Below are 252,063 nucleotides of genomic sequence, written 5' to 3'. Positions count from 1 at the left end.
TCGCCACGAAATAGTAGGATCATGGGTCATCAACCAGGGAAGCCCCAGTACCACCGGATACGCAGGAGAGTCGATAAGATAGAGTTGAATCGTCTCCTCATGACCCCCCTGCGTCATCATCCTAAGTGGCGCTGTGACCTCCCCAATCAACCCAGATCCTAACGGACGACTATCTAGGGCATGTACAGGAAAGGGTTTTTCGACTGGAAGGAGGGGAATCCCTAACTTAACACAGAATCTCCGGTCTACAAAATTCCCAGCTGCGCCTGAATCGACTAGCGCCTTATGCTGGGACCGAGGTGCAACCTGTGGGAAACAAACAGGTAAGGTAATGTGAACGACAGAAAGCTCTGGGTAAGTAGGGCGCCTACTCACCTGGGTGGACTCCCCACTGTATGACCTGCTCTCTCCCTCACCAGGGGACCCTCCCCAGCACCTAGCCGCGGTGTGCCCTCCGCGCCCACACTTGGTGCAGGAGACTGCCCCCCTCGGGCTCCTACCTCTTCTCCCTCTAGCGCCAGCACCTCCAAGCTCCATCGGACACTGCTCGGAGGCGCTGGAGGGTGGAATGGGGGGCCCCAACCTGGGACGTCCGCGGGTCGCCAGCAGGTTGTCCAGTCGAATGGCCATGTCCACCAGCTGGTCAAATGTTAGTGTAGTGTCCCTGCAGGCTAACTCCCTGCGGACGTCCTCCCGAAGGCTACATCTGAAGTGGTCTATGAGGGCCCTCTCATTCCACCCCGCATCAGCCGCTAGAGTCCGGAACTCCAGCGCAAACGCCTGAGCGCTCCTCATCCCCTGTCGGAGGTGGAATAGACGTTCCCCCGCCGCTCTCCCCTCTGGTGGATGGTCGAAGACCGCACGGAAGCGACGGGAGAACTCCGCATAGGTGACTGTGGCGGCGTCTATTCCCCTCCACTCGGCGTTGGCCCACTCCAACGCCTTGCCGGTGAGACAGGAGATGAGGGCGGAAACGCTCTCGTATCCCGAGGGCGCCGGGTGTATGGTGGCAATGTAGAGCTCCACTTGTAGGAGGAACCCCTGACACCCGGCAGCGGTGCCGTCGTACGCCCTCGGGAGCGAGAGCCGAATCCCACTGGGTTCCGGTCGATGGACGGGCTGGTTGTCCGGTGGTGAAGGTGATGGTGCGATAGGTGGGGCTATGGGAACCCCGCTGGTCTCCCATCGACGAAGGGTGTCCATGACGCCCTCCAAGGCGTGCCCGATACGGTTGATCCGGTGCTCGTGTCCAAGGAGACGCTCCTCCATGGGGTCGACGGGTGCTCCTGCTGATTCCATTCTATGGTGTGTAATTCTGTCACGGTGCTGTGTATGGGTGTGGTGTAGAATCAGGCGCAGGCAGCAGAGGGTAAGTCCAACAAGACTTTACTGAGCCCGGAGGCAAAAAGACGCACACAGGCGTAACTACAAGCGCACACACAGGTGCGTAAATCTCTCCTCACACAACAAGGAGGAAGCTCAGGAAAAATAGCGTACCGACACGGGTAGCGCAACCACGACACGAACAATTACACACAACACAAACCTAACAACAAGGAAACTAAATAGGGTGCTAAATGAGACCTAACACAAAACAGGTGTGACTAACAGACAAAACCAAACAAACAAGAAACATCGAGCGGTGGCAGCTAGAACTCCGGAGACGACGACCGGCGAAACCTGCCCAAACAAGGAGGAGGAGCCGCCTCGGCCGAAACCGTGACATTGATACACACGGGAAACTGTTGAGCGTGAAAAACCCAGCAGCGTTTCAGTTCTTGGCACAAACCGCTGAGCCTGGCACCTACTACCATACCCCATTCAAAGGCACTTAAATATTTGTGTCTTGCCCATTCACCCTCTGAATGACACACATACACAATCCATATCTCAATTGTCTCTAGGCTCAAAAATCCTTCTTTAACCGGTCTCCTCTTCATCTACACTGATTGAAGTGGATTTAACAAGTGACACCTATAAGGGATCATAGCTTTCACCTGGTCAGTCTGTCATGGAAAGAGCAGGTGTTCATAATGTTTTGTACACTCTGTGTATGTTATCATATACAAATGTAAGCAAGGTTTGAAATGATCATGTTTTAGTCAAATATTATATCTGTTTGGGCATCTTGCGGTCAATTTGCAGTCTACAAATTATTGGTAATTATGTTCCGGCCCCCTGACCATCCGCTCAAGAAAAAAAATAATGGCACCCTTTTGCTACACAACATCCTCTGTTCCATCCATACTGCACAACATCATAGCCAGCCAGGGTTATGATAATCATACAACTGCATTTATCAGCCTACTAATTACTAGCCTAAATTCACCATCTGCAAATGTATTGAAAGGGGCTTTGAATAAGAATTTTGATACATGTTTATGTATCCTACAGATTGCTAAGTCTCTTGAAATTACAATCGACATTTCTATTTTATTTATTTTATATAGAATTTTGGCATGAAAGATATTACATACATACATACATACATACATACATATCACAGTCAACATTTGTTTTATATAATTCCCCAAGAGAAACGTTTGGAAACCAAAGTTTAAAAAAACATAGAAACACACGGCTCTATTTGAACAAACACAATGGTAAATCTAAGCGCTGGCAGTAGTACTTTAGATCCGGGAGTGTGTCCGATTTTTGGGGGGCTATTTTCACAGCCGGAATTATGCGTAAGGGATGTGTTTTGATGAATAAACAAGTTGTATATGTGACAAGTACTTGGCCACTCACTGGCCAATCAACCGTTTAATACAAGTCTTGTAGGTTATTGACGGTCTTTGCGTTGTTATCAACTCCAATTTGGCTGGGGGCACAGAATATTCTCGTCCTGGTCCATTGTGGATTGATACTACAGTTTATTAAATAGCATAGGATACAGTAACGAGTAATAGCAACAGTAAAAAAAAACTCCAGTGTTGCTCAATATGTTTGGATTGTTGGCAATCAACATTGTTGTAATTGGCTTCAATGAGCCTACATGTCTTTACACATCGCACTTCTCCTAAAATAAAAAATACTAGGCTCCCATAAATTCTATTGCATCAGTGAGCAATGTTCTCAATAAGCAAAATATAGCCTAGGCCAGGGGTATCAAACTCATTCCATGGAGGACCGGTCGAGTGTATGCTGGTTTTCATTATTTCCTTTCAATTTGTGTCCAATTAAAACCTAGACATCCAGGTGAGGGGAGTTCCTAACTAATCAGTGACCTTAATTGATCAATGAAGTACAAGGGAGGAGACCTGAAAATAGCTGTGCAGCGACGCTCCCCATCCAACCTGACAGAGCTTGAGAAGATCTGCAGAGAACAATGGGAGAAAGTCGCCAAATACAGAAGTGCCAACCTTGTAGCGTCATACCCAAGAAGACTCAAGGCTGTAATCGCTGCCAAAGGTGTTTCAACAAAGTACTGAGTAAAGGGTCTGAATACTTATGTAAATGTGATATTTTAGTTTCTTTTTTTTCCTTCTTTTTTTAAATGTTTTTGCTTTGTCATTATGGGGTGTTGTGTGTAGATTGATGAGGGAAAACAAAACAATTTAATCCATTTTAGAATAAGGCTGTAACGTAACAAAATTTGGAAAAAGTCAAGGGGTCTGAATACTTTCCGAATGCACTGTAAGTGAATTTGCCCCAATACTTTTGGTCCCCTAAAATGGGGGGACTATGTACAACAAGTGCTGCAATTTCTAAACGGTTACCCGAAATAGATGAAAATACCCTCAAATTAAAGCTGACAGTCTGCACTTTAGCCTCATAGTGTATCATTTCAAATCCAAAGTGCTGGCATATAGAGTCCTAATACTTTTGGAGCTCACTGTATGTTGATGTTGCTGGAGATTATGAATATTAAGTAGAACATTTTTGAAATTTCCTTTTAAGTTCGACTGCATCATGAACTTTACGCAGTACCAGCCCAGCTAACAATTCTAGGGAGCGAACTTTTTTGTATTGTTACCCGTAATGTTGAGTGTCCAGTTTTCCGTTAGTTAAGGGAACATTTGATCTATGCTAGCAAAAACCTTCTGAGAACTATTTTAGCATGTCTTGGCATTAGAGTTAGGAGAACATTCTCTTAATGTCAAACAGAACATACCCAGAACGTGGTTACCATGTTCTCAGAATATACAATATTAATGTTCTATGTTTCATGGGACGTTGCAAGAACATTTGTGTCCAGTTTTCTGAGGGTTAGGAGAATATTCCAAACATACAAAAAATAAAGAAATAAACGTGTTCTGTGTAAAGTTTTTATAGTGGGTAGATCAGCTTTAATATTGCAGATATATTGTAACTTCCATCAATGTAATTGTCTGCATCACTTCCAATCCCCCATATGTTTTTTCCCCCGCATACAGTGGGGAGAACAAGTATTTGATACACTGCCGATTTTGCAGGTTTTCCTACTTACAAAGCATGTGGAGGTCTGTAATTTTTATCGTAGGTACACTTCAACTGTGAGAGACGGAATCTAAAACAGAAATCCAGAAAATCACATTGTATGATTTTTAAGTAATTCATTTGTATTTTATTGCATGACATAAGTATTTGATCACCTACCAACCAGTAAGAATTCCGTCTCTCACAGACCTGTTAGTTTTCTTTAAGAAGCCCTCCTGTTCTCCACTCATTACCTGTATTAACTGCACCTGTTCGAACTCGTTACCTGTATAAAAGACACCTGTCCACACACTCAATCAAACAGACTCCAACCTCTCCACAATGGCCAAGACCAGAGAGCTGTGTAAGGACATCAGGGATAAAATTGTAGACCTGCACAAGGCTGGGATGGGCTACAGGACAATAGGCAAGCAGCTTGGTGAGAAGGCAACAACTGTTGGCGCAATTATTAGAAAATGGAAGAAGTTCAAGATGACGGTCAATCACCCTCGGTCTGGGGCTCCATGCAAGATCTCACCTCGTGGGGCATCAATGATCATGAGGAAGGTGAGGGATTAGCCCAGAACTACACGGCAGGACCTGGTCAATGACCTGAAGAGAGCTGGGACCACAGTCTCAAAGAAAACCATTAGTAACACACTATGCCGTCATGGATTAAAATCCTGCAGCGCACGCAATGTCCCCCTGCTCAAGCCAGCGCATGTCCAGGCCCGTCTGAAGTTTGCCAATGACCATCTGGATGATCCAGAGGAGGAATGGGAGAAGGTCATGTGGTCTGATGAGACAAAAATAGAGCTTTTTGGTCTAAACTCCACTCGCCGTGTTTAGAGGAAGAAGAAGGATGAGTACAACCCCAAGAACACCATCCCAACCGTAAAGAATGGAGGTGGAAACATCATTCTTTGGGGATGCTTTTCTGCAAAGGGGACAGGACGACTGCACCGTATTGAGGGGAGGATGGATGGGGCCATGTATCGCAAGATCTTGGCCAACAACCTCCTTCCCTCAGTAAGAGCATTGAAGATGGGTCGTGGCTGGGTCTTCCAGCATGACAACGACCCGAAACACACAGCCAGGGCAACTAAGGAGTGGCTCCGTAAGAAGCATCTCAAGGTCCTGGAGTGGCCAAGCCAGTCTCCAGACCTGAACCCAATAGAAAATCATTGGAGGGAGCTGATAGTCCGTATTGCCCAGCGACAGCCCCGAAACCTGAAGGATCTGGAGAAGGTCTGTATGGAGGAGTGGGCCAAAATCCCTGCTGCAGTGTGTGCAAACCTGGTCAAGAACTACAGGAAACGTATGATCTCTGTAATTGCAAACGAAGGTACCAAATATTATGTTCTGCTTTTCTGATGTATCAAATACTTATGTCATGCAATAAAATGCAAATTAATTACTTAAAAATCATACAATGTGATTTTCTGGATTTCTGTTTTAGATTCCGTCTCTCACAGTTGAAGTGTACCTACGATATAAATTACAGACCTCCACATGCTTTGTAAGTAGGAAAACCTGCAAAATACTTGTTCTCCCCACTGTATATACACACACACACACACACACACACAGTGCCTTGCAAAAGTATTCATCCGCCTTGGCGTATTTCCTATTTTGTTGCATTACAACCTGTAATTTAAATGGATTTTTATTTGGATTTCACAAAATAGTCCCCTTTTTCCTCCAAACATAACGATGGTCATTATGGCCAAACAGTTATATTTTTGTTTCATCAGACCAGAGGACATTTCTCCAAAAAGTACTATCTTTGTCCCCATGTGCAGTTGCAAACCGTAGTCTGGCTTTTTTATGGCGGTTTTGGAGCAGTGCCTTCTTCCTTGCTGAGCGGCCTTTCAGGTTATGTCAATATAGGACTCGTTTTACTGTGGATATAGATACTTTTGTACCTGTTTCCTCCAGCATCTTCACAAGGTCCTTTGCTGTTGTTCTGGGATTGATTTGCACTTTTCTCACCAAAGTACATTCATCTCTAGGAGACAGAACGCGTCTCCTTCCTGAGCGGTATGACGGCTGCGTGGTCCCATGGTGTTTATACTTGCGTACTATTGTTTGTTCAGATGAACGTGGTACCTTCAGACGTTTGGAAATAGCTCCCAAGGATGAACCAGACTTGTGGAGGTCTACAATTTTTTTTCTGAGGTCTTGGCTGATTTCTTTTGATTTTCCCATGATGTCAAGCAAAGAGGCACTGAGTTTGAAGGTAGGCCGCCTTGAAATACATCCACAGGTACACCTCCAATGGACTCAAATTATGTCCATTAGCCTACCAGAAGCTTCTAAAGTCATGACAACATTTTCTGGAATATTCCAAGCTGTTTAAAGGCACAGTCAGCTTAGTGTATGTAAACTTCTGACCCACCAGAATTGTGATACAGTGAATTATAAGTGAACTAATCTGTCTGTAAACAATTGTTGGAAAAATTACTTGTGTCTTGGACAAAGTAGATGTCCTAACCGACTTGCCAAAACTATAGTTTGTTAACAAGAAATTTGTGGAGTGGTTGAAAAACGAGTTTTAATGACTCCAACCTAAGTGTATGTAAACTTCCGACTTCAACTGTACATGTCTAAACAAAATACTCCACTTTGCCAGATGATTACACAACCCATCAAGTTAGCCAGGTGTGTCTGGGGGTGATTACGGCCATCTATTGTATTTAATGAACATGTGAACAGGCCTAGATAATAGTGACCCATCCACTTAGCTATATGTGGCTGGGGGGTGGTTATAGCCTCTCTCTCTCACATGACCCATCAATTTAGAGAAGTGTGTCTGGGTAAGCCTCATCTATTAATGCAAAAATATTTGTATCTGGAATTTGTCTTTCAGCATCAGTAGAACACGCCTTACTCTCCCCCACCAATCATACAAGGAGAATGGTCTAATGCCTCCCATCAAAAAAAGAGCCGGCCCAAGCAGGCACAGGTTACACCTGAAGCATGAGGACATTTAGCGAGTTGTGAACTTCATCAACAACTATGCAGAGGATAATGCAATAGTATTACCAGGACGCCACCCAGGACACAAATAAAATAAAATAAAATTTTATTGGCCACATGCGCCGAATACAACAGGTGCAGACATTACAGTGAAATGCTTACTTACAGCCCTTAACCAACAGTGCATTTATTTTTAATAAAAAAGTAGAATAAAACAACAAAAAAGTGTTGAGAAAAAAAGAGCAGAAGTAAAATAAAATAACAGTAGGGAGGCTATATATACAGGAGGGTACCGGTGCAGAGTCAATGTGCGGGGGCACCGGCTAGTTGAGGTAGTTGAAGTAATATGTACATGTGGGTAGAGTAAAAGTGACTATGCATAAATAATTAACAGTGTAGCAGCAGCGTAAAAAGATGGGGTGAGGGGGCAGTGCAAATAGTCCGTCGGTAGCCATGATTAGCTATTCAGGAGTCTTATGGCTTGGGGGTAGAAGCTGTTGAGAAGTCTTTTGGACCTAGACTTGGCACTTTGGTACCGCTTGCCGTGCGGTAGCAGAGAGAACAGTCTGTGACTAGGGTGGCTGGAGTCTTTGACAATTTTGAGGGCCTTCCTCTGACACCGCCTGATATAGAGGTCCTGGATGGCAGGAAGCTTGGCCCCAGTGATGTACTGGGCCGTACAAACACTTTGGTGGAAAGCTGCTGCCATCTCATGTGACAAAAGCAGTGGTGTGGTGTCTCTACAAGCAATCGATGACAACACTTGGTATGTAAAGCATAAACAACACGTTTTGATCATTTATAGTGCATTCGGAAAGTATTCAGATCCCTTGACTTTATCCACATTTTGTTACGTTACAGCCTTATTCTAAAATGGATAAAATATATATTGTTTGTCATCAATCTACACAAAATACCCCATAACGACAAAGCAAAAATTGTTTTTTGTGTGCAAATTTATAAAAAATAAAAAAGAGATTTATTTACATAAGTATTCAGACCCTTTGCTATGAGACTCGAAATTGAGCTCAGGTGCATCCTGTTTCCGTTGATCATCCTTGACATTTTTCTACAACTTGACTGGAGTCCACCTGTGGTAAATTTAATTGACTGGACATGATTTGGAAAGGCACACACCTGTCTATATAAGGTCCCACAGTTGACAGTGCATATCAGAGCAAAAACCAAGCCATGAGGTCGAAGGAATTGTCCGTAGAGCTCCGAGACAGGATTGTGTAGAGGCACAGATCTGGGGAAGGGTACCAAAAAAATTCTTTAGCATTGAAGGTCCCCAAGAACACAGTGGCATCCATCATTCTTAAATGGAAGAAGTTTGGATCCACCTAGACTCTTCCTAGAGCTGGCTGCCCAGCCAACCTGAGCAACTAGGGGAGAAGGGCCTTGGTCAGAGAGGTGACCAAGAACCCAATGGTCACTCTGACAGAGGTCCAGAGTTCCTCTGTGGAGATGGGAGAACCTTCCAGAAGGACAACCATCTCTGCAGCACTCCACCTATCAGGCCTTTACGGTAGTGGCCAGACGGAAGCCACTCCTCTGTAAAAGGCACATGACCGCCTACTTGGAGTTTGCCAAAAGGCACCTAAAGGATTCAGACCATGAGAAACAAAATTCTCTGGTCTGATGAAACCAAGATTGAACTCTTTGGCCTGAATGCCAAGCGTCACGTCTGGAGGAAACCTGTCACCATCCCTACGGTGAAGCATGGATGTGGCAGCATCATGCTGTGGGGATGTTTTTGAGCGGCAGGGACTGGGAGAGTAGTCAGGATCGAGGGAAAGATGAACGGAGCAAAGTACAGAGAGATCCTTGATGAAAGTCTGCTCCAGAGCGCTCAGGACCTCAGCCTGGGGCGAAGGTTCACCTTCCAACAGGACAATGAGTCTCAGCACACAGCCAAGACAAAGCAGGAGTGGTTTTGGGACAAGTCTCTGAATGTCCTTGAGTGGCCCAGCCAGAGCCAGGACTTGAACCCGATCGAAGATCTCTGGAAGACCTGAAAATATCTGTGCAGCGACGCTCCCCATCCAACCTGACAGCGCTTGAGAGGTTCTGGAGAGAAGAATGGGAGAAACTCCCCTAATACAGGTGTTTCAAGCTTGTAGCGTCATACCCAATACTCAAGGCTGTAATCGCTGCCAAAGGTGCTTCAACAAAGTGCTGAGTAAAGGGTCTGAATACTTATGTAAATGTTATATTTCTGTTTTTTATTTTGAATACATTTGCAAAAAAAAACAAAAACGTTTTTTTCTTTGTCATTGTGTGGTATTGTGTGTAGATTGATGAGAAAAAAAACGATTTAATCCATTTTAGAATAAGGCTGTCACATAACAAAATGGTGGAAAAAGTAAAGGGCTCTGAGTACTTTCCGAATACACTGTACCTCCAACATGATTGGCATTACTTTTATTGATCTTACATTATTTGTGTATTCTCCAGAGATATGTTCAGTCGGGCTGTCTTCCTTCAGGAATCTGTGGAAAAAATTGGTGCCCCACATCAAGCACTAAGCCTAAGACAGACCTGTGCTGGCAGTGCCAGAAGAACAACTATCAGGTCTTCAGATCTGCCAGAAGCTGTTAAATCAGCCAAGCTGAAGAAGCAAGAGCGGCATCTCCTGCTTGTTCAGAGTGAGCGGTCTGTCTATCAGAAGATGGTAGACAGACCTGCAGTTGTCTCTGGGGGGCCATACTGAACCAGCAAGCTAAGACATCAGGATGCATTACAGCTTTAATTTTGCTCAACAGGTATTTGGTATTTGGTATTTTATTAGGATCCCCATTAGCTGTTGCAAAAGCAGCAGCTACTTTTCCTGGGGTCCACACAAAACATGAAACATGACATAATACAGAACATTAATAGACAAGAACAGGACAGAACTACATACTTTTTTTTTTTAAGGCACACGTAGCCTACATATCAATACATACACACAAACTATCTAGGTCAAATAGGGGAGAGGCATTGAGCCGTGAGGTGTTGCTTTATCAGTTTTTTGAAACCAGGTTTGCTGTTTATTTGAGCAATATGAGATGGAACGGAGTTCCATGCAATAATGGCTCAATATAATCCTGTATGCTTTCTTGAATTTGTTCTGGATTTGGGGACTGTGAAAAGACCCCTGGTGGAATGCAGTGTTTGGTTTTCGCCAGGCATAATGGGACCCATCTCGTCCAAAAAGTTGACTCAAGTTTGCCAAAAAGCACCTGGATGATCATCAAGACTCTTGGAAGAACGTTCTATGGACAGATGATTCAAAAGTATAACTTTTTGGACGACATGGTTCCAGTAATGCCTGGCGAAAACCAAACTCTGCATTCCACAGTAAGAACATTATACCAAAGGTCAAGCATGGTGGTGGTGGTGTGATGGTTTGGGGATGCTTTGCTGCTTCAGGACCTGGAAGACTTGCCTTAATAGAAGGAACCATGAATTCTGCTCTGTATCAGAGAATTTTACAGGAGAATGTCAGACCATCTGTCTGTGAGCTGAAGCTGAAGCGCAGCTGGGTCATGCAGCAAGACAATGATCCAAAACACACAATCAAGTCTACATGAAAATTGCTAAAAAGCAACAAATTGGAAGTTTTGGAATGGCCTAGTCAAAGTCCAGACCTAATCCCAATTGAGATGTTGTGGCAGGACTTGAAACGAGCAGTTCATGCTTGAAAACCCACACGTCACTGAGTTAAAGCAGTTCTGCATGGAAGAGTGGGCCAAAATTCCCCCACAACGACGTGAGACTGATCAACAACTACAGGAAGCATTTGGTTGGAGTCATTGCAGCTAAAGGTGGCACAACCAGTTATTGAGTGTAAGGGGGCAATTACTTTTTCACACAGGGGAATTGGGTGTTGCATAACTTTGTTTATGAAATAAATTAAATAAATATGTAATTGTTGTGTTATTTGTTCACTTATGTTCCCTTTATCTAATATTAGGTTTTGGTTGAAGATCTGATAACATTCAGTATCACAAATATGCAAAAGAAAAGAAAATTAGAAAGGGGGCAAATACTTTTTCATAGCACTGTAGGTCTGCTGTTGGAACCAGTAAAGGCCACTTTACCATTCTTGGGTAGCAGAATTACTTTGGCTTCCCTCCAGGCCTGAGGACAAAGACTTTCCTCTAGGCTCAGATTAAAGATATGACAGATAGGAGTGGCTATAGAGTCAGCTACCATCCTCAGAAGCTTTCCATCTATGTTTTCAATACCAGGAGGTTTGTCATTATTGATCGATAACAATCATTTTTCCACCTCTCCCACACTAACTTTGCAAAATTCAAACTTGCAATGCTTTTCTTTCATTATTTGTTTTTTTTATGTATGAATACGATGGCTCGCTGTTCATTGTTGGCATTTCCTGCCTAAGTTTGCCCACTTTGCCAATTAAGTAATCTTTAAAATAATTGGCAACATCAAGTGGTTTCATCTGATTCGATGAAAAATTGAGTTGAATTTGTCTTTCTGCCCATCATTTCATTTAAAGTACTCCAAAGTTTTTTTCCCATTATTCTTTATATCATTGATCTTGGCTTCATAATATAGTTTCTTCTTCTTTTTGTTGAGTTTAGTCACATCATTTCTCAATTTACATTAAGTCAACCAGTCATATGTGCAGCCAGACTTTTTAGCCAATCCTTTTGCCCCATCTCTTTCAACCATACAGTTTTTCAATTCCTCATCAATCCATGGAGCCTTAACAGTTCTAAGAGTCAGTTTCCTAACAGGTGCATGTTTATCAATAATTGGAAGAAGCAATTTCATAAATTCATCAAGTGCAGGGTCTGGATGCTCCTTATTAATCACATCAGACCAACAAATATTTTTTACATCATCCACATATGAGTCACATCAAAATCTTTTGTATGATCTCTTATTTTAGGACCAGCTGTTGGAACTTTGTCTTTCCTGAATATAGCCACTATATTTTGATCACTGCATCCAATGGGTAAGGATACAGCTTTAGAACAAAGATTACAGGCACTGGTTACAGTAAGAAGCTTCCACTTGAGCGGACAGCTTGATGAAAACCAGTCAATATTCAGGTCCCCAAGAAAGTAGACCTCTCTGTTTACATCACATACACTATCAAGCATTTCACACATATTATTTAGATACTGACTAAATAAGTAAGCAACATTTCCTCCTTTATACTGATTGAGGATGTTATTAGTGAATAATGTTATTTGTTTTTTTTTATGACTGTTTTTCTTTCTGCTTGCATTTTGTATTTATATTGACTTGTGTATTTTCTGTAATTCAGGGCTCATCTGTAAAAGAGACCTTAGTCTCAGTATGACTCCTGATAAAATGAAGGTAAAAAAAATAAAAACAATATATGGCAAGCAGGCACGCGTCTTTCATTGACCTGTGTAGAGACAAACTGACAGGGATGTTGTTATGATGAGTTTCTGGGATTGAGAAATTCAGATTGCAAGAGAGTATGTTACACAGATGGAGATTGGATTCAGTCATTATTAAATGGTCACAATATTGGATTGAATGACAGGGGGAACGTGCTTTGCCTCTTGCCATCTGAATGACTTCCATAGACAATCTCTCAGCTTATATACTGCCCTTCCAACCTACTTTTATCTTACTCAGTTGCTAACCATTATTGATTGTCACTCATCTACCACCATATCATGTGCCTCCTTGGTGTCGTGTGGCACCCTAGCCAGGCCATTCCATCACGCACCCATCCTAAGATTAGCACCATTGGCCCCCAATCTATCTTGGCACACTGACCTTCTGTTCCTCACTCGTGACACCATTAACACATGGTGTGTCCTTGTCCTGTGTCCCTCATCTAGCCTAGGAGTTTACACACATTAATGAATCCTTTATCACAAATCATCATAACAGATGTGAGAATTCATTTTAATTTCTCTAATGTTCTTTTGTTGTTGTTTGCAGGTGCACTATCCGTGTGGCTTGTTTGGTGTCTGCTGTGAAGGAATACCACAACAAGTCAACTACTTGATTGATGAAGGTATGTCATCCAGGAAAAGCAGCAGCGCAGTCAAATCAAATACAATTTTATTTGTCACATACACTTGTTTAGCAGATGTTATTGCGGGTGTAGCGAAATGCTTGTGCTTCTAGCGCCGACAGTGCAGTAATATCTAACAAGTAATATCTAACAATTTCACAACATATACCCAATACACACACATTTAAGTAAGGAATGGCATTTAAGAATATATAAACTGAGCAAAAAAAGAGAGGGGGCTTACTATTGTGGCCCAAGTGGCACAAAATAATCAAAGGAATGACTGCACAGAGATGCTTGGGAAAATGGTTACAACGGGGGACCAGAGTGTTTGTGTCTCAGGTGAAGAGGGTGGATCTGATCTCCATCACCTAGGACTTAACATAGATTAAATAGATGAATCAAATTTCACATTGTTGTTCACTTTTGCTCAATCTTGCATGCTTTCTCAAACGGCTGTAACTGTATATGCATTCGTCAATCAGGTCCTTTCTTGAGTTGGGCTCTGGGATGTATCAACCATTGAGCATCTGATCATGTGGCTGGTTGTGGGGGGAGGGTTGAGTGTGTGAGTGTGTGTGCGTGTGTGTGTGTGTGTGTGAGTTTGTGTCCCGCATCTGTTGCGGGGGGGGGGGGGGGGGGGGGGGGGGGGTTGGGTTGAATTGCTATGGTTGTTTGCTGAAGTGGTAGTTGCTTGTTAAAAATGTAATGTAATACAATGGCAATTCGGGTTATAGGTTCGGGTTATAGGTTAAAATCCTACACATGCCAACATTTTTATGCACATTAATTGAAAATGATGGAAAATAAGATATGCAAGATATTTGAATAGATCTTTTTTAAATAGCTATATAAATATATTGAGGTGAGAGCTTTTGGCGGTTGACCTGCTTCTGTTTTGTGGGTGGCACTATGTGATTTTTTCGATGGATGGGTCCTGGCCCCTCGGGGGCATAGGAATCCGGGGGGACAGGGGTGGTATGCTGATCACTGGGATGACGGCCCAACTTGGGCTGGGGAGGGGTTTTAGCGGGGGAATTAGTGGAGAACAATTGGAGGGTTATTTAGTAACATTGCAAATATCATGGTATAGCTATATGGACACTCAATCACTATGGTATTTTCTATTGGTAAATTTACAAACATATATAATGACAAATAGATTTGAAACTTGTATCTCATTATGGTATGTGGTGAAATAAGTATAGCCAGTTATAATTGTAATGGCTTAGCAGATAATAACAAAAGAAGAACAATATTTACATGGCTCAAAGAGAAGGAATATAATATCTATTGTTTACAGGAAACCCATTCAACAATTCTAGATGAAGTTGCATGGAAAAAGGAATGGGGGGGTGAAATATACTTCTCCCATGGGCTAAGAAACTCAAAAGGGGTGATGATATTAATTAACAGTAATTTCGATCTGAATGTGCAAATTGTCCAAACAGATACGCAAGGTAGATTGATTATTTTAAATATGTTATTGGACCATAAACAAATATGGCTCATTAACCTTTACGGACCAAGTAATGATGATCCACACTTCTTTGAAAATATATATAATAAATTATCGACCTTGCAAGCAATTCAAGACTCTATTATTATGGTGGGAGATTATAATACCATTTTAAATAGCTCAATGGACCGTAAAGGAAATCACACTACAAACAATCACCCTCATGCTCTTAAGGAAATCGTGAATGTCAGGGATACATTAGAACTAGTAGATATATGGAGGCTTAAATATCCTGATCTAGTGAGATATACATGGTGGAGACTCAATCAAGCTAGTCATCTTGACTTCTTTCTTATGTCATTCTCGTTGGCACCAAAAGTTTAAAAAGTGTTGATAGGGGACAGAATGCGGTCGGACCATCATATAATTGGCATATACATTACTCTTACTGAATTTCCACGTGGGCGAGGATATTGGAAATGTAATCAAAGCCTATTGGATGATAACTTGTTTTTAACTAGGACAGAGGAATCTATAACTGTTTTTTTCTGACATAACATAGGTACAGCAAATCCCTTTATTGTATGGGACACCTTTAAATATGCCTTTAGAGGCCATGCAATTCAGTACTCATCTCGAAAACAATTTAGGTCAAAAGAGTCCACACTAACAAAGGAAATAGAAGGTCTAACAGAACAGATAGATAGCAATAACAACTGTAACATAGAGGCTCAGAATAAATTAGAGGAAAAACAAAATGAAATGGAGAAACTTATTCAAGAAAGATCAAGTGTAATATATTATAAAAATAAAGCAAACTGGATGGAATATGGGGGAAAATGCACCAAATTATTTTTTAATCTTCAACATAGGAATGCTACCAAAAAGAATTTATTGAAACTGGTTACAAATGACGGAGTCACCCATGATTCACCAAATGATATTTTGAAGGAAGAAACAAAGTATTTTAAGCATATGTTTTCATTTCAGTCGCCTTCATCTCCTCTAACTGAAGCAAATTGTAGAGATTCTTTTTCTATTGATAATGTAAAATTAACAGCCATACAGAAAGACTCATGTGAAGGTGAAATTGCAGAGGATGAACCTCTGGATGCAATTAAAGACTTTAAGTCTGGGAAAACTCCAGGGTTGGATGGCATACCAGTCGAGGTATACCAAACCTTTTTTGATATACTCAGAGGACCGTTATTAGCATGTTTTAACCACTCCTATGTAAATGGTAGATTATCAGACACTCAAGAAGAAGGTCTGATTTCATTATTACTGAAACAGGATACAAGTGGAAAATATAAAGATCCAGTCCATTTAAAAAATTGGCGGCCCCTTACACTTCAGTGTTGTGATGCAAAAATTCTAGCAAAATGTATAGCGCATAGAATTAAAAAGGTATTGTCGGACATTATTCATTCTAATCAGACAGGTTTTTTACATGGGCGATACATTGGAGATAATATAAGGCAAGTACTGGAAACAATAGAACACTATGAAAAATCTGGGAAACCAGGCCTACTATTCATAGCAGACTTCGAAAAGGCATTTGATAAAGTACGACTGGGGTTTATATATAAATGCCTGGAGCATTTCAATTTTGGACAATCTCTTATAAATTGGGTTAAAATCATGTATAGTAACCCTAGGTGTATAATAGTAAATAATGGCTATTTCTCAGAAAGTTTTAAACTGTCAAGAGGAGTGAAACCAGGTTGTCCACTATCGGCATATCTATTTATTATTGCCATCGAGATGTTAGCTATTAAAATCAGATCCAACAATAATATCAAGGGATTAGAAATCCATGTCTTAAAAACAAAGGTGTCATTGTACGCTGATGATTCATGTTTTCTTTTAAATCCACAACTTTAATCCCTCCACAGCCTCATAGAGGATCTAGATACATTTTCTAACCTCTCTGGATTACAACCAAATTATGATAAATGTACTATATTACGTATTGGATCACTAAAAAATACAATTTTTACATTACCATATAGTTTACCAATAAAATGGTTTGATGGTTATGTGGATATACTCGGAAGACATATCCCAAATGAAATAAATGATCTCACTCCAAAAAATGTTAATAGAAAGTTAGCAAAAATAGATAAGATCTTGCTACCATGGAACGGTAAATACCTGTCAATTTGTGGAAAAATCACCCTGATTAACTCTTTAGTATTATCCCAGTTTACCTATTTGCTTATGGTCTTGCCTACGCCTAGCGAACAGTTTTTTAAATTATATGAGGGAAAAAAATTCCATTTTATTTGGAACGGCAAGCCAGATACAATTAAATGGGCCTATTTATATAATGAATATGAATTAGGAGGACAGAAATTATTAAATATTAAATCATTAGACCTATCACTAAAAGCTTCAGTCATACAAAAATTATACTTAAATCCGAACTGGTTCTCTAGCAAACTAGTAAGATTGTCTCACCCAATGTTCAAGAAGGGACTTTTTCCCTTTATTCAGATTACAACCCCTGACTTTCAGGTATTTGAAAAGGAAATAATCTCCCAAATATCACTATTTCTTAAACAAGCCATAGAAAGTTGGTTGCAATTTCAATTTAATCCTCCAGAAATGACAGAACAAATATTGCAACAAATATTGTGGTTAAACTCAACTATACTAATTGATAAAAAAACTTTCTTTTTTGAGAAAATGTTTAAAAAAGGTATAATCTTCGTAAATGATATTATCGGTAGGAATGGTGGAGTTATGTCGCACATGCAGCTAACAAAAACATATGTCTGCTCTACCCAAAATTACAACCAAATAATTGCAGCATTACCGCAAAAATGGAAGAGGAATGTGGAAGGAGGAAAAAGTAAGGAACTTGTCTGTCGGCCTTGCATTAAATAACATAATTGGTTAAAGAAAATTGTGATAAATAAAAAAGTTTACCAGTTTCATTTAAGGACCAAAAGATTGACAGCCGTCTAGATTGCAAAATAGTTGGGAAGAGATTTTTGACGTACCGATTCCATGGCATAGTGTTTATGAACTGATACACAAAATGACGCCGGATTCAAAAATTAGAATTGTTCAATTTAAATTATTATATAAAATTATTGCTACCAATAGAATGTTATTTATATGGGGGATACAATCTTCCCAGCTCTGCAGATTTGGCTGTGAAGAGACAGAATCATTAGATCATTTGTTTTGGTACTGTCCATTTGTAGCTTGTTTCTGGACACAGGTCCAGGAATGGCTGAAGGATTGCAATATTTGCATGGAGCTGACCCTGCAGATAGCACTACTGGCTGATCTGAAAAGTCATAGTCAATCAATCAATAATATAATAATACTTTTAGCAAAAATGTTTATTTTCAATTCACAAACTGTAGAAACAATGAGAATAGAAAGGTTCAGAACTTTTGTAAAACATCACAGTACAGTTGAAAAATATATGGCAAATAGAAATCCAATATGAATGGTGTTAAGAGATAGATGGGAGGTGTTTTGAATGGAGCTGAAGGATGGGACTAATAACAACAACTAATAACAACAAGATAACTAGTGTAAGACATGCTGTGTCCATAATAAGTATACAGGTTATATATTGTGAGCTTTTGTGAAAGACAGTTAGAAAGATATGAAAGATATGGCATATACAGTGGGGGAAAAAAGTATTTAGTCAGCCACCAATTGTGCAAGTTCTCCCACTTAAAAAGATGAGAGAGGCCTGTAATTTTCATCATAGGTACACGTCAACTATGACAGACGAAATGAGAATTATTTTTCCAGAAAATCACATTGTAGGATTTTTTATGAATTTATTTGCAAATTATGGTGGAAAATAAGTATTTGGTCAATAACAAAAGTTTCTCAATACTTTGTTATATACCCTTTGTTGACAATGACACAGGTCAAACGTTTTCTGTAAGTCTTCACAAGGTTTTCACACACTGTTGCTGGTATTTTGGCCCATTCCTCCATGCAGATCTCCTCTAGAGCAGTGATGTTTTGGGGCTGTCGCTGGGCAACACAGACTTTCAACTCCCTCCAAAGATTTTCTATGGGGTTGAGATCTGGAGACTGGCTAGGCCACTCCAGGACCTTGAAATGCTTCTTACGAAGCCACTCCTTCGTTGCCCGGGCGGTGTGTTTGGGATCATTGTCATGCTGAAAGACCCAGCCACGTTTCATCTTAAATGCCCTTGCTGATGGAAGGAAGTTTTAACTCAAAATCTCACGATACATGGCCCCATTCATTCTTTCCTTTACACGGATCAGTCAACCTGGTCCCTTTGCAGAAAAACAGCCCCACTCCTGAGTGGCGCAGTGGTCTAAGGCACTGCATCGCAGTGCTAACTGTGTCACTAGAGATCCTGGTTCGAATCCAGGCTCTGTCGCAGCCGGCCGCGACCGGGAGACTCATGGGTGGCGCACAATTGGCCCAGCGTCGTCCAGGGTAGGGGAGGGAATGGCCGGCCGGGATGTAGCTCAGTTGATAGAGCATGGCGTTTGCAACGCCAGGGTTGTGGGTTCGATTCCCACGGGGGGCCAGTATAAAAAAAATATGTATTCACTAACTGTAAGTCGCTCTGGATAAGAGCGTCTGCTATATGACTAAAATGTAAATGTAAATGTAAATGTTTCCACCCCCATGCTTCACAGTAGGTATGGTGTTCTTTGGATGCAACTCAGCATTCTTTGTCCTCCAAACACGACGAGTTGAGTTTTTACCAAAAAATTATATTTTGGTTTCATCTGACCATATGACATTCTCCCAATCCTCTTCTGGATCATCCAAATGCACTCTAGCAAACTTCAGTCGGGCCTGGACATGTACTGGCTTAAGCAGGGGGACAGGTCTTGCACTGCAGGATTTGAGTCCCTGGCGACGTAGTGTGTTACTGATGGTAGGCTTTGTTACTTTGGTCCCAGCTCTCTGCAGGTCATTCACTAGGTCCCCCCGTGTGGTTCTGGGTATTTTGCTCACCGTTCTTGTGATCATTTTGACCCCACGGGGTGAGATCTTGCGTGGTGCCCCAGATCGAGGGAGATTATCAGTGGTCTTGTATGTCTTCCATTTCCTAATAATTCCTCCCACAGTTGATTTCTTCAAACCAAGCTGCTTACCTATTGCAGATTCAGTCTTCCCAGCCTGGTGCAGGTCTACAATTTTGTTTCTGGTGTCCTTTGACAGCTCTTTGGTCTTGGCCATAGTGGAGTTTTGAGTGTGGCTGTTTGAGGTTGTGGACAGGTGTTTTTTATACTGATAACAAGTTCAAACAGGTGCCATTAATACAGGTAACGAATGGAGGACAGAGGAGCCTCTTAAAGAAGAAGTTACAGGTCTGTGAGAGCCAGAAATCTTGCTTGTTTGTAGGTGACCAAATACTTATTTTCCACCATAATTTGCAAATAAATTCATAAAAAATCCTACAATGTGATTTTCTGGATTTTTTTTCCTCAATTTGTCTGTCATAGTTGACGTGTACCTATGATGAAAATTACAGGCCTCTCTCATCTTTTTAAGTGGGAGAACTTGCACAATTGGTGGCTGACTAAATACTTTTTTTCCCCACTGTAGAAGCCTACCAGATGGACATCATGAAAATGATTGGAGGAAGTTCAGGAGTAAAAACAAACAAAATATAATTATTGACTGTGTCCATAAAATGTATATAGTATGTATAAGCATGAAGTACAGGCCTAAGCATTGTTGTTCACTGGTTTACTCCAATTAGGGAAAAGTAATAAAGGGAAATACATATATTTTTAAAGGATATGTATGTATATGCGTATATGTATGTATGTGTATATATATATATATATGCGAGAAAAAAAGAAAAAGAAACATATGGGGGATCGGAAGTGATGCAGACAATTACATTGATGGAAGTTACAATCTATCTGCAATATTAAAGCTGATCTACCCCCCCCCCCCAAAAAAAAATAATAGAAGAATTAAAAGATTTTAAAAGAGAAAGAAAAGCCCTTTTTCAGGACCCTGTCTTTCAAACATAATTCATAAAAATCCAAATAACTTCACAGATCTTCATTGTAAAGGGTTTAAACACTGTTTCCCATGCTTGTTCAATGAACCATAAACAATTAATGAACATGCACCTGTGGAACGGTCGTTAAGACACTAACAGCTTACAGATGGTAGGCAATTAAGGTCACAGTTATGAAAACTTAGGACACTAAAGAGGTCTTTCTACTGACTCTGAAATACACCAAAAGAAAGATGAACCAGGGTCCCTGCTAATCTGCGTGAACATGCCTTAGGCATGCTGCAAGGAGGCATGAGGACTGCAGATGTGGCCAGGGCAATAAATTGCAATGTCCGTACTGTGAGACACCTAAGACAGCCCTACAGGGAGACAGGATGGACAGCTGATCGTCCTCGCAGTGGCAGACCACGTGTAACAACACCTGCACAGGATCGGTACATCCGAACATCACACCTGCGGGACAGGTACAGGATAGCAACAACAACTGCCAGAGTTACACCAGGAACGCACAATCCCTCCATCAGTGCTCAGACTGTCCAAAATAGGCTGAGAGAGGCTGGACTGAGGGCTTGTAGGCCTGTTGTAAGGCAGGTCCTCACCAGACATCACCGGCAACAATGTTGCCTATGGGCACAAACCCACCGTCGCTGGACCACACAGGACTGGCAAAAAGTGCTCTTCACTGATGATTCGCGGTTTTGTCTCACCAGGGGTGATGGTCAGATTCGCGTTTATCGTCGAAGGAATGAGCGTTACACCGAGGCCTGTACTCTGGAGGGTCCGTCATGGTCTGGGGCGGTGTGTCACAGCATCATCGGACTGAGCTTGTTGTCATTGCAGGCAATCACAACGCTGTGCATTACAGGGAAGACATCCTCCTCCCTCATGTGGTACCCTTCCTGCAGGCTCATCCTAACATGACCCTCCAGCATGATAATGCCACCAGCCATACTGCTCGTTCTGTGCGTGATTTCCTGCAAGACAGGAATATCAGTGTTCTGCCATGGCCAGCGAAGAGCCCGGATCTCAATCCCATTGAGCACGTCTGGGACCTGTTGGATCGGAGGGTGAGGGCTAGGGCCATTCCCCCCAGAAATGTCCAGGAATTTGTAGGTGCCTTGATGGAAGAGTGGGATAACATCTCACAGCAAGAACTGGCAAATCTGGTGCAGTCCATGAGGAGGAGATGCACTGCAGTCCTTAATGCAGCTGGTGGCCACACCAGATACTGACTGTTACTTTTGATTTTGACCCCCCCTTTGTTCAGGGACACATTATCCCATTTCTGTTAGTCACATGTCTGTGGAACTTGTTCAGTTTATGTCTCAGTTGTTAAATCTTGTTATGTTCATACAAATATTTACACATGTTAAGTTTGCTGAAAATAAACGCAGTTGACAGTGAGAGGACGTTTCTTTTTTTGCTGAGTTTACATATATGGACAAGCAATGACAGAGCGGCATGGACTAAGATACAGTAGAATATTTACAGTATATGCATATGAGATGAGTAGTGCAAGATATGTAAACATTAATCAAGTGACTAGTGTTCCATTTCTTAAAGTGGCCAGTGATTGCAATAGGCAGCAGCAACAATCTACACAAAATACTATCAAAGTGGTAGAAAAATTCTAACATTTGTAAAAACAAATCATGCAAAATAAAACACAAATATTCTTGATTACATAAGTATTCAACCACCTGAGTCAATACATGTTAGAATCCCCTTTGGCAGGGATTACAGCTGTGAGTCTTTCTGGGTAAATCTCTAAGAGCTTTCCACACCTGGAATGTGCAACATTTGTCCATTATTATTATTTCTTAATTCTTCAAGCTTTGTCAAATTGGTTGTTGATCATTGCTAGACAACCATTTTCAGGTCTTGCCATAGATTTTCAAGCAGATTTAAGTCAAAACTGTAACTCAGCCACTCAGGAACATTCACTGTATTCTTGGTAAGCAACTCCAGTGTAGATTTAACTTTGTGTTTTAGGTTATTGTCCTGCTGAAAGGTGAATTCATCTCCCAGTGTCTGGTGGTAAGTAGACTGGACCAGGGTTTCCTCTAGGATTACTTGTGTTTAGTGCCATTCCATTTATTTTTTATCCTGAAAAATTCCCCAGTCCTTAATGATTACAAGCATACCCATAACATGATGCATCAACCACTATGCTTGAAAATATGGAGAGTGGTACTCAGTAATGTGTTGTGTTGGATTTAGCCCAAACATAGCACTTTATATTCAGGACTAAAAGTGAATTGCTTTGCCACATCTTTTGCAGTATTACTTTAGTGCCTTGTTGCAAACAGGATGCATTGTTTGGAATATTTTTATTCTTTACAGGTTTCTTCTTTTAACTCTGTCAATTATGTCAGTATTGTGGAGTAACTACAATGTTGTTGACCCATCCTCAGTTTTCTCCTATCACAGCCATTAAAATCTAACTGTTCTAATGTCACCATTGGCCTCATGGTGAAATCCCTGAGCGGTTTCCTTCCTCTCCGGCAACTGTTATGAAGGAAGCCTGTATCTTTGTAGTGACTGGGTGTATTGATACACCATCCAAAGTGTTGTATCCAACTACCAATAGGTGCAATTATTTGCGAGGCATTGGAAAACCTCCCTGGTCTTTGTGGTTGAATCTTTGTTTAAAATATACTGCTCGACTGAGGGACTTTACAGATAATTGTATGTGTGAGGTACAGAGATGAGGCGGTCATTAAAAAACATGTTAAACATAATTTTCGCACTCAGAGTGAGTCCATATAACTTATTATATGACTTGTTAAGCAAATATTAAATCCTGAATGTATTTAGGCTTGCCACAACAAAGGGGTTGAATACTTATTGACTCAAGACATTTCATGTTTTCATTTTTAATTAATTTGTACAAATTTCGAAAAACATAATTCCACCATGACATTATGGGGTAGGCCAGTGACAAAAAAATCTATATTTCATCCATTTTAAATTCAGGCTGTAACAAAACAAAATGTGGAAAAAGTCAAGGGGTGTGACTACTTTCTGAAGGCACTGTAACGTTAGCAAGATGGCTACAGTAGCTGTCAGTGCCCTATTTGTTGATGCTTATCAACTGCACGTGGAAATTCCCACACCCAATTCGTGAATATGTATAAGTAGCCTTCATCATTCTTCGGAGGTGGAACCCAAAAATGCATTTCCTCTCTAGAACAGGAAATGACTTCCAAATAGTGGTGGCCTTTTAATAAACTGTAGTATCAATCCACAATGGACGAATTGGAGTTGACAATGCAAAGACTGTCAATAACTTACAGAACTTGAAACAAACGCATGCAGTATTAAGCTATGGAACGCATTGAATGGCCAGTGAGGGGCCAAGCCCTCCTCACACCTACAACTTGTTTATTCACCCAGCCCTTTTTTCGGCACTGCCAGCTATTGCACTCATAATTTCATCTGTGCAAATAGATTTCTGATACACCTCCAGACCTATAGCATTACCATTGCGTTAGGTTTGTTAAAATAGAGCCCCTAATGTCTTTCAAAATTCAATTCTAAAAATATATCATTTGACCTCCCTTTTTGATTGGTAGCAAAAACATTAATGTGGACAAGGCAAGCAAAAATGAAATTGGTGTGGTAATCAAATAGTAGCCTACAGCTACATTTCTACAGTTTAAGATGAAACACATAGAAACAGGTGTCTCCACACAATCAGACTTAATTTAATAAAATATAGCCTACCCTTTGATTTGAAAGAAAATTACTTTAAATACCATAATGGTGACGAAAGTACATAGGTCTTATCATTTTTTTAAAAATCTATAAGGACCTTTTGCCAAAGCAATTGCTATGATTTTGTTGTAAACTAACAAAGTAATGTTGCCCTCATTGACATATAGCTGAGCATTACATATGTATCATGGGAGGCAGGTAGCTTAGTGGTTAGATCTTTGGGCCAGTAACAGAAAGGTTGCTAGTTTGAATCCCTGAGCTGACAAGGTGAAAAATATGTCGATTTGCCTTTGACCAAAGCACTTAACCCTAATTACTCCAGGGTTGCTGTCAGTAATGGCAAATACCTGGCCTTGACCCCAGGCTCTCATGGGTTGGGTTGTTGTGACATGCAAAAATCACATTCACATCTCAGGCTTGTAGGGTCAGTGAAACAGGACCTCCTATTTGATAGAAATCAAGTGTTATTTGCATGTGAATATATCGTGAGATTATTTTGCTCCATTGTTTACCTTTTTGTTAATGGTGTTGGCCCTGTGGCCCACATTGTAATGTGGCCAGATGCAGTGTTGAGGATAATCTGTTATTATTTTGCAAGAAATTATAGAATGTATGAAAGGATACATTGCGCAACAGTTTCCATTTCGACATTTATTTGTGACGATCGGTCGATATTTCAAGCACGCGAATAGAATAGTGCGATGTAATTTTCAGACTACAGCTACAGCAAATCCCCCGGTTACTGAAAGTGGATTGGACCAGCTTCGCGAGGGGGGGAGCAACGAAAACATTGCTGCTATCAGTCACAGCAGCAGCCTCAGCTTGTCCCCGGTGCCAGGCATAGCTGCTGTACACAAATATTGTTAGATGAAACTACTGCGTCGAGAACTTTCGATTTTATTTTAGCTTTTTGGAAAGAACATGTAATGAAAAAGGGATACACTTGTATGCTTTAATACACTGTGGGAGGAAACTGATCATCTGGAAGACGACAATTTTCAGGTGAGAGAGCGCTTTTTATGTTTTGTGTCCATATCAAATGTGTCTATCATGCATAGCCAATATAGTCTGTCATATTATGTTGGTCGAAACTGACATTACATTTAGCTCAGAATACTCATTCTGACATTGGAGGCGGATTGTGGTACCCGGTTTCGGATTAATGCGATGCTGCTGCTTGTCATACAGGTCGCCGAGACGCGCATCATGCAGACATGTTACTGGAACCTACTATAGGATATGTAATACCGAATATGACCAATCTATAGGTATCATTTATTAATTTACACCATTCATGTTACTATATTTTACCTAATAAATAGACTATGGTAAGAGTCGTGAATCGTGATGTATTGTGTGCATGGGGATGGATGGATTATGCGAGACGATGCTTTTACATAACAACATCAGCGAGAGATCGGGACAGGTCCCATTCAATGGTTAGCCAGGCTCTTGAAATAATGCTATGAAGCAACTAGAAAGCTTAAGCTTTTAACCGAGTTTTTATCCCGGGCCATGCCTTCTTGCTCTGAATGATTCAATTGCTTTTTTATAAAAGCATATAGCTGATTTGAGATGTATGCATTATCTTATGCACTACATGACCAAAAGTATGTGGACACCTGCTCAACGAACATCTCATTCCAAAGTCATGGGCATTAATATGGAGTTGCTGCTATAACAGCCTCCACTCTTCTGGGAAGGCTTTCCACCAGATGTTGGAACATTGCTGCGGGGACTTGCTTCCATTCAGCCACAAGAGCATTAGTGAGGTCGTGCACAGATGTTGGGCGATTTGTCCTGGCTCGCAGTCGGCGTTCCAATTCATCCCAAAGGGGTTCGATGGGGTTGAGGTCAGGGCTCTGTCCAGGCCAGTCAAGGTCTTCCACACCGGTCTCGACAAACCATTTCTGTATGGACCTCGCTTTGTGCACGGGGGCATTGTCATGCTGAAACAGGAAAGGGTTTTTCTCAAACTGTTGCCACAGAGTTGGAAGCACAGAATCGTCTAGAATGTCATTGTATGCTGTAGTATTAAGATACAGTTGGCACTATGCTTTCGGGCAGGTAGCGTTCTCCTTGCATCCACCAAACCCCCAGATTCGTCTATCGGACTGCCAGATGGTGAAGTGTGATTGATCAATCTTCATCAATCCAAAGATCGCATTTCCACTGCTCCAGAGTCCAATGGCGGCGAGCTTTACACCACTCCAGCCGACACTTGGCATTGTGCATAGTGATTTTAGACTGATGTGTGGCTACTTGGCCATGGAAACTAATTTCCAGTACCGCTTACTGTGCGGTAGCAGAGAGAACAGTCTCTGACTAGGGTGGCTGGAGTCTTTGACAATTTTTAGGGCCTTCCTCTGATACCGCCTGGTATAGAGGTCCTGGATGGCAGGAAGCTTGGCCCCAGTGATGTACTGTGCTGTACGCACTACCCTCTGTAGTGCCTTGCGGTCGGAGGCCGAGCAGTTGCCATACCAGGCAGTGATGCAACCAGTCAGGATGCTCTCGATGGTGCAGCTGTAGAACCTTTTGAGGATCTAAGGACCCATGCCAAATCTTTTCAGTCTCCTTAGGGGGAATAGATTTTGTTGTGCCCTCTTCACGACTGTCTTGGTGTGCTTGGACCATGTTAGTTTGTTGGTGATGTGGACACCAAGGAACTTGAAGCTCTCAACCTGCTCCACTACAGCCTCATCGATGAGAATGGGGGCGTGCTCGGTCCTCTTCTTTTTCCTGTAGTCCACAGTCATCTCCTTTGTCTTGATCACGTTGAGGGAGAGGTTGTTGTCCTGGCACCAAACGGCCAGGTCTCTGACCTCCTCCCTATAGGCTGTCTCGTCGTTGTCGGTGATCAGGCCTACCACTGTTGTGTCATCGGCAAACTTAATGATGGTGTTGGAGTTGTGCCTAGCCATGCAGTCAAGAGTGAACAGGGAGTACAGGAGGGGACTGAGCATGCACCCCTGAGGGGCCCCCGTATTGAGGATCAGCGTGGCGGATGTGTTGTTACCTACCCTTATCACCTGGGGCGGCCCGTCAGGAAGTCCAGGATCCAGTTGCAGAGGGAGGTGTTTAGTCCCAGGGTCCTTAGCTTAGTGATGAGCTTTGAGGGCACTATGATGTTGAACTCTGAACTGTAGTCAATGAATAGCATTCTCACATAGGTGTTCCTTTTGTCCAGGTGTGAAAGGGCAGTGTGGAGCGCAATAGAGATTGCATAATCTGTGGATCTGTTGGGGCGGTATGCAAATTGGCGAGGGTCTAGGGCTTCTGGAATAATGGTCTTGATGTGAGCCATGACCAGCCTTTCAAAGCACTTCGTGGCTACAGACGTGAGTGCTACAGGTTGGTAGTCATTTAAGCAGGTTACCTTCGTGTTTTTGTGACACAGGGACTATGGTGGTCTGCTTGAAACATGTTGGTGCAGGGAGACAGGGAGACAGACAGGGAGAGGTTGAAAATGTCCGTGAAGACACGACTAGAGAGAGGGATAGAGACAGTTTGTGAAAGTATGCCTTATCTTCTTTGAAGAACTAGTATAAAGATGTCTTCAGACGGCTCTGTGGCTAGCCTAGCTGAAAAGGATGACAAAACAGAACGGTATGGGGAGTGCAGATTCGCAGAGATGAGATGATGACTTTAAGGGATGAAAAATAGTAAAGTAATCCAATAAAAACGAAGTAAACTGAACCAAAATATAAACGCAACATGTAAAGTGTTGGTTCCATGTTTCATGAATTGAAATGTGCCGTTTTGTCACACAACACAATGCCGCAGATGACTCAAGTTTTGAGGGAGCGTGCAAATGTTATATTGACTGCAGGAATGTTCACCATAGCGGTTGCCAGATAATTGAATGTTCATTTCACTACCATAAGCTGCCTCCAACATCATTTTAGAGAATGTTGAGGAGTATTTCTGTCTGTAAGAAAGCCCTTTTGTGGGGAAAAACTCATTCTGATTGGCTGGGCCTGGCTCCCCAGTGGGTGGGCCTGGCTGCCAAGTGGGTGGGCCTTGGAGGGCATAGGCCCACCCACTTGGCAGCCAGTCCCACCCACTGGGGAGCCAGGCCCAGTCATGTGAAATCCATAGATTAGGTCCTAATTTATTTATTTCAATTTACTGATTTCCTTATATGAACTGTAACTCAGTAAAATCTTTGAAATTGTTGCATGTTGCATTTTTGTTCAGTATAATATACACAACTGAAATATTTTATTATTAATTAATTAATTAATTAAATTTCATAGTTATTTCCTATTTTTCTATTGATGCCTACCCAATGTGGACCTGACAGAGACAATGGAATATTTTCAATGTTTTGGCAATTGAATATTAACTATTTTTGGCTTTTGAATTAAGTCCTTCACTGCAAACCATATTGAATACCATTTTATGCATAGTGTACACAATCTTCCTGCAAAAGTGACTTTATTATTGTGGGCATTACCATGCAGTTAACTTACTAACCTTACACTTGTTTGCTGTTAGCTAGCTTTTTGGATAACATTGGCTAACACAGTACGATCCGATACCCATGTCAAAACTACTGTAATGTTTAACACAGCTAGAACTTGCTCATGAATGAACACAAAAACATGTGCAAGTGGGTTTTTGACTGGACTATACGTATTTGATGTTAGCTAACTGCTTTGTTTTGTGAACATAATGTATTTAAGAGTAGATCCGATGCCCCTGCCCATGTGAAAATCACTGTAATGTAGCCTACAGCTGAATGAGTTATTTTTGACCGGACTATACATGCTTGTTAACATAAAAAACATGATTGTTAGTATTTTATTGTTGTTGATCAAAAAGCCATGAGTATAGTAGGCGCGCGGACGCATTACCATGATGTTGTTTCAATATGGCTGCGGCCACATCTATCTAAGCATGTGCTAGGCACTCGAAAAACATATAATATTATGTTCTAAAAGCATTTCATAACGTCACGTTCAACAAGGTTACAGTGCCTCGCAAAAGTATTGCTGATAATGGGCCTCTGTACGCCTATGTAGATATTCCATAAAAAATCTGCCATTTCCAGCTACAATAGCCATTTACAACATTAACAATGTCTACACTATATTTCTGATCAATTTGATGTTATTTTAATGGACAAATAAATTGTTTTTCTTTCGAAAACAAGGACATTTCTAAGTTACCACAACCTTTTGAACGGTAGTATATATATATATATATACAGTGGGGGAAAAAGTATTTAGTCAGCCACCAATTGTGCAAGTTCTCCCACTTAAAAAGATGAGAGAGGCCTGTAATTTTCATCATAGGTACACGTCAACTATGACAGACAAATTGAGAAAAAAAATTCCAGAAAATCACATTGTAGGATTCTTAATGAATTTATTTGCAAATTATGGTGGAAAATAAGTATTTGGTCAATAACAAAAGTTTCTCAATACTTTGTTATATACCCTTTGTTGGCAATGACACAGGTCAAACGTTTTCTGTAAGTCTTCACAAGGTTTTCACACACTGTTGCTGGTATTTTGGCCCATTCCTCCATGCAGATCTCCTCTAGAGCAGTGATGTTTTGGGGCTGTCGCTGGGCAACACGGACTTTCAACTCCCTCCAAAGATTTTGTATAGGGTTGAGATCTGGAGACTGGCTAGGCCACTCCAGGACCTTGAAATACTTCTTACGAAGCCACTCCTTCGTTGCCCGGGCGGTGTGTTTGGGATCATTGTCATGCTGAAAGACCCAGCCACGTTTCATCTTCAATGCCCTTGCTGATGGAAGGAGGTTTTCACTCAAAATCTCACGATACATGGCCTCATTTATTCTTTCCTTTACACGGATCAGTCGTCCTGGTCCCTTTGCAGAAAAACAGACCCAAAGCATAATGTTTCCACCCCCATGCTTCACAGTAGGTATGGTGATCGTTGGATGCAACTCGGCATTCTTTGTCCTTCAAACACGACGAGTTGAGTTTTTACCAAAAAGTTATATTTTGGTTTCATCTGACCATATGACATTCTCCCAATCCTCTTCTGGATCATCCAAATGCACTCTAGCAAACTTCAGACGGGCCTGGACATGTACTGGCTTAAGCAGGGGGACACGTCTCGCACTGCAGGATTTGAGTCCCTGGCGGCGTAGTGTGTTACTGATGGTAGGCTTTGTTACTTTGGTCCCAGCTCTCTGCAGGTCATTCACTAGGTCCCCCCGTGTGGTTCTGGGATTTTTGCTCACCGTTCTTGTGATCATTTTGACCCCACGGGGTGAGATCTTGCGTGGAGCCCCAGATCGAGGGAGATTATCAGTGGTCTTGTATGTCTTCCATTTCCTAATAATTGCTCCCACAGTTGATTTCTTCAAACCAAGCTGCTTACCTATTGCAGATTCAGTCTTCCCAGCCTGGTGCAGGTCTACAATTTTGTTTCTGGTGTCCTTTGACAGCTCTTTGGTCTTGGCCATAGTGGAGTTTGGAGTGTGACTGTTTGAGGTTGTGGACAGGTGTCTTTAAACTGATAACAAGTTCAAACAGGTGCCATTAATACAGGTAACGAGTGGAGGACAGAGGAGCCTCTTAAAGAAGAAGTTACAGGTCTGTGTGAGCCAGAAATCTTGCTTGTTTGTAGGTGACCAAATACTTATTTTCCACCATAATTTGCAAATAAATTCATAAAAAATCCTACAATGTGATTTTCTGGAGAAAAACAATCTCAATTTGTCTGTCATAGTTGACGTGTACCTATGATGAAAATTACAGGCCTCTCTCATCTTTTTAAGTGGGAGAACTTGCACAATTGGTGGCTGACTAAATACTTTTTCCCCCCACTGTATATATACACATACACACACACACACACACACACACACACACACACACACACACACAGTGCCTTGCAAAAGTATTCATCCCCCTTGGCGTTTTTCATATTTTGTTGCATTACAACCTGTAATTTAAATGGATTTTTATTTGGATTTCATGTAATGGACATACACAAAATAGTTAGTGATTGGTAAGTGAAATGAAATTTTTATTTTATTTTATTATTATTATTCACCCCCTTTGCTATGAAGGCCCCAAATAAGATCTGGTGCAACCAATTACCTTCAGAAGTCCCATAATTAGTTAAATAAAGTCCACCTGTGTGCAATCTAATTGTCACAAGATCTCAGTATATATACACCTGTTCTGAAAGGCCCCAGAGTCTGCAACACCACTAAGCAAGGGGCACCACCAAGCAAGCGGCACCATGAAGACCAAGGAGCTCTCCAAACAGGTCAGGGACAAAGTTGTGGAGAAGTACATGTCAAGGTTGGGTTATAAAAAAAATATCTGAAACTTTGAACATCCCACGGACCACCATTAAATCCATTCTTAAAAAATGGAAAGAATATGGCACCACAACAAACCTGCCAAGAGAGGGCCGCCCACCAAAACTCACAGTCCAGGCAAGGAGGGCATTAATTAGAGAGGCAACAAAGAGACCTAAGATAACCCTGAAGGAGCTGCAAAGCTCCACAGTGGAGATTGGAGTATCTGTCCATAGGACCACTTTAAGCCGTACACTCCACAGAGCTGGGCTTTATGGAAGAGTGGCCAGAGAAAGCCATTGCTTAATGAAAAAAATAAGAAAACACGTTTAGTGTTCGCCAAAAGGCATGTGGGAGACTCCCCAAACATATGGAAGAAGGTACTCTGGTCAGATGAGACTAAAATTAAGCTTTTTGGCCATCAAGGAAAATGCTATGTCTAGCGCAAACCCAACACCTCTCATTACCCCGAGAACACCATCCCCACAGTGAAGCGTGGTGGCAGCATCATGCTGTGGGGACTGGGAAACTGGTCAGAATTGAAGGAATGATGAATGGTGCTAAATACAGGGAAATTCTTGAGGGAAACCTGTTTCAGTCTCCAGAGATTTGAGACAGGGACGGAGGTTCACCTTCCAGCAGGACAATGACCCTAAGCATGCTGCTAAAGCAACACTCGAGTGGTTTAAGGGGAAGCATTTAAATGTCTTGGAATGGCCTAGTCAAAGCCCAGACCTCAATCCAATTGAGAATCTGTGGTATGACTGAAAGATTGCTGTACACCAGCGGAACCCATCCAACTTGAAGGAGCTGGAGCAGTTTTGCCTTGAAGAATGGGCAAAAATCCAAGTGGCTAGATGTGCCAAGCTTATAGATACATACCCCAAGAGACTTGCAGCTGTAATTGCTGCAAAAGGTGGCTCTACAAAGTATTGACTTTGGGGGGGTGAATAGTTATGCACGCTCAAGTTTTCAGTTTTTTTGTCTTATTTCTTGTTTGTTTCACACCAAAAAATATTTTGCATCTTCAAAGTGGTAGGCATGTTGTGTAAATCAAATGATACAAACACCCAAAAATCAATTTTAATTCTAGGTTGTAAGGCAACAAAACAGGAAAAATGCCAAAAGGGGTGAATACTTTCGCAAGCCACTGTACAATATCTGGTGGTTTTGACCCATGGAGTTGCTGGACTAATGGCAAGTCAGTTTGTTTGGCTTGGCTAAATAGTTAGCTAGCTGGGTATGCGATCATATCAATGATGTATCACACAGAACAGGCTTTTCTTTCACCTTTTTTTCCACCTGCCCTGGTTGCAGGTGGAACCTGAGAGATGCCCGCCTTGTAGGGGACTGTCTCCTGACTACTGTCAAGGTGTGGTGGTCTTTCTGGCGCCTATAGCTGCCCAAGCCTCACCTAGGTGGATGCTACACTTGAGTAGTGGACTATCCAGCCTACCTATAGAGGAGGAGGAGACAGCGAACAATGAAGAGCTCCGGGCCTATCTAAGTAATTGACTGACGCTGCTCCCTCTCTGTGCCATTGAAGCTCCCGCCGCTTAAGCTACTGCTCAGCCTTTCTGAACTGTCTGGCTGAACAACACCTACTGAAACTGTGGAAGACTATCGCCCAAGACCTGCCAGATCTTTACATTTGTTTTGTTTGTTTTTACAGCGTCGTTGAGATTCTGTTTGTAATGAAAAGCGCTATATAAAATATATGTATTATTATCATCATTATTGTTGCTAGAGCACTAGGACTCTGGGCTGCAACATGTTAGCTCCCTACTCACAGAAGTTAACACACTTGAATAATGTAACATTGCATGTATAAATGTGACCGACCGGCTCGATTCGGTCTTATGTAGCAAAATTTGAAATTGTGTTTTTTACATTGGATAAAAGTAGAGACTCAGAGCTAGAAAATGGTTTATCATACAGTACAGTTGAGGAACAATGGGAAAGTAATTCAGCTTTGAAAGTTGATAAACTTGTAACCTCACTTTTGAGAAAATGGCCTTTGAATGTTTTGGTACACCCACTGGAGAGCTCTTTTTTGTCTACACCCATTCAGCATTGTTCACACCCTCTTAAGCTATAGCCCCGACCGTAAACCCAGAGCGGTGTCGAGCGTTTGAAAATGTGTCAGTTATTCTGCGCTCTGGCACACTCAGACAAGAGTGCTCTGAAATCGGAGTAGATAGCCAGAGCGAATTTACCATCATGAACATTCTATTGAAATGGTTACTTGCATAGTGGAGTCTTTTGTTAAGACATGTAGCTAGCTAGCTAAACAATGAACCATAATCTCAACTCATGACATTACTACCCTGCATGAATCTGCAGGTAGCTAACCAGCTAGGTTCAATGTTAGCTAGCTAACACTAGGCTATAACTAGCCAAGCAAATGGCTCTGAGATATGAATAATAAGATCATACACGTAATGTTAGCTAGCGAGCCAAACAGCTAACGTTAGCTAGCTATCTAACAGTACACTTTAACTTGAAATGAAAACAACTTTCTGTCAAAATTAGAAACGTGTAATATCTGAAAATGTAGCTAGCTAGACTATCTTACCCATATACGTCATGGTTGGACGCCTCTCCCTGTCACGGATGCCATGGTTGCCCTTAGTTTGAAGATGTAATTCTGAGACAGGTGTTTTCTCCATCTCCTTAACTATCATACTGTAATTCCACTGATTTCAAAACTCGGTCCTCCAGAAAGTGGAGAGCAACACTTATGCAGTTCTACTAAGCGATATATAAAAAAAAAAAAGCCTTGTTAGACAGGATTACCTACACATACTGACTAGCTCATAGACAGAAGCGTGCTATATGGCAGACCAATCCAAACTAATCTCTCGGCATTTCCAGCCCGCTCATTATCTCAGCCAATCATGGCTAGCGGGAAGGTTGCTGTCTTTTTCTGTGGCTAACTAGGCTCGTAATTTAACAATTTTATTTGTATTTACAGATGGCATACAAGTTTATTATTAAGGTACATGAAAGTTCACATGTTCCAGAAGGCATTTCTGCCAAAGAACGCATTTTGATTTTTAAAAAAAGTTTACGTTCAAATGGCTCTCCTGTGAAGCAGTGACCCGCGACATGACATACGCCTAGTTTCCTGAAATGAGTCACAAATGTTGAAACTGTTAATTACTGTTTACAAAACAATGTCCATACGTGCTAGAACACTTTACAAAGAAAGAAGATACCGGTACCAGCTTCCAGCTTTGTAGGCTAATTTACATTGCTAGTTTACATGACGTCATTACTAGGATAAAGAGACATCGCACACTTTAAAAAATAAAAGATTGCTACTTCTATGCAAATGTGGTTGATCAGTACAATAAGTCCCAAATGGATATATTTAGCCCCATGAAATCAGCAAAAATAAGCTCAATGAGCTGCTATAGGCCACCAAGTGCTAACAGTCAGTCTCTGGATAATATGTGTGAAATGCTTGATAATGTGTGTGATGTTATCAAAGGAGCCTATTTTCTGGGTGACCTGAATATTCTGTAGACTGGTTTTCATCAAGCTGTCCACTCAAGAGGAAACTTCTCACGGTAACCAGTGCCTGTAATCTGGCTCAGGTTATCAATCAACCTACCAGAGTGCTTACAAACAGTACATGGGATCATCAAGTTGATGGATAATATCTTTAATAATGCTGCAGAACTTTGTTCTAAAGCTGTATCCACACCCATTGGATGTAGTGACCATAATATAGTGGCTGTATCCCGTAGGGCTGTCATGACTTCCTCCGAAGCTGCCTCCTCTCCTGGTTGGGGCAGGCGTTCCTGCGTAACTCTGTAGTTGCGGAATAAAGCCTGTTGTTCTGAGATTTACCCTGACTCCTTCAACATCACCTCATCACAACGGCTGACCCCATTTAGTCAACTTGTCGATTGTTTGGTCGATAGGCTGTTGGTTGACCAAGATTTCTTTAGTTGAGCAGTCGCAATTTTTATAAATGTTTTCATGGTGCACAAGACACCTGTCTGATTCGCGCCTGTCTGTGGACTAATCCATTGCAGAGGCCACGGGGATGGCACAGTCCATCACTCTAAGACGTGATACTGAAATTGTATATGGTTATATTATGTAAAAATAATGGTGCATAAATCGAATATTATTTTATAACAAATGCGTTTTCTCCCGTGTTGGATACGGTCGCTGTCCACGGTTCTGAAACATAATCTTCAGTGCTCCGTAGAATAGCCTAACTGTTAAATGTGCCAGGCTTTATAAATTTTCCATATACAGTGCCTTCGGAAAGTATTTAGAACCCTTGACTTTTTGCACATTTTGTTACGTTACAGCCTTATTCTAAAGTTGATTAAATTGTTTTTTCCCCCTCATCAATCTACACACAATACCCCATAATGACAAAGCAAAAACAGGTTTTAGAAATTGTTGCTAATTTATTAAAAATAAAATATCACATTTACATAAGTATTCAGACCCTTTACTCAGTACTTTGTTGAAGCATCTTTGGCAGGGATTACAGCATTGAGTCTTCTTGGGTATGAGGAGTTTCTCCCATTCTTCTCTGCAGATCCTCTCAAGCTCTGTCAGGTTGGATGGGGAGCGTTGCTGCACAGCTATTTTCAGGTCTCTCCAGAGATGTTCGATCGGGTTCAAGTCCGGGCTCTGGCTGGGCCACTCAAGGACATTCAGAGACTTGTCCCGAAGCCACTCCTGCATTTTCTTGGCTGTGTGCTTAGGGTTGTTTGCCTTTTGGCAAACTCCAAGCGGGCTGTCATGTGCCTTTTACTGAAGAGTGGCTTCCGTCTGGCCACTCTACCATAAAGGCCTGATTGGGGGAGTGCTGCAGAAATGGTTGTCCTTCTAGAAGGTTCTCCCATCTCCACAGAGGAACTCTAGAGCTCTGTCAGAGTGACCATCGGGTTCTTGGTCACCCCCCTGACCAAGGCCCTTCTCCCCCGATCGCTCAGTTTGGCCGGACGGCCAGCTCTAGGAAGAGTCTTGGTGGTTCCAAACTTCTTCCATTTAAGAATGATGGAGGCCACTGTGTTCTTGGGGCCCTTCAAAGCTGCAGACATTTTTTGGTACCCTTCCCCAGATCTGTGCCTCGACACAATCCTGTCTCGGCGCTCTAAGGACAATTCCTTCGACCTCATGGCTTGGTTTTTGCTCTGACATGCACTGTCAACTGTGGGACCTTTATATAGACAGGTGTGTGCCTTTCCAAATCATGTCCAATCAATTGCATTTACCACAGGTGGACTCCAATCAAGTTGTAGAAACATGTCAAGGATGATCAATGGAAACAGGATGCACCTGAGCTCAATTTCGAGTCTCATAGCAAAGGGTCTGAATACTTCTGTAAATAAGGTATTTCTGTTTTTTATTTTTAATACATTTGCAAACATTTCTAAAAACCAGTTTTTGCTTTGTCATTATGGGGTATTGTGTGTAGATTGCTGAGGATATATTTTTCTTTAATCCATTTTAGAATAAGGCTGTAACGTAACAACATGTGGAAAAAGTCAAGGGGTCTGAATACTTTCCGAAGGCACTGTATATCTACAGAAATAAGACAGATCTAGCTTCTGTTGCCTGTTTGAGTGTTTGTTTAATAGTCTACGGATAAAGCAATTTCTCAGAATCTGTTGTTTTTAATCTGTGCTATGCTGTAATAAAGGCTTAAAATGTGTTTCGTTAGAACAGACTGGTATTACTTATGATTTATTTAGTGTTGTTTACACTGTTGCAAACAGGCAGAAAAATTATATTGTAATCTAACAGCACCTGTTTTGTCACACATAATATGGACACAGCTCTCGCTCCTATACCCTCCTTTTTCTTGATCTCCTTCTTATTGTTATTATTACAAGTATTATTATGATCATCATTATAATAATAAGTAATGTCGTTATCATTAGTAGGCTTTGTATAGTAGCCTTGTATAACCACCATCGAGCTGTAGGCCTAAGACCGCATCCTGTCTTAATACCGTAACTCTTTTAGGCCTATATTTCCATATATAGGCTACTGTATCAATCAATCATTAATTTGTTTATGCCATCACAACGCATACGAGACATTCATACTTTGAAATGCAATCAAGCATTTTAGTTTTTAATTAAATAGTAAAGGGAGCTTTGGAATAATTAGCCTAAACAATAAATAAACCGCAATTCACGAATTCATGCAACTGTTTTTTATATATTTATAGGCTTTATATATTTTATTTATTTTTCGTTAGAACAGACTCTCTGGTACACTTATTTATTTAGTGTTGTAAACTAAATGGCTGAAATGATGTTGCAGCTTCAGCACGGACAGCACAATAAACACTTGCTGTGCTGTGGTGCCTTTTGGCTGCAGTAGGGAGGAGAGCGAGACAAGGTGCGCCAGTCACACAGGCACCCGCTGTCATTTTTTTTTTAACACAGTGTGATCAACGGGCTCTTTCTTGAGTCATTTTTGTGTCTTAATTATTTAATCAAACAGTGTGCTTAAAGCATCAGACAGGCTCATTGCATATGTAGTTGATTTTATTCAAACACATACAGTGTGTCCGTCTACATATGGAAAAATAAGTTGAAACATTTCGACCAATCGATTGGTCGAAAGAACAGGACGACTCTCGGTCGACCAAGATTTTTTTTTGTCGGGGACAGCCCTAATATCCAGAAAAGCCAAGGTTCCAAAGGCTGGGCCTAAAATAGTGTATAAGATATCATACAAAAGGTTTTTTAGTGATTCCTATGTTGATGAAAAAATATATTTGTTGGTCTGATGTGTGTAATGAGGAGCATCCAGACACTGCACTTGTTTTTTCCAGTTATCAATAAGCATGCTTATTATCAATAGGGAATCAAGAAGAAACTGACTATTAAAACTGGATTGATGAGGAATTTAAAAACTGTATGGTTGAGAGAAATGAAGCAAAAGGAGTGGAAAATCTGTCTGGCTGCACATCTGATTGGCAGACATATTGTAAATTGAAAAATTATGTGACTAAACCGTAGACATTAAAACCAGTAGACAGTGATAGCGCTGACGTCATCCATGTATTCCTATGGAAAACTCCCAATTTGAAGCGCGCCGTATTGCTGAATGGGGCTGAATGTTACCAAAAAATCATAATGGATCATGGTAAAAGTTGCCGTTACTAGCAAAGGATCATGGTCGATGTAGTCGTTTTCATCCTGCCCGAGAGAGTCAACCTTAATGTCTATGGCATGAGGGCGCAAGCCTCCTCGTAGCCTGCCGGCCCGTGATCGGTCAGTGTTAGCATGTTGTCCTGTGTGTCGACAAATGTAGTAGTCAGAATGGATCACAATTTAATTAAATATCTTGATTCTTTGCAAACCTTAAAATAATTCACTGTGGGGATAGAACTTGATCATAATAATCAAATTTTAGAGGCCAAAACGTCAGTCAATTATTTATTTGGCCATTCTGGCTATTATTATTTAAATAAAAAATAAATACATTTATTTACATAGGCTTTCTAGGGCAAACCAGGGCTTTTGGCACCGCTAGGTTGCTACGCAGTAGCCGACAAGAAGAGCTTGTGACTTCACACTCCAGACCGGACACTGGGGGACTGGACTAAACTGAACAAACATAAGAAATTGTATTATGAAACTAAGATAAATTATATAAAAGATTATGGAAAAAAGCTTTGGAGTACTTTAAATGGAATTATGGGCATAAATACTAATTCAACTCCATCTTTTATTGATTTAGATGACTCATTCATTGCAAAACCTTTTGACATTGGCAATTAAATAGTTGTTAAAATAATTGGCAAAGTGGGCAAACTTAGGCATGAAATGCCAACAACAAACAGTGAGCCATCATATTCATGCAAAAATACCTAATAATGAAGTTAGTGTGGGAGAGGTGGAAAATGATTGCTGTCCATCAATAATGAGAAACCACCTGGTATTGACAACCTAGATGGAAAGCTACTGAGGATGGTAGCGGGCTATATTAACACTCCTATTTGCCACATCTTTAATCTGAGCCTGGAGAAAAGTGTTTGTCCACAGACCTGGAGGGAAGCTAATGTCATTGCACTTCCCAAAAATAGTAAAGCTACCTTTGCCGTCTCTAACTGCCGACCAATCAGCTTACTGCCAGTTCTTATGGAAAAGATTGTGTTTGACCAGATACAATGCTATTTCTCTGTGAACAATTCAACAACTGACTTTCAGCACCCTTATAGGGAAGAACACTCAGCATGTACTGTGCCAACATAAATGACTAATGATTGGCTAAAATAAATTGATAATAATAAGATTGCGGGAGCTGTATTGTTATAGTTCAGTGCAGCCTTCGATATTATTGACAATAATTTGTTATAGAAAAAACGTATGTATTATACATTTACCTCATCTCATATCATGCATAGAGAGCTATCTATCTAATAGAACACTGGGGGTTTTCTTTAATGGAAGCTTCTCTAACTGTGTAAAGTGTGGTGTTCCACAATGCAGCTGTCTTGGCCGTTTACTGTTCTCTATATTTACTAATGATCTACCATTAGCGTTAAACAAAGCCTGTGTGTCTATGTATGCAGATGATTCAACACTGTACATGTCAGCACCCACAGCTAGTGACATGGCACCACGCTGCTCGTTCACGCTGCTCGTTCTGTGGGTAAGCGAATATTCCCACCAATGTCTCTCCCAAGCATCTTTGACCGGTGTTTTGGCTTACTGCACCGCATACTGCTTGTATCCACAGCACTAACTCGCGAGTTGGTAATCTCCTGTTCGTTTAGTTTGCCATTTCACTGTCAGAGCTTGTTTTCGGGAGGCGGGGTGTGGGTTGTGTTTGCGAACTCATTTGAGCTCACAACAAGCTTGTAGCATGGCTAATACTAGACACCATTTTCTGTAGTGAAGTAATACTGAAATACACTCACCGGCCAGTTTATTAGGTACAACCGCGTTCATGAAAATGGATCGCTCCTACAGGCAGTGAGTCATGTGGCCGTGGCTTGCTATATAAAGCAGTCAGATAGGCATCGAGACATTCAGTTACAGTTCGATTGAATGTTAGAATGGGCAAAACCAGTGACCTAAGCGACTTTGAACGTGATTTGATCGTCGGTGCCAGGCACGCCAGATTCAGTATCTCAGAAACGGCCGCCCTCCTGGGCTTTTCACGCATGACAGTGTCTAGGGTTTCCCGAGAATGGTGCCACAAACCAACATCCAGTTCGTTGATGAGAGAGGTCGAAGGAGAATGGCAAGAATCATGCAAGCTAACAGGGGGGCCACAAACAGACAAATAACGGCGCAGTGCAACAGTGGTGTGCAGAACAACATCTCGGAACGCACAACTCATCGATGATTGTCACGGATGGGCTATTGCAGCAGACGACCACAACGGGTTCCACTCCTATCAGCTAAAAACAAGAAGAAGCAGCTCCAGTGGACACGCAATCACCAACACTGGACAATTGAGTAGTGGAAAAACATTGCCTTGTCTGACGAATCCCGTTTCCTGTTGCGTCATGCTGATGGCAGAGTCAGGATTTGGCGTAAGCAGCATGAGTCCATGGACCCATCCTACCTGGTGTCAACGGTACAGGCTGATGGCGGTGGTGTGCCACCGTCCAATCTGCAGCAACTGCATGATGCCATTGCGTCAGCATGGACCAACATCCCTGTGGAACGTTTCCGACTTGTAGAATCCATGCCCGAAGAATTCAGACTCTTCTGGAGGCAAAGGGGGCTCCGATCAGTACTAGATGGGTGTACCTAATAAACTGGCCGGTGAGTGTATATATCTATTATATATACACGTCACATACGACCTGTGATAAGATAAAATATTGCAAGGCAATAGTTTTTAAATGTGAGAGCAAATGAATTGTAAATGGATGCCCAAAAAACTTTTTCAGTGAAAAAAAATTATGATAACGCAATTAAATAAAAATGCTAAGGTTATGTTACCCAGGCCTTTGCTTTCACTGCCTTTTTTCCAGTTGCAAGTTTTGGCACATTCATTCCAGCAACATAGCACCCTGTATCCCACTGCTGGTTTGCCTCTGAAGCTAAGGAGGGTTGGTCCTGGTTGGTCCCTGGATGAGAGACCAGATGTAGCTGGAAGAGGTGAAAGATAATACAGTGAACAAAATGTCACGTGGGGATTTTTTTTCACAAGGGAAACTTAACACGTGTCTGAAAACCACATCTGTAATTTCACGTGATTATTTATATATTTTTTCTTTTTTTCATATGTGAAATTATTTGTTAACACGTGTCCAAAAACAACAAGTATTTTTAAAATGTGATTTTTTCATGTTTGTTTTGTAAGGGGAGCAAAGAGAGGGCTGAATTCCTGAGAAGACAATAAAAGCTTTTGCATAGGGTGTTGATAAAAGTAAGGTCGGGGTTTGGGCCGGCCTACACCATTGTCTTTTTGAGTATTTGCAACCTTTATGACATGGTAGAAGTGACTTAATGCTGTACGTATCATGTTTGATGATGGTCTTTTTTAGTTATCCTACTTGTCACGATCGTCTTCAAAATGAGCGGACCAAGGCGCAGCGTGATAAGCGTACATACTTTATATTAATAAAGCGCACACACGAAAATGAAACAAAACACGATCGTAACGTCCTCAGTGACAAAAACACGGAACACTGGAACACAGGAACAACAGGAACAACAGGAACAAAAACCCACAAACACAAGGTGAAAAACACACAGATTATATATGGCTCCCAATCAGAGATAACGAGCCGACAGCTGACACTCGTTACCTCCGATTGGGAGTCACCAGACCAATTACCAAAACACAAACAAATGAAACACACCCCTACCCAACATCACCAAAAGAAATACAACCCTGGCTCTAATTACACAGTCCCGGAGCCAGAGTGTGACAGTACCCCCCCCCAAAGGCGCGGACTCCGACCGCGCCTAACCCAAAAAATGGGGAGGGCTGGGTGGGTGTTGCTCCACGGAGGCGGCTCTGGCACTGGTCGTGGTCCCCACCCCACCATAGTCACTACCCCCTTAATTTGCCTCCTACACATTACCACCCCCCAACTACACCCCACTGGGTTAAGGGGCGGCACCGGACTAAGGGGCAGCACCGGACTACGGGGCAGTACCGGACTAAGGGGCAGTACCGGACTAAGGGGCAGTACCAGGCTAAGGGACAGCACCAGGATAAGGGACAGCACCAGGATAAGGAGCAACACCGAGCTAAGGGGCAGCACCTGACTAAATGGCGGATCCTGGCTGGCTGGCTCTGGCGGATCCTGGCTGGCTGGCGGATCCTGGCTGGACAGCTCTGGCGGATCCCTGCTGGACGGCTCTGGCGGATCCCGGCTGGACGGCTCTGGCGGATCCCGGCTGGACGACTCTGGCGGATCCCGGCTGGACGGCTCTGGCGGATCCTGGCTGGACGGCTCATGGCTGGCTGACGGATCTGGCTGCTCATGGCTGGCTGACGGATCTGGCTGCTCATGGCTGGCTGACGGATCTGGCTGCTCATGGCTGGCTGACGGATCTGGCTGCTCATGGCTGGCTGACGGATCTGGCTGCTCATGGCTGGCTGACGGATCTGGCTGCTCATGGCTGGCTGACGGATCTGGCTGCTCATGGCCGACTGACGGATCTGGCTGATCCTGTCTGGCGGAAGGCTCTGGCTGATCCTGTCTGGCAGAAGGCTCTGGCTGATCCTGTCTGGCAGAAGGCTCTGGCTGATCCTGTCTGGCGGAAGGCTCTGGCTGATCCTGTCTGGCGGAAGGCTCTGGCTGATCCTGTCTGGCGGAAGGCTCTAGCGGCTCCGGTCTGGCGGACGGCTCTGATGGCTCATGGCAGACGGGCGGCTTTGCAGGCTTTGGGCAGACGGGCAGTTCAGGCCCCGTTGGGCAGACGGCAGACTCTGGCCGTCTGAGGCGCATCGTAGGCCTGGTGCGTGGTGCCGGAACAGGAGGTACCGGGCTGAGGACACGCATCTCAGGGCTAGTGCGGGGAGAAGCAACAGGGCATGCTGGACCCTGGGGACGCACCGTAGGCCTGATGCGTGGTGCCGGAACTGGAGGTACCGGGCTGAGGACACGCATCTCAGGGCTAGTGCGGGAAGCAGCAACAGGGCATGCTGGACCCTGGGGACGCACCGTAGGCCTGATGCGTGGTGCCGGAACTGGAGGTACCGGGCTGAGGACACGCATCTCAGGTCTAGTGCGGGGAGTCGGAACAGGGCATGCTGAACCCTGGGGACTCCCATAACGCCTAGTGCGGGGAGCCGGAACAGGGCATGCTGGACCCTGGGGACTCACCTCACGCCTAGTGCGGAGAGCAGGAACAGGCCGGGCTGGGCTGGCGACGCGCACCGTATCCCTGGTGCGAGTGGCCGGAACAGGCCGGGCCGGGCTGGCGAAGCGCACCGTATCCCTGGTGCGTGGAGTAGGAACAGGCCGGGCTGGGCTGGCGACGCGCACCGTACACTTGGTGCGGATGGCAGGAACAGGCCGAACCGGGCTGGCGACGCGCACCGTACACTTAGTGAGAGGGGCCGGAACAGGCCGTACCGTACGGGGAACACACACTACTGGCTTCAACCGAGGATCAGGAACGGGCCGGACTGGACTGGCAACACACATCAGTCCTTCACGCCGTGCCACACACACTTCCCTCCTTCTACTCGCCAATAGCCCCCTTGACCTGGTAGCCTCCTGAATCCGTCCCTTCTCTGCCTCCGTCAGCCCCCTTAACCTGGCAGCCTTCTGACTCTGCCTTGTGGCAGCCTCCTGCTGCTCAGTCGCCCAAGCCATGTGCCCCCCCCCAAAAATTTCTTGGGGTTGCCTCTCGTCCTTCCGACGTTGGCTCTGCCGACGCCGTTGCTCCTCTCTCCGTCGCCTCTCCTCTGTCTCGCTCCATGGACGGCGATCCATGCCATCCAGGATTTCTTCCCACGTCCAGGACCCTTTACCGTCCAAAAGCTCTTCCCATGTCCAGACCCTCGGCTCCTGGACACGCTGCTTGGTCCTTTGATGGTGGGTTTTTCTGTCACGATCGTCTTCAAAATGAGCGGACCAAGGCGCAGCGTGATAAGCGTACATACTTTATATTAATAAAGCGCACACACGAAAATGAAACAAAACACGATCGTAACGTCCTCAGTGACAAAAACACGGAACACTGGAACACAGGAACAACAGGAACAACAGGAACAAAAACCCACAAACACAAGGTGAAAAACACACAGATTATATATGGCTCCCAATCAGAGATAACGAGCCGACAGCTGACACTCGTTACCTCCGATTGGGAGTCACCAGACCAATTACCAAAACACAAACAAATGAAACACACCCCTACCCAACATCACCAAAAGAAATACAACCCTGGCTCTAATTACACAGTCCCGGAGCCAGAGTGTGACACTACTGTTACGCTAGCAGACATTCAAATGAAAAATACCTGAAATAATATTTTGCTGCTGTGGGTCTGGGCAAGTTAATGGACAAATATTTTACAAGCATATTTTCTACTTAATATGATTTCAATGGTAGTAGATTTAAATAGCAGTGTTGAGCGTTCTAATCGGATAATTCAGCTTGTGTTTAAGTCCATGATACCAGTGGCACCCTAGAGGCTTGCTCAGTGAGAGGAGAGGAGGAGGCAGCAGAGGGAGGTGGCATGTGGAGGAATGGTGGGACAAAGCTGGGGCTCAGTGACAGATGGGACCAGGAAGGGAGGCTCGGCTATAGAAGGATTGAAGAGGAGAGGAGAGCAGGCCCTGGGTCTGTCTGTCTGCTTACTGCTAATGGACAAACCTGCCCCCCTCTGCCTGTCACAGCTGAGACTCCCAAGTGTCCTGTAGAGAGGAATCAAAGCACAATAGGAATGAGAGTAAAAGAGACAGAGACAGAGAGGATGTTGCAGTAAAGTCAACACTGAGGTGGGAAAACATTTCTAAGCATTACTGGTAAATAATACTAATCCACTGAGCAGCTATGGAAGGACCACACATACCATATCATCGCGTAACTCCAGGTTTACTATGCTATGCTGGTTATTATATCAATATTTGCGCATAAAGGCGTTTCCACCGCCATTTCTCGCATAATTAATTTTGCAGACACAAGAAGATCCCACCATGTCGAATGAACAAATGATCTGTCGGCATTTATAACATTTTTCAGAGACTTCCTGTTTCCATCACAGCTGTTGTGATTTTTTAAATACGGTATGACTTTACTCGCATAAAAACTGTATGGAAACGTGGTTTGTGTGCCCTTACAAAAAAATCACATAAAACATTTTCACGTGGGAAATACACGTGGTTTTCGGACACGTGTGAAGTTTCACATGGATCTTTCACATGAAAAATCAGGTGAACATTTTCACGTGACGTTTCACATGGATTTTTCACGACTCCGACATGTGGTTTCCCAACATTTCACATGTGATATTCTATTAGATATTCTATTTTTGAATGATTACCTCCTCTGTACCTCACACATACAATTATCTGTAGGGTCCCTCAGTCGAGCAGTGACTTTCAAACACAGATTCAGCCACAAAGATCAGTGAGGTTTTCCAATGACTCGAGAAGAAGGGCACCTATTGGTAGATGGGTAAAAAAGAAAAAAATCTGACATTGAATATCCCTTTAAACATGGTGAAGTGATTAATTACACTTTGCTGGAGAGAAAGGAACCCGCTCAGGGATTTCACCATGAGGCCAATGGTAACTTTGAAACAGTTCGAGTTTAATGGCTGTGATAGGAGAAAACTGCACAATACTAACTTAAAATGACAGAGTGAAAAGAAGGAAGCCTGTACAGAATAAAACATATTCCAAAACATACATCCTGTTTGCAATAAGGCACTAAAGTAAAACTGCCAAAAATGTAGCAAAGAACTGAACTTGGGAGTTTTTTAAGATAAAAAGAAATAGAATGGAGCTAAGCACAGGCTAAATCCTAGAGGAAAACCTGGTTCAGTCTGCTTTCCAACAGACACTGGGAGACAAATTCACCTTTCAGCAGGACAATAACCTAAAGCACAATGCCAAATATACACTGGAGTTACTAACCAAGATAACATTGAATGTTCCTGAGTGGCCTAGTTTACAGTTTTGACTTCAATCGGCTTGAAAATCTATGGCAAGACTTGAAAATGATCAACAATGATCAACAACCATCTTGACAGAGCTTGAAGAATTTAAAAATAGTAATGTGCAAATCAGGTGTGCAAAGCTTTTAGAGACTTACCCAGAAAGACTCACAGCTTTAATCGCTGCCAAAGGTGATTCTAACATGCATTGACTCAGGGGTGTGAATACTTATGTAAATGTGATATTTCTGTATTCCATTTTCAATACATTTGGCAAAAATTATAAAAACACATTTTCACTTTGTCATTATGGGGTATTGTTTGTAGATGGTTGACCCCAAAAATACATTTAATCCATTTTGAATTCAGGCTGTAACACAATACAATGTGGAATAAGTCAAGGGGGTATGAATACTTTCTGAAGACTGTAGGTGTGTGTACATGCGTGCACGCAATTGTCTCATTTAAGTATGTTGTCCGTTCTCTGTTCTTATTGAGTTTGTCTATCATTCTGCTGTTACTCAAGGAGCCCCACGTTGTTGTGGCTTCATGGAAGCCAGACTAATGCCTTATCTATGAGTGCAGCTGGTTTGCATATGGAGCACGTGCGCAATCAGAAAGGAAGGAGGCCAGGCCAAGGTGATGTGAACACTTTTGCTGGCTGATGGAGCCAATCCGGCAAGCGTTGCCACGGCGACGAGAACAGGCCAACTGGGTGTAGGCTGATCTTGCTCTGCTGAGATAAGTGTGTTTCTCTCACGGAGGACTCTGAGGTTGTTCACAACGACACCAACACACACAGATACAGAGCTCTCTGCCCCTTGTCAATACTAGTGGGTGTCGCAACTTGTGATTTTCTTGGTACAGATACTTTCCGAGACAAGCCAGAATCATGGATACCAATTTTCTCATTTGTACCCCTGCCTGGATAGAGCATAAAATGTGTTTCCCCCCATTTTCTTCTGTGAGTTTTATCTACCAGTGCAATAACTTAACTTAATGGTTTGGCTGAATGATAATATTACCTCAAATACACTTGCAACAAAAAGCTCTGGATACTGTATCATATTGGGTTGTTTATGACATGATTTTGATGACCCCGTTACCCTTGCAGTACTGCGTCAGACCAGATCATTTGCCAGTGAAAATGTAGATAGGCTCTGGGAGCTCTGTTTTTCCACTGTCAGGCTTTGCACCCGTTTCATCAGTGGTTTATGTTTCCATCTCCGAGGACTGGCCCCAAAAAAGCCCAAAAGTCTAGGACCGTGGACCTACCCTGACATGGGGTCAGACTGAGGGGAGTGGGACTTTTCAGCCCAGTGGTCCTGGCTAGAAGGACTCTTAAAACACATTTTAAACAAACACTAAACGTAATCTTAACATACAACTGATTCACTTGCGAATTTCAATTATAACACAATTATAACAATCAAGTGGGACATAAATGTAGGTATTTCACTTGGATTATAAATGCTGACGCATTGTATGAGATTAAGTAAAAATCAGTAGGAAATGTGTTACCGATGCAATTGACCTAGATATGAAAGAATACAGAACAAGCCTACACCACAAACAGAGACTAGCTTCTGATGTGTTGTGAATGTTGAGACTTTTCTCATATTCATAGACTATTAGCCTCTACACCAGCATGCTGTTCTTTTCTTAGCTAGCGCTAGGCCTATATCAAGTGGGTGGATTACACTGGCGAGGTCATAATCTTTCCTTTTCAGTTTTTGATTATGATTAGATGATTTCCCTCTTCCAGTGCAGATATTGCAGCAGTGTTCTTTTCTCTGCTGCTGCTGCTCAGTCAAGTGCACCAAGCTTTTATGACTAGACTGGAGAAAGCCACCATCATTGTCCTTACGACCCAAATTCACTGCCTCACATCTAGTCAACATGCTTCATGTGACAAAGAAACGAGGTCGGTTATGCTACTGGCAAGCATGCTCGTCATTCAGCCTCAAGTTTGAGATGTATCTGAAATCAGGATTTAGAAAACCATGTCAGGTTTGGATGATGTTGCTTGATTTGTTGGTTTCCCATTCCCTCTTTATCGTTTCTATGTAATGGAATCTCTCATTCTTAACTGGGCAAAAATGTGTGTGGTCTTCACTTGAAGTATCCCCTACTTTTCTCAGTTCTCACCCCTTTGTCGGAGAGTTGTGTGCATTGAGTGATAGCAATTACCCTCACTGACAGGCACCACCCTCTAAAACAATCACAGAAAAGAGATGCCCCCATAAAAGTCAACCATTGGCCCTTTGCACTTGAAACTGGCCCTGTTTAGCATTTGTGCTGAAAAGAGCAGTCAGCAGAAAAAAACAGAACACAAGCTATTGACAATTGACTTGGAGGGAAAACACCAGGCTCATACCCCCCACCTGGCCGCCAATAAATCTATGTAATGTGCAGCTCTGGAGAAAACACAATGGGCAGCTCAGTGCAGGCCCGATTTAATCCCTGAGCACTGTGTTTAGAGGCTGGTGTTGAAAAGAGAGACCCGGGTTGGAGGGCATCACAAACCACCAGGCCCTGGCCTTGTCAGGCCCTGACATTTGCCTCAAAAAGGGGGAAAGACATACGACTCAAGTGGGCCAGCTCCGCTGCATTCATCCAGCCTCAGAGTCCCACAGAGAGAGATGGTTCTCTCTGGTGGGGGTCCCGCCCAGTCTTGCCTGTCCCTCTCTCACAGCTCTCTGCCATCACCATGTTGCCATCATCAAAGAGCTTTAGCAGAGGGGACGTGAAATGGATCAAATGCTGCTTTGAGGAAGTAGTTTATATTTCCGTGACATTTGAAATACCTCTTGGATTAGCTTTTGTTAGATGAAGGGAACTGAATATTAATTGTGAAAAAGCGCCATCATTTTCCTTGTATAGAGCTATTGGAGCTGTTGCTGAAGGTTACAGTAGAGTATATGAAAGGATAAAAGTTCCCCTGTTCACTGAGCATTTGCCTTCCGCAGAACACAACATCCCATCTCACTACATGTGTCGTTGTTAAGACCATAAAATGCACTCTGAAAAACGACACCATGCAGAAAAATGCTTGTGTGCTTAGTGTTGTTTTTTTGTATTCAGGGGGAGAAGGGAGGGTTGGTTAAGTTAAGTGGATGCACTATTTAGCATGGCTGCTTTTTCATGCTCCCTTATGAAATGTGTACAGATGTAGGATCTTAATTTGATCACTATTTTGTTGCTGAGAATTTTCCTGCACAGCAAGAAATGCAAACTTCTAGTGTATTCAAGGTTTTTAGAAGGCTTCTAAAGTTTGTAATTTCCACTTTAAAATATCAAAATTGATTTGCCCTAACAAGAAATGTATCATAATAATTCACATTTCCTGTTGCTGCAGGATTATTTTCCTGCATTAGCAAACTGGCTCAAATTAAGATCCTACATCTTTATGAGACCCTTGTTTGTTGAAAAGACTACAGCATGACTCACCCTCTCGGTGAGCTGGGTACTGTAGGTGTTTGCTGTGTAAAGGCCTCCCCAGTTTGAGCTGGTAAAGCCTCTGCAGAACACATTGCGATCCAAATCAATGCCAAGGAAATGCAAGCAGGGCAGATGATGCACGTGTCTCAGTCTCTGTCCCAAATGGCACCCTATTCCCTATATAGTGCACTTCTTTTGACCAGGACCCATAGGGCTCTGGTCAAAAGTAGTGCACTATGTAGGGAATAGGGTGCCATTTATCACCATTTGGGACGAACATCAGTCACCTACACATGCATTGAGCAGCACATACAGGGAAACGTAGCCACGTACAAGCCTGCCTGTGCCCACACACTTCAGAGCCCACACCTCCACAGTCCACACTCCCTCTCCTATGGATACAGTAGCTATGCCCCAGGCAACAGAGCCTCCATTCCAAGCAGTTTGGCAACCGTATTGCCCTTTTCTCTTATCACGTTTTGGATAAAGGATGCATTGTGTCTTGGTCTGCCATCATGAGACATCATTGTGTGTGAGTATTGTCCACAGGAGCTATTCAGAAGTGTTCGCTAGCATTTATCAACAATATATCACTTTTCAGAATTTGGTCTTACTCATGGAAATATGATTCAATGTCGCATTTTCGTCTGTTTTAAAGTGGCGAGATTGGCGTGAATAAAGCACTGGTTTTTAAGGAATAATATGACATTTGAGGAGTACTCCACTACATAAATCTATTTTACCTCATTTCTGCCAGCATGTCACGTGCAACCAGAGGGAAAAAAACTCGAGACCACCTTTACTCCACACTCAGAGACACATACAAAGCTCTCCCTCGCCCTCCATTTGGCAAATCTGACCATAATTCTATCCTCCAGATTCCTGCTTACAAGCAAAAACTAAAGCAGGAAGTACCACTGACTCGCTCAATACGGAAGTGGTCAGATGACGCGGTGCTACGCTACAGGACTGTTTTGCTAGCACAGACTGGAATATGTTCCGTGATTCATTGAGGAGTATACCACCTTAGTCACCGGATTCATCAATAAGTGCATCGACGACATCGTCCCCACAGTGACCGTACATACATATCCCAAACAGAAGCCATGGATTACAGGCAACATCTGCACCATGCTAAAGGCTAGAGCTGCCACTTTCCGGACGCTTATAGGGCTTGCAAACTATTATGGACTACAAAGGGAAACCCAGCCAGTGAAGCAAGCCCACCAGACGAGCTAAATGCCTTTGATGCTCGCTTCCAGGCAAGCAACACTGAAGCATGCATGAGAGCACCAGCTGTTTCAGACGACTATGTGATCACTCTCTCCGTAGCTGATGTGAGCAAGACCTTTAAACAGGTCAACATTCACAAGGCCGCGGGGCCAGACGGATTACCAGGACGTGTACTTAGAGCATGCGTGGTGTCTTCACTGACATTTTCAACCTCTCCCTGACCGAGTCTGTAATATCTACATGTTTCAAGCAGACCACCATAGTCCCTGTGCCCAAGAAAGTGAAGATAACCTGCCTAAATGACTACTGCCCCATAGCACTAACATCGGTAGCCATGAAGTGCTTTGAAAGGCTGGTCATGGCTCACATCAACACCATCATCCCGGAAACCCTAGACCCACTCCAATTCGCATACCGCCCCAACAGATCCACAGATGACGCAATCTCAATCGCACTCCACACTGCCCTTTCCCACCTGGACAAAAGGAACATCTATGTGAGAATGCTGTTCATTGACTACAGCTCAGTGTTCAACACCATAGTTCCCACAAAGCTCATCACTAAGCTAAGGACCCTGGAACTAAACACCTCTCTCTGCAACTGGATCCTGGACTTCCTGAAGGGCCGCCCCCAGGTGGTAAGGTTAGGCAACAACACATCTGCCACGCTGATCCTCAACACGGGGGCCCCTCAGGGGTGCGTGCTTAGTCCCCTCCTGTTCACCCACGACTGTGTGGCCAAGCACAATCATTAAGTTTGTTGATGACATAACAGTGGTAGGCCTGGTCACCGACAATGATGAGACAGCCTATAGTGAGGAGGTCAGAGACCTGGCAGTGTGGTGCCAGGACAACAACCACTCCCTCAACGTGAGCAAGACAAAGGAGCTGGTCGTGGACTACAGGAAAAGGAGGGCCGAACACGTAGTGGAGCGGGTCGAGAGTTTCAAGTTCCTACATGTCCACATCACCAACAAACTATCATGGTCCAAACACACCAAGACAGTCGTGAAGAGGACACAACACCTTTTCCCCCTCAGGAGACTGAAAAGATTTGCCATGGGTCCCCAGATCCTCAAAAGGTTATACAGCTGCACCATCGAGAGCATCCTGACCAGTTGCATCACCGCCTGGTATGGCAACTGCTCGGCATCTGACCATAAAGTCATACAGAGGGTAGTGCGTACGGCCCAGTACATCACTGGGGCCAAGCTTCCTGCCATCCAGGGCCTATATACTAGGCGGTATCAGAGGAAAGCCCAAATAATTGTCGAAGACTCCAGTCACCCAAGTCATACAGTGAGGGAAAAAAGTATTTGATCCCCTGCTGATTTTGTACGTTTGCCCACTGACAAAGAAATGATCAGTCTATAATTTTAATGGTATGTGTCACGGTTTCGGCCGAGGCTGCTCCTCTTCCTTGTTCGGGCAGGCTTCGGCGGTCGTCGTCTCCGGAGTACTAGCTGCCACCGTTCTATGTTTCATGTTCTTTTGGTTTTGTCTGTTCATAACACCTGTCCCTTATTTGTGTCTTAATTGTTCCCTTATTTAGTTTGTGTGTTTGGGTCAGGTGTTATGCGTGATTGTTTGTTGTCAGACTGCCTCTGTATGGTCTATTTTCTCTCGTTGTTGGCGTGTCCCGAGAGTTCGCACTGCGTGCGCTTTTCATGTGTATTTTCGCACTGTGTTGTGCGTAATTGTTTTGCGCCACCCGGTTGGGTAGGCGACTATTTTGTTCACGTGTTGAACAGTAACATAAAAGACGGTTGAAGTCATCCTGGTTCCTGCGCTTGATTCCTTTCCACTCATCTACACACACCACTCTGACAGAATCACGCATCTTCACCATGGAATCAGCAGGAGCGACCGCGCCGACAGCCGAGATGGCTGAACGTCTTCGTGGTCAGGAGGACCGCATCAACCAGGTCTGTCATGCCCTGGAGGGGGTGATGAATACTCTGCACCGATGGGAGACCAGCGGGGTTCCCACACCTCCACGAACCGAACCAGCCCCATCGGTCAGCCCCCCTGTCTCATCTCCGGAACCTAGTGGGATTCGGCTCTCGCTCCCGAGGGCGTACGACGGCTCCACTGCCGGGTGTCAAGGATTCCTGCTGCAGGTGGAGCTCTACCTCGCCACCGTACACCCGGCGCCCTCGGGACACGAGAGCGTCTCAGCCCTCATCTCCTGTCTCACCGGCAAGGCGTTGGAGTGGGCCAACGCCGAGTGGAGGAGAATGGACGCCGCTACCACGAACTATGCGGAGTTCTCCCGCCGCTTCCGTGCTGTGTTCGACCATCCACCGGAGGGGAAGGCGGCGGGGGAACGTCTATTCTACCTCCGACAGGGGATGAGGAGCGCCCAGGACTTTGCCTTAGAGTTTCGGACCCTAGCGGCTGATGCAGGGTGGAATGAGCGGGCCCATATCGACCATTTCCGCTGCAGCCTCCGGGAGGACGTCCAGCGAGAGTTGGCGTGCAGGGACACGTCGTTGACGTTCGACCAGCTGGTCGACATGGCCATCCGGCTGGATACCCTGCTCGCCACCCGTGGGCGTCCCGGAGGGGGGGGTTCGCCCATTCCACTCTCCAGCACCTCCGAGCCGAGCCCTATGGAGCTCGGAGGTGCTGGCGCTAGGGAACGCAGGAGGAGGAGCCCGAGGGGACCCGGCCCTTGCACCAACTGTGGTCGTGGAGGGCACACCGCGGCTAGGTGTTGGGGCGGGTCCTCCAGTGAGGGAGATGGCAGGTCACGCATTGGGGGGTCCCCCCAGGTGAGTAGGCGCCCTGCTTACCCAGAGCTTTCTGTCGTGCACCTAACCTTGCCTGTTTGTTTCCCACAGGTTGCACCTCGTTCCCAGCATAAGGCGCTGGTAGATTCAGGCGCAGCTGGGAATTTTGTAGATCGCCAGTTCTGTATAGAGTTCGGGATTCCCCTCCTTCCAGTGGATAAGCCTTTCCCCGTCCATGCCCTAGATAGCCGTCCGTTAGGGTCTGGGTTGATTAGGGAGGTCACAGCACCCATTCAGATGACGGCGCAGGAGGGTCATGAGGAGAGAATTCAGCTCTATCTGATTGACTCTCCTGCGTATCCGGTAGTGCTGGGTCTTCCCTGGTTGATGACTCATGACCCTATTATTAGGTGGCGAGAGAAAGCTCTTAAAGGGTGGTCTGCTCAATGTGAGGGGCGGTGTCTGGGTGTTTCCATAGGGGCGACCTCGGTGGAGAGTCCGAATCTAATGCCAGCACTGCAGATTCCCCCCGAGTATGAGGATTTGGCACTGGCGTTCAGTAAGACTAGGGCGGCGCAGCTGCCGCCTCATAGACGGGGGGATTGTGCGATAGATCTCCAGTCAGGAGCAGCTCTCCCGCGGAGCCATGTGTATCCCTTGTCTCAAGAGGAGAGAAAGGCTATGGAGACATACATCTCTGAGTCTCTTAGACAGGGATACATACGGGCCTCCGTTTCACCCGCTTCCTCAAGTTTCTTTTTTGTGAAGAAAAAGGATGGAGGTCTGCGCCCGTGTATTGATTACCGCGGTCTCAATCAGATCACAGTGAAGTACAGCTATCCACTTCCTCTGATTGCGACTATGACCGTTTCACTGCACGGTGCGCAGTTCTTTACAAAATTGGATCTTAGGAGCGCATATAACTTGGTACGCATTCGAGAGGGCGATGAATGGAAGACAGCGTTTAGCACGACTTCCGGACACTACGAGTATCTAGTCATGCCATATGGGTTGATGAATGCTCCCTCAGTCTTCCAATCATTCGTCGATGAGATTTTCCGGGACATGCAGGGACAGGGAGTAGTTGTGTACATCGACGACATTCTGGTGTATAGTCCTACCCGTGCTGAGCATGTAGCCCTGGTGCGCCGAGTATTGAGGAGGCTGTTGGAGCATGACCTATATGTCAAGGCAGAGAAATGTCTGTTTTTCCAGAAGTCGGTCTCCTTTCTGGGTTACCAGTTATCTGCGTCAGGGGTGAAGATGGAGGTAGACCGGGTGTCAGCTGTGCGTAATTGGCAGACCCCAACCACTGTGAAGGAGGTGCAACGGTTCTTGGGTTTTGCGAATTATTACCGGAGGTTTATCCGGGGTTTTGGACAGGTGGCAGCTCCCATAACGTCTCTGTTAAAGGGGGGTCCGGTGCGCTTGCGGTGGTCAGCTGAGGCGGACAGGGCATTTGGGAGACTAAAGGACCTGTTTACCTCGGCGCCGGTGTTGGCGCATCCAGATCCCTCTTTACCGTTCCAAGTAGAGGTGGACGCGTCAGAGGCCGGGATAGGGGCCGTTCTTTCCCAGCGTTCTGGCACTCCACCTAAACTCCGTCCCTGTGCGTTCTACTCTAAGAAGCTCAGTCCGGCGGAGCGGAATTATGACGTAGGAGACAGGGAGCTGTTAGCCGTGGTACAGGCCCTAAAGGTGTGGCGGCATTGGCTCGAGGGGGCTCAACACCCTTTCCTCATTCTAACTGACCATCGTAACCTGGAGTACATCCGGGCAGCTAGGAGACTGAATCCTCGCCAGGCTCGCTGGACTATGTTCCTAGCCCGGTTTGTGTTTAAGATCACATACATCCCTGGGTCCCAGAACGGGAAGGCAGATGCTCTGTCTCAGCGGTATGACGCAGAGGAGAGGTCAGTTGAGTCCACGCCCATACTACCGGAGTCTTGTCTGGTTGCTCCGGTGGTGTGGGAGGTTGATGGTGAGATCGAGCGGGCGTTACGCACCGACCCGAGTCCTCCACAGTGTCCTGTGGGTCGGACGTACGTTCCGCTCGAGGTACGCGATCGCCTCATTTGTTGGGCTCATACGTCCCCCTCCTCTGGCCATCCGGGTATCGGCCGGACAGTGCACTGCCTTAGCACGAAGTACTGGTGGCCAACGTTAGCTAGGGATGTGAGGATTTATGTCTCCTCCTGTTCGGTGTGTGCCCAGTGTAAGGCGCCCAGACATTTGCCCAGGGGTAAGTTACAACCCCTGCCTATTCCACAACGACCCTGGTCCCACCTCTCGGTGGATTTTGTTACCGACCTTCCCCCCTCACAGGGGAATACTACCATCCTGGTCGTTGTGGATCGGTTCTCTAAGGCCTGTCGTCTCCTTCCCATGCCGGGTCTACCCACTGCCCTACAGACCGCTGAGGCTCTGTTCACCCATGTCTTCCGGCATTACGGGGTACCCGAGGATATAGTGTCTGACCGAGGCCCCCAGTTCACCTCTAGAGTGTGGAGAGCATTTATGGAACGGTTGGGGGTTTCGGTAAGCCTTACCTCGGGGTACCACCCGGAGAGTAATGGGCAGGTTGAACGTGTCAACCAGGATGTGGGTAGGTTTCTGAGGTCATACTGTCAGGGCCGGCCGGAGGAGTGGGCGAGATATGTGCCCTGGGCCGAGATGGCACAGAACTCTCTTCGCCACTCCTCCACCCAACTAACCCCTTTTCAGTGTGTGTTAGGGTACCAGCCGGTTCTGGCACCATGGCATGAGAGCCAGATCGAGGCCCCCGCTGTGGATGAGTGGGTGCGGCGCTCGGAGGAGACGTGGGACGCTGCACACGTCCATCTGCAGCGTGCCATACGTCGACAGAAGACGAGCGCCGACCTACACCGCAGTGAGGGGCCAGTGTACGCACCTGGAGATCGAGTCTGGCTCTCAACCAGAAACCTGCCCCTCCGCCTGCCCTGCCGGAAGCTGGGTCGGCGGTTTGTGGGGCCATTTAAAGTCCTGAGGAGATTGAACGAGGTGAGTTATAGGTTAGAACTACCTGTTGATTACAAAAATATTAACCCCTCGTTCCATGTGTCTCTCCTCAGGCCGGTGGTAGCTGGTCCACTCCAGGACTTTGAGATTGAGGAGACTCCTCCGCCCCCGTTGGACATCGAGGGGGCTCCGGCGTACACTGTGAGGTCCATCCTGGACTCTAGACGCCGGATGGGGGGTCTTCAATATCTCGTGGAGTGGGAGGGGTACGGCCCGGAGGAGCGGTGCTGGGTGCCAAGGAGGGACGTATTAGACCAGTCCCTACTGACCGATTTCCATCGGGGTCATCCTGCGCGCCCTGCTCCGCGTCGTCCGGGTCGTCCCCGAGCTCCGGGTCGGCGCACGGCTGGAGCCGCGCGTCAAGGGGGGGGTACTGTCACGGTTTCGGCCGAGGCTGCTCCTCTTCCTTGTTCGGGCAGGCTTCGGCGGTCGTCGTCTCCGGAGTACTAGCTGCCACCGTTCTATGTTTCATGTTCTTTTGGTTTTGTCTGTTCATAACACCTGTCCCTTATTTGTGTCTTAATTGTTCCCTTATTTAGTTCGTGTGTTTGGGTCAGGTGTTATGCGTGATTGTTTGTTGTCAGACTGCCTCTGTATGGTCTATTTTCTCTCGTTGTTGGCGTGTCCCGAGAGTTCGCACTGCGTGCGCTTTTCATGTGTATTTTCGCACTGTGTTGTGCGTAATTGTTTTGCGCCACCCGGTTGGGTAGGCGACTATTTTGTTCACGTGTTGAACAGTAACATAAAAGACGGTTGAAGTCATCCTGGTTCCTGCGCTTGATTCCTTTCCACTCATCTACACACACCACTCTGACAGTATGTTTATTTGAACAGTGAGAGACATAATAACAACAAAAAAATCCAGAAAGATGCATGTCAAAAATGTTATAAATTGATTTGCATTTTAATGAGGGAAATAAGTCTTTGACCCCCTCTCAATCAGAAAGATTTCTGGCTCCCAGGTGTCTTTTATACAGGTAACGAGCTGAGATTAGGAGCACACTCTTAAAGGTAGTGCTCCTAATCTCAGCTTGTTACCTGTATAAAAGACACCTGTCCACAGAAGCAATCAATCAATCAGATTCCAAACTCTCCACCATGGCCAAGACCAAAGAGCTCTCCAAGGATGTCAGGGACAAGATTGTAGACCTACACAAGGCTGGAATGGGCTACAAGACCATCGCCAAGCAGCTTGGTGAAAGGTGACAACAGTTGGTGCGATTATTTGCAAATGGAAGAAACACAAAAGTACTGTCAATCTCCCTCGGCCTGGGGCTCCATGCAAGATCTCACCTCGTGGAGTTGCAATGATCATGAGAACGGTGAGGAATCAGCTAAGAACTACACAGGAGGATCCTGCAGCGCCCGCAAGGTCCCCCTGCTCAAGAAAGCCCATATACAGGGCTGTCTGAAGTTTGCCAATGAACATCTGAATGATTCAGAGGAGAACTGGGTGAAAGTGTTGTGGTCAGATGAGACCGAAATCGAGCTCTTTGGCATCAACTCAACTCGCCGTGTTTGGAGGAGGAGGAATGCTGCCTATGACCCCAAGAACACCATCCCCACCGTCAAACATGGAGGTGGAAACATTATGCTTTGGGGGTGTTTTTCTGCTAAGGGGACAAGACAACTTCACCGCATCAAAGGGAGGATGGACGGGGCCATGTACCATCAAATCTTGGGTGAGAACCTCCTTCCTCAGCCAGGGCATTGAAAATGGGTCGTGGATGGGTATTCCAGCATGACAATGACCCAAAACACACGGCCAAGGCAACAAAGGAGTGGCTCAAGAAGAAGCACATTAAGGTCCTGGAGTGGCCTAGCCAGTCTCCAGACCTTAATCCCATAGAAAATCTGTGGAGGGAGCTGAAGGTTCGAGTTGCCAAACGTCAGCCTCAAAACCTTAATGACTTGGAGAAGATCTGCAAAGAGGAGTGGGACAAAATCCCTCCTGAGATGTGTGCAAACCTGGTGGCCAACTACAAGAAACGTCTGACCTCTGATTGCCAAAAAGGGTTTTGCCACCAAGTTCTAAGTCATGTTTTGCAGAGGGGTCAAATACTTACTTCCCTCATTAAAATGCAAATCAATTTATAACATTTTTGACATGCGTTTTTCTGGATTTTGTTGTTGTTATTCTGTCTCTCACTGTTCAAATAAACCAACCATTAAAATTATAGACTGATCATGTCTTTGTCAGTGGGCAAACGTACAAAATCAGCAGGGGATCAAATACTTTTTTCCCTCACTGTAGACTTTTATCTCTCCTACCGCACGGCAAGCGGTACCAGAGCGCCAAGTCTAGGTCCAAACAGGTTTTACCCCCAAGCCATAAGACAACTGAACAATTAATCAAATGGCCACCCAGACTATTTACATTGACACCTCCCCCCTTTTGTTTTACACTGCTGCTACTAGCTGTTTATTATCTTTACCCCTACCTACATGTACAAATTACCTCGACTAACCGCACATTGACTCGGTACCCCCTGTATATAGCCTCGTTATTGTTATTTTATTGGGTTACTTTTTATTTTATTTGTTACTTTAGTTTATTTAGTCAATATTTTCTTAACTCTATTTCTTGAACTGTATTGTTGGTTAAGGGCTCGTGAGGAAGCATTTCACAGTAAAGTCTACACCGGTTGTATTCGGCGCATGTGACAAATACATTTGATTTGATTACATTTTATTGTTGATTATGGCCATAATTCCTCCTGTCTCTCTGGAATGTTCTAATATTTTAAAACCAACAATATAATTTAGCAGATGCGATGGCTGTCCTCCATTTGGAGAGGGTGAATGGCCACAAAGGAAAACTAGAGCACCAGACACTTGATCCCCATATTGATCGATTCTAAGCATTAGTTTGAAAGAGAATCCCAAGGACAAATGTTACAGAACACCACCTCAATGTCTCCTGTGGAATCCCATTGGTTATCTGGAACCACCATCTTCAATGCCATCTCGCCTGCTTTTCAGTTGCTACTAGACGCTGATCTTCGGTCTGTTTTGTATTTTCCCCACTAATGGTTAAGGTTAGCATTGGGGGAGGGTCCATTATAACAACTGATATTCTCATCAACACATATTTTCTTGCCAATGAGAAGTAACATCGGTTACAATTCTAACATGTTCCATGGCATGTGAAATTACTTGAAAGGATTTGTAATTTGCAATCATATCATAACTGTGCATAATGTATGCTATATATAGTGATTAGTAGAGGTTTCTACAGTACTGTATTTCAGAATAATAGGATATTTTGCTCAGTGCATATATACAGTTGAAGTCGGAAGTTTACATACACTTAGGTTGGAGTCATTAAAACTTGTTTTTCAACCACTCCACAAATGTCTTGTTAACAAACTATAGTTTTGGCAAGTCGGTTAGGACATCTACTTTGTGTATGACACAAGTAATTTTTCCAACAATTGTTTACAGACAGATTATTTCACTTATAATTCACTGTATCACAATTCCAGTGGGTCAGAAGTTTACATACACTAAGTTGACTGTGCCTTTAAACAGCTTGGAAAATTCCAGAAAATGATGTCATGGCTTTAGAAGCTTCTGATAGGCTAATTGACATCATTTGAGTCAATTGGAGGTGTACCTGTGGAGGCCTACCTTCAAACTCAGTGTCTCTTTGCTTGACATCATGGGAAAATCAAAATAAATCAGCCAAGACCTCAGAAAAAAAAATTGTAGACCTCCACAAGTCTGGTTCATCCTTGGGAGCAATTTCCAAACGCCTGAAGGTACCACGTTCATCTGTACAAATAATAGTACGCAAGTATAAACAACATGGGACCACGCAGCCGTCATACCACTCAGGAAGGAGATGCGTTCTGTCTCCTAGAGATGAACGTACTTTGGTGCGAAAAGTGCAAATCAATCCCAGAACAACAGCAAAGGACCTTGTGAAGATGCTGGAGGAAACAGGTACAAAAGTATCTATATCCACAGTAAAACAAGTCCTATATCAACATAACCTGAAAGGCCGCTCAGCAAGGAAGAAGCCACTGCTCCAAAACCGCCATCAAAAAGCCAGACTACGGTTTGCAACTGCACATGGGGACAAATATCGTACTTTTTGGAGAAATGTCCTCTGGTCTGATGAAACAAAAATAGAACTGTTTGGCCATAATGACCATCGTTATGTTTGGAGGAAAAAGGGGTAGGCTTGCAAGCCGAAGATCACCATCCCAACTGTGAAGTACAGGGGTGGCAGCATCATGCTGTGGGGGTGCTTTGCTGCAGGAAGGACTGGTGCACTTCACAAAATAGATGGCATCATGAGGAAGGAAAATTAGGTGGATATATTGAAGCAGCATCTCAAGACATCAGTCAGGAAGTTAAAGCTTGGTCGCAAATGGACAATGACCCCAAGCATACTTCCAAAGTTGTGGCAAAATGGCTTAAGGACAACATGGTCAAGGTATTGGAGTGGCCATCACAAAGCCCTGACCTCAATCCTATAGAAAATGTGTGGGCAGAACTGAAAAAGTGTGTGCAAGCAAGGAGGCCTACAAACATGACTCAGTTACACCAGCTCTGTCAGGAGGAATGGGCCAAAATGTACCCAACTTATTGTGGGAAGTTTGTGGAAGACTACCCGAAACGTTTGACCCAAGTTAAACAATTTAAAGGCAATGCTACCAAATACTAATTGAGTGTAGGTAAACTTCTGGCCCACTGGGAATGTGATGAAAGAAATAAAAGCTGAAATAAATCATTCTCTCTACTATTATTCTGACATTTCACATTCTTCAAATAATGTGGTGATCCTAACTGACCTAAGACAGGGAATTTTTACTAGGATTAAATGTCAGGAATTGTGAAAAACTGAGTTTAAATGTATTTGGCGAAGGTGTATCTAAACTTCCGACTTCAACTGTACGACCTGATGTATTTTGCTTAGTCTCTGTTATCTCTAATTCTGAGTTCTTTCAACGGGATCAGTATTTGATCAGATGATCAATGGTGAATTCCCATTGAGAGAACAGGCTATGTTGTGTATTTACGGTCTTCTGGTGTTATTGAACCATCATGGATCAATGGGGAAAGAACTAATCGAGTAGGGTGAAGTTCCCCATAGACACTGATATTGGGTCAGTTTTGAATTTTCACCACTAATGTTTAAAGTTAGAATTTGTGGGAGTGGAAGCTGATCCTAGATGTGTACCTAGTTCCATCGTGTCTATGACGAGGGTGTCTGTCTTTCTGAATTGCTTTTCTAAACCATCCTACAAAATTGGACAATAAAATGCTGTAGATATTTAAATCTCTTAATATACTTTGCTGGTTTAATCTCAAAAGCTATCATGTCACAAAATAATAGGAATACCCCAAATGTGAGTATATTTAGCAATTTGTTAAATAATCACATTTCTATTTTGTCTTCCAGGTCAGAGCTTGGGTTGAATATCCCCAAAGTGACAGAAATGATTCCTTTTCTTATCTGAGGTAAGACTGCTGTTATTTAGAAAAGTGTATGCCATTTATAGATATGGTCCCACGAAACATAACTTTTAAGTTATTAACTCTTTATAACTAGCATTAGCGCAATTACTGGAAGTCTATGGGTATCTACTAGCGTGCTAGCAGATACGCAGAGACTTCTAGTCATTGCGCTAACGCTAGTTAGCATTGGCTCACGAAACTACCTCTAACTTCCTTCATACTGGACACAGAGACATAAAAATGGTGTCCACGAGATAATCTGATAGATAAAGGGCCTCCTTGCCAAAATCCAGAAGTATCCATTTAAAGGGGCAATCTGCAGTTGTTACATTTTAACACTCCCCAGGAAGCAAAACAAATAATGTTGCTCAAACAGAAGGGGGAACTAACAAAGAGTCACTAACCACAACCAAAACGAAACAGGTGGGGTTTTAGGATGGGTTATGAAAGACTCATGGGGGTGTCCACTAAAAGTTGACTAGCAACAACAACTGGAACCTAAAAGACACCCACAATGAGAGCCCATTACATTTCCCCAAGAAGAGGCAAACAAATTAAAAACCCACACCAAACTTAAAGACAGGACGCAAACCAAAATGATAGAGCAAAGCGATAGTTTTTCTAGAAATCAAATAGGGAGAGCCAACTAAAGGTGTTAACCCTCTACATCTCTCAAGATAACTGGAGTACTGGGCCAGCCACTCTTAAATATCACATGGGCCAGCCCAGGTGAAACATCTTCCCACTAACGAGATGACAAACCAGCACAGGTGTAACACATACTGACTAACAAGGTGACCAATCGGTGCGCCCCACATGCTAACATCCAACCTCTAAATATACATTGAAAAACCAAAGCCTGTAACGCCTTCCCCCTTAAGACAAGAAATATATCCTATATTTTTGCTGGGCAAGTTTGCTCACAACCAACAGAAAATAACTTCCATCTCACAACATGATCCACTTAAATGCGTCGTTACTTAAATACGTTGCCTTCTCCAATATAAACATGGTGTCTACTGACTGTCAACAATTAAATGCAAGACAGAACAGCCACTTTTTTTTTGTAGTAAATGTATACAGTATATCCTTTTTAAAATTATTATTATTATTATTTTTATTTTTATATATTTGCCTTAAAACTCGCAGGTTTGAGAAACGGGTAAAATCACTTACGTTTCTATAACTCTCATCCTCTTGGAATGAGCGCAACCAAAACAAAACTCTTCTCCAAAACGGCAAAATGTGCAGTCAAAATAAATTCTGAGCCAGGGCTACACACTGGCTAAACACAAAACGTATTGACTGCCCAGCCTTGAAAGACAATCAGCAACCAAGTTGTCCTTACCACGGACATGTCTGATTTCAAGGGGAAACTCCTGCAATATCTGTAGTAACTTTCCTCTCGTGATTTTCCTCAGTGGAATGGCCTCAGGGAAACGAGTGTCAGCGCACATGATGTTCAAAATAAACTGGTTACCACTCAATCCACCAGAACCTTGCAGAAAGGTTTGTCAAAAGCAGGAATAGGCTGCAAAGGTGCAACCGGTACAGCTTGGTTCGGTTTACTCGTCCGCTGGCAAACATAACAGGTATTACAGTAAGCAACAACATCCTGTTTCAGTCCAGTCCGGTCAGAAGAAGTTATGCAAGATATGGTCATACATCTTGTTGACCCCAAGATGACCTGCTATGCCACCATCGTGAACCAACCTCAGTATCTCTTGTTGACAATTTGAGATACACTGGGCCAATCTTCTTGCCCAGAAGTGGCGCGAGAATACAATTTCCTCATTATAACACAATCTCTGTCAAAGTAACCCACACGAATTTCATTAAACTTTTCCTCTGGAAGTATCTCAGCAAAAAAGAGGGGAGAGGGAAACATCTTTACAGCAATCAGCTGCTTCCTAGACATCGAAGACATCTGTCACGGTCGTTGACACATGATGAAGCGGACCAAGGCGCAGCGTTGAAGGTGAACATTATTATTTATTTAGAATGATCACACGATCAAAACAACAACGATAACGTGACGTCTACGGTATAACACAAACCAAATCAGAACAAGAAACCACCAAGAATAGCTGAAAACAGCCTACCTAAGTATGGCTCCCAATCAGAGACAACGAGCAACAGCTGCCTCTGATTGGGAACCACCCTGACCAACATAGATCTATATGATCTAGAACAAAACCCAAAACATAGAAAACACAACATAGAAGCTACCCCGTGAAACTAAACATAGAAAATCCACACCCTGGCTCAACATTTCAGAGTCCCCAGAGCCAGGGCGTGACAACATCGAAGTGTCACCAGTAGGCTAGGCCTCACTCTAACGACAAAGGAACCAGAAATAAGATCAGACTTAAGTTCCACATTATACAAAGGATCTTCCATGCAACCCATCTCCACGACTTGTACTAACACACTGTAACCAGTTGCTGAAGTCAGACAAAGGCAAAACACCCTCCAAAATGAAGGACTGGGACGCCCCAGTGTCTCACAGTATCTTCACCAGCTGCTTAACAGCATCGCCACTCTGCAGAGACACGAACCCATCTGAAACAAAGGGTTCATCCACATCTGATCCAAAATCTTGTTTAGGAGATACACCAGTCCCAACCAGAGACTTAATGGACTGGAGCGCTCCCACAAGAAGAAATTGCTTTTTCTCTCTCTGATTTTATCTGTTTCAACTTAGGACACTGAGAGACAATGTGTATTTTCTCACGGCAGTAGTGACAAACTGGCAGATATGAAAAACCAGTTTTCTGCCAATCTTTATCTTTCGGCACTATAGAAATGGACTGAAATCTCGCTGTAGGAGGTGATTTCTCTGTATTACTTTTTGCGTAGGGATAACTACAGGGTGCTTTGTTTGTGAAGGTAGTTTTATGTGTCAACACAAACTCATATGCATGAACTGAAGCTTTCACAAGAGTGAGAGCCTTGTGCTCATAAATGTATGTAGCAACCCTTTCATGAAGGCAATTCTTGAACTGCTCGAGAAGTATGAGTGTCTTTAAATCCTCATGGTCCTTGATCTCTTGAGAACCACACCACCGATCAAAAATACATGCTTGTTCCCTTCGGAATTCAAAATGGCTTTGTGATTATGTCTTTCGTAATTTCCTGTTCTTGTTGTCTGGCTGCATGTTTGAGTTCTTGTTGTTTGGCTGTACGACCATCTTGTCTTTTCCTGTGCTCCAACTCTAATTTCTGTTGTTCCCATTTTGCCTTTAGTTCTACCTCTCGCAGTTGTACGCCTATGGGGTGTACTCTACCAGCCGTAGGAACCTTTTCATCATCCTCCCTCTCTGGAAGTATTTCCTCCTCCACCAAAGCAGTGTAGACTAACTCTTTGACTACCGCTTTCGAATCGGCATGTGCAACTTTGATGTCATAATACTTTGCAATGAAGAGCAGATTCACCTTCGTACATTTATCTAGCATCTCCCATGTAGGGTTTTCCACAAATGCTTCCAACTTAAAGTCCATGGTTTTTATTTTATAAGCCTGTGTGTTTATGCAACTTTCCAAATGATTCCACCAATCTTATAACTCCTTGGGGTGGATGTCAGTAACAGAAACTCTACAATAATAGTGTCTTTCGACCACTCAAATATCTGGGCCCAGCAGAGCTTCAGAGTAGGTGATTAGAGCGACTGGGAAACAAGATCCCGGACGAGCCTCCATTTTGTTACGTTCCCCAGCAAGAAAACCAAATAATGTTGCTGAAACAGAAGGGGGAACTAACAAAGAGTCACTTCCTCCTCCACTATTTTTGGACGTTTAAATGAATTATATATATACCTGTCACGATCGTCGGGAACAGAGGACCAAGGCGCAGCGTGGAAGGTGAACATATTTTTATTATATGAGTAATCACACGAACAAAACAACAAACGATAACGTGACGTCCTCGGTTTAAACACAAACCTAATTGGAACAAGATCCCACACCCCACTCTGGCAAACAGACTGAATAAATATGGTTCCCAATCAGAGACAACCAGCAACAGCTGACACTAGTTGCCTCTGATTGAGAACCACTTTGGCCAACCTAGAAACACAACAACTAAAATCGACAAAGGAAACTCACACCCTGGCTCAACATACACGTGTTCCCAGAGCCAGGGCGTGACAGTACCCCCCCTAAAGGCGCGGACTCCGACCGCGCCAACCAAATACCACAGGGGAGGGACCGGGTGGGCACTCCGCCTTGGCGGCGGATCCGGCTCCGGGCATGATCCCCACTCCCTCTCTAACCCCCCAAAGTACCCCTGGTCCGGTCTGGCCCTACTGGCCGGAGCTGGACCGAACACTGGTGGAGCGGATTGCTCCAGCTACGGCGTGGAGCAGCTGACCGGTGCCGGTGGAACAGGCACGGGCCGTGCCGGACTGACGACGCACACCACTGGCTTGGTGTGGGGAGCAGGAACAGGCCGGGCCGGGCTGGCGACGCGCACCACTGGCTTGGTGCGGGGAGCAGGAACAGGCCGGGCTGGCGACGCGCACCCCTGGCTTGGTGCGCGGAGCAGGAACTGGCCGGGCCGGGCTGGCGACGCGCACCACTGGCTTGGTGCGGGGAGCAGGAACTGGCCAGACCGGGCTGGCGACGCGCACCATTGGCTTGGTGCGGGGAGCAGGAACAGGCCGGGCCGGGCTGGCGACGCGCACCATTGGCCTGGTGCGGGGAGCAGGAACAGGCCTGACCGGGCTGGCGACGCGCACCATTGGCTTGGTGCGGGGAGCAGGAACAGGCCGGACCGGGCTGGCGACGCGCACCACAGGCTCGATGCGAGGGACAGGAACAAGCCGGACCATACTGGGGACACACACCACTGGCCCTACGCGGGGATCAGGAACGGGCCGGACCGGACTGGTAACACACCCCAGTACCTCTCGCCGTGCCTCTACACTTTCCATCCCCTTTAATACCAGTGGCCCCCGTAACCTGGCGGCCTCCTCTGCCAACCCGCTGGACCGCTCTATCGCGGCCTCCTGCTGCCCCGTCGTCCACAGCGTGAGCCCCCCCCCTAAAAATCTTCTGGGCGGCTCTCCTCTTGGACCAGGCCTCCATGTCTCTAGCCAGACACTCACTCCACTGCTTCAAAGTCCAACCTCTCTGCTCTTCACTTGGCTTGGCCCAGTCGAGACTCTTACTCCACTGCTCCAACGTCCAACCTCTCTCCTCTTCACGCTGCTTGGTCCAGTTATGGTGGGATCTTCTGTCACGCTCGTCGGGAACAGAGGACTAAGGCGCAGCGTGGAAGGTGAACATATTTTTATTATATGAGTAATCACACGAACAAAACAACAAACGATAACGTGACGTCCTCGGTTTAAACACAAACCTAATTGGAACAAGATCCCACACCCCACTGTGGCAAACAGACGGAATAAATATGGTTCCCAATCAGAGACAGCCAGCAACAGCTGACACTAGTTGCCTCTGATTGAGAACCACTTTGGCCAACCTAGAAACACAACAACTAGAATCGACAAAGGAAACTCAACATACACGTGTCCCCAGAGCCAGGGCGTGACAATACCCATTGGTTCCTGAAGAGTGTAACTTATACCTCATGAGCTTAGTTCAATTGTCTTACCCCATCAAAACCCAAAATATAAGCTTGTTTTACGTCAATGTTTGTAAACACTGTAATTGTAAACAAACACTGTATATCCTGAAAACATGGTTAAAACTATAATTTTGATCTCATGGATGGTCAGTCCTTGCTTCCAAAGCTATGTCTATGCATTTGATAGTGGTTACATTTCTCCAGCCCTATTCCTCAGCTATTTACAGTGGAGGGGTAACCGCTTTAACTTATGACCTTTTATAAGTTGTTATCCCATATTGGTAAAACAGGAAGTCACCCTCTGTTATGAAGAAGTAAAGGACAGAGTGGCACAGTTATACAGGCCTGAAATGTGGACAATGTTTTCAATAGCAGACACAGCTCTTTTAGCCCTTTGTGTTTCAGTTCACCAGAACAGACAATGCAGTGGTGCTAGCACTATACAGTACCCTCTCTGATTCCACCCTATTATCACATCCTGTCTTCACATACTTCTTGATTCCATGTCTAGAAACGATCCACTCACAACTTTTCAGTCCACTAATGCATGGAAATGCGAAAATGTGCATCTTCATATTTCCCTGATGTGTTATTGTGAAATATGGGTATAATAATTATAATTATGATGGTTTGTATCTAGAAGATTCCAGACAACAGTTGAATGTGTCCATGGTGTTTGTACCATACACTCTTAGTAAAAAAGGTGCAATCTAGAACCTAAAAGGGTCCTTCGGCTGTCCCCATAGGAAAACCATTTCAAGAAACCTTTTTGTATACTCAGTGTATATATATATATATATATATATATTAATGGATTTTCATATTTTATTGAACAGATAATGAGAGAGAATGACAGTGGGGAAATTTTGAGAGAGATTGTGTCAAAGGGCAGTAGGCCAGACTTTGGCTGTCCCCATAGGATAACAATTTTTGGTTCCAGGTAGAACCCTTTTGGTTCCCTTTCCACAGAGGGTTCTACATGGAACCCAAATGGGTTCTACCTGGAGACAAAAAGGGTTCTACCTGGAACCAAAAATTGTTATCCTATGGGGACAGCCAAAGTCTGGCCTACTGCCCTTTGACACAATCTCTCTCAAAATTTCCCCACTGTCATTCTCTCTCATTATCTGTTCAATAAAATATGAAAATCCATTAATATATATATATACACTGAGTATACAAAACATTAGGAACACCTGACCTATCCATGACAAACTGACCAGGTGAATTCAGGTGAAAGCTATGATCCACCTCAATCAGTGTAGGTGAAGAGGAGGAGACAGATTAAATAATGATTTTGAAGCCTTGAGACAATTGAAACATGTATTGTGTATGTGTGCCATTCAGAGGGTGAATGGACAAGACAAAATATTTAAGTGTCCTTGAACAAGGTATGGTAGTAGGTGCCAGGTGCACCGGTTTGAGTGTGTCAAGAACTGCAATGCTGCTGGGTTTTTCACGCTCAACAGTTTCCCTTGTGTATCAAGAATGGTCAACCACCCAAAGGACATCCAGCCAATTTGACACAACTGTGGGAAGCATTGGAGTCAACATGGGCCAGCATCACTGTGGAATGCTTTCGACACCTTGTAGAGTCCATGCCCCGATGAGTCGATGCTGTTCTGAGGGCAAAAGGGGGTGCAACTCAATATTAGGAAGGTGTTCCTAATTTTCTGTACACTCAGTGTATATATATATATATATATATATATCTATATTAGACACATTATACAGCAATGTGATGGGTACTGCACTGTGCAATTTGGGACTAATAAAGAACTGCTACTGGTACTATTAGCAACCAATGATCTCACTGAATGCCTTGTTCAATGTCCAATGGCACTTCACGCTTACACATTTCAAGGATGATTTGCTCAGTACTCGTTTGAGTGACACTTTTGTGAATTGATGTTTCAATTGTCCTCGCCAGTGAGTGGGCATTATTAAATTGCAACTTTTATGTATGTCTCTTTTATGATCATCTCTCTCATTGTTTAACACTGACTCTCTTTCTTTCAGTGAAGCCTCATCAAGAGAACAGATTTTTGTCATCCTATAAAATGATGCCAAAGGTAAGGTTTTTATTGATCATGATTGGTATTAGAGCGTTGCCTGACGACTCATACAGAATTGAATTACGCTGCTCTATATATCTCTACCTACATTCATCATGGAGAATAAATGTTAGTGGATGTGGCATTTGGCCAGAGCAATATAGATGGGTAGCAAGGCAAATTAGAGCACACATACACATTTTAAAGGAGGTAGTTCAATTTCCCAACTAGTACAATTTTCACTGTTTTACTTTTCTGGAAACAGTATAAGTCAAGTGTGTCAATCTATGTTACACAGAATCCTACAGATGAAGAACCATATATGTAAAAAATTAATTAAATAATTGACAAACATGACACATCATTATACATTTTTGTATATAAAGTATATACAGTATATATATTTAATATATATAAATATATACAGTACCAGTCAAAAGTTTGGACACACCTATTTATTCAAGGGTTTTTCTTTATTTTTACAATTTTCTACCTTGTAGAATAATAGTGAAGACAGCAAAACTATGAAAGAACACATATGGAATCATGTAGTAACCAAAGAAGTGTTAAACAAATCAAAATATATTTCATATTTGAGATTCTTCAAATAGCCACCCTTTCCCTTGATGACAGCTTTGCACACTCTTGGCATTCTCTCAACCAGCTTCACCTGGAATGCTTTTCCAACAGTCTTGAAGGAGTTCCCACATATGCTGAGCACTTGTTGGCTGCTTTTCCTTCACTCTGAGGTCCAACTCATCCCAAACCATCTCAATTGGTTAGAGGTCGGGTGATTGTGGAGGCCAGGTCATCTGATGCAGCACTCCATCACTCTCCTTCTTGGTAAAATAGCCCTTACACAGCCTGGAGGTGTGTTGGGTCATTGTCCTGTTGAAAAACAAATGATAGTCCCACTAAGCCCAAACCAGATGGGATGGCGTATCGCTGCAGAATGCTGTGTTAGCCATGCTGGTTAAGTGTGCCTTGAATTCTAAATAAATCACTGACAGTGTCACCAGCAAAGCACCCCCACAACATCACACCTCCTCCTCCATGCTTCACGGTGGGAACTACACATGCGGAGATCATCCGTTCATCTACACTGCGTCTCACAAAGACACAGCGGTTGGAACCAAAAATGTCAAATTTGGACTCCAGACCAAAGGACAGATTTCCACTGGTCTAATGTCCATTGCTCGTGTTTCCTGGCCCAAGCAAGTCTCTTCTTATTATTGGTGTCCTTTAGTAGTGGTTTCTTTGCAGCAATTCAACCATGAAGGCCTGATTCATGCAGTCTCCTCTGAACAGTTGATGTTGAGATGTGTCTATTACTTGAACTCTGTGAAGCATTTATTTGGGCTGCAATTTCTGAGGCTGGTAACTGATTAAATTATGAACTTATCCTCTGCAGCAGAGGCAACTCTGGGTCTTCCTTTGCTGTGCCGGTCCTCATGAGAGCCAGTTTCATCATAGCGCTTGATGGTTTTTACGACTGCACTTGAAGAAACTTCTTGATATTTTCTGTATTGACTGACCGTCATGTCTTAAAGTAACGATGGACTGTCATTTCTCTTTGCTTATTTGAGCTGTTCTTGCCATAATATTGACTTGGTCTTTTAACAAATAGGGCTAACTTCTGTATACCACCTACCTTGTCACAACACAACTGATTGGCTCAAATGCATTAAGCCAATTCCACAAATTAACTTTTAACAAGGCACACCTGGTAATTGAAATTCATTCCAGGTGAATACCTCATGAAGCTGGTTGAGAGAATGCCAAGAGTGTGCAAAGCTGTCATCAAGGCAAAGGGTGGCTATTTGAAGAATCTCAAATATGAAATCTATTTTGATTTGTTTAACACTTTTTTGGTTACTACATGATTCCATATGTGTTATTTCATAGTTCTGATGTCTTCATTATTCTACAATGTAGAAAACAGTAAAAAATTAAGAAAAACCCTTGAATAAGTAGCTGTTCTAAAACTTGAAGAAATGCAGTGATGAATGGACTGTTTTTGAAGTTATTGTTTTAGTATATTTATTTGTTGTCTAATATCAGAAGGCTCTTTAAAGCGATTTGAGTTGTCAATGTGCCGCATTGCATTGTGTAAATTCATGGCATGGTTTCTTTTTAGCCAAATGTTGAATAGACATGCAGACAAATTACTCAATGCAGGAAAAGAGGAATAATGGCCTACTGTCTGTAGTCATAAAAAATGTTTGGCTAAATAAATAGATATTATTTTGTTGGGTAGCGGATCGGCTCTCGGAACTCATTAAGAGGCGGCTTCTATCTTCAATACAATCATTCATTCAGAAGGTTAAACCCATAGGTCAGGGTTCTTCAATTCCGGTCCTGGAGGGCCGAAGTGTTTCGGCCCTCCAGGACCGGAATTGAAGAACCCTGCCATAGGTCTTAGGCCTGCAGTAAATACAATTAGATTACCTGGTTCATTTTTCATTAGGTTATAATAATCCATGCCTTCTGGGAATGTTATAAAGTCCAAAAGTTATGTGTTGAGTTAGAAATTTGGCTGTCAGAAGAATTACAATAAAAATAAAAATAAATCCATCTGTCTGCATATTTCTAGACATGGCATATAAGGGTGCAGTGAGATACCCTGTGGGTTGGACGATACTTTTCTCATCAATCATCTTGAAAAAACATATACTTAAAAACTGAAAATCAACCAATGTCAGCCTTTAAACACTTTATTATCCAAATGTTGAAAGTGCGTGTGGGCGACAGAGAGAAACAAAATGGGGCAGTTTGAGGCCATGTGGTGGAGAGTGAAGCGGGCGCTGGAGATGGGGGTGTGAGCAGGTGGGTCTGGGCAGGGGTGATGTAGTTGTCGTTTGTATGTGTATGTTTTGTATTGTCTAAAAATAGAAAATAAAATCTTACAAACATTTTTATAAGGAAAAATTAGAAGCTTGGAACACACATCTGATTATTCATTATGAATAGGATTTATTTGATTTAATTCGTTTACATTCTTCATTGTAACCACAATATCGCAAATAATTGAACACACACAACATGAGCAGATTAACTTGGTCAAAACATTTATTTATTAAAGACTATCAGAAATAATGTTGGTACTTATTTATTTTGATCCAAAGCCACGAATGAGTGAATCGCTCAGCTTTATGCTGACAAATATAGCCTTATGCTGCGAAATAGCCTACTAAATAGGCCAAGCCTAAACAAATACATTAAATTGCCTAAATAAACGAGTACATTTCATAAATAAATGAAGTAGCTCAGTTCTTGAAAATATGTGCAACCTTTATCCCCTCCCTATCCTCGCTGAACTCTCATTCAGTTTCTTCATCACATCAGCAAAGAAGGACTCCGTGTTTCAGAAACCCACTTTATATAGAGGGGCTATCACTCTTTCACACTGCGGTAAATAAAGCCAGCTTGTTATTTAGAATGATTTCTGTTTTTAGAGGGAGAGAAACCAAAAGCCTATTTTTCGAAAATGTGTCAGTCCACATGTCAAGTGTAATTGCGCCATTGTATTTACCCAAGTTCTCTCTCAACTCCGGACCACCCGCCAGCAATTTTTTTGTTGTTGCCTGATGCAGGACTCTAGTGCCAGAGAAGAGAGACTCTCGGACTGAAACATTCACACCTCCATTAATTTACGAAAAGATAGCCAATTTGTGCCACAGTTTAGACTACCGATAGATCAGCGTTCTAACTCCCCCTTGTGATAGTGTGGTGCAATGACAGAATTACTCAATTTACCACAATCTGCCACCATCTACCACAAATGGTCGCGGCAGAAGCTCAAAACTTTTAATTGACGAACCACTGTATACTGTGTGGTTCGTTGTTGACTTGTTTGGTTCTTCTTCCTCTGGGTTAGAATTACAAATATGCCATGTAGCAGACACTTTTATCCAAAGTGACCTACACAAGTGAGTGCATACGACCCTGGAGTTGCTAGTGCCATGCTCTACTAACTGAGCCGCAATCTCGATGTTGTTGCTGTGTGTCTGACCATGTGACCTTTGACCCCTTGTGTGTTTGGGAGCAGCAACTGGCCCGCACCTCCCCTGGGAGTGTGTGTTCCCTCCGTGGTATCAGCGTCCCAGGATCCCCAGCCGTGGCCATCACGGTGAGTCTGCACCATCAGACAGACACTCCTCTAAACACACACGCACACACACACCCTTGTGGGGACCTAAAATTGATTTCCATTCAAAATCCTATTTTCCTTAACCCCTAACCCTAAACCTAACCCTAATGCCTAAACCTAACCTTCTAACCCTAATTGTAACCCTAAACCTAACCCCTAATCTTAAAATAGCCTTTGTCTTCGTGGGGAGAATTTTCCTTGTTTTACTGTCCTGGTGGGGACTTTGGGAATTTCAGGTCCCCACCAGGATAGAGAAACAAGACACCACACACACACACACACACACACACACACACACACACCTCACATGACAATCCAATCCCATGTCATGTTCTCCCTCTTCTTATATTCCTCTTTCCAGGCCAAAATGGACAATCAGGTCATTGGCTATATATCTTTTTATTTTATTCAACCAGGTAAGACCCATTGAGCTTAAAAACCTATTTTGCGAGGGCGACCTGGTAAGAAGGCAAAACAAGGAAATAGCAGCGTGTACATAAAATAATACAGAAAATACAAAATACACACAAAAGACAAAGTGTCACAAATTACAGATACAATTGAAGATTAGAAACAACTGCAGCTATCACAAACAGTGTTGTCGATCAGTCTTAAAAACAGGCAAAGACACTTAACTCCCCTAACTTTAATATATTTTGAAGCATGTTTCAGGGTGAAGGGGCATTATGGGAAAAATATTGTTTCCCCATCTCAGTTCTAGCCTTAGGAACAGACAAGGACAGCAGCGACTGTGAACAAAGACTGTATTGAGTGACTGATCTGGTCAGTAAGGAACAGAGATACAAAGGGAGTTGTACCAGTGCTTTAGCCTCCTGGTGGAGAGAGAGGTCCATAGCATACAAATCACAGTGATGGGTGAGTGATCTAGCATTTGGAATAAATCTTAAAGCACCGTGATACACTGTGCCCAGAGTTAAGGTACTTGCTGAGGCCTGCATGTAGACACTATCACCATAATCCAGCACTGATTAAAAATGGCTTTGAACAAGATCCTTTCTGACTAACATTGAAAACCAAGATTTGTTCCTAAAATAGAAAGCCAATTTCAACTTCAGTTTCTTGGTCAAGTTATCAATGTGCTGTTTAAAATTCAGCTTTTCATCTAACCAAATCCCAAAATACTTATAGGAGGTGAACATATCAATTTCCTGGCCTTTTATAGTTAAAGTCGGCAAGAGACTCCATCTGTTTACTTTCAGGGAAGAGAAAACCATACATTTTGTTTTCCTTGCATTAAGCACACGTTTCAATTCGAAAAGCTGCCTTTGAATAACATCAAAAGCCAACTGTAAGTCCTGAAAAACATTCTCAATATGAAATGTGTTAGAGGGGATAGAAGAACAAGGCCACCTCACATGACGATCCAATCCCATGTCATGTTCTCCCTCTTCTTATATTCCTCTTTCCAGGCCAAAATGGACAATCAGGTCATTGGCTATAAGGACTTGGCAGCCATCCCCAAAGACAAGGCGATACTGGACATCGAGAGGCCGGACTTAATGATCTACGAACCCCATTTCAATTACACGCCTCTGGAACTATCGGAGGTGCCCCGAAGCAGAGAGGTCATAGGGCACAGCACACCACCCTCCATCATCATATTACAGCATTAAGGGTTTCCTCTCTATTCTAATGGATATCCTTCGCTTGTTTGGAATGGCCCTATTGTATTCATTATGTATTTACATGATTAACAGTAAAGTATAATGGTAGTTTTTGTCTGTCCTACTACGACACAAGTGGTGTTCTATCAAGACAAACATAATGTAATTGTCATTGACTACATTTTTTTAGCTAACCTGTTTGACTAGTTAGGTGATTCTAAAATGTGTCCTATTACCTCTCTGTGTGTGATAAGATACATCTCCTCTATATATAGGCTATATACAATATATGCATTAATATATACTTGCATATGCATATCTATCAAACAATATATATGATTGCACCATTGAAATGCAGGGCAGGTACATTTTGCCTGTTTGGCCTGCGTGTAGAGATCTCTTCCATGCAAACACTTAGGCTGTGCACCAATTGGCACCTTATTATATAGTGCACTACTTTTGACCAGAGCCCTATACTATATATGGAAAAGGGTGCCATGTGGGACACAGACTTATTACAGAGATCAATGGAACTCAATAAGGACTTTCGAGAAAGCCCTGTTGCTGCTAAGCATTGTGATGTGATCAGATTTAGTCATTTCTCTCTGTCTGGCGTAATGAAACTGTCCTGATTAGGCCTGTAACACTGTCTGTCAAACAGTGTCTGTGTCTCACTAAGCCCACAAAGGAGAATGCAGCCTTGGGAGAAAATACAACTGATCAAACAGCCCTCTCTTTCCTTTCTCTCCTTCAGAGGTCCATGTCTCCGCGTTCCTTCTCCCACCCGGCCTCTCCTGAGGTAAGATGAATGGATGGCGTCTGTGCTCTCGGATGGAGAATCATTTGAGCTGTTAATCGTCAGTCCACTGCCCAGTACCCCATGAAGAGCTCTCTCTCCTCTCCTCTCCTCTCTCCTTCTCATATGGTCACACACACACCTACTGTTTGTAATTATGTAATCGTTGTTGAAAGGTTTTGTGCTCCACTGGTATGGTTAAAAACACACACACTTAAGTGGTAATGCCCTCGAAGCCGGTGTTTGGAGGATATATTGGCACACGTCTCGGGCCGGCAAACTGTGCCAATATATCCTCCAAACACCGGCTTCGAGGGCATTATCGCTTTTATACAACGGGTTACCAACATATTCAAATAATGATTGACATATTTTCATTAAAAATGTTATTTTGATGAATTTATTCATACTATTTCATCCTTCCATGAGATATAGTCCCTACACAAATCTAGGGTTGCTACCCAAGCCGGCTGGTCAGTCGTTCTATCAGTTCGGTTGCCAGAGACGTGACCCAGTCGTTAAGTATTTTTGTTCTAAATGTTTGTCCTAAGTAGTTCATTCTAAATGTTCCGTTGCCATGATGGCTGGCAAAGTTCTTATCCCTTGCTTGCTAGCTAGCCAACCTTGGCTAACAGAGTCAATTCAAACAGTGCAGCCAGAATAACAGCAAAGTAGCTGCGTTTGCGTTTGTTTAAGCTGTTTTCGAGTGATTTTTTTGTATACATCCATAACAATGAGCTAATGATGTGCGATTTCGCCAGGCCACTGCTCAGAAGAGATAGCCAACTACACAGCTAACACAATCACTTCAAACTGAAGCTGGAATGACAGCATACTAGCTGCATTTCCTGTTTTTCTATGGAATTGTTTTTGTATATATCCATCAAAATTATGCCGATTCATGATTTCGACTGGCTGAGAAAAGCTGCCAGCCAGTCTGTCTCGTCCCAACTACCAACATTTTCATGGAGATCGAATTTCAATATTGAAACACTGTTGCGAATGTCGGAGAGACAGACAGCAAGGTTATTACAAATCTCCACAGTTGAAAACCAAATGCTAGTCTAAAAGAAATTGGAAATAATGTCTAGATGCTTTTTACAGTGTAGATCTAGTATATAAATTGCATGGCTGGGCTTATGAGACAGTGGATTGCGCAATCAGATGGAACAGAGTAAATAGGCATTTCAACTTCATAGATTTTTCTATCGGCTGGAATGCGGTTTTAACCAATCAGTATCCAGGATTAGACCCATCCGTTGTCTAAAAGCCCACGACTCTACACAAGCACGTTTACAAAAAGCAGTAACCATGGGAACAATGAGCATCTGTTACACTCTTATTGTTTGCTGTGACCTCACTGGCTCCTTCAATCAGGGACGAAATCTAATGTACACAGAACCCTCATTTTCATGCACTTTCCAAATGTGTGTTTGGGTTACAGTTTGGATCTCAATTAGGATCTGGACAGTAATGTTAATCTCATGTGTCCCTAGACTATTCTATTCAAGGATCCCAGGGAGTGGCTGGAGAGCAGGGAGTCACCTGGAGGGTCATCACCAGGTTCAACCCTCCAGCTCAAAACCAGCTCTGCCTTAGCCACGGTCACCGCCACCAAGCTCCCCACGCAGCACTTTCACAGGCCAGGTATTGTAATCCATCAGCACACTTATCCTCTTCTCTTCTCTGCTATTTCCTCTGCGCTTTTCTCTTCTCTTCTCTGCCCTGCTCTGCTTTTCATCTGGGACTAATATACATTTTGATTTGATATTTTCATTGCAGATAATGGAATGAATATATACAAGAAGCCACCAATTTACAAACAAGGTATTTCATGCAACTTCATGATGTGTGTGTGTGTGTGTTGACAGTTTAGTAATTGACTGTATGCTGGCATAATATTTTACATTAAAAGGTAACATTGGATGTTCTGTGCACATTTACTGTATATTTCATTGTGTTTGCGTGTGTGTGTCTATGTAGATGCATTAGCATCCACCCCCCAGGGGAAACACATAGAGGATCTCATCATCGAGTCATCTAAATTCCCTGCTGCCCAGCCACCTGATCCCAACAAACCCTCCAAGATTGAGACAGATTACTGGCCCTGCCCCCCTTCCCTGGCTGCAGTTGGTATGTCTTGCACTATTAATAACACAACTGTGAATAGTAATGAATAGGGTTGCAAAGCTCCCGGTATTTTAACAAAGTAACTGGAATCTTCTGTAATTTTGGTAATTGACAGGTAATCTATGACAATCTATGGTAATTTTGGTCATTTATACATGAAGAACTTTAAATCGAAAAATGTATTCATATTGTGATGTCACGAGAGGCTGTGTCCTGGAGGGACGTTACATCCCCCTGAGGTGGCTGCAAACCCAGACAGCTATGGCTCCATCTGCTGGTATGGTCGGGAACTCCACCCCTCTATGGCCAATCTTCCCACGCAGCTGAAACAAATGAGGAGCTGATGAGCTGAAAGTGTGTGGGGGGTGAAGAAACACAGTCTCCAACCTGGGCTCTCTGGAGGACAAGAGTGCTGCACGTCCACTTCCATGAGGAATATAAGGATTTGGAGATACGTACCTTTGGGAAATACTCACCTTTGGATATATTCACCTGTGGAACTACGGGAGAGACATTTGGAAGGACTTTTTGCTGGGTTGGCCACTAGCTGCAACGTGGACTACAGTAAGGCTGGGGAAAAGTTATCTGAGCGAGTGAGAACTATGATTTTGGATGTGGAAGAGACATCCCTGAACTGTTAACCCTTAAAGAGCCACAAGAGAACAGAATTTGGTTATATTTTCGTTAATTTCCCAAGACCTTTAATAAAATCCTTGTTTTGTTTGAACCTTGTCTCCTTGCACTACTTGAGCAATCCCGCTGAAAGCTGTGTAGCCTCTCGTGACGTCACAGATGGTGGAGAACACGGGCATACTCAAGCGTTAATAGTGCATGTCAGAGGAGGATACCGAAGGTTTGATCACCCAGTTTTCCAAGTTGGCCGTAGGCTCCCCGCCGACTGAAATGGAGGACATATTGAAAGCCCTTGTTGCTGGCCAGCAAGCCCAGATGCAAGCAAACGTGGCTCTCTTGGAGGAGCAAAAGAAAGCCAACCTTCTGAAGGCAGAGGAATTGCAGTTGCAGAGACAGAGGGTTGTCCAAAATACCCGCCCAATAAAGGCAAGTGACTTTATATCTAAGATGGGAGCTACCGATGACATTGAGGCATACCTGCATGCATTTGAGGCCACGGCCACTAGGGAAGCCTGGCCCAAGCAACAGTGGGTTGGTCTGTTAGCCCCCTTTCTAACCGGGGAATCGCTGAATGCTGTCCGGGACCTGGGCCCTGACCAGGTTACTGACTATGATGCCCTGAAGTCTGAGATCCTCAGCAGATATGGACTCACAAAGTTTGGTATGGCCCAGCGCTTTCACAGCTGGACCTTCCAACCAGACCAACCTCCTCGGGCGCAGATGCATGAACTTGTCCGAATCGCAAGGAAATGGCTGGATCCGCAGAGGAATACAGCAGCGGCGGTGGTGGAGGCCGTTGTGGTGGATCGTTACCTACGCGCACTGCCTTATGAGGCAAAACGGTTCATCAGTCAACAGGCCTTGACCACGGCTGATCTGACCGTGGAAGCTGTGGAAAAGTACCAGGCCACAGCGGAGATGCTGAATGCTTCCCGAAAAGACCCCAGGAGTGCGGCCCCACCACAAATGGGAAGAACCCGTCCAAAGGACCCCAAGGTCTCGAACCCAGCCACGTCAGGACTTATCCCGGCTCCAGGGGGAGCCAGAAACCAGGCGGGTCCAAGAAGAGTGCACCAGGAGGGGGAAACTCGACAGTGTTACCGGTGTGGGGAGATGGGACATATCTCCTGGCAGTGTGGGAAACCAGCCGATGAACCTATGCCCACTGCGGAGTCCTCCAGCTCAGCACCCACACACCGTTTTGCCTCGCTCTTGGGAGTCGTAAATGGCGGCCCAGATCGACCCCCCACCTGCCCGGTAACTGTGAATCACCATGATGTGGAGGCCTTACTGGATTCTGGTAGCCGGGCCACCCTGGTGCGTAAGGATTTGGTGGGCCCAACGTGTCTGACCCCGGGGAAAGTCCTCCCAGTTTCCTGTGTCCATGGGGACACCAGAGAATACCCCATTACTGAACTTACAATGACCAGCACACGGGGAACCATACACACGACGGCGGGGGTGGTTGATTCCCTCCCCGTCCCTGTCCTAATTGGACGAGACTGCCCAGCCTTTTACCCACTCTGGAGAGAGTCTCAGGAGAGGATAACCCGAGTACCTCGGAAATGGAGAGGCTCTGATAGGGATGGCAGGTGCCCAGACCGACACAGAGACTGGTCCGGATACGGGAGAAGAGAACGCAGCCCAGGAAAGTGCTCTGTTCTCCAGGGAAGAAGACGTCCCAGGCACCCAAGAGCTTCCCCCTCTCACAGGCCAGTATGGGCTGGCAAGCACCACGGCAATGCGGACGCCCTCTCCCGGCGTGATGCCTTCTTCGCTGCCTTTACCCCGACGAGGACGTCGGTCCCGAGGAGGGGGATGTGTGATGTCACGAGAGGCTGTGTCCTGGAGGGACGTTACATCCCCCTGAGGTGGCTGCAAACCCAGACAGCTATGGCTCCATCTGCTGGTATGGTCGGGAACTCCACCCCTCTATGGCCAATCTTCCCACGCAGCTGAAACAAATGAGGAGCTGATGAGCTGAAAGTGTGTGGGGGGTGAAGAAACACAGTCTCCAACCTGGGCTCTCTGGAGGACAAGAGTGCTGCACGTCCACTTCCATGAGGAATATAAGGATTTGGAGATACGTACCTTTGGGAAATACTCACCTTTGGATATATTCACCTGTGGAACTACGGGAGAGACATTTGGAAGGACTTTTTGCTGGGTTGGCCACTAGCTGCAACGTGGACTACAGTAAGGCTGGGGAAAAGTTATCTGAGCGAGTGAGAACTATGATTTTGGATGTGGAAGAGACATCCCTGAACTGTTAACCCTTAAAGAGCCACAAGAGAACAGAATTTGGTTATATTTTCGTTAATTTCCCAAGACCTTTAATAAAATCCTTGTTTTGTTTGAACCTTGTCTCCTTGCACTACTTGAGCAATCCCGCTGAAAGCTGTGTAGCCTCTCGTGACGTCACAATATATAGTATCATTTTTTTATATCTGTGTCCATATTGTCCATGAGTTTCTAGTGGATAGACCATATGGTTCAAGAGAAAATAGCCAAATGAATGGAAAAAGCATCTAATCAATAATGGCATTCTTTTTTATTAACTCTGCAACTCTTCCAAGTATTTACTTTTTTTACAACTGCCACCAGTTTGGCGCCAAAACATTTACAACAAAACACACTGACATAGTAAAATAAACGTGTAAAAAAATATATAAAGGATATTTCATGTTGAAACCCTCATATTAAACACCAATCGTATTCAATAAGTTGATGGTTTATATTTAGGATAATGTTTTACAGCTTTGTCATTCTGTTTTTTATTTTAAAATCATCTTATTTTAAAATGTTATATATTTTACATGTGATAAGGCCACACAGAGGGCCAAAGATAATTACAGACGCCTGTGATAATCTGAAGTACCCAAAAAGGCCACTACATGTCATCTTATAAAATTCCCCCAAATCTTGAAAGTTACCAACATTCTGGTAGTTTACTGGTAAACTTAGAAAGTTTCCAGTAATATACCCTCCCTTTGCAACCCTAGTAGTGAACGATCCCAGCCAGCAAGCACTTATAAAACACTGGTGGCTATGAGGCTGCACACCACTGTAGGTACAGTAAGCTGGTAAGCTGATATCGGACCAGTTTTGCTAACCGCCATGGTGGCATGCCTCTAGCAGGCCAACAGCACACCGACCATCATTAACTCGTCCTATCCGACAGTTGATGCTGCTCTTAGCTTGAAGTGTCGACTACTGCTGTGAAGCTGATGGGCAAAATTGGCAGTGGGCTGCTAACTTTGCCGACCGCGGGCCGCTGATGAGCTACTAAGCTTCCAATGAGGAGGGATAGTAAGGGTTAGTAGTGGAGAGTGATAGTGTACTAGAGCTTAGTAGTACCAGGGTTTCCTCTAACACTTGGCTCCCCTCTACCACAGAGACAGAGTGGAGGAAGAAGGCTGAGACCCAGAGGAGGGAGGAGGGAGAGAGGGATGAGGAGGACGAAGAGTATGACGATGGAGATCTGTCCGATGATATGTGGGGACTACGGCAACTGCAGAAGCAGGAGCTCAACAAAGTACGGAACAGGTTTTATTTGTAACAAATTCTCCCAAATGTGGCTACTGCACACACTTACAGCGCCTTGCAAAAGTATTCATCCCCCTTGGCGTTTTTCCTATTTTGTTGCATTACAACATGTAATTTAAATTGATTTTTATTTGGATTTCATGTAATGGACATACACAAAAAGTGGTGCGTGCATATGTATTCACCCCCTTTGCCATGAAGCCCTTAAATAAGATCTGGTGCAACCAATTACCTTCAGAAGTCACATAATTAGTTAAATAAAGTCCTCCTGTGTACAATCTAAGTATCACATGATCTCAGTATATATACACCTGTTCTGAAAGGCCCCAGAGTCTGCAACACCACTAAGCAAGGGGCACCACCAAGCAAGCGGCACCATGAAGACCAAGGAGCTCTCCAAACAGGTCAGGGACAAAGTTGTGGAGTACAGATCAGGGTTGGGTTATAAAAAAATATCAGAAACTTTGAACATCCCACGGAGCACCATTAAATCCATTATTAAAAAATGGAAAGAATATGGCACCACAACAAACCTGCCAAGAGAGGGCTGCCCACCAAACTCACGGACCAGGCAAGGAGAGCATTAATCAGAGAGGTAACAAAGAGACCTAAGATAACCCTGAAGGAGCTGCAAAGCTCCACAGCGGAGATTGGATTATATGTCCATAGGACCACTTTAAGCCGTACACTCCACAGAGCTGGGCTTTACGGAAGAGTGGCCAGAAAAAAAGCCATTGCTTAAAGAATAAAATAAGCAAACACGTTTGGTGTTTGCCAAAAGGCATGTGGGAGACTCCCCAAACATATGGAAGAAGGTACTCTGGTCAGATGAGACTAAAATTGAGCTTTTTGGCCATCAAGGAAAATGCTATGTCTGTAAGGCAACAAAATAGGAAAAATGCCAAGGGGGGTGAATACTTTCGCAAGCCACTGTACGTGTTTTCTAAGTGTTATCTTAACTGTTTTCTTGAGTGTAACTCAATGATAGTGGTCGCTCGTGTGGTGACGTGACTTACTTTAATGTACAGTATGACTGTTATTTATCGAATCACCCTAACTATGTTTAATTGTCACTCGATTAAATTAATCATGTAACAATTAACTCATTAGGAATTTGGGGCACCTCGGAAGAAGTTGTTTAACGAGTTACCATCTCCCGGATTAAACTCTTAGAAGATATATACAGTGGGGAAAAAAAGTATTTAGTCAGCCACCAATTGTGCAAGTTCTCCCACTTAAAAAGATGAGAGAGGCCTGTAATTTTCATCATAGGTACACGTCAACTATGACAGACAAAATGAGAAAAAAAAATCCAGAAAATCACATTGTAGGATTTTTAATGAATTTATTTGCAAATTATGGTGGAAAATAAGTATTTGGTCAATAACAAAAGTTTCTCAATACTTTGTTATATACCCTTTGTTGGCAATGACACAGGTCAAACGTTTTCTGTAAGTCTTCACAAGGTTTTCACACACTGTTGCTGGTATTTTGGCCCATTCCTCCATGCAGATCTCCTCTAGAGCAGTGATGTTTTGGGGCTGTCGCTGGGCAACACAGACTTTCAACTCCCTCCAAAGATGTTCTATGGGGTTGAGATCAGGAGACTGGCTAGGCCACTCCAGGACCTTGAAATGCTTCTTACGAAGCCACTCCTTCATTGCCCGGGCGGTGTGTTTGGGATCATTGTCATGCTGAAAGACCCAGCCACGTTTCATTTTTAATGCCCTTGCTGATGGAAGGAGGTTTTCACTCAAAATCTCACAATACATGGCCCCATTCATTCGTTCCTTTACACGGATCAGTCGTCCTGGTCCCTTTGCAGAAAAACAGCCCCAAAGCATGATGTTTCCTCCCCCATACTTCACAGTAGGTATGGTGTTCTTTGGATGCAACTCAGCATTCTTTGTCCTCCAAACACGACGAGTTGAGTTTTTACCAAAAAGTTCTATTTTGGTTTCATCTGACCATATGACATTCTCCCAATCCTCTTCTGGATCATCCAAATGCACTCTAGCAAACTTCAGACAGGCCTGGACATTTACTGGCTTAAGCAGGCGGACACGTCTCGCACTGCAGGATTTGAGTCCCTGGCGGCGTAGTGTGTTACTGATGGTAGGCTTTGTTACTTTGGTCCCAGCTCTCTGCAGGTCATTCACTAGGTCCCCCTGTGTGGTTCTGGGATTTTTGCTCACCGTTCTTGTGATCATTTTGACCCTACGGGGTGAGATCTTGCGTGGAGCCCCAGATCGAGGGAGATTATCAGTGGTCTTGTATGTCTTCCATTTCCTAATAATTGCTCCCACAGTTGATTTCTTCAAACCAAGCTGCTTACCTATTGCAGATTCAGTCTTCCCAGCCTGGTGCAGGTCTACAATTTTGTTTCTGGTGTCCTTTGTCAGCTCTTTGGTCTTGGCCATAGTGGAGTTTGGAGTGTGACTGTTTGAGGTTGTGGACAGGTGTCTTTTATACTGATAACAAGTTCAAACAGATGCCATTAATACAGGTAACGAGTGGAGGACAGAGGAGCCTCTTAAAGGAGAAGTTACAGGTCTGTGAGAGCCAGAAATCTTGCTTGTTCGTAGGTGACCAAATACTTATTTTCCACCATAATTTGCAAATAAATTCACAAAAAATCCTACAATGTGATTTTCTGGATTTTTTTTTCTCAATTTGTCTGTCATAGTTGACGTGTACCTATGATGAAAATTACAGGCCTCTCTCATCTTTTTAAGTGGGAGAACTTGCACAATTGGTGGCTGACTAAATACTTTTTTGCCCCACTGTATATGTTATATATATCGATAACAGTCACTTATTAAATAATTACCTCTTATCAGTCTCATTCTGAACGTCGCATAATCCTTGAACCTGCAAGAACCCTAACCTAATCAGCAATACACAAATTGTCTTAATTATTTATTAACTAACTAACTAAATAATAACACAATACAAACACACACATAGGTTATTGATTACAAACGTAATACAATGAAAACAGGTCCCTAGTGGACTGGACTAACAATAGCATGAATGCTTGGGTAGAAGGAGGGTCAGAGTGGAAGGGAGAGACAGAGATTCAAACTATCGTGGTTACTTTGGAAACTACGCTCTCGGAAATACAAATGCTTAAAACCCCACTAAACGCTCATTCGGATTAGAAATGCAACATGTATTTATGTGTAGCTGCCCTCGATAGTTGAGTTGCTGATGTTGGACTCTGGTTTGCCCACCAGAGATCCCAATGTCCTTGGTAGAGTTTCTGGTCGTAGTTGTGGTTAGAATGGATACTTCAGATGTACCAGCGGTTGTCGGAGAGGGATTGTCCTTCCTGGTCTAATGTAAAAAAAAAAATTCAAGTCTTTTTATGCATTCAGGGTAAAAGGGGTGTTCTATTATGTTTGTGCTCATCTGGGTGTAGCCACTGACTGAGAACAAATCAATATGGAAAACAATCATCTCATCTAGAATGCTAAAATCACATTGTTATCTTCACAAAATTATTATTATACTTAATCATTAATGTTATACAACCATTAGATGCAAACCTCATAACTTGGAAGTGTACACCCCCAGAGATACAGTTATGTTGTTCCACCGTCTTTAACGACATCACAACATAGTAACGAATTTGACATGATTGTTCTTTATGTCGCCACCGACCATTTCCCACATTCTTTGAAGTATGAATATTGTTTCATTATCCACTTTTGGATGTTGGAGTTTTGGCGGGAAGAATATCTGTGTTAACAAAGGGGTCCTTTCTCCCAATACTTCATGGCAAGGAAGAGAAAGTCTGCACGGTATTTACGACCGGTCATAAAACTGGCCCCCAGGAGAGGGGGGGTTCAAACCTTTGCCTAGCGGCATCTTTGATCCTCAGCCCATGAGGGCAAGTCATGACACTTGTAAAACCTTTTGACATTCTATATGTCTACCCTTCAGATTCAGTCGAACTTGGGAAAGATCATCTTGAAAGAGGAGCTGGATAAAGCTGTGCCTATCCGCAGAAAAACTTGCTCACTGCCTGACCGGACAGCAATGCACATGGGTGAGAGAGAGGCAGATTCACTTTGTGTCCATTAGTAGTATGTTTGTCAACCTTTTGTGTACAAGAGACCAGGAAACTAAGGTCCTTCTTCCTTGAAGGACCATTTATATAAAAAATTAAACTTGAGAGACCAACAAGCAACATCCCAGGGATCGGTGCTAATCCCCAGTCCGGGGGTTGATTAACACTGTGTTAGATTGTGACCTTGTGAGTGTTATAGAAAAGAGAAAGAAACACACAAAATCACACATATGCTCAATTTCAAATCCTTTGTAGAAACGGTAAAGATTCCACACTTCCTCCACCTACAGCATCGTTTGCGTCCCAAATGGCACCCTATTCCCTACATAGTTCACTACTTCTGACCATGGGCCCTGGTCAAAAGTAGTGCACTATATGGGGAATAGTGTGGCATTTGGGACGCATATATCATCCACCCCCGACTTTGCCCTGCATCTTCTCTTTTCCGTGACAGCCTTTAACATTATGCTGTGAGAAAACATATTGACATGCCAGACAGACAAGCCTGTAAAAGGATATCACTCTCCTGCCTTAACAGCTAGTTTCTGACAATGTTCTAGACACGTTAAATGAGAACATTGCAAGAACATTCATGTATCCAGTTTTCTGTGGGTCAGAAGAGTATTCCATCAAAGGATAGCCAAACATACACAGAACATGGTAGACATGTTCGCAGAACATAAGATATTAATGTTCTAGACCCGTTTCATGGGAACCTGGCAAAAGCATTTTTGTCCAGTTTTCTGTGGGTTAGGAGAATATTCCATCAACATCCCACCTAACATACACAGACAGAACATGGTTGCAATGTTCTCAGAATATACAGTGCCTTCAGAAAGTATTCACACTCCTTGACTTTTTCCACATTTTGTTGTGTTTCAGCCTCAATTTAAAATGGATTAAATTTAGATTTTGTGTCACTGGTCTACACACAATACCCCATAATGTCAAAGTGGAATTATGTTTGTAGAAATGTTTACAAATTAATAAAAAATGAAAAGCTGAAATGTCTTGAGTCAATACGTATTCAACCCCTTTATTATGGCAAGCCTAAATATGTTCAGGAGTAAACATTTGCTTAACAAGTCACATAATACGTTGCATGGACTCACTCTGTGTACAATAATAGTGTTTAACATGATTTTTGAATGACTACTTCATCTCTACCCCACACATACAATTATCTGTAAGATCCCTCAGTCCAGCAGTGTATTTCAAACACAGATTTAACCACAAAGACCAGGGAGGTTTACCAATGCCTTGCAAAGAAGATTGGTAGATGGGTAATAATTTTAAAAAGCAGACATTTGAGCATGGTGAAGTTATTAATTACACTTTGGATAGTGTATCAATACACCCAGTTGCTACAAAGATGCAGGCGTCCTTCCTAACTCAGTTGCCGGGGAGGAAGGAAACTGCTCAGGGATTTCACCATGAGGCCAATGGTGACTTTAAAACAGTTACAGAGTTTAATGGCTGTGATAGTAGAAAACTGAGGATGGATCAACAACATTGTAGTTACTCCACAATACTAACGTAAATGACAGAGTAAAAAGAAGGAAGTCTGTACAGATAAAAACATTTTCTTCAAAACATCCTGGAAAACTGCAAAAAAACATTTTTGCTTTATGTCCTGAATACAAAGCGTTATGTTTGGGGCAAATCCAACACAACACATCACTGAGTACCACTATTCATATTTTCAAGCATGGTGGTGGCTGCATCATGTTATGGGTATGCTTGTCATCGGCAAGGACTAGGGAGTTTTTTGGGGGTGATAAAAGGAAACAGAATAGAGCTAAGCAAAATCTGGTTCAGTCTGCTTTCCAACAGACACTGGGAGACAATTTCCCCTTTCAGCAGGACAGTAACCTAAAACACAAGGCCAAATATACACTGGAGTTGCTTACCAAGACGACATATAATGTTCCTGGGTGGCCTGGTTACAGTTTTGACTTAAATTGGCTTGAAAATCTATGGCAATACTTCAAAATGATCAACAAGCAACTTGACATAGCTTGAATCATTTTTAAAAGAATAATGTGCAAATATTGTACAATCCAGACTTACCCAAAAAGACTCACAGCTGTAATCGCTGCCAACGGTGATTCTAACACGTATTGACTCAGGGGTGTGAACGCTTGTGTAAATTTGATATTTCTGTATTTCATTTTCAATACATTTGCAAAAAAGTCCCAAAAAAAGTTTTCACTTTGTCATTATGGGTTATTATGTGTAGATGAGTGAGAAAAAAATATATTTAATCAATTTTGAATTCAGGCTGTAACACAATAACATTTGGAATAAGTCAAGGGGTATGAATACTTTCTGAAGGCACTGCAAGATATTAATGTTCTAGAAATGTTTCATGGGAATGTTGCAAGAACATTTATGTGTCCAAAGAAAAGTTCATTACACATCCCATCTTGTTACTTTTGCCAAGCCAACCAAAGCCCTGATTTGTGAACCCCTGATTCATTCATAGCTCCTTGTCTGTTGGCAAGGTTAAGAATACTCACACACACAGTGCTTCTAACATAGTGTTTTCAATTTACATATTTGACATACAGTACTCGATTACATTGTGCATTTTCATTTATACAGTAATTATACAGTCCTTAGCTGGGATTTGAACTCACAACCTCTTCGTTCACAGTACTCCAATCTTCCTTCTACGCCACCCGGTCAGGTATTGATTAGTCTGACTATTCTCATCATTGATTTTATTTACTTATTTCAGCACTTGAAGGGCCTTCTGTATAGTTGTCTAATGTTGGTGGGGAATATTAACCTGTTTTAATAATACCCCTGAATCACTATGATTAATAAAATATTTTCTTTAATGCACTTTTATCAGAGCTGAGATTTACTTCAAAGTGCATTCACCCTATTGCTTACATCTATCAAGTCGTTTCAGATCATTACAAGTGCCTAGGGAGGAGGGTTTATGGTTTATTCTGGACAGGGCCTAACTATACTGGCTCAACATACATTGGGACAGTGGTTAGAGTGTTTGTCATTAGTGCTGGTGGTTTAGGTTCGAGACCTGCTATCTAGATTATACCCTACTCTCACATCCTTAGCAATATATGTTAATCTCATTATTGCCAAGTTGGATGGGGAGCACCCCTTCTGCTGAAAAACATCCCCACAGCATGATGCTGCCACCACCATGCTTCACCATAAGGATGGTGCCAGGTTTCCTCCAGACGTGATGCTTGGCATTCAGGCCAAAGAGTTCAATCTTGGTTTCATCAGACCAGAGAATCTTGTTTGTCATGGTCTGAGAGTCCTTTAGGTGCCTTTTGGCAAACTCCAAGCGGGCTGTCATGTGCCTTTTACTGAGGAGTGGCTTCCGTCTGGCCACTCTACCATAAAGGCCTGATTGGTGCTGTGCTGCAGAGATGGTTGTCCTTCTGGAAGGTTCTCCCATCTCCACAGAGGAACTCTGGAGCTCTGTCAGAGTGACCATCAGGTTCTTGGTCACCTCCCTGACCAAGGCCCTTCTCCCCCGATTGCTCAGTTTGGCCGGGCGGCCACTGTGTTCTTGGGGACCTTAAATGTTGCAGAAATGTTTTGGTACCTTTCCGCAGATCTGTGCCTCGACACAATCCTGTCTCGGAGGATGTACCTGAGCTCAATTTTGAGTCTTATAGCAAAGGGTCTGAATACTTATGTAAGTAAGGTATTTCTGTTTTTCATTTTCAATAAATGTGCTAAAATTTCAAAACCTGTTTCCACTTTGTCATTATGGGGTATTGTGTGTAGATTGATGAGGGGAAAAAATAACTTAATCCATTTTAGAATAAGGCTGTAACGTAACAAAATGTGGAAAAGGTCAAGGAGTCTGAATGCTTTCCGAATGCACTGTATGTGGTGTGGATTTCAAAAAGACGATAGAGAGTGCTCTTTGAGATGCTCAGCTACCTAGAATTCTACCGATTCCCATTTTTCAATGAGGAACTAATTTGAATTACACTGAACAAAAATATAAACGCAACATGTAAAGTGTTGGTCCCATGTTTAATGATCTGAAATAAAATATCCCAGAAATATTCCATGAGCACAAAAAGCTTATTTCTCTCAAATGTTGTGCACACATTTGTTTACATCCCTGTTAGTGAGCATTTCTCCTTTACCAAGATAATCCAGCCACCTGACAGGTGTGGCATATCAAGAAGCTGATTAAACAGCATGATCATTACACAGGTGCATCTTGTGCTGGAGACAATAAAATGACACTTTAATGTGCAGTTTTGTCACACAACACAATGCCACAAGTCTTAAGTTTTCATAAAGTGTGCAGTTGGCATGCTGACTGCAGGAATGTCCACCAGAGCTGTTGCCAGATAATTTTAATGTTCATTTCTCTACCTTAAGCTGCCTCCAACGTTGTTTTAGAGAATTTGGCATCATGTGTATGGCGTTGCGGTTTGATGATGTCAACGTTGTGAACAGAGTGCCTCATGGTGGGGTTATGGTATGGGCAGGTATAAGCTACGGACAACGAACACAATTGCATTTTATCGATCGCAATTTGAATGCACAGAGGCCCATTGTCGTCCCATTCATCCGCCTCCATTACCTCATGTTGCAGCATGATAATGCACGGCCCCATGTCACAAGGATCTGTACACAATTCCTGGAAGCTGAAAATGTCCCAGTTCTTCCATGGCCTGCATACTCACCAGACATGTCACCCATTGAGCATGTTTGGGATGCTCTGGATCGATATCCAGCAACTTCGCACAGCCATTGAAGAGGAGTGGGACAACATTCCATAGGCCACAATCAACAGCCTGATCAACTCTATGCGAAGGAGATGTGTCGCTCTGCATGAGGGAAATGGTGGTCACACCAGATACTGACTAGTTTTCTGATACTTTTTTTTTAAAGGTATCTGTGACCAACAGATGCATATCTGTATTCCCAGTCATGTGAAATCCGTAGATTACTGCCTAATTTATTTATTTCAATTGACTGATTTCCTATGAACTGTCACTCAGTAAAATGAAATTGTTGCATGTTTCTTTTATATTTTTGTTCAGTATAGATAAATTAAGTGTGTTGCCAAATCATGACATTAACATAAAGTCTAGAACCCAGGCCACCAGCACCAATGACAAACACACTAACCACTGCCCCAATAAGGGATATATCTAGGGCATGTGCTTATTGAACCAGTATAGTTAGGCCCTGTACAGAAGAATCCCTAACCCCTCCTCCTCCTCCTAGGCACTTGTGTAGATCTGAAACGACTTGATCGGTGTAAGTATTAGGGTGAATGCACTTTGAAGTAAATCTCAGCTCTGTTAAAAGCAGTCAATAAAAACGTTTATTGATTATAGTGATTCAGGAGTATTATTAAAACAGTTTAATATGCCCCACCAACCTTAGACAACGATACAGAAAGTCCTTAAATTGTTGAAATAAGTCAATCAAATCAATAACTGACACAGACATGGTGGCGTAGGAGGAAAATCTGAATGCTGTAAACCAAGAGGTTGTGAGTCCAAATCCCAGGTGAGAACATGTTAAATAATAATTACTGTATTAATGAACATGCACAATGTTGTCAAAGTGTGTCAAATATGTAAATTTAAAGCACTGTGTGTTTGAGTATCCCTGAACTTGCCAACAGACAAAAACAGCTGTGAATGGATCAGTGGTTCACCAATTAGGGGCTTGGCAACAGTAACAAGGCGTGATGTTCAGTTAAACAATTTTTTTGGGGGGGAGAAAGCTTCTTCCCATGAAACGTGTCTAGAACATTGATATCTTACATTCTGAGAACATGGCAACCATGTTCTGTGTATGTTTGATGTGACGTTGATGGAATATTCTCCAAACCCTCAGAAAACTGGACACATGAATGTTCTTTCAATGTCCCATAAAACGCATCTAGAACATTAATGTTGTACAGTATATTCTGAGAACATTGTAACCATGTTCTAGATAAGTTCTGCTTGACATTTAGGGAATGTTCTCCTAACTTTAACACCAAAACATGCAAAAAAGGTTCTCAGAAGGCTTTTGCTAATATACAGTAGATATAATGTTCCCCTAACTAACGGAAAACTGGACACTTAAACATTAGGGGGAACATTCAATTGTTAGCTGGGTATATACCTCAGTGCTCGGAGTAGGGTGAAGTTGCTCCTAGTTGCTGATCTTGGGTCAGTTTTGCATTTTCCCCTCTCAAGGTTAAGGTTAGGATGGGGGAGGGGAAGCTGATTCTAGATCTGTACATAGGGGAAACTTTACCCCAGGGCCTCTCAAGTGGCCGAGTGCAAGATTTTGGTTGTATGAAATACAGTATTCAATATCATTGCTCCTTGATTATACAATGCAGTGCCTATGATATTGATATACTTAAATATGATCTACATTCCTAGGTTCATCCTCCAATGCCTCCAAAAACATACATTTCCGAGCAACCAGTAGGAGTGGTCTGACCAGGGTGAGTAGAGGGTGCAAAGCGTCTGGGCCAGTTTTCACAAAGCGTCTTAGAGTAGGAATACTGATCTAGGATAGGATTTAAAAGGATTCTTTTAACTCTCCATAAATTGTTTTCATTATGATTTAAAAGAAAAAACTGATCCTAGATCAGCACTATTGTGAGACGCTTTGTGAACACTGGCCAGGGCCCGGTTTCACAAAAGCATCTTAATCCTATGTTCATTGTTAGAACCTTCGTAGGAGCATTGTTAGATCTCCAAGCTGTTTCTCAAAACCATCGTTACTAAAGTTGCTCTTGAAAATACTTATTTAATGGCTGCCTCAGACCACTTTTGGAACAGCTTAGTACGTCGTTAGATGCTTTTTTTGCCCTTCCGCGTCACTTTATACACAGAACATCTCCGCTAAACACAAAATATTTTTCATTCTGTGACCTCCAATAACTTCAGAACAAATATGACAGTGACTACAAATACAAAGTGGCGCATTTCTTTGCATAACAAGTGAAAGATATAAAGACGCTTCAAGTGAAAACCGAGATTAATGTATTAAAATATTATTATTTAAATTATATGCCAAATCTTGATTTAGTGCATTATTATAGGCTAAGCATTAGAATAAGCCACCTCAATATTTGTAGCCATAGGTGATCATTTCTCTCTAGGAGCTGATCCGTCGTCAGTATTGTGGAATACTTCTAATGTTAATGTAAGATTGGAAAGGGAGAACGCTGATCCGAGAGCACTGCTTCCTTTCTTTTGATCCTATCAGTATCGACACAGGCCTCAACGATGCACGAATGTTCTCTCTGCGTGGTGCTATGGAAAGATGCATTGTTAAAACACTCGTAAACCTATGTTCCATCGCTATCGGGGAACCGGGCCCTGGGCATTATATCACCGCTGACTGAAGTTCATAGTGTTATTCTAAATTGACTAACACCAGAACAGTGATTCTCACAGCACTTCTAATGGTGTGTTCCATTCTGTTTGTAGCTCCAGTCTGCCGAGTTCACCCAATCTGACAGTGACAAAGGAGGACCAGGTAAGGCCTGGTGGTTAAATATGATTGGTTGGCTTCCTATACTGTAACAGTATCAGAACCCAACCAGTCATACAGATGTTGGATGTTAATATGACACACTTAGTCGCAGGAGGAAAATAATCCTGCAGAAGGAGGATTTGAATAAATATTTAGAATCGCCGCCAGGGGGCAGCTGGAAGCGGTGTTTGTAGGCTATACAATAACTTCGACTGCAGGTCCACTGGGCGTCAGTTCAAGTAGCCTATGTAGGCTAGGTGCAGGCTACAGCGCGTCTGGTGAATTCTTATGTGGATTATAATAAATTGACATATTTGTAGGGGGTATATGTATTTTTAATAAAGGGAAATCAGATTTTCCTTTGATCAATTGTTTTATTATATATTCATGGCAATCAATAGGCAGAATACATTGTTGGTTGCCTCAGTGCCTGTGTGGTCCAGCAGTTACAGCCACCGACCCTGGCACACATATGCCAGAGTGGGAATTGGTTTGAATCTGGCCCACTGCCCTTTATATTTTTGTACAACAACTAGTAGTTTTCTAGTTACTCTCTGCAGGCTTTACTTGTACTGAAGTAATTTATTAAGGAAGTAACTTACTTTTTACTCCATTACATTTTACCAAATCATTTCAGTTACAAACCTTGTAACTCCAAATTTGGTGATTTTCATTTTTTTACATGAATTGGTAAGATTAGTTCCCCTTTACGTCTGTATGAACGTTTCAAGACCCCTTGACAAATGAAATGTATTCAATATAGCTTTTCATCAAAATTCTTAAGTTCATTGGCTCGCAACGTTGTCTGTCAAATCCCGTATCTCCACAATGGCTCTTGAAGTGAAGCGCAGGTCTTCACTCCTGAGGATATTTTTGATACTCCTGAGGATATTTTTGATCGTAGGTTCAGAGTTAAGTTACACTTTAATTACCTTCTGCCTTTGTAATATTATATATAAGGACATTTACAATATTGTGCTGGCAGGTTTAAATAATAAATGAATGTCATATCAATTGCACAAAGTTGTTGTCCTTTTTGTTTGCTGTCACAGTTTACCATAAGGTGTAAAAAATGTGCTAACTAAATTTGTAACTATTACTTAAGTCGTTTTCTGACCAGATACTTTTTTACTCTTGAATAGTTTCTTAAGATGGCTGCTTTTACTTGAGTAAATTACAATCTAAGTAACACTACTTTTACTTAAGTACAGATTTTCAGTACATGGAAATGTTGGTGTAGCCTTGTAAGTCTACTGTGATTAATTTATTAGTTTCCTATTTATGTTATCCAAAAGTGTCTGGTGTGTGTTTGGTCATTTCTTATCAAGATCATGGGTAAAATATCCCTGACTGTCCATATTTGAAATGTGTAACTAAAGTGTATCGAGGGGTTTGAGTTATTTGTGCCAGAAGGACGTGGGCCAGAATCAAACCCACACTGACACGGTAGACTTATGTGAGCACTGAAGGCAGCGCCACTAACCACTAGACCACCACAGGCCATGGTTTAACTACATTTTCACAGCTAATTCGTAACCTTAGGATACACTTCACACTTGTATGCCATAGCCTAGTAGAGACCAATATCTATTTTGTGTTATTAAACTATATAATGATGTGTATGGCTGCATTTCAGATAATCTTTGTACAGTGCCTTCGGAAAGTATTCAGACCCCTTGACTTTTTCCACATTTTATCACGTTACAGCCTTATTCTAAGAGCAAGGCACTTAACCCTAAATTGCTCCTGTAAGTCGCTCTGGATAAGAGCGTCTGCTAAATGACCAATTTATTTATTTATTTAAATTGAGATCAGGTGCATCCTGTTTCCATTGATCATCCTTGAGATATTTATATAACTTGATTGGAATCCACCTGTGGTAAATTCAATTGATCGGACATGATTTGGAAAAGCACACACCTGTCTATATAAGGTCCCACAGTTGACAGTGTAGAGCTCCGAGACAGGATTGTGTCGAGGCACAGATCTGGGGAAGGCTACCAAAAAATGTCTGCATCATTGAAGGTCCCCAAAAACAGTGGCTTCCATCATTCTTAAATGGAAGAAGTTTGGAACCACTAAGACTCTTCTTTGAGCTGGCCTCCCCGCCAAACTGAGCATTCAGGGGAGAAGGGCCTTGGTCAGGGAGGTGACTAAGAACCCGATGGTCACTCTGACAGAGCTCCAGAGTTCCTCTGTGGAGATGGGAGAACCTTCCAGAAGGACAACCATCTCTGCAGCACTCCACCAATCAGGCCTTTATGGTAGAGTGGCCAGACGGAAGTCACTAATCAGTAAAAGGCACATGACAGCAAAAAGGCACCTAAAAACTCTCAGACCATGAGAAACAAGATTCACTGGTCTGATGAAACCAAGATTGAACTCTTTGGCCTGAATGTTTGGAGGAAACCTGGCACCATTCCTACTGTGAAGCATGGTGGTGGCAGCATCATGCTGTGGGGATGTTTTTCAGCGGCAGGGACTGGGAGACTAGTCAAGATCGAGGGAAAGATGAACGGAGCAAAGTATAGAGAGATCCTTGATGAAAACCTGCTCCAGAGCTCTCAGGATCTCAGACTGGGGCGAAGGTTCATCTTCCAACCAACAGGACAACGACCATAAGCACACAGCCAAGACAACGCAGGAGTGGCTTCAGGACAATTCTCTGAATGTCCTTGAAATGCCCAGCCAGAGCCCGGACTTGAACCCGATCGAAGATCTCTGGAGAGACCTGAAAATAGCTGTGCAGCGACACTCCCCATCCAACCTGACAGAGCTTGAGAGGAATGGGAGAAGCTCCCCAAATATAGGTGTGCCAAGCTTGTACCGTCATACACAAGAAGACTTGAGGCTGTAATCGCTGCCAAAGGTTATTCAACAAAGTACTGAGTAAAGGGTCTGAATACTTATGTAAATGTGATATTTCTAAAAACCTTTTTATGCTTTGTCATTATGGGGTATTGTGTGTAGATTGATGAGGGGAAAAAAAGATTTAATCAATTTTAGAATAAGGCTTTCACGTAACAAAATGTGGAAAAAGTCAAGGGGTCTGAATACTTTCCAAATGCACTGTACATTTGAATGTTGCAGTAACAGGACCTAGGCCTAGCGTTTGAGCGAGCGAGAGATAATATTATTTGATAGCAGGCCTGATCCCAATGACTCGACTTCCCCCGCATGGAGATAAAGCGAACTGATCATTTTTATGCAATCATGAGGCTCATTTGAATTTCCTGATGCAGCAGGAAAATTCTCTGCAAGAAAAGAGTGATCAAGTTATGATCCGACATCTGTATGTAAGCATTTAAAGCATGAAACACTGTATGTTATGCACATTCTAACGCAGCATTTCTGTTTCTCCACAGGCCTCCAGGTAAGAATGTTTGGACCAATGTCATCTGAAAACATTATATTAATCTTTGCGTCAAGCTCCATTTGTCTATATTTTGATAAATTATTTTGCCATCATGATTTACACTGACGTGAATACTGTGTATGGTTAGTTCGTTGTGTGTAACATGTTAACAGTGGTGCTGTGTTGGCTGTTGTAATTTAGAATGGAGATTCTCAGAGAGGAAGAATGGACAGGGGAAACTCACTGCCAAGTATGCTGGCTGAGAAGGTCAGAACGTCTGCTGTTTGACATCCACTTCTGATCAGACTTGAAATGCTAGAAATGTGTTTTTCTTTATGTTGATCTCTGTTTTTCCACTATTCTTATAATTGCATAAGTACAATAAGCAGTCTTTAATGTCAGCTACAAACGTATCCATATCTTTACAATCCAGGAGGACTTCTGTAGATACTGTACATAATGTCTACGTCACAAATGGCACTCTATTCCCTATATAGTGGACTTCTTTTGACCAGAGCCCTATGGGCCCTGGTCAAAAGTAGTGGACTATATAGGGAATAGGGTGCCATTTGGGATGTATCCAATGGCAAGCTTTGTGCTGACAGTATAAGCCTCTATAGATGCAGAGTTATGGCTTTGACCTTCCTTCTGAGATGACTGACTATGTTTTTCCATAGATATATCCATATGAAATGCTCCTAGTGACCCACAGGGGAAGGAATAAACTCCCACCAGGAGTAGACAGGATGAGACTGGAGGTAGGATCAGTACTCCCTTGCTTTAAATCTCTAGAATAACTAAATTGTGCAAACTGCTAGCCATGTCGTTTATGTTATTAGTTACAGTTAGGGTTTTGGGTGTAGGGTGAAGTTGCCTCTAGTTGCTAATATTGGGTCAGTTTTGCATTTTCCCCACTAATGGTTAAGGTTTGGATTGGGGGAGGGGAAGCTGGTCCTAGATCTGTACCTAGGGGAAACTTAACCCCGGAGCAGGTTTTGTGATGTGGAGCATGTACAGGTAACTGCCAAAATAAAGAAAACACCAACATAAAGTGTCTTAATAAGTGGGCCAACACAAGCCAGAACAGCTTCAATGTATCTTGGCATAGATTCTACAAGTGTCTGGAACTCTATTGGATCGATGCAACACCTTTCTTCCAGGAAAAATGCCATAATTTTGTGTTTTGTTGATGGTGGTGGAAAACACTCTCTCAGAGGCCGCTTCAGAATCTCCCATAAGTGTTCAATTGGGTTGAGATCTGGTGACTGAGAAGGCCATGGCATATGGTTTACGTCAAATCATTCAGTGACCACTCATGCCCTGTGGATGGAGCCATTGTCATCCTATGGGGGCATAGCCATGGTAGCCAAAATAATGTCCTGCCCAGCATTTTTATACATGACCCTAAGCATGATGTGATGTTAATTGCTTAATTAACTCCGGAACTACACCTGTGTGGAAGCACCTGCTTTCAATATACTTTGTATCCCTCATTTACTTGTGTTTCTATTATTTTGGCAGTTACCTGTAGATTGTGAAGTCTGTCTGATATATGATCTGGCTATCTCCTTTGTAGAGGCATCTGTCCGTGGAGGAATTCCAGAATATATTTGGGATGCCCATTGAGGAATTTGATCGCCTCTCCCTCTGGAAGCGGAATGACTTGAAGAAAAGGGTTTCCCTTTTTTAGCGTGAGGAGACCTACCTACACATCAAAAGCCACCACACTTCCTTGGGAAATTAGATGAACATAAACTGTAAAGTCCAATGCAACAACCCAGGAAGGGAGAAGAAATTAATGTATGGCATATCTTAGTCATATCGGATGCTTCGATTCCCCATTCCTTATATCAACTCTATAACAACTCTATAAAGGGTCAGAGCCTTCATATACTCTTGAATTGTAGTTGCAGCAGCAGAGTAGAAACCTAATAAGAGGACAGAGGCTTGGGCCAAGTAGAGATTTCATGAAGTCTTTGCATTTGGTCCATACTGACAGGCTCACCGATAGAGTTAGATTGGACTGACCACTGATATACCTACAGCAGGCTGTTTTAGTGCTAATCAAAGTTATGGATGGCTAATTCTCAGTTACCAGAGCGCTGCCACATGTGAAGCCATATCAACTTACTAATTAAACCACTAAAATACCAATACAATGTTTTAGTTTATAGAATTGGAGCACTAGATGGATGCCTCAATTTTAATACACCTCTAAAAATGCCCTATTTCAAAACACAAACATTGCACTAAGCTGAAAAGTCTACTTATCATATTTTTTCAAATAAATAACAATTCAAAGTGTAAATCAATAATTTGTAAGTCAATAGTTTAAGTGTGTAAGGTGTGCTGTTTTAGAGACAATTAAGGTGTGTCCCAAATGGCACTTTATTCTCATGTAGTGCAATACTTTTGGCCAGGGCCCATAAGGCTCTAGTCAAAAGTAGTGAACTACGTAGGGAATAGGGTGCCATTTGTGATGCACAATACAATCTGTCAGACTCAGCCACTCTAGACATCAGTTGTATATTTACAGAACATAAAACCTTATCTCCAAGATGTCTGCATCTTAACCCTATCCATACAAATGATCAAAATCATCCACGACTATGGCCAATATGGGTTTCTTAATGAATGATTGCCTAAACAGTACATATTGCCCACTTGAAACAAGTGTGCTCTTATTGTTTTACTACTGGTATGTTTGATGAAGTGCAGTTTTTTTAGGGAGTATTCATAGGCTAAGTTAGTGGGACGCTTACCTTTACAGCACTGGTCACTGCCCTGTTTATATATATCAAGTTTGTACACCACTCCAAAGGGGTTTTAGACATATAGCATCTGTTGCTTTTGTGACCAAATAATGTACAGCAATTTTTTATTCCCCCCCAAAAAATCCTTTCATGTTTCAATACAAGAATGTAGAGTAAATCAACACATTCATCAATAAAAAGAAGAAGAAGGAAGATGGCTACCTCCCTTAAAAATGCACTACATTGGAAGGAGGACAGGAGGACAATAGACTAGTAGGGTCACCACTGAGGGAACAAAAGACATTGAGAGCAAGAGACAAGGCGCTGCTTCCTGTGCTCCCCTATGACCACATCAACCTCCATATTGGACTGAAGCAGTGGCCTGGTGGAGGTGTGGCCTCACTCACCTTAACCGTGCCACTTATACCCCCTAACGGACGATGTCATGGCACAAGAAACAAAACCAACTCTTGGATGGATGCAGGCTAAAGGATTCAGGGCCAGCCTTTCTGTCCACTTTCCCTGTGCCTTGAATGCTACAGTCAGAGGCTACTTCCCAAATGGCACACTATTTGGTATATAGTGCACTACTTTTGACCAGGGCTCTGGTCAAAATTAGTGCACTATTTAGGGAATATTGTGTCATTTGGGACAGAATTACAGTGTGTAGCCAGTGTGGAGCCTGTTAAGGTTCTGGTCAGGCCTCACTCAAGTCATTTTCCTTATCATCAGGTGTGGTGGTGGCAAAGACAGTGTAACAACATTTTTTGACTTGGCACACATCTGATGTGCCTCTAAAGCCCCAAGCAGGGATGTATGAAAGTCACCCATGAAGCATCAGTGTATTCTATCTAAGAACATTTTTGAGTGGTCAATGCACATATCCACTTTGTGACCGCTTTGCTTTAGGTTTTAGTTCTGCCTGTGTTTTTTTAAAGACAAGGGGCCGTAAGGATTGCATTATGAAGAAGCCCTTGAGCTGGATACTGTTCACTCGATGGTGAGGGTAATAGACAATCTCCTAACTTCCATGCTCCAGTAAATAATATCAATGACATTATCTTCACCAATGGAATACGTGACTGAGGATACACCCTGTTTGATGTTCACCAGTTCATAACGCTTTCAAATGCTCTCACTGTATCAAGCACTCTTATTGTAGTAAAGACACTGTCACTGTTGCAGCATCATCTAAGCTTATCCTCATGCTTTGTATGTGAAAGTGGGCTGGGGAAAAACATTTATAAGAAAATATTTAGTTAGAGTGATTGGTTTGTACCTCACTTCCTAGGTTTTTTGAATCTGTAAGTCATTAAAATACTGAGATTCTTTTTAATTTAGTTTTAGATTAACCTGATTTGATAACTAATATAATGACAAAAGTATTTTTATTTTTTTCATACATTGATTATTTTTTTTTTTGTTTTTTTTTTGATATGATGGATGAGTACCATTGCAAGATGGAGCTCAGATATTGTACATTATATTGTGTTTTCTGATGCAACTAGGGTGCAAAACATACACAGCAATGAATTTCCCATTTAAACAAAGTTGAAAGAGGACTGAAATGATCAATGGTGAGTGCAAATAAAACAAATTTTTTGGTTTGAGGAAAATGTCTCTTCCATCTTTGTGCAGGCCATATTGTTGGTTGTTGGCAACTCCGCTAAGGGTGATAGAGCAAAAGTGTTTCAGTCTGGCCTTAACTTAAAGGGATAGTTTACCCAAATTACAAAATGACATTAATTTCCTTACCTTGTAAGCAGTCTATAGACAAGGTATGACAGCAATCCATGCTTTGGGTTTGTTTACCTGGCCACTGTTTCAAATGCTAACTTTGTAGCATTGGTGGCACATACAGTGAGGGAAAAAAGTATTTGATCCCCTGCTGATTTTGTACGTTTGCCCACTGTCAAAGACATGATCAGTCTATAATTGTAATGGTAGGTTTATTTGAACAGTGAGAGACAAAATAACAACAACAAAAAAACAGAAAAACGCATGTCAAAAATTTTATAAATTGATTTGCATTTTAATGAGGGAAATAAGTATTTGACCCCTCTGCAAAACATGACTTAGTACTTGGTGGCAAAACCCTTGTTGGCAATCACAGAGGTCAGACATTTCTTGTAGTTGGCCACCAGGTTTGCACACATCTCAGGAGGGATTTTGTTCCACTCCTCTTTGCAGATCTTCTCCAAGTCATTAACGTTTCGAGGCTGACGTTTGGCAACTCGAACCTTCAGCTCCCTCCACAGATTTTCTATGGGTTTAAGGTCTGGAGACTGGCTAGGCCACTCCAGGACCTTAATGTGCTTCTTCTTGAGCCACTCCTTTGTTGCCTTGGCCGTGTGTTTTGGGTCATTGTCATGCTGGAATACCCATCCACGACCCATTTTCAATGCCCTGGCTGAGGGAAGGAGGTTCTCACCCAAGATTTGACGGTACATGGCCCCGTCCATCGTCCCTTTGATGCAGTGAAGTTGTCCTGTCCCCTTAGCAGAAAAACACCCCCAACGCATAATGTTTCCACCTCCGTGTTTGACGGTGGGGATGGTGTTCTTGGGGTCATAGGCAGCATTCCTCCCCCTCCAAACACGGCGAGTTGAGTTGATGCCAAAGAGCTCGATTTTGGTCTCATCTGACCACAACACATTCACCCAGTTCTCCTCTGAATCATTCAGATGTTCTTTGGCAAACTTCAGACGGCCCTGTATATGGGTTTCTTGAGCAGGGGGACCTTGCGGGCGCTGCAGGATTTCAGTCCTTCACGGCGTAGTGTGTTACCAATTGTTTTCTTGGTGACTATGGTCCCAGCTGCCTTGAGATCATTGACAAGATCCTCCCATGTAGTTCTGGGCTGATTCCTCACCGTTCTCATGATCATTGGAACTCGAGGGAGATTGACAGTTATTTTGTGTTTCTTCCATTTGCGAATAATCGCACCAACTGTTGTCACCTCACCAAGCTGCTTGGCGATGGTCTTGTAGCCCATTCCAGCCTTGTGTAGGTCTACAATCTTGTCCCTGACATCCTTGGAGAGCTCTTTGGTCTTGGCCATGGTGGAGAGTTTGGAATCTGATTGTTGATTGCTTCTATGGACAGGTGTCTTTTATACAGGTAACAAGCTGAGATTAAGAGCACTCCCTTTAAGAGTGTGCTCCTAATCTCAGCTCGTTACCTGTATAAAAGACACCTGGGAGCCAGAAATCTTTCTGATTGAGAGGGGGTCAAATACTTATTTACCTCATTAAAATGCAAATCAATTTATAACATTTTTGACATGCGTTTTTCTGGATTTTTTTGTTGTTATTCGGTCTCTCACTGTTCAAATAAACCTACCATTAAAATTATAGACTGATCATTTCTTTGTCAGTGGGCAAACGTACAAAATCAGCAGGGGATCAAATACTTTTTTCCCTCGCTGTATCCAATGGCAGTCAATGGAAACAATATTAGCATTTTCACATTTCATGTCCAAATCATCCTAAAGTATAAAATTAAATGATTTTGTAACTCAATTAAGTTACTTAGTGATGATTTGGAAATGAAGTGTGAAGATGCTTATGTTGTTCCCATTGACTTGCATTGGATTTGTGCCACAAATGCACACACAAAAAAAACAGAGAACAGCGGCCAGGTAAACAGGTAAACAAAACCAAAGCAAGGATTGCTGTCATACCTTGTCCATAGAATGCGTACAAGGTAAGGAAACCAATATGACATTTTGTAATTTGGATGAACTATCCCTTTAGCTTTACTTAACACACGCACACACAGAGGCGTCATGCCCATAGGGAGCACAGGGGCAATTGCCCCCTCAGATTTGTCATTTGTTACATTTTTTGTTGTTGTTTCTCTGTAATACCACTAGCCACCTATATATTTTATGAAGTTGGCTTTAGCTAGCCCAGATAGGATCCCAATCTCCCAACCTCATAACTAGGTACCAATAAGCCATTCCAGGCTATCAATAAAGTTAGAGTAGATAGCATGTCTAACTATTTTAGCTGGCATACCTGCTGGCAAAATTGGTAGACTTTAGAAAAGCAAGCAACAACTAGATGTACTGAATAAGCCTAACCTTCCTTTCAATCTTTTACCCAGATTTTAGCAGAGATGCAGAGAAGCACAAGTCAGGAGGATACAGACAGCTCAAGAGGAATGCTTAGAAATGTAGAACAATAAATATATTTTTACGTAGAATTAAGCATAATGATTATCACTCTAGATTGCAGGGAAAAGCTATTTCAGATGTTTGAAAAATGCTAAATTCTCCAACTTCAGGAGATCATCACCCAGCCATCCTCACGTACTTTATGGCCCCTCAGATTTTGGTGGTGCATGACGCCCGAGCACACATACACACACACATACACACACCACCTCCCCAGTGGTCCCCGCGCCCCTAGTGGTCGCTTTATGTAGATTCTTGCAATAGTGAGAAGGGGAGTTACTTTTCTCATGGTTCTTGCTGGGCGACGAGTTGAGCTGACAAGAGTTTCACTGTTGACTAGCCTTGTCTCATCACCTCAAGCTATAGAATCTCAAGCTAAGATATTGTCGTCGGAGAGAACTGTGGCTCATATTGGACACAGCTATGATATCGGGGGAAAACTTCTCAGGGACGCTTTGAGCATTTCCAGGGATGGACAAACAAAAAGGTAAGTTGAACATCAGTGGGATGCAAGGGGACGTAACAAGGCTAGGCTACTTTCAAGCAAAATTATGTTTCAGCTATGCCTAACCATGGTCATTCGTTGCTCCGATTTGTTTTTGTTAAGTAGGCTACCAGGAAACGTCACACGGCATACTTAATTTTATGAGGCTTAAAGGTTGTAGTAAATTCTCTACAAGCTTTATTCATTTTATCAACATCTAGCCTACCTGACATGACTTAGGGGCTATTACTTATTTATTATATGCATAACCATTAGGTATTCATGTAATCTAACTAATTGGGATATAATGCAGGGTACTAGCCTATTTATTACCTATTATTGACATATCACGTACATCCATACATAGACTATTACTAAGATATTACATAAATGGATAGAGATTTTTTACAGGTTGTGGCATTTTCGTTGCGCGCAACAGTGCAGCCGCAATGCTACAAAATGTAGCAAAGAGAAATGTGATAGTAGAGCTCCGCTCTTCTTCCTGTTTAACATCAGTGCGCACCACCTGCCCGTTTAATTAGGCCAACAGTTAATAATCATCCATGAATTTAGCTATTTGGACTTTAGTGCCACTTCACTCATTGGCTAATGCAGGAAGTTTGATTGACGCCAAGGAAGTCCAAAAAAAGAGCTCCCATGAGTGCCACTGAATCCATCGTGTTTTTCAGTGAGCTTTTGTGACTCAGTGGTTACTATCATGGAATGTATGTAATAGCAGAAGAAAAGCAATCGGAAATACCCTCCTCTGTTTTCCCCGCAACTACGAAATCTCCAGAGACAACCACCAGTAGGATTGTTTATTTTAAGGGTAAAATCTGGCCCATTTCAATTCTCAAGGAGTTCCCGAGAAGCACTGAAGCAACTTGTTTTCGCTTGTATTAACATACTTTTTCTTTAGCTTTCAGTGCCCCAAAACTCACCCTGTTTGGAAACAAAATTACATCATGGATAATATTACATCCTGACCAGGCACATGGCCTGCATCTCTTTCATTGCTCACCAAATGCTATCAGAGCAGCTTTTTCTCTTCACGCTTTCCTTCTACCCCATTGCTGTCATTATCTGGTCACAACTGGATGAAAAGGAAAACAAGACCAGGCTCTCCACACAAAACAGACAAGCTGCAAGACCCCACTCACATTCTGTCTTCTCTCTGTCTTTCCGTTTCTCTCTGTCCCTCTCTCTCTCGCACACACACACACACAAACACATACACACACACACACACACACACACACAAATTTCGTTTTGGGTGGCATTAAACACTTCAGCCTTTCTTCAGTCTTGACCAGAAATAGACTTTACCCATGAAATACAACGTTCACACAGCTTGAGTGAATTGTTCTTAAGGTTGGCAATAGTGTACAGCTTAAAGCCATCATGCCTAAACTGAAAGTCTGTCAGTCATTGCCCCAGAGCCACAGATTGTGTATATTGCTGATCTCGGTTTTGATCATGTGTACATATTTGTGTGGCAAACACACAGCAACTTCAAAGGCTGCAGTGCCAAGCCCATAGCAGCCCAGGAACAGGATGTTGTGTTGATGGTAGGATAGAGACCTCTTTAATTTAGGAGATCGACATTCCTCATTAAGACACATCTACTTTTCACCATCTTGCCGCTTCTAAGAGCCTGCATGCACACGCATGTACATACATACACACACCACACACACACACACAACCCACTCCACTCCAACGACCCCATTACAGAGTCCCTCATTTAGAGGCACAACACAGCAGGAACTCTTCTGTCACCAGTGAAGACTTTTGATAGCTTTACATCAGCAACACATTAAATATCCAACCATAGCTTTAGCCCAGGCATGGTCATTGCGTGTCGCTCGGTGACTTGATTGGCAGCTCGCGGCAATAATAAAAAATAATGTGTTGTGTTTTCCTCAGTCAGCTGAATGTGCCGCTTAGTTCATAGAACTGTGGTAATGTGAGTAACCATGGAGTAACCTTATTAGCGGCTGGGACAAACGGAGCGGGAAAAGCGGATTCTAGCGCTTCTGGCGCATCGAGAAATCATTTCCTTCTTACGAATTTGGCTCTGGATTTGGAATTTTTGGAGCTATTAGCAACTATGACCACATCCCTGAAAGCTAGCACTCTCAGGAAGACGTACGTGTCTTCTGTTTCCACCTACGACACAAGCTGTGCAGGACTCGGTAGAAGGGAGAGTGGTGAATCTGCACAGAATAACTGAGGGATGTGAACTGATTCTCCACAAACAATCATACATAAGATTGTTTGATGATCATCCCTGACGTTTTTCTGAACTTTCCAATACCTTTCTGGTGTATTTCAATCACTCCAAAGCAAACTTCCTTCAGACAGAAATGAGTCATTACCTGATTTGACATATTTTGTGCTATAACCTTTATTGAGATAATGGCGATAAGGTCAGATTCTAAAGATTCATCAAATTATATTACACATTTGTTTCTGATACCCCCAAGTGTCCTAAAATAGAGAATCAGAGAATCAAACAGCTTGATGGTCCATGTTAATAGAATCTTAAATATAATGTATAAACCCATTTAATATCACATCTGAACCAACCCCCGTTCGTTGATGGGTATGGCGGCTCGCCCAGTGATTTTGTTTTACAAAAGTGGTTCCCCCAGAAATATTAGTGACTACCACTGCTTTAGCCCCTTATTTTACAGTGGGTGTCTCAAGCATTTTTAAATGTGGAAAATGCTACTGAATTAAAGCAGCATTAGTTTTGTTAATATATAGTTGAAAAGCTCCCACTTGAAAACGTGACTTCTGTATAATGAACTTCAAAGTCAACTGATTTAGCATATTCTGTCAATGGTCTCTCTGTGTAGTTTGAAATGAATGGTCACCTACTTTGAAGACCAGAAACAACAGGGCCAGTGATCTCAATGCCACCCAATGCAAATGGGAATAGGTTTTCCTCAAGCCTTGTACACCTCTGGGATGGTTTCGGTGAACAATCCTTCAGGGCCCGTATTTATGAAGTAGGAGTGCTGATCTAGGAACAGTTTTGCCTTTTAGATCATAATATATATACGATTACATGGACAAGGGGGACCTGATTCTAGATCAGCACTCCTACTCAGATACTTTATGAATACTGGCCCAGGTTTCCCCTTACAAAAAAACATCACATTTGAAAATAACGTGGTTTTCGGACACGTGTCAGACGTGTGTAGTTTCATATGTGTTTTTCCCTCTAGTGAAGATGTATTTTTTTCCCACATAATTTTTTTCCCCACACTTTTATTTTCCACCACTTCCAGCTACATCTGGTCTCCCATCCAGGGACCGACCAGGAGCAACGCTGCTTAGCTTCAGAGGCAAACCAACAGTGGGATGCAGGGTGCTATGTTGCTGGAATGAATGTGCCAAAACGTGCAACCGGAAAAAAGGCAGGGAACGCAAAGGCCAGGTTAACATAACCAAAGATAGGGAAAATTGCAGGAAAGAGAGAGGCGTTTTATTTAATCGTGTTTCACTAGCTGGTTACCATCCAATTGGCGACATATTTTCATGCAAATATTCTAAAATCCGCAGTTTCTTCAAGTGCAGTAGCAAAAACCATCGCTATGATGAAACTGGCTCTCATGAGGACCACTACAGGAATGGAAGACCCAGAGTTACCTCTGCTGCAGAGGATAAGTTAATTAGAGTTACCAGCCTCAGAAATGGCAGCCCAAATAAATGCTTCACAGAGTTCAAGTCATAGACACATCTCAACATCAACTGTTCAGAGGGGACTGTGTGAATCAGGCCTTCATGGTCGAATTGCTGCAAAGAAACCACTACTAAAGGACCCCAATAAGAAGAAGAGATCTGCTTGAGCCAAGAAACACGAGCAATGGACATTAGACCGGTGGAAATTTGTCCTTTGGTCTGGAGTCCAAATTGGAGATTTTTGTTTTCCAACCGCCATGTCTTTGTGAGACGCGGTGTGGGTGAACGGATGATCTCTGCATGTGTAGTTCCCACCGTAAAGCATGGAGGAGGCGGTGTTATGGTGTGGGGGTGCTTTGCTGGTGACACTGTCTGTGATTTATTTAGAATTCACTTAACCAGCATTGCTACCAGAGCATTCTGCAGCGATACACCATCCCATGTGGTTTGGGCTTAGTGGGAATATCATTTGTTTTTCAACAGGACAATGACCCAACACACCTCCAGGCTGTGTAAGGGCCTTTACCAAGAAGGAGAGTGATGGAGTGCTACATCAGATGACCTGGCCTCCACAATCCCCCGACCTCAACCCAATTGAGATGGTTTGGGATGAGTCGGACGGCAGAGTGAAGGAAAAGCAGCCAACAAGTGCTCAGCATATGTGGGAACTCCTTCAAGACTGTTGGAAAAGCATTCCAGGTGAAGCTGGTTGAGAGAATGCCAAGAGTGTGCAAAGCCGTCATCAAGGCAAAGGGTGGCTACTTTGAAGAATCTGAAATATAAAATATATTTTGATTTGTTTAACACTTTTTTGGTTACTACATGATTCCATATGTGTTATTTCATAGTTTTGATGTCTTCACTATTATTCTACAATGTAGAAAATAGTAAAAATAAAGACAAACCCTTGAATGAGTAGGTGTGTCCAAACTTTTGACTGGAACCTGGCTCTGCAAACAATTTTTTTGCATCCATTTACAATTAATTTTTTCTCACTAACCACGTTTCCATCCAACCATTTCATGTGGATGAATTACCTGACACTTGAATAAAGTCACGATGGGCTGTTGGAAACATGAAATGCCGGTACAATTTTATAAATGCCTACAGACAATTTGTTCTATCGACATGGTGGGATCTTTTTGTGTTGGTAACATTTATTATGCGAGAAATGGCTGTGGAAACGGAAAAAGTTATTTTTAAATATATCATGACGCACAGATGGAAACATCTCTGGTAGGATAATGTGCATATTGTTTTATGCAGATTTTAGAATATTTGTATGAAAAACTGTCGCAAATTGGATGGAAACCTAGCTACATTTAGAAATGATTTCGTTAAAATATTTTGTTTTGCTTTCAATATCATTCATTTTTGTTTGAAATACTAAGAATTTTGTTCTCGACTTCAGAAGTTTTTCTTGATATTAATGGAACAAGAGTAACTCACTCCCAAGAGAGAGGATTGCACCATATAATAACACTATTACGGAGCTGTGAGGGGAACGGCACCTCCTTACCTTCAGGCTCTGATCAGACCCTACACCCAAACGAGGGCACTACGTTCATCCACCTCTGGCCTGCTAGCCCCCCTACCTCTACGGAAGCACAGTTCCTGCTCAGCCCAGTCAAAGCTATTCGCTGCTCTGGCACCCCAATGGTGGAACAAGCTCCCCCATGACGCCAGGACAGCGGAGTCACTGACCACCTTCTGGAGACACTTGAAACCCTACCTCTTTAAGGAATACCTGGAATAGTATAACAGTAATCCTTCTACCCCCCCTCCCCCACCCCCCCATAAAAAAAAGAAGAAAAAAAAAAGAAAAAGGGGGTGGTTGTCCCACTGGCTATCCTAAGTTGAATGCACCAATTTGTAAGTCTCTCTGGATAAGAGCGTCTGCTAATTGACTTAAATGTAAATGTAAATGTTAAAGAGGCAATCCTTCATTGAAACATTAACAAAGTGTACTCCCCGCAACAGTTATAGTCAAAAGCTGAGGGATGGGGGTGGAGAAATGCAACCACTCGCAAATCCATAGACTACGCTATGGATGCAAGTACTGACCATCCATGATATCAAAATTATAGTTTTAACTATATTTTTAGGCTGTTTACATTTAATTTGTTTAAAAACATTGGAGTAAAACAAGCTTATATTTTGGGTTGTGATGGGGTACGACAGTTGAACTAAGCTCATGAGGCAAAATACGTTATATTCTTAAAGAATATCGCCATTTGAAAGTGATCCATTAACCTGGCCCAACATTTTTGATTCTGTCCATTGTTCCGCAAATGTCCTGCATCTTTTTAGATGTGGTTACTCTAATTCCCCCGGTGGAAACATTGCTACTGCAACATGTTAACACCATATTTTCACATGTGAGGAGAATAACATTATTTCACATGTAAACTTGCAATTCCATAGTTTTCTTACATGTGAAACTGCAAATTAGTTTTTCACTTTCACATGTGGAATTACAAGTTCACAAGTGAAAAACAATCACAAGTAAAAATCCAATTAGCAGTTTCATGTGAAAAACTTTAACATGTGAAAATCTCAATTTCACTTGTGAAATTGCATGTTTACATGTGAAAAACAATCATGTGGAAGTTTTTCACATACAGTGCCTTCAGAAAGTATTCACACCCCTTGACTTTTTCCACATGTTGTTATGTTACAGCCTGAATTTAAAATTGATAAAATTTAAAGCCAATGGTGACTTTAAAACAGTTCCAGAGTTTAATGGCTGCGATAGAAGAAAACTACAACATTGTAGTTACTCCCCAATACAACCTAAATGACAGAGTGAAAAGAAGGAAGGCACTCAAGGACATTCATTGGCTGTGTGCTTAGGGTGTTTTTTGACCTCATCAATCTACACACAATACCCCATAATGACAAAGCGAAAACAGATTGTTAAATTTTTTAACAGATTGTTAAAAACCAAGCCATGAGGTCGAAGGAATTGTCCTTAGAGCTCCGAGACAGGATTGTGTGGAGGCACAGATCTGGGGAAGGGTACCAAAACATTTCTGCAGCATTGATGGTCCCCAAGAACACAGTGGCCTCCATCATTCTTAAATGGAAGAAGTTTGGAACCACCAAGACTCTTCCTAGAGCTGGCTGCCCGGCTAAACTGAGCAATCGGGGGAGAAGGGCCTTGGTCAGGGAGGTGACCAAGAACCCGATGGTCACTCTGACAGAGCTCCAGAGTTTCTTTGTGGAGATGGGAGAACCTTTCAGAAGGACAACCATCTCTGCAGCACTCCACCAATCAGGCCTTAGTAAAAGGCACATGACAGCCCGCTTGGAGTTTGCCAAAAGGCACCTAAAGGACTCTCAGACCGTGAGAAACAAGATTCTCTGGTCTGATGAAACCAAGATGGAATTATTTGGCCTGAATGCCAAGCATCACGTCTGAAGGAAACCTGCCACCATCCCTACGGTGAAGCATGGTGGTGGAAGCATCATGCTTAGGGGATGTTTTTTAGCGGCAGGGTCTGGGAGACTAGTCAGGATCGATGGAAAGATGAACGGCGCAAAGTACAGAGAGATCCTTGATGAAAACCTGCTCCAGAGCGCTCAGGATCTCAGACTGCGGGCGAACGTTCACCTTCCAACAGGTCAATGACCCTAAACAGCCAAGACAACGCAGGATTGGCTTCGGGACAAGTCTCTGAATGTCCTTGAGTGGCCAAGCCAGAGCCCAGACTTGAACCCAATTGAACATCAATAGCTGTGCAGCGACGCTCCCCATCCAACCTGACAGAGATTGAGAGGATCTGCAGAGAAGAATGGTAGAAACTCCCCAAATACAGGTGTGCCAAGCTTGTACCGTCATACCCAAGAAGAATCGAGGCTGAAATCGTTGCCGAAGGTGCTTCAACAAAGTACTGAGTAAAGGGTCTGAATACTTATGTAAATGTAATATTTCCGTTTTTTCTAAAAAACAGTTTTTGCTTTGTCATTATGAGGTATTGTGTGTAGATTGATGAGGGAAAAAAACAATTTAATCCATTTTAAAATAAGGCTGTAATGTAACAAAATGTGGAAAAAGTCTACAAACTTTCCGAATGCACTGTATGTGAAAGTGCGATTTTCATGTGGAGTTTTCTTACGTGTGAACCTGCAAATTAGATTTTCACGTGATTGATTTTCACAAAAGTTTTTAACGTGAAACCGTGGTGAAAAGATGGTGTCGACATTTTAATACATGTGTAAATATGGTTTAATGTGTGAAATTTAAGCTTAACAGGTGAAAACAGCTATTATTATTTTTTTATTTCACATGAAACTGCAATTATTATTTTTTTGTAAGGGTCAATATGATCACCCAGACAGAGACATATATTTACTTTATACACTGAGTATACCAAACATTAGGAACACCTTCCTAATATAGAGGGCTTGCAGTTGATGTACGACGCCTCCTGGCGGCCATGTTGGAAGACCACCGCATTAATTCTTCTGACATCAACAGCCGAGTGGCTACCCCCAAACTACATGATAACAGTGCCTAAAACTAGTTGATTCATCACCATGGTCATTTTCTGTAGAGTATTTGGCTGCTCTAAGAAGGCAGGAAAGACGACAGGAAAAAAATATGTTTACAGATTCCCCGCAATCATGAAACACCATTGGTGACACCAAGATAAGACTCAAGAACTGTCAGAAAAGCGAAGAAACCTTTTGCCCATCAAGACCTGAACCCAGACAGCAGTCAGTAATGGGTCTGCTACGATCATTTCATCACTGGTAAGTTAAGTCTGATCGATTTTGTTTAGTTTAGCTGTTATGCTAACCAGGTGTTAACAACAACACTAAGTTAGCCAAACTTAGCTAGCTAGATAGCTTGTAGTCTAGCAATTAGCATGTGTCGTGTGAGTTTAAAGTTTTGGGGAAGCTATTTTTCACGATAGAAATACACCTTTATAAGAAAGGATTGCATACCTTTATCCTCGCATTTGCAGACAAATGTAGGCCTACTATTCCTAATGTTATGAGTTGATTGGATAGTGATAATTTGGCTTTTAATAAGCGCGTAGTGGCATAGGTTTATAGGCTACATCAGAGATGTTTCCTTTGTGGCCTTTGATAAACATTTCATGCAATTGTACTACACTATATATGACTGGAGAAATTAGCAGAATCTTTTTTAATACGATGGTAGCCTAGGCCTACTCTACTGACACTGACAACAGATCAATAAAAACGACCATGTCTTGATCGCAACCATGTAATCTAGGCCTATGAAAAAGGGTTCCTGGCTAATTCTAACCTTTTTCCTAACCTTAACCTAATTCTCCTATCCTGCTGCCTAAATTATCCTAATCTGCTACGAAATGTGAAATATTACGTTAATTTGACAAAAGTTGGGTCTCTTCTAGCCCTTTGAAGCATACCAACACATGGGTGTGATAATTCTACAGTGGTCCCTGCAGCATACGCTCAAACCGGTGTGATTAGAAAGATTATTTATAACGTCCAATTTCGATTGATGCAACAGTCAGTGTTTGAGCTGGCAACACTGTTTTCTTTCACAGAAACATTTTGCACAAACACAGTCCTTACAACGTTATGTCCTGTATATGACCAGTTTATTTTTGGATGCAATGTTCAAACATTCACAGAAGTGGCGTCAGCATAACACAATCATCCAAACCGGAAAATGTAGGCTACATTAGTTCTAGCCCATAGGAAAGATTGACTTAACACAAGCAGTGATATTTATCTAACCCTTGGGTGACAGAAACCATAATATGAATTAGCTAATAGAAATTACTATTTACAATTCATCACATCATGGGAGAGCTCACCATTGATCGAAATAATTGAGTAAAACACTTTCTAAAAATTGAAAGTAATCCGACGATAGGTAGTTTGTTATAACATATTTGGTCTGACAGGTGTTTACGTGACACCCAGAATGCATTTTATAATGTCAACAAACATGGAGCCACACATAGCTGGCAAATAGCTTAGCATTAGCTCATCATAATCAGTACAACTTTCAAAAAAGGGTTATGTGTCCATTACAATCTATGCAAGAACTGGAATGCATTACTTGTCGCCAGTACTTGAAAACGTGTGAATAAAATAGTAAATACATGATGCTCCATACATACGGTATGCTACAGTAGAAACGACAACACGATATATACAGAAAATAAGGCACTTACTTTGATAGGAACTCTACACATGTCCAAAGTTATTATTTGTAAGGAAAACAACAATGAAGGCAATGCGAGCGCCAGCCAGAAAATGTGACAGGTGGAAAAAGTTTGTGCTAGACTGCGCAAATGTCTGCATACTTGATCTGGGGAAACACTGGGGAGGTGCTTGGGCTCTCATGGAAGAGAGAAGTTTGTCTGGTTCAGCAAAGCCTCAAACATAAATTGTCCACAACACTGAAATGGGCTACTTCTATGTGAATTAATGAGGAGGCGGAACACACCTCAATTCAAACTGTTATTAGAATATAAAACTTGCTAGAAAATCATTTCAAATTGACAAGTTGAAATATAGCTTATAGATAATTAGCAGGCAGCGTGTGTCTTGGTTTGAGGGCAGTACGGGTTAACTGTCCTATTGCGTAAAAATCACATTTTGGAACAGTGAGAGCATTCTGACATCACGCGCATCAAAAAACTCACACTGGGGCAACCGTTAGAGGTATTTGAAAAGGCTAGCCATGACCATGAAAAGGGGAGACACAAATTGTACAATATGACGTCCATATAGCCTGGAGGACATTATTGACCCAAGAAACTGGTATAGGTGACCTGAAGTAGTGATATTCTAACATCAGGTGTGCTTTTCATTTGTTTATTTACTACTGTAGGTTCACCAGTTGACCTCTATCAAGACACCCATGTAGACTGGATTCCCACTGTGAAGATGAGCAACGCTGCAGCAGTTTCAGTTTCTACTTCTACTATTTGTCTATTTCCAGATATGAAAGGAGACATCCCTCAGTTATACGAGATGGTTGTTAAACAGTGTGCTGTGCTTTGGTCAATCTGAGTAGAGAACCTTCACCTTGTCGTCATGACAAAAGTGCACCCTTAAACCGTATTAATATATCAAATGTAATTTAGGATGTTTAAAATACTATTGTTTATGATATTGTAAACATACTGTACTTTAATAATAGGCTATATTGTTGTATGGGTGAAATGAAAAGTATTTTGTCATCTCTGCTTTGCCTCATTGAATAAAATGTCTTTCTTATAGCCCAACAATTTTCTTTCTTCACAATTTAAACACATTTAGCATAGACAATGTAATTGTTGTGGTAGTCTTACGCAAACCATCTTCATTATCACAGTGGCACCTCCAAGTGCCACTCAGACCTTCTTGGATAAAAGTATCTGGCATTGAACTTGGTAGTAGTAGTTGTATCTTTTAAGCTAAGGATCCCATCTCCTGCTTTCAGACATTTCACCACCTAGATTACAAGGGTTGGATTTGCACCAAAAAATGGCATGTCAGCACAAGGCATGTACAAAATCTAGCATAATGATTAGCCTCATATACATTGTCTACTGGTATCGTTTTTAAATTGAGAACATATAGCTGAACAATATGTAAACAGTGTGTGAGTTAAGCTATTCTCTCCTTCAGATGCACAATGTCAAGGGGTGCATTGCAAATGCAAATGCACCCCTTTATAGATCGGCAGGTAAGGGTGCTCTCGAGCGGCTAGATGTTCTTTACCATTCGGCCATCAGATTTGCCACCAATGCTCCTTATAGGACACATCACTGCACTCTATACTCCTCTGTAAACTGGTAATCTCTGTATACCCGTCGCAAGACCCACTGGTTGATGCTTATTTATAAAACCCTCTTAGGCCTCACTCCCTCCTATCTGAGATACCTACTGCAGCCCTCATCCTCCACATACAACACCCGTTCTGCCAGTCACATTCTGTTAAAGGTCCCCAAAACACACACATCCCTGGGTCGCTCCTCTTTTCAGTTTGCTGCAGCTAGCGACTGGAACGAGCTGCAAAAAACACTTAAACTGGACAGTTTTATCTCCATCTCTTCATTCAAAGACTCAATCTGTCACGGATTCAGCCGAGGCTGCTCCTCCTCCTTGCTCGGGCAGGCTTCGGCATTCGTCGACACCGGAGTACTAGCTGCTACCAATCTATGTTTCTGTGTTCTACTTGTCTTGTCTTCATTGTTCACACCTGTTTCCCATTATCATTGATCACTGCCCTATTTAACCCTTTGGCTTCCACTGTATGTTGTGCGTGTTTGTTCATGTTTGGTTGTCGTCTGGTGAGCGGGTTTGTTTCCTCCCTGCGTGGAGGTTATGTTATTTGACGTTACCTACGAGTAAAGTAAGTTTTCGATTAGCTCTGTGTCCTGCGCCTGACTTCGTCCTACCGCATCACACTGACACCCTGACACAATCATGGACACTCTTACTGACAGTTGTGGCTGCTTCGCGTGATGTATTGTTGTCTTTACCTTCTCGCCCTTTGTGCTGTTGTCTGTGACCAATGGTGTTTGTAGCATGTTATGCTGCTACCATGTTGTGCTGCTGCCATGTTGTGTTGCTACCATGTTGTTGTCATGTTGCTACCATGCTGTGTCATGTGTTGCTACTATGCTATGTTGTTGTCTTAGGTCTCTCTTTATGTATTGTTGTGGTGTCTCTCTTGTCGTGATGTGTGTTTTGTCCTATATTTTTTTATTTCTTTAACCCAGCCCCCGTAGGAGGCCTTTTGCCTTTTGGTAGGCCGTCATTGTAAATAAGAATTTGTTCTTAACTGACTTGCCTAGTTAAATAAAGGTTAAATAAATAAAACATAAAAAATGCCCATAAGGCTGCATGGTCAATCCAACGTCTGCATTGGCCGTGCAGCATTTATGGTGATACTGCCTCTGCAGAAGTCAGGGCATTCATACTTCTTGCGTTTCGCGGAGCAGCGCAGAGCTGTTGTGAAGGAAGTTGTCAAGGAAGTGAGTTTGTGTTTATACAGGACCTCCCACCCTCACCTACCTTCAACCAATCATGTCACTGCGGAGCTATACGGAGCCCTCCGTATTGTTACAAAATTTGAGAGGTGCAAGGCGATGCAGTACAGAGCTCAATTTGGCCTCTGCGTGCCTCCGGAGGTGCCACAATTGCGTCACATCATCCATATGGCAATTTAGGAACAAGGAGGCTGTTAATACTAAAACATAATTTCAGGTTAAAAAGAAAAGTAAAGTCAATACCAGAGGTGGCCTCCCTCGCTCCACTGATCCCTGATCTACTAGGTGAGAAGACTTCTGTTCCAGCACAGCAATAGAACACTTGATTATTAACTAATTAGGTTTGCTACATTGAATCAGGTGTGTTAGTGCTGGGCTGGAACAGAAGCCTGCACACCCAGCAGGGTTGGCCTGCTCCAGTTGTAATAGGTTTATACATTGTGTGACTTTTAAACTGTAGTTCCGTTCACAAAATGTGCTAACATCCATGGTATACAAGGATGTACCCTTATTCTCTTGGGACATTCATTGGGACCTCTTCATCTGCAGACAGGGTTTCACAGTACTCTGAATATGAGGACAGAAAACATCACAAAGAAACAGGCTGCATTATACTTTAGACAGCCCTGAATGTTATGTTGCTATATCTCTCTGTCCTCAGTTTCTCTTGCTAGGGACTGGAACTAGAGAATAGTTTCATAATGTCCTCCCACAAAGATACCAGCCCTATCCAGGGTAGCCTACTCTCCCTTCTCTGACAGCTGGAAGTGCTAGCTAATCATTTCACCCTCTTCCATGGCTGTTAGCTACCTAGCTACCTAGCTACAAATGCATTTGGAGTTACAATGATAAATACATCAAGTTAGCTAACTAGCTAATATGAAGTTAGCAAGCTGGTGAGCTATACAGTATGTAAAGTTAGCTATCTAGCGAACATTACGTTAGCAGCTCATTTGAGTTAGACTGCTCATTAAGTTTATGTAGCAAGCTAGCTAATAATACATAGTTTTTGATAACTTTCAACATATATTTACTTACTTGAATAGGTTCTCGCCTCCATTTTCTAGGTCTTTAGAAAAAACGAAATAATGGTCAATCTTCCCGAAGTTTCCAGTGGTAGCAAAACGCAGCCAGCCATGTGGACGATTGGATAACTTTCAACAGACTGAGTTTGGTCTTCCAACATGGCTCTTGGTGCGGTTGCTAGGTGATTTGTGACGCAATTGCAAGCCCCAAGTGATATCAATAAGGGATCATAGCTTTCACTTGGATTCACCTGCTCAGTCTATGTCATGTAAAGAGCAATTGTATTAATGTTTTGTATACTCAGTGTATATCTCTGTGATCCCCTTAGTCTCCATGCAAAGACTCAAAGTAATCACCCTTCTATTCCTTTACATAGGGTAGGGTACTGCGGTGATAGAAAGTTTAGGCTATGAGGTAAGAACCGCAGGCGCGGAGGGTATATGAGAAGACGTCATTAGGGAGACCTGCCCTATGGGCCCTGGTCAAAAGTACTGCACTATATAGGGAATATGGTGCCATTTGGGACGTAGCCATGGCCCACAGAGCCTGCTGCCTAGATACTATAGTAGGATCAGCTCCAAATGAGCCAGAGGCTGTCACACAGTACATCTTTATTCTTTGTTTGCCCTACCAGCTAAACATTGCCACCAGGTTAACAGACAGTATTTGTTTAGCGACTTGGTTTTTAGCGCTTTCTTGTCAAATCTGTCTTGTCTGAAGGTCACTATGTGTAGTTCACACCAGTGAGGTAACAATAGAATCCCTTTATCTCAGAGGGTTAGTAGTAATACCACCTTGAAGGGTCATTTCTCTGCTGGCAATTAAGACTATTACTAGATTATGAATGTATGTTTTCTCGATAATAATTTTGACTGTGCACGTGACCTTGTATGTGAAAGAACTATGTTTTTTGACCAAAGAGCTGCTGGCAAAGGTGGGGGACATCATGAAACAAAGCAGCATTGTAAAGCATTGATTCCTACAGGAAGACAAACACATAGAGGAGTTAAAGAGAGAGTGACATAGTTGGTGGACATTGTGAAAAATGCTGATTGCCCTGCATGTATTTGGTCTCTATGTAATTCCCACTATGAGAAGAACTCTTTGACTTTGTTTTTTCACTGTGTGCCTGCCTGGAGTGATGCATGAATTATGAATCAAAAACAACTGAGCTCATGAGTGAGACGGCTTCATTCAAGACTAATACTCAATGCCGCCCAGGCACTAAGGCATCCTTTTCATGAAGCCATTTAAAGACTATTGAGGACATCATAACAAGGGACTTGTTTTATGTGGTCCATGTTTCAGTGGCAGTAGAGAGTAGAAAGGCCCGAACCCCTCACGTAATTTTCTCTTTTTGTAAACATGTAGAGAGATAATGAGACTACTGCAGCACAAAGGGCCTCTGATTGCAGCGCCCACATACTGCAGGCTGCAGCTCTGTGTACTGTGGCGGCAGAACTGGGCCCTCACTGTTGGGCTAGAACAGAAGAATTGCTCCATTCCCTTTGATTCTTTTCTTCATAATAATACGTTGTCATCATCACACATACAGTATCATCACATAGTCACATACAGTGCCTTGCAAAAGTATTCATCCCCCTTGGCGTTTTTCCTATTTTGTTGCATTACAACCTGTAATTTAAATTGATTTTTATTTGGATTTCATGTAATGGACATACACAAAATAGTCAAAATTGGTGAAGTGAAATGAAAAAAATAACTTGTTTCAAAAAATTCTAAAAAATACAGTGGGGAAAAAAAGTATTTAGTCAGCCACCAATTGTGCAAGTTCTCCCACTTAAAAAGATGAGAGAGGCCTGTAATTTTCATCATAGATACACGTCAACTATGACAGACAAAATGAGAAAAAAAATTCCAGAAAATCACATTGTAGGATTTTTTATGAATTTATTGGCATATGATGGTGGAAAATAAGTATTTGGTCAATAACAAAAGTTTCTCAAAACTTTGTTTTATACCCTTTGTTGGCAATGACACAGGTCAAACGTTTTCTGTAAGTCTTCACAAGGTTTTCACACACTGTTGCTGGTATTTTGGCCCATTCCTCCATGCAGATCTCCTCTAGAGCAGTGATGTTTTGGGGCTGTCACTGGGCAACACAGACTTTCAACTCCCTCCAAAGATTTTCTATGGGGTTGAGATCTGGAGACTGGCTAGGCCACTCCAGGACCTTGAAATGCTTCTTACGAAGCCACTCCTTCGTTGCCCGGGCGGTGTGTTTGGGATCATTGTCATGCTGAAAGACCCAGCCACGTTTCATCTTCAATGCCCTTGCTGATGGAAGGAGGATTTCACTCAAAATCTCACGATACATGGCCCCATTCATTCTTTCCTTTACACGGATTAGTCGTCCTGGTCCCTTTGCAGAAAAACAGCCCCAAAGCATGATGTTTCCAACCCCATGCTTCACAGTAGGTATGGTGTTCTTTGGATGCAACTCAGCATTCTTTGTCCTCCAAACATGACGAGTTGAGTTTTTACCTAAAAGTTATATTTTGGTTTCATCTGACTTTATGACATTCTCCCAATCCTCTTCTGGATCATCCAAATGCACTTCAGACGGGCCTGGACATGTACTGGCTTAAGCAGGGGGACACGTCTCGCACTGCAGGATTTGAGTCCCTGGCGGCGTAGTGTGTTACTGATGGTAGGCTTTGTTACTTTGGTCCCAGCTCTCTGCAGGTCATTCACTAGGTCCCCCCGTGTGGTTCTGGGATTTTTGCTCACCGTTCTTGTGATCATTTTGACCCCACGGGGTGAGATCTTGCGTGGAGCCCCAGATCGAGATAGATTATCAGTGGTCTTGTATGTCTTCCATTTCCTAATAATTGCTCCCACAGTTGATTTCTTCAAACCAAGCTGCTTACCTATTGCAGATTCAGTCTTCCCAGCCTGGTGCAGGTCTACAATTTTGTTTTTGGTGTCCTTTGACAGCTCTTTGGTCTTGGCCATTGTGGAGTTTGGAGTGTGACTGTTTGAGGTTGTGGACAGGTGTCTTATATACTGATAACAAGTTCAAACAGGTGCCATTAATACAGGTAACGAGTGGAGGACAGAGGAGCCTCTTAAAGAAGAAGTTACAGGTCTGTGAGAGCCAGAAATCTTGCTTGTTTGTAGGTGACCAAATACTTATTTTCCACCATAATTTGCAAATAAATTCATTAAAAATCCTACAATGGGATTTTCTGGAATTTTTTTTCTCAATTTGTCTGTCATAGTTGACGTGTACCTATGATGAAAATTACAGGCCTCTCTCATCTTTTTAAGTGGGAGAACTTGCACAATTGGTGGCTGACTAAATACTTTTTTTCCCCACTGTAAATAATGGAAAAGTGGTGCGTGCATATGTATTCACCCCATTTGCTATGAAGCCCCTAAATAAAGATAAATAAAGATCTGGTGCAACCAATTACCTTCAGAAGTCACATAATTAGTTAAATAAAGTCCACCTGTGTACAATCTAAGTGTCACATGATCTGTCACATGATCTCAGTATATATACACCTGTTCTGAAAGGCCCCAGAGTCTGCAACACCACTAAGCAAGGGTTACCACCAAGCACGCGGCACCATGACGACCAAGGAGCTCTCCAAACTGGTCAGGGACAAAGTTCTGGAGAAGTACAGATCAGGGTTGGGTTATAAAAAAGATCAGAAACTTTGAACATCCCACAGAGCATTAAATCCATTATTAAAAAATGGAAAGAATATGGCACCACAACAAACCTGCCAAGAGAGGGCCGCCCACCAAAACTCACAGACCAGGCAAGGAGGTCATTAATCAGAGTGGCAACAAAGAGACCAAAGATAACCCTGAAGGAGCTGCAAAGCTCCACAGCGGAGATTGGGGTATCTGTCCATAGGACCACTTTAAGCCATACACTCCACAGAGCTGGGCTTTACGGAAGAGTGCCCAGAAAAAAGCCATTGCTTAAAGAAAAAAATAAGCAAACACGTTTGGTGTTCGCCAAAGGGCATGTTGGAGACTCCCCAAACATATGGAAGAAGGTACTCTGGTCAGATGAGACTAAAATTGAGCTTTTTGGCCATCAAGGAAAACGCTATGTCTGGCGCAAACCCAACACCTCTCATATCACCCCGAGAACACCAATCCCACAGTAAAGCATGGTGGTGGCAGCATCATGCTGTGGAGATGTTTTTCATCGGCAGGGACTGGGAAACTGGTCAGAATTGAAGGAATGATGGATGGCGCTAAATACAGGGAAATTCTTGAGGGAAACCTGTTTCAGTCTTCCAGAGATTTGAGACTGGGACAGAGGTTCACCTTCCAGCAGGACAATGACCCTAGGCATACTGTTAAAGCAAAACTTGAGTGGTTTAAGGGGAAACATTTAAATGTCTTGGAATGGCCTAGTCAAAGCCCAGACCTCAATCCAATTGAGAATCTGTGGTATGACTTAAAGATTGCTGAACCATTCATCCAACTTGAAGGAGCTGGAGCAGTTTTGCCTTGAAGAATGGGCAAAAATCCCAGTGGCTAGATGTGCCATGCTTATAGAGACATACCCCAAGATCACTTGCAGCTGTAACTGCTGCAAAAGGTGGCTCTACAAAGTATTGACTTAGGGGGGGATGAATAGTTATGCATGCTCAAGAAAAAATATTTTGCATCTTCAAAGTGGTAGGCATATTGTGTAAATCAAAGATATATACCCCCCAAAAATCTATTTAAATTTCAGGTTGTAAGGCAACAAAATAGGAAAAATGCCAAGAGGGGTGAACACTTTCGCAAGCCACTGTACATATTAGAAACACCTTTGGTAGCGATTACAGCTGTGAATCTTTTTAGGTAAGTCTCTTAGGGGGAGATTCCAACCCGAGTTAAGCACGCGTAAATGGTAAGTAATTCCCTTTTCGTACACTTTTCTCTCTACATGTATTCTTACCTTGAACTTAAGCATTTAAAATAGCATGCTATTCACCCGCTATTAGTTTGGGGTGGAGATTAAAGAAATGAAGGTGTGGCGGAGGTGTGTCTACAGATACGCCGTATTCTGACCTTGACTTAATTCCCTCATAATTCCACCACTTTTACACGCGATGAAACGATGAATAAGGTCGAGTAACCTGTCGGACTTTTCACTGTATTTGTTTTAACAATGTGTATCGTTAAATATGAGCAACTATCGGTGGTCACCGTTAGTGTCACGCCCTGGCTCTGGGGACTCTAGTATGTTGAGCCAGGGTGTGAGTTTTCATGTGTTTTCCATTCTAGGTTAAGTATTTCTATGTTGGCCAGTGTGGTTCTCAATCAGAGGCAACGAGTGTCAGCTGTTGCTGGTTGTCTCTGATTGGGAACCACATTTAGACAGGCTGTTTTCCCACAGTGGTTGTGGGATCTTGTTCCAAGTAGGTTGTGTTTGAGCCAAGGACGTCACGTTATCGTTTTGTTGTTTTTGTTCGTGTGATCTTGATTTAATAAATATGTTCGCAAATAACGCTGCGCATTGGTCCTCTGTTCCCGACGATCGTGACAGAAGATCCCACCAAAACTGGACCAAGCAGCGTGTCCAGGAGCCATCGCCAGGGGAATCGCTAGCGGATCTCCGTGGCAACCTCGACTGGGTCAAGCCTAGTGAAGAGCAGAGAGGGTGGACTTGGGAGCAGTGGAGGAAGAGTCTCGACTGGGTCAAGCCAAATGAAGAGCAGAGTGGTTGGACTTTGGAGCAGTGGAGGAAGAGTCTGGCGAGAGATAGGGAGGCTTGGTCCACGGGGAGGAGAGACACCCAGACATTTTTTAGGGGGGGACTCACGCCGTGGACGACGGGGCAGCAGGAGGCCGCGATGGAGCGGTCCAGCGGGTTTGCAGAGGAGGCCGCCAGGTTAAGGGGGGCACTGGTCACAGAGGAGAGGGAAAGTGTAGAGGCACGGCGAGAGGTACTGGGGTGTGTTACCAGTCCGGTCCGGCCCGTTCCTGATCCCTGCGTAGGGCCAGTGGTGTGTGTCCCCAGTACGGTCCGGCCTGTTCCTGTTCCTCGCATCGAGCCTGTGGTGCGTGTCGTCAGCCAGGCCTGGCATGTTCATGCTCCCCGCACAAAGCCTATGGTGCGCGTCGCCAGCCCGGCCCGGCCTGTTCCTGTTCCTCGCATCGAGCCTGTGGTGCGCGTCGTCAGCCCGGCCCGGCCTGTTCCTGCTCCCCGCACCAAGCCTATGGTGCGCGTCGCCAGCCCGGCCCGGCCTGTTCCTGCTCCCCGCACCAAGCCTATGGTGCGCATCGCCAGCCCGGCCCGGCCTGTTCCTGCTCCCCGCACCAAGCCTATGGTGCGCGTCGCCAGCCCGGCCCGGCCTGTTCCTGCTCCCCGCATCAAGCCTATGGTGCGCTTCGTCAGCCCGGTCCGGCCTGTTCCTGCTCCCCGCACCAAGCCTATGGTGCGCGTCGCCAGCCCGGCCCGGCCTGGCCTGTTCCTGCTCCCCGCACCAAGTCAGTGGTGCGCGTCGCCAGCCCGGCCCGGTCCATTCCTGCTCTCCGCACCAATCAGTGGTGCGCTTCGTCAGCCCGGTCCGGCCCGCTCCTGCTCCCCGCACCAAGCCTATGGTGCACGTCGCCAGCCCGGCTCGGCCTGTTCCTGCTCCCCACACCAAGCCAATGGTGTGCGTCGTCAGTCCGGCACAGCCCGTGCCTGTTCCACCGGTGCCTGGTCCGGTACCGGTCAGCTGCTCCACGCCGGAGCTAGAGCAATCCGCTCCACCAGTGTTCAGTCCAGCTCCGGCCAGCAGGGCCAGACCGGACCAGGGGTACTTTGGGGGGTTAGAGAGGGAGTGGGGATCATGCCCGGAGCCGGATCCGCCGCCAAGGCGGAGTGCCCACCCGGTCCCTCCCCTGTGGTGTTTGGTTGGCGCGGTCGGAGTCCGCGCCTTTGGGGGGGGGGTACTGTCACGCCCTGGCTCTGGGGACTCTAGTATGTTGAGCCAGGGTGTTAGTTTTCATGTGTTTTCCATTCTAGGTTAAGTATTTCTATGTTGGCCAGTGTGGTTCTCAATCAGAGGCAACGAGTGTCAGCTGTTGCTGGTTGTCTCTGATTGGGAACCACATTTAGACAGGCTGTTTTCCCACAGTGGTTGTGGGATCTTGTTCCAGTGTGGTTTGTGTTAGACCGTGGACGTCACGTTATCGTTTGTTGTTTTTTGTTCGGTATATCACTAATAAAAGAGCATGTTCACTTTCAACGCTGCGCCTTGGTCCTCTGTTCCCGACGATCGTGACAGTTAGTTATATCCACATACATTTATAACTGTCACTTTAGTGTTAGTTTCCTTACATTTTGCATTATTCCATTACATTGTTAGTTTACCTTTCTTTCCTCTGTCACTTTCATGTAGTTGTTCCTGAGGATCACTAGCAATAGTGGATCGTATTAGGCTAACGTATTACAAGTTGTCCAATCATTTGGGACATGTAGCCTATTTGAATCATTATGGAACGCAGACCATACATAGCAGTTTATACCTGGAGCCTGTGCACGGTTCAAGACGACTGGACGTTGTCATCACTGTTCCATGATTAGTGAGGATTATTAGGGTAGATTTATAGGACTACTGTTCAACCCCTTTTGTACACTTTTCTCACCTTCCAATATTTCATGGATTGAACAATTGAATTTGGCAACTTTCCAGATGAATCAAACCACTGTATTTTTTATTCACCAATATATTTAGTGGCTCTTCAAGCTGTTTTTTAAAATTATTATTCATAAATACTTTCCTAACCCTAAATAATATACAAGATCAGAGTATTTTTAAAATCTACTAATTGTTGCTGAAAAGGAGACGAATATGCATGCATTTACATGGCTTTCTTTCATTGATCCCTAATATTCTGAACCATTTTCTCTTTTTGTTGATATGATTTTCAGTTTGCTTTCATATGGCTGGTTTCACATTTGTCTCCAGGGATCATAAGGAAAAATAATCTAAATCAATTGCTATGTGTATTTACAAACGGATTACTCATTTACCTAGCTCTTATCAATAGCTCTTACCCATTCATAAATTACAGTGCATAGAGAATGCTGTTATTTCTATCAGAAAAAATAAATGGTATTTCCACTTGGAACCAGCAGGGGAGCTCAACCTTATTCATGGAAATAGGATTCCTTGCGCGTAAAAGGTAGAGAATGAAGTCAAGGTCAGAATACGGTTTATCTGTAGACACAGCTCCACCACACCTTCATTTCTTAGATCTCCACCCCCGAACAAAGAGCGGGTGAATAGCATGCTATTCTCATGCTTAAGTTCAAGGTCAGAATACGTGTAGAGAGAAAGGTGCATGAAAAGGGAAAGGGTCGGATTCGGGGCCTGTATGCCTATACTAAGGGCCCGTTCCTGGACTAAAAAAGCATTTTCAATTTAGGATTCTCCATTTAAATAACTTAAGTCCAGGACTAGGCTTAATATGTGCCTTGGAAACCGCCCCTATAAAGTGTACTAACAAGCCACACCATGGAATGTCTACCATCGTTTGTGCTGAAAGGTATTTTGTTGCATGCCATATAAATGAATTTGTTCAGCTTTGCTTCTCTAATTGGAATCATGAATCAGCACTAACCTCTTTAAGGGAGTCACTCCTTCTCAAGTAAAGGATGTTTCCCAAATTAGCAGGAAACATGGAATTTAGTGGAACGCCACATTCTGTGTACACACATTCACAAGCTCAGACCTTGACGTAACAGAAGCAAGGATTTGAAAAACAAAATCGTTACCCTGTTCGCAGTGGTTTTGGTTTTACAAGGTCCATATTCATAAAACGTCTCAAAGGATGAGTGCTCAGTGCCGATCTAGGACCACTTTTGTCTTTTTGATCATAATGAATAAGATTACATGGACATCAGGAGTCAGGAGTTTTAGAGGAACCATTGTCCTAAAAGGGACGAAAAAGGGAAGCAGTTTTTATTTTGTCAAAAGTATTTAAACCAATAAACAATTAATATTCAAGCAAGTAATTTATAGACATCATGATAATAATTAAATATTCATGAATAATATGCATATATTCTAAATGAAATTCCTAAACAAACTAATTGTCTTTCAGCTCCATATGCCTAGTCGGCAATGGATATTTTCCGTTGGAGGGAATTTTGTCCTGTTATAGACACAGTTCATTACAGCCACCTCCACATTTGATCATCAAATAACTTTTGGACTTTATAGCATTCCCAGAAGGCATGGATTATTGAGTCATTGTTAGTTTTACACCTAAGACATTACTCTGCCATTGTGCTGTAGAATTTGTGAATTTTGTCTTTTGTACATTTTTACATTTTTACATTTTAGTCATTTAGCAGACGCTCTTAACCAGAGCGGCTTACAGGAGCAATTAGGGTTAAGTGCCTTGCTCAAGGACACATTTACGTCATTTAGCAGACGCTCTTATCCAGAGCGACTCACAAATTGGTGCATTTACCCTATAGCCAGTGGGATAAACACTTTACAATTTTTTTTTGGGGGGGGGGGGGGGGGGGGGGGGTAGAAGGATTACTTTATCCTATCCCAGGTATTCCTTAAAGAGGTGGGGTTTCAAATGTCTCCGGAAGGTGGTGAGTGACTCCGCTGTCCTGGCGTCGTGAGGGAGCTTGTTCCACCATTGGGGTGCCAGAGCAGCGAACAGTTTTGACTGGGCTGAGCGGGAACTATGCTTCCGCAGAGGAAGGGGAGCCAGCAGGCCAGAGGTGGATGAACGCAATGCCCTCGTTTGGGTGTAGGGACTGATCAGAGCCCGAAGGTACAGAGGTGCCGTTCCCCTCGCTGCTCCATAGGCAAGCACCATGGTCTTGTAACGGATGCGAGCTTCAACTGGAAGCCAGTGGAGTGTGCGGAGGAGGGGGGTGACGTGAGAGAACTTGGGAAGGTTGAACACCAGACGGGCTGCGGCATTCTGGATGAGTTGTAGGGGTTTAATGGCACAGGCAGGGAGGCCAGCCAACAGCGAGTTGCAGTAATCCAGACGGGAGATGACAAGTGCCTGGATTAGGACCTGTGCCGCTTCCTGTGTAAGGCAGGGTCGTACTCTCCGAATGTTGTAGAGCATGAACCTGCAGGAGCGGGTCACCGCCTTGATGTTAGCGGAGAACGACAGGGTGTTGTCCAGGGTCACGCCAAGGCTCTTCGCACTCTGGGAGGAGGACACAACGGAGTTGTCAACCGTGATGGCGAGATCATGGAACGGGCAGTCCTTCCCCGGGAGGAAGAGCAGCTCCGTCTTGCCAGGGTTCAGCTTGAGGTGGTGATCCGTCATCCATACTGATATGTCTGCCAGACATGCAGAGATGCGATTCGCCACCTGGTTATCAGAAGGGGGAAAGGAGAAGATTAGTTGTGTATCGTCAGCGTAGCAATGATAGGAGAGGCCATGTGAGGATATGACAGAGCCAAGTGACTTGGTGTATAGGGAGAAAAGGAGAGGGCCTAGAACTGAGCCCTGGGGGACACCAGTGGTGAGAGCACGTGGTGCGGAGACAGCTTCTCGCCACGCCACTTGGTAGGAGCGACCGGTCAGGTAGGACGCAATCCAGGAGTGAGCCGCGCCGGAGATGCCCAGCTCGGAGAGGGTGGAGAGGAGGATCTGATGGTTCACAGTATCAAAGGCAGCAGACAGGTCTAGAAGGACAAGAGCAGAGGAGAGAGAGTTAGCTTTAGCAGTGCGGAGAGCCTCCGTGACACAGAGAAGAGCAGTCTAAGTTGAATGACCAGTCCTGAAACCTGACTGGTTTGGATCAAGAAGGTCATTCTGAGAGAGATAGCAAGAGAGTTGGCTAAAGACGGCACGCTCAATAGTTTTGGAAAGAAAAGAAAGAAGGGATACTGGTCTGTAGTTGTTGACATCAGTGGGATCGAGTGTTGGTTTTTTGAGAAGGGGAGCAACTCTCGCTCTCTTGAAGACGGAAGGGACATGGCCAGCGGTCAAGGATGAGTTGATCAGCGAGGTGAGGTAGGGGAGAAGGTCACCGGAGATGGTCTGGAGAAGAGAGGAGGGGATGGGGTCAAGCGGGCAGGTTGTTGGGCGGCCTGCAGTCACAAGTCGCAGGATTTTATCTGGAGAGAGAGGGGAGAAAGAAGTCAAAGCATAGGGTAGGGCAGTGTGAGTAGGACCAGCAGTGTCATTAGACTTAACAAACGAGGATCGGATGTCGTCAACCTTCTTTTCAAAGTGGTTGACGAAGTCATCCACAGAGAGAGAGGAGGGAGGGGGGGAGGGGGGGGGGGGGGGGTGGGGGGATTCAGGAGGGAGGAAAATGTGGCAAAGAGCTTCCTAGGGTTAGAGGCAGATGCTTGGAATTTAGAGTGGTAGAAAGTGGCCTTAGCAGCAGAAACATTTTTACATTTACATTTTTGTCATTTAGCAGACGCTCTTATCCAGAGCGACTTACAGTTAGTGAGTGCATACATATTTTTCATACTGGCCCCCCGTGGGAATCGAACCCACAACCCTGGCGTTGCAAACGCCATGCTCTACCAACTGAGCTACATCCCTGCCGGCCATTCCCTCCCCTACCTAATTGACGCTGGGCCAATTGTGCGCCGCCCCATGGGTCTCCCGGTCATGGCCGGCTACGACAGAGCCTGGATTCGAACCAGGATCTCGTGGCACAGCTAGCACTGCGATGCAGTGCCTTAGACCACTGCGCCACTCGGGAGAAACAGATGAAGAAAATGTAGAGAGGAGGGAGTGAAAAGATGCCAGGTCGGCAGGGAGTTTAGTTTTCTTCCATTTCCGCTCCGCTGCCCGGAGCTCTGTTCTGTGAGCTCGCAATGAGTCATCAAGCCACGGAGCTGGAGGGGAGGACCGAGCCGGCCGGGAGGATAGGGGACACAGAGAGTCAAAGGATGCAGAAAGGGAGGAGAGGAGGGTTGAGGAGGCAGAATCAGGAGATTGGAGGGAGAAGGATTGAGCAGAGGGAAGAGATGATAGGATGGAAGAGGAGAGAGTAGTGGGAGAGAGAGAGCGAAGGTTGCGGCGGCGCATTACCATCTGTGTAGGGGCAGAGTGAGTAGTGTTGGAGGAGAGCGAGAGAGAAAAGGAAACAAAGTAGTGGTCGGAGACATGGAGGGGAGTTGCAGTGAGATTAGTAGAAGAGCAGCATCTAGTAAAGATGAGGTCAAGCGTATTGCCTGCCTTGTGAGTAGGGGGGGACGGTGAGAGGGTGAGGTCAAAAGAGGAGAGGAGTGGAAAGAAGGAGGCAGAGAGAAATGAGTCAAATGTGGACATAGGGAGGTTGAAATCCCCCAAAACTGTGAGGGGTGAGCCATCCTCAGGAAAGGAACTTATCAAGGCGTCAAGCTCATTGATGAACTCTCCAAGGGAACCTGGAGGGCGATAGATGACAAGGATATTAAGCTTAAATGGGCTAGTGACTGTGACAGCATGGAATTCAAATGAGGAGATAGACAGGTGGGTTAGGGGAAAAATTGAGAATGTCCACTTGGGAGAGATGAGGATTCCTGTGCCACCACCCCTCTGACCAGATGCTCTCGGGGTATGCGAGAACACATGGTCAGACGAGGAGAGAGCAGTAGGAGTAGCAGTGTTTTCAGTGGTAATCCATGTTTCCGTCAGCGCCAGGAAGTCGAGGGACTGGAGGTTAGCATAGGCGGGGATGAAGTCAGCTTTGTTGGCAGCAGAACGGCAGTTCCAGAGGCTGCCTGAGACCTGGAACTCCAGGTGTGGGGTGCGTGCAGGGACCACCAGGTTAGAGAGGCAGCAGCCACGCGGTGTGAGGCGTTTGTGTAGCCTGTGCAGAGAGGAGAGAACAGGGATAGGCAGAGGCATAGTTGACAGGCTGTAGCAAATGGCTACAATAATGCAGAGGAGATCGGAATGAAATGAACTAAACATCTGGGAGAGGAGAGAGCAGGGCCTCCCTCACCAAAACTTCCACCTCAGAAACTATAATTGTTTCACTGAACCACCCGAACAAAAACTCTCCCAACTTCCACCTTTAGAAATCAGAATTGTTGTGAACCACAGCGGTCCAATGTTTAAAGGAATAGACTCAACCCACTTTATTCAGCTAGCTAACTATGACACCATAGCTAACTAGCATGCTAGCATCCAATAACACACAGTTTAGCACCAACACTTGGTCACAACAAACCACCAATAGTGTGTTAACACACTAAGCAGATAATTCGTGTCCGTGTCTAGTTCCTTTCATAACGCAGCAATAATTAAACGATGGCTAGCTTAGCACAAATATATTGTATTTAGCTGCCACAGTACAGCACACAATGGCTACTGTGTTGACTCTGTTCGAAAAACAGCTAGCTAGCTAGCTTCGTGCTACACCCGGCGCCGCCGAAGACAATGCCAACCTACAGTAACTACCCACAACAGCCCACGATGCCTAACTATGACACCATAGCTAACTAGCATGCTAGCATCCAATAACACACAGTTTAGCACCAATACTTGGTTACAACAAACTACCAATAGTGTGTTAACACACTAAACAGATCATTCGTGTCCGTGTCTAGTTCCTTTCATAACGCAGCAATAATTAGACGTTGGCTAGCTAGCACAAGTATATTGTATTTAGCTACTACAGTACAGTTAGCTGGTCGTGTTGGCTAGCTAGCAATGGCTACTGTGTTGACTTTGTTTGAAGAACGGCTAGCTAGCTAGCTTCGTGCTACACCCGGCACTGCCGAAAAACAATGCAAACCTACAGTAACTACCCACAACAGCCCACGATGCCTAACTATGACGCCATAGCTAACTAGCATGCTAGCATCCAATAACACACAGTTTAGCACCAATACTTGGTTACAACAAACTACCAGTAGTGTGTTAACACACTAAACAGATAATTCGTGTCCGTGTCTAGTTCCTTTCATAACGCAGCAAAAATTAAACGTTGGCTAGCTGGCACATTAACATTGGAAACAACTCTCCACCGTTGCTAAACGTTACCGGTAGCTACCCGCTAGCTAGCTAGCCTCGTGCTTCGCCGGGCTCCGCCGTAAACAATACTTACCTACAATAATGACCTACGGAAACCTACAATAACTACCTAAATAACTACCTAAATAAACTACCTACAATACCTAACTACAACTACCTACCTACAATCTAAATACATGGTTTAAGCTTTACTCAACACCATAAAAGAAGCCAAGCTTACCTCCTGCTTAGAGAAAACACAACCTCTCCCGACCACAGCTCCTCACATGTAATAAATGTTGTACATTTGTTTATTCTGGATTTTCGTTAACTGTAATTTTGTTAGTTATGTTCCAACATTCCCTCCATCTTGTGCCAATATCAGTTATTTTTAAGTCTTTCGTTCCAATTAGGCTGACACCAATTAGTCGACTGGTCGATTGTTTGGTCGATAGGCTGTTGGTCGACCAAGCTTTTTTTCCATCTAGCAGTAGCAAATATACAGTACCAGTCAAAAGTTTGGACACACCTACTCATTCAAGGGTTTTTCTTTATTTTTACTATTTTCTACATTGTAGAATAATAGTGAAGACATCAAAACTATGAAATAACACATATGGAATCATGTAGTAACCAAAAAAGTGTTAAACAAATCAAAATATATTTTATATTTGAGATTATTCAAAGTAGCCACCCTTTGCCTTGATGACAGCTTTGCACACTCATGGCATTCTCTCAACCAGCTTCATGAGGTAGTCACCTGGAATGCTTTTCCAACAGTCTTGAAGGAGTTCCCACATATGCTGATCACTTGTTGGCTGCTTTTCCTTCACTCTGCGGTCCAACTCATCCCAAACCATCTCAACTGGGTTGAGGTCGGGTGATTGTGGAGGCCAGGTCATCTGATGTTGCACTCCATCGCTCTCCTTCTTGGTCAAATAGCCCTTACACAGCCTTGAGGTGTGTTATGGGTCATTGTCCTGTCGAAAAACTAAACAAAACAAATAGGCCAAACCAGTTATAATTTTAAAAGATAGGGAAAGGGAAAGATTTGTTCTAAGCATGAATTCTATCTAAATTAAATCAGTATATATTTTTCACCATGTAAGGTACAATTCAACATTAGAAAACTGTGTTCTTGGTCCATGTGCTGGGATATAAGGGAAAAAGGGTGTATTCTTATTTATCAGGATGTCACGATCGTCATACATAGAGGAGGACCAAGGCGCAGCGTTGAAGGCGAACATATTTATTTATAGAATGATCACACGATCAAAACAACAAAACGATGACGTGACAGTCAATGGTAATACACAAACCAAATACGAACAAGAAACCACACCCAATGAATGCCTAACGGCTACCTAAGTATGACTCCCAATCAGAGACAACGAGCTACAGCCGTCTCTGATTGGGAGCCACCCTGGCCAACATAGAATTACAAAACCAGAAAGTGAAACCTAGAACACACATAGACTATACACACCCTGGCTCAACATATTAGAGTCCCCAGAGCCAGGGCGTGACACAGGATGCCTACACCTCTGCTGTTACTACAGTAGGGGGCAGCACAGGCCTCTCCAACCCAGCTCCTTTTTAATATTCCATTTCAAATTTTTTGAACATGTGAAATGTAACTCTTGCAGGAAAACCACATCTGCTGACAATTTCTTTAAGTGTTCAAGAACCATATGCTTTTTTTTAAATCATGGAGTCCATGCACATTTCATGTAATAAGTTGGATTTTGTTTGTCTTTACTTGTATAAAATCTAAGTTAACCTTGTATGTTCCGTCTATCATTGAAGAACCAGATAAAACATTTTAGCAGACATGTCATATGAGGGCGGTGGGCATTCCATGGAATAGGAGAGTCATAGTATGAATACATAGTTATTGTACACATTACATACACTGCTCAAAAAAATAAAGGGAACACTTAAACAACACAATGTAACTCCAAGTCAATCACACTTCTGTGAAATCAAACTGTCCACTTAGGAAGCAACACTTATTGACAATACATTTCACATGCTGTTGTGCAAATGGAATAGACAACAGGTGGAAATTATAGGCAATTAGCAAGACACCCCCAATAAAGGACTGGTTTTGCAGATGGTGACCACAGACCACTTCTCAGTTCCTATGCTTCCTGGCTGATGTTTTGGTCACTTTTGAATGCTGGCGGTGCTTTCACTCTAGTGGTAGCATGAGACGGAGTCTACAACCCACACAAGTGGCTCAGGTAGTGCAGCTCATCCAGGATGGCACATCAATGCGAGCTGTGGCAAGAAGGTTTGCTGTGTCTGTCAGCGTAGTGTCCAGAGCATGGAGGCGCTACCAGGAGACAGGCCAGTACATCAGGAGACGTGGAGGAGGCCGTAGGAGGACAACAACCCAGCAGCAGGACCACTACCTCCGCCTTTGTGCAAGGAGGAGCAGGAGGAGCACTGCCAGAGCCCTGCAAAATGACCTCCAGCAGGCCACAAATGTGCATGTGTCTGCTCAAATGGTCAGAAACAGACTCCATGAGGGTGGTATGAGGGCCCGACGTCCACAGGTGAAGGTTGTGCTTACAGCCCAACACCGTGCAGGACGTTTGGCATTTGCCAGAGAACACCAAGATTGGCAAATTCGCCACTGGCGCCCTGTGCTCTTCACAGATGAAAGCAGGTTCACACTGAGCACATGTGACAAACGTGACAGAGTCTGGAGACACCATGGAGAACGTTCTGCTGCCTGCAACATCCTCCAGCATGACCGGTTTGGCGGTGGGTCAGTCATGGTGTGGGGTGGCATTTCTTTGGGGGGCCGCACAGCCCTCCATGTGCTCGCCAGAGGTAGCCTGACTGCCATTAGGTACCGAGATGAGATCCTCAGACCCCTTGTGAGACCATATGCTGGTGCGGTTGGCCCTGGGTTCCTCCTAATGCAAGACAATGCTAGACCTCATGTGGCTGGAGTGTGTCAGCAGTTCCTGCAAGAGGAAGGCATTGATGCTATGGACCGCCCGTTCCCCAGACCTGAATCCAATTGAGCACATCTGGGACATCATGTCTCGCTCCATCCACCAATGCCACGTTGCACCACAGACTGTCCAGGAGTTGGCGGATGCTTTAGTCCAGGTCTGGGAGGAGATCCCTCAGGAGACCATCCGCCACCTCATCAGGAGCATGCCCAGGCGTTGTAGGGAGGTCATACAGGCACGTGGAGGCCACACACTACTGAGCCTCATTTTGACTTGTTATAAGGACATTACATCAAAGTTGGATCAGCCTGTAGTGTGGTTTTCCACTTTAATTTTGAGGGTGACTCCAAATCCAGACCTCCATAGGTTGATAAATTTGATTTCCATTGATCATTTGTGTGTGATTTTGTTGTCAGCACATTAAACTATGTAAAGAAAAAAGTATTTCATAAGATTATTTCATTCATTCAGATCTAGGATGTGTTATTTTAGTGTTCCCTTTATTTTTTCGAGCAGTGTATATAGAGTGTGTGAGCAGGTGGGCTGAGCAGACATTTAACAGAAAACACACAAAATCAAAAAGTATTCTTTACTTTGAGGCGCAATGCTTTTTTAGGGCTTTTATGCTCCAGCTCCTCTCCTAATGTACCAAATGTCTTTGGATTATGTTATTGTACATACATTGGAGAAAGACTGCCACTTAAGTATGACCAGTATTACCTTGTAAATTAAATGAAAATATATAGTGGGGAGAGTGGGTCCACAGAGAGACAGAAGTAAGATGAGTGGAGGCCCCACACACACCTCAGAGAAGTGTCAGCTGCCCTCCCATCCACCCCGTCCCAATCCCTCAGATAGAATCCATCTCCACTCTCACCAATAACCACCATTAAATCTTAGTTATAATGGCAAACAAGGAATAATAATGATTCGACATCCTCTCCTGATCTGTCCAGAACTCTTATTCATTTTACAGCGGGTTTGCGAGTCACAAAAATAAATACAATTACATAGTAGTACAGTTAAATGCTATATTTCCCCCTTTGAATTGTATTTTCAGTGCACATATAGTTCATTAGCATCGGCTACTTTTATCGTTACTTCGTAGAGAAGAACAGTTATTTGGGGAAAGTATAGTATAGATTGTATTGGGGGGGGGGGGGGGGAAGGAAAGGATATGGTCTCAATTTATGATAAGATGGTCTTAGGCATCACTGTATGTAGCTTAGTGCGCTCATCGTTTCACGATTCCCCTACCTCCACCAACATGGTGTGCAAGACTGCTTCTGTTGTTGACTGATTGCCTAGCAACACACAAAGGGCAGTTTTTTTGGAATTGGTCTCTCGTCAAAATGAAGAGCAGATGGAGGGTTGAATTGGATGTTGACCTGTTTGTCGGAAAGCTGCTGCTGCAATGCTAGGGCCATGGCCTGAAAGGCAGTCTGTAATTGTCACTCCAGCACGGAAATGTGTCCCTTGGTCAGACAGGAACTCAAAGGGCTTGCCTCGTCGGGAGATTAATCTTCGGAAGGCCATCAAGAACATGTCAGCGTCCATACTGTCCAGCAGCTCAAGATGGATGCACCTTTTGGTGAGGCATTTAAACAGTATATCCCATCGTGTTTCTGTACTTCGGCCTATCTTGAATGTAAATGGGCTGAAGCAGTCCATGCCGGTGGACCAGAAGGGGGGTTTAAAGAGCTGGAGGCGAGGTGGAGGAAGATCTGCCATTTTTGGTACAGTGGGATTTGCACACCATTTCTGCCAATCCAAACATGATCGTTGATGCCGATGATGCTGATGTTCCCAAGGACACATTCTGGACCTGGATGAAGCAACCTGGCATCATAATCCTGTATTAGGAGTCTTGTAATTGGTTGACTGGGATCCATCACATTAGGATGAATAGTGTTGGGGTCTAGAGCCTCTGCTCTACGTAGCTGACCACCGACTCTGATGAGACCAAGCATTTGGTCATATGTGACTCGTTTCAGGAAACTAGGCGTATGTTGGACATCACTACTTCACAGGAGAGGCATTTGACCGTAACATTTTATTTTTTTATCAAAATGCGGTTTTCTTTGCAGAAATGCCTTCTGGAACATGTGAACTTTCATGTGCCTTAACCTTTTCACACGTACCAACAAACGGGTGTGATCATTCTACAGTGGCCCCTGCAGCGTACGCTTATTTAGAATGTCCCGTTTCGATTGACGCAACAGTCAGCATTTGAGCTAGTCACAAACACAAACACAGTCCTTACAAAGTTATGTCCTGAATGTGACCAGTTTATTTTTGGATGCAATGTTCAGACATTCACAGAAGTAGCGATAGAATACACAATCATCCATACAGTAAAATGTAGGCTACATTAGTCCTGAGGAACTGAGGAAAGATTGACGTAACACAAGCGGTCATATTTAGATGTCTAGGTTGTCAGAAACCACAATATGAATGAGCTAATAGCAATTACTATTGATAATTCATCACATCACGGGTAAGCTCACCATTGATCGAAATAATTGAGTAAAACACTTTCTAGAAATCGAAAGTAATCCAAAGATGGGTAGTTTGTGCGCACCGCCATGTTTGTTTTTTCGCGTCAACCAAAGATAATAAGAGGAGACAAGATGAGTTTGGTCTGTTTGCAGTATGCAAGTTGAAGGGGGTGTGTCGTCTACGATCATTCACTTCCCTTCATTCACTTCCGGAAGTTTACCCTTCACGTCATTATAACATCTTTGGTCTGACAGACGTTTACGTGACACCCAGAATGCATTGTATAATGTCAACAACCATGGCGCCACACATAACTGGCAAATAGCTTAGTATTACCTCACTATAATCAGTAGAACCTTCCACAAAGTATTTTACACACATCATAGGTGTCCATTACAATCTATGCAATAATCGGAATGCATTATTTGTCACCAGTACTTGAAAACATGTGAATAACACTGTAAATACATTATGCTCCATACATACAAACATACATACATACATACTGAATGCTACAGTAGAAACTACAACACGATATACAGAAAATAAGGCACTTACTTTGATAGGAACGCACACATGTCCAAAGTTATTATTTGTAAGGAAAACAACAAGGAAGGCAATGCGAGCGCCAGCCAGAAAATGTTCCAATTCGTGCAAGACTGCGCAAATGTCTGCATACTTGATCTGCGGAAATATTGGTGAAGTGCTTGGGCTCTCCTCGAAGAGAAAAGTTTGTCCGGCTCAGTAAAGCCTCAAACATAAATTGTCTGCAACACTGAAATGGGCTACTTCTATGTGAATTAATGAGGAGGCGGGACACACCTCAATTCAAACTGTTAGAAAATAAAACTTGAAATTGACAAGTTGAAACATAGTCTATAGATAATTAGCAGGCAGCATGTGTTAACTGTCCTTTGGAACAGTGAGTGCATTCTGACATCACTTGCATAAAACAACTCACGCTGGGGCGACCGTTCGAGATATTTGGAACTCACGTGTGATAAGGTTAATAACAAACTTGTATGCCATCTGTAAATATGAATACAATTGTTAAATTATGAGACTAGTTGGTTTAGCCATGGAAAAAGACAGGAACCTTCCCGCTAGCCATGGTTGGCTGAGATAATGGATGGGCTGGACATGCCAAGAGATGGGTTTGGATTGGTCTGCCATGTAGAATGCTTCTGTCTATAACATGAGCTGCTCTGTATGTGTAGGTAATCATTTCTAACGCAGCTTTTTTGAAAGATATCACGTAGTAGAACTGCAAAAGTGTTGCTTATGCTCTCCACTTTCTGGAGGACAGAGTTTTTAAATCAGTGGAATGCCCAGTGGAAGCAGAGTATGATAGCTAAAGGAGAAAATTCTGGTGTTTGATTGCAAATATGCGGAGGGAGTCGAAAAGAGAAAACACAGAAGGCTGTTGTATAAAACACCTGTCTCCGGATTACATCTTCAAACTAAGGGCAACCATGGCATCCGTGATAGAGATAGAGTGTATACGGGTAAGAGAGTCTCGCTAGCTACATTTACAGATATTATACGTTTCTAATTTTGTCAGAAAGTCGTTTTCATTGCAAGTTAAAGCTGGCTTGCTAGCTAACGTTACGTGTATGATCTGTGTAGTAATATTATTCGTATCTCAGAGCCATTTGCATTGTTAGTTATAGCCTAATGTTAGCTAGCTAGCTAGCTAGCTAGCATTGAACCTAGTTGGTTAGCTACCTGCAGATTCATGCAGGGTAGTAACGTTATGAGTTGGGATTATGGTTCATGTCTAAACAAAAGACTCCACTATGCAAGTAACCATTTCCAACTTCTGTACCGTTTACACCTTCTGTATCCTGTGCATGTGACAAATAAACATACATTTTATTTGATATAGTATGTGTTTAACAGATGGTAATGTGAAGAACAACATGACCTGCACCAAAGTCAAATTAGGATATAAAGGTAGGCCATCGAGAGAGTGTCCAAGTTCTAAAATTCTCAGGTAGAATGCCCTGCTTTTATTTTATCCCGCTCACAACCGTAAGCTATTTTCGGTAATTGGCTCGCCATTAACTTGTAAATAATGATCTTGTTGTGAGTTTATTTTCCTGTAATAATGAATACAAATGAGCTAAAGTGAAGACGTTGTCAGCTATATGATATGGTCATTATTTGAACTGGCTAGCCAGCTAACTTAACGTTAGCTAGCTAGCTAACAAGCTAGAAACAAACCAAAATATTTAGAAAGTTGCTTTTAGTTGCCTGGTTTGCTAGATTGACATATACTAAATTCATTTTTAAATGGCTGGGTTTATTGGTGTTAAAATACACCAGTTACAGTGGCTTGCGAAAGTATTCACCCCCCTTGGGGGGCACAGGTCCTAATCCGGGCACTTGTCATCTCCCGTCTTGATTACTGCAATTCGCTGTTGGCTGGGCTCCCTGCCTGTGCATTTAAACCCCTACAACTTATCCAGAATGATGCAGCCCTTCTGATGTTCAACCTTCCCAAGTTCTCTCATGTCACCCCGCTCCTCCGCACACTCACTGGTTTCCAGTTGAAGCTTGCTACAAAACCATGGTGCTTGCCTACGGAGCTGTGAGGGGAACGGCACCTCCTTACCTTCAGGTTCGGATCAGACCCTACACCCAAACAAGGGCACTACGTTCATCCACCTCTGGCCTGCTAGCCCCCCTACCTCTACGGAAGCACAGTTCCCGCTCAGCCCAGTCAAAGCTATTCGCTGCTCTGGCACCCCAATGGCGGAACAAGCTCGCCCACGACGCCAGGACAGCGGAGTCACTGACCACCTTCCAGAGACACTTGAAACCCTACCTCTTTAAGGAATACCTGGAATAGTATAACAGTAATCCTTCTACCCCCCCCCCCCCATTAAAATAAATAAATAAATAAAATTTGGGTGGCTGTCCCACTGGCTATCATGTTGAATGCACCAATTTGTAAGTCGCTCTGGATAAGAGCATCTGCTAAATGACTTAATTGTAAATGTTGGCATTTTTCCTATTTTGTTGCCTTACAACCTGGAATTACAATAGATTTTTGGGAGGTTTGTATCATTTGATTTACACAACATGCCTACCACTTTGAAGATGCAAAATATTTGTTATTGTGAAACAAACAAGAAATAAGACAAAAAAAAACAGAAAACTTGAGCGTGCATAACTATTCACCCCCCCCCCCCCCCCAAGTCAATATTTTGTAGAGCCACCTTTTGCAGCAATTACAGATGCAAGTCTCTTGGGGTATGTCTCTATAAGCTTGGCACATCTAGCCACTGGGATTTTTGCTCATTCTTCAAGGCAAAACTGCTCTAGCTCCTTCAAGTTGGATGGGTTCCGCTGATGTACAGCAATCTTTAAGTCATACCACAGATTCTCAATTGTATTGAGGTCTGGGCTTTGACTAGGCCATTCCAATACATTTAAATGTTTCCTCTTAAACCACTCGAGTGTTGCTTTAGCAGTATGCTTAGGGTCATTGTCCTGCTGGAAAGTGAACCTCTGTCCCAGTCTCAAATCTCTGGAAGACTGAAACAGGTTTCCCTCAAGAATTTCCCTGTATTTAGCGCCATCCATCATTCCTTCAATTCTGACCAGTTTCCCAGTCCCTGCCGATGAAAAACATCCCCACAGCATGATGCTGCCACCACCATGCTTCACTGTGGGGATGGTGTTCTCGGGGTGATGAGAGGTGTTGGGTTTGCGCCAGACATAGCGTTTTCCTTGATGGCCAAAAAGCTCAATTTTAGTCTCATCTGACCAGAGTACCTTATTCCATTTGTTTGGGGAGTCTCCCACCTGCCTTTTGGCGAACACCAAACGTGTTTGCTTATTTTTTTATTTAAGCAATGGCTTTTTTCTGGGCACTCTTCCGTAAAGCCCAGCTCTGTGGAGTGTATGGCTTAAAGTGGTCCTATGGACAGATACTCCAATCTCCGCTGTGGAGCTTTGCAGCTCCTTCAGGGTTATCTTTGGTCTCTTTGTTGCCTCTCTGATTAATGCCCTCCTTGCCTGGTCCGTGTGTTTTGGTGGGTGGCCCTCTCTTGGCAGGTTTGTTGTGGTGCCATATTCTTTAAATTTTTTAATAATGGATTTATGGTGCTCCGTAGGATGTTCAAAGTTTCTGATATTTTTTTATAACCCAACCCTGATATGTACTTCTCCACAACTTTGTCCCTGACCTGTTTGGCGAGTTCCTTGGTCTTTATGGCGCTGCTTGCTTGGTGGTGCCCTTTGCTTAGTGGTGTTGCAGACTCTGGGGCCTTTCAGAACAGGTGTATATATACTGAGATCATGTGACACTTAGATTGCACACAGGTGGACTTTATTTAACAAATTATGTGACTTCTGAAGGTAATTGGTTGCACCAGATCTTATTTAGGGGCTTCATAGCAAAGGGGGTGGATACATATTCACACACCACTTTTCAGTTATATATTTTTTTGCATTTTTTGAAACAAGTTATTATTTTCATTTCACTTCACCAATTTGGACTGTTTTGTGTATGTCCATTACATGAAATCCAAATAAAAATATATTTAAATGACAGGTTGTAATGCATCAAAATAGGAAAAACGCCAAGGGGGATGAATACTTTTGCAAGGCACTGTATGCTATTTGGGCCCCCTGGCTGCTGATGTCATGCAGCCTGTAGTTCTTGTGTTTATACTTTTTCATAACGACAACGACAAGTTTGATGTTGGACGACAATAGAATGTTCATGATGTCACTGCGACAACTGTCGATAGACTTAGTATAAACAAGCCTTAAGTCTTGAAATCTTTGGTTGTTTAGTACATGGCCTCACATGTGAATCCTTAAAGAGATTGGTGGGGCTAAGGCTTAAGAGAGTGTGAACGATGCTGAATGGGTGTAGACAAAGAAGAGCTCTCCAGTAGTTGTACCAAAACATTCAATAGCCATTTTCTCAAAAGTAGGGTTACAAGTGTATTAACTTTCAAAGCAGAATTACTTTCCCATTGTTCCTCAACTGTAGTGTATGATATACAATTTTCTAGCTCTGAGTCTCTACTTTTATCCAATGTAAAAAACACCATTCCATGTTGATGACCTTCAGCATGACCTTTGGGGATCGGTTTGGTTTGTCAATGTAGAGTAGCTCTGAATAGGAGGATGTCATCAGCACACCGGTGGGTTTTTGCTGAGCTGCATCATGGAGAATGGTTAGGTGGAGGTTTTGACAGTTGTAGCATGGCTTCTTCAGCATGCACGTACCAGTCTTGTGTGTTTTCCTACATCTCCAGCAACGCTCTTTCTCCTGTATCCAGCGGACAACGTCCTTTGTTAAAAGCTTTTTGAGCTCTAGACAGGAACCAATGTAGTGGACTCGAATGTTGCAGAATGTAGGGCTTGAATTTCTCTTTATCATTAGCATTGGTCTTACTCACTTTCTGTGTTGTCTTGATCTCAGCTGAGAGGTAGTCTGGGGTGGTTTTCATGCTTATGTGCAGTTCAATTGCTCTTTCGGATATCCGCTTGGCTCTGGATTTCACTTGCAACCATCTGGACAGATCTAGAAGGGAGTATGTCTGATGGGCTTGAGCAGTCAAGACACCTCTGTTTATACAATGTTCAACGAAGCATCATGGTGTTACTCAGGAGAAAGGTTACTCAGGAGACTGCCAACAATAATATTGGAATCTAACAGCACCTGTTTTTCACATAATATGCACGCAGCGCTCGCTCCTATACCCTCCTTTTCCTTGATTCAAATCAAATCAAATCAAATTTTATTGGTCACATGCGCCGAATACAACAGGTGCAGACATTGTGAAATGCTTACTTACAGCCCTTAACCAACAGTGCATTTATTTTAAACAAAAAAAGTAAGAATAAAACAACAACAAAAAAAGTGTTGAGAAAAAAAGAGCAGAAGTAAAATAAAGTGACAGTAGGGAGGCTATATATACAGGGGGGTACCGTTGCAGAGTCAATGTGCGGGGGCACCGGCTAGTTGAGGTAGTTGAGGTAATATGTACATGTGGGTAGAGTTAAAGTGACTATGCATAAATACTTAACAGAGTAGCAGCAGCGTAAAAAGGATGGGGTGGGGGAGCAGTGCAAATAGTCCGGGTAGCCATGATTAGCTGTTCAGGAGTCTTATGGCTTGGGGGTAGAAGCTGTTGAGAAGTCTTTTGGACCTAGACTTGGCACTCCGGTACCGCTTGCCGTGCGGTAGCAGAGAGAACAGTCTATGACTAGGGTGGCTGGAGTCTTTGACAATTTTGAGGGCCTTCCTCTGACACCGCCTGGTATAGAGGTCCTGGATGGCAGGAAGCTTTGCCCCAGTGATGTACTGGGCCGTACGCACTACCCTCTGTAGTGCCTTGCGGTCAGAGGCCAAGCAGTTGCCATACCAGGCGGTGATGCAACCAGTCAGGATGCTCTCGATGGTGCAGCTGTAGAATTTTTTGAGGATCTGAGGACCCATGCCAAATCTTTTTAGTCTCCTGAGGGGGAATAGGCTTTGTCGTGCCCTCTTCACGACTGTCTTGGTGTGTTTGGACCATGATAGTTCGTTGGTGATGTGGACACCAAGGAACTTGAAGCTCTCAACCTGTTCCACTACAGCCCCGTCGATGAGAATGGGGGCGTGCTCAGTCCTCTTTTTTTTCCTGTAGTCCACAATCATCTCCTTTGTCTTGGTCACGTTGAGGGAGAGGTTGTTGTCCTGGCACCACACGGCCAGATCTCTGACCTCCTCCCTATAGGCTGTCTCATCGTTGTCGGTGATCAGGCCTACCACTGTTGTGTCGTCGGCAAACTTAATGATGGTGTTGGAGTCGTGCCTGGCCATGCAGTCATGGGTGAACAGAGAGTACAGGAGGGGACTGAGCACGCACCCCTGAGGGGCCCCCGTGTTGAGGATCAGTGTGGCAGATGTGTTGTTACCTACCCTTACCACCTGGGGGCGGCCCGTCAGGAAGTCCAGGATCCAGTTGCAGAGGGAGGTGTTTAGTCCCAGGATCCTTAGCTTAGTGATGAGCTTAGAGGGCACTATGGTGTTGAATGCTGAGCTGTAGTCAATGAATAGCATTCTCACGTAGGTGTTCCTCTTGTCCAGGTGGGAAAGGGCAGTGTGGAGTGCGATAGAGATTGCATCATCTGTGGATCTGTTGGGGCGGTATGCAAATTGGAGTGGGTCTAGGGTTTCTGGGATTATGCTGTTGATGTGAGCCATGACCAGTCTTTCAAAGCACTTCATGGCTACAGACGTCAGTGCTACGGGTCGGTAGTCATTTAGGCAGGTTATCTTAGAGTTCTTGGGCACGGGGACTATGGTGGTCTGCTTGAAACATGTTGGTATTACAGACTCAGTCAGGGACATGTTGAAAATGTCAGTGAAGACACTTGCCAGTTGGTCAGCACATGCTCGGAGTACACGTCCTGGTAATCCGTCTGGCCCTGCGGCCTTGTGAATGTTGACCTGCTTAAAAGTCTTACTCACATCGGCTACGGAGAGCGTGATCACATAGTCATCCGGAACAGCTGGTGCTCTCATGCATGCTTCAGTGTTGCTTGCCTCAAAGCGAGCATAGAAGTGGTTTAGCTCGTCTGGTAGGCTTGTGTCACTGGGCAGCTCGCGGCTGTGCTTCCCTTTGTAGTCTGTAATAGTTTTCAAGCCCTGCCACATCCGACGAGCGTCAGAGCCAGTGTAGTATGATTCAATCTTAGACCTGTATTGACTCTTTGCCTGTTTGATGGTTCGTCGGAGGTCATAGCGGGATTTCTTATAAGCGTCCGGGTTAGAGTCCCGTTCCTTGAAAGCGGCAGCTCTACCCTTTAGCTCAGTGCGGATGTTTCCTGTAATCCATGGCTTCTGGTTGGGGTATGTACGTACGGTCACTGTGGGGACGACATCATCGATGCACTTATTGATGAAGCCAGTGACTGATGTGGTGTACTCCTCAATGCTGTCTGAAGAATCCCGGAACATGTTCCAGTCTGTGCTAGCAAAACAGTCCTGTAGCTTAGCATCTGCGTCATCTGACCACTTTTTTATTAACCGAATCACTGGTGCTTCCTGCTTCAGTTTTTGCTTATAAGCAGGAATCAGGAGGATAGAGTTATGGTCAGATTTGCCAAATGGAGGGCGAGGGAGAGCTTTGTATGCGTCTCTGTGTGTGGAGTAAAGGTGGTCTAGAGTTTTTTTCCCTCTGGTTGCACATTTAACATGCTGGTAGAAATTAGGTAGAACGGATTTAAGTTTCCCTGCATTAAAGTCCCCGGCCACTAGGAGCGCTGCATCTGGATGAGCGTTTTCCTGTTGATTAATGGCCTTGTACAACTCATTCAGTGCAATCTTAATGCCAGCATTGGTTTGTGGTGGTAAATAGACAGCTATGAAAAATATAGATGAAAACTCTCTTGGTAAATAGTGTGGTCTACAGCTTATCATAAGATACTCTACCTCAGGCGAGCAAAACCTCGAGACTTCCTTAGTATTTGATTTTGTGCACCAGCTGTTGTTTACAAATATACACAGACCGCCACCCCTTGTCTTACCAGAGTCAGCTGTTCTGTCCTGCCGATGTAGCGTATAGCCTGCTAGCTGAATGTTATCATTGTTGTCGTTCAGCCACGACTCCGTGAAACATAAGATATTACAGTTTTTAATGTCCCGTTGGTAGGATAACCGTAATCTTAAATCGTCCATTTTATTCTCAAAAGCTTGAACGTTGGCTAATAGGATTGATGGAAGAGGCAGTTTACTCGCTCGCCGTCGGATCCTTACAAGGCACCCGGATCTGCGTCCGCGATATCTCCGTCTCTTCCTCACGCGAATGACGGGGATTTGGGCCTTGTCGGGTGTCTGTATGATATCCTTCGCGGCCGCCTCGTTGAAGAAAAAATCTTCGTCCAATGCGAGGTGAGTAATCGCTCTCCTGATATCCAGAAGCTCTTTTTGGTTATAAGAGACGATGGCAGAAACATTATGTACAAAATAAATTACAAATAACGCGGAAAAACACACATAATAGTACAATTGGTTAGAGGGTTGGTTAGAGGGCTGTAAAACGGCAGCCATCTTCTCCGGCGCTGTTCCTTCTTATTGTTATTGTTATTATTACAATTATTATTATGATCATCATTATAATAATAAGTAATGTCGTTATCATTAGTAGGCTTTGTATAGTAGCCTTGTATAACCCCCATCAAGCTGTAGGCCTAAGACCACGTCCTATTTAGTCAATACCAAAACTTACTTAGGCCTATATTTCAATATATAGGCTATTGTATCAATCAATCGATCAATCATTCATTCGTTCATGCCATCAAACAGCATTCGAGACATTCATGCTTTGAAATGCAATCAAGCATTTTAGGTTAAACATTTAATAATAAAGGGAGCTTTGAATAATTAGCCTAAACAATAAATAAACCGCAATTCACAAATTCATGCAACTGTTTTTAGTCTGCTGTAATAAAGGCTTTATGTAATTTTCCCCCCGTTAGAACAGACTCTTTGGTACACTTATTTAATTAGTGTTGTTTACACTGTTCCAAATGGTCAGATTTTGTTTTAAATATTGCAATCTAACAACAACTATTGGGCACACACAATACTCACGCAACGCTTGCTCCTATACCATCCTTTTTCTTGATCTCCAGTAGTTTCTACAACTAAGTCAAATGTCTTCCACAGATCTGACTTCCCCTTTCCCTCCTGAGCAACCAGTAAACATTCGCCCTTTTCAAGTTTCTTTTTCACGTCCTCCGCATCCATTTTGCTGTCATGTGTTACTGTGTTCAGAGTTTGTTATAACCAATTTATTGATGTGATTATGATAGGCTATAGGTCAGGCCCTATTGGTCACATGCATGCAATGCTTACATGCTTCACGTAAAGAGAGCAAGGGTTGAGGGAATAGGGAATGTTTTTCCTAAACAAATTAGGGATTTCGGTAACAGAACTTTTCAGTCAGAAACAGGTAAGAAACTAAATGGCTGAAATTATGTTGCAGCTTCAGCACGGACAGCGCAATAAACACTTGCTGTGCTGTGTCGCTGCAGTAGGGAGGAGAGCGAGACAACGTGCCCCGTCACACAGGCACTCGCTGTCATTTTTTTAGCAGAGTGTGACCATCAAGCTCTTTCTTGAGTCATTTGTGTGTCTTAATTATTGAATCAAACAGTGCTTAAAGCATCAGACAAGCTCAGTGCATACAGTTGAAGTCGGAAGTTTACATACACCTTAGCCAAATACATTTAAACTCAGTTTTTCACAATTCCTGACATTTATAATATAATATATATAATATAATATAATATATAATAATATATAATAATATATAATATAATATAATATGCCATTTAGCAGACGCTTTTATCCAAAGCGACTTACAGTCATGCGTGCATACATTATTTTTTTTTTGTGTGTATGGGTGTATACATTTAATCCTAGTAAAAATTCCCTGTCTTAGGTCAGTTAGGATCACCACTTTATTTTAAGAATGTGAAATGTCAGAATAATAGTAGAGAGAATGATTTATTTCAGCTTTTATTTCTTTCATCACATTCCCAGTGGGTCAGAAGTTTACATACACCCAATTAGTATTTGGTACCATTGCCTTTAAATTGTTTAACTTGAGTCAAACGTTTCAGGTAGCCTTCCACAAGCTTCCCACAACAAGTTGGATGAATTTTGGCCCATTCCTCCTGACAGAGCTGGTATAACAGTCAGGTTTGTAGTCCTCCTTGCTCGCACATGCTTTTTCAGTTCTGCCCACACATTTTCTATAGGATTGAGGTCAGGGCTTTGTGATGGCCACTCCAATACCTTGACTTTGTTGTCCTTAAGCCATTTTGCCACAAATTCGGAAGTATGCTTGGGGTGATTGTCCATTTGGAAGACCCATTTGTGACCAAGCTTGAACTTCCTGACTGATTTCTTGAGATGTTGCTTCAATATATCCACATAATTTTCCTTCCTGATGATGCCATCTATTTTGTGAAGTGCACCAGTCCTTCCTGCAGCAAAGCACCCCCACAGCATGATGCTGCCACCTCCGTGCTTCACGGTTGGGATGGTGTTCTTCGGCTTGCAAGCATCCCCCTTTTTCCTCCAAACACAACAATGGTCATTATGGCCAAACAGTTCTATTTTTGTTTCATCAGACCAGAGGACATTTCTCCAAAAAGTAAGATCTTTGTCCCCATGTGCAGTTGCAAACCGTAGTCTGGCGGTTTTGGAGCAGTGGTTTCTTCCTTGCTGAGCAGCCTTTCAGGTTATGTCGATATAGGACTCATTTTACTGTGGATATAGATACTTTTGTACCTGTTTCCTCCAGCATATTCACAAGGTCCTTTGCTGTTGTTCTGGGATTGATTTGCACTTTTCGCACCAAAGTACGTTAATCTCTAGGAGACAGAACGCGTCTCCTTCCTGAACGGTATGACGGCTGCGTGGTCCCATGGTGTTTATACTTGTATACTATTGTTTGTACAGATGAACGTGGTACCTTCAGGCGTTTGGAAATTGCTTTCAAGGATGAACCAGACTTGTGGAGGTCTACAATTATTTTTCTGAGGTCTTGGCTGATATCTTTTGATTTTCCCATGATGTCAAGCAAAGAGGCACTGAGTTTGAAGGTAGGCCTTGAAATACATCCACAGGTACACCTCCAATTGACTCAAATGATGTCAATTAGTGTCACGATCGTCGGTGAGAGATGAGGACCAAGGCGCAGCGTTGCAGGCAAACATACTCTTTATTAGAGACACGATCAAAAAAAAAAAAAAGATAACGTGACAGTTCACGGTCTAACACAACAGACTAGAAACAAGATCCCACAAACTCTGTGGGGAAACAGGCTGCTAAAGTATGGTTCTCAATCAGAGACAACAAGCAACAGCTGAATCACGTTGCCTCTGATTGAGAACCACACTGGCCAACATAGACAAACAATACTAGAATGTGAAACCTAGAACAAAACACATATAATTTACACACCCTGGCTCAACATATTAGAGTCCCCAGAGCCAGGGCGTGACAGTAACCCCCCATAAAGGCGCGGACTCCGACCGCGCCCACCAAATACCACAGGGGAGGGACCGGGTGGGCACTCCGCTTAGGCGGCGGATCCGGCTCCGGGCCTGATCCCCGCTCCCTCTCCAACCCCCCAAAGTACCCCTGGTCCGGTCTGGCCCCGCTGGCCGGAGCTGGACTGCACACTGGTGGAGCGGATTGCTCTAGCTCCGGCGTGAAGCATCTGACCGGTGCCGGACCAGCCACCAGTGGAACAGGCACGGGCCGTGCCGGACTGACGACGCACACCACTGGCTTGGTGTGGGGAGCAGGAGCGGGCCGAGCCGGCCTGACGAAACGCACCACTGACTTGGTGCGGGGAGCAGGAGCGGGCCGGACCGGGCTGACGAAGCGCACCACTGACTTGGTGCGGGGAGCAGGCACGGGCCGAGCCGGGCTGACGAAACGCACCACTGACTTGGTGCGGGGAGCAGGAGCGGGCCGAGCCGGGCTGACGAAACGCACCACTGACTTGGTGCGGGGAGCAGGAACGGGCCGAGCCGGGCTGACGAAACGCACCACTGACTTGGTGCGGGGAGCAGGAGCGGGCCGGACCGGGCTGACGAAGCGCACCACTGACTTGGTGCGGGGAGCAGGAGCGGGCCGGACCGGGCTGACGAAGCGCACCACTGACTTGGTGCGGGGAGCAGGAGCGGGCCGGACCGGGCTGACGAAGCGCACCACAGGCTTGGTGCGGGGAGCAGGAACAGGCCGGGCCGAGCTGGCGACGCGCACCGTAGACTTGGTGCGAGTGGCAGGAACAGGCCGGACCGTACTGGGAACACACACCACTGGCCCTACGTGGGGATCAGGAACAGGCCGGACCGGACTGGCAACACACCCCAGTACCTCTCGCCGTGCCTCTACACCTTCCATCCCCTCTTCGACCAGTGGCCCCCGTAACCTGGCGGCCTCCTCTGCCAACCCGCTGGGCCGCTCTATCGCGGCCTCCTGCTGCCCCGACGTCGTGAGCCCCCCCCTAAAAATTTTCTGGGAGTCTCTCTTCCCCGTGGGCCAGGCCTCTATGGTTCTCGCCCAACTCTCGCTCTTCTGCTTCCAATTCCCGCCATTCAGCTCCTCATTCGGCTTGACCCAGTCGAAGCTCTTCCTCCACTGTTCCCAAGTCCACCCTCTCTGCTCCTCACTAGGCTGCTTGGTCCAGTTCTGGTGGGATCTTCTGTCACGATCGTCGGTGAGAGATGAGGACCAAGGCGCAGCGTTGCAGGCAAACATACTCTTTATTAGAGACACGATCAAAAACAACAAAACGATAACGTGACAGTTCACGGTCTAACACAACAGACTAGAAACAAGATCCCACAAACTCTGTGGGGAAACAGGCTGCTAAAGTATGGTTCTCAATCAGAGACAACAAGCAACAGCTGAATCACGTTGACTCTGATTGAGAACCACACTGGCCAACATAGACAAACAATACTAGAATGTGAAACCTAGAACAAAACACATATACTTTACACACCCTGGCTCAAAATATTAGAGTCCCCAGAGCCAGGGCGTGACAATTAGCCTATCAGAAGCTTCTAAAGCCATGACATCATTTTCTGGAATTTTCCAAGCTGTTTAAAGGCACAGTCAACTTAGTGTATATAAACTTCTGATCCACTGGAATTGTGATACAGTGAATTATAAGTGGAATAATCTATCTGTAAACAATTGTTGGAAAAATTAAGTGTGTCATGCACAAAGTAGATGTCCTAACCGACTTACCAAAACAATAGTTTGTTAACAAGAAATTTGTGGAGTGGTTGAAAACGAGTTTTAATGACTCCAACCTAAGTGTATGTAAACTTCCGACTTCAACTGCATATGTATGTATATATGCGAGGAAAAAAACAACATATGGGGGATTGGAAGTGATGCAGACATTTACATTGATGGAAGTTACAATCTATCTGCAATTAAAGCTGATCTACCACCCCTCCCCCCAACGAAAAAATTAATAATAATAATAATAATAATAATACATAAATAAATACAAATATATATAAAAGTAAGGTACAACAAAAGTGACCTACCATGGGTGTCTTGCAGCTTGGACAGCAGCTCTGATACTTCTTTTGGGCCTGAGCGATGTAGCTGAGGTTCTCACTGTCCAGCACCACCAGGAAGGAGTGCAGATCTGTGATCAGCCGGTTCAGCACTGCGGACACAACAGGGGTGTATTCATTAGTATTCACTCCTGAACGTCCTCTACCCTCAACCTCTCCGATGTCCATCCGGTTTGCTTCTGTATGCCATATCTTTCTAACTGTGCTCTTTCACAAAAGCTCTCAACCTATATACTTATTATGGACACAGTATGCTTTACATTAGTTATCTTGTTGTTATTAGTTATTGTTAGTTGTTATTAGTCCAATCCTTCAGCTCCATTCAACAACTCCCATCTATCTCTTAAAACCATCCATATTGGATTTCTATTTGCCATATATTTTTCAACTGTACTGTGATGTTTCACAAAAGTTCTGAACCCTTCTATTCTCATTGTTTGTACAGATTGTAAATTGAAAATAAACATTTTTGCTAAAAGTATTATTATGTTATTGATCGATTGACTATGACTTTTCAGATCACCCAGTAGTGCTATCGGCAGGGTTAGCTCCAGGTAAATATTGCAATCCTTCAGCCATTCCTGGACCTGTGACCAAAAACAAGCTTCAAATGGACAGTACCAAAACAAATGATCTAATGATTCTGTCTCTTTGCAGCAAAATCCCCCATATAAATAACATTCTATTGGTAGCAAGAATTTTGTATAATAATTTAAATTGAAAAATTCTAAGTTTTGAATCTGGTGTCGTTTTGCGTATCAGTTCATAAACACTATGCCATGGAATCGGTACTTCAAAAATCTCTTCCCAACTATTTTATATGGGACGGCTGTCAATCCTATGGTCCTTAAATTAAACTGGTATACTTTTTTATTTATCACAATTTTATTTAACCAATTATGTTCTTTAATGCAGGGCCGACAGACAAGTTCCTTACTTTTTCCCCCTTCGACTTTCCTCTTCGATTTTTGCGGTAATGCTGCAATTATTTGGTTGTAATTTTGTGTAGAGCAGACATTTCCATATGTTTTTGTTAGCTGCATTTGCAACATAACTCTACCAGTCCTACCTATGATATCATTTTTTTAAAATTCAAAAAATTATTTTTTTCTAAAAATTACATTTTTTATCAATTAGTATATTTGACTTTAACCACAATATTTGTTGCATTATTTGTTTTGTAGTTTCTGGAGGATTCAATTGAAATTGCAACCAACTTTCTATGGCTTGTTTTAGAAATAGTGATATTTGGGAGATGATTTCCTTTTCAAATAACTGAAAGTGAGAGGTTGTAATCTGAATAAAGGGAAAAAGGCCATTCTTGAACATGGGGTGAGACAATCTTACTAATTTGCTAGAGAACCAGTTCGGATTTCAGTATAACTTTTGTAGACTGAAGCTTTCAGTGATAGGTCTAATGCTTTAATATTTAATCATTTCTGTCCTCCGAATTCATATTCATTATATAAATAGGCCCGTTTAATTTAGTCTGGCTTGCCATTCCAAATAAAATGGAAAAAATAATTCTCATATAATTTAAACAACTGTTTGCTAGGCGTAGGCAGGACCATAAGCAAATAGGTAAACTGGGATAATACTAAAGAGTTAATCAGGGTGATTTTTCCACAAATAGACAGGTATTTGCCTTTCCATGGGAGCAAGATCTTATCTATTTTGCTAACTTTCTATTCAAATTTATTGGAGTGAGATCATTTATTTCATTTGGGATATGTATTCCGAGTATATCCACATCACCATCAGAATATTTATTGGTAAAATACATGGTATTGTAGAAATTGTATTTTTTTGTGATCCAATACGTAATATAGTACATTTGTCATAATTTGGTTGTAATCCAGAGAGGTTAGAAAACGTATCTAGATCCTCTATGAGGCTGTGGAGGGATTCAAGTTGTGGATTTAAAAGAAAACATAAATCATCAGCGTACAATGACACTTTTGTTTTTAAGCCCTGGATGTCTATTCCCTTGATATTATTGTTGGATCTGATTTTAATAGCTAACATTTCGATGGCCATAATAAATAGATATGCCGATAGTGTACAACCTTGTTTTACTCCTCTTGACAGTTTAAAACTTTCTGAGAAATATGGATGATGGACGGGGCCATGTACCATCAAATCTTGGGTGAGAACCTCCTTCCCTCAGCCAGGGCATTGAAAATGGGTCGTGGATGGGTATTCCAGCATGACAATGACCCAAAACACACGGCCAAGGCAACAAAGGAGTGGCTCAAGAAGAAGCACATTAAGGTCCTGGAGTGGCCTAGCCAGTCTCCAGACCTTAATCCCATAGAAAATCTGTGGAGGGAGCTGAAGGTTCGAGTTGCCAAACGTCAGCCTCGAAACCTTAATGACTTGGAGAAGATCTGCAAAGAGGAGTGGGACAAAATCCCTCCTGAGTTGTGTGCAAACCTGGTGGCCTACTACAAGAAACGTCTGACCTCTGTGATTGCCAACAAGGGTTTGGCCACCAAGTACTAAGTCATGTTTTGCAGAGGGGTCAAATATGTATTTCCCTCATTAACATGCAAATCAATTTATAACATTTTTGACATGCGTTTTTCTGAATTTTTTTGTTGTTATTCTGTCTCTCACTGTTCAAATAAACCTACCATTAAAATTATAGACTGATTATTTATTTGTCAGTGGGCAAACGTACAAATCAGCAGGGGATCAAATACTTTTTTCCCTCACTGTATCTGTTCTGTTAGACCTTCTATTTCCTTTGTTAGTATGGAGTCTTTTGACCTAAATTGCTTTTGTTTTCGGGATGAGTACTGAATTGCATGGCCTCTAAAGGCACATTTAAAAGTGTCCCATACAATAAGGGGATTTGCTGTACCTATGTTATGTTGGAAAAAAATCTGTTATAAATTCCTCTGTCCTAGTTAAAAACAAGTTATCATCCAATAGGCTTTGATTAAATTTCCAATATCCTCGCCCAGTGTGGAAATTCAGTAAGAGTAATGTATTTGCCAATAATATGATGGTCCGACCGCATTCTGTCCCCTATCAACACTTTTTTTTTTTTACTTTTGGTGCCAACGAGAATGACGTAAGAAGTCAAGACGACTAGCTTGATTGAGTCTCCGCCATGAATATCTCACTAGGTCATGATATTTAAGCCTCCATATATCTACTAGTTATAATGTATCCATGACATTCATGATTTCCTTAAAAGCATGAGGGTGATAGTTTGTAGTGTGATTTCCTTTACGGTCCATTGAGCTATTTAAAACGGTATTATAATCTCCCACCATAATAATAGAGTCTTGTATTGCTTGCAGGGTTGATAATTTATTATATATATTGTCAAAGAAGTGTGGATCATCATTATTTGGTCCGTAAAGGTTAATGAGCCATATCTGTTTATGGTCTAATAACATATTTAAAATCATCCATCTACCTGGACAATTTGCACATTCTGATCGAAATTACTGTTAATTAATATCATCACCCCTTTTGAGTTTACCTAGGCTTTAAACCATTACTTTATCCTTAAAGAAAGCAAATTTGGCAACGATTGGACGCTCATATCGCTATCCTCTTTGTCCGAAACGGTGTACACGTTCAAGTTGGATTTTATCGACAGCATCGAGTGGGATTTGAAGCGCTGTTAGAAGAAGTCCTTCACAATTTTCTGGGTAATTCTCCTTCTTTTTCTTGGAAACCCATAAGTACTAGATTTTCTCTCATCGTTCTAGTCTGTATGTCTAGTAAGGCTTCTCTCAGAAAGTTGTTCTCCTTTAACTTCCTTAACGTCCGTTTCTATCTTAGTGACTGTCCCTTTTAGCTTTTTTGTATCTTTCTCCATTATCACAGCTTTTTCAGACTCGCCTTCAACTCCTTTATATCCTTACTGACCAACTCTAGTATGCCCAGTTTGTCATTTATCGACTTCAACAAATCGCTTTCCACACTTACCAGTCCCAGTGGTGAAAAGCATAAATCATCTGTATCCGTCGAGGAGTTGCGTTTTCTCTTGGAGATAGATTCTCCTCGTTTATCCTCCGTCATGTTTGAGTATTGCTTGTTGTTGTAATATTTGTCGCTACATTTCTCTAGCCTTATGATTTCTTTTGTGTTATTATCCAGATTGAATGTTATTACCCACGACTATATGAAGTGCTAATATTTAGTCTAACTTACTGATATTGAATATTATGTTTTTATCTTGAGGTGATTCCGCTTCAATACGCCATCTTATCACGTGACAGTCATGTCAGATCAATGAGTTTTTTAAATATATTTTAATGAACTGCAAGGCAAGCTTACAAAATTGTACATTACATTTCTAGTAAATGCTTTAGTTAGCTAGCTAGCTAGCTAGGTTATTTGAATCCACTGTGTTTCACAAGATGACAGCCTGGTTTGCTGATTTGCTCAGGAGTCTGGAAAACATTAAATAACACGATTTACAATTCATACAAATGTTAAAAGCCCATATAGCAAGCTAAGTAAGGGTAAGAGCGTCTGCTAAATGACGTAAATGTAAATGTAAATATATAGCTAGTTGGCTAATGTTAGCTATTCAGCTAGCTTGTTAAATAGCGATTTTTGTAAATTATCTTTATGACCAAAATATATGCAGAATGATTTGTCTTTACATTAACTAACATATTCCTCTTAACTGCAAAAAAAATTAATGATTCGTTATGAAGTTATAATTACTTACATTTGCTTCCATCCTAATATTTTTGTCAACCATCTTCCTGAAGCAACTTTAGAGCCTTAGGTCGCAGAGCTTCATGGGTGTTTTGATAACCACTCGAGAGGAAGTCTGCATCTCGATTTGCTTGGTTTAGAGGGCCAACTAGGTGACTGAAAAGGCACTACTCCTTGATCAAAGTTGAATTGGGACACCACTCCGACTCGATGCGGCTCGCGGGATTGCGCAAACTGGAGGGGGGGGGGGGGTGCTAAGGGGGAGTATTGGGATTGAGCCATTGTTGCCGTCTGGGGTGTAATCACTAGGAACCAAACAGAAGCAAACAGACAAAATGGGGAGGGACTAACCTGAACTTGTCCAACAAGAAACACTCATTTATGTTGCAAAACGTTTTCCTTTGCACTAATTAATACACCCCTGTTGTGTCCGTAGTGCTGAACCGGCTGATCACAGATCTGCACTCCTTCCTGGTGGTGCTGGACAGTGAGAACCTCAGCTACATCGCTCAGGCCCAAAAGAAGTCAGTCTCAGAGCTGCTGTCCAAGCTGCAAGACACCCATGGTAGGTCACTTTTGTTGTTACTTACTTTTATATATATTTGTATTTATTTATGTATTATTATTATTATTTATTTTTTCGTTGGGGGGAGGGGTGGTAGATCAGCTTTAATTAGATTGTAACTTCCATCAATGTAAATGTCTGCATCACTTCCAATCCCCCATATGTTGTTTTTTTCCTCGCATATATACATACATATGCAGTTGAAGTCGGAAGTTTACATACACTTAGGTTGGAGTCATTAAAACTCGTTTTTCAACCACTCCACAAATTTCTTGTTAACAAACTATTGTTTTGGTAAGTCGGTTAGGACATCTACTTTGTGCATGACACAAGTAATTTTTCCAACAATTGTTTACAGACAGATTATTCCACTTATAATTCACTGTATCACAATTCCAATGGATCAGAAGTTTATATACACTAAGTTGACTGTGCATTTAAACAGCTTGGAAAGTTGACTGTGCATTTAAACAGCTTGGAAAATTCCAGAAAATTATGTCATGGCTTTAGAAGCTTCTGATAGGCTAATTGACATAATTTGAGTCAATTGGAGGTGTACCTGTGGATGTATTTCAATGCCTACCTTCAAACTCAGTGCCTCATTGCTTGACATCATGGGAAAATCAAAAGAAATCAGCCAATATCTCAGAATAAAAATTGTAGACCTCCACAAGCCTAGTTCATCCTTGGGAGCTATTTCCAAATGCCTGAAGGTACCACGTTCATCTGTACAAACAATAGTACGCAAGTATAAACACCATGGGACCACGCAGCCGTCATACCGCTCAGGAAGGAGACGCATTTTGTCTCCTAGAGATGAACGTACTTTGGTGTGAAAAGTGCAAATCAATCCCAGAACAACAGCAAAGGACCTTGTGAAGATACTGGAGGAAACAGGTACAAAAGTATCTATATCCACAGTAAAACAAGTCCTATATCAACATAACCTGAAAGGCCGCTCAGCAAGGAAGAAGCCACTGCTCCAAAACCGCCATAAAAAAGCCAGATTACGGTTTGCAACTGCACATGGGGACAAATATCGTACTTTTTGGAGAAATGTCCTCTGGTCTGATGAAACAAAAATATAACTGTTTGGCCATAATGACCATCGTTATGTTTGGAGGAAAAGGGGGGTCGCTTGCAAGCCGAAGAACACCATCCCAACCGTGAAGCACGGTGGTGGCAGCATCATGCTGTGGGGGTGCTTTGCTGCAGGAGGGACTGGTGCACTTCACAAAATAGAACATTTGTGGGCAGAACAGAAAAAGCGTGTGCGAACAAGGAGGCCTACAAACCTGACTCAGTTACACCAGCTCTGTCAGGAGGAATGGGCCAAAATTCACCCAACTTATTGTGGGAAGCTTGTGGAAGGCTACCCGAAACATTTGACCCAAGTAAAAATGTTTAAAGGCAATGCTACCAAATACTAATTGAGTGTATGTAAACTTCTGACCCACTGGGAATGTGATGAAAGAAATAAAAGCTGAAATAAATCATTTCACATTCTTAAAATAAAGTGGTGATCCTAACTGACCTAAGACAGGGAATTTTTACTAGGATTAAATGTCAGGAATTGTGAAAAACTGAGTTTAAATGTATTTGGCTAAGGTGTACGTAAACCTCTGACTTCAACTGTACATTTCCTTTACTGACTTATGCCTAGTGAGTCTAAACACCCCTTGCACAGTCTTCACATTTTGGTGCCTTAAAATAACGTTTAAAAGGAGATTGAATTAGATTTTTTTTCCTACAGATCTACACAACCTACTCCACATTTTCAAGTGGAAAATATTTTCCAAATTAACTTTAAAAAAAACAGAAGATGTCTTGATTGTGTATGTCTTCACACCCCAGAGAATACTTGGTGGAAGCACCTTTGGCAGCCATTACTACAGAACACCTGAAGGGTGTTCTAATTATTTTGCGTTCCCTGGTAAAATGCTTTGCGTTCCCTCGCAAAATGTATTGTGTTCCCTCGAAAAATGTTTTGCGTTCCCTCGCAAAAAGTTAGCTAGCTAGTAACCTCGTCCACAGGCTATTGCGCACAGCGTATTTGGGTGGAAGTCTATGGGAACGAGATTAGCTAGCTAGCTAGCTAGCAACCTTCACAACAAAGAGGACATAAAGGAACATCCTTAGGTAAGTGTCCTTTTTGTCTTGTAATTTCACATTTGGAAGGGGCATTGAAACAATTAGCTAGCATGATTATATAATTTCTAGCACAGCCAACTATCTAGTTGGCTAGTAAGCTAGCTATATGAATAATGCACTGAAATTAGTTAATAGCAATGGCTATTCTCAAGAACAAGCAATCCCCTATCTGAGGAGCAAGTCCGATTGATCGTGCATTCTGCTCAATGCATTTTGAATGAGCGCTGATTTAATCAAAAGTGCATTACAGTGGCTTGGAAATACAATTACATTTAAAAAGGAGGCAAATAATTAGTACACTCTTAGAAAAAGGGTTCCAAAAGGGTCCTTCGGCTGTCCCTTTTTGGTTCCAGGTAGAACCCTCTGTGGAAAGGGTTATCCAATGGGGACAACTGAAGAATCCTTTTAGGTTCTAGATAGAGCCTTCTTTTCTAAGAGTGTAGGAAAACCTTTTGTCATAATTTTGATGTAGCCAGATTGACTTTAGATGCTGTGTAACATTAGCTAGCTAGCTAAGATTGACGAAAGATCCCTGGATTTTAGCTAGATAATGTTTGCATTGCTATATTTGACAAACTTTGCTAGCTAATGACAACATTGCCATCTGTCTAAAGTAAATTTGATGACATGATAACAATGGCAAAGTTGTGTCCTATTAAACATTTGCCTACTTTAGCAATGCCATTTAGACTAAACTATCACGACTTTTGGGGCACCACTATGGCGCCGCCGGCAGAGGGCGGCTTGAGAAAGTTCATAACAAGGCATGACACGACCCAGTGACGGAGGTGAAACCTTTGTTTTGCATTTGTCTATTTTGCCCAGCTCTTAGACTGTGTGTGTGTGTGTGTGTCTCTGTGTGTCTGCCAGCCTTTCTGTCTGTCTGTGTAGGAGTTTCAGATGTGGTTAAAGGAGTGGTGGTGGCCACTGGAGGGCAACTTTACTGAAGCATACAGTGCATCCGGAAAGTGTTCAGACCCCTTGACTATTTCCAAATGTTGTTACGTTACAGACTTATTCTAAAATTGATTTAATCATTTTTTGTCTTCATCACTCTACACACCATATTACAAGCATGGCTGTAACACATGACAACACAGCATGGTAGCAACACCACATGACAACAACGTGGTAGCAACATAATATGGCAGCAGCACAACATGGCAGCAGCACAAAACATGGTACAAACATTATTGGGCACAGACAACAGCACAAAGGCAAGAAGGTAGAGACAACAATGCATCACGAGAAGCAGCCACAACGGTCAGTAAGAGTGTCCATGATTGAGTCCTCGGATGAAGAGATGGAGATAAAACTGTCCAGTTTGAGTGTTTTTTGCAGCTCGTTCCAGTCGCTAGCTGCAGCGAACTGAAAAGACTAGCGACCTAGGGATGTGGGTGCTTTGGGAACCTTTAGCCAAATGTGACTGGCAGAACGGGTGTTGTATGTGTAGGATGAGGGCTGCAGTAGGTATCTCAGATCTTCTCAAGCTCTGTCAGGTTCTTTGGGGAGCGTCGCTGCACTGCTATTTTCAGGTCTCTCCAGAGATGTTCGATCGGGTTCAAGTACGGGCTCTGGCTGGGCCACTCAAGGACATTCAGAGACTTGTCCCAAAGCCACTCCTGCGTTGTCTTGGCTGTGTGCTTAGGGTCATTGTCCTGTTGGTGTGCTTAGGGTCATGACAGTGGGCTGTCATGTGCCTTTTACTGAGGAGTGGCTTCCGTCTGGCCACTCTACCATAAAGGCCTGATTGGTGGAGTGCTGCAGAGATGGTTGTCCTTCTGGAAGGTTCTCCCATCTCCACAGAGGAACTCTGGAGCTCTGTCAGAGTGACCATTGGTTCTTGATCACCGCCCTGATCAAGGCCCTTCTCCCCCGATTGCTCTGTTTTTAATTTTTTAGAAATTTGCAAAAAAATCTAAAAACCTGTTTTCGCTTTGTCATTATGGGGTATCAATGAGGGAAAAAATAATTTCATCCATTTTAGATTTAGGCTGTAACGTAACAAAATATGGAAAAAGTCAAGGAGTCTGAATACTTTCTGAATGCACTGTATGTAGGAGCTCATCGTCATTTAGTTAATCTATAACAGCTGATACAAGTATCCCATATTAGGTACTACTAATTCATATTTCATTAATGTACAGGGTCCAATTTGACCCAAGAGAACAATCCAGACTAAGAATTTGCAAAAGGTAAAATCATAATGAATACTATTATATGGACAGATTGGGCCTGATCCTAGATCAGCACTCCTACTCTGATGGCGAATTCTCTCTCTCCCTCATCCTTTCTATAACTTTGGATTCACCCCCTGTCCTATGATTAGTAGACATACAGATCTGGGACTAACCTAGCAACAGCAACTCTCAACTATTGGCAAGGATTTATTTGACATCCAATTACTATGAGAAATGCTTCATTCTGCATTCAACACTTCTATTGCAGGAGAGGTGAGCAGCAATCAGATCCCCCTGCTGTCCTTTTCCCCGGGTGCCAAAGACGTGGATGTCGATTAAGGCAGCCCTCCGCACCTCTCTCATTCAGACGGGTTGGGTTAAAGGTGGAAGACACATTTCAGTTGAATGCATTCAGTTGTACAACTGACTAGGTATCCCCCTTTCCCTTTCCTTCACCCCTCGGTGCAGTCTACTGACCATCGCTGAGGCCAGAAAGAAGTCTGCCAGCTGAATTAGGAGCCAAGTTCATCGCCAAGTTCATCGCCATGCAATGCGCTACTGACCGAGGTAGACTATGCTTTGAGTAGCAACTGACTGACAGGCACACACTCACATTTGACTTGACCTTATATTGACAGCACTCTACTCACAGATACCCCACTCTCCCTTTCCCTCCCATTCATCTCCCCCTGTCTCCATCCTAGGTACCACATGGTCTCCCATCTCCTTCATAGTGGCCTCAGCTGGACCCCACCGCATAACCTCTTGGTCTAGCCAGGTGAATAAAGAGCTTCACCAGAGACGGAAGAGGAAGCGAGACATCCCACTCCCTAATTTATTCTGTTTCAATGGAAGTCAATTAAATACACTGACCAACAATATAAACGCAACATGCAACAATTTCAAAGATTTTACTGAGTTACAGTTCATATAAGTAAATCAGTCAATTGAAATAAATTCATTAGGCCCTAATCTATGGATTTCACATGACTGGGAATACAGATATGCATCTATTGGTCACAGATACCTTAAAGGTAGGGGGGTGGATCAGAAAACCAGTCAGTAACTGGTGTGACCACCATTTTGCCTCATGCAGCGTGACACATCTCCTTCGCGTAGAGTTGATCAGGCTGTTGATTGTGGCCTGTGGAATGTTGTCCCACTCCTCTTTAATGGCTGTGCGAAGTTGCTGGATATTGGTGGGAGCAGGAAAACGCTGACCTACATGTCGATCCAGAGCATCCCGAACATGCTCAATGGGTGACATGTCTGGTGTGTATACAGGACATTTTCAGCTCCCAGGAATCGTTTAAAGATCCTTGCGACATGGGGCCGTGCTTTATCATGTTGAAACATGAGGTGATGGCGGCGGATGAGTGGCACAACAATGGGCCTGAGGATCTCGTCACGGTATCTCTGTGCAATCAAATTGCCATTGATAAATTAATTTGTGTTCGTTGTTTATGTTTGCCCATACCATCACCCCACCGCCACCATGTGGCACTCTGTTCACAATGTTGACATCAGCAAACCACTCACCCACACGACGCCATACACGCTGTCTGCCATCTGCCCGGTACAGTTGAAACTGGGATTAATCTCTAAAGAGCACACTTCTCCAGCGTGCCAGTGGCCATCGAAGGCGAGCATTTGCCCACTGAAGTCAGTTACGACGCCGAACTTCAGTCAGGTCAAGATCCTGGTGAGGACAACGAGCTGTCCGGGTGGCTGGTCTCAGATGATCCAGCAGGTGAAGAATCCAGATGTGGAGGTCCTGGGCTGGCGTGGTTACATGTGGTCTGCGGTTGTGAGGCCGGTTGGACATACTGCTAAATTCTCTAAAATGACTTTGGAGGCAGCTTATGGTAGAGAAATGAACATTCAATTATTTGACAACAGCACTGGTCGACATTCCTGCAGTCAGCATGCTAATTGCATGCTCCCTCAAAACTTGAGACATCTGTGGCATTGTGTTGTGTGACAAAACTACACATTTTAGAGTGGCTTTTTATTGTCCCCAGCACAAGGTGCAACTGTGTAATGATCATGCTGTTTAATCAGCTTGTTGATATGCACACCTGTCAGTTGGATGGATTATCTTGGCAAAGGAGAAATACTCACTAACAGGGATAGAAACAAATTTGTGCACAACATTTGAGAGAAAATCACATTGTAGGATTTTTTATGAATTTATTTGCAAATTATGGTGGAAAATAAGTATTTGGTCACCTACAAACAAGCAAGATTTCTGGCTCTCACAGACCTGTAACTTCTTCTTTAAGAGGCTCCTCTGTCCTCCACTCGTTACCTGTATTAATGGCACCTGTTTGAACTTGTTATCAGTATAAAAGACACCTGTCCACAACCTCAAACAGTCACACTCCAAACTCCACTATGGCCAAGACCAAAGAGCTGTCAAAGGACACCAGAAACAAAATTGTAGACCTGCACCAGGCTGGGAAGACTGAATCTGCAATAGGTAAGCAGCTTGGTTTGAAGAAATCAACTGTGGGAGCAATTATTAGGAAATGGAAGACATACAAGACCACTGATAATCTCCCTCGATCTGGGGCTCCACGCAAGATCTCACCCCGTGGGGTCAAAATGATCACAAGAACGGTGAGCAAAAATCCCAGAACCACACGGGGGGACCTAGTGAATGACCTGCAGAGAGCTGGGACCAAAGTAACAAAGCCTACCATCAGTAACACACTACGCCGCCAGGGACTCAAATCCTGCAGTGCCAGACGTGTCCCCCTGCTTAAGCCAGTACATGTCCAGGCCCGTCTGAAGTTTGCTAGAGTGCATTTGGATGATCCAGAAGAGGATTGGGAGAATGTCATATGGTCAGATGAAACCAAAATATAACTTTTTGGTAAAAACTCAACTCGTCGTGTTTGGAGGACAAAGAATGCTGAGTTGCATCCAAAGAACACCATACCTACTGTGAAGCATGGGTGGTGGAAACATCATGCTTTGGGGCTGTTTTTCTGCAAAGGGACCAGGACGACTGATCCGTGTAAAGGAAAGAATGAATGGGGCCATTTATCGTGAGATTTTGAGTGAAAACCTCCTTCCATCAGCAAGGGCATTGAAGATGAAACGTGGCTGGGTCTTTCAGCATGAGAATGATCCCAAACACACCGCCCGGGCAACGAAGGAGTGGCTTCGTAAGAAGCATTTCAAGGTCCTGGAATGGCCTAGCCAGTCTCCAGATCTCAACCCCATAGAAAATCTTTGGAGGGAGTTGAAAGTCCGTGTTGCCCAGCGACAGCCCCAAAACATCACTGCTCTAGAGGAGATCTGCATGGAGGAATGGGCCAAAATACCAGCAACAGTGTGTGAAAACCTTGTGAAGACTTACAGAAAACGTTTGACCTGTGTCACTGCCAACAAAGGGTATATAACAAAGTATTGAGAAACTTTTGTTATTGACCAAATACTTATTTTCCACCATAATTTGCAAATAAATTCATTAAAAATCCTACAATGTGATTTTCTGGATTTTGTTTTCTCAATTTGTCTGTCATAGTTGACGTGTACCTATGATGAAAATTACAGGCCTCTCTCATCCTTTTAATTGGGAGAACTTGCACAATTGGTGGCTGACTAAATACTTTTTTCCCCCACTGTATGAATAATTAAAACATGCTAGTAGTGGATCTTTCAGTAATTCATAAAATGTTTGATATATCTCTATTGGAACGCCATCAAGGCCAGGGGTTTTCCCAGTCTGAAAGGAGTCGCTTGCCGACCGTAGTTCGTCCTGTGTAATTTGTCCCTCGCAATAATGTTTTGTGTCGCAGATAGTTTAACCAACACTCTTCGTCAAGTGAAGTTGGAGGAACTTGAAAGGAAAACATTTTGCTTCTTCATTCAAAATATTATTTGGTGGGGATTATTTCTCCATCATTTGTAGCTATTTTCGGTAGATTATTTTTGGTCGTGTTTCTTTGTTGAAGGTTCAAGAAAAACTTGGTGCATTTTTCGCCATTCTCCATCCAATTTGCTTTTTTAATTTTTATAAATGAAAACAGATATTTTCCTCAAACTCTTTTTGTTTTGTGTCTAAACTATTCAGTACTTCTGCAGAACATTTATCAACACCATTGATGTGCAATGTTAGTTCCTCTATTTCTGCTATAAATATTTTCTCTGTTGACCGAATCCGTTTTTGTTTTTGGGATGAACATTTCATTGAATGGCCTCTAAAGGCACACTTAAAGACATCCCATACTGTAAGTGGATCCGCTGAAACTGTATTATGCACGAAAAAAACAGTAAAAAATGTACTGTCTGTCAATAAACTTTCCAATATCGCCGCCCTCTTTGAAAGTCAGTCATAGTTACATGGAGGGCTACCTCCCGAGTGGTGCAGTGGTCTAAGGCACTGCATCGCAGTGCTAGCTATGCCACTAGAGATCCTGGTTCAAATCCAGGCTCTGTCGTAGCCGGCCGCGACCGGGAGACCCATGGGGCGGCGCACAATTGGCCCAGCGTCGTCCAGGGTAGGGGAAGGAATAGCCGGCAGGGATGTAGCTCAGTTGGTAGAGCATGGCGTTTGCAACGCCAGGGTTGTGGATTTGATTCCCACAAAAAAAAAAAAAATGTATGCACAAACTGTAAGTCGCTCTGGATAAGAGTGTCTGCTAAATGACTAAAATGTATAAGCTGATGGTCTGATTGCATTAGATCCTCAATCCATACTTTTTTCACTTTTGGCACCATAGAAAAGGATACCAGAAAGTCATCCATCCAACTAGCTTGATTTAGCCTCTTCCAAGTATATCTTACAAGGTATGGGTTTTAAAGCCTCCGTACATCAACCAGTTCCAACGTGTCCATAATATTAGCAATCTCTTTGAGCGCTAGAGGGTGGTAATTGGTAATATGATTGCCTTTACGGTCTATTGATGTACTTAGTCCCCTACCATTTTAATAGACTTATCAGAATTTTGGAGACTATTGTAAATATTTTCTAAGAAGTTTGGATCTTCTTGGTCCATATAGATTTATGAGCCATAATTGTTTATCATCAAGTAGTATATTTAAAGCAATCCATCTTCCTTGAGGATCTATTTGAAAGGATTGTACCTCAAAATCCACATTGTTTTCGAGTAGGATCATAACACCTTTTGAATTTCTTAACCCATGACTGAAATAGATTTGACCATCCCATTATTTTTCCCAGGGCACTTCGTCAGAAGATATTGAATGAGTTTCCTGAAGACAATAAATATGGTAATTCTTCTCCTTTAGCCATGTAAAAACGACTCTTCTTTTCTTATTATCAGCCAAACCATTGGAATTATAGCTAGCTATTGTGATGAGGTGATGTTGAAGGAGTCAGGCACAGGAGGGTAAATCACAGAATAACAGGCTTTATTCCGCAAATACAAAGTTACGCAGTAATGCGTCAAAAACACTCAAGTGCGCAAAACAGGCACACTGGAAAATACAAGGCACACAGGAAAATATCCCGGCGATACAAAATACACGGCGCTCCACCGAGCTTCACTATCCTCCACCATAAACAATCACACACAAAGACTAGGGGGCAGAGGGAACACTTATACAGGTACTAATGAGGGGATATGAACCAGGTGTGTGTAATAAACAAGACAAAACAAATGGAATGATGAGAAGGCCGGTGACGACGACCGCCGAAACCTGCCCGAACAAGGAGAGGAGGCAGCTTCGGAGGAAGTCGTGACAGCTATACTTAATTCACCAATTACCATGATGGGTTCAATTTTAAGATACTTATCACTGTCCTTACCACCACTTTGAGATACTTATACATACTAATTCAAAGTAGACCTCCAGTTGTCCTCCAATACCCCTCCCACAAAAACTAAAAAACATTAACACATAATATTGAGATGGGTCTTTACATATTTTTGGCTCATATTGACTCCATACATTATGTAAGGTGTAGATACAGTTCATAAACAGCTACAATGAAAATAGTATTGTTAAATCCTCAAGCTTCTTAGTGGGTATGTATTCCTCTTTCACCTCCTCCTCTATCCCCTTTGATGCTTCCCGCATGAATCTGTCCTGTACTGTTGCACAGGTGAGAGTGCGACCTTATTGGTGCCTCCGTAGTGGTTGTTCCCTTTAATGCAGGTTATTGGTCAGTGGCTATGTCTCTATGCGATACTATTAAAATAGCCTCACAACCGCAGACCACGTGTAACCACGCCAGGCCTCCACATCCTGCTTCTTCACCTGCGGGATTGTCTCAGACCAGCCACCTGGACAGCTGATTAAACTGAGGAGTATTTCTGTCTGTAATAAAGCCCTTTTGTGGGTGAAAACTCATTCTGGGCCTGGCTCCGCAGTGGGCTGGCCTGGCTCACAAGTAGGTGACCCTATGCCCTCCCAGGCCCAACCATGGCTGCGCCCCTGCCCAGTCATGTGAAATCCATAGATTAGGGCCTCATTTATTTATTTCAATTGACTGATTTCCTTATATGAACTGTAACACAGTAAAATCATTGGAATTGTTGCATGTTGCGTTCATATTTTTGTTCAGTATACTGTATATATACAAACGTATGTGGACAACCCTTAAAATTAGTGGATTTGTCCATTTCAGCCACAACCGTTGCTGACAGGTGTCTAAAATCGAGCACACAGCCATGCAATCTCCAGTATAATGGCCTTACTGAAGAGCTCAGTGACCTTCAAGGTGGCACCGTCATAGGATGCCACCTTTCCAACAAGTCAGTTTGTCAAATTTCTGCCCTGCTAGAGCTGCCCGGTCAACTGTAAGCCACGGAGTGGTAGGCCACACAAGCTCACAGAACGGGACCACTGAGTGCTGATGCGTGTATCGGGTAAAAATTGTCTGTCCTCAGTTGCAACAATCACTACCGAGTTCCAAACTGCCTCTGGAAACAACGTCAACACAAGAACTGTAAGTTTGGAGCTTCATGACATGAGTTTCCATGGCCGAGCATCGGCTGGAGTGGTGTAAAGCTCGTCACCATTGGACTCTGGAACAGTGGAAACGCGTTCTCTGAAGTGATGAATCACTCTTCACCATCTGGCATTCCGACCGACGAATCTGGGTTTGGCGGATGCCAGGAGAATGCTATCTACCCCAATGCATAGTCCCAACTGTACATTTTGGTGGAGGAGGAATAATGGTCTGGGGCTGTTTATCATGGTTCGGGCTAGGCCCCTTATTTCCAGTGAAGGGAAATCTTAACGCTACAGCATACAATGACATTCTAGACAATTCTGTGCATCCAACTTTGTGGCAACATTTTGGGGAAGGCCCTTTCCTGTTTCAGCATGACAATGCCCCCATGCACAAAGCGAGGTCAATACAGAAATGGTTTGTCGAGATCGGTGTGGAAGAACGACTGGCCTGCACAGAGCCCTGACCTCAACCCCATCCAACATCTCCGGCAGTATAGGGGTCTGGGTTAATGCGTGTTCAGCTCCCATACCTATTCCCAGTCACTGCGGAGTGTCAGTACTATGTGTCCATGCTATGTGCAGTCAACTAGTATAATTCGTTTTTGTGAAGTAAATATGGTAATTTTTATTAAAGAGTCCTGTCTAGGGCTGGTTCTGCCTTCTGAGGTAGAGGAGACACTTCTAAAGTACAGTAGGCTCCAAAATGACTGGCACCCCTGACTGGCAATGCACAAACAATAAAATAAAAAATACTCAAATAAACTCAAAATACCAACATGTGAGAAATACTGTACTTTATTAATGTTTCAATGGAACCAACCAAAATCATACAGTTATTTAATACAAAATAAATGTCACCAAAATCAAGGTTTCGTAATTATTGGCACCCCTCATTTAGTACTTAGTGCAACCACCTCTGGCAAGGATAACAGCATGGAGTCTTTTCCTGTAATGTTTGACAAGGTTAAGGAACACATTTGGAGGGATTTTGGACCATTCCTCTATGCAGTTCCTTTCAAGATCCTTCACATTCTTGGGTTTGCGCTTATCAACTGCCCTCTTCAACTCAGCTCACAGATTTTTGATTGGATTGAGGTCCGCCGACTGAGATGGCCATGGCAGAACATTGATTTTGTTGTCACAGAACTATTTCTGTGTGGATCTTGAGGTATGTTTTGGGTCATTGTCTTGTTGGAAAGTCCACCTACGGCCAAGTCCCAGCCTTCTGGCAGAGGCAACCAGATTGTCAGCCAAAATTGCCTGATACTTGGTGGAATTCATTATGCCATCAATCTTAACCAATGCCCCTGGACCTCTGGAATTAAAACAGCCCCAAAACATCACTGACCCACCACCATATTTCACCGTGGGTGTGAGGTGCCTCTCCTTGTATGCATCTCTGTTTCGACGCCAAACATGCCGATGCTGGATCTGACCAAAACGTTCAATTTTGGTCTCATCTGACCGGAGCACCTTCTTCCAATTTAAATGACGTTTGGCAAACTCCAAGCGCTTGCGTCTGTGTCTTGGGGTCAGAAAGGGCTTTCTTCTGGCAACCCTTCCAAAGAGCCTGTGGTTGTGGAGGTGGCGTCTGATGGTGCTTTTTGAAACCTGGTGACCCCAAGATGCCACCAAGGCCTGCAATTCTTTCACAGTGATTCTTTGGGGATTTTGTTGCTTCTCTCACCATTCTCCTCCCTATCCTGGGGGGCAAAATGCATTTGCGTCCTCTACCCGTGAGGTTTTCAACTGTTCCATATCTTTTAAAAATATATATAATTGCCCTGACAGTGCTCAGTGGTATATTCAATCGTTTGTGGATCTTCTTGTAGCCATTACCAGATTTATAAATGTCTATGACCATCTGTCTCTTTTGAACTGCCAGTTATTTTGTTCTCTTCATGGTGTTGGATGACAAAAGGATATTGCATGCATGTTACCTCATTTTTATACCCTAGTGAAACAGGAAGTAATGTAATGGCTCAATATAGTTCCTTAAGATAAACTTAAATAAGTGGAATTTAATTCCTGGTTTAATTTTGGTAGATGTTATTTACAATAATCTTTAAGGGTGCCATTAATTGTGAAACCTTGATTTGGAGGACATAGATTTTTTATTAAATCAATAAATGATTTTGGTGGGTTCCATTGGAACATTAATATAGTACAGTATTTCTCACATGTTGGTATTTTGAGTTTAACTCTATAATTATATTGTTTATATTTTATACAGTATTGTTTGTGCATTGCCAGTCAGGGGTGCCAGTAATTTTGGAGCCCACTGTATATAGTGATAATTTGTCCTGGCTTACCTCTTGTTTTTTGTTTTGTTTTTGCCAAAGGAAATTAATAGGTTAACCCTCTTAGGGTCAATAACAAGAGAAAAACAACATAAAACGTACTTGCCATCACTGTGTTATTAGAAAATAAAATTAATTTGATTATTTAGGCATTAGGCATCATTATAGTATATTAAAGAGAGAAATTTGTTCAACTCTCCATATAGAAAAACTCCCCAGGCCTTAATGATTACAAGCATACCCATAACATGATGCAGCCACCACTATGCTTGAAAATATGGCGAGTGGTACTCAGTAATGTGTTGTATTGGATTTAAACAATAGATTGCAGGAGGTCTGAAAGGATGGCGCTGCACAGTCTAATAAAAAGCATGAGCTGGCGCACACCCAGAGAAGATTATTTAGTGTAGAGGTGCTGACTAACGGAGAATAAATTGTAAGCTATAAAAATAAATAATGGGGAGTCGCACACACTCTATATATATATATAAACTCCCAGTAAATTATTGGGTTAAACACCAACATTACGGCATCACTGTGCCTTCTTCAGAGATGCAAGAACATTTGAAGCTATTTTCCACGGTGTTGTAAAAATATATGCTGAACAGTGGCGACCCATCATTCAGGGCAGGTGGGACCCACCTGTTTTGAGCCCCATATTTTTTGCAAAAAAAATGTTGGGGCTTGCCTGTTTTGCATGTTCTTTTGGCATTAATACGTGTCACATATCAGTTTGCAAACAATGTAAAAATATATATATATATTATTGAGTAAATTAAGCCGCATACAAACATGGTCTCTTTTTTGTTTTCTTGAGTAAGGCAGCTCCAAAATGCAGGTGTTTCAGCCTAGCTCAGTGCTTTCTGTGGTGGTGGGGCAAGCCAGCAGAAAATACGGTGCGTTGTGCCGTGATTGGCTCAGTGTTCTCTCACTCATGGGGACACTACGTCACCTCCAAATCTAAGGGTAGAGCTAGAAAATTCAAGCCCCTTGGCTGCTGCCATAGAGTTACATTAGAAGTGCCCATCCAAGAAGACTCAAGGTCATTGGCCACAGATAAAATGACATCAAATCACGTTATCTGTACAGTAACTTTGATTGGACTGATCATGTATAACCCTAGCTAATGTTATACTGCATCTAAAGTCGATCTTAGTACCAAACTTACCAATCAATTAATTATTTGCCTCCTTTTGATTAAATCAGCGCACATTAGCAATGTATTGAGTAGAATGCTTGATCAGTCAGACATGCTTCTCAGAAAGGGGCTTGCTTGTTCTTGAGAATAGCCATAGCTAGCTACCATAGTGATCCCCTCAAGAGTAGCACATTTCAGTGCATCATTCATATAGCTTGCTAGCTAGCTAGTTGGCTGTGCTAGAAATTATATAATCATACTAGCTGGCTAATTGTTTCAATGCACTTTCCAAATGTGAAATTACAAGACAATAAGGACACTTATTTAAGGCTGTTCCTCTGTGTCCTCTTGGTTGTGAAGGTATATAGTTAGTTAGCTAGCTAGCTCATTCCAGAGACTTCTGCCCAAAAGCACTGTGCGCAATAGCCTGGGTACGAGGTTACTAGCTAGTTACCTTTTTGCGAGGGAATGCAAAACATTTTGCAAGGGAATGGAATACATTTTTGTGAGGGAACACAAAACATTTTGCGAGGGAACACATTTATTTTTGCAAGTGAACACAAATGTTTTGTGAGGGAATGCAAAAGTTTTGCAAGGGAACACAAAATAATAGTTTTCTACTTGTCCCTTCAGGGGTTCCGTACATTACAGCTGTGAATAATTTGGAATAAAATTCTACCAACTTTGCACAACTCTTAAGGCAACATATCTTCAGAGTTTTTCATCAAATTGCTCAAGCTCAGTAAATTTGGTTGGTAATCATTAATGAACAGCAATATTACACCTTGTCTCTGATTTTTTAAGCAGATTTAAGTCAGGACTGAGACTGTCAGGAATATTCAACACCTCTTGGAAAGCCATTCTGGTGTGTCTTTTGAATAAACATTTGTTTAATTGTCCCGTGGAAAAATAAAACCCTATCCCAGGGTTAGGTTTTCAGAAGACTGATGTGGGTTTTCCTATATCTTTTTACCTGGGCTTTGCTTCTTTTATATTTATTTAGAGCCTAACAAACTCCCCAGTCCCTGTCAGTGACAAGCATACCCATAGCATGATGATGCCACTACAATCATTGAAAAAAAAGGGATTAACAACATTGCAATCACTCCATATTACACTCTAATAATGCTGGGTTGTTTGGTTGACCAAACTGCTGGATTGCAGGTATTGGGTCACTTAGTTGGGTTGTTTTCTTTGAAAACTGCTGGGCTATTGATGCTGGGTGCTGGGTTATTGAGATATGACCCAGCGGGTCAGTTCAGAAGAGTAGTAGGGGCGTGGCTTTCATATACAGTGGGGGAAAAAAGTATTTAGTCAGCCACCAATTGTGCAAGTTCTCCCACTTAAAAATATGAGAGAGGCCTGTAATTTTCATCATAGGTACATGTCAACTATGACAGACAAATTGAGGAAAAAAAATCCAGAAAATCACATTGTAGGATTTTTAATGAATTTATTTGCAAATGATGGTGGAAAATAAGTATTTGGTCACCTACAAACAAGCAAGATTTCTGGCTCTCACAGACCTGTAACTTTTTTTTTAAGAGGCTCCTCTGTCCTCCAATCGTTACCTGTATTAATGGCACCTGTTTGAACTTGTTATCAGTATAAAATACACCTGTCCACAACCTCAAACAGTCACACTCCAAACTCCACTATGGCCAAGACGAAAGCGCTGTCAAAGGACACCAGAAACTAAATTGTAGACCTGCACCAGGCTGGGAAGACTGAATCTGCAATAGGTAAGCAGCTTGGTTTGAAGAAATCAACTGTGGGAGCAATTATTAGGAAATGGAAGACATACAAGACCACTGATAATCTCCCTCGATCTGGGGCTCCACGCAAGATCTCACCCCGTGGGGTCAAAATGATCACAAGAACGGTGAGCAAAAATCCCAGAACCACACGGGGGGACCTAGTGAATGACCTGCAGAGAGCTGGGACCAAAGTAACAAAGCCTACCATCAGTAGCACACTACGCCGCCAGGGACTCAAATCATGCAGTGCCAGACGTGTTCCCCTGCTTAAGCCAGTACATGTCCAGGCCCGTCTGAAGTTTGCTAGAGTGCATTTGGATGATCCAAAAGAGGATTGGGAGAATGTCATATGGTCAGATGAAACCAAAATATAACTTTTTGGTAAAAACTCAACTCGTCGTGTTTGGAGGACAAAGAATGCTGAGTTGCATCCAAAGAACACCATACCTACTGTGAAGCATGGGGGTGGAAACATCATGCTTTGGGACTGTTTTTCTGCAAAGGGACCAGGACGACTGATCCGTGTAAAGGAAAGAATGAATGGGGCCATGTATCGTGAGATTTTGAGTGAAAACCTCCTTCCATCAGCAAGGGCATTGAAGATGAAATGTGGCTGGGTCTTTCAGCATGACAATGATCCCAAACACACCGCCCGGGCAACGAAGGAGTGGCTTCGTAAGAAGCATTTCAAGGTCCTGGAGTGGCCTAGCCAGTCTCCAGATCTCAACCCCATAGAAAATCATTGGAGGGAGTTGAAAGTCCGTGTTGCCCAGCGACAGCCCCAAAACATCACTGCTCTAGAGGAGATCTGCATGGAGGAATGGGCCAAAATACCAGCAACAGTGTGTGAAAACCTTGTGAAGACTTATAGAAAACGTTTGACCTGTGTCATTGCCAACAAAGGGTATAGAACAAAGTATTGAAAAACTTTAGTTATTGACCAAATACTTATTTTCCACCATAATTTGCAAATAAATTCATAAAAAATCCTACAATGTGATTTTCTGGATTTTTTTTCCTCATTTTGTCTGTCATAGTTGACGTGTACCTATGATGAAAATTACAGGCCTCTCTCATCTTTTTAAGTGGGAGAACTTGCAGAATTGGTGGCTGACTAAATACTTTTTTCCCCCACTGTATTTATTTTTGGCCACCCGTGAGAGTAAATGTCATTTCAGTTCATCTGTTCTGTTGTATTGTTATCACATTTTAACATTGAACACTGACACTATTGAAGTGTTGATGAGGTTTACACAAGTATATGAGTTCCTCAAGATCCTAAGCATATCTCAATGTTGGGATATGTAAATAATGTTTTGAATTTTATATTAGAATATGTATTGTGCAAAAATATTCTAGGAACATTTAAATTTGCAGTGTACAAACTTAACATGATGAACAGGAATGACGTTTACTCTTACGGGTTGCCAAAAATAATGATCTAAAAGCCACTCCCCTAATAGGCCACGCCTCCTGGAAATAACACATTACATTAAAAAAGACCCAGCTGCCGGGTCAACCCATCTGTTTTTAAGATAACCCCCAATTGACGGTTAAATTAACCCATGTTTGGGTAATCCAAAACAACCCAACATACAACCCAACATGTTGGGTTATTCACACAAAGCAACTGGTTGGGTCAAAATATCCCAGCGTGTGTTATAGCCTATATTTATCCATGGCTGGGTTACTAAATAACCAAAATTGGGTTGTTTTTAGCCCAGCATTTTTTTTTTGTACTGGCCTGAATGACAAAGTGAAAAGAAAGAAGCCTGTGTTTAAAAATTAACTCCAAATCATCACTTCTGTTTGCAACAAGGCTGTTAAGTAAAACGGCAAATAAATTAATACAACACAGAGTAAAACCCTCTGTACTTTCAAGTATTGTGGTGGCAGCATCATGTTATTGGTATACTTGTAATCTGCAGGGACTGGGGAGTTTGTCAGGATCAAAATAAATATGAAAGGAGCAAAGCCCATGTAAAAGGTTTGAGGAAAACCGGCCTCACTCTTCTGAAAACCCTGGCATACTCCGAGTCAATATTCGCGTAATAATATGAAATTCCCCTCGATCACGCCCACGAATTGGGGAAAAACAGCATTCTTTCCTATTGACACCCATTGTAAAAGAGCCAACTTTGTCGTAGATTTTTTTATATAAATAAATAACAAAACATGGCGAAAAGCTGCTGTGTTGTTCAATTTACATGTAACCAGGTCAAAAGTCCTGACCTACGGTTCGCAATGCTCCTACGAAGGGAAATAGAGCCTGCAAGAAGAGCCCTGTGGCTTCAGGCTTTTCAGCACGGGTGGGAGAGTGGGAAATGTGGGGACTGGTGTCCAAGTAGGCTACACGTAGCTATGTGTGTGGAAAACATTTCATAAAACGTAAGACAATTAACTTGTTTAGTATAGTCTGTTTAGTATTACGTTTTGCTTGGGAGCAGGCAATGTTGAAAAATAATCTTTAGACATGTTGTGCTTTTCTTAAATGTAGTTTTGTAATTGACTTAAACAAGAAAATAGCATTTGAAAAAGTTGAAGTATTTGCTGTGAGACAATGGGCTAACCTAGGTAACCACAGGTTTTTTTCCTCACAGGCTATTGAGCCCCACAGTGGACACGTCATAATACCCATAAAACCTAAAAGTCAAACACGGAAATGGTTCCAATCGTTTTTTCACCATTCATTTAATCTATCGTGGATTTTAGAAATACTTCAAATAAGGGCTGTGTTCTGTGTAAGCTTACCCTGCCGTGACGTTTTGATAACAGTGTAAATCTCTCTCGGACAAGGTGACTTTTATCAATATATTCGGCTCTCAATATAATCTCTCAGATTCGAAAATGCTAATTAGCATCAAAATAGATATAATGCAAGACTACAAATCCCTGCAAGCTCCTGCACGTCATCTCTAGCTGAAACATTTGCTGTCAGCTAGCTAAGAAAGATATATTTTAATTTACTGTTCCATATTTTATTTAACTGTAATTCCTTTACTCTTCTCCTTCAGCCGGTGGACTTCTTTATTTAATCCCTTATAATTTCTGCCAACTACAGTGCCTTGCAAAAGTATTCATCCCCCTTGGCGTTTTTCCTATTTTGTTGCATTACAACCTGTAAATTCTAAATAATTTACAACGGAATAGTGGTGCGTGCATATGTATTCACCCCCTTTGCTATGAAGCCCCTAAATAAGATCTGGTGCAACCAATTACCTTCAGAAGTCACATAATCAGTTAAATAAAGTCCACCTGTGTGCACTCTAAGTGTCACATGATCTGTCACATGATCTCAGTATATATACACCTGTTCTGAAAGGCCCTAGAGTCTGCAACACCACTAAGCAAGGGGCACCACCAAGCAAGCGGCACCATGAAGACCAAGGAGCTCTCCAAACAGGTTAGGGACAAAGTTGTGGAGAAGTACAGATCAGGGTTGGGTTATACAAAAATATCAGAAACTTTGAATATCCCACGGAGCACCATTAAATCCATTATTAAAAAATGGAAAGAATATGGCACCACAACAAACCTGCCAAGAGAGGGCCGCCCACCAAAACACACGGACCAGGCAAAGAGGGCATTAATCCGAGAGGCAACAAAGAGACCAAAGATAACCCTGAAGGAGCTGCAAAGCTCGACAGTGGAGATTGGAGTATCTGTCCATAGGACCACTTTAAGCCGTACACTCCACAGAGCTGGGCTTTACGGAAGATTGGCCAGAAAAAAGCCATTGCTTAAATAAAAAAAGAAGCAAACACGTTTGGTGTTCGCCAAAAGCCATGTGGGAGACTCCCCAAACATATGGAAGAAGGTACTCTGTTCAGATGAGACTAAAATTTTTGGCCATCAAGGAAAACGCTATGTCTGGCGCAAACCCAACACCTCTCATCACCCAGAGAACACCATCCCCACAGTGAAGCATGGTGGTGGCAGCATCATGCTGTGGGGATGTTTTTCATCGGCCTGAGAAACTAGTCAGAAGGAATTATGGATGGCGCTAAATACAGGGAAATTCTTGAGGGAAACCTTCCAGCAGGACAATGACCCTAAGCATACTGCTAAAGCAACACTCAAGTGGTTTAAGTGGAATGGCCTAGTCAAAGCCCAGACCTCAATCCAATTGAGAATCTGTGGTATGACTTAAAGATTGCTGTACACCAGCAGAACCCATCCAACTTGGAGGAGCTGGTGCAGTTTTGCCTTGAAGAATGGGCAAAAATCCCAGTGGCTAGATGTGCCAAGCTTATAGAGACATACCCCAAGAGACTTACAGCTGTAATTGCTGCAAAAGGTGGCTCTACAAAGTATTGACTTTGGGGTGGTGAATAGTTATGCACGCTCAAGTTCTGTTTTTTTGTCTTATTTCTTGTTTGTTTCACAATAAAAAATATTTGGCATCTTCAAAGTGGTAGGCATGTTGTGTAAATCAAATGATACAAACCCCCAAAAAAACAATTTTAATTCCAGGTTGTAAGGCAACAAAATAGGGAAAATGCCAAGGGGGGAGAATACTTTCGCAAGCCACTGTATATGAACAAGGTGAAATCTATTTCAGTTCATGGTGTCAGACTGCATTGCTGTATTAAAGCAATTCAGAACTAAATTGATGACATGTTCTGTTGCAGATTCAAATCCAAATTAACTCATTGCAGAATTATGAATGAATAAGCATATTTATTTGACAAGAATACACCTAGTCTCCCATCAATCATGTCAAACACCTGAACTCCAACAAGTACAATGTTTTAATTAAATCAAAATACTAAACAATGCATACTGTACGTATGCCTTTTATAAAAAACATAACATATAAACATCTGAATTTAAGTAAACATTAAATTATTTATTAATCAATGCCACAAACCTGGGACATCGAAGAGCACCATAATAACTATTATTATTATTTGAGAGTGCACAGATTCTTCTCCTTTTCCATTGTAGGAATTAGACCAGCACAAATAACATTAAATGTAAATAACAGCATATTATGATTTTGGTGGGTGAGTTACAAATGGAAAAACTGGATGCGCAGGGTAGGTTTTATATAAAATACTAGGTCAACTCCAGCAGAATGAGAAACACACTTAACAGACTCAAAACAAGGAAGCCATGCCTAAATGCAGCTATATCAAGACCCTTATTGTCAATTTAACAGGTCGATGTTGCTGCTATCAATTGTGAGCAGAACATTTACCACTGCAGGAGGACATTACACATGAAAAAAGGTAGAAAAAACAGTACACCACAACACTTTTAAACGTGTTACTGAGTCTAGATGTTGTCAAATCAGGAGAAGAACAAGTGAAGGAAGCAGCATAGGGACAATGGGTGAAGGTAGGGTGGGTTTATAGAGATAAGAGGGAGAGTTCCAAAGTCTCTGAAGTTGAGGGACCATGGGGAATAAAAGTCATAGTGTGGAATAAGTGGTAGCTAGAGAGATGGTTGGCCATGGAATAAACATAAAATAGGGTGCTGGGCCCAGATTCACAAAACACTTGAAGATTCTTAAGAAACAAATAAGAAGTTCATAAGATAGTAAGTGCAATTTCTCAACAATTTCTTACAAATCTTCTCAAGATGTTTGTTGCTAGGCAACTGTTTTAGCTAGCTATCTAGCTGGCAAAGGCAATCAAGTTAGCATATTTCTTACTGCGATTACTGTTCTAAAACATGTTCTTGGGTTTAAAATAATGAATACTGAAACTTTCAGACTTTTTCTCTCACTGCCCTGAGTTTAAGACAAGGGCTTAGCTATCTTGGAATTAAGAACATTTCCAATAACTTTATTTTCAAGAATCAAATTTCTTCTTAACTTTTCGCTTAAGGAGAAACATAAGAAATAGCGCAATAAAATTTCCAATGACCTTTTTGAGGAATAGTAACTTTGCTTAACTTTCTTCTTAAATCTATAGTTAAGGTAAAAATGGCAGTTAAGAAGAAATGTATTCTTAAGAAGGTTTTGTGAATCTGGGCCCTGGTGTGCTTTTAGGTTGTTGTCACAAATATCCGGCCCATGTCCAGTCATACTTGCGGTCTCAGCGTGTGTCCCTCAACGTCATTCTGTCTCAGTTCCAGCATTCAAATCGTGGTCATTATTTGTCTGTGAATCACAACATTAAAGATGATGAGTGATCACAACATTTCCACAAATTGAGCATTGAGGACAGCATTTTGTTGACAACATGGTGGTTTACACTACGTCTACTGTGTTTGGAAGAATCTTGCCCCAGCTGTAGGTCCATTTGAGTGTGTGTGGTCACTTATGCCTGCACATCAACCAGTTCTGGGACCATTGGAGACTTGGGATGCTTGCTCTCAAAATGCTGCTTGAGTGTCTTCGGGTCTGTATCTATAAAGGTCAAGTACAAAATCGAGGAAGTTAACAATCTCTGGCTTAGAATGAATTAAAAGTTGACACAAATGATAAACTAAGCAATATGATGCAACAAACTACTACACATATGAAAGACCGCACCACACAGGCCAGTACAATAGCTTACACATGGAGAGAAGCCTAAAGGCACATACAGTACCAACCAATACAACTCACCTGACAGACAGGGCAGGTGTGGACCAGTGCTGCCTTGGCTGCAGTCTTCTAGTTCGCAGCTGCTCACTTCTTAGCAGCCGCCGCCGCCATGGCATCAGTCAACAAGTCCAACTTGAGAGTGGAGCATGCATTATATATCAATACCACCAAAGAAGGTTACATTAACTTGCCTACTACTAATGATCTGCTGTCCAGAGGGTAACAGCAAACATACTGTATCAATGTTTTCCCACAGTAAAGTAAGCACACTGTTGACTCAAGAGAGGATGCTAATCAGTCCATCTCTGAAACCTCTCAAAAAGCCAGACTAAAATAATACAGCTAGCTAGGGTAGCTACAAGCCAAGTAGTACTTGAAGTAGACTACCCAACCCTCACCCACAGACACAAACAAACATTATCAAGAACGCCTAACCCTAGCTTCACCATCTAAGTTAGCTAGCCAGTTAACTAGCAAGCTACACTGTTGGTTTATAAAAGTCAAAAAAGCTAAACTCGTTTTTATGAATTTCTCATGCATTTAAATGGCTAGACAAATAGACGGCTAATGTAGCCATCTAGCCACACTAATGTTGCAAACTACCTAACCATGAGCTAGCTACCTAGCTAGATAACATGCATTTGCTTTTTGAAACTTGTCCAAGACAGTTCACTGAATTGTAAATGTAAACAACTTTAGCCAATTTATTAATTACTAAATGTAGCTAACATTAGATAGTTAATCCAGAGATTCTTACCTTTGCCTCAATTCGGCAGTCTCGTTGAGATCATCATGGCCCTGGTGAGGGACGTGAATCTTGAGACAGGCATTTGTAGTTCTGTATGATAGCCACATTAGCAGTGGTCAACTGCAAAACATACAAAATGCTGCAGCACGGGTACTGACCAAGACCAGACAGAGAGCACACATTACACCGGTTTTAAGGTCTTTGCACAGGCTGCCTGTGAGTTTTAGAATTAATTTTAAGATACTTCTATTGGTTTTTAAATCAATCCACGATTGTGCACCCCAATATATGTCAGACATGCTTTTAAGTTATGTACCCAGTAGGTCCCTCAGGTCCTGTGGCACTGGCCTTTTAACTATCCCAAAGCCTATGACCAAGAGGCATGGAGAGGCAGCCTTTAGTTACTATGCCCCCAGCCTCTGGAATAGCCTGCCAGAGAACCTGAGGGGGGCCGAAACTGTGGACATTTTTAAAAGAGATCTTAAAACACACCTTTTTAGCCTTGCTTTTCCTTAGGGTGCTTTTTAGTCGTTTAGTTTTTATTGTTATTCTTTTGTTTTTTATCCCCTTATGTTTGTTGTGTAGTAAATAATAACGTTTTTATTTTCATTGTTTTTATTAGTTTTTTTTTCCTGTGAAGCACATTGTGTTGCATTCCATGTCTGAAATGTGCTTTATAAATAAAGCTAGATTTGATTCGATCATTAGTATTTCATTTTGGGGGGGGATACAGGTGAATAGGTTGATAAGTCACCTTGTCCGAGAGAGGTTTACACGGTTATCAAAAACGCCATGCCAGGGTAAGCCTACACGAAACCCTTATTTGAAGTGTTTCGAAAATGCAATCATCATGCATCTGACCATTCAATAAACACACTGTTGTATCTGGAAGTGGCTGTAATGACAACATAGTGCAGATATCTGCTTAATTTAATTAGGAGATTCCCCTGTCCTTGTAAAGTACCGCTGTGTCTCTGTTAACCTGCTGGCCACTGTGCACAGAGGGCCCGGGTCAAAAGTAGTGCACTATAAAGCGAATAGGGTGCTGTTTGGGATGCAACACATATCAGTTTTAGCATTTTAAGAGACAGGCCCATCTTTGCCTGAAGAATAAAGATATGTGGATGATTTATCACATGGTGCTACACAAGGTTAATAAGGAAGAATCAATGCACCATACAGTTGTTCAGTATATGGTTCAAAAACGATTAACAAACTGTCAAATTGAGTCTTGAATAGCTGGAATTCTGGATACTGACATATTTTGGAAACATCTGACCAGAAATAGGACTTAGATCTGATGACCCATCCATTGAGATATTTTGTCTGTCTGTATTCTTGTGTTCCAGTCGAGGATGCTGAGTATATGATCATGAGCTGTCCATCAGGGTCCCCAAGCAACGATCTCAGGGAAACCCAGCTGTCAGGCACAGGTACATAAATTCATTTCTCTCGTCAGTATGTGCATTTGATTTTGTCACTAGTTTATTGAGGTGGAGGTGATACAGGTGTAATTTCCTGTGACATCTGACATTTAACCTGTGACGTGGCTGTGACCTTTACCCCCAGATGCTCTTTTCCAGTCTGGACCAGACCCGGAGTCAGCCGAGGAGACCTTGTCCTCTGCCTCTACCAAATTGCTACGGAAAGGGGTAAGTGCTTATCATAACACCTGCCATGGCTGTTGCTAGCTCTGATCCAGGGCGTTAGTGCGCATTCCTCAACTAACGCCCTGTATTGAACAATGTTAAACTCCATAGACAAAATGATTCACCAATTTGTTTAGTGACTGGATTCAATACAAAAACGCGCACTAATGAGCTTGGCCAGCGCTACGCTGTTGCCAGGATAATTTGAGTATATGTGATTCATTATAGTTGATGATATGTATCTTTGGTTTCGTGATATTTTTTTCCAGTGCATTTGAAATGAATTGGACGTTTGGGCATTTAAGATAGGGCTGCTCAACTGTGGTGGGACAGATATGTGAAAATGGGTGTCTTGTTATTGGAGTCCTGAAATGTTGTAATTAGCTGCCTCAGGTACAATTTATTGTGCTTTTATCACACAAGAATGTGTGACGAACATTCATAGGACTCATTTGGCCTACTTCATAAAATGTTTCAACTAAAAGGGAAACACATGCCTGAGCTACGTTGTAAGAATAGGTTTGCTTTCTAAATTCAGAGAAGACGTTTTGATTATGTGACGCGGAAGACATTTTTGAATGTTGGGAGTAAATTCAGGTGGGATGCAGAGACTCTGTAAGGGTCCTGTGCTCCTCTCCAGATTACTGGGAGAGAAAGTTGCAGCAGGGAGGTGAAGATCCAGTGACAGCATTTCTTTGCAGGGCCTTTGCTAGAGCCTGTGAACATAATGACAAGGGAAAGTGCTAGGCCATGCAGCACTAGTAGCTGAGGGGCACGAGGGGGAGGAAGGGGGTGGCAGTTTGTGATGTGGGCAGCTAATGAGAGAGTCCCTGGCCCTGCTGAGGTTTGGTGAGGTCCAGCCATGTCTCGTCGAGGGTTGAGTAGTACAAAAGGTCAGAGGGCACGCTCCTGCCTCGAACGGGGGCTTTTTCAAGTTGACAGGGGGAGCAACCCAAATTAGACAACAAAAATGGTGTAGCCTACTCCCCTACACCAGAGATAATCAGCTCAGCCCCTGTAAACTGAGCCTCCCTTCTCCTCTGCTGTATGGAACTCTGTTCCTCCGACCTTTTGACAGGGTCACAGAGAATTTCAGCATGGGGATTCATAATCAGGGTTTATGCTGAGGATCAAAGTGGGAATGAACGGTTGAGGGAACGAGGGGTAGTATCAGCGAAAGAGGAAATGCTCTGTTTATGCGAGAGGCCATCTCCTCTTCATCAATGATGCCATTGGTGGAGATGGAGCCAGAGTAGAGGAAGTGGATGTTCATGCCACAATTACATTTGTCTACGTGATGGAGTGATAGAATACCCACACAGAGGAGGAGAGGAGGAAGTCCGACGGCCCAAGTCAGAACCCCCAGGAGACCATGAGCTCAGCGGTAGCCTTCCGTTCTGTGGACACACACACACATGCACACACACGCATGCACACACACACTAAAATGACCAGGCTACATTAACAATCAAACACATACACTAATGCACGCCCACACACAAACAGGAAGTAGGCCCAGAACCCCAAGAGAAGGAGCACTTTTGAAGAACCCATAGGAGGCTGCTGTGTTTACCATCAAACTCTGCCCATAATTCTCTCGCAAATCCACTTAAGACTCTCTTCCACTTCCGTAGTAGTACTACGAAGCAACAACATGCTGTAACAACGAAAGGCAGTATCTAGACTTCACAGTTAATGCAGTTTTTGCATTCTGATCATGGAGTTCTGATTATGGAATTCCGTACTAATAATGAGTCTACACATACATTTAAATGTGTCCACAATGTCCACAGTGTCCGGATTCCCTTTTCCCGCGCTATATTCAAATGCCAGTATGCATTCTGTGAACGGTGGAATAGACAAAATATGATAACACAACAATAACTTGATGGCAGTAGCTAACTACTGTAGCTAACTAGCCAGCTAACCTCTGTAGCTTGCCAGCAAGCTAGCAAGCAAAGCTAAAGGGATTGCTAACGGGTTAGCGTAACTCTAGCCAAACAATAACTTATTTTTAAAAGAAACTATTAGCTAGCTGGCATTTATGAGGCCAGCAAACACGTTCCTCAAACACTATAGGAACGTATTTCCTCCAACGTTATAATGAAAAGGTGCCTCTTGCTCCCAAAACAGAAGTTTTCTGGAGACTTGTGGGCGGAGTGCTGATGATGTCACCCACTGTATGCGTTGTCGGTAGCCTGATTGTGTCCAGACTGAGAAGAAATCTGCAGACAATGTGTCCCTGACCACCTCAGCCAGATCTGAACACTCAACTCCCTGATAAAGACCCTTCTCCCCCGATTGCTCAGTTTAGCCGGGCGGCCAGCTCGAGGAAGAGTCTTGGTGGTTCCAAACTTCTTCCATTTAAGAATGATGGAGGCCACTGTGTTCTTGGGGACCTTTAATGCTGCAGACATTTTTTGGTACCCTTCCCCAGATCTGTGCCTCGACACAATCCTGTCTCGGAGCTCTACGGACAATTCCTTCGACCTCATGGCTTGATTTTTGCTCTGACATGCACTGTCAACTGTGGGACCTTATATAGACAGTTGTGTGCCTTTCCAAATCATGTCCAATCAAGTGAATTTACCACAGGTGGAGTCCAATCAAGTTGTAGAAACATCTCAAGGATGATCAATGGAAACAGGATGCACCTGAGCTCAATTTTGAGTCTCATAGCAAAGGGTCTGAATACTTATATAAATAAGGTTTTTCTGTATTTTATTTGTAATAAATTAGCAAACATTTCTAAAAACCTGTTTTCGCTTTGTCATTATGGGGTATTGTGTGTAGATTGTGAAGGATTCATTTTTTATTTAATCCATTTTAGAATAAGGCTGTAACATAACAAAATGTGGAAAAGGTCAAGGTGTCTGAATACTTTCCGAATGCACTGTATATATAGGGAATAGGGTGCCATTTCAGATGCAGCCATGGTGAGAGAGAGTAAAGGCTGAGTTTGTTGGTTGAATACAGGCACAGTACGGCAGACTGACAGAGCTACAGTGGACATGGAGGAGCAGACATCTTTATGTCCCTGATGTGCTAATTGTCAGTGGCTGTGTGGACTGGACACTCACACAGCTGCAATCACTCTCCACTTCATCACTGTTTGTGCAAAACTATGGCCGCGTTCCTCTGCACAGGCGTTGCTGACGCCTGTCAGATCTTACAACGCCTGGATAGGTATTTTACGTATCAGCTAACCACATCATATTGTAATGACCTGGCTAGGTCATAAATGAACAATTGTCCAGACAGAGGTTTGAGTTTACTAATTCCCGGTTAATTAACCCAACTCAACACAGGCTACTGTTTGGCCGTAGCCCACGCCAAATAAATCAAGGATACCCGTATAAAACAACCGTGACCATCGCTTGTAAAGACCAGATGTAAGAGAGAGAACAATGGCTAAGCATGGTCTTAAACTTGCGGTGCTCCCACCCCCCTGCCGCTCCACCAACCACCAGGATGCCCGGCACCAGAACATTCCAGGCATTCCCGTGGTTGGCAGATAGCAAGTTGACTGGCAAGTTGGACCCCGCGAACACTGGGTACTGGTAAGTACAACACAACAAACGAACAGCATAACACATAACACACAGCTGTCTGTGCGGGTCGCTACACAGCCCCCCCCACCACAAAGTACCTAATCCCCGAGGGAACAAACAAAGTCTCTGAATCGACCCGGAGGTCTCTTTTGCCTGCGTGACCGTGATGGTTGCGGAGTGTCCAGATGTGGAACAGGGGGCTCAGTCCGTGGTAGGGGGCTGCCCCTCTGGGGCCCAGAGGATGAAGGCAGGGACATGGTGGACAAGGATGATTGAACAGGGAATAGAGTCCGTGGCTCCGGGGAATCACGCGGTGACAGAGGGAGGGAGACTGGGTGAGTGGGCTGTCTGGAGCCTTGTCTGCTGCGCCTAGGGGTGGGTGCTTGGGGAATGTCATTGCCAGATAGGGGAATTGTGGGGGTCCCTGGGGTTTGGGGAGAAGAGGGCCCTCTGTATGGGGCTAACCTGTCCCGGTGCAGTGCCACCTTTCTCCCACTGGGAGAAAGCTGCACCCGGTACACAACCTCCCCTACCCTCTCCAGGACGCTGCAGGGCCCCACCCAGTGGCTGTCCAAATTGGGGCATCTGCCTTTCTTTCTTAGGGGGCTGTAGACCCAGACCAGCTCCCCAGCCATAAAGTGCCTTCCCCTGGTGTGCATGTCATAGTTCCTCTTCTGCCTAACACCTGCATTCACCAGCTGCTCTCTGGCGAAGTTGTGGGCTGTCTCCAGGCGGTCCTGGAGTCTCTGGGCATACTCCGGCCCTGGGGGAACAGGAGGGCTATCCAGGGGCCGACCAAACGCCATCTTTGCAGGGTTGGGGATCTCTCTCCCCAGCATGAGGAGGGCAGGCGTGCAAGAGGTGGAGTCTTGGACAGCGGAGCGGCATGCCATGAGGACCATGGGCAGGTGCTTGTCCCAGTCACGCTGGTGTTTGGCAGAGACGATGGCCAGCTGCTGTCCAAGCGTTTTGTTGTAGCGCTCCACAAGGCCATCACTTTGAGGATGGAGAGGAGTAGTGCGGGTCTCGTGCATACCCAGTCGAACACACAGGACTCAAAGTTTCTGCCTTGGTCGCTGTGGATGGACTCCGCAGCTCCAAACCTGCTGAACATCCCCACTGTCAGGGCGTCGACGATGGTCTCTGCCTCCTGGTCAGGCAGAGCATAGGCCTCGGGACATTTTGTGAAATAGTCCATGGCCGTGAGCACCCAGCGGTTTCCACTGTCTGTGGTGGGGAACGGCCCAACTACATCCACTCCCACCCTCTCCACGGGAGCCCCAACTGGGAGCTGTTGGAGCTGAGCATGAGAACGGCCTGGAGGGCCCTTTTTCGCTGTGCAGTTGTCACAGCGGCGGCAAAAGTCCTCCACATCCCTCTTGTGCTGCCCCCAGTAAAAGCCCTGATGGAGGCGGTGGAGGGTTTTTGTGACCCCAAAGTGTCCAGTCCCCACCCCCCCATGAGTGCTCTGGAGCACAGCCTCCCGCAGTGCTTTTGGGACCACCACCTGCCACCTCTCCTCTCCCGTAGCTGGCTCCATCCATGCCTGCTGTAGCACGCCATCAGCCAGCCGCAGTCTCTCAAACTTTGACCACAACCCTTTGGTCGCGAGTGAGAGTCTGTGAGTCTGTGTCCCGTCCCTGCTGCTGCCCCCATTCAGCCACGTCGACAGTCTGCAGCTCACAGAAAACAGGCCCGCCCGCCCGACACACTGTGGCACAGACCCCCTCCTCCGCACACAGCTCTCTCTCATGGCCCTCTCTCCGCTCACAGTGGCGGCACCGATCTGCAGTACAGGGCCGACGGGACATGGCGTCGACGTTGGAGTGGTGTGCCCCAGCCCTGTGCACCACTGTGAAGTCGAACGGCTGAAACTCTACCAACCAGCGTGCAACCTGCCCCTCTGGCTCTTTGAAAGACATGAGCCACTGGAGAGCAAAGTGGGTCAGTCCTTACAGTAAAGGGCAGGCCACCCAGGTAGTACTTGAAGTGTTTGATGGAAGCCACAACAGCGAGGAGCTCCCGCCGGGTGACACAGTAGCGGTGCTCATGTTTGTTGAATGTTTTGCTGAAGTACGCCACCACTCTCTCCCCCTCTGGCCCCACCTGGGCCAGCACCCCACCCATGCCGACATTGCTCACGTCTGTATCCAGGATAAAGGGCAAGGTGAGGTCAGGGGGGGCGAGCACGGGGGCCTCCGTGCACATTTGAGGGTGTTGAAGGCCTCCTCGCACTCCACTGTCCAAGTGAAGTCCTTCGGCAGCAGGCGGTACAAACCTCCTGTAGTATGAGGCCAGGCCCAGGAAGCTATTCAGCTGTTGCTGGTCGGTGGGGGTGGGCCAGTTTCGAACAGCCCCCACTTTGTCCTCCATGGTGCTGATACCCTCCTCCCGCACTTGGTGGCCCAAGAAGGACACCTCTCTTCTCATGAAGTGGCACTTCTCAGGGTGGAGCTTCAGGCCTGCGGCAGCCACCCTCTCCAGCACACGCCGTATCGCCCCCAGGGCTGACTGGAAGGAGCTGCCATGGGCCAGGATGTCGTCGAGGTATACCAGACACTCCTGTCGGGGGATGCCATCCAGCACCCTGTCCATCAAATGCTCAAAAGTAGCTGGAGCGTTGCACAGGCCGAAGCACAGGACCTTGAACTGCCAATGTCCTCTGTTAGTGGAGACCGCAGTTTTGGCTCTGGCCTCTGGGGAGAGCGGCACCTGCCAGTAGCCACTACGGAGGTCTAGTGAGGAGAACCACTAACCAGGTCCAGCGACTCATCGATGTGTGGTATGGGGTATGAGTCCTTCCTGGTTACCTCATTCAGCCGCCTGTAGTCCGCACAGAACCTCAGCTTGCCCCTCTTCTTAGGAACCATGCCGACTGGTGCCGCCCAGGGGCTGTCTGAGGGCTCGATGAAGTCTGCCCGCTGCATCTCCAACACAGCCCTGTCTGCCGCCTCCTGGCATGCCAGTGGGATACGGCGGGGACACATCTAGATGGGCCGAACATCACCTGTGTCGATCTCATGTTGCACCAGATGAGTCTGACCCACCTCTTCCTCACTCAGCGCAAAGCTGTCTCTGAATTCAAACAGCAACTGCCACAACCGTTCCTGCTGCTCGGGGTCAAGACCAACACAGTTCCTCCCCCATATCTCCCTCACTGCAGACAGTGTCCTCTCCTCTCCCATCTGGGGTAGCTTTGCTGGGGGGGAGTGGCCCATGCTCACGGAGGGATGTGTCGTGGAGGTAGCTGGGGGAATGTAACACACAGCCATAGGTGACAGAGGGGCTGGGGAAAAGTCACACACAGATGTGGGGCAGCCATAAGTCTCTGCTGCTTTAACTGTTGGAGTAAGGTTTTTTTTGGGTTGTGCGAATGTGACATTAGGGGGGGCCATGGTGACTCCCAGCCCTCCCTGGAAGCTCAGTGTGTCCCCATTTAGGTCTAACTGGCAGCCTGTGCTCCTAAAAAAGTCCAACCCCAGGATACAAGGGTCCTGCACAGCCGCCACCCACACAGGATGACGCACAGTCCTGCCCCCTACTGTCAGAGTCATTATTCCCTTCTCTTTCATGGGTGCCAGCTGACCTGTGACTGTGCGGAGCTGCACAGTTGTGGGCTCAAACTGAGTTACTGTGGACCCAATGTCCACCAGGGCAGAGCAGGGCACCCCCTCCACAGTGACAGGGACATGACAAAAGTCCCCAACACAGGTCCGACCCACCACAACAACAGGCTCCATCAGCTTGCACTCATCTGCTTCTGGGGGGCGTGGAGCCTTGCTCCACTGTCTGTGCCGGTGGGCTCCTCCTGGCGATGGTGGTGGTTGGGAAAGAGAGCCAGGGGTCCGCACTGCCCCGTCTATGCGGACCCCGAGCAGTTTCACTGAGCTCTGAGGGACATGAGGCAATCCTGGCGCAGATGGCTTGGCTGGCCACATCCCTAGCAGACCATGGGACCAGGGCGTGTGTTGCGTACCACCTGTAGTGACACAGCACGAATGAGTTCAGTCATTTCAGCCACCCATGCAGGCTTTTCCGGCTCTGGGCTGCTCTGCACCACAGCCCGCACAGTGTGTGTGTCTCCATGCACCCCCACCAAAGCCCCAGCTGAAGCCCCAGCCCACACAAGCTCCCTCTCCAAAGCCATCTCCAAGGCTTTCTGCAATGACTCAGGATGAGCCAGCTGGGTCTGTATGCGCAGCTCCGTAGGAGAGAGCGCCTGTATGAACTGGTCCCGTGCTAGCTCGCTCTGCATGGAGGGGGGCATGTGAGCATATGCCCGCCGAGAGAGGCTCTCAATGTCATTAGCTAGCACCCGTATTAGCTCTCCAGGCTGCATATGTCTATTACTCAGTTTGGAGCGCAGCAGCCCGAGCTGTACACACTGTCCAAAGCGCCTCCTCAGTGCTCCAACGAAAGCCCCATAATCGCGTCTGTCCTCAAGGCTAATCAATATCAACAGGACAGAGCATCATCCGTGAGGCACAAAGCCAGCTGCAGTGCCCTATCTTCATTCGACCACCCCCCAAAATGAGCTTAACAGTTCAAACTGAGCATGAAAAGCTTCCCAATCCGCCTTACCGGAGTACTTCGGGGTCTTAACAGATGCGGACGCAATCGGGGACTGGGCGCCGCCATGTTTGTTTACATCCTGAACCCCAGCCTGCTCATCACACAGCGTCGACGTCACCCCTTCGGTGCGCCCCCCAGAATCCGTGCAAAGCACAGTTAATGAAGCACTCATGCCCGCTTCAGCCGCCATCATTCTAGCGGTCTCCCTCAAGCGGCCTCTGTGCTCCAATGCCCTGGCGATCTCCTCGGCCAGATCCTCTGACGTCCATGCACACGCACCTCCCTGGCCATAATCGTCCCCTACCTCCACCTTCACTTTCGGATTCCCTCGAAGCATTTTCAACCCCCGCTAACTTCTATCCATGTTTTTACTTCTGACACCAATGTAATGACCTGGCTAGATCAAAAATGAACAATTGTCCAGACAGAGGTTTGAGTTTACGAATTCCCGGTTTATTAACCAAACACAGGCTACTGTTTGGCCGTATCCCACGCAAAATAAATCAACGATACCCATATAAAACAACCGTGACCACCTCTTGTAAAGACCAGATGTAAGAGAGAGAACAATGGCTAAGCATGATCTTAAACTTGCCACGCTCCACTTGCCCTCTTTGTCATGTGCGGATAAAAGGCAAGTTAGTGAAGACCAACAAAATATCTGATCCAATAAAGGCAGCAAATGAAAGATTTTTAAGAACAACGTATAGAATTAGGGTTAGCTAACATTGCCTCAAGTGCCTTCGCTTGGTTGGTAGAGTAGAAGAGGATTTTGACATTTTTAAAAGATGTCAAGAAGCAGAGAAGAACACAAGTCCCAAAGTCGAAGCAACAACTTCAACAGCTGACAAACGGGACCGGGAGCCGACACCTTCAAAGGCTCCAAGGGCTCTAAAAAGTTGTGTCCCAATCTCCAAAACCCCAGGTCAGATCAAGTTGTCAAGGACATCTACTGAGATGCCCACAAGGCGTAGTGTGACGGAGGTAAGTTGCATGCTGTTGTGAAACAGAACAGAACACACTGCACATTTCATCTGCTCAATGCGGGACTATTCCTGGTATTCAACAGTCATTTAAAAATATTATAGCTAGAATCTACACAATGACTCTAGAACAGGGATGGTCAACTGGCGGCCCAGGCCCGTGGATCAATGTCAAAAGACAAATATATACATATATACAGGGGAGAAAGTAAGGCGGTATGGTCCAGTACAGCGTCCCGGCAAAATAAATAGTGTGGATACGCAGTAACGGTAAAACATGAGCCTATCACAATAATGAAAACTAAATATCAAGAAAACCGTAGGCTAATACAGCATTATTTATCACTACGGTATGTCAGAGGCATGAACAATTAGCGAATTGACCTGAAAATGGGTGGTATAGCCTACACTCCAAAAATACGATGTGGTCGGAGAACACTGACATTTTGCCAAGGCAGAGATGAGTGGCCGACACCGAGACGCACACGGACAGCAGTGGAGGCATTAATTCTGCCCTAATGACAATCGCCAAATGTCTTTACACTTTTTGGTGTTTTGTGTAACAAATGTATCTGTTTCAATTCACCACTGTTTGGAGGCTGGAAATATGTTGCGTGTGGATGAATGTGCGCAGGTAGCAGAGTAAAGGAGCCATTTGAAATGATCGTTTGACAATCAGATGAAAACATCATGACTAGTTGTGTTTATGACACAATAAAAGGTAATACATTTTAAAAGTTAAATGACAAATCTTTATGACTAGGCCCACAGAGATGCTATTGAATTAATAGGGAGTCTATGTAATTCTATGATTAGGCCCCACGGCCGGCCCGCCCATTAAGCAGGATTAGGTAGCCGCCTAGAGCGACAGTTGGACGAGGGCGGCATTTTCCGAGCTAAACTGACCAAGACGCACCTCCAACAACACATCACATTATTCTGCACAAAAACAAAGATAACTTTTCTCACCCAGTGGCATGAGGGCTATTTATGTGAGCGCTGATGCCGCCCCATGATAAGCAGTGCCCACTTTGCCAAAGGCAGGGGCACAAAATATTTAGCTTGTCCATGCCCAGCCTGCCTCTCCAGGGTGCTGTTGGAGAGACCCAGCGCTCCACCAACACTCTATCAAATTAATTGAACATACATTATGTAGCCTATGGTATAAAGAGTAGTAGCATATGTGTTTTTTCTGTAGCCCATAGACTGGAGACCAAATGTATTGCAAAGTCATCAGACAGACACTTTTTAAATCATTAATTTATTAATGAGGAGAGTGCAGGAGAAAGTCAACTAAAAAGGCAAGCGGGCAGACTTCAGCTTTGGAGCGCCTGCGGCATAATCAGAGGTTGACAGCAAATGGAGCTGAAAGTAATTCATTTCAACAATTGTCTTCATTTTTTATCCAGTCAGATAAACACTCCAAACAGTCTACCCGACTGCTCGGAGGCGTCCGCATGGTCTTGCCTTGTTTTGTATCACATTCCAATGATAAAATTGGGGGTAACCAAAATGCAATTTCAGAATGTGGAGGGGACATGTCGTCTCCCCCCCCCCCCCCCCCGCCGTCTCCAGTGAAAGTTGTGCCCCTGGCTAGAAAAAGCTTTAAAATACCCACAAAATGCTTGACTCTGATGCATATGGGGATATATTGATTAGTCTCTATGACATTGTGAAGCTGAGCTGCGGCCTTCAATATTCCAGGAGACAAAATTCACTTTGCTATTCTGTCCCTATTAATTGTGCTTTTCACTTTCTGAAAAGAGAATATGTTTAAACCAAGGCAGCTTTTAGGGAAGCTTTTCTGTTGTTGGGTTAAGCAACGGATGAGTAGCCAGCAGTTGAAGCTTACATTTTTAGATCTCTTATATACTGCTTACACAGACAAGTTACATACAGTGGGGAAAAAAAGTATTTAGTCAGCCACCAATTGTGCAAGTTCTCCCACTTAAAAAGATGAGAGAGGCCTGTAATTTTCATCATAGGTACACGTCAACTATGACAGATAAAATGAGGAAAAAAAATCCAGAAAATCACATTGTAGGATTTTTTATGAATTTATATGCAAATTATGGTGGAAAATAAGTATTTGATCAATAACAAAAGTTTCTCAATACTTTGTTATATACCCTTTGTTGGCAATGACACAGGTCAAACGTTTTCTGTAAGTCTTCACAAGGTTTTCACACACTGTTGCTGGTATTTTGGCCCATTCCTCCATGCAGATCTCCTCTAGAGCAGTGATGTTTTGGGGCTGTCGCTGGGCAACACAGACTTTCAACTCCCTCCAAAGATTTTCTATGGGGTTGAGATCTGGAGACTGGCTAGGCCACTCCAGGACCTTGAAATGCTTCTTACGAAGCCACTCCTTCGTTGCCCGGGCGGTGTGTTTGGGATCATTGTCATGCTGAAAGACCCAGCCACGTTTCATCTTCAATGCCCTTGCTGATGGAAGGAGGTTTTCACTCAAAATCTCACGATACATGGCCCCATTCATTCTTTCCTTTACACGGATCAGTCGTCCTGGTCCCTTTGCAGAAAAACAGCCCCAAAGCATGATGTTTCCACCCCCATGCTTCACAGTAGGTATGGTGTTCTTTGGATGCAACTCAGCATTCTTTGTCCTCCAAACACGACGAGTTGAGTTTTTACCAAAAAGTTATATTTTGGTTTCATCTGACCATATGACATTCTCCCAATCCTCTTCTGGATCATCCAAATACACTCTAGCAAACTTCATACGGGCCTAGACATGTACTGGCTTAAGCAGGGGGACACGTCTGGCACTGCAGGATTTGAGTCCCTGGCGGCGGTTACTGATGGTAGGCTTTGTTACTTTGGTCCCAGCTCTCTGCAGGTCATTCACTAGGTCCCCCCGTGTGGTTCTGGGATTTTTGCTCACCGTTCTTGTGATCATTTTGATCCCACGGGGTGAGATCTTGCGTGGAGCCCCAGATCGAGGGAGATAATCAGTGGTCTTGTATGTCTTCCATTTCCTAATCATTGCTCCCACAGTTGATTTCTTCAAACCAAGCTGCTTACCTATTGCAGATTCAGTCTTCCCAGCCTGGTGCAGGTCTACAATTTTGTTTCTGGTGTCCTTTGACAGCTCTTTGGTCTTGGCCATAGTGGAGTTTGGAGTGTGACTGTTTGAGGTTGTGGACAGGTGTCTTTTATACTGATAACAAGTTCAAACAGGTGCCATTAATACAGGTAACGAGTGGAGGACAGAGGAGCCTCTTAAAGAAGAAGTTACAGGTCTGTGAGAGCCAGAAATCTTGCTTGTTTGTAGGTGACCAAATACTTATTTTCCACCATAATTTGCAAATAAATTCATAAAAAATCCTACAATGTGATTTTCTGGAAAAAAAATCTCAATTTGTCTGTCATAGTTGACGTGTACCTATGATGAAAATTACAGGCCTCTCTCATCTTTTTAAGTGGGAGAACTTGCACAATTGGTGGCTGACTAAATACTTTTTTTCCCCACTGTAAGCATGGTTCATAGGGTTGGTTCCTGCATGTGTCTGGCACTGTCTCCTATCTTAACTTATAGAATATATTCTTGGCGTTCTGCCAGATGGTCCTAAGGAGGGGGTCATGTCGCCCCCCCCCCCTCATATTTTTACCAAGCACAAGATGAACATTTGAGGCTGTCTCTTCGCACAATACAATGTTCCATCACAATGTCTAATATTAAATTATTTGCAATCAGCAACCATTTCGTTGCAAACAAGACACTCTGGTTTGACATTGGAGAAATATGGTTAGTATTCAGACCTCTTCACTTTTTCCACATGTTGTTAAGTTACTCTTATTCTAAAATGGATTCAATATTTGTTTTGTCCTCATCAATTGTCACGCCCTGGCCTTGAGAGGCCGGTTGTCTTTAGTTGGTTTGGTCAGGGCGTGAGGATCTATGTTAGAATTTCTATGTTTAGGATCTAGATGTGTATTTCTAGGTTTGGCCGGGTGTGATTCCCAATCAGAGGCAGCTGTCGCTCGTTGTCTCTGATTGGGGATCATACTTAGGTAGCCTATTGCCTACTGTTTATTGTGGGATCTTGTTCCGTGTTAGGCTTGTACGTGTATAGCCTGAGGACTTCACGTTACGTTGTTTCTTGTTTTGTTTATGTTTATTGAGTTAAATAAACATGTACGCTTTTCACGCTGCACCTTGGTCTGACCTGTCTCTCAACAAACGTGACAGAAGATCCCACCACAAAAGGACCAAGCAACGTGCCCAGAAGGAGCAAACGCCCGGTACTCAACAGGAGGCTACGTTGGTAGATGTCCTCCTCGGTTGGGGGAAAATCACAGAGGAGGAGGCCGTCCGTTACGGTAAGGTAATGAAGGAGGAAGCCTGGGTAGGAGAGGATCAACGGCGACATCAACGATGCCGGCCGAAGAGGAAGCCCAACAAGCAGCCACATGAAAATGTTGAGGGGGGGCTCACGGGGTGGACGACGAGGCAGCAGGAGGCCGGGAAAGGGCTGACTAGAGAGGAGGAGGCCGCTATTTTAGAGGTCCTCCAAGACCTGCGGATCGAGAGAGAGGAGCCCCGACCACTGTACCCGGTGGGGTTCCAGTTGGAGTCCCTACGACCATGGGAACAGGAATGGGAACAGTTTTACACTGAGGAGTCGGAGGATGACGATGACGATGAGTTTCTGTTCCCTAACTTGTGGGGGCTCCCGGAGGAGTACTCACTGGAGGAGGATTGGGCACGGAGAGAGAGACTGGAACAGTCGTACATATCCAACGCCAGTTCCCAGCCCGGTATGTCCTGTGCCTGCTTCTCGCACCAAACCAGTAGTGCGTGTTCCCAGTCCGGCACGGCCCGTGCCTGCTCCTCGCACCAAGTCCGTTTCTACACCACCTCCGACCACACAACTCACCCGACATCCAGCAACGGTCCCCTGCAGGGAGCACTTTAGCGTGTCGGTGCCCAGTCTGGGGCCGGCAACCAGCCCAACTACAGGGTTGGAAACCACCTCTGCGTCGGTGCCCAGGGTGGGCACGACGTACAGCCCCGATTTGGAGCAGGAGCTCCTAAACGTGTCGGTGCCCAGTCTGGGGCCGGCAACCAGTCCTACTACAGGGCTGGAATTTTCCTCTGCGTCGGTGCCCAGGTAGGGCACGGCGTTTAGTCCTGCTACAGAAATGGGGATGGATACGGGTGCGGAAGTTTGCTCCACCGGTGCATGATCCAGCTCCGGTCAGCTGCTCCACTCCGGAGCCAGAGCAATCCGCTCCACCGGTGCCTGATCCAGCTCCGGTCAGCTGCTCCACTCCGGAGCCAGAGCAGTGCCAGAGCAGTCCAGTTCGGTACGGCCCGTACCTGCTCCCTGCACCAAACCAGTGGTGCGCGTATCCAGTCCGGTACGGCCCGTGCCAGCTCCTCGCACCAAACCAGTGGTGCCTGTAGCCAGCCCGGTACGCCCCGTACCTGCTCCCCGCACCAAACCAGTGGTGCGTGTATCCAGTCCGGTATGGCCCGTGCCAGCTCCTCGCACCAAACCAGTGGTGCCTGTCGCCAGCCCGGTACGCCCCGTACCTGCTCCCCGCACCAAACCAGTGGTGCGTGTATCCAGTCCGGTACGGCCTGTGCCAGCTCCTCGCACCAAACCAGTGGTGCGTGTATCCAGTCCAGTACGGCGCGTACCTGCTCCCCGCACCAAGCCAGTGGTGCGTGTTCCCAGTCCAGCCCGGCCCGTTCCTGCTCCGCGCACCAGACCTGTGGTGCGTGTTCCCAGTCCGGCCCGGCCCGTTCCTGCTCCGCGCACCAGACCTGTGGTGCGTGTCCCCAGTCCGGCCCAACCCGTTCCTGCTCCTCGCACCAGACCAGTGGTGCATGTTTCCAGTCCGGCCCGGCCTGTTCCACCAGTGCCTGGTCCAGCAACGGTCAGCTGCTCCACTCTGGAGCCAGAGCAGTCCGTTCCACCGGTGCCTAGTATTTTCAATACATTTGCTAAAAATTCAAAAACCTGTTTTCGCTTTGTCATTATGGGGTATTGTGTGTAAATTGATGAGGACATGTTTTGATTAAATCCATTTTAGAATAAGGATGTAACTTGATGTTGAAAAAGTCAAGGGGTCTGAATACTTTCCGAATGCACTGTAATGCCCATAAAGAATGTTTTCAATGTAGGCTATGAAACATTTTGCGCTACAATGCTATTTGTTATTGTTCTGATCTATTCATAGAGGCTATTGTCTCACTCATTATATACACTACCGTTCAAAAGTTTGGGGTCACTTAGACATTTCCTTGTTTTCGAAAGAAAAGCAATTTTTGGTCCATTAAAAGAACATCAAATTGATCCGAAATACAGTGTAGACATTGTTAATGTTGTAAATGGCTATTGTAACTGGAAACTGCTGATTTTTTATGGAATATCTGCATAGGCGTACAAAGGCCCATTATCAGCAACCATCAGTCCTGTGTGCCAATGGCACGTTGTGTTTGCTAATCCAAATGTATCATTTTGAAAGGCTAATTGATCATTAGAAAACCCTTTTGCAATTATGTTAGCACAGCTGAAAACTGTTGTGCTGATTAAAGAAGCAATAAAACTGGCCTTCTTGAGACTAGTTAGAGTATCTGGAACATCAGCAATTGTGGGTTCGATTACAGGCTCAAAATGGCCAGAAACAAAGAACTTTCCTCTGAAACTCGTCAGTCTATTCTTGTTCTGAGAAATGAAAGCTATTCCATGCGTACAATGCTGTACTACTCCCTTCACAGAACAGCGCAAACTGGCTCTAACCAGAATAGAAAGAGGAGTGGGGGACCCCAGTGCACAACTGAGCAAGAGGACAAATACACAGTGTCTAGTTTGAGAAACAGACGCCTCACAGGTCCTCAACTGGCAGCTTAATTAAATAGTAAACACCAGTCTCGACGTCAACAGTGAAGAGGCGACTCCGGGATGCTGACCTTCTAGGCAGAGTTGCAAAGAAAAAGCCATATCTCAGACTGCCCATCTTAATCTTTTATTTTGATTGGCCAGTCTGAGATATGGCTTTTTCTTTGCAACGTTGAAGTCAGCAAACCGCTCGCCCACTTGACTCTTATGGTAGAGAAATCAACATTCAATCCTCTGGCAAAAGCTCTGGTGGACATTCCTGCAGTCAACATGCCAATTGCACGGTTCTTCAAAACTTGAGAGATCTCTGGCGTTGTGTTGCGTGACAAAACTGCACATTTTAGAGTAGCCTGTCATTGTCCCCAGCACAAGGTGTACCTTTGTAATGATCATGCTCTTTAATCAGCATCTTGATATGCCACACCTGTCAGGTGGATGGATTATCTTGGCAAAGGAGAAATGCTATTTTATTTCAGGTCATGAAACATGGGACCCACACTTTACATGTTGCATTTATATTTTTGTTCAGTGTATTTACCCATTTTGATAACCATACCTTCATACAAACTTGCTATACTCAATTCTCGATGCACAACCGAACATTCTGCTATATGCTGCCAGCATCCCACAAGCGAACCACCCTGGGTGGCCGAAGCGGCACGCGGCGAGTTATCGCTGTAGAGTCTACACGGGCTGTAAGGGGTTGTGGACCTAAACCATGCCAGGAAAATGAACCTATTTCTGATTGTCTTAACTTAGCTTCTCTCAAAGTCTGTTTTTACATCAATTGAGAATGACATTAGTTCCTCAACGTAGCCTATTTGAAAAAAAAATCCAGCTCTCCCTTTCGATAACCACTCATCATGAAAGGGGAAAAAATGTCATGCTCTGATCCTTAGGAAATGTCATAAAAAAGGCCTACCTGATTACTTCTTATCCTTGCGCAAATAGCCTACAGCTGTGTCTGTCCGGAGCTCACTGGCACAGGAACTGAAGGCTCAGAATATATTATACAATGTTGCAAGTTTGCTAGCAGGCCAGACCCAAGTTAATAGTTGATACAATGTTGCAAGTTCCTTGCAGACAGGCCATGCATAGCAAATGTACAGTGGGGAAAAAAAGTATTTAGTCAGCCACCAATTGTGCAAGTTCTCCCACTTAAAAAGATGAGAGAGGCCTGTAATTTTCATCATAGGTACACGTCAACTATGACAGACAAATTGAGGAAAAAAAATCCAGAAAATCACATTGTAGGATTTTTTATGAATTTATTTGCAAATTATGGTGGAAAATAAGTATTTGGTCACCTACAAACAAGCAAGATTTCTGGCTCTCACAGACCTGTAACTTCTTCTTTAAGAGGCTCCTCTGTTCTCCACTCGTTACCTGTATTAATGGCACCTGTTTGAACTTGTTATCAGTATAAAAGACACCTGTCCACAACCTCAAACAGTCACACTCCAAACTCCACTATGGCCAAGACCAAAGAGCTGTCAAAGGACACCAGAAACAAAATTGTAGACCTGCACCAGGCTGGGAAGACTGAATCTGCAATAGGTAAGCAGCTTGGTTTGAAGAAATCAACTGTGGGAGCAATTATTAGGAAATGGAAGACATACAAGACCACTGATAATCTCCCTCGATCTGGGGCTCCACGCAAGAACTCACCCCGTGGGGTCAAAATGATCACAAGAACGGTGAGCAAAAATCCCAGAACCACACGGGGGGACCTAGTGAATGACCTGCAGAGAGCTGGGACCAAAGTAACAAAGCCTACCATCAGTAACACACTACGCCGCCAGGGACTCAAATCCTGCAGTGCCAGACGTGTCCCCCTGCTTAAGCCAGTACATGTCTAGGCCCGTATGAAGTTTGCTAGAGTGTATTTGGATGATCCAGAAGAGGATTGGGAGAATGTCATATGGTCAGATGAAACCAAAATATAACTTTTTGGTAAAAACTCAACTCGTCGTGTTTGGAGGACAAAGAATGCTGAGTTGCATCCAAAGAACACCATACCTACTGTGAAGCATGGGGGTGGAAACATAATGCTTTGGGGCTGTTTTTCTGCAAAGGGACCAGGACGACTGATCAGTGTAAAGGAAAGAATGAATGGGGCCATGTATCGTGAGATTTTGAGTGAAAACCTCCTTCCATCAGCAAGGGCATTGAAGATGAAACGTGGCTGGGTCTTTCAGCATGACAATGATCCCAAACACACCGCCCGGGCAACGAAGGAGTGGCTTCGTAAGAAGCATTTCAAGGTCCTGGAGTGGGCTAGCCAGTCTCCAGATCTCAACCCCATAGAAAATCTTTGGAGGGAGTTGAAAGTCTGTGTTGCCCAGCGACAGCCCCAAAACATCACTGCTCTAGAGGAGATCTGCATGGAGGAATGGGCCAAAATACCAGCAACAGTGTGTGAAAACCTTGTGAAGACTTACAGAAAACGTTTGACCTGTATCATTGCCAACAAAGGGTATATAACAAAGTATTGAGAAACTTTTGTTATTGACCAAATACTTATTTTCCACCATAATTTGCAAATAAATTCATTAAAAATCCTACAATGTGATTTTCTGGAAAAATTTTTCTCATTTTGTCTGTCATAGTTGACGTGTACCTATGATGAAAATTACAGGTCTCTCTCATCTTTTTAAGTGGGAGAACTTGCACAATTGGTGGCTGACTAAATACTTTTTTTCCCCACTGTAATTTATAGGATATCTATTTTTATCAGGATATGTTCTACCTGCTGGCTGCAATGTTTTTATTTGTTGGCTTTATGTAGGCTCTTTTTATATATTGGCAATGGCAATATAAGTTACTTTTAGATTTGTATCATTTTCATTTAGATATCATTTTGATTAACCACATGACATTGATTTTGAGATATGAAGACTTTATTATAAATTAAATTAAACTGTTCCATGAAAATGTGCATATGAAAATCATAACTGGCATGCGAAATGGTACCATAACTTGGGACTCCAAATGGAAAAGGTTGCCGACTGCTGGTGTAGCCTATTACCGGCAACTTCAGGAGCTTAACAGAAGAATCTGCGAAGGCCAGCAGCAGCAGGCAGTGGGAGGAGGAGGGTCGGATCGGGAACAGATTTCTTTCTTCTGGTTAGGATATATTGATCTCTGGCTCCCTCTTTAGTAATTTGTGTGTCTTGATTTTTAACTGCAGTGCTTAAAGCATCAGGCAAAGTAGCCTACATATAGTTGATTTTATTCAAACATAGAAAAATACACGTTTTAAAATTCGAAAGAACAGACGACTCTCGGTCGACCAAGATTTTTTTTGTCGGGGACAGCCCTAATGCGAAGGCTTTGAAGCACAGATAGATCTGGTCTGTGTCTCAAATGGCACCCTATTCCATACATTGTGCAATACTTTTGACCATGGGCCCTGGTCAAAAGTGGTGCACTATATAGGGAATATGGTGCCATTTGGGACGTAGCCATAGATCAGGTCATGTCTCACTGCCCTACTACGGTCCTGTGACTCTTGAAGGCTCCCTGTCATGACCACTTCTTATGTTCCTACCTCAGAGCCAGGGGCCGGCAGTACCCCCCCACCCTCCAGAAGGTTTAGATGAGGACTGCTACGAGGAGGCTGAGCCTTTTGTTCCAGTCAATCACTCAGCAGGTATGCTCAACAAGTCATTAGATACAGCAGTCTCTCTCTCTCGTGTTCTCTCTATCCCTCTCTCTCTCGCACTCTCTCTCGCTCTCTCTGTCAACAGCCATTGCCAGCAACTTGGGTTACTTTCACAATGGGATACATGTAACCTTGTGCCGTTTCTACAGTCAAAGAATTACATTTGAAAGTTCCATTCATGTGTTATACATGTATATGTGCAATATTTCATCCTCAAACCTTTGAACTTCCACAGTTGTATACTGTGGATTTTACTCTACATAAAAACCCAGCGTGTCTCTTTTTACCACATTCTGAAAAGTGGTGTCGAAACAGGTTTGTCAAAAATATTAATACCGAAATGCATCCCCTGTGTGTACGTGTGTGCTCGCGTGAGTGTCTGTGTTTTCTCCAGACAAATGTGACTCAGACAGCAGTCACTACGAGTCATATGGTGAGGAAGATGAGGAGGAGTTTATGAAGGACCGGGCCCACTACATCCAGTGGAGTGCCTCCCAGCCCTGTCTGCGGCCCACTTCTGAGTCACGCATCTGTGGCTACCTGTGGCGGAAGAAATGGCTGGGCCAATGGACCAAACAACTCTTTCTCGTCCGCAACAATCTGCTGTTGGTAAGCACATCCCTAAGGACAAAACACACTGCACGATCACCTGCTGGGTGTCGACTAATGTGTTTCGAACATGTTTTGTCCATGTAGCTTACTAAAGCCGTAAAAAAAAAGGCCATTAACCTTGAAACATGTCTGTTATATAAAGGAAGGAAGGGTTTGTATGGCTCTGTTTTATGTCGTATTCACAGAATAGCCCGTACATTGTTCATCCTATTTGCCTGTTTCAAGTTGCTTCTAGTGCTACAAGGGGGGGTAGCCTAGTGCTTAAGAGTGTTGGGCCAGTAACCGAAATGTTGCTGGGTCGAATCCCAGAGCCGACTAGGTGAAAAATCTGTTGATGTTCCCTTGAGCAAGGCACCTAGCCCTAATTGCGCCTGTAAGTCACTCTGGATAAGATGGTTGCTAAATTAGTAAAATGTTAGACAAAGTGATACTGTCAAGAGCATTGTGTGGGTTTTCCTTTTCTTTTAAGATATAATTGAATTACTCCCACGCACCTGCTACAAGCTCAGATGTCCTTTTCCTATTTTGAATCACAGTGCTACAAATGTGCCAAGGACCTCTACCCGCTGCTGGAGCTCAACCTGCGGGGCTGCCAGGTGGTGTACAAGTCCAAGCACAACAAGAAGATGCAGCACGAGCTCAAGGTTGTGGCTGGCTCCGACACAGTGGTGATGGGCTTCCAGAGCTGCCAGCAGGCGGAGGAATGGAGGAAGGTTTGGAGGTGTTTGTCATTACAGCATAGTCTCACACAGGACTGCGATAGACTAGTGTCCTGTCCAGGGGGTGTACTTGTACATCAAGCTGCCTCACACTATAGAAACAGGAGATAGGCTCCTGCCCTACGGGCCGTTCTGGCTCAGACAAGGCAACTATAGTCCCACAGTTTGATACAGCAATTGACTGAAGGGGAGCAAAGGGAGGGGTAAGAGGAAATGCCTTTTTGGATGTGTAATGCCCATGATTGTCCAAACAGGCATGCCTAACCTATCTGAGATAAAGGCGGTTATTATCAGGTTATTATCAGGATAGGAGAAATGGACAGTTATAGCTGTATTTAGGATTGGGAGATATAGGGTATGGCTGGATGAGTGTAGGTGTTCAGGGGCGGTTTCCCGGACACAGATTAAGCATAGTCCTGGACTAAAAAGCAAGATCAATCGATATTCTCCATTGAAAATTATTTTTAGCCCAGGACTAGACTTAATCTGTGTTCGGGAAACTGCACCAAAAAATGTTGTGTGTAAGGTGTTTTGAATTCTTACTGGTTGTCTGGCTGGTCCCCTAGGTAATTGAGGAGGTGAATAGCTCCTCCTATGATGAGCCAGAGTCCCAAAGGTTCTCCTTGTTACTCAAGTGTGACAGACTGGACTCTTGCAGGGTAAGTCATCTGCCGCTATAAGAATTAAAGCTACTCCTGCCCCTATTTAACGTTAACATTCAATTAACTTCCTCTCAGTTTGACTGAATAAGGTGGCTCAGATTTTCTCTAAATTCTGCCCTTTCATGTGTTGTTTCTCTCGCAGTCAAGCACAGTCAATCACACTTCAGACTCGGATGAAGAGAAAATGTCGGCGCTGCCCTCTGCTCTCAGCAGTGTGGAAATGAAGGATAAAGGTAAGCCTATTCCCCCGTTTGTCAACATGAACAAATGCCGCTCTGTTTCAAAGGCTATCGATAGCTCCATCTTAAATTGTTTCGTAGTGACTGAACGAGTCACTGAGGACTCCGTGAAGCAGTGAAATGTGGTCAGTGTAAATGTGAAAATGAATGAAAAAATAACTGTAATGAAAAGTAAGTAAATATACATTTGATCAATAATTATTTTGTTATCATGTTTTTTCTGCATGATAAAATCGATTTCTGAACTATACTGAACAAAATTATAAACGCAATATGTAAAGTGTTGGTCCCATGTTTCATGAGCTGAAATAAAAGATCGCAGAAATGTTCTATACGCACAAAAAGCTTATTTCTCTCAAATGTTGTGCACAAATTTGTTTACATCCCTGTTAGTGAGTATTTCTCCTTTGCCAAGATAATCCATCCACCTGACAGGTGTAGTATATCAAGAAGATGATTAAACAGCACAATCATTACACAGGTGCGCCTTGTGCTGGGGACAATAAAAGGCAATTTTAAAGTGTGCAGTTTTATCACACAACACAATACCACAGATGTCTCAAGTTTTGAGGGAGCGTGAGGTTGGCATGCTGACTGCAGGAATGTCCACCAGAACTGTTGGCAGATAATTGAATGTTAATTTCTCTATCTGTCACGATCGTCATAGACAGTGGACCAAGGCGCAGCGTGATAGGCGTACATCTTTTAATTGAGTACTTTATACACTACAACAAAACAACAAAACGATACGTGAAGTCTAAGGTTCACCAACACAAACCTACACAGAACAAGATCCCACAAATAGCTATGCCAAACAGGCTGCCTAAGTATGGTGCCCAATCAGAGACAACGAGAATCAGCTGCCTCTGATTGGGAACCACCCTGGCCAACATAGATCTACATGATCTAGAACATAACATAGAAAATACAACATAGATAATCCACACCCTGGCTCAACATATAAGAGTCCCCAGAGCCAGGGCGTGACAGTACCCCCCCCCCCCCCCCCCCCCCAAAGGCGCGGACTGTGACCGCGCCAACCAAAACCAACAGGGGAGGGACCGGGTGGGCATTCCGCCTCTGAGGCAGATCCGGCTCCGGGCGTGACCACCACTCTCTCGCTACCCCCCCCGTAGCGCCCCTGGTCTGGTCCCGCTGGCCGGACCTGGACTGGACACCGTTGGAGCGGATTGCTCTGGCTCCGCAGTGGAGCAGCTGACCGGTACCTGACCAGGCACCGGTGAAACAGGCACGGGCTGTGCCGGACTGACGACGCGCACCACAGGCTTGGTGCGGGGAGCAGGAACGGGCCGGACCGGGCTGACGACGCGCACCATTGGCTTGGTGCGGGGAGCAGGAACGGGCCGGACCGGGCTGGCGACACGCACCATAGGCTTGGTGCGGGGAGCAGGAACGGGCCGGACCGGGCTGACGACGCGCACCACAGGCTTGGTGCGGGGAGCAGGAACAGGCCGGGCCGGGCTGGCGACGCGCACCATTGGCTTGGTGCGAGGGGCAGGAACAGGCCGGGCCGGGCTGGCGACGCGCACCATAGGCTTGGTGCGAGGGGCAGGAACAGGCCGGGCCGGGCTGGCGACGCGCACCACAGGCTTGGTGCGGGGAGCAGGAACAGGCCGGGCCGGGCTGGCGACGCGCACCATAGGCTTGGTGCGGGGAGCAGGAACAGGCCGGGCCGGCGAGACGGACTGTAGGTCTGGAGCAAAGAGCTGACACAACCCGTCCTGGCTGAATGCCTGTTTTTACACACACTGTGTGAGGCATCAGCACAGGACGTACAGGGCTGTGTACTCGTACTGGCACTACAGCACGTGACACTGGCGCAGGATATCCGGGACCGAGGAGGGGTACTGGAGGCCACGAGCGTTGAGCCGGCACACTCCGTCCTGGCTGCATGCCCACCTTAGCACGACACGTGCGTGGTGCTCGCACAGGACGTACCGGACTGTGCCGGACCACTCGCGGCACAGTACACAGCTCCACATACCTCGGAACCTGCCCAGTCTCACGCTGCCTAGCCTGAGTACGGGGAGTTGGCTCTGCTCTACCTCTAGGCTCCGCCAACCTCCCTTCCAGCCCCCCAAACCCGGTGGCCTCCTCTCCTAATCCACAAACCGCCCAGTAGCTGCCTCCAGCAGCCCCGTCGTCCATGCTGTGTGCCCCCCCCCCAAAAAAAAAATATTGGGGTTGCCTCTTGCGTGTCCGACGTCGGCCCGGTTGGCGCCGCTGCTCCTCTCTATGGCGCGCCTCCACCGTCTCCTCCCACGGACGGCGATCCATACCGGCCTGGATCTCCTCCCAAGTCCAGGACCCCTGCCCGTCCAAGATCTCCTCCCAAGTCCAGGCTGTCTGCTCCTGGACACGCTGCTTGGTCCTGTTATGGTGGGATCTTCTGTCACGATCGTCATAAACAGTGGACCAAGGCGCAGCGTGATAGGCGTACATCTTTTAATTGAGTACTTTATACACTACAACAAAACAACAAAACGATACGTGAAGTCTAAGGTTCACCAACACAAACCTACACAGAACAAGATCCCACAAATAGCTATGCCAAACAGGCTGCCTAAGTATGGTTCCCAATCAGAGACAACGAGAATCAGCTGCCTCTGATTGGGAACCACCCTGGCCAACATAGATCTACATGATCTAGAACATAACATAGAAAATACAACATAGATAATCCACACCCTGGCTCAACATATAAGAGTCCCCAGAGCCAGGGCGTGACAGTACCCCCCCCCCCCCAAAGGCGCGGACTGCGACCGCGCCAACCAAAACCAACAGGGGAGGGACCGGGTGGGCATTCCGCCTCTGAGGCAGATCCGGCTCCGGGCGTGACCACCACTCTCTCGCTACCCCCCCCCCCCCGTAGCGCCCCTGGTCTGGTCCCGCTGGCTGGACCTGGACTGGACACCGTTGGAGCGGATTGCTCTGGCTCCGCAGTGGAGCAGCTGACCGGTACCTGACCAGGCACCGGTGAAACAGGCACGGGCTGTGCCGGACTGACGACGCGCACCACAGGCTTGGTGCGGGGAGCAGGAACGGGCCGGACCGGGCTGACGACGCGCACCATTGGCTTGGTGCGGGGAGCAGGAACGGGCCGGACCGGGCTGGCGACACGCACCATAGGCTTGGTGCGGGGAGCAGGAACGGGCCGGACCGGGCTGACGACGCGCACCATTGGCTTGGTGCGAGGGGCAGGAACAGGCCGGGCCGGGCTGGCGACGCGCACCATAGGCTTGGTGCGAGGGGCAGGAACAGGCCGGGCCGGGCTGGCGACGCGCACCACAGGCTTGGTGCGGGGAGCAGGAACAGGCCGGGCCGGGCTGGCGACGCGCACTGCCTGCTGTTCTCCACCTGTAACAGCGAGTGGACAAGAGTCGGTTACTGCGACTTGAACAATTTACCTATAGCACTCAACAAGCATGAGAAATCTGTCTCGCATCCAAAGCCAGATAGCTCTTAAGACATTTGGCAGTTCATGGATAGATCTGGCATTGATTGAACATCAGCATGCACAATGCAAAGGTAAAAGAGAACTGTGATATTTTGAAAGACCTAGCTAATTCATGCTACATGCTACCTTGGTAAACAGGAGTTGCCACTTCGTGGCAATGATGAGAGTGTCAGCTCATCAAACAGGCCCAGGGACAACTATGTGGAACTATAACATGCCTTTGCTGAAAATAAATAACAGTTAGCAACCCATTTACCGCAACCTGCCATCGTGTTCGCTTTTTGCTCATGGCCTATGATGGAATTTTCAATGAAACTGATGCGCTCTTCCGTGTTCTGCAGAACAAAGTGATGGATATGGATGTCTGCCGTACCCGTATCAGCAACACAATGAAACCACTGGAACGGCAGCGACAAGACTTTGATCGTTTCTTTGAGCGATATGTGTGCTTTTATCTAGGCCAACAGTGCACAACAATGCCTAATTTATCATAACCATTACAGATAACAAATCCTAATTGCTAAATTGCCCCGTATATACTGAACAAAAATATAAACGCAACATGCAACGATTTCTAAGATTTTACTAAGTTACAGTTTAAGTAAGGAAATCAGTCAATTGAAATAAAATAATTATGCCCTAATCTATGGATTTCACGACTGGGAATACAGATATGCATCTGTTGGTCACAGATACCTTTTTTTAAAAGGGAGGGGTGTGGATCAGAAAACCAGTCAGTATCTGGTGTGTCCACCATTTGCCTCATGCAGCGCAACACATCTCCTTTGCATAGAGTTGATCAGGCTGTTGATTGTTGATTGTGGCCTGTGGAATGTTGTCACTCTCCTTTTCAATGGCTGTGCAAAGTTGCTGGATATTGGCAGGAACTGGAACACGCTGTTGTATGTCGATCCAGAGCATCCCAAACATGCTCAATGGCTGAGGTCTGGTGAGTATGCAGGCCATGGAAGAACTGGGACATTTTCAGCTTCCAGGAATTGTGTACAGATCCTTGCGACATGGGGCTGTGCATTATAATGCTGAAACATGGCATGACAATGGGCCTCAGGATCTCGTCACGGTATCTCTGTGCATTCAAATTGCCATCGATAAAATGCAATTGTGTTGGTTGTTCGTAGGTTATGCCTGCCCATACCATAACCCCACCGCCACCATGGGGCACTCTGTTCACAACATTGACATCAGCAAACCACTCGCCCACACGACGCCATACACGTGGTCTGTGGTTGTGATGCTGGTTGGACATACTGCCAAATTATCTAAAACGACGTTGGAGGCGGCTTATGGTAGAGAAATTAACATTCAATTATCTGGCAGCAACTCTGGTGGACATTCCTGCAGTCAGCATGCCAATTGCATGCTCCCTCAAAACTTGAGACATCTGTGGCATTGTGTTGTGGGACAAAACTGCACATATTGTCCTCAGCACAAGATACACCTGTGTAATGATCATGCTGTTTAATCAGCTTCCTGATATGCCACACCTGTCAGGTGGATGGATTATTTTGGCAAAGGAGAAATGTTCACTAACAGGGATATAAAAAAAATTGAGAAAAATAATATTTTTGTGCATATGGAACATTTCTGGGATCTTTTTTCAGCTCATGAAACATGGGACCAATACTTTACATGTTGAGTTTATATTTTTGTTCAGTGTATATTCAGTCAATAGAAAAACAAGTGCCATTTAAGATTGATTTATTGAAACCGTAATATCAACTGGTTATATTATATCGTAGAACACAATCTTTAAAAAGGCAGTAACCTCAGCAGTGGTGCTTGCTTGTAGAAGCCTATGGCTGTGCAATGGCATAGCCTTGTTTTGATCATTTAGCAGACAACACTCTTATTTCCCAAGCCTTTATCACAGTCAAGACACACCTATTTTATAGTAAAAAACGTAATGTAATATAACAGAATAAAATATAACAGAATATTTTTCCCAATGGAAAAAGTTGGCAGTGCGAAATGATATGCATCTCGCGTCTGGAACAGTTATTCTCAAAGAGTGAAAATGTGAAACCGGGCTTAATTTGGCGAGTTGAAATTTAAAAAATGTCAGGGTTACAATTAAAAATATGTCTTCTTTTTGATATACATACGTTCGGTTTAGTTTATTCTGCCTGTTCTTTGGAATGTTCTAAAATGGACAATTCCACATTGAACACTGCATGGTGATAAATTACGGCCACCACATCTGTTTTGTGAGTAGGCCTAGGCTTAATGATTCTGATGAAAATATGCGCTTTGTGTTCATCATACTAATGTTTTTGCATATTTTCAGTGTGGAACCTACCTATGTTATAGCCTAGCCCTAGGCTAACCAATTCTAAATGGCACTAGCAGTTCGCAAAGTAGCCTAAGCAGAAAATAGACGGGACACAATTATTCCCAAACTGCAGCTCGTTGTTGGAACACATTTTGAATTTGTGATAAAACTGTCATCATTTGGCAAGGATTGTAGGTTGTGAATCCCATCAGTTAGATACGTTTTTATAGACATGTATTTCTGTAGGCCTAATGGGAGCTTGTGTGCGCACTCAAGGACGCGTTTGTAGAGGGCGCAGTCAGAATCCAATTGAGTGAGTGAGACACAGAAGGGAAAGGGAATTTAGAGAAAAGAACTGCGTGATGCTTGGCTTGGTTTCATGTCCGGCAAATGCGCATAGAGGCCTATGGAACACTAGAGTCAAAGCAAATTTACATTGTCTTCAAGACAAAATGTCAATTTTTTTCTAAGCACAATTCACCAAATATTTTTAAATTATATATTACTTTTTTTATGATCTCTGGTTAAAGATCGAGTTTTGACGTCCGTCGAAATTCATGCCCATCCCCGCCTCTGACATGAACTTTGTTTTTGTTAGAAATATTTTACAACTTGTTGGACGATATTACTTACCAAGCAGAGCTGTTTTATCAAGGTACAAATATCCTGTTCTTTTTCATTTTGAGCATAGGTATACAGACACAGCTTGGCTACATTGTAACTACGAAGCGGCCACGGTTGTGCTCGCATATGGGGCTCAGCCAGGACTATTACTTTTTGTAAGTGAATGGAAATATGTGATTTAACCGATTGATGTTGGGAAAATAAATGGCAAAAATGCAGAGTTAAATGCCTGTAAACAGCTTGGGGAGAAAAAGAAATCACAGATTGAATCATGTAATATTAAGCCTACTGTCACATGCCCTGCTCTTCCTGGTTTTTAAAGGTGCAAAAACATACGTTTGCACCCTTATTTTGAAAGTGGGGATGCAGCGGCTCCGTTTGCGCCATTGCTCAGCCGCCTATGGTAGCGCTGACTATTAGGCATTCTGTGTGTGTAGCACTGTCTACAAGTAGGCCTACTCGCTGGCATTTGGGTCGCTGTCTGTGGTGCTGAAAGTCGCCTGTTCGTGCAGGGCAGTTGTGTGGGGCACAAGCTATTAGAGCCTGTGAATGTGTGTCTAATGGTTGCGCCGCCTACTTGCTCCTGTTTGATGGTTGGTTGTGATTGTTTGTTTGATGGTTGTCTTTGTGATCGTGTCATACGGATAAACACTGAAAGTGCCTACCCGGCCTCAGACCACAATGCACTTCACTGCTGTGAAGACAGTGTGGGATTGTTAACCTCGTTTGGTAGTTATTAGAGGTCTACCTTTAAGTCATAACAGGCACGTTGTTGGTGGAACACTGGCTCATTGTGAACCGGCGATTCCTGGGGAATTGGATTGTCACCTTTTGCACCATTGGAGTCTGGAGGTGTCCATAACAGGTTATTAAACCCCATGAACCGTGCCAGGCCAACACAACGACTAGGAAAGAGATACGAATTAGTTTTTATTTATTTTTATATTTAATTATATTATCATACTTTTTTTTGCTGTTTTTGGAGGGTACAAATTTGGTGGTTTTAGATATAGGCTATGTCTAAAGTGACACCCTATTTCCTATATAGTGCACTACTTTTGAACAGAACCCTATGGACCCTGGTCAAAAGTAGTGCACTCTATAGGGAATGTGGTGCCATTTCAGAAACAGCCATAGGCCCTGCCCAGCTTGTTTGTAGCCCTGATTGTATAATTAGATAACTGTGAATAGAGAAGGTGATGGAAGTCACACCACACACATGGTGACTTATTTTCAATGTCTGTTGATCTGGGTGTGAACTTCATGACTAGAGAATGTATAATGGCCAAAGATGTATACAAACCGTATGATACTCTCATCATCTTTGTGTAAGAGTTTGACCTCAGAGACCAGGTACAAATTGCCCACCAAACAGTTCCAAGTTTCTTTCTGTTGTCAATGTGTTCTTTTTCTGGCCTCTGTCTGGTAGCCTGCTCTAGATGTGTTTGTGCTGTCTTGCTAACTCCTGACCATAGGAGTTGGCAAGACAGTCATGACCATAGGAGTTAGTGCCAGACTAGGCTATCGCATCTATCTCAAGACTCTTGTGACCTTTGACCCCATCCCTGTTTGGGCTGCAGGGTTCCTGAACGTGCTGATGAACTGCCAGTGGCAGAGCCTGCTGTGCCAGGTAGAGGATGGGGTGCTGAAAATGTTCCGAGACGAGGGCTGTGAAGAGTGCCCTCAGTACACGGTACAGCTGAAAGGCTGCCAGGTTCGACCGGGCCCCGACACACCTCAGGCCTACCGCATCACCGTGGTCCAACACGGAGACCAGGTGGCAGTACTGGAGGTAAGGGCTACGGGGGTGAAGTTTCCCCTAGGTACAGACAGATCTAGGATCAGCTTCCCCTCCCCCAATCTTAACCTTAACAATTAGTTGGGGAAATGCAAAACTGACCCAAAATCGATGACTATGGATAACGTTACCCTTTCAAAGATATAGACAGATTAGACTGTATGCAGAATTAATGGATACTACTCAGCCAAGGCTTTGGGTGTTGTTAAGGGGGTCAGAAATAGTTCATGGATCACTATGACTTTGTTATATAGTCATTTAGCAGATGCTCTTAGCCAGAGCAACTTACAGGAGCAATTAGGGTTAAGTGCCTTGCACAAGGGCACATCAATTTCGGTTACTGGCCCAACACTCTTACCCGCTAGGTTACCTGCCGATTCACTTATGTCAGTGTGGTTGATTTAGATCATGGTGGAAAGACATTACACACTCAAAAGAGAAAGCTTGTTATTATGCAATCACTACCAAAAGCGATCCAGTTATTTCCCACAGGTTTATATTAAATAAAAAACAAGTAAAAACCCCAAAAAGGAGCTGTGCAAGATCAAAATTGACCAATTCATTCCTGGAACAGAGCATTGTGTGTCTTCTTCATTCTCTCTATCTCTCTCTCACACCCCCTCTCTTTCTCTGTTCGTCCATGTCTCTGTCCAGGCCAGCTGTGCAGATGAGAAAGAGCAGTGGTTGCAGCTCCTACAGGACGGGAGTGTAAGCCAGGGTCAGGCTGATTCTCTATATCACTATGACTCAAAGCCCGCTGGAGCCCTCAGGTAATACATGTTTATGATGATCACTAGATCCATTGGTTTGGCTCTATAAAACGGGTGGTATGTATCAAGCTTCTCAGAGTAAGAGTGCTGATCTAGGATCAGCTCCCCCCTGTCTATTTAGTCTTATTCATTGTGATCTAAAAGGCTAAACTGATCCTAAATCAACACTCCTATTCTGAGACAGTTGATGCATACGGACCCAGAACTATGTTTTGAAATGCCTATACAGGGCTACTTGGTTAAAGTTTTTTTTCCCTACCATCAGTGGTTTGAAGGAACGAAGGTTCCCAACCTCAAACATGTACATAGACGACCCCTTTCACCAGCACAGTGGAAGCGGATGCTCACAACCCATCTACTCCAACACAGCCATACTGGAGCACATGGTATGGCCCATTCTGGGGGGGGGGGGGGGGGGTTGGGGTCTAGAGAGACTTTGCACCTTCAGACTTGAATAAGGACACAGTCAGGTGATAGTCATAGGCATACATTTCTATTTGTAGTAAACTGTACAGTTGACAACAGTCAAAAGAAACCAGTGTGATTTTGATGGACATACTGTTCGCTGTTGATATTTCAAAGGATTTCCTTTGTTTTGTTCTCATCAGTTCCAGAATTCCCAAAACATCGCCAGGGGAGACTCAGTGTCATCGAAGGATTCAGTCAACTACAGCAACACTGAAATCTTTAACAACCACAGTAAGTCGGATTCAATGTTCACCCCTTCAGGTGTTCCTCTCTAGGAGACCACAGACATACCATTGGCCATTTGCACATATCCTCCAATTGAGCAGGCACTAGACCAGGGATGGGCAACTTTGATGGGGGTGGGGGCCACAAAAAATCTGAACTCATCATGAGGGGCCGCAGTAGCTGGCCACTAAACTAATTTAGCAATCTAAAAAAATGTTGCTGACATGGGCTAAGTGGCTGACATAACAAGAGAAACTGCTGATGCACAACCAAATTTCGAAATTGCACCTTGTGTATTCTACTATTCTAACTTACAACAGTAAATTGAGACCCCGACTGAGGTCCTTCAAAAGGGGGCCGGGCCGCCAGTTTCCCATCCCTGCACTAGACTATAGTCAATCAAATAAAAGTTTGGTCGCGTACACAGTTTAGCAGATGTTATAGCGGGTGCAGCGAAATGCTTAGCTCCTAACAATGTAGTAAAAGTACACACATTTTTAAAAACACAAGAAGAAATCAAGAAATGTCAGAATTAATCCAATTAACAACCCAAATGGCACTGTAACAATAATCCAAATGCAATCTATACGTACAGTTTAAGTCGGAAGTTTACATACACTTAGTCATTAAAACTCGTTTTTCAACCACTCCACAAATTTCTTGTTAACAAACTATAGTTTTGGCAAGTCGGTTAGGACATCTACTTTGTGCATGACACGAGTAATTTTTCCAACAATTGTTTACAGACAGATTATTTCACTTATAATGTTCTATATCACAATTCCAGTGGGTCAGAAGTTTACATACACTAAGTTGACTGTGCCTTTAAACAGCTTGGAAAATTCAAGAAAATTATGTCATGGCTTTAGAACCTTCTGATATGCTAATTGACATAATTTGAGTCAATTGGAGGTGTACCTGTGGATGTATTTCAAGGCCTACCTTCAAACTCAGTGCCTCTTTGCTTGACATCATGGGAAAATCAGAAGAAATCAGCCAAGACCTCAGAAAAATTATTGTAGACCTCCACAAGTCTGGTTCATCCTTGGGAGGAATTTCCAAATGCCTGAAGGTACCACGTTCAACTGTACAAACAATAGTATGCAAGTATAAACACCATGGGACTACGAAGCCGTCATACCGCTCAGGAAGGAGACGCGTTCTGTCTCCTAGAGATGAACGTACTTTGGTGCGAAAAGTGCAAATCAATCCCAGAACAACAGCAAAGGACCTTGTGAAGATGCTGGACGAAACAGGTACAAAAGTATCTATATCCACAGTAAAACGAGTCCTATATCGACATAACCTGAAAGGCCGTTCAGCAAGGAAGAAGCCACTGCTCCAAAACCGCCATAAAAAAAGCCAGACTACGGTTTGCAACTGCACATGGGGACAAATATCGTACTTTTTGGAGAAATGTCCTCTGGTCTGATGAAACAAAAATAGAACTGTTTGGCCATAATGACCATCGTTATGTTTGGAGGAAAAGGGGGGACTTGCAAGCCGAAGAACACCATGCCAACCGTGAAGTACGGGGGTGAAAGCATCATGCTTGTGACACTCTGGCTCCGGGACTTTTGTATTTGAGCCAGGGTGTATTTTGTGTTGTTGGGTTTTGGTTTGGTTATGTTGGGCATTTGGGTGTATTTCTATGTTGGTAGTTCTGTTGTGTGTATTTCTAGCTTTGGTCATTGACTCCCAATCGGAGGTAACGAGTGTCAGCTGTCGGCTCGTTATCTCTGATTGGGAGCCATATTTATTCTGTATGTTTTCTTGTGGGAATTGTGGGTTTTTGTTCCAGGTTCAGTCATAGTCACTGTAGGACTTCACTTTCGTCTTTTGTTTTGTATTGACGTGCTTGTTTAAATAAAGTCATCATGTTCACTCCACGCGCTGCGTATTGGTCCGCTTCCTCAGACGATCGTGACAGAAAAACCCACCAGAAAAGGACCAAGCAGCGTGTCAAGCGGCAACAGGATTTATGGACGCCTATCAAGGATTCATGGACTTGGGAGGAGATACTGGATGGAAAGGGTCCTTGGGCACAACCGGGAGAGTATCGCCGCCCTCGTGAAGAGCTGGAGGCAGCTAAAGCCGAGAGGAGGCGGTATGAGGAGGCAGCACGGAGTCAAGGCTGGAAGCCTGTGGGTACTACCCAAACATTTATTGGGGGGGGGCTAAAAGGGAGTGTGGCGAAGTCAGGTAGGAGACCTGCGCCTACTCCCTGGACTTACCGTGGAGAGCGAGAGTACGGGCAGACACCGTGTTACGCAGTAGAGCGCATGGTGTCTCCTGTACGCAGGCATAGCCCGGTTCGACACATTCCAGCTCCACGTATCGGCCGGGCTAGATTGAGCATTGAGCCGGATGTCATGAAGCCGGCCCAACGCATCAGGCCACCAGTGCGTCTTCTCGGGCCGGCGTACATGGCACCAGCCTTACGCATGGTGTTCCCGGTTCGCCCTCATAGGCCGGTGCGGGTTATTCCACCTCCCCGTACTGGTCGGGCGACGGGGAGCATCAACCCGGGTAAGGTTGGGCAGGCTCAGTGCTCAAGGGGGCCAGTAAGCCTGCACGGTCCGGTATGTCCGGCGCCACCTCCCCGCTCCAGCCCAGTACCACCAGTTCCTGCTCTTCGCACTAGGCTTCCTGTAAGTCTGCAGAGCCCTGTGTTTCCTCCACGCACTAGCTGTATGGTGCGTGTCTCCAGCCTTTTCCCACCAGTGCCTACACCACGCACCAAGTCTCCTGTGTGTCCCCCGAGTCCTGTGCGTCCTGTTGCTGCTCTCCGCACTAGGCGTTATGAGAGTCCCCAGGGTCCAGTATGCCCTGTTCCGGCTCTCCGCACTAGCCCTTATGTGCGTCCCCAGGGTCCAGCATACCCTGTTGCTTCTCCCCGCACTAGCCCTGAGATGCGTGTCCTCAGCCCGGTACCTCCAGTTCCGGCACCACGCATCAGGCCTACGGTGCGCCTCAGACGGCCAGAGTCTGCCGTCTGCCCAACGGGGCCTGAACTGCCCGTCTGCCCTAAGGCGTTTGAACTGGCCGTCTGGACTGAGCCTGCAAAGCCGCCCGTCTGCCATGAGCCGTCAGAGCTGTCCGCCAGACCGGAGCCGCTAGAGCCTTCCGCCAGACAGGATCAGCCAGAGCCTTCCGCCAGACAGGATCAGCCAGAGCCTTCCGCCAGACAGGATCAGCCAGAGCCTTCCGCCAGCCATGAGCAGCCAGATCCGTCAGCCAGCCATGAGCAGCCAGATCCGTCAGCCAGCCATGAGCAGCCAGATCCGTCGGCCAGCCATGAGCAGCCAGATCCGTCAGCCAGCCATGAGCAGCCAGATCCGTCAGCCAGCCATGAGCAGCCAGATCCGTCAGCCAGCCATGAGCAGCCAGATCCGTCAGCCAGCCATGAGCAGCCAGATCCGTCAGCCAGCCATGAGCAGCCAGATCCGTCAGCCAGCCATGAGCAGCCAGATCCGTCAGCCAGCCATGAGCAGCCAGATCTTTCAGCCAGCCATGAGCCGTCCAGCCAGGATCCGCCAGAGCCGTCCAGCCAGGATCCGCCAGAGCCAGCCAGCCAGGATCCACCATTGAGTCCGGTGCTGCCCCTTAGCCAGGTGCTGTCCCGTAGCCCGGTGCTGCCCCTTATCCTGGTGCTGCCTCTTAGTCCGGTGCTGCCCCTTAGCCAGGTGCTGTCCCTTAGCCCGGTTCTGCCCCTAAATCCAGGTGGGGTAAGTTGGAGGGTGGTCATGTGGAGGAGGCTAGGGAAGCGGGTGGTGACTAAGGTGGGGTGGGGACCACGACCAGGGCCAGAACCGCCACCGTGGACAGACGCCCACCCAGACCCTCCCCTAGACTGTATGCTGGTGCGCCCGGAGTGCGCACCTTTAGGGGGGGGTACTGTGACACTCTGGCTCCGGGACTTTTGTATTTGAGCCAGGGTGTATTTTGTGTTGTTGGGTTTTGGTTTGGTTATGTTGGGCATTTGGGTGTATTTCTATGTTGGTAGTTCTGTTGTGTGTATTTCTAGCTTTGGTCATTGACTCCCAATCGGAGGTAACGAGTGTCAGCTGTCGGCTCGTTATCTCTGATTGGGAGCCATATTTATTCTGTATGTTTTCTTGTGGGAATTGTGGGTTTTTGTTCCAGGTTCAGTCATAGTCACTGTAGGACTTCACTTTCGTCTTTTGTTTTGTATTGACGTGCTTGTTTAAATAAAGTCATCATGTTCACTCCACGCGCTGCGTATTGGTCCGCTTCCTCAGACGATCGTGACAATGCTGTTGGGGTGCTTTGCTGCAGGAGGGACTGGTGCACTTCACAAAATAGATGGCATTATGAGGAAGGAAAAGTATGTGAATATATTGAAGCAACATCTCAAGACATCAGTCAGGAAGTTAAAGCTTGGTCGCAAATGGGTCTTCCAAATGGACAATGACCCCAAGCATACTTCCAAAGTTGTGGCCAAATGGCTTAAGGACAACAAAGTCAAGGTATTGGAGTGGCCATCACAAAGCCCTGACCTCAATCCTATAGAAAATGTGTGGGCGGAACTGAAAAAGCGTGTGCGAGCAAGGAGGCCTACAAACCTGACTCAGTTACACCAGCTCTGTCAGGAGGAATGAGCCAAAATTCACCCAAATTATTGTGGGAAGCTTGAGGAAGGCTACCCGAAACGTTTGACCGAAGTTAAACAATTTAAAGGCAATGCTACCAAATACTAATTGAGTGTATGTAAACTTCTGACCCACTGGGAATGTGATGAAAGAAATAAAAGCTGAAATAAATCATTCTCTCTACTATTATTCTGACATTTCACATTCTTTAAATAAAGTGGTGATCCTAACTGACCTAAAACAGGGAATTGTTACTAGGATTAAATATCAGGAATTGTGAAAAACTGAGTTTAAATGTATTTGGCTAAGGTGTATGTAAACTTCTGACTTCAACTGTATATACACCGGATGAATGTATGTTGAAATGTTGTTTTGGGATTAAGTTCATTTTCATGGCAAAGAGGGACTTTGCAATTAATTGCAATTAATCTGATCACTCTTCATAACATTCTGGAGTATATGCAAATTGCCATCATAAAAACTGAGGCAGCAGACTTTGTGAAAATTAATATTTGTGTCATTCTCAAAACATTTGACCACGACTGTACATAGGGCAGCAGTCTCTAAGGTGCAGGGTAGAGTACCTGGTGGTAGCCGGCTACTAGCTAGTAACATACACATTCCTAATGCAAGGAGACATGAGGGTTTGCCTAGATTTCACGTCAATATGTAAACCAATTTCTGTCCAATCTCTTTGCCACTCCGTCTGTTATTCAGACCGGGAGCCAAATAGAAAATGAAAGATGTTTGTATGGAGTTTATTCCCCCAATCTGTGCAAAACATATGATTAGGGAAGAATATGTAACTTAGTTTGGGATATTATTATCATTCTCCTGCATTAAAGTTTTTGACATTTAAGTGAAACAATTCCACTACATCTGGCTTGAATTAGAAAAGTGTCTACATAATTATATGTTATAACAGATTCTCTGAACAGAATTTTCCGTCCGCATCCCATAGTTTTATTGTGTTGCAGTTGAGTGCTGTTGCATCAATGTAAAACACTACACAGACACAAACGTATAGTGCTTTATAATTATACTGGTGGGAACACGGTTACTCTGGTCTACCCCCCCTGTTTTTGTTAAGTTTGAGCAGTTTGGATCAAGTAGAAAATGTCTGGGACTACTTCATATAATGCCCCCAAGCTATGGGTTATTGAACCTCTGAGGCCTGAAGATATAGCCTGTTCCCAGATCTGTTTGTGCTTTCAGGCCAAACATGACAATGAGTGACAAGGAGTTGACATGGTAGCACAAACAGATCTGGGACAAGGCTGCTGAAGATATGGAACATGTGAACACTGCTGAAAAGAGTGTGCAGGCCAGGAGGGAATGTAAGGCCACAGTTACTCCAGCTCTTACTCACTATTAAGAAGTGATCTTGGATTCCTTCTTGGAGTTGTGGAGGGAAATGCTCCCATGTGCTCGGGAGGTTGGAGAGTGCTGATGCTAAGCCGTCGTTTTTGGTGGTTTGGTCATGGCAGCAGGATCTAGCCTCGCGGCAGAATGTCCTTGTAAGGGCCTCTTAAAAACACAAGATATCATGTTTTCCACTCAACAAAACTTCCATCATTTGAGTCTTTGGAACAATGTTGAGTTCCATCTTTAAATTTCAATTTGGTGCTATTGCTATAACAATATAACTTTTTTCATTCAGTGTTAGTCAAATAAAATGTATAGTCTTTAACGTAGGTATTTACTGCAGATTTGTGACAGTGAATGCTCTGTAACAGGTAGGAAATCGTGTGAGGTGGAGCGGGGGGTTCAGAAACTGGACTTGACCGGGAAGAGAAGGGTACAGCTGAGAGCTGGGTCAGAGATGAACCTCATCACTGCAGGGAAGAAAGCCAAATGTACTTCCTTCAGACAGTCTCTGGCCTTCTGTACAGAACGGGCACAGGTAAGGCAACTCTACACTGCCACCCATAACCCTGTTATGCTATCCATAGAGGTCTTATCCCTGAAAATATCCAGGGCCCATATTCATAAAGTGTCTTAGAGTAGAAGTGCTGATCTAGGATCTGGTCCCACATGTCCATATAATCTTATTCATTATGATCTAAAATGAAAAACTGATCTTAGATCAGCACTCCTTCTTTGAGAAGCTTTGTGGCACAATGCTGCCACTTGCTGTTCGGAATGCTCAACACAACACTAGTGTGTTAAACTGAAAATACAAAAGGCTTCATAGTGTGACATGGTGTCCAAATAGAATTGGTTGAATTATTAAGGTGACTCGTTAATAAATCATGGGGAAAACGTCAACAAGGAAATGTTTCATCTTCTCTCCAGTTGTAGGTTGGACACATTTTATCCCTTTATTCCATTCTTGTCTAACAGAATGTCTGTGTAAAATGCCTTTCCCGCTCATGTTTGTACAGATGCCTGTGTGTTGAGAAGCAATTAGCCTACAGTGCACATAAATAGTCTATCCCCCTCTTTAGATACAATGACCAGAGGACCAGATCAAACATATGGCCCTTGCTATCATTAGCCTCAAATAAATCCTCTTCCTGCAGAGCTTGAAAGGGTTCTTGGGCCGACCAAAGTTGTTTGACATATTGTAAACAAATCCAACTTAACAATACCAATCTGCATATCAAAACTTGGTACGCTCCAGGCAGAAGAAAAAGGAATCTACTGCTACTACTCTTCTGACCACTACGTCATTGCATTGGAGTATGTGTTTTATATCCTCTTGGCTGGGTCACTTTGATATTGTGGTGAAGTTGACCCCATGCTCCTGTCAGCATGGGTCTTCTCTAAAGTCTGTGCTCATTTTATTGGCCTTGTCTCCACAGGGTGGGTTCTTCACTCCGCTACTGCGAAGGACCGCCTCCGCTAAAAACTCATTGAAAAGAGCCCCCTCCGCCCTATTTATTGAGCATGGCAAGGTGTTTCAGAGAAAGAAGGTACGTTTTGACCTAAATGGTCCGATAATCTTCTAATCATATCAAGACAATTAAATTAAGGAATATACACTACCGTTCAGAAGTTTGGGGTAGTGTATAATGGAATATCTACATAGGCGTACAGAGGCCCATTATCAGCAACCATCAGTCCTGTGTTCCAATGGCACGTTGTGTTTGCTAATCCAAGTTGATCATTTTAAAAGGCTAATTGATCATTAGAAAACCCTTTTGCAATTATGTTAGCACAGCTGAAAACTGTTGTGCTGATTAAAGAAACAATAAAACTGGCCTGAACTTTTGAACGGTAGTTTAAGTCAAAGGAATATGTCAAGTAAGTATAATTGTTCAATTAAATGTACCATGTGTTCTTTTTTTCTTATTATTTTTGTAGGAGTGGGAGACAAAGGCCTCTACTTAATACTATACTGGTCGTTTCGGTAACAATTATCTTGTATACATTTTCTATCAAACATCTTTGTCATCAGAAATGTCATCCGTCCTGATGATAATACAATACACTATACTTCCGAAATGGCACCCCTTTCCCTATTGAAAAGTAGTGCACTATATAGGGAATAGGGTGCAATTTGGGATGGGCCTTAGATAAACAGGCTTGTTTCTCCATTAAAACAGAGGCATTTAATAAGAGATTCCTGTGAGGGTAATTCAGTTGAAAACCTTGTAAAGCCTGACTCAGGAATTCAGGGTTGTCTCTCAGGTGTAACACTTTCATCATTTTTTTCTGTCTTTCATTTCTTAAAGCACAGTATGTATTGTCTAATTTGTCTATGTATGTATTCCTATTCATCAGACTTGACTTTACACTGTTTATCACCAATTGAGTTACAATAAATACACAATGTTGAAGTCATGAAAAATACATATACACTACCGTTCAAACGTTTGGGGTCACTTAGAAATGTCCTTGTTTTCGAAAGAAAATCATTTTTTTTGTCCATTAAAATAACAACAAATTTCCAGCTACAATAGCCATTTACAACATTAACAATGTCTACACTGTATTTCTGATCAATTTTATGTTATTTTAATGGACAAAAAAAATGCTGTTCTTTCAAAAACAAGGACATTTCTAAGTGACCCCAAACTTTTGAACGGTAGTGTATATGGATATGAATTGAAGTAATGTTCACCGTATACAGTTCTGTGGTATAATTTAAACATAGTTGTAGATTATATCTTTTATAAAGTGTTTTTACCATGACATTTTTGCTTAGTATCACTGAGATGTTTTACATTTCTGAAATATGTTGTGATACAGTGACATCTATTGTAATGTTGCCATGTTTTTTTTAAGAGAGTCTTTGTGTATTAAATGTTAGGTTGGCCTACTATTTGCTGTAAACTGATAACTGTGGTAATAAAATAGTAATTAAAACACATCTGTATTTGTTCAATAAAGTATTTCTGAGGGGAAATGTTTTGGATAGATATACATTGTGGAAGTGTAGTTGCTTGTTAGTTGACTATCAGATGACTTCATCTAGTAAACTGGTCATGAAAAAAAAAAAAACTGTCAACACTGTACATTATGATTCTGCTTAACAATGTGTTGGACATTAAAAAGCCCAGGTAAAAGAAAGTGTGGATTGTCTGGAAAGTCTGGAAATCATCTTCTGATGCTGGCAAGAACAACAACAACATGGGTCAGGACTTCCTAAACACACGCCATTTCGATACAAGTGACCCTAAACATTTTCCTAACCTTAACCTAATTCTCCTATCCTGCTTGAAAAAGTCGTAGCTGTATCTAAGTGGAGTGTTATTAGGGAATCTCGGTCAGGTCAGCTCCATCAAAGATGTTTTATAACTAACCCAACTACAGCCTGTCGTTTCCAATAGGAGCAAATTAATTATAGTGGGCAGAACAAGCAAGGAGGTGGGCAGAGCCAAGCACGAGAGCGAGATCCTGTTGGCGTGTTCTAGAATGTATTTGCATATTTCCGTTAGGGAACGCCTACTCTGAAGTGTCCTTGTGCAATAACTCCATTCGCCCTTGCACTCCTTCTAAAGAATGCATAAGTGTTTAAACTTTGGCAAAGGGTAAAGTCTACAAAACTTTGTCCATTCTGTTCGTTACAGATTTTAGTTTTGGGAAGAGAACTGTATTGATATCAAATGTTTCATCGGAGATAAAATGAGCAGAATATCGGCCAAAATCCATCTCGCTCCATCTTCTCCCACTGGCCGCCACTGGGCTTCCTCTCATCACCTTATTTGGTGGTGAGTGGAAACGCCAACCGGATGCTTCAGATTTATACATCCGGTGAAACATCTGACTAGTTGTTCTATCTGTGGCTATATCGTATTTGGAGCTAGCAAGCTGTTTGCAAACGGAAAAATGTTGACCATATTTTGTAAAACTTTTTATTAGTTCGACGAAAATAATGGAAATGTTCAGTAAACTGACAAATCTCTTTCAACAGGCGTTGGAGACAGTAAGTAATGGTTGTTGACAAGCCCTTTTTGTACTCTACTTCCTGGATTTAGCTAGCTAGGTAGATACTGTTTGATGCAAGCTAATTGGCTAGCAGCTAGCTAACTTTACTGCTGACTTTGGCCCATATAAAGTTAGCCAACGGCTAAAAAAGTTAGCTAGCGGTTAAAAGTTGACTATTTGTAGGCCTTACATGAGTTGAATGATGTGCCAAAAATGTGTCTGTCATCTGTACGAAAAGTCGGAAAAAGAGCAATCCTGCAACAAGTTGCAACCTAACCCAACGCGTTACCTAGCTAGCCAAGTAGTCAAAACTAGCTAGCAAGATGGTGACAACCTATTTAGATTAATTTATTTGGTGTAATATGCTTATTGAATAATGCCAATGTTATTATAAAGTTTTATGTGGATTTGTTAATTATTCTGACAATTATCTAACGTTAGCTTCCTACCTAGCTACAACATATACCATGGCGTCTGAAATGTTTGTTGATAAAGATGTCCAGCTAGCCCATAGAGAGAGATAGAGGACTCATCTTTGTATCTGTGACATAATAGCGTCTGTGAAAGCATTGGCAGCGCCATTGAGGCCATCTCCATTTTGAAGTAGGCAATTTTCTTCTTCACGATTGGCTGATCCCTCCTGATGACCCGGTAAGACATGACTCCAACAGGGTCACCAGGAGAGATCAGCCAATGAAGTTGGAAGTACCACACAGTTAACTACATTAAAATGGTAGAAGCCCTCAATGGCGTTGGTAATGCTAATATAGCCTTTTGGCCACTAGAGGCCTCTAACATTCTCTATGGAGTAGTCTGACCTGACTCCATATTTACTCAAGTGGAAGCCCACAGGCATATGAAACCACATTCCATCATTGGGCAACTTTCTTGGGGGATGGGGAGAGTGATAAGCTGATACAAGATAGGAGGAAACTCAACTCTGATTAATGGCACATGTTTTATGCTGGATAGGACATCATTGTTTAGGCCCACATTCTTTGAGCTGAATCATCTCGTGTTTCCATTCTTCCATTTTCTAGAGGGAGCCATCAGTAAATTTATTGGACTCTTTTGTGGAGCACTGGAAAGGGATAACCAATTATTACATTGAAACTACTGGTAAGATTGAGACACTGCTGAAATGTTGAAATTAAGAATCTGTTGAATACCCCGGATGTGCCTCCAAGTGACCTTGGCCTGAGTTACATTGCGAACTAACTTGTCGGCAGTAGGACATTTTAATACTGCTGTCATATTCGGCATGTGTTCATATTGGCCTATGTTGAGAGTGCGTTCAACTGTGATGGTTTTCCAGATGAAACGAGGCCTGTAAAGCAGACAGACATCCCATGGCGATTGAAGCAAATGCTGGATATCTTAGTTTACGAAGAGGGCCAACAGGGGCTGGAGGAGACGGGCCCTTGTATGGAGTACCTCCTACAGCACAAACTGCTGGAGACCCTCTGCACCCTAGGCAAAGCACAGGTACCACACTCACACAGCAGGAGAGATGTTGTCATGTGTGGTACGTTTTGATAACCCTCTCTTCGACACTGATCTCTTCCTCCTGCCAGTACCCCCCAGGAATGAACCAGCAGGTCCTGGTGTTCTTCTCCAAAATCCTGGTACAAATCCAAAAGCCAATGCTTCACATGATCAATGTGTATAGGCCAGTGCAGGTAAGGAGTCATTCATTCTGGTTATTGTTCATCACTTTGTTGTTGTCTATGGCTGTTTGAAATTTGATATACAGTGCATTCGGAAAGTATTCAGACCCCTTGACTTTTTCCATATTTTGTTACATTACAGCCTTATTCTAAAATTGATTAAATAATTTCCCCCCTTCAATCTACACACAATACTCCATAATGACAAAGCGAAAACAGGTTTTTAGAAGTGTTTGCAAATGTATAAATAAAAACGGCTACCTTATTTACATAATTATTCAGACCCTTTGCTAAGAGACTCAAAATTGAGCTCAGGTGCATCCTGTTTCCATTTATCATCCTTGAGATGTTTCTACAACTTGATTGGAGTCTACCTGTGTTAAATTCAATTGATTTGACATGATTTGGAAAGGCACACACCTGTCTATATAAGGTCCCACAGTTGACAGTGCATGTCAGAGCAAAAACCAAGTCATGATGTTGAAGGAATTGTCCATAGAGCTCCGAGACAGAATTGTGTCAAGGCACAGATCTGGGGAAGGGTACCAAAAAATGTATGCAGCATTGAAGGTCCCCAAAAACACAGTGGCCTCCATCCTTGTTAAATTGAATACGTTTTGAAGCGCCAAGACTCTTCCTAGAGCTGGCCCCTTGGCCAAACTAAGCAATTGTGGGAGAAGGGCCTTGGTCAGGGAGGTGACCAAGAACCCGATGGTCACTCTGACAGACCTCCAGAGTTCCTCTGTGGAGATGGGAGAACCTTCCAGAAGGACAACCATCTCTGCAGCACTCCGCCAATCAGGTCTTTATGGTAGAGTGGCCAGACAGAAGCCACTCCTCAGTAAAAGGCACATGACAGCCTGCTTGGAGTTTGCCAAAAGGCACCTAAAGGACTCTCAGACCATGAGAAACAAGATTCTCTGGTCTAATGAAACCAAGATTGAACTCTTTGCCCTGAATGCAAAGCGTCACATCTGGAGGAAAGCTGGCACCATCCCTACGGTGAAGCATGGTGGTGACAGCATCATGCTGTGGGGATTTTTTTCTGCGGCAGGGACTGGGAGACTAGTCAGGATCGAGGGAAAGATGAACGGAGCAAAGTACAGAGAGATCCTTGATGAAAACCTGCTCCAGAGCGCTCAGGACCTCAGACTGGGGTGAAGGTTCACCTTCCAACAGGACAATGACCCTAAGCACACAGCCAAGCCAACGCAGGAGTGGCTTCGGGACAAGTCTCTGAATGTCCTTGAGTGGCCCAGCCAGAGCCCGGACTTGAACATCTCTGGAGAGACCTGAAAATAGCTGTGCAGCGACGCTCCCCATCCAACCTGACAGAGCTTGAGAGGATCTGCAGAGAAGAATGGGAGAAACTCCCCAAATACAGGTGTGCCAAGCTTGTAGAAGACTCAAGGCTGTAATCGCTGCCAAAGGTGCTTTATATATTATAATTTTTATTCTAAAAACCTATTTTTGCTTTGTCATTATGGGGTATTGTGTGTAGATTCATGAGAGAAAAACAAATTAATCAATTTTAGAATAAGGCTGTAACGTAACAAAATGTGGGGAAAGTATATTTTTCCGAATGCACTGTATTTGTCCCTCAGTAGGCCTAACTGTCACTTGTATGTATGTGCATGCATACATTAATGTCAATATTTTACCAAAAAAGTGAAATACTATTATCTATCGTGGTCTCTTTACCAAGATAAAGTGATATTTAAAATGTGCTTTCCTTAACAGTAAATTTGTCCTCCCAAAATTCCTGACATTGCTCTCAACAGAAGCTGGTTCGTCTGTGTGGTCTTCTGGGATCGCAGACTGAGAAAGAGGAGGCTCAGTTTCTGTTTGTCGTTTGCTCCAGGGTGAAACAAGATCCGTATGTTCTCAACTACATTTTAGAGGTACTTTAAAATTCAACCTTTTGATTTGGTCGTGCATTTTCAAGCACTAAACGTGTAGGCAATGGGCATACTGAATAGTAGTACTAATGGTAGTAGTTTTAAAATTAAAACTAGTGGTAGTCGTACTTTATTAGCACGTCATTAGTTTGACCGTAGTTGACTATGTAGTTGATTTCAGTGCATCATCCGAAGTAAGTCATGTCAACGTATGATTGATGTTTTTTTCTTTTTACTGTTTTACCTGTCATGCAGATTAAAAAGGAAAATCTCTTCAAGAGGTCTATTTCTTCCTCTGAGGATACAGAAAAAGGGAGAAGTGAAGAGGCTGTGCCTTCCAGTAACCCCACAGCCTCAAACCCTGCCTCCACCTCAAGTCCTCAACAGCACTCACCCACTGACTCTCCCTCCACTATTTTCCCAGCCAATGCAGGCCTCATCCATGTCTTGGTCCACTTGAGCAGAAGCCAGGTGTGTTCAGCCAGGACTACTTGACAAACCAATACATAATTCATGCATTTGAAATGAACATCAAGTTATCAATAATTTGCCACGTTTTTCTTTGTTTCCTTGTTCAGAACAAAGTTGCACTGAAAGCCTTTGAGAGCTTGCTGCTCCTCGTCAGCCTACCAAAGGAAGATACTGCAGTGTGCTTGGCTGAAAGCACCCCACTGTGTCAGCTACTGGCTGAGCGGTTGTGTGAGCTCTACAGCCAGCTCCCGGCTACGCTGGAAGCTGCAGACATCCACAGTTTCCCCCAGACCCACTGGAGGTGAGCTTAGTGGCCCAGAGCATGCAGGAGCCCTTACCGGTGAACGATGTACTGAAAACTCAATATAGTCATGATTCTACAAGCCTCTCGTTCACGCCATTCACCACAAGGGGCTTATTGGCGCTGTCATTTGTGACACTTGTAAAAGTGTGCTTTAAACAATGTACATTTGGCATACAAATAAGATTATTTCTTGGTACATTTGAAACGAGGTCTAGTTGTGGCCGCAACCTATGGAACGCCATTTGGGTCTTAGCGTGTCAAAAAAGATACACGTCAATTAAGCTTGTTGACCAATCAGCACCTGAATATGACTGCACGTCACATAATTTAACACGTTCATTAATTTTTTACGTAGTTATTACACATAGATTACACTCACTCATATTTCATATGTCACAGTGATTCACCAATACGTATGCTATGATGCTGGTAAAGTTGTCTTGAGCGCAGACACACTTCAAAGCTCTGGGACAGTGCTGGTCATAAAAAAAGCTAGCTAGCTGATGGATGCAAACAATGTTCTTCCCCCAAAACATAGCAAAACGACAATATGTGTCAGTAGCTATAGTTAACTAACTATCTAGCTAGCTAGGTGTCATCTAAAATACCCCTAATTTTATAAAACAGTTCTTATTTGATTAATGATGGTCAGACCCACCTATGTGAAGCTAGACACAATAAGGATAAGCCACAATTTGCGGTTCGCCTTCAAAATAAAAGTATCTCATTGAAAGTGATCCAAATGAATACAAATAGTGCCATAATTGAATAGATCATGCTATATGAGGTTGGAATGTTATATAAATCCAACAAAAGACAATTTGTTAATTTGATTAATCTGTTTCAATCAGACTGTGGATGTATTAGACTTTAGAATTGCATTGGAATCCTCTGTAGCTCAATTGGTAGAGCATGGGGCTTGTAACGCCAGGGTAGTGGGTTGGATCCCCGGGACCACCCATACATAAAAATGTATGCACACATGACTTTAAGTCGCTTTGGATAAAAGCGTCTGCTAAATGGTATATTATTATTATTATTATTATTATTATACTTATTTCACTATACAGCCTTGCCTATGGATTGTGGGTCAATGACATGGGGTATCAGTCTACTCCGTGACACCCAGAGAACGTTAGCGTCGTAGCTCTTATTGCGGGACTCTGAAACCACTGTGAAATTAGCCACATTTATTGTACCAGTCAACCTACTATGTGTATTGAACACTATTCCAGAGGAAAAACAATACAATGTGGATGGTTTGGAGTCTGATAACTCTGAGGAGGACTTTGGGGAAAAAAGCACTTTGGTACTGAGTAGACTGATACCCCGTTTCATTGATCCCAAATCCTTAGGTAAGGCTGTACAGTGCAATATGAATGTCAATACACACAGTAGGCTGACTGGGGAGGTGATTTCCCTAAGCCAAAGTCCTGCAATAAGAGCTACAACGCTAATATTTGTGAAAACTCTTCACAATTGTGTTCTGTGGGTGTCACTGAGTAGACTGATACCCCATTTCATTGCTCCACATTCCAACCTTGTTTAACATTATGTAGTCTAAATATGGCATGATTTCACCAATAGTAACCAATTGCAGCACTTTCAAATGGAGACTTTTATTTTGAAGGCAAACCGCACATTCCACTATTGTGGCTCATCCTTATTGTGACTAACTTCACAACACATAACCCGGTCCGGTCAAGCCTCACTGAAGCTAGCTGGCAGTTTATAACGTTAGCTTTGGGCAACAGGGTTAAATAGCTGGCTAGCTAGGTACTTTCATTAACTGAAGTGAAATTTCCATAGGAGAATAACAAGTGGCTACCTAGCTAATACTTACTGATAAGTTGCGTCAATTCAAATCTGGTATAGGAACAAAAAGAGGTCAATAAACGTCTTCTAAAATAAACTAGTATTTTAATTAATGCAAAACGCTTCAATGGTAAATATGATGTTCGTAAATACGGGTCCACTGAAATACCACGCAGGGCAGACAGAGAACTGAGCCATTGTTATAAGTTCTTCTTTAAATACTCTGACAGAGATAGTTCCTGCTCCAAGCAGGCCTATCAGAGTAGAGACTGAGCGTGGTTTAGACTTACTCAGCCTATCGTTGGCGCACAGGCTGGTCCCAGCCCCTTGGCGCTTCACTGTTGCCAGGCATTAGTTGTTATCTCCACAACTTGTCTCGAGTCAGCAACCTCAGACATCTTTGTAGCAGAACACATGTCCTTGAGCGGTTTAACAAAGAGGCAGTGAGTGTGTGTCTGTGTGAATCACAAGTCTGTCTCAGCCTACCCCCTAACTGTTCCCCACATTAATCACAGCTTGTTATATTAAACAATCTATATCAGTACAGTACAAACCTATTATGTTTAATCATTAATGCTTTCTTATTAAGCTAACAGCACATCTAAAATATAAGAGAATAATTTCCCACATTACTCACATGGATTCCTAAATCATTGCTAAGAATATTGAAAATGACTGCAGTTTGTAATGGTCATTGTTTACAGGCTGCTTGCATTGGTGGGTACCACGCTAAAGCTAGCTAACTATAGCTACTGAAACAGATTGTCGTTTTGGGGGAAGAACATTGTTTGCATCCCATCAGCTAGCTAGCTTTTTTTATGACCAGCACTGTCCCAGAGCTTTGAAGTGCGTCTGCGCTCAAGACAACTTTACCAGCATCATAGCATACGAATTGGTGAATCGCTGTGACATATGAAATACGAGTGAGAGTGTAATCTGTGTAATAACTATGTACAAAATTAATAAACGTGTTAAATTATTATGTGACGTGCAGTCATATTCAGGTGCTGATTGGTCAACAAGCTTAATTGATGTGTCAAACAGCGTTATTTGACGTGTATCTTTTTTTGACACGCTAAGACCCAAATGGCGTTCCATAGTTTGAAGCTGTTGTACAAAACCGGAAGTGAAAGACTCAAAAACGAAACTTAAGAACAGAAAGCATGGAAATGGCCCATATAGAACAGATCTACCTCTTCTAAGACTTTCTTTCAATGAGAATGACAGATCTATAACACACATTACATTTGCATGAATTAGCATATAATACCCTCCAACAATAATTGTAACTCTTGAAACGTCCAAGCTAGACACCAAACCGACTTTCACATGTTCAAGCTATCCTACCAATAAATCAGTATTTTCATCTACCTACTTTTTCAACTATAACCAGTCACCAACATTACTATTACTAGTTATTTCAAAACCATACATACTCAAAACAAGCTAGCAAGCACACCACATTTTCTTCAGGAAATGTACGTTTTCAGTGATCACTGTTAGCCTAAAGAGTTTATTTATTAGATAGAACTACAGCTAGCTATCAGTAGGTCTACATACAAACCTATTCTACATAGTTCTTCAACTACCACAAAAATACTTTTAAAGAGCTGTCATCAGTAGATGCACCATCATATTTCTCTCACCAAATAATAGCCTAAAACGTTCTACTAATGAAATCATCATTCAACTAAAATCAAACTTAATTTACACTGTAAATTTAATTTACAAAAGTAAATTGTGCATCTGAAACCCACAGCATGAATGATTCAGAGTTGCTTTGTTTTCCTAAGTGTTGTCCACATGATCCTGTCTTTTATTCCCATCTTCTGACAGATCACTTTGTCCTGTCTTTCTTCTTTCAGTTTTCACATGCAACAACTGTAGTTTAGAAATGTTTGTGATCTAACTTCCCCAAAATCCAAAGTAATATGGTTGATATAGTAGTCTATCAAAGTAATCAGACCAATTATTATTTTACAAAATGTAACTTTGACTGTATGTAACTGCTTTGCTTTAAATAGTAAAGTAACACTTTTTTTAAACATCTTCCATTACCACAAAAATACTTAGAGCTAAAGCAAGCCCCACAACCTTACTTTTACAGTTACCATCAAGTTTTGATTTGGTAATGGACCTGATGTTTTGTGCAGTGCTCCATTCTCTCAGAACAGTATGCAGGAAAGCCAGTCGTTTCCTGGTAGTGAGCACATGGAGAGGTTTTTCGCTTGGCTGGACTTCCTTGACCATCTGATGAGAGAGGCACCAAAGGTAAAAAAGCAGAAATACTTGACCAAGCTTGACCATGAATTGAGTTTCCACCAAGAGAGGATCTCTAGTGCAGTATATTTGCTGTTTTTGTAGATCCTCGCTGTGAAATTGGCCAAAGAAATTCACCATTGCTGGCTTGTCGGTGTTCTGCAGCCTGAGCTGCTCCAAATGTAAGTGACCCCCACCTACATTTTCTCCAATGGGGTTTTATACATATATAGTGCATTTGGAAAGTATTCAGACCCCTTGACTTTTTCCACATTATGTTACAGCCTTATTCTAAAATGGATTACATTGTTTCCCCCCCCCCCTCAATCTACACACAATACCCCATCATGATAAAGCAAAAACTGGTTTTTAAATCCCCCCCCCCCCCCCAAATGTATATAAAAAAAATAAAAAAAACATTTACATAACTATTCAGACCCTTTAAAGCACCTTTGGCAGCGATTACAGCCTCGAGTCTTCTTGGGTACGACGCTACAAGCTTAGCACACCTGTAACGTAACAAAATGTGGAAAAAGTCAAGGGATCTGAATACTTTCCAAATGCACTGCACCTAGGACATATGGACTATTATTGACCAGTGGTTTGTGTTTTAGGTCCGAGATGGGCGTGCTGGTGAACACGGCGCTGCTGTGCTGCTCGGTGCGTCACATCCAATCCCCTGCCATGTTGGAAGAGCTGGTCTCGTTCCTCCTGGGCAGACACACACAGAGCGAGCAGCGCTTGGACACAGAGAGTCATGTGCTGCGATATCAACTTATCGAGCACTGTGACCACATCTCCGATGAGGTAAGGTGCTGCTACTGTAGCCCTCAGTAAAGACTGAACACGAGCGAAGACGAGACACAACTGGAGTTCACATCTCTCATGTTGCTACCATGACTATAGTTAAGCTATTTGTATTCCCTTAGTGTTGTAAGCCAAAAGAAGACTAAGGAAGTACCAGCGTTAGTGCTGGTTACAGCTGGTTACAGCTGGTGACGTGCTGTACTTTCTCTCTGCCTGCTAGATCAGTATCGCTACTCTGCTCCTGTTTGAGGAGCTCCTACAGAAGCCCCACAGGGACATTCTCTTCAACCTGGTCCTGAGGAACCTGGAGAACCGCTGCTACGTGACACACGCTCTGGGGGGAGGGGATGACAGCAGGCATTTCACCGACACCGATCCCGTGGAGGAGAACGAGTGAGTTAACTCATCCAGAGGTAGAGCTCCAATGGACAGCTCTGTAGGGGCTAATAAAAATCAAGGTTGTTGCGAACGCCTGACACACAGGGGTGAATTGCTTAGTTAATCATGACTATGACTAGTTTGTGACCGACCAAATGGAGTATACAGTCAGCAATACCATTCAGGAATGGCTTCTACATTATATATGTTTGTGTTCCACCTGAACAGAGAACTAGAGGAGGACCCTTTCTTCACAGACATGTACGGCGAGGATGAATTCAACAGCTCAGAGCAGCTTCTGCCTCGACCCCAGCTCATGAGAGAACCTCGCTGCAGTGGACAAACTCAAGCAGCGGACATTGTAAACAGGTGCCGTTAACCACAGAACGAAATAGAACACTAATACATTTATCTCTATGCAGTTAACTTTATTACTGATGGTTAACTCTTGAGTCTAGGCACAACATGCATCCCATCATTCAAGCCATAGAAGAGAAATTTGATCAGACATCTCTCATGAAGGAACTACTTTTTATATTTTAGCAGCATCTAAAACTCGCTTTACGGTTTTTAAACTTTACACTGTTGTTTTGTTTAGCAGTTTTCTGTGTTTGGTCCCTCAAGAAGCAAAAACCTCTCAACATGTCCAAGGTGCCCGATATGAAACGTATGTCCATGACGCTCATGAGCAGGTGAGCGGAGAACTTAAAGCAGTGAAAGTCATTGCCAAGAGTAACATAACAGTGCATAAATTGAGGTCTTAGATCTGATGCATTACATTTGCATTTTTATTTTTAACATCTAGTTTAAAGAGTGCACTACACTGTTGCTCGATTGGGATTGGCCGGAGTCCCTCAAACCAACCGAGTCGTCTGTATCCAGTTCTGACTTCTTCGAAGGCCACTTCCTCAAAGTCCTGTTTGATAGAATAGGCCGGATCCTTGAGCAGGTAGCCTTAAAGGGATATATTTTAGTATTTTGTTCATTAGTCCACTGTTAATACAATCCCAAAATGTTAAACATAAACATCCCCTCACTTGTGAAGTGTCTCTCTCTTAGCCCTATGAGCTGAACCTCCAGGTGACATCGGTGTTGTCCAGGCTGGCCCTGTTCCCTCACCCCCACCTCCATGAGTACCTGCTGGACCCCTACATCATCCTGGCCCCTGGAGCCCGCTCCCTGTTCTCTGTGCTCATCAGGGTGGGTGACCTCTACACTCACCTCCTTCCTCATCTTTATTTAAGGTTTTAGACTTCCAGCCATGTTCCTGATTCGTTTCCGTTTGAACACTACAAATACTGTACCCAGCTACAACTCCCACATTCCACAGTGGATTGTTTTCACAAATGCATTCCTAATTGTGTTTCTCCTGGTTTGACAGGTGATAGGAGAACTGATGCAGAGGATCCAGCTGATCCCAAACTTCAAAGAGAAGCTTGTGCATGTCCGAAGGCAGCTGATGGGCCTGGATGGGGAGTCTGGGTAAGTGCCGTAGAGAAACATACAGTGCATTCAGAAAGTATTCAGACCCCTTGACTTTTGCCACATTTTGTTACAGCTTTATTCTAAAATTGATTAAATTAAATGTTTCCCCTCAATCTACACCCCATAATGACAAAGCAAAAACTGGTTTTTAGAAATTTCAGCAAATTTATTTAAAAATATATATATCACATTTACGTAAGTATTCAGACCCTTTACTCAGTACTTTGTTGAAGCAGCGATTACAGCCTTGAGTCTTCTTGGGTATGACGCTACAAGCTTGGCATACCTGTATTTGGGGAGTTCCTCCCATTCTTCTCTGCAGATCCTCTCAAGCTCTGTCAGGTTGGATGGGGAGCATCGCTGCATAGCTATTTTCAGGTCTCTCCAGAGATGTTCGATCGGGTTCAAGTCCGGGCTCTGGCTGGGCCACTCAAGGACATTCAGAGACTTGTCCCGAAGCCACTCCTGCGTTGTCTTTGCTGTATGCTTAGGGTTGTTGTCCTGTTGGAAGGTGAACCTTCGCCCCAGTCTGAGGTCCTGAGCAGTCTGGAGCAGGTTATGATTAAGGATCTCTCTGTACTTTGCTCTGTTCATCATTCCCTCGATCCTGACTAATCTCCCTGCAGCTGAAAAACATCCCCACAGCATGATGCTGCCACCACGATGGTTCACCGTAGGGATGGTATTGGCCAGGTGATGAGCGGTGCCTGGTTTCTTCGACGTGACGCTTGGCATTCAGGCCAAATAGTTCAATCTTGGTTACATCAAACCAGAGAATCTTGTTTCTAATGGTCTGAGAGTCCTTTAGGTGCCTTTTGGCTAACGCTAAGCCGGCTGTCATGTGCCTTTTTACTGAGGAGTGGCTTCCATCTGGCCACTCTACCATAAAGGCCTGATTTGGTGGAGTGCTGCAGAGATGGTTGTCCTTCTGGAAGGTTCTCCCATCTCCACAGAGGAATTCTGGAGCTCTGTCAGAGTGACCATTGGGTTCTTGATCACCTCCCTGACCAAGGCCCTTCTCCCCCGATTGCTCAGTTTGGCCGGGCGGCCAGCTCGAGGAAGAGTCTTGGTGGTTCCAAACTTCTTCCATTTAAGAATGATGGAGGCCACTGTTTTCCTGGGGACCTTCAATGCTGAAGAAATGTTTTGGTACCCTTCCCCAGATTTGTGCCTCGACACAATCCTATCTCGAATTCCTTCAACCTCATGGCTTGGTTTTTGCTCTGACATGCACTGTCAACTGTGGGACCTTATATAGACAGGTGTGTGCCTTTCCAAATCATGTCCAATCAATTGAATTTACCACAGGTGGACTCCAATCAAGTTGTAGAAACATATCAAGGATGATCAATGGAAACAGGATGCACCTGAGCTCAATTTCGAGTCTCATAGCAAAGGGTCTGAATACTTATGTAATTAAGTTATTTCAGTGAAGAAGAAACAAATATTTACAAACATGTCTAAACCTGTTTTCGCTTTGTCATTATGGGTTATTTTGTGTAGATTGATAAAATAAAACAAAAATCCTCAATTTTAGAATAAAGCTGTAACGTAACAAAATGTGGAAAAAGTGAAGGTCTGAATACTTTCCGAATGCACTGTATATATTAGTTTGAATTAATTATGTGGTAACTGTTAAGTGTGTGCATCCTGAACGTAATGGTCAGTGATGTAGTGGTAAAAAGATAGGTGGGTAAACGCCTGATCACCATGCGCGCTGAATAAAGTTCTCTATATTTTCAATGCAATATGTGTGTAAACACTTGTGCAATATAAAAAATTTGTGTAAATGGCCCTCCACTACACCAATGGTAGTAATACAATACATGTGGTCATCTTAATTAGAGGAACCACCCTCTGAGAAGCAGACTGAGGAAATTACAATTGTTTTGTGTGGATCTTGCCTCCCCAGAGTGGATCACATGCCCCTGCTTAAGGGAGTGATCATCCTAGAGGAGTTCTGTAAGGAGCTGGCGGCCATTGCCTTTGTCAAACTTCCCGACAACAACACAAACTTGTAGAACACTAACACCTTGTGAATCCTTGAACGGAACAGAAGATGGACGACACCAGTCAAACAGCTGCTTACTTGCGTTGGTTGCACAAGTAAACTAGGCCATAGATGACAGGAGGTACAAGGACAATGAGATTGATAAAGATAAAGCATTGGTACTTGCGAGAATAGAAAAAGTGTATGAGTCATTGCACAGTCATCTCCATTTTTAAGTTTATTGTAAATGCTGAAATGTTTAGCTTATTTTGTTGGGTTTAATCTTATGTTACGTAATGACTATGCAAACTATTTAATATCTTAAGCAAATTATTATTACACCTGGAAATAATGTATGCAGTCGGTCAAAAATCTATGTAAAAGGTTGCGTTCCATCTTGTCTTTGTAACAGTTGCTATAGGCCAGGGGTGTCAAACTCATTTTAACTCAGGGGCCACATGGAGGAAAATCTATTCCCAAGTGGGCCGGACCGGAAAAATCATGGTGTGTATATATAACTTAAAAACAACAACTTCAGATTGTTTTCTTTGTTTTAATACGATCAACATAAAACATAAAGCTGGAGCCTGAGGACAGTGTGTCCAAAATAGTACAAGCACAACATCACTATTAATCATAAAACACCTCAAGTTTATTTGAAAATTCTAAAGAACACACAAACACTGTCTCAGTGATTAACAGAACTGTTTCACAGATCACAGAACTATAATCAGGCTGTCATTTCTCAGGCAGAAATGTAGATACAAATAATGAAATCCTGTTCCCCAAACAAGTGCAAGAACCACAGAGTCAAGAATAGGTTAAATATACAAATAAAATAAAATCAATTAAAAACAATAGCACATCAACATAAAAACATAAAGCTGGAGCCTGAGGACAGTGTGTCCAAAATAGTACAAGCACAACATCACTATTAATCATAAAACACCTCAAGTTATTTGAAAGTTCTGAGGACAAAGAACACACAAACACACAATGCCTCAGTGATTCACAGAAGTATATCACAGATCACATAACTATATCAGGGTGTCTCATGCAGCACTTTAAGTGGGGTTGCATAGTTTTTGACTCCTGATACCTGGCATCTTTTAGCTTTCACCAGCGCATCAATATCAGGCGTCACATCCTGAGTGGCAGCCAACTTCAGGATGTGATTCAAGTGCTTGTGCGTGAGCCTTGAGCGCAGCTTTGTTTTATTTATGCTCATTACAGAGAACTTGCTCACAAAGATATGTGGTTCCAAACATGCACAACAGTTTTGCAGCGAGGGCTGTCAAGTTGGGGTAACCTGGCAAGAGATTCTGATAAAATGTGTCCAAGCCAGCTGCGGCAAATTTGCCCTTCAAATCCGAGTCACACTGCAAGTCTGTTTCAAGTTGGATGCTGACGGGCAGATCAGAGGGATTCACGGTGAATGGCGAGCAAAAAACGTTGAAGTCTTTTCCAGTACACCAAAAATCTGAAAGCGTTGCTCAAACTCCCGTAACAGTCCCGTTATTTTATCTTTGAACCGCTTCATGTCTGCCACATGTTGGGTCGCGCACACATTTTTCAGACAGGGGAAGTGAGCTGCATCACCACCGGCGAGTTGCGTCTCCCACAATGACAGCTTCAACTTGAAAGAACGTATGCTGTCATGATACTGCGTGACAACTTTGTTGCGCCCTTGCAGCTGTTTGTTCAAGTTATTCAGGTGCTCTGTAACATCCACCATAAATGCAAGGTCCTGCATCCATTCTGCGGAATGAAATTCTAACACTGGTTTGCCCTTTTCTTCCATGAACTGTTCAATTTCTTCTCGTAAATCAAATTTTTTTCCCGATCATTGAGGGCGCACCATCTGTAGCCAGGCTGACATCGCGGGACCAGTCCACTCCGACCCTGTCCAGCGCGCCGACGAGTGCGGTAAAAATATCAGCTGCTGTCGTATCTGTCATCGGCACCAACTCCACAAACTCCTCGGTGACGGTCAATGTGTCATCAACTCCGCGGATGAAAATGGCCAGTTGTGCAACATCTAATGTCCGTGCTTTCATCAATTGCAACCGAAAACGCAATAAATGACTTTACTTTTTGCTTCAACTGGCTGTCCAAATCCACTGAAAGATCGGAAATCCTGTCTGCAACTGTGTTTCTTGTCAGGCTGACGCTTTTCAGGGCACACAATCTCCGCTGCCTTCATCATGCATGTTTTTACAAATTCACCCTCACTAAATGGTTTTGAAGCCACTGCGATTTCATTAGCAATGAGGTAGCTAGCTTTCACTGCAGCGTCACTGATGTCTCGGCTGTGAGTAAACACAGACTGCGGTTTCTTCAGACCCGCCAACAGTTCATTCACCTTCTCTCTTCTCCGCTGTCCTTGAAAGTTGTCATATGTCGGCATGAAGACTCACATAGTGGCGACGAAGGTTATATTCTTTCAGCACTGCAACATGCTGTGAACACACCAAACATACAGCTTTCCCATTCAATTCTGTGAATAAATAGGAGGATGACCATTTTTCTTGGAACACTCTGCACTCTGCATCCACTTCTCTTTTTTGACAGAGACATATTGGGGCAATGAGGGTGCCAAAGCACATAATGTTAAAAGTAGAAGCCGTAATAAATATCGCAGGCAAAACAGTAGCTCATCCGGACTGGCTGCATGTGCTTGACCTACTTGCTCTGCCCCGGTATAAACAGTTTGCTTGCTTAACACAATTGCTATTGCGCCATCCAGTGGACACAATTGGAACAGCAGGTTATAAAAATTTGCAGCGCATTTTTATACTTTACAAAATCATCTCGCGGGCCGGATTAAACCCGTTTGCAGGCCTGTTCCGGCCCGGACGTTTGACACCCCTGCTATAGGCTGTCCTGGAGGCTATCCCTGGTTTCTGAGATATTAAAACATCTCAGAATTTGAGGTTTAAGCCGGTATTCATAGTGCTTATGTAGGATCCGGTCCTCCTTGTTCATTATGATCTAAAAGGCAAAACTGATCCTGGATCAGCACTTTTACTCTTGAGACATAGTGCCCTGATCATCTGGGCTGTGAGATATGGAACGCCGTTTTGGTATATGCGTGTCAAAAAAGATACACATCAAAATAACACTTTGACGCGTCAGATAATACAATTTATATTATAGAATGTTGTGTGTGCTGAATTTGCACGTGCAAGCCATGCGCCACCTCTACGATCAGTACAAGCACGCACCGGCCACGAACGATGTGTTTACATTACCGCGTTGGTCATCGGGCATTATTTGTTTGACCGAATGGGGAAAATGTCTGTGTGAGCATTTGAAATAATATCAGGATCAAACATGTTTGCAGGTATCTTTTGATTCAGATGTTATTAGCAACTTCTGGGGTAGCTAGCTAGCTTTAGCTTAGTAACGTTTGGACGTTAGTAACGTTACCTAGCTCTAGCACCAATGCAACTAGGTTGAAAACAATGACCAATAGAAACTGCAGTAATTGGTAATACAATTGGTGGAATCATGCAATATTTAGATAAGATAATGTTAAACAAGGTTGGAATGTGGAACAATGAAATGGGGTATCAGTCTACTCGGTGACACCCACAGAATACAACTGTGAAGAGTTTACGTAAATATTAGCGTTGTAGCTCTTATCGCGGGACTGTGACTGTGTGAAATCACCTCCCCAGTCAGCCTATTGTGCGTATTGACATTCATATTGCACTGTACAGCCTTACCTAAGGATTGGAGATCAATTAAATGGGGTATCAGTCTACTCAGTACCCAAGTGCTCCAACATCCTCCTCAGTTATCAGACTCCAAACCATCCACGTTCTATTGTTTTTTTTCTCTGGAAAAGTGTTCAATACACATAGTAGGTTGACTGGTACAATACATGTGGCTCAATTCACAGTGGTTTCAGAGTCCCGCAGTAAGAGCTAAGACGCTAACGTTCTCTGGGTGTCACGGAGTAGACTGATACCCCATGTCATTGACCCACAATCCATAGGTAAGGCTGCACAGTGAAATAAGTATGCCCCCCAATGCAATTCTAAAGGCTAATACATCCAGTGTGATTAACAGATTTGTGAAATTAACACTTTCTTTTGTTGAGTTTATAGAACAACAATCCAAACTCGTTTAGCAAGTCCCATGGCATAATTCCACTATTTGTATTCATTTGCATCACTGTCAATGACATTCTTTTATTTTGAAGGCTAACTGCAAATTCCACTATTGTGGCTAATCCTTATTGTGGCTAGCTTCACATAGGTGGGTCCGACCACCATTAATCAAATAATAACCGTTTTATAAATTAGGGGTATTTTAGATGACACCTAGCTAGATAGTTAACTGTAGCTACAGAAACAGATTGTCATTTTGCTATATTCTTGGGGAAGAACATTGTTTGCATTCATCAGCTAGCTAGCTTATTTTATGTCCAGAGCTTGGGGAAGGGCAGGTGCGCGAGACAACTTTACCAGCACGAGTCGTTGTGACATATGAACTACGAGTGATAGTGTAATCAATGTGTAATAACTACGTAAAAAATGAATGAACGTGTTAAATTGTTATGTGACGTGCAGTCATTCAGGTCGTGATTGGTCAACAAACGTATTTGACGCGTATCTTTTTTGACACACAAAGACCCAAATGGCGTTCCATAGTGAGACTGGGTAAAAAAAACTGATTGGAACACAACCTAAAACTGTGCATTATCCAGCTTAACTATTGATACTTTATACTGTTTGCATGGCGGGGTGAGTCTTGTCCTGGAGACAGAACTGCGCGATTTCCACTAGATGGGCCGGGTACAAAGTCAAAATTGGCTATATTGTCAAAATGTATTAAAACAAACAGTTGCTTTTTGGTCTTAATTTAAGGTTAGGCATGAAGGTTAGCTGTGTGGTTATGGTTAGGTTTAAAATCAGATTTGTGGCTGTGCCGGCTAGTGACCACTGCAGAGTTGCTTCCAGAACAAGATTCATGACGAAAAACACTATCCTGCATTTGCCTTTTCTCACATTTGAGACATTTTATTTCTGCGTTGAGGCAATGTCTTATGTGGACCAGGGTCACTATACCCATCGGTCTTAATACATTTTTTTAAACATCTTGTTTACATCAGTCTCTGTACAATCATTTGTAAAGTATGAGCATGCAACTTAACAATTGAGATTTGATTTGAGATGAGCCTCAAAGTATTTAGCTTACCAAGAGTAGGTTTTCTGGATTTTAAACAGACTCAGCAACATGACCATAAGCAGCAGTGCAACCAAATATAATGCTGAGAGTATCTGCATTGAAGTTTGCATCCCTCTCCTACAATGTGAATGCTGAATGGATTATTTTTGCTTCGTAATCTGTCAAAAGCCACCCTGCTGCTTGCCATAACGTCATATTGCTGAATCTACCTGTAATGTCATGCTTTCATAACAGTAGTTATATTTTTCCACCATGGGTATTACAGATTTCATGCAATACAGATCTAATTTGGCTTATCTAAAATGGATCATATCATGAAGCTAGATCCTGATTGGTAGCTGAATGTAGTTTGAATAATAGACTTGATTGAGCATTTCATCAAAAGGTTGCAGATCCTATTCTGTATTGCAGTCCATTTCACAAATGTATTTCCTGTGTGGCTGTTGGTAGAGCATGGCGCTTGCAACGCCAGGGTTGTAGGTTCGATTCCAACGGGGGACCAGTATGAGGTCTGAAAATGTACACACTTATTGTCAGTTGCTCTGGATAAGAGCGTTTGCTAAATGACAAATTATGTACAAATGAAAAACGTAATATCACCTGCAGTAATATCTGCTCTCAAAGGTACATATGTGTCTTCTGGCCGCTCATAGACGGGGGTACCTGCCCCACACATTCCTAATACATTCCCAAAATCATCTTCAAGTAAAAAGGGAATTGTTTTTGGAATGTCATTTCACCCCCTCCTTAGTAGAGACTATGCACTGGAAGGAGGGACCCAGTAGTTATTCTCTGTTGAATCTTGTCTCTTAGCTGAGGATTCTCCACTTTGTACCACTGAAATCGAGGGCTCTCGATCAGTGGTGGTTGACTGGTGTGTGGCCCCTCCCCAGTGTGCTCCAGAGACACCACTGTGTTGAAGCAGAGTCCGTCTGTCTTCCCAGGGATCCTTCCATTGTGCTGGAGTCCCAGGATTCCCCTTGTGTTGACGTTGAGGTCATAGTAGGTGGAGGGCATGGCCTCTTGTACCAGTGTGTTGGCCGCCCATGTGACTGTGTGGGTTTTCACAGACACGGCCACGGGGAGGTGCAGGTCCTTCGTGTTGTTCAAAAGGAGCCAAAGCACCCCATCAGGGCTGCTGAAGGTGAGGAGAAGTCTCTGTACAACAACATGGCAGCACATGTCTATAGGGTGAGCCACAGGATGCCAGGGCTTCTCTCTGTATTTCAGGGCGGCACTGATGAGTCTGAGGATGTCACGACCCCTCAAGGTGAGTGGGGAGTCTTGGTTCCACCACTGAGCCTGGAGAGACTCTGCATCAGCCTCTGCCGTCGTCTTCAGGGAGCCTCCTAAGGAAGGAAAATATGCGGGAACAGCAGTGAAAAAAGTACCTTATCAACGCTGCTGACTCCTGAGGAATGCAAGAAGTCCAAAACATAACACACTCCCCCCAACTGCCTTAATTTTTTATTGTTAAATTCCAACACAGCTTCTTATGTTATTAATTATACACTACATGGGCAAAAGTATGTGTACACCTGCTCGTCGAACATCTCGTTCCAAAATCATGGCCATTAATACGGAGTTGGTCCCCCCTTTGCTTCAAAAATAGCCTCCACTGTTCTGGGAAGGCTTTCCACTAGATGTTGGAACATTGCTGTGGGGAATTGCTTCCATTCAGTCACACGCATTAGTGAGGTCGGACACTGATATTGGGCGATTAGGCCTGGCTCGCAGTCGGCGTTCCAATTCATCCCAAAGGTGTTCGATGGGGTTGAGCTCAGGGCTCTGTGCAGGCCAGTCAAGTTCTTCCACACCAATCTCGACAAACCATTTCTGTATGGACCTCGCTTTGTGCACAGGGGCATTGTCATGCTGAAACAGGAAAGGGCCTTCCCCAAACTGTTGCCACAAAGTTGGAAGCACAGAATCGTCTAGAATGTCATTGTAAGGTGGAGCGTTAAGATTTCCCTTCACTGGAACTAAGGGACCTAGACCGAACCATGAAGAACAGCCCCAGACCATTATTCCTCCTCCTCCCAAAATGTACAGTTGGCACTATGCATTGGGGCAGGTAGCGTTCTCCTGGCATCTGCCAAACCCAGATTTGTCAGTCGGACTGCCAGATGGAGAAGCGTGATTCATCACTCCAGAGAACGCGTTTCTACTGCTCCAGAGTCCAATGGCGGCAATCTTTACGCCATTCCAACCAACGCTTGGCATTGCGCATGGTGATCTTAAGCTTGTGTGCGGCTGCTCGGCCATGGAAACCCATTTCATGAAGCTCCCGACGAACAGTTATTATGCTGACGCTTTCAGAGGCAGTTTGGAACTCTGTAGTGAGTGTTGCAACCGAGGACATACAATTTTTACGCGCTTCAGCACTCGGCGGTCCCGTTCCGTGAGCTTGTGTGGCCTATCACTTCGCGGCTGAGCCATTGTTGCTCTTAGACGTTTCCACTTCACAATAACAGCATTTACAGTTGACGGGTCCGCTGTAGCAGGGCAAAAATGTGACGAACTGACTTGTTGGAAAGGTGGCAGCCTATGACGGTGCCACGTCGAAAGTCACTGAGCTCTTCAGTACGGGCATTCTACTACCAATGTTTGTCTATGGAGATTGCATGGCGGTGTACTCGATTTTATACACCTGCAACGGGTGTGGCTGAAATAGCCGAATCCACTAATCTTGAAGGTGTCCACATACTTCTGTCCACATACTCATTCTTGAAGAATATGAAGCTGAGCACGACTCAATAAGCCTGTCGTTTGTATGAAAAGCTGATATACGTGGATGAAAACAGTTTTACCTGTAATCTCCGCCAGGAAAACAAATCTGATCCACTGTGGCCCCTGTTCTTGGACCAGGACCAGGGTAACAGGTTTGCAGTCGAATCCAGCCTCTTCCTTCACTTCCCTCCTCATGGCCTCCACAATGCTCTCGCCCTCTTCCATACGGCCAGCTGGAAGGTACCACTGTTTGTAGCAATTCTCCTTGGCCTCCTGCACCATGAGCACCTCATTCTGCAAATACAGGTGACACACACACACTTTAAAAAAGTACAATAGGATGCACTTTGGTGAAAAGTGTAATGGGATGTACTTTTTTTTTGTTGCTGTTTTGTTTTCCACTCAAGGGCAGTCACGTGATTAAAAAGTACAGTACCTTCAGAAACTATTCATACCCCTTGCAGACCCAGCTCCAGGATGACATGCCTGAGGGGGCATTTTAAATCCATGGGGAGCCCTAATAAAACAAGGTAGATTGGTCCTACTGCTGTTCAAATGTATCTGAAATGTAACCATACACAACCATTTTATATAATAATGAGATCTATATATACACACACACACGTACGTATGTGGACACCCCTTCAAATTAGTGGATTCCGCTATTTCAGCCACACCCGTTGCTGACAGGTGTATAAAATCGAGCACACAGCCATGCAATCTCCATAGACAAACATTGGCAGTAGAATGGCCTTACTGAAGAGCTCAGTGACTTTCAATGTGGCACAGTCATAGGATTGCACTTTTTCAACAAGTCAGTTAATCAAATTTCTGCCCTGCTAGAGCTGCCCCGGTCAACTGTAAGTGATGTTATTGTGAAGTGGAAACGTCAAGGAGCAACAACGGCTCAGCCACAGCGTGGTAGGCCACAAAAGCTCAAAGAACGGGTCCACTGAATTGCGTAAACACGCTATTGGTCCTATACTACTGCCACATACAAAAATATAGGCCTATCTGAAATACAGCCATATACACAACTGCCATGTTGCACACAAGAAAGCATGCGATGTTGAAGAGAAGCCCCACGAAGACTGGTAGCCCAAGATGCGCTCATTAAAACAGCACCCACCGTAACCATTGATTCAGGACCATGGACAGAAGGTTGCCAGTCAGTGCGATGAAAGGATGCGCTGCCAATTTCAGCACCACCTAAGTGGACAGCCAGGGCAACAGGAGCACCACGCCAGGGCTCACCTCAGAGCACAACCAACAGGCTACATTCCTATACCCATAAAATAACGGAAAGCTGTATATCTATCAACGGCAATTAGACCCGCAAAAGCAAGCAATGACTTTAAGAATCACAAATCTAACATGCATTGAAGTAAAAAGCAAAGTCCTAAAGTAACTATACATTACATTAAATAATCTGCCAAACAACCAGGCTTACATGACGGAAACGGCAGGCCAAGGCCATAAAGGTTGTAGCTTACCATTTAGAAGAGTTGCAGCCTCCTCGATGATGAATTAAACCCCATGAGAAGTTTGATTCCATTGTCCTTCCTGGCAAAATGTACTTGTTAAGTCCCTCTTAAATGCCAGTTGGACAAGCTAGGTTTTTCGTTGATGTAACATGCTGTGTCTGTTCACCTAATACATTCTTCACAGAGGAGAAGGAATTTTCGTACATTGCTGTAGATGCCAGAAATGTTAATCCATGCTTCAGTACCAACACCACAGTCGGCATTGCTGACAAAGGCGCGCTGTATCTATGTAGAACACTTAGTGGGGTCCTGTTGCTGGCAGTGGTTGCGATTTCACTTTGCAAGAATGTGCAAGCCACAAACTCTGCTTCCACTGGTTCAGTTTTAGTTAGATCCAACAATGGCTTGACCCTGTTCACATCCAAAAAGTCTCGGGATCCATGGCACAGATCTTCCACCAGTTGACTATTTCCTTCACTAAATCGTGATGACATTTCCCCCAGGCCTCCAAAGTGCTGAAAAAAGTTGCTGTTTATTTGGAGCTGGTGTGCTCGTGCCTACAGGCATGCCTCCCAAAGCTTTGAGTTCATCACACCAGCGTTCTTCAACGCACCCATACGTACTGCGGACAAGTTTGACACCGGTGTACAGATCAGTAGCTTCTAAAAAGTTACTGCATTCAGGATTGAGTCATGTTAGCAATAAACGTGAAGTTTGGCTCTGTCACTGCTTACAATAAGCCTTGGCCTCAAGTCTCACATCTGTGCCATATGCGCGAGTAGACTCGATTTTACAGAGCATCTCTGATCACTTGATTTCAAAATGACTGACACAGTGGTGAGGTGGCCAGTGCATCTCTGATCAAGTAGTCTTACGTTCTTCCCCATTGTACTGTGCAGCCACCGTGGGTTTCCCAAAGAAATTGTACAGGGAGCTCCACACATTGAAAAAGTCATTCTGCCACCACAGCCTCAGATATAGCGTGCACCCGAACCAAATGCAGTTGGTGATTAAAGGAATGCACATATGATTCAATTTCTTGCAATATTTTCTGCACACCCCCGTGTTTCCCGCACATCACACTAGCCCAATCGTAGCATTGACTTAGAATATTTTCAGTGCTGAGGCCAACATTTGTTAGCTCGGAGATAACAAGGTTAGTAAGTGATAAAGCATCATATTGTTTGCTTGTTGCCATTGGCAGCAACCGCTCTCGCACACTTGTTTTCATCTGCAGATCGAATAACAATAGAAATGTTATTTCATCCAGTTGGGTCTTTGTTCCATCTACTTTCAGTGTATACCACGATTCACCAATTTCCTTCATAATTGCCTCTGTGACAATCTTACTCACAAGAGCTCTGATTTCATTCTGAATGTCATGGGATGTGTATGGCATTACATGGAATTGTCTACTGTTGTCTACTTGTCTACTGCTTCCTTCTCCCATTGAGTCAATCGAATCCAAATTCCCTCCGAAAAGATAACAGAAGGCTGCATCTGCCCCGCTTTCTCCCACTGAAAATGCGGCAAGGGTAAGTGTCAAGACAAACCTGTGCTGGCTCCTCATCACAGACGTCGTCAGGTGCTAGTGGCTGGGTTAACGGAGGTGCAGGTGTTTGTTGTGATGTTACCCTCATGCTGCTGGTGCTAGGCCATGGCTCTCCTCGATCTTGTTGGTCAGTGGGGGATGGGCGGGTATTTCATTTGCTGCTAGGCTCCTCAACCTCGGTATCGGGCTAGCAGGCTGCTCGTCATCGGTCTCGACATGGTGGTCTTCAGTTTTTGCTCTTGGCAGTGCCCAGTCATTTTCGGATATCCATGCTGATCAAAGCTTAGCCAACTAGCTATAATTATTCAGTGCGCCACTAGATCGCCGTTTGCACTCTGAAGCAGGTTCTCATCATGATTTGCCTTTATTTGGCTCCATTCATTGTTCCCTCTATCCTTACCAGTCTCTGCAGCTGAAAAGCATCCCCATAGCATGATGCTGCCATCACCATGCTTCACGGCAGGGATGGTGTTAAGACACTTTGCGTTCAGGCCAGATAGTACAATTAAAATATTTTGCCTTATGCTCGGTCTTTCACATACCTTTTTGCAAACTCCAGGTGTGCTGTCGTGCCTTTTTCTCAGGAGTGGCTTCTGTCTGGCCACTCTCCCATAAAGGCCAGATTGGTGAAGTGCTGTAGAGGGCAGTTGTCCTTCTGGCAGGTTTTCCAGCTCAGCCAAAGAACTCTGTAATTCTGTCAGAGTGGTCATTGGGTTCTTGGTCACCTCCCTGGCCAAGGTCCTTCTTGCTTAGTTTGGTTGGATGGCCAGCTCTAGACAAAGTCTGAGTAGTTTGACATTTCTTCCATTTCCCAATGATGGAGACCACTGTGCTCTTGGAAACTTTCAACACTCTAGAAATTGTTTTATACCCTTCCCCAGACATGCCTCATGACAATCCTGTCTCAGATCTACGGACAATTCCTTGGACTTCATGGTATAGGTTCTGCTCTGACGTGCACTGTGGGACCTTATATAGACAGGTGTGTGTCTTTCTAAATCATGTCCAAACAATTGAATTGGCACAGGTGGACTCAAAGTTGTAGTGACATCTCAAGGATGATCAAAGGAAATTGGATGTACCTGAGCTCAATTTGAAGTGTTATAGCAAAGGGGCGTGAACACAAATCAAAACGTATGTAAATTACATTTCTGTATTTCATTCTCAATCAAATTTGCTAACATTTCTAAACGTCTTTTCACTTTGTCATTCTGGGGTATTGTGTGTAGATGGGTGAGAAATCTAATCCATTTTGAATTCAAGCTGTAACAACAAAATGTGTTAAGTCAAGGGGTATGAATACTTTCTGAAGGCACTGTATGTAGCTGAAAGCAGAGCCATGATACAGTGTGTATGACACTGGCTGCAAGTGTAGAAATTAGCTATACCATGTTTGAAACATTCTATAGCAGGAATTATGTTGAACTGGAAATGTCAGTTCCATCAACAGAATTCCAACTGTACATTTATTTTACACACAAAGGCCACATAAGTCTAATGTCCTTTTAGGCCATGCGGACTTCTGCATGATAGAATGTGTCAGGTTAGTAAGTGACCTAATTGACTTAATTAGCTCTTTAGCTTGGTGAATTAATCCCTTATCCTTACAGAGTTCATTGCTCACTACCTTTTCATTGAAGATGACAGCGCTGACGATGTAGGTTATCGTTTTCCTCAAGGCAACTGCTTGGACCTGTGCGGGTGCTGAATCGAACTCGTCGTTCACTTCTAGTCCTTCACCATTTAAAAGCTTTTCCACATCATCGTTCACATTCATAACTGCTGGTGAGCCCACAGGACAAGCCTGCTCCCTGCAAAGAGATGCATTGAAAGTCGCACATCCCATCTATGCTCTCAACAATTTTAATGGGTAAACCTCAACCAACGTTTCGGCAATCCTAGTTGCCGAAACGTTGGTTGAGGTTTACTCATTAAATTGTTGCGATTATATAGTGTGCGACTTTATTTTCATACAGTTTATCCTGTTAATCAGCAACTCTACAAACATTTTTGTGTGTCAGCTCATGCTTTTCACTGAATTATTGTAACATTAGGACATACAATGAGTATACCAAACATTAGGAACACCTTCCTAATATTGAGTGGCGCAGGTTCATAATATTTTGTATACTCAGTGTAAGCTCAAGGTTAATTTTTGTCAAGGTTGACACTGTATTGGTGACAGGTGTGTCTTGGTTGGCAGAAATTTTTTAGGAAAGAGTCGGATGATGCAAAATGTAAGCTAATGTTTAATGAATGAGGCGTGGCCCTATCTAGAAACCATGCCCAAGTCAAGAAAGCTTACCAGCAGCACTTGCTGCACTGATAGCCTCTCGGCAGGTGCTTTTTAAAAGCCTATGTCAGATACTCCAGTGAGTTTAATTTGCTCAATATTAGGAGTTGAGAAATAAAGTTGACATCCGCTAGCGCGTCGTCCAACACACCTTCCACGTCGTTCATTATTTTCCATAGAATGCATAGCCCCTTGTTGATTATCACTTTTATACCATGGCTATAATTTAAACACATTTGCTCCTAGAAATGTGTTAATTTGTCGGTAGAAAGATGTTCAACATCCACTGAAGAAGCTGGCAAATTAACTAGATAGCTACAGTAGTTGCCATGGTAACCTAAACACACTTGCTAGTTTAGCTAACCGAACCATCAGGAGATATCGTGGACGTAGGTCGGGGTGCCTTGTAAGGATCCGACGGCGAACGAGTAAACTGCCTCTCCCATCAATCCTATTAGCCAACGTTCAAGCTTTGGAGAATAAAATGGACGATTTAAGATTACGGTTATCCTACCAACGGGACATTAAAAACTGTAATATCTTATGTTTCACGGAGTCGTGGCTGAATGACAACAATGACAACATTCAGCTAGCAGGCTATACGCTACATCGGCAGGACAGAACGGCAGACTCGGGTAAGACGAGGGGTGGCGGTCTCTGTA

At 43.7% G+C, this 252,063-nt stretch overlaps 4 protein-coding genes across 8 annotated transcripts in view; 3 read left to right on the top strand and 1 right to left on the bottom strand.

The window, feature by feature from the left end:
* The first annotated feature begins 25,395 nt into the window (after window positions 1–25,395).
* On the top strand, window positions 25,396–102,651 carry LOC311141453 (dematin-like). The gene is made up of 17 exons (XM_084176789.1): window positions 25,396–25,564; window positions 62,788–62,846; window positions 70,450–70,502; window positions 74,533–74,613; window positions 76,065–76,220; window positions 77,014–77,058; window positions 78,552–78,702; window positions 78,838–78,882; window positions 79,039–79,188; window positions 83,214–83,353; window positions 87,310–87,415; window positions 93,832–93,896; window positions 94,891–94,939; window positions 98,302–98,309; window positions 98,493–98,558; window positions 98,969–99,049; window positions 99,868–102,651. The coding sequence occupies exons 3-17, from the start codon at window positions 70,491–70,493 to the stop codon at window positions 99,979–99,981; spliced, it is 1,269 nt and encodes a 422-aa protein (XP_084032915.1). The 5' UTR covers window positions 25,396–25,564; window positions 62,788–62,846; window positions 70,450–70,490; the 3' UTR covers window positions 99,982–102,651.
* Window positions 102,652–105,529: 2,878 nt separating this feature from the next.
* LOC311141457 (actin filament-associated protein 1-like 2) lies at window positions 105,530–223,661 on the top strand. The gene is made up of 16 exons (XM_084176794.1): window positions 105,530–105,708; window positions 158,046–158,174; window positions 183,263–183,346; window positions 183,483–183,565; window positions 203,093–203,189; window positions 203,596–203,810; window positions 204,350–204,526; window positions 205,099–205,191; window positions 205,337–205,427; window positions 213,406–213,617; window positions 214,278–214,393; window positions 214,659–214,779; window positions 215,002–215,092; window positions 221,436–221,602; window positions 222,504–222,614; window positions 223,006–223,661. The coding sequence occupies exons 1-16, from the start codon at window positions 105,693–105,695 to the stop codon at window positions 223,030–223,032; spliced, it is 1,830 nt and encodes a 609-aa protein (XP_084032920.1). The 5' UTR covers window positions 105,530–105,692; the 3' UTR covers window positions 223,033–223,661.
* Window positions 223,662–224,897: 1,236 nt separating this feature from the next.
* fhip2b (FHF complex subunit HOOK interacting protein 2B) lies at window positions 224,898–239,014 on the top strand. Of its 2 annotated transcripts, none has more exons than XM_084177129.1 (17): window positions 224,898–225,070; window positions 226,113–226,191; window positions 226,388–226,557; window positions 226,647–226,751; window positions 228,521–228,640; window positions 228,893–229,108; window positions 229,216–229,409; window positions 233,381–233,498; window positions 233,592–233,668; window positions 234,101–234,293; window positions 234,514–234,686; window positions 234,900–235,040; window positions 235,273–235,363; window positions 235,477–235,620; window positions 235,731–235,871; window positions 236,053–236,153; window positions 238,069–239,014. In XM_084177129.1, exons 1-17 carry the CDS (start codon window positions 225,020–225,022, stop codon window positions 238,175–238,177), a joined length of 2,223 nt encoding a protein of 740 aa, XP_084033255.1. In that variant the 5' UTR covers window positions 224,898–225,019; the 3' UTR covers window positions 238,178–239,014. The 2 variants fall into 2 exon arrangements, with proteins under 2 accessions (XP_084033255.1, XP_084033254.1); XM_084177128.1 differs by having other exon boundaries at window positions 235,270–235,363; window positions 238,069–239,013.
* Window positions 239,015–243,006: 3,992 nt separating this feature from the next.
* nudt18 (nudix (nucleoside diphosphate linked moiety X)-type motif 18) overlaps window positions 243,007–252,063 on the bottom strand; it is a 13,270-nt gene continuing 4,213 nt past the window's right edge. The window contains exons 2-6 of one of the 4 annotated variants that reach the window (XM_084177131.1): window positions 250,736–250,919; window positions 247,566–247,635; window positions 246,509–246,589; window positions 246,153–246,366; window positions 243,007–244,691 (exon numbers count right to left, since the gene is read on the bottom strand). In XM_084177131.1, the coding sequence (XP_084033257.1) occupies window positions 244,090–244,691; window positions 246,153–246,354 (804 nt within the window). In that variant the 5' untranslated portion in view covers window positions 246,355–246,366; window positions 246,509–246,589; window positions 247,566–247,635; window positions 250,736–250,919 and the 3' untranslated portion in view covers window positions 243,007–244,089. Of the gene's footprint in view, window positions 244,692–246,152; window positions 246,367–246,508; window positions 246,600–247,565; window positions 247,867–250,735; window positions 250,920–252,063 lie in introns of those variants that run through there. The other 3 variants (XM_084177133.1, XM_084177130.1, XM_084177132.1) reach the window with 3 other exon arrangements.

This window comes from Coregonus lavaretus, assembly GCF_964263955.1.
Source record: "Coregonus lavaretus genome assembly, chromosome: 14".
Taxonomy (NCBI): Eukaryota; Metazoa; Chordata; class Actinopteri; order Salmoniformes; family Salmonidae; genus Coregonus; species Coregonus lavaretus.
The sequence above is the reverse complement of the archived record's forward strand: the minus strand, read 5'-3'. Positions and strand labels throughout refer to the sequence as shown.

Excerpts from the sequence above, each read along its gene's own strand:
- LOC311141453 (XM_084176789.1), top strand. Across the intron at positions 77,059-78,551 it reads CCCACCCGGCCTCTCCTGAG|ACTATTCTATTCAAGGATCC; the intron begins GTAAGATGAATG and ends ATGTGTCCCTAG. Across the intron at positions 79,189-83,213 it reads CCCTTCCCTGGCTGCAGTTG|AGACAGAGTGGAGGAAGAAG; the intron begins GTATGTCTTGCA and ends CCTCTACCACAG.
- LOC311141457 (XM_084176794.1), top strand. Across the intron at positions 203,811-204,349 it reads TCCGCAACAATCTGCTGTTG|TGCTACAAATGTGCCAAGGA; the intron begins GTAAGCACATCC and ends TTTGAATCACAG. Across the intron at positions 205,428-213,405 it reads TGTGGAAATGAAGGATAAAG|GGTTCCTGAACGTGCTGATG; the intron begins GTAAGCCTATTC and ends TTTGGGCTGCAG.
- fhip2b (XM_084177128.1), top strand. The coding sequence starts at position 225,020 with ATGGAAATGTTCAGTAAACTGACAAATCTCTTTCAACAGGCGTTGGAG. Across the intron at positions 225,071-226,112 it reads TTCAACAGGCGTTGGAGACA|AGGGAGCCATCAGTAAATTT; the intron begins GTAAGTAATGGT and ends TCCATTTTCTAG. Across the intron at positions 234,294-234,513 it reads GTGACCACATCTCCGATGAG|ATCAGTATCGCTACTCTGCT; the intron begins GTAAGGTGCTGC and ends TCTGCCTGCTAG.